The following is a 288,358-nucleotide window of genomic DNA, read 5'->3' on the forward strand; positions in this document are numbered from 1 at the left end:
AGAAAAATCCTTTTTCCACATACTCTCAGTTTTAGATTTTTGCCTTTATGATGAGAATAGTAAAGATTTGTAAATATATGATGCTGAAGGAGAACCTTCTAGAATTGAGAGTAAAGATTCATAAGCTACAGGAAGATCAGGAGAGGCTGGTAGATTCTGGAGAAACTAAGGGAAAGATTAAGAAGATTATATTGCGATCTGGGGGATGACGGTAAAGAAAATTTGGATTGGAGATCAGGAAAAGTAAGGGGTTTGTCGTCAGATATTAGTTGAGAAAGCCAGCGTAAGCCCCTAGAATGCCACGTTTTCCAGTATATAGGACGATCACAAATCCGTACTGATTTATTATACCAGATAGGCTGTTTACGAAGGGAATTAATAGAAAGATATGAGGAATGTAGTAGGGGAGATAACTGTTTATGAGAATGAGAAATGACTAGGGAACGTAAAGAAGCAATATTGGCAGTAAAAGTTAAAATCTCTTGAAAGTCAAAAGGAGCAATAAGAAATGTTTCTAATTGGAACCAGAGAGGTGGCTGTAACAGAAGATCTGAAGGGATCCACTTAACATCTGTTTTTAGTGAGAAAGCAGAATGGTAAGATTTAAAGTCAGGGAACTTGAAGCCCCAGCTGGGCCTATCTTTCTTGAGAGAGGATAAGTCTATACGCGATAATTTACCCTTCCATAAGAATTTTATCCAAGTGGAATCCATTTTTTTGAAATAATATTGAGGGATATGAATAGGAATCATAGAAATAATATATAACACAATAGGAGAGAGCATCATCTTAATAGAGTCTAACCGACCCCACCAGGAGAGAAAAAGGGGATGCCAACGACTAATAGTATCATTTAATTTTTTAATAATATAATCAAAATTTAATTTTAGTGTGTCAGATAATAAAGGTGCAAACCATAATCCGAAATATTTTATTTTAATGGGTTGCCAGGAAAAAACAGAGGATTCAAAGAGATGATTTGACAAAGAAAATTTAAAGGCAAAATTTCGCATTTACCAGCGTTTAGACAATAACCTGAGAGTTTAGAAAATGAGGATACTAGCTGAAGAAAAGGAGGGAGAGAGGTTTCAGGATTGGAGAAATATAAAAGAATATCATCAGCATAAATGGACATCTTAATTTGATGAGGGCAAAATTGGAAGCCTGTAATATGATCATCTTGTCTAATTTTAGTTAGGAAAGGTTCTAGGGTGATGACAAATAATGGAGCTAAAGGGCATCCTTGTCTCACCCCCTATGCAATGAGAAGTAATCAGAAGCCTTACCGTTAACAAATATTGAGGCCCGGGGATCTGAGTATAATAAAGAAATTCAACCTATTAGTTTAGAAGGGAAACCAGCCCACAGCAGAGGTTGAAACATAAAATCCCAACCAATCCTGTCAAATGCTTTTTCAGCATCTAGGGCAATCGCTGCAATCGGATGATCCAGTGAAGAGGCTTTGTTGTCAGTAGCAAGTTGTCCTTTAACAAAGCCTGCTTGTTCAGGACCAATGAGATCAGGCAAAGTAGGATCAATACGGAGTGCCAGAATCTTTGCAAAGATCTTATAATCTGTGTTAACTAACAAGATAGGCCGATAATTCTTGCGGAGAGAGTGATCTTTATCATCTTTGGGAATGAAGCAGATCAGTGCTTCTTGAAACATACCACTAGAGGTGCCATTATCCCCAAATGATTGGAATAAAAGTAAAAGATTGGGAAGAAGAATATTTGCAAAATGAGAGTAGAATTCAATGGTAAAACCATCTGGCCCTGGCGCCTTCCCACGGCGTAATACTGAAACAGCCTGAGATATATCTGCTTAGGAAATATCAGCTCCCATAGGTTTCAAATCAATGTGATTAGATGTAGGAGAGGGAATAGATCGAAAATAGAAAAAGAGGTCAGACTCATCTAGATTCAGGAGTGTAAAGATTTTTATAGAAGGAAACAAATTCATTTAAAATATCCTTGTCTTTATTGATAGGAGTGCCAGTAGAGCCTTGTAAAGATTCTATTTTAGTTCTATCCTTCCTTACTTTTAAATAGTTAGCCAATAGTTTACCCATCTTGTTTTAGGCCCCATAATAGCAAGAACTACTTTTTATTAGTGGGTAGTTGAAAGCTGCTTCAGTGGATAATTTATTAAAAGTAATTTTAGCGTCCAGGAGATTTTTCAAGGCAGACACATTATTAGAATGATAATAAATGTATTCCAATTGTTTAATTTTATTAGGTAATGGGCTTCTAAGAACTTCTTCTTTTGTGACACAAAATTCCTAATAAAACCTCTGGCAGTTGTTTGAAGGAATCCTATACTATCACAAAAGGAGATGCTGGTTGTTAGACCTGTCTGCCCTTTGGGTAGTCCCTCCTGATTAATTATTTATTTTGTCCCCTTTTTGCCGATCAAACCTTTTTATCTTTTTATGTCCACTGGATTTTTGTGGTGTTGACCTAGGGGTTAGGTGCTATTTGCCCCCATAGTCTCTTTCTTAAGGCCTAGGTGCCTTTCCTGACTAAAAACTAGGGGACACACAAAATGGTGGCCATTAACTGCCATAACTGTTTTCCTCAGAGGATAGACCCATAGGACAATATAGGGACGCTCCAGAACCTTCCAGCTGGTTCTGGAAGCCTGGGGCTAGCCTATAAAAGGGTCAACGCCAGGGCAGGCATTTTAGAAGTGGGAAAAACCAGAGAGTCCAGCTAGGAGTCCAGACCACCAGTCAGGGAGATCAGTGCACTGAAGGCGGGTTGATGGTCCCTTGGGGCTGCTATCCCCTGCTGATGATACTTCCCCTGCGAGTGGATCTGACCCTGCTGAGGCCCCCTATACCTGATTGCTGCTCAGGGACTCCCAGAAGAAAGGAATAGCAAGACGCTGGGTTCCCCCCCTCTCATTACCTCCATCATTGTCACAAGACCGGCGGTTGCTGAAGGTGGTTTCCTCACCTGTGCTGCATGCACGGCACAGCAGCTGGTTTGCCTTCTGCCCAGAGATGTGGTGACTCAAGTTCTGGTGAGCCGCGAGGCCCCCCGCCCCCCGTCTAGCTGAGTGGCGTCGGGGTTCGAGGAAAGTCCTGGTGTAGTGGCGGCGCTAGATCTGCTGTTGTGTGGAAAGAGGAGAGCCGCATCTGTCTTCCGCGCAGGCTCAGTGGCGCGGTGCCTGAGAGGAGTGTCTCGGAGGAGGAGCAGCCTGAAGCGACGTGCCGGTGGTGAGAGGCGACGGCGTCTGTCTCCTGCGCAGGGCCGGAAGCGCGGCTCTGCAGAGAAGCGTCCCAGCGACTGGGCAGCTTGTGAGAGAACGCCTGACAGAGACGCGGCGGTGTCTCTTCAATGCGCAGGTCCTGTGGGTGAGTCAGCCGGCGGGAGGAGGAAGAACCGGCCGGAGTAAGCGGAGATCTCCCTTTTTCTGTGAACCAGCCGCTAAGGGCCCTTCTTGACCGGAGAAGGCAGCGCAAGGTGGGGACTGTATTCCCCGTCTGACCAAAGCCCCTAGACTCACTGATTCCCCAACCAAGTGCGAAGTAAGTGGGAAGGGGGAGGCTGGGCACACTTTAAAAACCTTCGATCACTTGAGGTAGCTGGGCTCAGTCAACAGGCATGTGAAACAGGAGGGAAGTGCCCCAGGAAGAAAACTAACTGTACTGAGAGCTGGCACAAGCGAGTGGGGGAGGCTTATTAGTTCAGGTGCCATTCCATCCGGACTTGGGCTAATCTGAGGGTAGAATTAAGGAGGATAGCCTAAAGGAAATGCAGACTGTACTATTTTAGATAGGAGGCTAGGAATCTTGATTGTACAGCGCCTTTCATGTTAATAATTGGGTCAACTTAAGGGCCTGCCCTCAAAGAATGAGTAAGCCTTCCCAATAGACCAAAACCTATTCACAGAAGGATCCTGAACTATGTTCTGAACAACAAATGTGAACTAAATGTAAGGAAAGAATTGGAGAATTCATGTTGATTTGCGGTTAATCTACTAGGCTGTCAGCTGTTTTAATCTTTCTTCAAGTTACCAATGCAGAAGTGACCCCAGAGCTATTTACCTTCTCTAGAAAATTTAATGAGTTTATGAAGAATTTTCTGTCTTGACAATCTAAAAGTGCCAGGGAAGAATTGTTCCTGAATTGTGTGTCGATGTCTTCATAAATGATTCCAAGTACAGGTATTATAGAGACCTAATCTAGATGTTGATTTGAAAATTGTGTGCAACTATAAAACTAACTCAAGAAAGGATAAGGCTTTTCTACTTTTATAAAAAGTAAGGTGTAGTGTCGTTATTTTGATGGATGAGCACTGAGTTACTGAGTGGGTGAGACGCAAACTTTACACATGTACCTTTGAGTTAGGCCTTCCTACTCTGTGCCAAGCTACCCTATGTGTCTTGGAGATCCCAGGTCCAACATAATTGGTGTCTAGCGGTGGGATGAGAACTGTGTTTGCGTCCACTCTTTAGTAACAAAGTGTACTCCACAGGCCTACACCTGAAGTTTTCTCCTGGCGGACTTCCTAATTACTTCTTTTGATTTTTTCAAATTTACTCCTGGCGGTGGGTGGAGGTAGCTTCGAATTGTCCCTTTTGAACCAATTCTTCCCGAGTGGTTGTCTCTATATCTCTCATAAGCAAAATGGAATTTGCTCTGGAGGAACTGGAGACCTATACTACAGCCCAGCTTAGAGACTTTTGCCAAAAGATGGGAGTTTTTTTTAAGCGTGGTGCCAAGAAGGGGGAACTCCAGACCAGTTTGAGGGCTTGGGTGGCAGCACATGGAGAGGGAAAGGAGGAGGAAGAGGAGACGGACCGGGACACAGTCATAGAGGTAGAAGGATTGTTTCCACTTGAGATGGGGAATCTACTACCAGAACCTAGGACCCTTTCAAGGGAGGGCAGCAGTGTCTCCGGAAGAAGCTTAACCGAAGCTGAACTAGTGGACAGAAGGCAAAAGAGACAGCTAAAGTGGGAGTTAGCCAAGATGGAAAAGGAGAAAGAGGAACAGAGGATGGCTCACGAGTTAAAACTTAGGGAGCTAGAACTCAAGGCCCTACAGATAGGACCCTCTAATTCTCCAAATGGTGGCAGGCTGGCAGCGGAACAAAAGAACTGACCAGGGAATCCAGACCCTACCTACCTAAAGATATAGTTGCCAGTTACAGCTCAGGGGATGACATCGCCAAGTGGCAGGCTGCCTATGAGGTCTCCTTAAGAGCCCATGGGATCCAGGAAAAACACTGGGGGGGTGGTTTATACAAATACATGTCTCCTACTGGACGGGATACACTATTGGCCCTAGAGCAGGATGAGCAGACCCACTACACCACCATGAAAGTGGCGCTGATCAAAAAGTTTGGACTGACCCCAGAGAAGTACAGGCAAAAGTTCAGGGGAAGTCCCAAATTAGGCACACAAAATTGGGTGGATTTCCTGGACTATGCAAGGAAGGCCCTAGAGGGTTGGATACAAGGCAGCGAGGTGAGGGACTATGAGGGGTTGTACGACCTATTTCTCAAAGAGCACCTACTCGAGAAATGTTTTCCCGAGCTGCGTCAACACCTGGTGGACAGCAAGTTGACCAACCCCAGAAAGCTTGCAGAGGAGGCTGACATCTGGGCAAGTACCCGGGTGTCCTCAAAGGGGACTGGAGGGGATTCCCAAAGGGCCGGACAGGGCGCCCCCCAGAAGAAGGAGGGGGGAGATAAAAAGCGGGAGTTCTCTAAAGGTCCCCAAAATAGTTTCCAGAGTAAGGGAACAGGATTCACCCCTAAGGCTAACCCGCCCAGAAACCCTCATCCTGGCCAAAGTCAGCAGCCAAGGGTTGTCCACTGCTTTGAGTGTGGTGGTGTTGGACATTATAAGGGAGATGTCAAGTGCCCAAAGAGACCACCCCCTCCCACTGGAGGAAAAGCCCCAGGAGTAGCTAGTGTAGTGCTCGGGGAGGAGTTGCCCTTAAATAAGGGGGGTGAGTGGGCGGGTGTCACCTTAGTGTCCCTGGGAGATCGGGAAATGGTTCCTAAGATCCAGGTGCCCTCAAATACTGTAAAGTATGGGCAATAGGTCACCATCAATGCCCAAAGAGGGGAGGCTCTGAGAGACACAGGAGCCAGTATGACTATGGTAAGGAGTCAACTGGTGTCTCCAGAGCAGGTGATTCCACATGTACTCCACCCCGCCGCGATGGCTGACGGCAGATTGGGCCACTACCCTGTGGCCGAGGTTCCCTTTGAGTGGGAAGGGGTTGCAGGTTCACTTCGAGTTGCCGTAAGCCCTGCCGTGCCAGTAGATTGCCTGTTGGGAAATGACATGGAGCACAATGTCTGGAAGGAGGTGGAATACCGGACTCATTCGGAGATGCTGGGTACACCTGACTGGGCCTGTGCAAGCACAAGGTCTGCGACTGCCCAGAGAGGGAGTTCGCCTGGGCTGGAGCCTGGAACAATGGCCCAGCCAGCTGCCAAAAAGGGAAAGACCCGAAGACAGGAGAAGCCTGCTTCGGCTTCCACGCCCCATGAGACAGATCGGCCACCTGCGGTAGTGGGCCAGGAGTCCGTGGAGGGGGAAGTAGTCTCCCTGGAGGACTTACCTATCCCTCCTGAATGGCATGTGGAAGGAGGGCCTACCAGGGAGGAGTTTTGTAAGGGCCAGAAGGAGTGCCCTACCCTTGAGGGACTGAGGCGACAGGCCGAAGCCCAGGCAGCAGGGAACGTTGCAGGGCACTACCACCTTTACTGGGAGGACGGACTCCTCTACAGTGAACCCAAGGTACCTTTGCCCGGTTCATCCCGGGCCTTAGTAGTCCCTCAACGATACTGAGCCTTTCTTCTAGAATTGGCTCATGAGATTCCCTTGGCAGGACACTTAGGTCAGGACAAGACCTTTGCCCGGCTTGTCCCCCACTTTTACTGGCCTCAGATGAAAGTGGCATCTGACACATATTGTCGGACATGTGTATCCTGCCAAGCAAGTGGGAAAACAGGGGTGAAGCTAAAAGCTCCCCTGGAACCACTTCCTGTCGTTAGCACCCCCTTTGAAAGGGTGGGCATCGACATTGTGGGGCCATTGGATCCACCAACTACAGCTGGTCACAGGTTTATCCTGGTTCTGGTGGATCACGCCACACGGTACCCAGAGGCAATTCCTCTGAGGACTGTCACTGCACCTGTAGTGGCTAGGGCCCTGATGGGGATCTTTACCCGAGTGGGTTTCCCCAAGGAGGTTGTGTCCGACAGGGGGACCAACTTCATGTCAGCGTACATGCGGGCTGTGTGGAAGGAGTGTGGAGTTACCTACCGGTTTACCACTCCTTATCACCCCCAGACCAATGGCCTGGTAGAAAGGTTCAACAAGACCTTGAAAGGCATGATAAGAAGTCTGCCTGAGAGCCTGCGGAGGAAATGGGACGTCCTCCTACCCTGTTTGCTATTTTCCTACAGGGAAGTGCCACAGAAAGGAGTGGGCTTCAGCCCCTTCGAGCTTCTGTATGGGCACCCTGTACGTGGACCTCTCAGCCTGGTGAAGGACGGATGGGAAAAGTCTCCCAGAAAGCCTCCCCGGGATGTGGTGAGTTATATGCTGGCCTTCCGGAGCCAAATGGCAAAGTTGTGGAAGCAAGCTTCTGACAACTTGGAAGCCAGCCAAGCAGTGATGAAAGAGTGGTATGACCACAACGCTCACCCTGTGGAGTTGGAGCCTGGCCAGAAAGTGTGGGTGATGGAACCTGGAGAGCTAAGTGCCCTCCAAGATCGCTGGACAGGCCCCTTTGAGGTGTTGGAGAAGAAGGGTAAGGCCACCTACCTGGTGGATCTTAAGACCCCTCGACAGCCCCTACGGGTGCTACATGCTAATCGCCTCAAACCCCACCATGAGAAGCCCGAGGTCATCTTGATGATGGTGACTGATGGAGGAGAGGAAGCGGAAAGCGAGCCTCTCCCTGATCTCTTCTCGTCTCAGGAAAAGGATGGGTCGGTGGAGGGAGTGATTCTCTCCCCATCCCTAACTCCTGAGCAGCGGGAGGACTGCCGCCAGATATTGGAGCAGTACTCTACGTTGTTCTCCCTTGTCCCAGGAAGGACCCACCTGTGTACCCATGATGTGGACACAGGAGACAGCCCACCAGTGAAGTCAAAGACCTACCGGCTGTCCGACAAGGTGAAGGCCAGCATCCACGGTGAGGTCACAAAGATGCTGGAGCTAGGAGTCATTGAACCTTCCAGTAGCCCCTGGTCCAGTCCGGTGGTGTTAGTACCAAAAGCTGCTCCACCGGGCACTACTCCAGAACTGAGGTTCTGTGTGGATTACCGGGGACTAAACTCAGTGACCAAGACTGATGCTCATCCGATCCCTAGGGCGGATGAATTGATTGACCGGCTGGGAGCTGCCCAATATCTGAGTACCTTTGACCTTACTTCAGGGTACTGGCAGATCTCCCTTACAAATGGAGCAAAAGAAAGGTCAGCTTTCTCCACGCCTGATGGACACTTCCAGTTCTGCGTGATGCCCTTTGGGCTCAAGAACGCCCCTGCTACTTTTCAGCGGCTGGTGAACCAGGTCCTCTCCGGAATGGAGGCTTTCTCCGCTGCTTACCTGGATGACATTGCCGTCTTCAGCAGCAGTTGGGAGGACCATTTGCGTCACTTTCAAGCTGTTCTCCAGGCCCTGAAACAGGCTGGCTTGACAATCAAGGCCAGTAAATGTCAGATTGGGCAGGGGTCGGTTGTGTACCTAGGCCACTTGGTGGGTAGGGGAGCAGTGCAGGCCCTCCAGGCAAAGATTGAGGCAATCATGGCCTGGGAACCCCCCAAGACCCAGACTGAGGTCCGAGCCTTCCTGGGCCTCACAGGTTACTACCGTCGCTTTGTGAAGGGGTATGGCACTATTGTAGCACCCCTCACAGAGCTCACATCCAAGAAACAACCTCGACGGGTAGTCTGGACAGAGGCTTGTCAGCAAGCCTTTGTGAAATTGAAACAGGCAATGTGTGCAGCACCGGTCCTGAGGGCCCCAGACTTCTCCAAGGAGTTCATTGTCCAGACAGACGCATCCGAACATGGCATTGGGGCAGTGTTATCGCAACTCAATGAAGAGGGTCTGGATCAGCCTGTAGTCTTGCTGTCCAGGAGACTGCTTCCCCGGGAACAGAAGTGGAGTGCAATTGAGCGGGAAGCTTTTGCGGTGGTATGGGCTCTGAAGAAGTTGCGGCCATACCTGTTTGGCTCGCACTTCCTGGTTCAGACTGACCATCGACCTCTTCGTTGGCTGATGCAAATGAAAGGGGAGAATCCAAAGCTGTTGAGATGGTCCATCTCCCTACAGGGAATGGACTTCCGGGTGGAACATCGGCCTGGACCACGCCAATGCAGACAGTCTCTCTAGGTATTTCCGCCTTAGTGATGAGGACTCCCAAGGGGTTGGGTAGCTCTCCCCACTTTCAGCTGGGGGGGACGTGTGTTAGACCTGTCTGCCCTTTGGGTAGTCACTCCTGATTAATTATTTATTTTGTCCCCTTTTTGCCCCTCAAACCTTTTTATCTTTTTATGTCCACTGGATTTTTGTGGTGTTGACCTAGGGGTTAGGTGCTCTTTGCCCTCATAGTCTCTTTCTTAAGGCCTAGGTGCCTTTCGTGACTAAAAACTAGGGGACACACAAAATGGTGGCCATTAACTGCCATAACTGTTTTCCTCAGAGGATAGACCCATAGGACAATATAGGGACGCTCCAGAACCTTCCAGCTGGTTCTGGAAGCCTGGGGCTAGCCTATAAAAGGGTCAACACCAGGGCAGCCATTTTAGAAGTGGGAAAAACCAGAGAGTCCAGCTAGGAGTCCAGACCACCAGTCAGGGAGATCAGTGCACTGAAGGCGGGTTGATGGTCCCTTGGGGCTGCTATCCCCTGCTGTTGATACTTCCCCTGCGAGTGGATCTGACCCTGCTGAGGCCCCCTATACCTGATTGCTGCTCAGGGACTCCCAGAAGAAAGGAATAGCAAGACGCTGGGTCCCCCCCCCCTCTCATTACCTCCATCGTTGTCACAAGACCGGCGGTTGCTGAAGGTGGTTTCCTCACCTGTGCTGCGTGCATGGCACAGCAGCTGGTTTGCCTTCTGCCCAGAGATGTGGTGACTCGAGTTCTGGTGAGCCGCGAGGCCCCCCCGTCTAGCTGAGTGGCGTCGGGGTTCGAGGAAAGTCCTGGTGTAGTGGCGGTGCTAGATCTGCTGTTGTGTGGAAAGAGGAGAGCCGCGTCTGTCTTCCGCGCAGGCTCAGTGGCGCGGTGCCTGAGAGGAGTGTCTCGGAGGAGGAGCGGCCTGAAGCGACGTGCCGGTGGTGAGAGGCGGCGGCGTCTGTCTCCTGCGCAGGGCCGGAAGTGCGGCTCTGCAGAGAAGCGTCCCAGCGAGTGGGCAGCTTGTGAGAGAACGCCTGACAGAGACGCGGCGGTGTCTCTTCAATGCGCAGGTCTTGTGGGTGAGTCAGCCGGCGGGAGGAGGAAGAACCAGCCGGAGTAAGCGGAGATCTCCCTATTTCCGTGAACCAGCCGCTTAGGGCCCTTCTTGACCGGAAAAGGCAGCGCATGGTGGGGACTGTATTCCCCGTCTGACCAAAGCCCCCAGACTCACTGATTCCCCAACCAAGTGCAAAGTAAGTGGGAAGGGGGAGGCTGGGCACACTTTAAAAACCTTCGATCACTTGAGGTAGCTGGGCTCAGTCAACAGGCATGTGAAACAGGAGGGAAGTGCTCCAGGAAGAAAACCAACTGTACTGAGAGCTGGCACAAGCGAGTGGGGGAGGCTTATTAGTTCAGGTGCCATTCCATCCGGACTTGGGCTAATCTGAGGGTAGAATTAAAGAGGATAGCCTAAAGGAAATGCAGACTGTACTATTTTAGATAGGAGTCTAGGAATCTTGATTGTACAGCGCCTTTCTTGTTAATGATTGGGTCAACTTAAGGGCCTGCCCTCATAGAATGAGTAAGCCTTCCCAATAGACCAAAACCTATTCACAGAAGGATCCTGAACTATGTTCTGAACAACAAATGTGAACTAAATGTAAGGAAAGAATTGAAGAATTCATGTTGATTTGCGGTTAATCTACTAGGCTGTCAGCTGTTTGAATCTTTCTTCAAGTTACCAATGCAGAAGTGACCCCAGAGCTATTTACCTTCTCTAGAAAATGTAATGAGTTTATGAAGAATTTTCTGTCTTGACAATCTAAAAGTGCCAGGGAAGAATTGTTCCTGAATTGTGTGTCGATGTCTTCATAAATGATTCCAAGTACAGGTATTATAGAGACCTAATCTAGATGTTGATTTGAAAATTGTGTGCAACTATAAAACTAACTCAAGAAAGAATAAAGCTTTTCTACTTTTATAAAAATGAAGGTGTAGTGTTGTTATTTTGATGGATGAGCACTGAGTTACTGAGTGGGTGAGACGCAAACTTTACACATGTACCTTTGAGTTAGGCCTTCCTACTCTGTGCCAAGCTACCCTATGTGTCTTGGAGATCCGAGGTCCAACACTGCTGTACTGTTGATGGGGAAAAATTCCAAAGCAAAGGAAGTAAACTTTTGACAAAAATTAGGGTTAAGTAATAGGGAATTGTTAAAACGCCGTCTTCCAGGGTGAGGGGAAAAGGGGACCAAATCGATGTCAACAAAAACAGGAGCATGGTCTGATATTAGGATTGAACCGATTTCAGAGTGAATGGCATGTTGGGACAGGGGTTTACTTAAGAAAAAATAATCAATACGGGATTAAGCATGATGGGCAGCCAAATAGAAACTATACTCTCTAAGGTCAGGATGACAAAGTCTCCAAATAGCCACTAGTGCTTTACTCTGCGCTGTGGAGACAAATTGAGCTTGCATTTTAGAAGGGGTGAACTTACCAATAACCCAACGTCCTTCAACATCAGCTTCTTGATGAACAACAGAAATATTTAATTTCTTGTGACATAAAATTAAAACACCATTTTTCTTACCTAGGGCCGGAGAATTAAACACATGCCCCACCCAGCATCTCTTGAACTTGGAAGCTTCATTTTCAGAAATGTGAGATTCTTGAAGTAAAGTAACGTCAGTTTTCAACTTGCCACGGTGAGATAACACCCGTTGCCTTTGAATAGTATTATTTAATCCTCTAATATTCCAGGTAGTTACCTGAAATGTAATATAATGAAAAAAGTATGAAGAAACAATATGCTTACAAGAAACAAGGCTACATTTACTTTAAATATGTAGAAGGAGATAAAACAAAGGAAATATGTAGTTGTGTTAGGAAGGAGGATTTACAAGTATGTAAGATATAAGAAAAATAAAAAGCACTCATTTTAGGAAAAAGAACAGGGGAAATGAAAGAGGTAAATAAGAAAGATAAAGACGAAGAGAAAGAAAAAAGTCATGGGAAGTGATGGAGAAAGAAACAAGAAAGAAAAAGGGAGATGATAAAGAACAAAGAGACAGTACATGTCAAACAAAGAAGACTGAAGAACATACCTACAAATACAAACGACTGGGGAGTGACTACACCAGAAGATGATGACAACAGCAACGAAGCTCCACCGAAACCCAAAGGACCACAATCAAAGACTTCAACGTAACAGGAAGTTCATAAGATAACAAAATTGTAGAAGTAACAAACCTGTAAGTGGGATAAAGAAAAATTGCGGGAAAAGTAAGAAGAAGTTACAATAAGGCGAGAAATAAAAAGAAATATATAGAATTGAAAAGAGAGACCACATTATGTAGGCATTATGAGGATATAAGCCCAACAACATTCACTGAGTACTAAGGGCATGAAAACAATTACAAAACACGAGGCACAAATGACAATAATGCAGGTTTCGAAGCATCCATGGTATCAGCTCCATGGAGACAAAAGAACACTTGCAGTGCCGCAGGATCATCAAATGCTGTAGTCTTGTCTTCATATGTAACCTTGAAGAGACAAGGATGAAGAAGTCCAAACCCGGCGCTGAATAAACATAATTGAGGATGAAAATCGAGAAACTTTTTTCGATGGCCTGCTGTAATTTTAGCTACATCTTGAGAAAAGAAGAGACAGTGACACTTCCCCAAAAATGTGCATTTTGGTCTTGACAGCTGATAGGACTTGAAGAAGGTCAGTGTATTACAGAAAAAGCGTGATGACGCCACGAGGTTTCAAAGAAATTTTCAGTCCGAGTCTGTGAGCTCTTTGGATGTTGAGACGGAGTAGCAGGTAAGTCCAGGAGCTTAGGCAAGAAAGATTGAAAAAAGGCGGTTAGACTGGAGCCTTCAATATTTTCGGGAAGACCATAAAGTCTAAGATTGTTCCTGAGATTTTTGTTTTCAAAATCCTCCAACTGTTTTTTGAGGAGAGATACTTCAGACTCCAAGGATGAAATGCGAAAACAAGAAGATTGGAGGGACTCCATCAGCTGTTCCACAATTAGCACTTGTGAGTCCAAAGAAGACCATTTATCATTCAAAAATTGTAGAGTTTTATTGGTTTCCTCTATGAAGGGTTTCAGAGCTCAGATCTCGTCAAGAATAATGTCCATGGCTGATGTGGAGGATTTTTCCGGAGAAGGAGGGTCTTTTTTAGATCTTTTGGTAGAGATTGCGGTAATTTACTTAACCCCTTTAAAGCTAGTAAACAAACCTCCCCAGTGCTGCGCTGTCCATTATCCGGTGCTGAACTGGACGTCCAACGGTCGTGCGCAGCACTGGGGAGGTAGTGCCCGTGACGACCGTTGGCCGACGGCAGCACTTAAGGGGTTAAGAACTGCGTTTTTGTTATTGTGCCTGATGAATTGTCAGGTCTCTGAGAGGGGAGGTCAGCCATTTCAGTACAGTTAGAATTAGAGTCAGAACACGTAGGGACTTTAGTAGAAGCATTAAGCTTAGGATTCTTCAGCCTCCCCATAAAAATGACAGTAGAATTCAGTGATTGACACTAAACTCTTGAGATCAAAAATATCAAATCCAAAGATGACTAACAGAATGAGATTTAACACTAGCTGCAACCTTTAATAGATAGAAAGTATCCTTCAAGGATAGGTGATATGAGAGCAGACATCAGATAAAACAGTAAGATGGAGGTTAGGTATTCACCTCATAGAGAAAAGCAAGCAGGATATAAAATGGCGACTGTTCTAAAAAATGATAAAAACGCTTGAATATCTGTCAGGAAAGCCAAAGGAACAGGAGTATTGCCTCCAGAGCAAGAACGCCCTTGTGTACCCAGCAATGAAAAAGCTAAGAGAATAACTTAAGGAGTAGGAGCCGAGCCACAGGGAAACATTGTGAGGCACGATGAGCTCATTAGGGGAAAAACAAATGGCGGCCGTCAAATCGCAGTGCGAATCGCACCGTTAAAAACGCTGTAGAAACCTTGTAAACAGCATACAAGCTGATTATATGCTCACCTCGATGTGCAGGTGTGAATTTCAGGTTAAATGCTGACTGCTTGCTGGAATGAAGATCCTCACAGGATTGGTAAATCAGAGCGACTCAGCTATGTGGCAATCTTGTTTGGAGCGCAAGCCACGCCCCCCTCTCTATCCCACTCTTGCATACTATTTCTCATCCCCTCTTTCTCACTCACTTTGTCACTGTTTTTCCATCTTTCCTTCCCTTCTTTCCTTTGTTGTCTCTTTTGTGTTTTTCTCTATGAAACTAAGCGCTGGTCCTCAAGAATAAGTGGTGATACTGCAAATACAATGCCAAATTAATCACTGCTCACATGCATATTATCTGGCCAGGTGTGCACTTCCACAAATAAGCAGGAAAATAAACATTTTTGGATCCAGAAACAAAATAATGCAAAGGGGGCTACGTTGACATGGCAACAAGTCTATAATTTTTTTCTCTGAAAGTGTTCCCATGATGTTAGCACAAACAATTGTGGCCAGACTTGCCATTTAATCCTTCCAACAACTCAAAATGTGGCAGACATGATTCTACAGGCAGAGGTGGGACTTTTGCCAACTCAGTGGCTTTGCAGCCTGATCACCAAAAGATAAATTATCTTCTTTGTGTTCTATCAATACCCTAATATTTAGCACAGAACAACATCTTGAATAGAGCCAATGAAAAGTAGCACCACGTTTTAAAGGTGTATACTGCTCTAAACCAACCATTACCCCTCTGTCAACATCTGCTCTAGCCATTAGCCATGTCCATGGAGATCCCTTATCCTCACCTGCAGACCCCACCTGTGAGACAACTAGCCTAGCCTACTCATAGATGCATCCTAGAATTCAAACTGCACCACCATGGCCAACAAAGTTACGTGGCCCTTTCTGCCTCCCGTGTCAGATCTCCGCCCCAATCTGGGTCAGTTCTGACCACAGGCAACCAAAAATCAGAAACAACTGCCAGATGTTTGTTTATTGCACTAAGTCACTGGCCATTCACTCGCCAGCACATGTTCAAATCCATTGCCTTGTGGAGGCTTCACATCTAACCTGTGGTTTGAAGAGGACTCACTTAAGGGTTAGCCCCTGAAAGGGAAAGTCTAACTGCTGATGTTCTGACCATTGAGCAATACACCCCTATTATTTTCTCTATGGCAGATGTTAAATGTAGTCTGTTGCAATGTACAAGTACTAAATCCCCCAGCCCTGACGGGGCCCGATCGATTTCTTCTTTGAAAACCCTGACCTCTGGATCACTTTTTTAACGAATGGTAGTAGCCCCCCAGTCTCATGGAAAAAGACAATTATTGTACCAATACATAAGAACGGGGACAAATCACAGCCCAAAAACTGCCCAATAACTATAGGCCCATCTCACTTTTTGATGGTACAGTTAAATTAACCCCTTGCATGCTGCGGACATCCCCCGGCCATCACGCATCACGGTGGGCGTGTGCTAACAACGGCCGGGGGCCATCCAAACCCCACCCACTCTCTATTTCGCCCGCACAGCACGAAAATTCGGCCAGCGCGCAAGGGGTTAATGGACTGTCCTTTATTAAACACACTAGAGGATTGGGCTACTGATAAAAATATTTTAATACCGGCTCAATATGGTTTTAAAAAAGGGATGGGGACTTTGGATCAGTGTTTACATTTGAATTTAATTGCAGCCAAGTATACCAAAGTCAAGGAAGGAAACATCTTCATGGCTTTTATGGACCTCTTGGCAGTGTTCGACTGTGTCTCCCAGAGTAAGCTATGGAGTATCATGAAGGACCTGGGTGTGGATGAAAACATAATATTCTTTATACGCCACCTATAATCTAAAACCATGGCGTGTGTCAGATAAGGTAGCGAGTGGGAATGTACCAGGTCATTTCCCATCGACAGGGATGTCAGGCAGGGGTGTGTCCTGGCCCCTTTTTTGTGCTCACTTTATACTAATGGTGTAGGATCTGCTGTGGATCAATTTGCAACTGATGTCCCCATGGTAAATAAAAAACGTACACCCATATTGCTAAATGCAGACAACGCCGAATTGATAGCCAGGACAGGTTTAGCGCTACAAAGGCTGATTGATAATTATGTGTCCTACATGGTGTCGTTGGACCTGCTGGGTAATGAGGCTAAATGTTACATTTTAATTACGGGGAAAAGACGAAATAGATTATGCTCCTTCTATATTGCTTCTCGTCGTCAAAATCACATTTTTTTTTATATTTGGGGGTTTTGTTCAAAAGCTCAGGAACATGGTCGAATATGATAATGAGCAGATGTAATGCATTAGAAAAGAGTAACATGGCCACATTTCTTTTTAATGAAAAAAACTGGGTACTTAAGTCCCTTGAACCTATTAAAAGATATTTACTGCAAAACCTATTGCATCAGCTACATATGGGGCAGGCATCTGGGGAATAACGAAGGTGGATGCATTACAATGGCTAGAAGATGGTTTTTATAAGAAAGTTGTATCCCTCCCCCAAAAGCTCTTCAAATTTTAACATACACCAAGAACTAAAGGTCCAATATATTTCTGATGTGATATCCCTTGCCCCGGTTTTACTATGGCATTCTATTTGGTGGAGGGACATGGTGGGATTAACCCAAAGCATCATTAAGGATTGTTTAAACCTTGAGCAGTCCCATAAGGTATCATGGCTTCAATATGTTAAAGAAAAGTTGTCACTATCTGGGTTTGAATCCCTTTATAGTGATCCCCTGGCATGTCAGTCTATTTCCAAAGCTGAAATCAAATCCCGCCACAGCTTGCACTGTTAAAATAAAAGATATACACAAAATTGTGTCAAAACCACGATAGCCATATACCTGGGGCTTCCCGCTATTCCTGATGAAGTAAATTCATATCTGTCCTTTGTAACAAATATCTGGCATCGATATGTATTGGTGCGATTCAGGTTAAATCTTAACCATTGCATGCTTGGTTTTCCGGTGGGTGTGCACTCGATAATGAACTGCCAGTTTGTTCATGTGATGCTACCTCCCCTCAATCAAATTAGCATTTTATATTTTTTTGTAAATTTTATATGTATGAGCTTAAAAAGTATATTCTTCCCCTTTTGCGGTACTATGACTTTGATCAATGTCGCCAAGCTCTGACCTTTTTACAAATGCTCCCTGACCCTTATGTATGATTTTCTCTTGCATGCTATCTATGTATGGCTTTATTAACTAGGAGGTCTATTGCCCTTTAATTCTATTTCTTGCACTTGGCATCTTTGCACATTATATTGCGAACTGGATGAATTTAGTATGGTTTAACAGATGGTATTTTAGTTTCAGTTTTTAAATCTATGGTTCTTATCTATTGGGATTATAATGTATGACTGAATATGTATTTTATGAGGTATTGTACATTTATGATCTCATCCTTTGAGATTGAATAAAGTTAAGTTGATGATGATGCTGACTCACTTACGGGCCCGTTGGGACATTTTTGGATGTAGCCCAGGTCCTTAGAGCACAGTCAAACCTGATGAAGCCACATATGCCAAGGTCAAGCCTTCCAGACGAGAGTCATGCACAAGGCCTAAAGCTTCCTTCTACCTTGTCACAAATGGGCCCACTGAAGGGCTCCTGAATGTTTACCAGAATGGTCATGTAGAGGAGTCCTTCCATCCCTTCGCTTGGATAAACTCTCCTGTCCCTCTACCACTGGCTGAGAAACCTCCCTGTCGTTTCTCAAGGGTGGTCACCCTCCCTCCGCCCCATTGACATTCCTTACCCAACAGGTGTCTCCCTTCAGGTACTGTTCTGGGTAAGCCAACCTTTCTGGCACCTGGGTCTGACTGGCACAGGCATCATGTAGAGCAGCGACGTGGGTCCCTTTCACTGTGACCCTCTGTAAAAGTGCTTCCTCGAACTTTCCGGGATCACCAGTTAACCTTATTGGTCCACCTCCAAACATAGGGACACTAAGACATGCTCTACCCAATACTCCTCGGAATCCCTTCCCCCTAGCGTGCATTTGCCAATCCTGCAGAGTGCCCACTAGTAAGTGCCTTATTGGACACACGGAATTTCTATTGTTATGCTCTGACTGGTGGCATTTAAACACCTGCCCCTCTCAAAGGCTTCATTTATACAGACCATCATTGTCAGTTAATTTTCTGCCCTTGCCGCACCCTTCCATTGCTTTAATAGACAGAACAATGAAATCTTTCCAAAATTGCTGTAACTGCTTCTGGCCATCCATAAACTTCAAGCAATATTTTTGGGGAGTGAGACCAAACTTACGAATGAGTGCAGCCTTCATGGGTTGATACTGAACCTGCTCCGCTGCCTGTAGGGCCAATAGTGTGTCCCTCCCCTCAATGGGCATGTGCTTTCACAAGCTGTCCCCCTCCAATTTTCTTCAGATATAATTTGTGCATGCACACGGCAACCTCGTAAGCCGAAAAAACACGTATCTCATCATCCCCCAACATATAGCTAGGCAAAATATATTTGTGAACATTTGATTTTGTGAACACCCTTTCTGGGTACATCAGTATTGCTGCCACCTCCTCTCTTGACTCTGATGCCCTTCTGAACCTTAAGACCATCTTGAACTAGCAGCTGTCATGCATCACCATACATTCCACTCCTCCAAGGCCAACTTTTACTTTTTTTTCTCCAGTGCAAGGGTTATTACTGCCAAGTTGGCAACTGACTTCTTTGCCTCTGTAAGTGCTTTGAGTTAATAAATTACCAAGTGCCGATTGGATGGGCCGTCTGAGTCCCAAAGCAAGTGTAGGAAACCTACACAAGACATGATAAAAAGTCCAAACAATGCAGGTTTATTTAAAATTAAGAATCATTACAGAAAGCAAAACAGGGATATTGTCGAGTCAGACAATATGAATCCACACCAATTGAGATAAAAAGTCAAGAGAAAATGTCTACACACAGGATCAGAAAGAGGACCAAACATGAGGTCTGCCTCTGCGGAAAGGAGCAAAGGCTCTAGCTCAAAAGTATTCAAAGTACAGAGTTAAATAACGGTCCGACATAAAGACAGTATACAGGCTAGAAAAGGTCTGGCACAAATCACAGAAAATGTACTTCTAAAGGTTTTTAAACACTGAAAGACATGGTATGAAATGAAGCAATATTGACAATAACCAATAGTTTCATAAACACATGATACATTAACTGCAACATTGCTACAGACACCATCAGAATGCATAATTAATGTTAATCATTAACCTAAAAACAAGAGCATAACATTATACCTTTGCACATATTAAATACAATGGACCCTTCAGAGTCATCCGGAGGAACAGGAAAAGTCCTTGACTTGTTGCAAGAGTGGGTGCAGTTACAACACAGATTCAGTCAAGTTACAAAATAAATTATATTTCGTTTTAGCACAGCACCACAGAACAAATCCAATGTTAACTATTTTATATAAAGAAAGGCAAATATAAAGAAATAGAGAGAAAAACACGCACCCAGAAAACTTTACCTCACACTTTTAAAAGCCACATTGTCTTCAAATGCAAAATGAGAAAGGCTTAGTAGATTACTTTTTGCAGGCTGGTTATGCTAACGTAATAACACAAAATGAGCACTAAAAGTTTAATTAATAAATCTGCTCTGACACCTCAGCCACTGGCCTCCATTCCTCCAGAGCAATGAAGGTCTTCCTCTCTACAGCAGCTAGGACAGCTGCTCCCTTTTTCTTCGTAGCCTTTTTCTCTTCAATGGCAAGGATGCTCAGTTTAAATTTCGAGGCCCTCTCTGCCTTCTTATCCTCCATCTTTAATGTGGACAAGCTATAAGAGGACACACTGCTGCCAGCATTGGATAGCACATAGGATGCTGCTCCTTGGGGAAAATCCTCCTCTTGTACTGGTGCCGCCTCCAATGTATCCTCTTCATCCTTCTTCTTCTCTGAGGAGATCTGTGCTTGGCGGGCCTCCCCAGGCCTTGGGATCCTTCCCATAATTTCCTTCTTGGATCTCTCTTCCAGCTTTAGCTTCTTTCCTTGGTCATGGTCTTCATATCCAACATAGCAAGGCCAGACAGGGTATGTTCTCTCATAAGCAAATCAAGGTGCAAAATTTTGAAAATGTAAAAAATTGACTCGATTAAAAAATAACCAAAATATATACCTTGCCAATTAAAAATTCAAGTCATCTAATTCCGGAATTACATTTTTAATTCCTATTCTTCAAAACTAAATAGGAAATGCTGGGCAAAAGCCCTATTCCAACGCTTCCAGAAATGGAGTTAATAATTTGGGAGGGAGGGGCAACCCTGCCAACAGCCGCGGCCCGTGGAGGGAGTTGCGGTGGGGCAGGCAGGCGGGGCGGGGGAGGGGCAGGATGGGGGGTGATAAACACCGGAATCTGGATGATTGCAGGTAAGTAAACAATTAAATTAATAAAACGAATTTCGTAGCACGCCCTGCATCGCATTTTGTGATGCAGGGAACGGAACGAAATTTGTTTTATTAATTTAATAATGGGCTTGATAATATGCCCTTGTGAATTCCCATTGAAGCCCATGTTCTGGTGTTAACCTGTGTAGTGTAGTTCCTATATTCCCAATAGGCTCTACGCATTGGAATAACATATCCTATAGATGTGACGTAGGACTGAGGTCTACTTGGTCTCTATCGAATATATTAGACTTAATTGTGAGTGTCAGCTAGTTCAGAGGTCACTAGAAACTTTCTCGAAATTCACAAGAAGGGATTAGTTACTGACAACCGCATAAACATGACAACTTTGTTTCCCCAATATAAAACTGATCATCAGAGTTGTGGAAACAATAGATAGATATTTCACTCAGTCAATCGTGCATGCTTCGCTTCACCAGAGGTGCAAAGAAATAGATAAAAAAGTTTTATTGAACAGTTTTCTTTCTCAAGCATAAGAAATGAACTGCTACAATCGTAAAACTGTTTGCAAAATATAATGCATATAGTATAAAGAGTAGAATAAAATAATACTGTAAGAGCATTGTATTGTGCCTAAACCATATATAAATACATACATAAATAACAGAGGCTAAAAGTACTCAACTGGTGCTTCTAAAATACGCCTACCCCGATGTACCTAACCTAAGCTTGGTATGAGGGAAGAAGTAAGGTGTAGCATAAATGTAGTATTCTTTTGCCAAGAATCTGTGCAAGATTTCTCTTAGGGTCTAATCAGCTCCGTACCTTAGTTTGGAACGAAGAAGGTCAGGCTCAGGACTCGATTTCCCAAGAACCCGCAAGGGTAGCTTGGAAACACTGGAGCTGGATTTCTCGGCAGGAGAAAAGACAGCGTCTCTCTCAGTGCGTCTGCTGGAGGGTCGGCTTCCTTCGGCACTTGCAATAGCAGGGCGCGTCGGGCAAGTAGATAGTCGAACTGCTCCAAACCACCATGTGTTTGCTAAGGCAAGTGTGGGCATATTTATACCTTGAAGATGCCAAGTTTGATGTAAAGGTGGACATTATAACATCATTAAAGACTCTCAGTTCTTTGAAAACTCCATGAGTTCTGGGACAAGTCAGTTCTCGAGCAAGGGAAAATCCCTAGCTACTGAAGCCGAGTTTTCCAAGAAATTGTTGTAGATTTTCGGAACTAGTGGAAGTAGCCCTGCCATATTTGGACTGCATGAGCTATGACTAAATATGGTTACGATTCTTATGCCTATATAAGGACATAGTGATTTATACCTATATAAGGGCATGAATCAGGAAATGTACAATAGTGTCCTAAAATGGTTCACAACACCCACTCCACGTTATCATGTTCATCTAAGATAAAGTACTAAATATAAAAAGCTAGAGTATGTGTTTTTACAATCCCACCCTAAAAATACATGAAATGTATTAAAAAAATGGTCGTACACAAAATGAGCATTTGTACAATATGCATCTAAGTGTAATGATTTCATTTTAAGCATATGATATGGTATTAGCAATGCTAACCAAATGAATCACGAAATTTACATTTATGAAATGGCTCTAGATACAGAAAAAAGGTCAAGACCATCCCATAGCAGATAAGTTAGTTCTATTTGTGCATTAGGTCAATATTGTTTCTAGGAAGTAGTCAAATAATTCTTGTTCTCTAAGAATAGTTCTACTTTAAGCAGATTGCTTTATGCCAAAGTTCTGTCTGTTTTGGAAAAAGTCAAATTAAATTGTAGTGAAATACAGTTCCAAACTTGGAAGTTTTTGTTTTGAAAAAAGTGAAGGTCGAATTTCAGAGTTCGAAAGAACGCTGTGTGCTAATTTCAAAAGTTATCCTCGGTGTTGGGAGAAATCATTAAGTGGTCAAGGCTGGCAAAGAAATCGTCAACCACAGTAGATGAAAGTTCAACTACTTCATTAAAAAGGTCAATTGTACACAGATGTGAAGCATCGCCGTCAGCGTCAGTCGCATTAGCAATGTTCATAGCAGATGGTACCTGTGTGCCTGTTGGTCCGCGTATCTCACCTCCAGTTGGACTTGCCGGTGAGATCTCAATGAATGCTGTCATCAGGATTAGTAGCCGTTGGGGACAACACAACACATGAGCCGTTACCGGACCCAGTAATGCGTCAACATCCGTTGGCATAGCCGATGGTAGTGTTAGACAGATATCTAACACGCATTCCTCTCCACAAAGCAGGCATCGTAGAACAGGTAAGATGCAATCTTGCCAGATTGGTCTGAATGACAGGAACCATGTGGTATTCAGATCTCTTGAACGAGCCAAGCCAAGGATCTGTTTTATTCTGTCACGATACCTCATGGCCTGGAGCGCATTCTCCATGTTGACTTGGGTATCGCTGGTGGCCGGATTTGCCATAACGGAGCAGGAGGAATAAAAATAGTATCCCTGCTACAAGTCCCAAAATGAGAGGTAGGCCGCCGAACACAGAGTGTACGAAGCTAGGAGAAATGCCCAGGACTGCTTCAAAGGGTGCTAACAGTCCCGAAAAATTGTCTTAAATACATGTGCAATACCGCTGGTATCAGACATGTTAAAGATACGACCTAACATTTCGGCGAAATGTATTGGGCAGTTTGTTGATAATAATGCATGTATCTCTGCAGAGGACCTTGCAACTTGCAGATCATACGTCTGTCTGGACGAGGTCAGTGGCACAGTTTTTTGCAAAAGAATGGCTTTCATTCTGCTTAAAGTATCAATTCGTATAGAAGAGTTGTTCAGTTAAGGCCATAGTGGCGACTCCCCGTCTGTCTTGGTTTTAGGAAACAATACTTGCATACAAGTGACCCTGGCTGAAACACTAACAAGATAGCCCAATCCTGGCATCATTCCACATCAGCTGTGATCACTTAACATAATGTAGCTACCCTAGGAAAGCTGCCTAAAAATTGGATCTATCACTGCTGTGGGTGAACCTTGCAGGTGGCAAGAAAGGTTATTAGAAGAACCCTTGCAGGCTCCGTGTAAATTAATATCTTGACACGACAGTGTACCGCTTAGTGAACTTTTACAATTTTTACCACTAAGAAATACCTCCTTTCCCCCGCTCCAACATTTGTGTGTGTATAGTAAATCCCAAGGCGTCTTAATGTATTCTTTACCCAACCTTTCATACAGGCCTGCTGGTATGTGTTTTAAGCAATACTGAAACTGGAAAGTCGTCACTGGTATCGTGATGATGCCATGCATTATCCATTCAACCGATGGTTTATCAGAAACGATCAAAGGTAATCTCTCCAGGTTTTCTATGCTCAGTAAAGTATAGTCTGCTCCCCTCTGTGCCAACGAGATTTGTTTATCTGTAAGGTTAAACACAGTAAGCAATGACGTAGTGTTGATTAAACGCCAAGGCACATAGCCAGAACGGAGGTTTTGCAACGTCCAGCCTAACAGCGTTTTAGAACGTAATTGAGACTGGCCATGTTGTAACATTAGCAAGTCCTGTTCCATTATGTCAATGGCAGAGGATACAATGCTGTCCAAAGAATATATTCTGGACGACAGAGTTGTTAATCCATTGTCAACAACAGAGAGTGCTTTCTCTAAATTAATATGATCAATTTCTCGTATTCTTTCAGCTGTTTCTATTTGCGTGACTTTCCATGCTTCATTGTATGCAGCGTACATACCGGAGTATATGAAACATTTATGACGTGGATTACGAGGTCCCAGTAAGAATTCTCGTAAATCAACGCCATTTTTAAGCAAAGATAAGTGTTGTTTTATTTCTGGAAGTGTGGATCTCTGTAGCCACCCAAGGCATAGTTTTCCTACACTATAAGTTGTTATTATCCCTGAATGTTGTCTTTGGATATATCTTGGATCTGGTCGAGTAACTGTGATCCCTTGTGTCTTGTTCAGGAATCTATCTTGACAGTTATTCGTGTATGTGGGCCAGATTACCTTTTTTTCCCAATCAGGATGTGTTCTGTTTTGTAGTAAAATGTTATGTACGTCTACCTCCTCATCTGTAGTTAAATTACTATCAGGTGTGGGTTTAGGTATGGACGGTTTGTTTAAATCTTTTATCTTAGCCAGGCCAAGACAAGATGTCTGTTGAACAGTTTCATTTAAGAACAGTATTTGTTCTGGGATGATGCAGGCTCTGAACAATGCTTCCAAACCTTGTACCTGCCAGTCTTTTGTGCCCCAGACAGTTTTTGTCTCAATGTTGTCTTTCCAAAAGTAAAAGCCTAAGGTGGACAATTGAGCATAAAAGGCAGCAGAATAAATTTGTTTAGTATTTGTCAACATACTATTTATGCCTGTCTTATTAACATTTTTAAAGTAAAAACTTTCTTTGTTTGTAACCTTTAAACCTGTAAAATATGGAAATGTTCTAATAAATGTTTTAGAACTACCTTTTGGAGGTGTTGGGCAATTTTCCCATTGATTAAAACATTTCTATTGTTTGCAAATTTATGCAAGTAATGATGACCAAAGTGATTACAACAATACATTTCTTTATAATTTGATGAACCTTCTAAGTATTCATGTTTTGCAAATTTAGCTGACATTTCTAAGTCTGCCATCATGTTATTAACAGTTTCAAAGTCCCAATCATCAGAGAATGTGCTGGGCGAAACGAAAAGTACTCAAGGAAACCTTAAATTGGTGTGGAATTTTCAGCAGCTCGACAGGGCCATAAATGTCTTAATCAGTTGTATCCCAAGCTATTCCACCAGGTAGAGGAACCGCTGTGATGTTCACTGATGACAGGTCTCGTTGTTCACGATGAGATGATTTGTGTGGCTTCAGAAGCAAGTTGATGTTCTTACTTTCTGTGTCCATTTTAATGTGTTTTCCATCTATCAGCTTTCCCAAACTTAAAACAAGAATGAGCCATAGCAGGAGATAAAATACACCTAATCCAATCCAAAATTCAACCCATGGTGAAACTAGATATGTTTTTGCAAGCTCTTGACCAAGTTCCGTTAATTTTTCCTTGAAAGTTTTATTTGCTGGCGTAGTTTCAGGTTCACTGGGATCCTCAGAAAAGTTATCAAAGATGATAAAATAGCCAGAGGCAGTTCTGTCAATAGTTGGTATTGCATCCGGATTCTTTGAAATCGCTGGAGTTGCTTGTTCCCTTGACATGTTTGTATAGTCAGATGCTACATCATTGTAGACGGGAGTGTCTTGATGAACTGTTTGGGTTTCAAGAGGCACAAGTTCCATGCTTTTGTTGCATACTCCTTCTTTTCTTACTTTAGAATCTTCAACGGTGATGAGTCTTTCAGTTTGAACCTCTTGGATAGTAGCAAGATTTGGTCATCTGCTACATCTTGGGAGCCCACTGGGCCTACTACTTATTATCGGCCACATGGTGTGGTTTTAGCAGGTCAATTTATATAGACCAGTTCTCCTTTCTTCCAGCAAGGGGCAGCAGTAGCACTGTTCTTGATCCGTGGATTGCTGCTACAGGTACTGGTTTTCTGTAAGAAGGCCCAAATTCCTTCTTGTCCGCTATTTTCTCCCTGACCAGATCCCTAATCTTTGGAATTCAGAAAGGTCTTGCTGGGACAGGTGGTTTTTCTTCAGTGGTCATTTGCTTTTCACTGGTGTTGCTTAGACTCCTTGTTTCATTTAAGTCCTGCAAAACAGCCAAACGATCTTTGATATCAAATGGTTTTGGTTCCACCACTGAAGTGTGACGATCGAGGTCTTCAACCAACATTCTAGTACCAAAAAGAAGTTCATATGGAGTGATTCCACCCAGAGAATTTCTTTGCAGGTTATTAAGACTACGTTGGAAATGTATTAGATGTTTGACCCACCCATCACCCAAACCTAATACCCTAGCTGTTATAGATTGCTTTATGTCACGTTTTTTTCTCTCCAGAACCGAATTTCCCTCAGGATAGAATGGACTCGAAAATCGCAATGCAACGCCCAAGCTGGCCATGGCCTCCTTGTAAGCCCTAGAGCTAAAAGCAGGACCCTGGTCAGAATGTAGCGTGCCGATTGCGTATGTGCTGATAAAGACTAGCAAATCTTTTATAACAGTTCGGCCGTCAGCCGAGCGCTGAGGCCACATCCAAATGACTCTTGAGCATGAATCCACTGCGACCATGATATATTTATAGTTGCCATCCCTTTGTAAGGGACTACTGTGGTCCAGGTAAACACACGCTAGTGGTTTATCTGAAATCAGAAGGGGTGTCTGCGCCGGGCGTTTCCCTGTTGAAACTTTCATTTTCTGGCAGATTTCACATTCCAAAACATAGTTTCTGGTTTGTTTCCTCATGCGTGGCCACCAGTAATAATGAAACTGTGGCGGAAACACCTGCGTGTGCAGAGGCAAACCCTTCATGTGCTGCTAAAATTAGTCCTAACCCGTGTTCCATGTTTGGGATTGCTCTATCCCCCACTCCAGGGACTTGAGCAAACAGAACATTATTTGCATCAGTTATAGATGAGTACTTGAGTGGATAGCCTTTTGGTAGTGTTTTACCACTGTCTTTTATTGAAGCAGTGACTGCTTGCATTATTTCGCTGTCTATTTTCATTTTCGAATGAGTAATTGCAGCAACGGAAGCCGTTTGCACAGCTGCCTTCGCGGCTTCATCAGCCAATGAATTCCCTTCAACGTGAACGCCATCACGCTGAGGACTCAGTGTATGGATCACGTGAGTCTTTTGTAGTTCTTTCTGTAAAAGAACTACTTGTTCCCAAAGCTTTTTATGCTTGATTGTGCCACCTTTTGCGTCTTTAAATCCATTTTGAACCCAGTTCTGCAGATATTCATTGTAAGACTGGACACAGTAATCCGAATCGCACACTATAAGTGTGGGGAATTCGCGATCTGTATTTTCAAGCGCCATCTTGAAATCCTGTCGTTCAGCTCGGTGAGCTGTACAGTTTCCTAGGGATTGAGTTTTTGTGACCATAGGTCTGAATTTACCATCGCGCCAGCGACCTTTAACAATCGCGCACGCTGCACTATAAACTTGTTTACACCCAATTGCGGGCTGTGCTGATCCGTCTGTATATATTATACAGCCGTAATGTTCTAGAGGTAGAATTTCAGTAGGCAGAGGACATTCTTGTTCGTATTGGAGAAATTCTTGTGTTTTCAAGTAAGGGTCAAAAACGTATTCAACATCTGTTGCAGCAAAATAATTAACCCCATTGTATCCATTTCGGATGTAGAGCTTTTGCATTTGGAATGCTTGCCTTTGTCACTGCCTCTAAGGCAGGTACAGGTGTTACGACTTTAATGCGTTTACCCTGTGCGAGGGCTCTCTCCTTTGCTACTGCAGTTTGAACCGCTGTTAGAATTTTTTCTGTTGAAGTGAATTTCATTTCAGCTTGTGTGTACAAGGGTGATTTGTAAGCTATTGGTACCTTTTCACCTTCATTAAAGGTTAGGTAGGTGAGTCCGCATCTCCCTGGGGTGATTCGGATTACAAGGTTGCGTACATTGTCACGTGTTTGTAAGTGTGTTGTTGCCAACATGTCTGTTTGTACTGAACGCAAAATTTCTGTGTGTTTTTGAGTCCAATTTGTATGTTTGAAATTAGGTTTGATTAGTTCGTAGAGAGGTTTAACCCTTTCTGCGTAATTCAGAATGTAAGTTCTTCCGAAGTTTAGGAATCCTAGAATTGACTGTAAGTTTTTCAGCGTTTTTGGAGGTTGGAGCAGCGCACATTTTTCTATAAAGTTGGCTGCTAGACTTTTGCCTTCACTTGAAAGTTTGTATCCCAAGAATAGGACGTTGAGGTGGGCAATTCTTTATTTTGTTAAAGTTGAATTTATACCCTTCAGAGGCGAACCCAAGTATTATGGTGTTCACCCTGTTCAAGTACCTGTCCAAATCGTCATCTGTAAGATAGATGTAATCGACAGAAGACAATTCCTTATCATCACACGTTTGTAGTAACTCTGTTACTCTTGGCTGAAAATAATCCTGGACTATTCTTGAATCCTTGGGGGAGACGGCAAAATTGATGCTGTGTCCCCATTATTGAGAAAGCGGTCTAATACCTGCTTTCTGGTGCGATATTTTGACAGAAGAAACCGTTTGAAATGTCTAATGTTGTTTTGTATTTTTTGCGAACAATGTTATTCATCAGTGCTACACTGTGTGCATTTTGTACTGCAAAAGTTTTGCAACAAGAGTTTAAATGTCTGTAATCCAAAACTAGACAATATGATTTGTCTGGTTTAGAGACAGGAGACAAAGGATTGTTCATGGACGAGGTGCATGTTTCAATCACCCCCTGGTATTCAAGTTGATCTAAGATCTCCCTGACTTGTTTTTTAGCTTCCTGCTTTACTGGGTACTGCCTCTGAGCAGTAGGTTGAGTTTTTAACTGGATTTTATGGTGAAGAGAGTCCTCATTCCATCCCACATGATTTTTATATAATGCTGGAGCCTGGGCCACAGCCCATTTTCTGGCATAGGTGTATTTTTTACAAATCGGAATATGATTTGAGAAGGCTGGCATAATGATCTCTTCGCCATGTGGGCACTCCCTGACAAATTCAGGTGGCCAGTCTTTTTCAGCCAGAAGGATGTCATAACCCTTACATAGTTTTTCCCAAAAGAGTGCTTTTATTTTTCTAGTTATGTCCCCCTCTATCCAGAGTGTTACTTCATATAACTTATGTGGTACACTAACCCTGGTGTCGGCAGTTTCAACCTGAATGCATTCATTCAGATCCACTGTCTCCAGATGATCTTTCAGGATCTTGCGAGCTATAGTGACCTCTGCTGCGCTGTCCAGCATTGTCTGGGCCCACTCCCCGTTCTTGAGTTGTGTCCTCAAGATCCTCGGCATGTCTGGTTTTAATACTTGCTACCTTCTTTTTGGAGAATTGAATTTTCTTATTTTTTGGAACGTGTTGATCGTCTTTGGACTTCACGCGTTCTTCTTTGTGTTCTGATCGTCTTCTTTTGGATTTCTGCAAGGAAGTCTGAAAGGTACGAGAGGATCGTGTATCAGTATCTTGATATCTGTCAGGTTTTCCTAAATTATCCCTTTTTCTGAGGTTATACCTCTTTTCAGAGTGCTCTTTTTGAGGAGATCTACCTCTGGACTGAGAGCGCTTCTCTTTAGGAAGTGACTGTCTACTATTTTCCCATTTCTTTTTAGGAGTAGTTAGATTGTTTTTGATAAAAACTTTTTCAGGATTTTCTGTTAATTCGGGCTTTACAGGTTTCCCTCCCAAACTATCTCTTCCTAGTTCTTCATAGGATTTTTTAAATAATTCTGGCAAGTTCATACGGTTGGTCAGTAATATCCAGTTCTTTTAAATTTTGGCGGATTGCCACCGATGCTGCTTCACCTTTAATGTTAGTTAATAAAATAGCCGAGACCTGTTTGAAATCTTTCAGTAATTTCATGCCAAGATTCAAAGTTGGTTCTGGACCGTATTCATTTTGAATCTGTCTCAGAACGTCTGGTATCTCCGCCATAGATGGGACACCATGTGTTTTTGTGTAGATTGAAGCAAAGACTGTACCCCAAGTGTCACAGTCCTCCACGTGTGGTGCAATCCCCATTGGTAAACAGATTGTTAGAATTCTGTTTTTCTCATGAGGTGTACTATTGGGAAATACTGCCTCTATTTGAGTAATTGTTTGAGCTAACCAGAATGGAATTTGTTCCCTTTTTGCAGGCAACTTACCGATGACTGACTGTATTGTCTGTGGTGTGATTTTGTTTGTGTTCCCCTGATGAGGGGTGTGCTGTGCAATTCTTAAAGCAGGTTGGACTGTTAAAGTCCGCATGACATATTGTACCAATTGTCTATGTATTTTAATTAATTGTTTTAGCTGAGCTAACAGTTATGGACCTGTCATTTGTTTTATGGCAGGATGTGGTGTATAGCTGGCAAGTACCGGCCATGTAGCTCCTGGTCTACCTAGTGGAAAGAGCCTGGTAATGTGAGTTTGATGTTGTAGGGTGTCTTTAAACCAGAGCTGATGCTCTTGGTAAGTTAGTGGACATTCAACGTCCTCAAAAGGAGCCTATTCCGCTGGAGGTTCCTCCATCTTGTAGAAGTGGAACACATGTGTTGTTGGATTTGCTTGTGGAAAGATAATCCATGAATAGAATAGCTCTGTCTGCCGATACTCATGTGCCTCTATGACAAATATGACTCTACCACCTCTTGGTGATAGGCCATTTTCTATAAGCTTTATAGCTATGGCTTTCTGCACATTTTCGGGGATGTTTGTAGCATTCACGTCGTCTTCATTAAACCCTGTGGTGTCAAAACCTGGCCGAGTATTTCCAGCTCCACCAGTTTCGGTGTTGTTGTTATTCAACATTGTTTAATGAAAGTTTGCAGAGCAAGTTTCAAGGAATAAAAAAAAGGTGCACAATATTTTGGAACACTGTATCCTTCAACGTTGAACAAAATCAAAACTAACACATAGGATTTTTCGACCTACTCAGTTTATGGCGGATATTTTATCCTTTAACCCACTCCAAACGTCTATTGGAGTATTTACGGGATAAAGGGGTCTCTATGAAAAGCACGACTGAGTTACTCTAGTATGTAGCGTTAAATTAGTGCCTTACCAAACGTTGGGCGCCATGTAGTGTAGTTCCTATATTCCCAATAGGCTCTGCGCATTGGAATAACATATCCTATAGATGTGATGTAGGACTGAGGTCTACTTGGTCTCTATCGAATATATTAGACTTAATTGTGAGTGCCAGCTAGCTCAGAGGTCACTAGAAACTTTCTCGAATTCACAAGAAGGGATTAGTTTCTGACAACCGCATAAACATGACAACTTTGTTTCCCCAAGATAAAACTGATCATCAGAGTCGTGGAAACAAAATATAGATATTCCACTCAGTCAATCGTGCGTGCTTCGTTTCACCAGAGGTGCAGAGAAATAGATAGACTGGCGTTTTTAATAAAAAGGTTTTATTGAACAGTCTTCTTTCTCAAGCATAAGAAATGAACTGCTACAATCGTAAAACTGTTTGCAAAATATAATGCATATAGTATAAAGAGTAGAATAAAATAATAGTGTAAGAGCATTGTATGGTGCTTAAACCTTTGATAAATACATACATAAATAACAGAGGCTAAAAGTACTCAACTGGTGCTTCTAAAATACGCCTACCCCAATGTACCTAACCTAAGCCTGGTATGAGGGCAGAAGTAAGTGAGGTGTAGCATAAATGTAGTATTCTTTTGCCAAGAATCTGTCCAAGATTTCTCTTAGGGTCTAATCTGCTCCGTACATTAGTTTGAAATGAAGAAGGTCAGGCTCAGGACTCGATTTCCCAACAACCTGCAAGGATAGCTTGGAAACCTTGGAGCTGGATTTCTCAGCAGGAGAAAAGACAGCGTCTCTCTCAGTGCGTCTGCTGGAGGGTCGGCTTCCTTCGGCACTTGCAGTAGCAAGGCGCGTCGGGTAAGTAGATTGTCGAACTGCTCCAAACCACCGTGTGTTTGCTTAGGCAAGTGTGGGCATATTTATACCTAGAAGTTGCCGAGGTTGACGTAAAGGTGGACATAATAACGTCATTAAAGACTCTCAGTTCTTTGAAAAGTCCATGAGTTCTTGGACAAGTCAGTTCTTGAGCAAGGGAAAATCCCTAGCTGCTGAAGCCGTGTTTTCCAAGAAACCGTTGTAGATTTTTGGAACTAGTGGAAGTAGCCCTGCCATATTTGGACTGCATGAGCTATGACTAAATATGGTTACGATTCTTATGCCTATATAAAGACATAGTGATTTATACCTATATAAGGGCATGAATCGGGAAATTTACAATATGTCCTAAAATGGTTCACAACACCTGGGCTTTTATGCGGTTGAACATTCTTTTTTATTGTGATGTTATTAAGTTCCATTCTGGGAGCTTTTAAGTGTTGTTGCTACACAGAAGGAGTTAATACAAGATTAATGCATAATGCTAGCCTCCTGTCTTGGTTTTTTATGAAGGCCCTCACCCACCAACCTAGATGGTGGTATGCTTCATCATCGGGCCCCACCCGAGGCGCTGAGTGTGCCTCAGGTGTGCTGCGACGCCAGGCTACTGCGGAGCGAGTTTTGTTGAATTGAGAGTGTGCTGTGCCGATGTGTTGGTGGGGTTTTAAAATACTGTCCTTAGGGTCCCAAAGGTTACTTTATTGGTGAGCCCCAGGCAGTAGTTAAAAACAAAGGCTTGGGACTTGCATGGTAGACTTATGGTCTCCCACGTCCAGTGTGGTCGACTAGTTTCAGCCAGGTCTTTTCTTATACTGGCTTTTTTCAGGACCTATTATGTGTAAGGGTAACATGTTGTCTGGTCACAAGCTCCATTGCACACGACCGGATAACTAGTTTCCTTCGGATCTGGAGACCATGCAAAAGTGCTAAAAGGTCCCGGCCCTCCGGCAGAGGTCCATGGAGTTTGTCCCCTGAGGACAGGTGTACAAACTGAGAGGAAATACCTCTCACATATACAAGCACCTTAGCGTGTGCTGCACATACAGGGCACTGACAAACATATAGATCCCTGTAACACCCTTACACATAATAGGTCCTGAAGAAAGCCAGTATAAGAAAAGGCCTGGCTGAAACTAGTCAACCACACTGGATGTGGGAGACCATAAGTCTACCATGCACATCCCAAGCCTTTGTTTTTAACTACTGCCTGGGGCCCACCAATAAAGCAACCTTTGGGACTGTAAGGACAGTATTTTAAAACTCCACGCAACACACCTGCACAGCACACTCCCGATTCAACAAAACCCACTCCGCAGTAGCCTGGCGTCGCAGCACACCTGAGGCACACTCTGTGCCTCGGGTGGGACCCGATGATGAAGCATGCCACCAACTAGGTTGGTGGGTGAGGGCCTTCATGAAAAACCAAACGGTTTCCCATACAGACACATAGCACACTAACAGAGCTAGTTCTTGTTGTTTACTCATCATTTCCTAGGGAAAATTAACTAGCCACTCTGGTTCCTCTCTTTCTCCTTTGATTATTAAGCCTCCTGTCTTGCCATAAAATCTCTGCTCAACCTCTGGCAGCTGTGGCACAGGCAGCAAGCAATTCCCAGGAAAGTGTGTGCTAGGTTCAAGCAGCATCAACAGTTTTAAAATAAAGAACATAACACAATAGAATCCTCAAACCAATTTAGAATATAGAGACAACTTTAAAGAGCACACCGACACCAAGATCATCAGAGTAGGTTAAGGGGAACTGAAAATATGGATTTTTAAAGTTTTAAGGCAAAAAGTGAAAGAAGTCAAGCACTAAGGAAAACAATACCTTGAGGTGGACCGGGACTGAGGCCCAATTTAAGGCCGGCTGTGTTGCAGTGAAGGTCTAATACACCAAGCGGGTTGTCCCAGTCAAAGGTTTAACCTTCAGACATGGTTTTCAGCTGCTGGAAAAGTTTGGCTTGGTCACTCCTGTAGCTCTTGCTCATAAGCAAAAGACACATAGATGATGGATGGAATGCAGAGCAAATCAAACATCCTCTCCCAGTCAAAAGATCTGGGTTAAATCCATTGTTCTTTTGCTCACCATGCCACCCCAGTTTAGACCCAGCGGTATGCAAATCAGTTTTGACCCTGTGCCTCATGGGAACAGTTCAGACCGAACTGCCAAGCCAGGTCCTCCCTGGACCGGAAAGAAGCATCCTGGGACCGGTTTCAGGGCATCATCCCTCATCAGCCAGGTTAGCTTTAATCCAGTGGCACAGTGAGCCTGGGACCACGTCTGGGCATACCCGGCGCACTTAGGGCGAGAAAGCAAAAGACACACAGATGATGGACGGAATGCAGAGAAAATCATACAATCTCCCCAGTCAATAGATCTGGGTTAAAACCATTGTTTTTTTGCTCACCATGCCACCCCAGTTTAGACCCAGCCATATGCAAAGGGCATACACCAGGTCTCTCTCCAGTCAGGTCTCATATAGGGCTAGTACTCTTTATCCACCTGGGCCGTCTTGGAGTAAGACATTCTTCTTCTTTTTGTGTCCTTGAGGCAGATAAACAGGAGACCAGCAACATGACTGTTGGAGAGCAGTTCTAGTCCCTGGATGCTAGCAGGATTCAGAGGTCCTTGAGTGCTTGCATATGTGTCCTTCTGCCAGTAGAAGCCAGGAGTCAGGTTTCTTCTTCCAGCAGGATCTTCTTCTTTGGAAGGAGTCTTCCCGGATCCAGGAATGCTCTGAGGAGGTGGTGGTGGTGGTGAAAGGGCCAGATTTATCCTGTTCATGAGTCAGGTATTAGAGGAAATGTAACACCCAGTCATAAAAGTTTTCTCTCCATCCCCCTCCTTTTGCAGCACTTCCTCTTTGCCCTACTGTAAAATTACCCTGGAGCCCTTGCTTCAAGATGACTGGACCCAGCTTCTACCAGGCAGATCTGCTTCAACTTCTTGGCCACTCCTCCACCTGAAAGGGTAAAAAGTGGGTCTCCTTCCTACTGTGGCTGGAGCCCAACTGCCTACAAGGGTCCTGGGGATGAATAGAAGAAACTCCGCCTGGCATCTCCAGGTCAAAAGAAGTAGTGCTAAAGCTGCTGTTAGTTCTGCCAACTATTCCTGCCCTCTCACAGATAAATAAGTGCTAAGTGGTCAGCAGTTAACACCTATTGCCCTTTCCTATGCCAGGAGGCAAGCCATTGACTTTTAAGCCAGGGTAATTAAGTCAAGGATGTATCATCCAGTTCTGGGGGGTGTGATGAGTGGCAGAACTATCTTTAAGTCAATTCTGGCTCAGGCAGCCTAAAGTACATCTTTACAAAGTTACTTTTCTGCTTAAGTTATCAAAAATCTGATTTCACCATTAAGCCAGATTTTTAAACAATAAGCAGTAAATAACTTTGAAGCATTTTTCTAGTCCTTTCCTATGCAGAGCTGAAAAATAACCTAAGAGGACTATTAGAAAACAGTCTAGCCACGGCTACAGATAGCATTTGTATTTTATTTCAATGTGAGATCACTCTAAGCCCATAATGTAGTGTACCTTATTTTTTATTTATTAGCACTCTGTCCTGTGGGCTTGCAAGGCACACTTCAAGTACAACTTATGACTAAATAAAAAGAGTATTTTTCTACATGGCAAATACAGTTGTCCCTGCTATATATCAGTGCAGTGCATATAAACTGCAGCTTAGCCAGAGCACAGTAGTGCGCCTGATAGAAATATGTTTTTGTCACATAAGCGGGTGGTGTAAATAAACACAACAGCTCAGTGGTTCTTAATCTTTTGACTTCTGAGTACCCCCACCTAATCATTACTGGAATCTGGGGGCCTCCACTCAGTGGCAGCTGGCATGACACACGGGTGGCGGGGGCAGGGGCGAGTGCGTGTAGGGGAGGATTTGTGAGGTTGAGCAATCCCCCAAAAATAAAAATAATAAAAATATACACTTAACTTGCCATTGGGAAACGCATCTCTGCTCCTGCACACATTGTGGTACTTAAGGAACACAAAGCCAGAAAGAACAGCCAGACTCCCCATACCAAACACAACACTGCAATGCGGCGTTGTAATTGGTAGGCACCCAGCCTCCCCTGACCAATGGTTTTGAGCATCCTGTTTCGATGCTCAACCAGGGAATGGGGGCCTAGGCATGTTCTCAACGCAGGCTGTAAGGCAGTCTGCATGGAGAACGGAGAAAGTGCGAATGACTGGTTTGGGCTGCCCGAGAGGGCCGACCAAACAGTCATTGCACATTTAGGAGTGGGCAAACCACTTCTCCCCTGCCCTGCTCCGAGAGCAGAGCAGCCTAACCTACTCACCCGCCCACCCGCAAAGGAAACATAAAATGATGATAACTCAAAGTGTTCATCATTTTATATTTCCTTTAGTTTGCACTGCTCATAATCAGTGTGGCAACGCTCCTCCTTCATAGCGGAGGAGCCGCCACTGCCCCCACTCCATCACAATTGGAATCCAAGGACGTTCACTGAGTCATTTTTAGAATCTAGGGACCCCGGCCAAAGTAGTTTTGATGAGTTGAACTGCAAAACAATATACAAAAATACAGAAACAAGCATTCATCAAACAAATACGCATATGATTAATTATTCTATTTAATTCTCTAACACATTTTTTAAAAATCTAAATTTTTATTTTAATGGATAGGTTTGATCTTTTCTAAATTCAATTGCTCATACTACTATCTGTTGTATGCTCTTGCACTGCTTCCTGCTTAATTTTTAGTCTCCAGTTTCAATTTCATTCACATCTACAGAACTTTTTAAAATTTTCAATGTTGCTTCTTTATTTATATACACTTTATAATCTGTTAATCTTGTTTAATTTTACAAGCAGTCTGCAAACCTCACTAGTAGGCGCCGCACACCCCAGGTTAAGACTCACTACTGTAGCTCACATAGGACATCTAAATTTCCATGCTATTTGCACCATTAACAATGGACAAAAAGGGAAATTAAATGTGTCAACTAGGGAGCTCAAATGAACAGCTCATGTATTAAAGGGCTATCAGAGTCGCTTTACTACTGCTTAGCAGTGGTAAATTGAACAGAGCCATAAAGCCTACAAAAATAGGGTCCAGAAAAAGGCAAAACGTCTGAGGGTGACCATGAAGAAAAAAGCACATTTTCTACAGACTGGTATCTTGTTTGTTTTAAAACCAATGCTGATTTTATTTTCCATCTTACGTTGTACAGCTTATTAAACATTTAAACTATTGCAAATAAGGTGCTATGTGCAGGTAATTGATTGCACTCAATATCTATTTAAAACCACAAGGTGACACTGGCCGTTGTTTGATGCTGCCTCTGGAATCAAACTCTAGTGGCTAATGGCGTTTTGTGAGCTTATAAAAAGATACACTTACTGACTGAAAGCAACCTGGATTTTTTTTAAGCTTTTCTAATGTGTGTTCGACCGAATGCATTCAGGTTCATTATTACTTTTGTTGTATTTTTTTTTAAAACAGATTTTATTGATTTTTCAAATGCTCATAACTCACATCTTACATCGATGGTATCGTACACACAGTACTGGATATATATAAGCTGCTTCAGTTCAGCAGTAACACAAACTATTTCCCCTCGTTCCCACCTCCCTCCCTCCCTTGTGTTGCTCTTGATTCTGGCTAGCTGTCTCGTCAACCAATGTTTGCGTGATGTGGACCTCTTCTTATTTATTTTTATTGGCATTATGTTTCCTCACATAGCTCTAGTAATGTCACCTGGCCAGCCTTCCCCTATTCTGTCTGGCCTTGTTCCCCCTCTCCCCGTCCGGTGTGTGGGCTGCGAGGGTCCTGCTCTTTCGGTTTCATGCCGTTGATTGCCAGTTCTCCCACTAGTCGTTCCCATGCCCTTGCCCTGCCTATTTTGCCTATACCTCGTCTCGCTTCTCTAAGTAGTCGTATCCCTTCTGCCCCGCCCACTTTTCTAATTCCTTTTCCCATGCTCCCACTCCCGGCCCTCCTGGTGCTTTTTTCAGTTCCTAGCTATCTCTCGTTTAGCTAGGACATAGGCCAGGTCTTGGAATTTTCCCGTTGTTTTTTTTTTTGCCCATATGTGGGAACCATCCTAGGGACATATTATCAATGGGCAGCGATAATTATCGCTGGCCGTACTTAGCGATAGAAATATTATCGCTGGCTATTGCTGAATATTATCGCCATGAAAACGCTATATTTACAACGCATAGCGCTATGGCGATAATATTTCCGCAATAGCGGTGTTTTCAATGAAACATCGTTTTCCAGCGATGTTCCATTGAAAACAGCGATAACATTGCTGATATGACCCTGTGGTCGTATCAGCATAATCTATCTCCTATTAAAAGTATGCCTTAGTCAGGAATTTAACAGACGTTAAATTCCTGAGTTAAGGCTAGGTAGCGCGATTTTTTTGATTGCTGCACTTCCCTGTTAATATCGCGAAGCTGCCTTCACTATATTAACATGTGTTGTTTTCACAGTCACGCCTTCTTTGCATCTCATTAACGATGCGAGGCGAGGCTGTGAAAAAACGGACGATAAAGCGTCAATAATTATATCGCCAGCCCTTGCTAATATGCCCCCTAGTATGTAATGGCCTGGGGTTTGTGGTAACTCTTTACCAATGATGTCTCCTATTATGCACCTTATCTCCTCCTGTAATGTGCAAAGTAGGGCAATCTTAGAATATGTGCAAAAAATGAGCTTCCTTCTTCCCACACCTGTGGCAAGATGCTGTTTCTATTCCGAAGTATCGTCTGATTTGCATCGGGGTAAAATATGCTCTGTGGAGAACATAGGGCCATATTATCAAGGAAGCTGCTGTGGTTTATCGCCGCTTTACCGGCAGGAAACTGCCGATAAAGCGGCGATAATGAGCTTGATAATATGCGATTTGAATTTCAATCGAAGCCGGTAAAGCGGCAATAAACTACCGCAGCTTCCTTGATAATATGGCCCATAGTAGTTTATTAGTTTGAACCTCACATTCTTGGACACTTTCGGAGTTCTCTCCACTATAATCTCCCAGTCTGTTTCAGGGATCAGCCTCCCCAAGTCCCCCTCCCATTGTGACTGTAATCGCTTCAATGGTTGCTGTATGTCCCGCTGGATCGCCCTATAGGAGCAGGAAACAGTTTTGATCTTCCCTGCCAAAATTGCGACGTACCGGCAGCCCTCAGGCGCCTGGGGTTCTGTAGTACCCATATCCCAGTGTTTCCGTATCTTCAGTGGGAAAGCCCTGTGCATTAGGAACTGGCCTCCTGGCAGGTCGAGGTCTCCTATCACCCTCATTCCTGCCTCTTCCCAGGCCTCTAGTCTTGCCCAGTGTCTCCACTGTGGGAGATGTTGGAGCAGGGTTATGGGTAGGTCCGGAAAGTAGTGCACTCTGATACCAACCCGTCTCAAATGACGAGCCCAGATTCGTAGCACCACCTTGACTTCGGTTGTGTCTCCCGTAGAGTTCCTCTACACACCTAACAATGTTTTGCAAGTGTAGGGGCAGTCGCGGCGAGTGGATGCTGCGCTCTATCCGGATTCCTCCCAGCAGCCAGCCACTGAATCATTCAGTTAAGCTGAGCTGCTATATGGTATACTGCAAACCCGCCTTCTGTCGTGGCACGCTGCATTGTACCCAGCGCATCCCTTCTGTGGCCTATACCCCACATGAAGAATACGATCATTGAATCTAGGTCCCTAAATATCGCTTGCGGAACCCACACCGGAAGGGTTCCAAAGAAGTACAATAGTCATGGGAGTGCCTCCATCTTTAGTACGGCTATTAGTCCAGGGACCAAAAGTGGCAAGGACTTCCAGAAATCTAGAGAAGATTGGATTGAGCATATAGCTCTGCCCACATTGCCCCCAAAAGCTCTGTGGGGCTGTGGTACACTTTTACCCCCTAGCATGTCAGACAGTTGCGTTCCCACTGAAGGTTCCCCAGATCAGCTGGAGGAGGCCTGTTAGGAGTCATAAGGAACAACTTTGATTTGTGCCAGTTTACCTTAAGGCCAGATAGTCTACCAAATTGTGCCACCATGGGCTGTTCCCCTGCCAGGTACGTTGCGATATTCCAGAGGAACCAGGCGGTACAAAAGGGGGTGGTGATGGACGGAGCATCTGAACCAATCAAACAGTCACACCCAGTCAACAGATCTGGGTTTAATCTATCACCGTTCTTTAGCTCACTCTGCCACCCCAGTTCAGACATGGCCATATGCAAATCAGTCTGACCCTGTGCCTCATGGGAACAGTCCAGCCCGAACTGCCAAGCCATGCCTTCCCTGGACCGGAAACAAGCTTCCTAGGACCGGTTTCTAGCATTTCAGCCGTCTTCAGCCAAGCTTGCTTGATTCCAGTGGCTAAGTGAGCAAGGGACTCACGTCTGAGCATACCCTACCAACTTATGGCGAACAAGGCGGTACAAAAGGGGGTGGTGATGGATGGAGCATCTGAACCAATCAAACACTCACACCCAGTCAACAGATCTGGGTTTAATCCATCGCCGTTCTTTAGCCCACTCTGCCACCCCAGTTCAGACATGGCCATATGCAAATCAGTCTGACCCTGTGCCTCATGGGAACAGTCCAGCCCGAACTGCCAAGCCATGCCTTCCCTGGACTGGAAACATGCTTCCTAGGACTGGTTTCTGGCTTTTCATCTGTCTTCAGCCAAGCTTGCTTGAATCCAGTGGCTAAGTGAGCAAGGGACTCACATCTGAGCATATCCTGCCAACTTATGGCGAACAAGGCGGTACAAAAGGGGGTGGTGATGGACGGAGCATCTGAACCAATCAAACAGTCACACCCAGTCAACAGATCTGGGTTTAATCCATAACCGTTCTTTAGCCCTCTCTGCCACCCCAGTTCAGACATGGCCATATGCAAATCAGTCTGACCCTGTGCCTCATGGGAACAGTCCAGCCCGAACTGCCAAGCCATGCCTTCCCTGGACCGGAAACAAGCTTCCTAGGACCGGTATCTGGCATTTCAGCCGTCTTCAGCCAAGCTTGCTTGATTCCAGTGGCTAAGTGAGCAAGGGGCTCACGTCTGAGCATACCCTACCAACTTATGGCGAACAAGGCGGTACAAAAGGGGGTGGTGATGGATGGAGCATCTGAACCAATCAAACACTCACACCCAGTCAACAGATCTGGGTTTAATCCATCACCGTTCTTTAGCCCACTCTGACACTCCAGTTCAGACATGGCCATATGCAAATCAGTCTGACCCTGTGCCTCATGGGAACAGTCCAGCCCGAATTGCCGCGCCATTCCTTCCCTGGACTGGAAACATGCTTCCTAGGACCGGTTTCTGGCATTTCAGCCGTCTTCAGCCAAGCTTGCTTGAATCCAGTGGCTAAGTGAGCAAGGGACTCACGTCTGAGCATACCCTGGCAACTTATGGCGAACAAGGCGGTACAAAAGGGGGTGGTGATGGACGGAGCATTTGAACCAATCAAACATTCACACCCAGTCAACAGATCTGGGTTTAATCCATCACCGTTCTTTAGCCCACTCTGCCTAGCCCCATCGTGGACAGCACATCTAAAGGAAGTGTCACTCCAGGCTATCTTGATATCTACTGTGAACACCGCTGTTTCTGGCTTATCACAATCCTTTGAATCCATGATAGTTAGGATTCCCCGTATGTTTATAGCAGTGTTCTGCCCTGGATAAACCAGGCGTGGTCGGCGTGTATGGCAAAATTAGGGTTGCTTATATCTTGCTTAATATTTTATAATCCATGTTTCACATGGATAATGGCCTGTAGACCGTATAATCATGTGCCGGTTTCCCTGGTTTCAGAACCGTGACTCTGGGCAAATCACTTACTCTCCCCTTGCCTAACAAAAGAAAACTAATGTGTCCTCATGTAATGCAACTGGTGCTATGTAAAGCGCTCCAATACCCAATTTGGGTCAAGTTTGCGCTATATAAAACTCTGTAAAATAACATTTAAAAAATAAAAAAAGAGATTAAACTAACTGAGCAACGCCTCTCACTGGAAGAGCTAAAAACTTGTTTCAGTGAGAATACCCTACACCAGGTGGTGGATGTTACAGACATTGAGGGGGCCTTGGGAGGGGAGGGTCCTGCAAATAGAGCATGTGTTAGCACGAGCATTCAGTTCCCCCCCTCTAGATTCAGAGCACATATTGGAATCAGAAAAACCGGTGGATTGAAAACGGGGGAGCGTGAGGAATAAAAATAAGTACCCCAAAAGTGTTGAGGGTGGTTCAAGGAATGATATACCCACAAATGCATCCCCAACAGTACAAGTAACAATACAAATGATAATGTATGCGCTAGGCTGGAACATATTTTCACTCTCACTTTACAGCCCATACTATGCAGGTTAACTAAAATAGAAGAAGGATTATCTAATTTGATCAAAAGTAACAAAGTAGATACAACAATACACTACTCTGTGGCACCACGGAGAAATGTGACCCATTGGGGTACAAACAGGGCCTCAGGAGAATCCTCTATGGAGTTATCTCCAAGGCATATTCGCCCATAAAAAATGAGGAGGGGGGTGGTGCACCTATACCTCACTCCCTAAATACCACCTCCCGAGTGGGTGCAATGAGGCCTCTCCTGAAAACTAAACTCCCACCCCCCGGGCACATCCAGGGGTAGAGGTACAGTGGGATTACTGAGACCTGAGCGAAGTACATGCCTGATAAAACAGGGTCCAAGGGGGGAGGGATCTGACAAACTGCTATTAGTAGGCAAGCACAGACATAAATTGGATCTCCCTCCAGAAGCATGCCCATATGTCATTATCTTAGCAAAAGTTCCTGAATTAAGAGCGGCCCACACGGAGAGCAAGGAACAACTTATGGCCAAAGTCCTTCACTGGATCAATAAAAATGTGAGTCTGTCCTATAATTTTAGTAATCATTATGACAAGGAGAGTGGCCTGGGTGGGCTACTCCCCCAAAACCTCAGGAGGGGATTGTATTGTGATGAATGTTAATGACTATACAATAGTAGGGGGTTTATTGAGTACCCTCCAGGCTACAACCCATCCTATCTCACAGATTGTAGCCCTGTCCCTGGGTAATTTCCGCAGACCTACAAATGTACGGGCCACGTAGAGGTGGTGGGGTCGTATAGCCCTTCCTCAAACTAGATCAGATCCTTATATTGACCCCCATGGTCTCCATCTAAATTCCCAGATCTTTCACAATAGATGTGCCCCTCTGAAAGGCCTGAAAGAGTGTGATTGATGGTGTTAAATAGACATGGAGAATCAGAGCTAAACTGGGTCAAAGATATCTGACATCGTGAGGGTTAAGTTCATGTCATGGAACATGGTAGGATTAAGGCAGAAGTTGGGGAATGCAGATTGTTGTGGTTTAGTGGACAATTAGGATATAACATGTCTACAGGAAACCTGGGTAACAGATTTCGCCTTTTATAGATGGCTTCCTTTCTTTTCAAACTATGGAGAGACCTACTAAGGCAGGGAGGGCAAGCAGAGGCCTATTAACATTGATTGCCAACTCTCTCAATCTCAAGGTGCTAAGATTTCTGAATGCCTCCCCTTATTACCACATATTATTGTGTAAGGATTGCGAAGATTAGGACTGGAAAATAATTAATTATTATAACAATAACAAAACAGGAAATATGTCAGATGTACCAGGCCTATTGGAAAAGGAGCGAGACCTGATATGTAATGCAAACACCCATCGCCTGGATATCTTATGGGTTTGTGATTTTAATGCCCATGTCTGTGACAAGACTTCCAGGGTGGTGTGTGGACTAGTGGATGGGTAAGGGGAGGCTCTTCCCCATTTTTCTCACACTTTTAGTAATGAGGAATCTAGTTATATTGAAGAAAAAATGAACCCGAATAATAGCTCGACCATAAACTTGATTTAGATACCGTATATAGATTTCCCGATTTATGCCCTTATATAGGTACAATTCACATTGCCCTTATTTAGGCATAGAAATCCAGCCCTTATTTAGGCATTGCTCATGCAAACCAAATACAGGCATGGTCAACTACATCCGTCTATCCACGTCACAACGAGTTCTTGGAAAACCAGACTCTTAAGCCTTTAGGACTTCCCCTTGCTTGTATATTGATTTCCCCAAGAGCTTATTTATTATGCATGAACATCTATTCCTTAGGGGTTCATTCATATACCCGACTTCTACATCAATACTGGCATTCCTAAACACATTCAAGGTATAAATATACCTTCACTTGCCATGGCAAACCATGGTACAGTTCAGCTGCATACTTGCATGACGCAGCTCGCCACAGCAAGTTCGGAAGGAAGTCAAATCTCCAACTGACGCACTGACCAGACCCTCGCAGAGAATCCAGCTCCAGTGTTTCTGACTCCCCTTGCGGGGTGTTGGAGATCGAGACTCGGAAAGAGATTTCAGCCTCACACATTCTAAGGTATGGAGCGGACTAGAACCTAGAGAAACTTTTGGCGACTCTTGGCTATACTAGACTATAGCTAAACAGCACCTACTTCTTCCCTCGTACTACACTTAGGTTAGGTACACTGGGGTAGGCTTATTTTAGAAGCACCAGATGAGTATTTTAGCCTGTGTTATTTATGTATGTATTTTCATGAATATATGTCATAGCTACAAGCCATGCTATTATAGTATTATTTTATCTCACTGCTAACGCTGTACGTATCATACTTCGCATTCTGTCTTACAATTGCAGCAGCTCATATTTCTTGCATGAGAAATAAGACTGTTCAATAAACCCTTTTTATTGAAATGCCCGTCTCCCTATTTCTGTGCAAACTCTGTAGAAACGAAGCATGCACGATTGAGTGAGTGAAACTGTTATCTATTGTTTCCACGATTCTTAGACTGTTCTGATTCTAAATAGAAACAAAGTTGTCATGTTTATGCGGTTGTCAGAAACAAATCCCTTCTTGTTCATTTGAGAAGGTTCTAGTGACCTCTGAGTTAGCTGGCACACACAAGTAATTAAGTTTAATGTACTCGATAGAGACATACTGACCTCAGTCCTATGTCAAAACTATAGTGTATATTATTCCAATGCGCAGAGCCTATCAGGGATATAGGAACTACACAACATGGCGCCCAACGGTTTGGTAAGGCACTAATTTAACGCTAGATACTGAAGTAACTTAGTTGTGCTTTTCTCAGAGACCCCTACTCATAATACTCCATAAGACGTCTGGAGTGGGTACGGATAATATCCCCCATAGCTGAGTAGGACGAAAATCCTATGTATTAGCTGTTTGGTTTGTTCAACATTGAAGGATACAGTGTTCCAAAATATTGTGCACTTTATCTTTGTTCCCTTGAAACTTGCTCTGCAACTTCCATTAAACAATGGCCGAAGACGCCGTTAACAACCAAGCTGTACCCGACAATGTCGCGGTACTTTTTGACAATACAGGTTTTAATGAAACCAATGGGAATGCAATAATCATTCCTCCAAATTTAAGGAGATCCATCACTCTAAAACTTATAAAACATGGTCTAACACCAAGAGGTGTTAGAGAAGTGTTTGTGATAGAGGCACATGAATCTCACCAGACAGACGTATTCTACTCATGGATAGTATTCTCTGAATTACATCCAGTAACACATGTGTTTCACTTCTACAAAGAAGATGAACCACCTAAGAGATATAATTCTTTCGAGTATATTGAAACACCAATCCAATACCAGGAGCATGAACTCTGGTTTAAAGGTGCCCTAAAAGACTTAAATCACATTACCAGGGTCGGTCCACTAGGTAGACCAGGAGCAACATGGCCGGTTTTAGCAGGTTACACACCTCATCCTGAAATCGAGGAGATGACAGACATAGAATTACTAGCTCAACTCAAAGAGTTAATCAAGATTTACAGACAATTAGTCTAATATGTCATGCAGACTCTCACAGTCCAACCACCATTAGTTTTTCCACAACAAACCTCTCACCAGGGGACTACACTAAAAATCACTCCACAGATTTTACACGCAGTCATGACTAAATTGCCCGCAAAACGTGAACAAATTCCGTTCTGGATAGCTCAAAAATTTACTCAAATCGAATCGGTATTTCCCAATACCAGCCCTTATGAGAAACATAGAATTCTAACAATCTGTTTACCAATGGGGATAACACCACATCTGGAAGACTGCACTACTTGGGGCACAGTCTTTGCTGCTATCTACACTAAAACACATGGCGTTCCGTCTATGGCGGTAATACTCGACATCCTGAAACAGATTCAAAATGAATACGGGGCAGAGTCTGCTCTGAATTTAGGTATGAAATTACTGAAAAATGTTAACCAGGTCTCAACAATAATATTAGCTAATATTAAAGGAGAAGCAGCATAGGTGGCAATCCGCCAGAAATTAAGGGAATTTGTTGTAACAGAACAACCACAAGAACAAGCCAGAATAATTGAAAAGTTGTATGAAGAATTAGGCAGAGATAGTTTGGGTGGGAAACAAGTTAAATCACAACTGTCTGAAAGTCCTGAAAAGGCCTTTACTAAAAACAATCCTACATCTACTAAAAAGAAGTGGGAAAATAGCAAACAACATTCAAAAGAGAAAGATTCTCAATCCCGAGGTAGTTCTCCTCAAAAAGAGCCCCTTGAAAGGAGGTTCAACCTCAGGAATAGTGATAATTTGAGAAAACCTGACAGGTATCAATATACTGATACACTTTCCTCTCGTACCTTTCAGATATCGTCACTGACATCTGAAAGAGGAGGACGGTCAGAACTAAAAGAGCGCGTGAAGTCCAAAGACGATCAACGCGTTCAGAAAAACAACACAAAACCTCAATTCTCCAAAAAGAAAGTAGCAAGTCTAAAGACCAGACATGCCGAGGATTCTGAGAACACAGCTCAAGAACGGAGAATGGGCTCAGACAATGTTGGACAGCGCAGCCAAAGTCACAATAGTTCGCCAGAACCTGAAGGGATTTCTGGAAACAGTAGACCTGAATGAAAACCTTCAAGTTGAAACTGCAGAGACCAGGGTAAGTTCTCCACAAAGGTTAAATGAAAAGTCACTCCGGATGGAGGGAGACATACCAAGAAAAGTGAAAGCACTCTTTTGGGAGCCACTTTCAAAGGGATATGATATACTTCTAGCAGAACGGGACTGGCCACCAGAATTTGTCAGAGAGTGCCCACATGGTGAAGACATCATTATGCCAGCCTTCTCCAACCATGTTCCAATACATTTAAAATATATGTGTACCAGGAAATGGGCTGTCGCCCAAGCCCCAGCATCATCCAAAAATAATGTAGGATGGGATGAGAACTCACCTCACCACACAATCCAGTTAAAAAATCAACCAACTGCACAAAGGCAGTATCCAATTAAGCAAGAAGCTAAAAAACAGGTCAGGGAGACCTTAGATCAACTTGAATACCAAGGGGTGATTGAAACATGCACCTCATCAATGAACAATCCTTTGTTTCCTGTTTCCAAACCAGACAATACATATCCTTTAGTTTTGGAATGCGGAGACCTACACTCTTGTTGTAAAACATTTGCAGTGCAAAGTGCACACAGTACAGCATTAATGAATAACATTGTGCATACAAAATACAAAAATACATTAGATATTTCTAATGGTTTCTTTTGTCAAAACGTTGCACCTGAAAGTAGGTATTTGACCGCTTTCTCAATAATGGGGACCCAGCATCAATTCTGTCGTCTCCCTCAAGGATTCAAGAATAGTCCGGGGTTGTTCTCAGCAAGGGTAACAGAGTTACTACAAACTTATGATGACGAGGCATTGTCATATGTTGATGATATCTATCTGACAGACGATGACCGTAACAGGCACTTGAACAGGGTCAATACCATTATACTGGGCTTCGCATCTGAAGGTTATAAATTACATGTTTAAAAATCAAGAATTGCCCATCTCAACATCCTTTTTTTAGGATATGAACTACCAAGTGAAGGCAAAAACCTGGCAGCCAACTTTTTAGAAAAGTGTGCGCTGCTCCATCCTCCAAAAACGCTGAAAAACTTACAGTCAATTCTAGGTTTCCTGAATTTTGGAAGAACTTACAATTTAAACTACGCAGAAAGGGTTAAACCTCTCTACGAATTAATCAAACCTGATTTTAAAACAATAAATTGGACAAAAGAACGCACAGAAATTTTACATTCACTATAAACGTAAGCAACTTAGTGATCCGAATCATTCCGGGTCAATGCAGATTCACCTACTTAACTTTTAATGAAGGTGAAAAAGTACCAATTGCATACAAATCACATTTGTACACGCAAGCAGAAATGAAATTTACATTGACAGAAAAAATTCTGACAGCAGTTCAAACCACTGTAGCAAAAGAAAGCGCCTTAGCACCGGGGAAACACATTGTGGTCGTAACTCCGGTACCAGCCTTAGAGGCAGTTACAAAAGCTAGCATTCTGAATGCAAAAGCTTTACATCCAAGATGGATACAATGGGTTAATTCTCTTGCTGCAACTGATGTTGCATATGTTTTTGATTCTTATTTAAAAATACAAGCATTCCTGCAATACGAACATGAATGTCCTCTGCCTACTGAAATTCTACCTCTAGACCAGTATGAATGTATAATTTATACTGACGGATCTGCACAACCCGCTACGGAGGGTAAGCAAGCTTATAGTGCAGCATATGCGATCGTTAAAGGTTGTATGCGCAATGGCAAATTCAGACCTATAGTCACAAAAACGCAATCTCTAGGAGATTTGTACAGCTCAGCGAGCTGAACTACAAGCATTCATAATGGCACTTCAAAATACAGATCTCGAATTCCCCACAATCATAGTGTGCGATTCCTTTTACTGTGTTCAATCTTAAAATGAATATTTACAGAATTGGCTTCAAAATGGTTTCAAACATGCACAAGGTGGCACAATCAAACACAAAACGCTTTGGAAACAAGTAGTTTAGCTGCGAAACGGACTACAGAACACTCACATGATACACACGCTGAGTCATCAACGTGATGGCATTCACGTTGAAGGGAATTCATTGGCTGATGAAGCCGTGAAGGGGGCTGTGCAAACGGCTTCCGTAGCTGCAATCACTCGTTCAAAAATGAAAATAGACAGTGAAATAATACTGGCTGTCAATGCTTCAAGCAAAGGCAGCGGTGCAGCGTTACCTAAAAAGTTTCCACTCATATATAATTGATGCGAACAGCGTTTCATTTGCCTAAATCCTGGAGTGGAGGATAGGGTAATTCCAAACAGGGAACGTAGGACAGCTTTGATTTACGAAGCACACCTGGGAGAGGGTCTGATACATCAGGGGATCTCTAATACAATATTAGCATTAAAAGAGTTGTACTGGTGGCCAGGGATGAATGCACATATTCACATCTTTGCCATTAACAGCATAAACTGCAATAGAGATCGCAGAACAGAACACCACCAGATATCTGACTACAGCGTAGCCAGCCCAGTACAGACACCATTGTTAGACAGCATTAGACTATCTACGTGCAGGCGTCCCTCTCGGCACATACGCAATAGGCACCCTACACTCTGACCAGTGCCCTACGTTTAGCTCTCAAGCTTACAAAGAACCCATGGCCAGTTTGGGCGTTAAATTGCGGTATTCTTCTCCATTTCCTGAGAGAAATTCTGTTGTTGAAAGAAAAAAACGGGACATAAAGCAGTCTATAACAGCTAGGGTATTAGGTTCGGGTGATGGGTGGGTCAAACATCTTTACGGGGTCCAACGTGCATTAAAGAACTTGCCAAGAAGTTCTCTAGAGGGTGAAGTATAATTTGGGACAAGAATGTTGGTTTCGGATCTTGATTATCATGGAACAGTGGTGGAAAATAAGAAATTTGATATCAAAGATCGTTTGGCTGTTTTACAGGACTTAAATGAACTAGGATCGAAGCAAAGCAACGTGCTCCTGAAGCCAACCATCACTGGGGAAAAACCAACCGTCCCAGCAAGGCCTTTCTGGATCCCAAAGCTTGGTGATCTAGTCAGAGAAAAGATCGCGGACGAGAAGGAATTGGGCCTTCTTACAGACAACCAGTACCTGTCCTAGCAATCCACGGATCAAGAACAGTACTACTGCCGCCCCTTGCTGGTAAAAAGGAGAAAAGATTTCGTGTCCAACAACCTGATCAAACCACACTATTTGGCTGATACTAAGCAGTAGGCCAAGTGGGCTATGACAATGTAGCAGACACACTCCTCTAGCTACAATTCAAGAGGTTCAAACTGAGAGACTCATCACCTTTGAAGATTTTACAGCGAGAAATGAAGGACTAAGCAACAAAGCTATGGAACTCGTTCCTCTTGAGACCCAAATAACAGTTCGTCCTGATTCACCTGTCTACAATGAAGTAACAAGTGATCAAGTGGTTCCAGTGATTTCAACAAATTCGGATGCAATTCCAACCATAGACAGAACTGCCTCTGTCTATTTTATTAACTTTGATATGTTTTCTGAGGATCCCAGCGAACCTGAAACGACGCCAGCACAAAGAACTTTCAAAGACAAGCGACAGACTTTTTTCATCTCCTTAGAAAGACTTATCTGGTTTCACCATGGATTGAACTATGGATTGTTTTGGGAATATTCTTCTTTATACTTTGGTTAGCTCTGGTAATAACTCTGGGTATGCTGATAAATGGAAGATATATTCAAATAGACACAGCAAGTAAAAAAGTAAACTTACTTCTCCAGCCACGCAAATCATCCCATCGTGAACAAAGAGACTTGTCAGCAGTGAACATCACAACTGTTCCTATACCAGATGGTATAGTTTAGAACAGAACTGAATATGACATTTTTGGCCCGTCTGAGCTTTTGAAGATTCCACACTTATTCAAGATTTCATTAATCGACTTTATTACATCTAGTGCCTTTTCTGATGATTGGGACTTCAAAACTGTTAATAACATGATGTCTGATCTAGAAATGTCTGCAGTATTCACAAATCATGAATATTTAGAGGGTTCCTCAGACTATGAACACATGTATTGTTATAACCATTATGGTCATCATTTCTTGCACAAATCTGCAATGCCTAGAAATGTATTTACATATAACCAATGGGAACATTGTCCTACACCTCCAAAGGGTAGCTCAAAAACTTTTGCAATGAAATGTCCATATTTTTCAGGGTTCAATGTATCCAATGCTGAATCATTTTATTTTAAAAATGTGAACAAGATAGGAATGAAAAATATGTTAACAAATACGAAACAGATTTATTCTGCAGCCTTTATTGCCCATATGTCTAGACAGGGTTTTGACTTTTGGAAAAACAACATTGAGACAAAAACTGTCTGGGGTACACAATATTGGCAAATGCAGGGGGTAGAAGCTTTGTTTAGAGCCTGTATCATCCCTGAGCAAATTATGTTTTTGAATGACACTGTCCAACAAACGACTTGCCTTGGGTTAGCCAAGATCAAAGACATGAACACACCGACCATACCTATACCTAAAAGTAATAGCACTACACGGGTGGAGGTCAACGTACATAATATTTTGCATTAGAACAGATCAGATCCAGAATGGAAAAAATGGTTGCTCTGGCTCACAGACACAAACAACTATCAAGATTGATTCCTGTACAAAACACAGGGTTTCTTTATCAATAGCCAGACCCAAGATACGTTAAAAGACAGCATCATTGGGTAGTAACAACATACAGTGTAGGGAAACTATGCCTTGATTGGCTACAGAAATCTACACTTAAGGATGTAAAACAACATTTATCTATACTTAAAGATGGAGCAGACCTTAGGGAATTCTTGCTAGGACCAAGAAAACCACATCAAAAACATTTCATATATGCCTGTGTCTACGCTGCTTATAATGAAGTATGGAAGATTACCCAAGCAGAGGCTGCAGAACGAATACGAGAAATTGATCATATTAATTTAGAGAAATCTCTCTCTGTGGTAAACAATGGGTTAACAACTCTGTTATCCAGGATATATTCATTGGACAGCATTGTGTCTTCTGGCATAAACATCATGGAACAAGACTTGGTCATGTTGCAACATGGTCAGTCTCAATCACGTTCTATCATGCTAGTAGGATGGACTCTACAAAACTTGCATGCAGGCTATGTGCCTTGGCGTTTAATCAACACTACGTCACTGTTTTCAGAATTCAATCTCACTGAAAAGAAGATCAAACTGGCACAAAGGGGAGCTGACTATACGGTGCTAAGCATTGAAAAACTGCATTCACAGTGGCAGAGAAACCATCTACTGAGTTGATTATACATGGTAAAATTACTCTGCCTGTTACAATTTTCCATTTTCAGTATTGCCTAAAAAATATATGGTAGGGTACAACTGCAAGTTAGACAAAAAAAATGTTGTTTGATAATTATATTGTGTAATGGTGAAATGTCTTTAATGTCTTTTGTATTGTAAAAAGTGTGTATAGTATGTTCCGTGCACGGCCACGTACAAACCTCAGACTTGGTTAAAAAATTGTTGAAATTTGTATTATCCCTTTTTAAAAAAAAAAAAAGTATAAAAAAAGCACCCAAGGATTAATCACCTTCGGGTGGGATTCTGCTCAAAATAAAAAAGTGGCAGATCAAAACAGTGACCGGGTCCTTCTTTTTCATAAAAAATGTACCGGCAGGCAAATATGAAAGGTTGGGTAAAGAATACATCAAGATATTCTGGGATTTACCATATACACACAGATGTTGGAGTGGGGGGCGTGAAGTGTTTCTTAGCGGTTCTAACTGTGAAAATGCACTAAACGGTTCTCTCCTTTGTCAGGTATTAATTTACACGGTGCCATGGTTCCACTACAAACGTATCCTGTCACCTGCAAGGCTCACAGGCTGCAGTGATTAATCCAATTTTTGGACTACTTTTTAATGGAAGTTACCTCATGTTGAATGATCAAAGCTGCTGTAGCATGTTGCCAGGTATCCCATATATAGTGACTGTTTCACCCAGGGTCACTTGCTGTATGCAAGTATTGTTTCCACAAACCAAGACAGCCAGGGAGTCGCCTTTATGGCCTTCACCGAACATCTCTTCTATACAAATTGATACTCTAAGCAGAATGAAAGCCATTCTTTTGCAACAAACTGTGCCACTGACCTAGGCCAAAGAAACCTATGAACTACAAGTCGCAAGGACTTCTGCCCTTTTGAATACAAACTGCCCTATACATTTCTCAGAAATGTTGGAACTTATCTTAAACATGTCTGATAGGAGTGGTATTGTACATGTATTTAAGAGCGTGTGTTCAGGACTGTTAGCACCTTTTCAAGCAGTCCTCGGAAAACTTCCCAACTTCGTGCACTCTGTGTTTGGTGGACTGCCACTACTTTTTGGACTTGTTGCAGGGATCCTATTTTTGCTCCTACTGCTACAATATGGCAAGCCAAATCACCAACGTCACTCCAAGCACCATAGAGAGAGCTCTATTGGAGATGAAGTGTTGTGAGAGCATCGTCCAAATTTTAGGTTTACCTCGTCTACGAGAATTAAATACCACATGGTTTCTGTCATTCAGACCAATCTGGCAAGATTGCATCTTACCTGTTCTCGCTGCCTGCTTTGCGGTGAAGAATGCATGCTAGACATCTGTCTAACACTCCAATCAGTCATGCCTACGGATGTCGATACTCAGCTGGACCTGGTAACGGCCCATGCTCTGTGTTGTCCCTAGCGGCTCCAATCCTGATGACGGCATTCATTGAGATCTCACAGACGCAAATTACTACTGCTGAGGTACGAGAGGAAACAACATGTACGCAGGTAACATCCGATACGAACATTGCTGATGTGACCAATGCTGAAGGCGATGCTTCTCATCTATGTGCGGTTAGTCTTCTAAACCAGGTAATCCAACTTTCACCTACAATGGTAGACAACGTTTTGTCTACAAGATTAGAATATTTCATGTTTTCTCCAAGCCCTAACACAGACTTTTGATTTTGGCACGCAGTGGTCTGAGAGACTTTGAATTTGACCTTAATTTTTTTAAAACAAGGGACTAATTTTGGAACTATTTCCAATGATTAATTTCTTTTCTCCAAATTTGTATTTTTTCATTTTTAGACACAATTAATCTGCTTATAGTAGAACTATTCATAGAGAACAAGAATTTGTTGAATACTTCTAGAGACAATATATGACCATGTCCACAACAAAATGATTATGTAATCTGAAATGAAATGGTTTCAGCCCTTTTTCTTCTGTATTTACGAGCTATTTCATCAAGTATATATGTTTATGATTTATTCATGTGGCATTCAAACGTCTACATATGCTTAGAATGAAGCATTGCTTTAATGCATACAGCAACACTCTTAAAATGAATTTTTAGCAATATGTTTTCAGACATGGTTTTAGAAAATCATGCAAAACTATATTTTAGATATGTTTAACATGTTTAGGATTTAGTAATGTCGTTCATACAGAAGTGGAGTGTGTGTTGTGTTTCGATTTAGATACCGTATATAGATTTCCCGATGTATGCCCTTATATAGGTACAATTCACATTGCTCTTAATTAGGCATAGAAATCCAGCCCTTATTTAGGCATTGCTCATGCTAACCAAATACAGGCATGGTCAACTACATCCGTCTATCCACGTCACAACAAGTTCTTGGGAAACCAGACTCTTAAGCCTTTAGGACTTCCCCTTGCTTGCATATTGATTTCTCCAAGAACTCATTTATTATGCATGAATATCTATTCCTTAGGGCAGTGGTTCCCAAACTTTTTTAACCCGTGGCTCCTTTGACCTAATTGGCAGTTGGATGTGGCTCCCCACCATTTTTTTACCGGTGGGTGGGTGGGGGAGATGTAAGCACGACCTCAGGAGTACTTCCTGTTGGCTTCCTTAAATAAATTGGGATGCAATGAAAGTATTATAATTCAGAAACTACCAGCAGACCATTAGTCATTGCGGTTGTTCACGTATTTGTTGAGTTGACTTGACATGGTTGCCCATACAGAACACACTCTCTCTCCCACCTCATGCCATTGGCATTTCACCTTTTATTATGGAGTTTGTGCACTGCAATGCAGGAGGGAACATTTTAAATCTCCATAGCACACAGATTAATAATCTGTACTTCATACATGCATTTTGTGGTCAAAGCAATCCTTTTTGTTTTTCTATCCTCAATGCAGCAAGTTTCTTTTTTTATGTTTTATTCAGGATTTGCATTTTACCTGCTGGAACATGCCAAAGACTCTGATAAATATTGGCAGAGCCCACTGGTCTAATCATTTTCAAACTTTCACACATGAAAGGAGAGTCTGGCTGCTAGTTGTGTAAAACCAATAAATGCAATAGCCGAGGGGCATCGGTGGATGCTACAGATGTGGGGGTTTGAAAGGTGGAACAAAAGAAATACAGAAGTTGTGCAGCAGGAGAGGTCACAAGCAAGATGAACAGACAGTAGGGCAAGGAAATGCAGGAAGAGGGCTGGAGCAAACAAAACCAACGGTACAGCTTTAAATCCAATAGAAGACAAGTTATTGACTGCAGCTGGAGAAACTGAGTCAAGAATTACAGAACTGCTGGCAGAAGAGCTGAGGCAAGAGATGCAGCAGGAATGCAGCAATAGACCATGCAACTGGAGGAACTCAACAAAAACAAACTATAGTAGGGTTTCAGCAATGAGTGTAACAGGAACGGACGCAGAAGATGCAGTAAATTGAAGGAGGAGCAGTAGATGCAGCGAGAGGCAGAGCTGCAGCTGGGTGTGTTGTGGCAAGAACTACACATGGGGTGTTAGCAATAGATGTTGCAAGAAGAGGAGCGGTGGCTGCAGCACTAATGGTAAAAATAAGAAATATTGCAGGTGTGCAGGGAGAGATCATTAATAGCTGACAATAACCAAATGGCACAATGCGACTTCCCATGTCAAGCATTAGAACGCATTAAGTGCCTACAGAGCACCTGCTCTCTATGGAGTGTCATTCACGTGCCTCCACTGATGTGCTGTTCATATTCAGGCCCAGTGTTGTGCAGTGCCCCTGCCTATCTGCCACTTTTATTTTGTAGATTTGTCAACTTTGAATAATTTTTCGCCATGTGAGGGAAGGGGCGGTTTTAGGTAGGAGACTTTGTGCCAAACAATGCGTATTTCTCCAGTGCCTCACAAACGATTGTAAGTCTGCCGCTCATGTCCTGTGGTGTTTGCACCCCCTCCCCCCCTCAATAAATATCGTCTGTGCAGAGGCTCCATAACCGAGCTGGAAGCCTACTCAATGCGGTGGGTTTCAGCTCTCCTTTTGATCCTCAATGTGATTTTGGCTTATTACTTGGCGAAATTGTCCCATGTCATTTGTGTGAATAATAATTTAATTATTATTATATTTATTTATTTATTTATTGTAATTATTTAATTATCATTCCTTGGCATTTTCAGTTCTAAGTAGAAAAGTGCACGCACCCAAAAGAAAAGCCAGGAATAGGTGAGCTACGTTGACCTCACCAGGACCCATTTGAAATCTTTGAAGGAGGCGAGCCAGAGGTAAGAAGTGAGGGAGTAAAAAAGGGGGAGTAAAAAAGGGGAAGAGTGAAACTGAGTCAAAGAGAAGAGTGTGTAGAATAAAGCGGGAAACATTGGATATGTGAAGAATTCAGTGAAGCGGAAACAAAGAAATAGATGCAAAAATGAAAAAGAGAAATGAAAGCAAGAGGGGGAGGAGGACAGAGGAGGGAACATACAACGGGGGCAGAGGAAAAGTATGGAAGGTCATAGAAGAAGGAGGTAATGGAAAGGATCTGAAGTCGTCTCAACTCGGGTAAGGAGATTGTACTCTGAATCAATGAAAGGGCATTTGTAAGCGATCATCATCATTATAAAACTGTCAGAAAAGAGGAGTGGAACTCCCGGGGAGGATGCATTTTGTAATTAACTGGAAAATAAAAATTGTATAAGCATGTTAGTGACACCTGAATAATTCTGGCCTCCCCAGGAAAAGAAAGAAAATGGGGCTTGTTAGAAATGAAGCGGTGCACGGCGTTTGTGTGTTTATTCATGCATGAGTGTGCGTGTGATCATGTGTTTCTTTGTTTATAGCACACTATAACTCTGATGTCCTGGCGGTCTGCACTTCTGACATCAGTGCACAGGGGGCCTAAAGTCTAAAACCTGAAAAGCACTTGGCAAGGGCTCTCGGAGAAGAGACACGTAGGTTGTGAATGGGGGGAGGCCACACGCACAGCATTATAGCAGTGTATGATGGCGGAGGTGCCCGGACGTTAAAACCTGGTCTCTGTGTCTTCAAACAGAGGAAGGCTAGCGTAGAGGAATTAGCACACATATTTATAAACTTTTTTTTAATATGTCTTGACCGCACATACCTATCTGCAACTTCTGCTGAGGGTCCCACGAGGCACGGCAGAACAGGCCAGGTGAGCTCCGAATGCCAGTAATGAAGCGGAAGCTACTTCTGCCAGTAATGGCGTGCTGGCTTCGTCTGTGAAAACACGTACATACGCACTATGTACGCTCTTGGGCCAAACCATTGTACCTGCATGATGCAGGTGGCATTTGTAACTCCCCCGTACTTTGCATATCTTGCGCTGAGCTTGAATACATTCATCCTGCATTCAGACCCTGGTAGGGCCTCAAAAAGATGCATAATATTTTACTACCTACAAAGGCCAGATGCTATCTTTTCCATATCAGTGCGCGGCGCCCCTGGCTACTGATAACGGCGCACCGGGGCGCCGCGGCGCACAGTTTGGGAACCACAGCCTTAGGGGTTCATTCATGACGTTCTAATGCCCGACATCTACGTCAATACTAGTATTCCTAAACACCTTCAAGGTATAAATATACCTTCACTTGCCATGGGAAACCACGGTACGGTTCAGCTGCCTACTTGCACAGCGCAGCTCGCCACAGCAAGTTCGGAAGGAATTCAAGTCCCCAACTGACCCACTGACCAGACACTGTCATCCTCCTCGCAGAGGATCCAGCTCCAGTGTTTCTGACTCCCCTTGCGGGGTGTTAGAGATTGAGACCCGGGAAGAGATTCCAACCTCACTCATTCTAAGGTATGAAGCGGACTAGAAGTTAGAGAAACTTTTGGCAACTCTTGGCTAAACTAGACTATAGCTAAACAGCACCTACTTCTTACCTCGTACTACACTTAGGTTAGGTACACTGGGGTAGGAATATTTTAGAAGCACCAGATGATTATTTTAGCCTGTGTTATTTATGTATGTATTTTTATGAATATATGTCATAGCTACAAGCCATGCTACTACAGTATTATTTTATCTTACTGCTAACGCTGTACGTATTATACTTCGCATTCTGTATTACGATTGTAGCAGCTCATATCTCTTGCATGAGAAATAAGACTGTTCAATAAACCCTTTTTATTGAAACGCCCGTCTCCCTATTTCTGTGCAAACTCTGTAGAAACAAAGCATGCACGATTGACTGAGTGAAACTGTTATCTATTGTTTCCACGATTCTGAAACTGTTCCGATTCCAAGGGGAAATAAAGTTGTCCTGTTTATGCGGTTGTCAGAAACAAATCCCTTCTTGTTCATTCGAGAAGTTTCTAGTGACCTCTGAGTTAGCTGGCACACACAAGTAATTAAGTTTAATGTACTCGATAGAGACATACTGACCTCAGTCCTATGTCAAAACTATAGTGTATATTATTCCAATGCGCAGAGCCTATCAGTGATATAGGAACTACACTACAGGGGGTGCAGTGACTTGTTTATGCACATAGAAACTACCTGGGAAAACTTCAGCGATCAAGCCTCCCTCACAGACATGGGAGGGGGTTCCCAAGCATGTAAGGGCCAAGGTACCGAAACCAGTAATAGCAAGAAGGAACGATTATACCCATAAGTGGGAAAAAAATCAATATAAATAAAAATTTCCCCAAGGTAATAGCAGAGAGGAAAACCAAACTACTTACTTGCCTAGATAATAATCCTGAGCCAATACGACTAATAAAGGCCTTTGAGGCATTATTGGGTTCCATAAAAGGTTTAATGACTGGCCCTACACACTCTAATAAGGGGCCTGTCCCTCGCTGGTTTGATGCTTCTTGTAATCAGTCCTTGAAAAAGCTACATGCGGCCCTTAGGAACACCTTGCGAGATCTGAGCGCAGTACAAAGTCTGTGCATGCAGTATAGAAAGGCACATAGCACCAGACTACAAAGCATAAGAGTGGAATCTAGGGAAGCTCTTTGAGCAGCTGCAATGTCACATAATAGCTGGGCCTTTCGGAAGCGATACATGCCCCCTTTCTTGTTAGTGACCAAGACCCTACTTTAGAGCTTCACGTAGGAGGAGAAGTGTGGGTGACTAACTTCAACAAAATATTTGCAGTAGCTGAAGAGTAGTTCCCCATGCCTGGTAGAGATTACCATAATATAATTATCGAACCATTGGTTTTCGATATAGAAGAGGTTAGACTCAGCCTAGAGCAGTGTACCCCAGGAAAAAAGCCCGGATGGGGTGCTGATAGACATCTTTTTAGACCCTCAAGACTTATGGGCTTCCCTTCTGACAAATACTTTTAACACAATATGTAAACTGGGTCCTTCAGATACCTGGAAGAAAAGTATTCTTATTCCCATTTTCAAAAAGGGGGATAAGAGGGGAGATATTTGTTTTGCGCCGAGAGCTCCAATTGATGACGAACCTGTATCCCCTTAATATATTCCCACCCCATGTGCTATATTACTGTAACTGCCTAGATTCCCAAATGAACTTCCATATAAATCAATACCTTGTGTTTTTTCCATGTGAAATGCTGATTGTTTGTTTATGTTATAAAAATCAATAAAAAGATATTTAAAAAAAAGGGGGGGATTAGAGACTGCCCTTTAATCACAGGCCAATCTCTCTATTAGATGGGACTGCAAAACTAAAGGGCCGTTTATGTGTTATTCTCTAGCCTCCTTCTTGTGGTCAGTCTTAAGGTGAAGGAGAACCCAACTGATTTCTGGACTTTTAGACAGCAGTTAAATATAACTTATTTTATCACCATTTTATTGCGTAAGATTATTATTGTGAGGGCCTTTTATCTTTCACTTTTACTGTATTAATGCATTTTCAAGACGGAAGGTTGATTTTAAAATATATTTTTAAATGTAATGAAATAGTTTTATTTATGTACTTTATATGCAATAGAAATATTGCAAAATAAAGGAATATTGATTGATTGAATAACTGCGCACAATGCAAACTCCTCACCCCTACTCTCAAGGCACTACATAACACTGGTCCAACATACCTCAACAATTGCTTCTGCTTTCACAAACCTTCCAGCCACGTATAAAGAAAACCAGATCTGCAGGTCGAACCTTCTATTACATCACTCCTAAAGCGTGGAAAGACCTGCTGCCACACATAAGAGCCTCCTTCTCACTTCTTGAATTCTGCAAGAAGCTGAAGACCTTCCTTTTTAAGTAGTCCCACTAGGCCCTAGGTGTGTCTAAATGTACACACCTGCTCAGCACTAGGATACCCACCCGGGTGATAGTATGTTCTACAAATCTGCATAACATAACAGATTGAACAGATAATTTACTTCCAACACAACCCTGAAACAGTGTTTGGTAACAACTGCTTGCAGAATCTTTCCGAGGTTCATCCACATACATTCTAAAGAGCATCTAGCCACCGGAGACAAGAATCTAGCGTTCACAATTCTACATAACCTGTACATGATTTCAGTCTATTGATTACTACTAGTTCTCAAGCGTCTCCAGCCTTAAGCCTCAACCTCAATGAAGTTCGGCTGATGTTTGAGTGGCTTAGACACAAAGACCTACCCAAAATAAACCTGGGGACTGAAATACCGGGAGTAAGAAAACATCTCATTAATATGGGTCTCATAAAACACTCAATCAGATAACAAAGCCTTTCTGTACAAACATGTTCTAACTGCCAGAAAAAAAAACTTCCATATTGTAGTGTAGTTCCTATATTCCCAATAGGCTCTGCGCATTGGAATAATATATCCTAAGGATGTGACGTAGGACTTAGGTTGACTGGGTCTCTATCGAATATATTAGACTTAATTGTGAGTGCCAGCTAGCTCAGAGGTCACTAGAAACTTTCTCGAATTCACAAGAAGGGATTAGTTTCTGACAACCGCATAAACATGACAACTTTGTTTCCCTAAGATAAAACGTATCTTCAGAGTCGTGGAAACAATAGATAGATATTTTACTCAGTCATTCGTGCATGCTTAGTTTCACCAGAGGTGCAGAGAAATAGAGAGACGGGCATGTTCAATAAAAGTATTTATTGAACAGTCTTCTTTCTCATGCAGAAGATATGAACTGCTACAATCGTAACACTGGCTGTAAAGTATCATGCGTACAGCAAGGAGAGTATTATAAAATAATACTGTAAAAGCATGGTATGGTTTCTAAGCCATAAAATACATACATAAATAAATAAAGACTAAAAGTACTCAAGTGGTGCTTCTAAGATACGCCTACCCCGATGTACCTAACCTAAGTCTAGTACGAGGGAAGAAGTAAGTCTGGTGCAGCATAAGTTTAGTATTCTTTTGCCAATAATCTATCCAAGATTTCTCTTAGGGTCTAATCAGCTCCGTACCTTGGTTTAGAATGAAGGAGGTCTGGTATCTCTCTGTCTCAGGACTCGATTTCCCAACACCCCACAAGGGGAGCTTGGAAACACTGGAGCTGGATTTCTCGGTAAGAGAAAAGACAGCGTCCCTCTCAGTGCGTCTCCTGGAAGGTCGGCTGCCTTCGGCACTTACTGTAGCGAGATGCGTCGAGCAAATAGGTAGTCGAACTGCTCCAAACCACCGTGTGTTTGCTATGGCAAGTGTGGGCATATTTATACCTTGAAGGTGCTGAGTTTGAGGAACAGTTGGACATAATAACGACATCAAAGAGTCGTAGTTCTTTGAAAACTCCATGAGTTCTTGGACAAATCAATATTCAAGCAAGGGGAAGTCCCTAACTGCTGAAGCCGAGTTTTCCAAGAAATCGTTGTGGATTTTCGGAACTAGTGGAAGTATCCATGCAGTCTTTGGACTGCCTGGGCTATGTCTAAATATGGTTATGATTTCTATGCCTATATAAGGACAAGGTGATTTATACCTATATAAGGTCATGAATCCGGGAAATTACACTAGGGTCCTTAAATGCTATACAACACCCACTCCACTTTATTATGTTCGACATTACTAAATTTAAGCACTAAAACATATCTAAAGCATGTGTTTACAATCCCACGCAAAAATACCTAAAATGCATTTGAAATGGTTGCACACAAAAATGTGCATTTGTACCGTACGCATTTGAAAGTCATGATTTCATTTAAAGCATATATTATGATATTGGCAATGCTAACTGAATGAATCATGAAAATTTCATTTATGAAATGGCTCTTAAATACAGAGACCATCCCATAGCAGAATATATAAACTGTTTCGTTTTCTTGATAAGGTCAATATTGTTTCTAGGAAGTATTCAAAAAATTCTTGTTCTCTAAGAATAGTTCTACTTTAAGCAGATTACCTTATGCCAAAGTTCAATTTTGGAAAAAGTCAAATCAAATTGTAGAAAAATAAAGTTCCAAAGTTAAACGTTTTTTGTTTTTAAAAGCAAAGGTCGAATTCAAAGTTGATAGAACGCTGTGTGCTAATTTCAAAAGTTCTTCTTGGTCTCAGGAGAAAACATTAAATCTTCCTAGCTGGCAAAGAAATCGTCTACCACAGTAGGTGAAAGTTGAACCACTTCATTAAGTAGATCAATCGTACACAGATGAGAAGCATCGCTGTCAGCGTCAGTCGCATTAGTAATGTTCGTAGTAGATGGTACCTGTGTGCTAGGTGGTCAACGTATCTCACCTTCAGCTGGAATTGCTGGTGATATCTCAATGAATGCCGTGATCAGGATTGATAGCCGCTGGGGACAACACAATGCATGAGCCGTTACCGAACCAAGCAAAGCGTCAACATCCGTTGGCAGTGCTGATGGAAGTGTCAGTGGAGAGCATTCCTCTCCACAAAGCAGGCATCATAGAACAGGTAAGATGCAATCTTGCCAGATTGGTCTGAACGAGAGGAACAACGTGGTATTCGGATCTCTCAAACGAGCCAAGCCAAGAATCTGTGTTATACGCTCACGATACTGCATTGCCAGAAGAGTGTTCTCCATGGAAATCTGGGTATCGCTGGTGACTGGGCTTGCCGTATCCGAGCAGAATGAACAAAAATAGTATCCCTGCTATGAGTCCCAAAATGAGAGGCAGACCGCCGAACACAGAGTGCACGAAGTTTGGAAAAATGCCTAAGTCTGCTTCAAAGGGTGCTAACAGTCCCCAAAAAATAGTCTTAAATACATGTACAATACCACTGGTATCAGACATGTTTAAGATACGACCTAACATTTCTGCAAAATATATGGGGCAGTTCGTTGATAATAAGGCATGTATCTCCGCAGAGGACCTTGCAACTTGCAGATCATACGTCTCTCTGGACGAGGTCAGTGGCACAGCTTTTTGTAAAAGAATGGCTTTCCTTCTGCATGAAGTATCAATTTGTATAGAAGAGGTGTTCAGTGAAGGCCATAGCGGCGACTCCTCGTCTGTCTTAGTTTTAGGAAACAATACTTGCATACAACAAGTGACCCTGGCTGACACACTAACGAGATAGGCTATTCCTGGCATCATTCCACAACGGCTGTGATCATTCAACATTATGTAGCTCCCATTGGAAAGCTGCCTAAAAATTGGATCTATCACTGCTGCTGGGGAACTCTGCAGGTGGCAGGATAGGTTGGTCGAAGAACCATCGCAGGCTCCATGTAAATTATTACCCTGACATAAAAATGTCCCGCCCATTGTGCTTTTGCAATTTTTACCACTAAAAAATACCTCCTTTTTCCCACTCCAACATTTGTGTGTGTATGGTAAATCCCAGGTTGACTTTATGTATTCTGTACCCAACCTTTCATACAGGCCTGCTGGTATGTGTTTTAAGCAATACTGAAACTGGAAAATCGTCACTGGCATCATGATGGTGCCATGTATTATCCATTCCACTGCTGGTTTCTCAGAAACGGTTAATGGTAATCTTTCCAGTTTTTCTATGCTCAGCACGGTATAGTCTGCTCCCCCCCCTGTGCCAAAGAGATTTGTTTATCTGTAAGGTTAAATCCAGTAAACAATGACGTAGTGTTGATTAGACACCAAGGCACATAGCCTGAACGAAGGTTTTTAACGTCCAGCCTAGCAGCGTTTATAGAACGCAGTTGAGACTGTCCATGTTGTAACATGAGCAAGTCCTGTTCCATTATGTCTATGGCAGAGGATACAATGCTGTCCAAAGAATAAATTCAGGATGACAGAGTCGTTAACCCATTGTCAACTACAGAGAGAGCTTTCTCTAAATTAATAAGATCAATTTCTCGTATTCGTTCTGCAGATCCCATTTGCGTGACTTTCCATGCTTCATTATAAGCAGCATAAATACCGGCGTATATGAAACATTTATGACGTTGTTTACGAGGTCCTTGTAAGAAATCTCTCAAATCAACGCCATCTTTAAGTGTAAAGTTAAGTGTTGCTTCATATCTTGGAGTGCGGATTTTTGTAGCCACTCAAGGCACAATTTTCCTACACAGTAAGTTGTTACTATCCATAGATGTTGTCTCTGGACATATCTTGGATCTGACCTAATTACTGTAAACCCTTGTGTCTTGTTCAGGAATCTATCTTGGCAGTTATTCATGTCTGTGGGCCAGATTAACCATTTTTTTCCAATCAGGATTAGTTCTGTTCTGTTGTAAAAAATATTTTACGTCTACCTCCTCATCTGTAGTTCCATTACTATCAGGTGTTGGTTTAGGTATGGACAGTTTGTTTAAGTCTTTTATCTTAGCAAGGCCAAGACAAGATGTCTGTTGAACAGTTTGATTTAAGAACATTATTTGTTCTGGGATGATGCAGGTTCTGAATAAGGCTTCTAAACCTTGCACCTACCAGTCTTTTGTGCCCCAGACAGTTTTTTGTCTCAATGTTGTCTTTCCAAAAGTCAAAACCTAATGTGGACAATTGAGCATAAAAGGCCGTAGAATAAATTTGCTTAGTATTGGTCAACATACTTTTCATTCCTGTCTTATTAACATTTTTAAAGTAAAATGTTTCTGGATTTGTGACATTAAAACCTGAGAAGTATGGACATTTTCATTAAAATGTTTTTGAGCTACCCTTTGGTGGCGTCTGACAATGTTCCCATTGATTATAAGTAAAAACATTTCTAGGGTTTGCAGATTTGTGCAAATAATGATGACCATAATGATTAAAACAATACATTTGTTCATAATCTGATGAACCTTCTAAGTACTCATGTTTTGTTATTAACAGTCTCAAAGTCCCAATCATCTGAAAATGTACTGGTTGAAACTAAATCACTCAAGGAAACCTTAAATTGGTGTGGAATCTTTAACAGCTCTACCGGACCATAAATGTCATAATCAGTTCTGTCCCATACTATACCACCAGGTAGAGGAACGGCAGTGATGTTTACTGATGACAAGTCTCTTTGTTCTGGACGAGATGATTTGTGTGGCTTCAGGAGCAAGTTGATGTTCTTACTTGCTGTGCCATTTTACTATATTTTCCATCTATCAGCTTTCCCAAATTTAAAACAAGAATGAGCCATAGTAGGAGAAAAAGTACACCTAACACAACCCAAAATTCAACCCATGGTGAAACCAGATATGTATTTGCAAGCTGGTGAAAAAGTTCTGTTACTTGTTGCTTGAAAGTTTTATTTGCTGGCGTTGTTTCTGGCTCACTTGGATTCTCAGAAAAAATATCAAAATTGATGAAATAGCCAGAGGCAGTTCTGTCAATTGTTGGTATTGCATCTGGATTATTTGAAATCGCTAGAGCTGCTTGGTCCCTTAACATATTAGTATAGTCAGATGCTACATCATGGTAGACAGGAGTTTCTTGACAAACTGTTATTCGGGTTTCAAGAGGCACAAGTTCAATGGCTTTGTAGCATAGTCCTTCTTTTCTTACTGCAGATTCTTCAAAGGTGATGAGTCTCTCAGTTTGAACCTCTTGGATAGTAGCGAGATTTGGTTGTCTGCTACACCTTTGGAGTTCACTGGGCCTACTACTTATTATCGGCCACATGGTGTGGTTTTACCAGGTCAATTGATACAAACCAGTTCTCCTTTCTTACAGCAAGGTGCGGCAGTAACACTGTTCTTGATCTGTGGATTACTAAGACAGGTACTGGTTTTCTGTAAGAAGGCCCAAATTCCTTCTTATCCGCTATTTTCTCTCTGACCAGATCCCCAATCTTTGGAATCCAGACAGGTGGTTTTTCTTCAGTGGCCGTTGGTTTCTGTAATGTGTTGCTTAGACTTCTTCTTGTTTCATTTAAGTCCTGCAAAACAGCCAAACGGTCTTTGATATCAAAGGGTTTTTGTTCTACCACCGAAGTATGACGATCGAGGTCTTTGACAATCATTCTAGTACCAAAAAGGATTTCATATGGAGTGATTCCACCAAGAGAATTTCTTGGCAGATTGTTAAGACCACGTTGGACACTTATTAGATGTTTGACCCACCCGTCACCTGAGCCTAATGCCCTTGCTGTTATAGATTGCTTTATGTCACGGTTTCTTCTTTCCACAGCCGAATTTCCCTCAGGATGGAATGGACTTTAGTACAGCAATGCAACACCCAAGCTGGCCATAGTCTCCTTGTAAGCTCGAGAGCTAAACGCAGGACCCTGGTCAGAATGTAGTGTGCCGATTGCGTATGTGCTGATAAAGACTCACAAATCTTTGATAACAGTTCGGGCATCAGCCGAGCGCTGAGGCCACATCCAAATGAATCTTGTCCTAATAGTTGTGGGAGCGCATTCGTCCATAGTGACGTCTGCGTGTAGAAAGTCTAATGCTGTCTGACAATGGTGTCTGTACTGGACTGGCTACACTGTAGTCAGGTATCTGGTGGCTCTCTATGCTATGATCTCTGTAACAGACATCTCAATTAATTCCAAATTCGTAAATGTGGGCATTCATCCCTGGCCACCAGTATGTCTCTTTCAATTCTACTAGAGATTTTGAGATCCCTTGATGTATCAGACCCTGTCCCATATGTGCTTCTTGTATCAAAGCACCTCTACGTACCCTGTTTGGAATTACCCTATCCCCCACTCCAGGGATTCGAGCAAAAGGGACGGAGTTTGCATCAATTATGTGTGAATATTCAAGTGGATAGTTTAGAGGTAACGCTGCACCGCTGCCTTTGCTCGTGGCATTGACAGCTAGCATTGTTTCGCCATCTATTTCTGTTTTTCAACGAGTGATTGCAACTACGGAAGCCGTTTGCACAGCTGCCTTCGCAGCTTCATCAGCCAATGAATTCCCTGCAACGTGAACGCCATCACGCTGATGACTCAGTGTATGGATTACGTGTAAGTATGGGCGAATTTTGCGAACTCGCGGTTCGCGAATTTGCGAATTTGTGCGAATTTGTGAATTTGCTGTTTTTGCCAGTTCGCAAGGGTTTTGTACAAGTTCGCGAACGCAAACTTACTTGTGTGGTCGCAACGGTCGTGAACATGTCGTTTCTACGTGTCCAGCCTGTTAGCGACCCTGTGGTTCATCGCAGCCACCCTCCGGTTCATCACTGCCACCCTCTGGTTCTCCAATGCCACCCTCTGGATCACCACTGTCCCCCTCTGGTTTATCACAGCACCCTCTGGTTCATCACTGCCACCCTCTGGTTGATCACTGCCATCCTCTGGTTCATCCCTGCCACCCTCTGGTTCATCACTGCCACCCTCTCATTTGCCACTGCCACCCTCTGGATCATCACTGTCCCCCTCTGGTTTATCACAGCACCCTCTGGTTCATCACTGTCCCCCTCTGGTTTATCACAGCACCCTCTGGTTCATCACTGCCACCCTCTGGTTGATCACTGCCATCCTCTGGTTCATCCCTGCCACCCTCTGGTTCATCACTGCCACCCTCTCGTTTGCCACTGCCACCCTCTGGATCATCACTGTCCCCCTCTGATTTATCACAGCACCCTCTGGTTCATCCCTGCCACCCTCTGGTTCATCACTGCCACTCTCTGGTTCATCACTGCCACCCTCTCGTTTGCCACTGCCACCCTCTGGACCATCACTGTCCCCCTCTGGTTTATCACAGCACCGTCTGGTTCATCCATGCCACCCTCTGGTTCATCACTGCCACCCTCTGGTTCATCACTGCCACCCTCTCATTTGCCACTGCCACCCTCTGGATCATCACTGTCCCCCTCTGGTTTATCACAGCACCCTCTGGTTCATCACTGGCACCCTCTAGTTGATCACTGCTACCCTCTGGTTCATCAATGCCACCCTCTGGTTGATCGCTGCCATCCTCTTGTTCCTCCCTGCCACCCTTTGGTTCATCACTGCCACCCACTGGTTTGCCACTGCCACCCTCTGGATCAGCACTGTCCCCCTCTGGTTCAAGGCTGCCACCCTCTGGTTCATCACTGCCACCCTCTGGTTCATCACTGCCACCCTCTGCTTTGCCACTGCCATCCTCTTGTTCACCACTGTAGATTATGGGGGGAAAGCAAAGCACACCTTCCCAGCCTCAACTGAGATGAATTATTTGGGGCTGGTTAATGTGTCACTGAATTTGTGCTTCAAGTCTGGCACCTGCTTCCTTAGCTGTAAGACCTTCCTGTTGCAGTTTTTTTTTTTTACAGGAGCAATGTGCCATACTTGTAACTATTCTCTGACCCTGCTTTGAGGGTCAGAGCAGGGTCAGAGAATAGTTGAAAGTAGGCAACTGAACTCTGGAGGGGCCCCTCAGGAAGCACTACAGGGAATGGTTACAAATTAGTTTGAACTTTTGCACCTGCTAAGTGCTTTCAGTTTTCCAAAATTTGTTTTTCTTCCATTTCGCGAGATTTGCGGGACGCGAAATCGAACTTGCAATCCGAAAATCCGTGCGAATTTGCTGATTTCTCTTTTTTTTGCATGTTCGGGCGTTTTTTCATTTTTTTGCGTGTTCGGGCGGTTTTTTGCTTCTTCGCGGGCCGCTTGCAGCGCACCGACTCCGAGGTTGCCCATGAGGTCATGTACGGGCGCGGCCATCTTGTTTGCGTGACGTGTTTCCATTTCCGGCCGCTCGTTGCGAGTTCGCGTCATATGCGGCGTGCGATTACGTATTCGTGAGCGTTTTTGCGTGCTCGCGGGGGAAATATCACGCAAACTTACCCACGCGGTCCTCTATGAGCGCGGCCATCTTGTTTTTCATTCACTGCTATGGTTTTGGGCATGCTACCTCTCTATCCACCTTACATCTTTGCAATCCTATGTTTTTCTGAACTTTTTTTTTTTTTTGCTTATTATCTCTCTCTTCAATTTCCTACATCTATATTTTGTGTTTTTTTGAAACTTTTTGTTACTTTATTACCTACTTTATTTCTTTTGCTCTCTCTCTTATTTTTTTTCACACCTATTCTTCTTTCCTTCTTCTGGTGCCCAGGACCATGGCTAAGGGAGGCAACAAGGGCAAGGGGAAGGGCCCAGCCCCACGTACCCGGCTCCCTTGCGGGCGTTGGAGGGGGGAGGAAGTGCAGCCCAGGGAGATCTTTTCTGCGGTGGAGGTGGCCGCCTTGCTGGTTTTTGTCCAGGTCCACCTCCCTAAGACCGTGGCAGCAGGTGGGCGGATTGCTTCCGGTTACGGCCTCCGGGAGCGTCGCCATCTGTGGGACAAGGTGTGCCGGCGCATGCATAAGGAATCTGGGGTCCGGCGCACCTACCACCAAGTGACGCACCGGTGGAGTGACATCTTGGACCGGGAGCAGGACTTGGTCGACCTGCTTGGTGTGGAGATCCCTGGGCTTGGTAAGTAGCTATTTAATAACTACTCTTTTTTCCTTCTGCTCTGTTGTATTGCTAATCTATTTTTTGTCCTGAAGAGTACGAATGCTGCTGATTAGATTACATTGCAGGTAAATTAATGTTTAAATAGCTTCTGTTATTGCAGGTGTTCGCCTGGTTATTGGCGTTGCTACTATGCTTACTTGTTTGCAACTTTTTAGTCATTTGAGAGCATTACTACGTAATGCTAGAGACAGTAGACTCAAGTCTAGTCCTTCTTTGTACTCCTGCTGCTGCCACTTTGAAGAGATAGTGGTGGATTGATACGTTGAGTATACTATTTATTACTTGTTCTAGGACATTTGTTAGTGGTCTGCAATCATGATGACGGACTGTGTCTGTCACGCGACGTCTCGTGCTGCTGAATGATGGCAGTCGTAGTAGAACCTTTTTGTTGTTGATGTAGTTACTGAATTACATAACTTTCCTATTAGACGGTCTGCGAATCCTGCAATACTGTACTACTATCCTCTTAGTTGACCAGATCAGATGCAATTGATGTTAATTTGTTTCCCCTACATAATTTTAGATTGAGTACAAAGAAATCAAATATTTCCCAAAAAACAATCATCCATGTTGTGTTTCTTTATTTCATGATCACCAGCAGCAACTCCCAGGGGCAAGGCGACGGCGGCGACAGAGACTCCGGTGGCAGAAGTTGGACAGGAGCAGTCCCTTCCAGGCTCTTCTGCTGGCCCCAGTAAGTTGTCTTGTTGTTATCTTAATACTTATACTTCCCTAACTTTTACAGCCCCTATTTATTATAAACTGGTTCCTAATTATTCTATGTTTTACAAAATAGTCTTGGATCTTTTTCTAATGTAGACTACTTTCTACATTCTTATCCTGCCTCTACCATCACTCTCTGTGCTACTACTATTTACAATTATGAGTCGGTCTGTGTAGGTAGCTAAGCTTGCCCATTCGGCAAACGGTGTGAAACAAAACTCTGATACAGCAATAGCTCTAGGCACTGAGTGTAGTCCTCTGGGTTGCCCTTGCTGTCTATTCCAGTCTTCTTAATGTAAGTGCTTTGACAATTTGCAACAACAAAATGTAATTGTTTACACCAAGTAAAAGGTAGCAGTGTCCTTTTTGATTTGAGAGGAGCACATCCCATACCGCTAGTGTTTCGGGGACTATTCTGCACAGAAAGAAGTATGGAAAAGATAATAGGTGCAGTTTGTCTTTCGACATACCTCAGTCCGAACAGAAGTTGAACCCCCAATCCCCTGACCGACTATCTAGAATGTCTGACCAATGATTTTTATGACCCAGAAGAACAGAAGAAGACTACCTCCGAGTCCCGGCCTATCTCAGTCACTGAAACATGACTGCCAAGTTCAGTAGTTCAAACCTTTCCGCTCACTCACTCGTAAACAAAAACCACACAGTGTTTGTTAGTTTTAAAGTTTTATTTTCAATTAAGAAATGAAAACACAGTACTGCTGGTGATGACTTACTAGTAGTTGGAGAATTGTCTGGCAGAAGGGCAATGTAATCTTCTTTCTGTAATGAGAAAAATGGTGCCCGTTAAGCAAGCATTCATCAGTTGTCATAAGAACAAGTGTAGCATTTAATGGAATAAGCATATAAAAGGTTAACATCCTCCCCAAAACCGTTACTTTTTTTCAATCCCAGTAATAAAAAAAATGTGTTATGTAACATTTTCTTCCGTTACGAGACAAAATGGGGGGTTGTGTATGGTATCTGAAAATATGACATGTTTTTCCTAGACGTCACAACATCTGACGCGGCACAGATGACAACCAGTGCCGGGGCCAGCAGTGCGGAGGGGTCCACTCAGGATGGGGCGGCACCAACAGGAGGAGCTGGGGGGAAGACTCAGCGGCGGCGGATGGTGGTAAGTGATTATACTACTTAGTTGTTAAAATATTTTTGAGTAGCCTCGCAAAGGAGTGTATGATGTACTGTACAGTAGTACACAGTACACTAGTATAAGTACACTGTACTGTCAAGAACATTTACTAATTTAGAACTACTTTTTGGAGTATCACTTAGAAGACAGTCAACCTTGACTGTTAATAGCATTAGCTGCGGTACTTCCCTGGTAACCAATTGCCCCCTCTATTTCACTTCAACTCAGCTGGCCAATTTTTATTGTGATTTGTGAAGCCAAGTCATATCAGATGAAGTTTATGGATGTGAAGAACGAAAAGTTAAAGAAGGGTGAAATGAAGGACGAGCGAGTCTTAATATTTATGACTGTACAGAATGGTTTTGTTGAATGCAATTCAACATAAGAAGACAGCGCTTTCCAAAATATAATGAAAAGGGTGTTAGTTGGTATTTTGACAAAAATAAATTTTGGTACATTTGAGACATCAAGAAGAATCATAGACGTACTTTCGAAGCCTGGATGTTATCTTCTTTATCCTCCTCGTCGATAGCAGAGGTGTATGATGTAGTAGAGCAGACGCTGAGTGGAAGAAGTATGGCCAGTGGCAGTGCCACCCCTATAGAAAAGTAAGACATTCAGATCCCCACTTGCATGTACTGCTTAAAGTACTGCGGGTCTGCATCATCATTGCCTGTGTCTGTATTTCTTGGGTGAAAGCAGAGTGAGCTGCCATTATGGCGGCGAGCACAAGTTCACGTACCAGTGATTTCTTTTGCAACCCAAGAGAAATGAAGTAAAAAAAGGCCTTTTTTGAGTACTCTCTGACTATGTACGTATTAGTGAGTCCACCCATAGTGCTGCTAGTGGAATTCCTGAAACTCCCAGTAATGTCACAGGCTTACAAAGACGGCGGAAAGATACATGCCAAAATGTTATACTGTTACAACAGGTATCTGTGCACACGTCGCCTTTTACAGAGTAAATGCTGTAGGTAATCAAACAACACAACCAATAGACAAACAATGTGGAAGTAGTCTTGATAGAAGTGTTTCTTCAATTCAGATTTTATCCACCACGCCCAGCCAACACTTGTTTCGTCAGGGCTAGTAGCCTGCGACTTCATCAGGGCTCCCGCGGGCAGCGGTTCCAAAGCTATTGCCACAATGGCTAGGTGCTCTCAACCGCTTCCAATTCCGACCTGGCTACCGGGTAGTGTCGAGGTTCTCACACTGTCCACTGCCTGCCTGCCTGATGCGGATTTGCGGATCGCTAATTGTACGCCTGAGTAGTACATCGATGGCACAGGGTAAAAGCCTGCCTGTAATTGATGATGGAAAAATACAACAGTAAGTGTTAAAGTCACCTCGGAGAAAAAAATATGTAAGGCACGCTGTGTAGTGCAAAAATTATACTGTCACTTTCAGAGATGGCAATCCCCAAAATCTAGAACACCCCACATTACCCTCCCAAAAACGTGCAGAATACTGCTGCTACCTCACAGAGGCCTAATTTCAAATCGTGTCAGAACGCACTCAGAAAGTATGGCCAAAACCCCCCTTTCCAACCATGGATTATGTTCAAACGATTAGACATTACAACAAGTTTTCCAAGACCCCACCCAGTCGTAAAAATCTATAACCCCCGCCCAAACACATGCAATACAATACTGCTAACCCTAACGAGCCCTAAGTTAAGAATAGTGGCAAACGCTTTCTTTCACTAGGCAAAATCCACCCTTTCCCACCATGGATTTTCTTCAAACCACTAGTTGCAACCAAGATTACACATTCACACGAGTGCTGTAAGAACCCAGAACCCAGTTGCAAAAATCTAGAACACCCCCAAACACATGGAATACTGCTGCTAGTGCTAACCCTAACGTACCCTAAGTTACAAAAAATGCCAGTGCCACCATGGATTTTCTTCAAACAACTTGCAACCAAGATTACACATTCCCATGAGTGCTGTAAGACCCCAGATCCCAGTTGCAAAAATCTAGAACACCCCAAAACACATGGAATACTGCTGCTAGTGCTATCCCTAACGAACCCTAAGTTACAAAAAATGCAAAAGGCTTTTCAGCATGGATTTTGTCCAAACCACTTTTATCCGGTATTAGACCTTCCCAGCAATGCCCCAAGACCCGCCAGCCCACCCGCAAAAAAGCACAACACCCCCAAACAGGCAAAAAGCAAAAATGGCAAATCTCATACTTACAATATTTTTCGGCCTTCTTTCAATTCTGTCCAAACGCGCTGTGCAGCTAGGCCATAACTCCCGTTTTCCACCATGGATTTCCTGAAAAACAAATGCAATCAAAATTAGTCTGTGCCAGCAGTGCTCCCAGACCACAAGTGGTACAAAAGGGGGTGGTGATGGACGGAGCATCTGAACCAATCAAACACTCACACCCAGTCAAAAGATCTGGGTTTAATCCATCACCGTTCTTTAGCCCACTCTGCCACCCCAGTTCAGACATGGCTATATGCAAATCAGTCTGACCCTGTGCCTCATGGGAACAGTCCAGCCCGAACTGCCAAGCCATGCCTTCCCTTGACCGGAAACAAGCTTCCGAGGACCGGTTTCTGGCATTACCCCGTCTTCAGCCCGGCTTGCTTGAATCCAGTGGCAAAGTGAGCAAGGGACTCACGTATGAGCATACCCTGCCACACTTATGGTGGCCAAAAGCGGTACAAACACCCGGAACGCCCCCAAAGAGCACCTCAAAGTCAAGCAAGCCAGCAAAAACGCAAAAAAGTTTTCGCCTCGGATTTTGTCCAAACCAGTTTTATCCGGTATTAGAGCTTCCCAGCTATGGCCCCAGAGCCGTCAACCCAGGCGAAAACAAGTAGAAGACCCCCAAACAGCCAAAAAGCAAAAGTACAAAAATGGGGACTTTGTCATTTTTGGGCCAATTTCCAAAATCACTCCGCGCGCGCTCTGCAGCTAGGCCCTAACTCCCCTCTGCCTCCATGGATTTTCTTCAAACCTCTTGCTATCAAAACTATTCATACCCGGCAGTGCTCCCAGACCCCGAAACCCACCCACAAACACCAGGAATCCCCCCAAACCGGCCCCCGAAAACGCTACATTGAGCGAAATGTCAGAAAAAGCAAAAACGTTTTCCTCATGGATTTTGTCCATACCAGTTTTATCCGGTATTAGAGCTTCTCAGCAATGGCCCCAGAGCCGTCAGCCCAGGCGAAAACAAGTAGAAGACCCCCAAACAGCCAAAAAGCAAAAGTACAAAAATGGGGACTTTGTCATTTTTGGGCCAATTTCCAAAATCACTCCGCGCGCGCTCTGCAGCTAGGCCCTAACTCCCCTCTGCCTCCATGGATTTTCTTCAAACCTCTTGCTATCAAAACTATCCATACCCAGCAGTGCTCCCAGACCCCGAAACCCACCCAAAAACACCAGGAAGCCCCCCAAACCGGCCCCCAAAAACGCTGTAGTGAGCGAAATGTCAGAAAATGCAAAAACGCTTTTCCTCATGGATTTTCTCCAAAACACTTTTATCCGGTATTACACCTTCCCAGCAATGCTCCAAGACCCGCCAACCCACCCGCAAAAAAGCACAACACCCCCAAACAGGCAAAAAGCAAAAATGGAAAATCTCATACTTAGAATATTTTTGGGCCTTCTTTCAATTCTGTCCAAACGCGCTGTGCAGCACAGTCATAACTCAACTTTTCCACCATGGATGTTCTGGAAAACAAATGCAATCAAAATTAGACTGTGCCAGCATTGCTCCCAGACCCCAAAACCCACCCACAAACACCAGGAACCCCCCCAAACAGGCCACCGAAAACATGATAGTGAGCAAAAAGGCAAAAACTTTTTTTGCTCCGATTTTCTCCAAACCACTTTTATCTGGTATTAGACCTTCCCAGCAATGGCCCCAGAGCCGTCAACTCACCCGCAAAGAAGTAGAACACCCCCACAAGTGCAGAGTCTTTCTTCATTGGGCGTAATCCAGCCATTTGCTTTGAGGGAAATAGGAGTCTGAAGGAGGAGGATAGAGGAGCATGTTCTTGTGAACTTGTGAACCTGATGAATGCAGACTGCGGCACCTTCAAATCAATAAGCAAATAAGTGAAGACAGTTCTGCTGATGGGCTTCTTTTTGTGATTGATTAGGTGATTAAATTTTGTATTTATATTGTCTTTGCAAAACAAAGAAAGACATACACACAGGAATAAAAGTGAATAAGGACGAAAAAGAAAGTTATTGATTCATTGGCTCATTTTCAGGGCTCGGTGTCAGGGAAGCAGAGTTCGTCCTCATACTCTGCGAATTCAGGCGGGAGTAGGTCACCTAACAGAGAAGAAATTCCCTCATCTAAGTTGGTGTCCTCCTCGTCTTCTTCCGGAGTGTATTCTCGTACTTTGTAATCTGGTGGTATGAGGTGCTGATTCATCTTGATCATTGTTAACCTCTCCACATTTTTCGGCGAGAGGCGGGTCCTTTTGCAAGTTACAATGCCACCAGCAGCACTGAAAACACGTTCAGAAGACACACTTGCGAGTGGGCAAGACAAGTAATTTATAGCCAGGTTGGTGATCTCTGGCCACAATTCTCTTTTCCCATGCCAATACGCCAATGGGTCATCATGAATATAGACCTCTGTTGGGTCATTCAGATAGTCCTGCACCATCGACTCAAGGTTCTGCAGGGTTCCTCCACTTTGCTTACTTTTTGCTGGGACCTTTTCAGAAGCAAACCCAAGCTTAGTTAGCCAATTGTCTTCTTCACACAATGTTACTGTTGTGTCTGGTGCAGATGATCCGGTTGCTGGTGTCTTTAACGGCTGAGAGGTCACTTCTGCCACAGCCACAGGTGCAGAAGTGGATTCTTTGGGCTCCGGATGGCCTTCTGATGCTGATGTACTGCCTTTTCCTTCAATTTGCTGCCGTTCTCTTTCAAACCTCATGGCTGACAGACCTAGCCAACGTTTGTACTTTGAAACTTCTTCGTCACCAAAAGCAAACAATGCTCTGGCTGCCAGTGCCTTTTTGTAGTGTGGATACAGAATAGTAGCACAAATGTAATGCTGTTCTGTGTTGATCTTTTGAAGACGTTCATCGCAAAGTAGGCGCTGTAATAATTTCTCCGACAAAGCAAAAGCTTCTTGCTTTTCTTCATCTTTTTGAAACGTAGAAGACACCTCCTTCAGTTCGTGCTCTGGCATGCGCAACAATGGGATAGCTTTTCCCAAACTACAGTCCTCCCTGCTGACTGCACGTGTGAAGACCTCAAAAGGACGAAGCATGTCTGTCAGGCTTTTAACTAGCTCCCATTGATCCGCATGTAACCTCAGGTCCTTCGCAGCTGTACCCAGTGTAAGGAAATACTGATCGAGTACCATAAACTGCTCATACAGACGCTCAAGCATGTAGAAGGTTGAGTTCCAACGTGTTGCCACCTCCTGGATGAGTGCTTTCACTGGCAGTCGACGTTCATGTAGCAGGCCCCTCAGATGCTTCCGGGCCTTAAAAGAATGGCTGAAATGTGTGCACATTCTTCGGCAGGTGGTCAGTAACTCGCACGCTGGACTTTCTTCACTCAAGAATTTTTTAACAACCAGGTTTATACAGTGCGCCAAACACGGCACTCTGAAATAGTTACCCTTATCCATGGCCTTAACTACATTGGCGCCATTATCCGTGGAAACATAACCAATCATGCGTTTTTGGGGGGACAGCCATTTAAAGACCTTTGTGTTAAACTCCTGCAAAATGTTTTGTGCTGTATGACTTGTCTCCATGCCAAACATGGCTAGTGTTGCATGTTTCCGAGCAGCTTTAAAAACGTTGTCCGTGTCAACACCTGCCCTTAGCTTTGCTGTAACTCCTGAAAAAGAGACCCAGTATCCAGTGATGCACATGTAATCAGTGCCAGCGCCACTAGTCCACATGTCTGTTGTCAGATGTATAGTGTGAACAGCACTCTTCTTCAAAGCTGCCCCAATCGCCTCCAGCACATCTGCATGTAGTGCTGGAACCGCAACTCTGGCAAAATAGTACCGGCTAGGAACCTTCCATTTAGGGCAGAGCGTTGCCACTAATTCAAGAAAACCAACCCCTTCCACAAAAGAAAAAGGGAGAAGGTCCAGCGCTAGCATTTTAGCCAGCTTAGTGTTATACAGACGCACCATTGGGTGGTTGCGTTCAAATGGCGCATCTGAAAACAACATGCTTCTAATGGTGGGCTGGACCATTTTTTTACGGGAAGATGATGACTTCTTCGACCCAGTTACGCTCGGTGATGATGAAATTTTTCGCATTGGTGTCTCGCTCTCTCCCACACTCTTAGTGTGGCGCACAGGGGGTGTGCTGCTGACAGGGGTACTGGGTGTAGGTGAAAAAATGTTTGACGCTTCTTCCTCATCATCATCATCAGATGAAACATCAACGGATACAGTTTGTTGACTTCCAATTCGGGCTTCCTTGATCTCCTTTAGGTGCGCAACCCATTGGACAGTGTGCTGTCTCTTAAGATGACCTCTCTGGCCTCCGGTACCATAGTTGGTACCAAGCTTACCACGACTAACTGCAAGCCTACAAATGCTACAAATGGCTATGTTTTCCCTTTTTGGGCAAACACTAAAGAAGTCCCAAACTGCAGACTTCAAATGTCTGCGGGGGGCGGAGGAGGCGATACTGCCGGTCATGCTGCTAATGCCAGATGAAGTGGAGGATGTGTGTTGCCGAACTTTACTACGTTGTGCACTTGCATCACCACTAATTGAGGTGGAGGTGGATGGAGGTACCTTCTGGCGAGAAAATATGGAAGCGGTAGGTGGTGGTGTACTAGTTAACTGCATTTGTCGTGGTCCCGTTGTCACGTCACCATCATCACGCTTAGCAGCATTTCGGGATAGGGTAAAAATGTCTGTTTGCTGCATGCCCGCTGAGGCTGGAGTGACGCCTATGATGACCACGTCGTTGTCAGGAGAGTCTTCATCAGCAGGAGTATACGCCACTTCTTCTTCAGCGTCATCATCACACTCCATAACTCTGAGACTTTCGGGGACCTTCCTTTTACGCTTAGCAACCTTTGTCAGATCATGGTGTGCCTCACTCTCCGACGGCAGTGGTGGTTCCCAATTTTCATCCATATCATCAGAAAGAAGGGGGCTTAGACACCATCCTTGATCTTTTCCTTGTTGGGTATCTGGAAGACAATGAATCATCAGGAGGAGTGGCTTCCTCATGTGATACCTCGGCTTGAATGTCGATTTCCTGATGTGCCCCTACTTCGGGAGTAACAACTATTGTGGGCAATTGTGCCGCTCCATGCACCTCTGCTTGCGTCTCTCCTTGCGCCGCCTCTCCTTCCACATGTACTTGGGCTTGTACTTGCACATGTGGTTGTTGTTGAGGCTGTGGTTGTTGAACACTCGTCAGATGAGTTACAACAGCCTGTGTTGATTGAGGGACATTGCTGCTACTTTCTTGCGATGAGCCAACATCACTGGTCGATGGTGATTGAACAACTATGCTGGCTGCCTCTGCAGCACTCAAGGGCTTGGACCTAAGTTGGCGTGGTGGTGGTGGCACTGAGCCCAATGGAGCGGAGGTGCTGCTCCCAGCTTGGTCCCCAGCAGACCCCGCTGCTGCTGCAGGCATACTTTTTTCCCCCAAAAAAATGTGGCGGTCGTCACACCAGTCTCCTTGGTAAGTGGCGCCAGTTGCTTCTTCTGCTCCTTACTGGCAACTTTCTTGCTAGAGGAGCTCCGGGCAACTTTTTTTGGGGCCATCTTCTTCAGATGTCAGAACAGCAGGCCGCAGTTGCACAAGTTGCAGAGTTGTCTGTGGCCACACGTGACGTTGTGCTGCACACACCGCAGCAGGACTTCTTCCTGGCACTGGTGGTTCTCTTGTGCACCTAAAAGCAATGGAAGACAGAGGAACATCAGTTATACACCACAAAAATTCGAAAAAAACACAAAAATCAGCACAATCCCAGACCATCCATGCACCACTCACTACCCCTGGGCATAATGGATGAAAGCTAGGCAAAATGGGTGCAGGCCTCAGAACACTGCCTGTCTTCAAAATGGCCCCTTGTACCCCAAGCACATGGCCAGGGCCTGCCTGTACCAGCACTCAAAATGGCCACCACCCACATGGCCAGTCCCCATCAACAGTAGACCCCAAAAAAATGAAAAACACACACAAATCACCACAATCCAATGCCATCCATGATGTTTACATTAAAGAGACCCCACAGACAGACTCCGTCCATGCACCACTCACTACCCCTGGGCAAAAGGCCCCAACAGCAGCCCAAAAAATCGAAAAAAAACACAAAATTCAGCACAATCCCAGGCCATCCATGCCCTCAATGATGTTTAAATTCAAGAAGACACCCCACAGAAAGACTAGGCCCGTGCACCACTCACTACCCCTGGGCATAATGGATGAAAGCTAGGCAAAGTGGGTGCAGGCCTCAGAACATAGCCTGTCTTCAAAATGGCCCCTTGCACCCCAAGCACATGGCCAGGGCCTGCCTGTACCAGCACTCAAAATGGCCACCACCCACATGGCCAGTCCCCATCAACAGTAGACCCCCAAAAAACGAAAAACACACAAAAATCACCACAATCCAATGCCATCCATGATGTTTACATTAAAGAGACCCCACAGACAGACTCAGTCCATGCACCACTCACTATCCCTGGGCAAAAGGCCCCAACAGCAGCCCAAAAAATCGAAAAAACCCACAAAATTCAGCACAATCCCAGGCCATCCATGCCCTCAATGATGTTTAAATTCAACAAAACAGTTGTATCATGCTCCCATAACTAACCCTGGTCCTACTGGATACTGTGGCTATCCCCAATATATTTTATTTAATGTTCTGAAAAAGTTCCAAAATTGTAGTTGCAGCAACTGTAATGCCCCAAACAAACTTACTTGTGAAAGTTGATGTCTAATCCAAAAGTGATCCCAAGAAAGTCAAAAAGGCCTCAAATCCAAATATCCAGCAGCATCCACAAAAAGTAATCCTTCCAGGTCAAGATCCAAATGAAAGTGACCAGCACATGAAGAAAGCACTGGGAGGAGCCTGCTGGACAGGAACAGGAAGTTGGAGACTGTGGGGCACTTCCTTCCTCCCACCCCCCCCAAAATGGACTCCTTGCAAAAAAAAGTGCAGGCAAATATCAACCTTAGGAGTTATTCTGATAAAAATCATCATTTTCAGAAGGTTTATGCTGCTTGCTGGTGGATTTCTTGTGCAGAATTGCAAATTTTGCAATTTCGCGAGTGCGAGATTGTTGCTGCCCGCCGCATCTACGTGTTCGCAATTGTTTACTGCCGCGATGCGTGATCACGAGCCTTTATGACGTACTCGCGTTGACAAACTCTCGCTGTGCAAGGTGGCGGGCGCGATGATGTAATCACGGTCGACAAACTCCCGCGGGATCACGCAGCAAGATCCAAAATGGCACAGCTCACGCAAACATGGAGGAAAACAACTCTTCAAACGCTGAATGACGGTAAGTGAACGCCGCGTGCCGCAATATTGTATTTGTCAAGCGCGACCAAGCAAAAAAAAAATCCGCTGCGTGCGAATTTACGAATTTTCGGCAAATTCGCGAGAGTTCGCGGATCGCGAATTTGCCAAAAATCCGCAAATTCCGCGAGCGGAACGGATTTTACGCCCATGCTTAATCACGTGCGTCTTTTGTAGATGTTTCTGTAATAGAACTACTTGTTCCCAAAGCAACTTATGCTTGTTTGTGCCACCTTTTGCGTCTTTGAAACGCCCAGGTCTGCAAGTATTCATTATAAGATTGGATGCAGTAATACGAATCGCACACTATGAGTGTGGGGAATTCGCGATCGGTATTTTCAAGCGCCATTTTGAATGCTAGTAGTTCAGCTCACTGAGCTGTGCAATCTCCTAAAGATTGGGTTTTTGTGACCATAGGTCGGAATTTACCATCGTGCCAGCGACCTTTAACAATCGCACACGCTGCACTATAAGCTTGTTTTTCCCCAATTGCGGGCTGTGCTGATCCGTCTGTATAAATTATACATCCGTAATGTTCTAGAGGCAGAATCTCAGTGGGCAGAGGAAATTCTTGTTTGTATTGTAGAACTTGTTGAGTTTTCAAATAGGGGTCAAAAACGTATTCAACGTCTGTTGCAGCAAGAGAATTAACCCATTGTATCCATCTTGGATGTAAAGCTTTTGCATTCGGAATGATTGCTTTTGTCACTGCCTCTAAGGCAGGTACAGGAGTAACAACGTTTATGCGTTTTCCTTGTGCGAGAGCTCTCTCTTTTGCAACTGCAGTTTGAACCGCTGTCAGATTTTTTTCTGTTGAAGTGAATTTCATTTCAGCTTGTGTGTACAATTCTGATTTATAAGCTATTGGTACCTTTTCACCTTCATTAAAGGTTACGTACGTGAATCCGCATCTCCCTGGGATGATTCGGATTACTAGGTTGCGTATATTTACGCATGTCTGTAAATGGGTTGTTGCTAACATGTCTGTTTGCACTGAACACAAAATTTCTGTGTGTTTTTGAGTCCCATTAGTTGATTTGAAATCAGGTTTGATTAATTGGTAGAGAGGTTTAACCCTTTCTGCGTAGTTTAGTATGTAAGTTCTTCCGAAATTCAGGAAGCCTAGAATTGACTGTAAGTTTTTCAGCGTTTTTGGAGGTTGGAGCAGCGCACATTTTTTCTAAAAAGTTTGCTGCCAGGCGTTTGCCTTTACTTGAAAGTTTGTATCCCAAGAATAGTACGCTGAGATGGGCAATTCTTGATTTTTTTATGTTGAATTTATACCCTTCAGAGGCGAATCCACGTATTATGGTGTTCACCCTGTTCAAGTGCCTGTCCAAGTCATCATCTGTAAGATAGATGTCATCCACATAAGATAATGCCTCATCATCATACGTTTGTAGTAACTCTGTTACTCTGGCTGAAAATAACCCTGGACTATTCTTGAATCCCTGGGGAGATGACAGAAGTGACGCTGTGTCCCCATAATTGGTCAAATACCTGCTTTCAGGTGCGATATTTTGACAGAAGAAACCGTTAGAAATATCTAATGTGGTTTTATATTTTTTGCGCACAATGTTATTCATCAGTGCTGCACTGTGTGCATTTTGTACTGCAAAGGTTTTGCAACAAGAATTTAAATGTCTGTAGTCCAAAATTGGACGATGTGTATTGTCTGGTTTGGACACAGGAAACAAAGGATTGTTCATGGACGAGGTGCATGTTTCAATCACCCCTCGATATTCAAGTTGATCTAAGATCGGCCGGACCTGTTTTTTAGCTTCTTGCTTAACTGGATACTGCCTCTGAGAAGTAGGTTGATTTTTTAACTGGATCTTATGGTGAGGAGAGTCCTCATCCCATCCCACATGATTTTTATATAATGCTGGAGCCTGGGCCACAGCCATTTTCTGGCATAGGTGTATTTTTTATGAATAGGAATATTATTTGAGAAGGCTTGCATAATGATTTCTTCGCCATGTGGGCCCTCCCTGACAAATTCAGGTGGCCAGTCTTTTTCAGCCAGAAGAATGTCATAACCCTTAGAGAGTTTTTCCCAAAAGAGTGTTCTTATTTTTCTAGTTATGTTCCCCTCTATCTGGAGTGTTACTTCATATGACTTATGGGGTACACTAACACTGGTATCAACAGTTTCAACTTGAATGTATTCATTCAGGTCCACTGTCTCCAGATGATCCTTCAGGATCTTACGAGCTATGGTAACTTCTGCTGCGCTGTCCAGCATTGTCTGGGCCCACTCCCCGTTCTTTTTTGCAGAGTTTTTATATAGCGCGAACTAGAACCGAACCGAATCAGTTATCAGAGCGCTTTACATAGCACCAGTTACGTTACATGAGGACACACTTTCATTTTAGGCACGGGGAGATTAAGTGATTTGCCCAGAATCACAGGGGGTTTTTGGCGTCGTTACCGAGACTCGAACCCAGATCCCCAGGTCCGAGGTCCGAGGTCGAGCGCCTTAGCCGTTAGGCCAACCCCTCTCTGAGTTGTGTCCTCAAGATCCTCGGCATGTCTGATTTTTAGACTTGCTACCTTCTTCTTGGTGAATTGAGTTTTCTTATTTTTTGGAACGTGTTGATCGTCTTTGGACTTCACGCGTTCCTCCTTGTGTTCTGATCGTCCTCTTCTTTCCGATTTCTGTGAGGAAGTCTGAAAGGTAAGAGAGGAACGTGTATCAGTATCTTGATATCTATCAGGTTGGATGTATGACGTTACAACGCAGGCTATTACAACGCCTGCCTTTACAACGCGTTTTTTACATCGCATACCATTACAACGCATAGCGCTTTTGGGTGTTGGATAGTGAATAGTTTAATTTACTATTCCAACTCCAGTCCCCGTGGACACTAGGGAAGGTTATTGGATAGTAAATTAACCTATTCCCTATCCTAGAGCGCCCCCAGCGCTATGCGTTGTAATAGTTTGCGTTGTAATGACCGCGTTGTAATGGTAGTGCGTTGTAAATGTTTCGTTGTAATTGATGTTTACCATCAGGTTTTGTCAAATTACCCCTGTTTCTGAGGTTATACCTCTTTTCAGAGGGCTCCTTTTGAGGAGACCTACCTCTAGATTGTGAACGCTTCTCTTTAGGAAGTGTCTGTCTAGTATTTTCACACTTCTTTTTAGGAGCAGTGAGTGTGTTTTTAATAAAAACTTTTTCAGGATTTTCTGTTAGTTCGGGCTTTACTGGTTTCCCACCCAAACTATCTCTACCTAGTTCTTCATAGGATTTTTCTATTATTCTGGCCAGTTCATATGGTTGCTCAGTTACATCAAGTTCTTTTAGTTGTTGGCGAATTGCCACGGATGCTGCTTCACCTTTAATATTAGCCAATATTATAGCTGAGACCTGTTTGAAATCCTTCAGTAACTTCATACCAAGATTTAAAGCAGGCTCTGCCCTGTATTCATTTTGAATCTGTTTCAGGACATCTGGTATTACCGCCATGGACGGAACACCATGTGTTTTTGTGTAGATTGCAGCAAAGACTGTACCCCAAGCGTCACAGTCCTCCAGGTGTGGTGCGATCCCATTGGTAAACAGATTGTAATAATCCTGTGTTTCTCATGAGGTGTACTATCGGGAAATACTGCCTCGATTTGAGTAATTTTTTGAGCTAACCAGAATGGAATGTGTTCCCTTTTTGTTGGTAATTTACCAATGACTGATTGTATTGTCTGTGGTTTGATTTTGTTTCTGTTCCCCTGATGTGGGGTGTGCCGTGGAATTGTTATAGCAGGTTGGACTGTTAGAGTCCGCATGACATATTGAACCAACTGTCTATGCATTTTAATTAATGTTTTAGCTGAGCTAACAGTTCTACATCTGTCATTCTGTCAATGTCAGGATGTGGTGTATAACTGGCTAGAACTGGCCATGTTGCTCCTGGTCTACCTAGTGGACCGAGCCTGGTAATGTGGTTTTGATGTTGTAGGGCGCCTTTAAACCAGAGCTGATGCTCTTGGTAAGTTAGTGGAATTTCAATGACCTTTCAAGGAACGTATTCCGCTGGAGGTTCCTCTATCTTGTAGAAGTGGAACACATGTGTTCTTGGATTTGCTACAGGGAAGATAATCCATCAATAGAATACCTCTGTCTGCCGATATTCTTGTGCCTCTATGACAAATATAACCCTACCACCTCTCGATGATAGGCCATTTTGTATAAGCTTTATAGCGATGGTTTTCCATACGTTTTCCGGGATGATTATAGCATCCGCATTGGTTTCTTTGAAACCTGTAAGGTTTATACCCGGTTGGTTTGCATTTACTGCATCTCCACCGTTTTCTTCGTCACTAGTCGACATTTTGTTGACTGAATGTTTGCAGAGCAAGTTTCAAGGAAACAAAGATAAGGTGCACAATATTTTAGAACACTGTATCCTTCAACGGTGAACAAACCAAAAACCAATACATAGGATTTTCGTCCTACTCAGTTATTGCGGATATTTTATCCTTTAACCCACTCCAGACGTCTAGTGGAGTATTTTACGGGAAAAAGGTGTCTCTGAGAAAAGCACGACTGAGTTACTCTAGTATCTAGCGTTAAATTAGTGCCTTACCAAATGTTGGTCGCCATATAGTGTAGTTCCTATATTCCCAATAGGCTCTGCGCATTGGAATAATATATCCTACAGATGTGATGTAGGACTTAGGTCGACTAGGTCTCTATTGAATATATTAGACTTAATTGTGAGTGCCAGCTAGCTCAGAGGTCACTAGAAACGTTCTCGAATTCACAAGAAAGCATTAGTTTCTGATAACCGCATAAACATGACAACTTTGTTTCCCCAAGATAAAACGTTTCTTCAGAGTCGTGGATACAATAGATAGATATTTTACTCAGTCATTCGTGCATGCTTCGTTTCACCAGAGGTGCAGAGAAATAGAGAAACAGGCGTTTTCAATAAAAGTATTTATTGAACAATCTTCTTTCTCATGCAGAAGAAATGAACTGCTACAATCCTAATAATGGCCGTAAAGTATAATGTGTACAGCAAGAAGAGTATTATAAAATAATACTGTAAAAGCATGGTATGGTTTCTAAGCCATAAAATACATACATAAATAAATAAAGACTAAAAGTACTCAACTGGTGCTTCTAAGATACGCCTACCCCGATGTACCTAACCTAAGTCTAGTACGAGGGAAGAAGTAAGTGTGGTGCAGCATAAGTTTAGTATTTTTTTGCCAAGAATCTATCCAAGATTTCTCTTAGGGTCTAATCAGCTCCGTACCTTGGTTTAGAATGAAGGAGGTCTGGTATCTCTCTGTCTCAGGACTCGGTTTCCCAACACCCCACAAGGGGAGCTTGGAAACACTGGAGCTGGATTTCTCGGCAAGAGAAAAGACAGCGTCTCTCTCAGTTCATCTGCTGGAGGGTCGGCTTCCTTTGGCACTTGCTGTAGCGGGATGCGACGGGCAAGTAGATAGTCGAACTGCTCCAAACCACCGTGTGTTTGCTATGGCAAGTGTGGGCATATTTATACCTTGAAGGTGCCGAGTTTGACATACAGTTGGACATAATAACATCATCAAAGAGTCGTAGTTCTTAGAAAACTCCATGAGTTCTTGGACAAATCAATATTCAAGCAAGGGGAAGTCCCTAACTGCTGAAGCAGAGTTTTCCAGGAAATCACTTTGGATTTTCGGAACTAGTGGAAGTATCCATGCTGCATTTGGACTGCCTGGGCTATGTCTAAATATGGTTATGATTTCTATGCCTATATAAGGACAAGGTGATTTATACCTATATAAGGGCATGAATCGGGGAAATTACACTAGGGTCCTAAAATGCTATACAACAATATTATGGTGTCACTGAGACCTTTGGCCAAATTCATAAAGGCCAAAAAACTTATTGTGCAAGTTTACATTTTTTTGGGCATTCAAAAACTATGATTTAAAAGTAAATTTACAACGGCAAACACTCCCAGTCGGGGTGGAGAACTCCGCACATAAAAAGATAGGCCTTTCCTGTTCTTTTCATGTGTGTCTCCACAGTCATAAACGTACTTTTAAGTCGTAGTGTGTGAAAAAAATCAAAAACCATAAACTTACCCAAAAGTGTAAGTTTACCTTCGTGAAGTAGGCGCACTCAGTTAGTGGTGGCTCCTCCGCAATAGCGGAGGAGCGTCGCCCCACTGTATGACTCAGAGTCAGCAAATTAAAAATAAAATGATGTTCTAGGATCATTTTATTTTTCATGTGCCGGCTCTGAGCCAAGTTGTGCAGGGAGGGGTGCGGCATGGGGAGGAGGATTGCTATGTGTACTCCCTAAGTGCGCATAAGTGTTTGGCTGGCCATCTCAGGCCGACCAAAACACACATGGGCACTTAGGTTTCTCCAGCCCGGCTGCATTAAACAGCTGGGCTGGAGAAACCCCCACAGACTCCCTGGAGTGAGCAGAGCGTCTTTCTAGCTCACTCAGGCCAATCCCCGCGCTGCTCTCATGTAATGAGAGCAGTGCGGGGATTGCACGCAGAGTCTGTGACGCTGCCCCAGTGCTTGCTGGGACTAGGAAGGAAGGGACTATGAATTCCAATCGAAGCCCATGTTAGATGTGAACACATCTAACATGGGCTTTGATTGGAATTCATAGAGCATATTATCAAGGCCATTATCGCCGCTTTATAAGCAGTTTCCTGCCGATAAAAGCAGCGATAATGTATCGCCTGTCCTTGATAATATGCCCCAAAGTGCTTTGTAATTCTGTGTATGTACAGTTTCTTCCTAAAAAAAAGCCAAATCCTATTCCTTCTATAAATACATACATCCCAATCCTTGCCGCCCCTTTTCTTCCATCCATGTTATAAGGGGTTCCCATATACTCTCACCTTTCATCCTAGCCCTTTTCCCTTTACATTTATACAAGGCAATTTCCTGGCGGCCAAGATATAATAGCCTATAGAGCCATTGAAAATATGTAGGTGGCTCACTGTCTTTCCAAACTGTGGCGATCAATAAGCGTACTATCACCATTGTTAAAAACACAAAGTCCAGTTCCCTCAGCACTAGATTTAATTGAGCATCGAAGCCTAGCAGCATCACAACTGAAGTAATTTTAAAAGACTCAATTTTAGGTAACAGGTAAGTAGGCGCTCAGCATATAATTTTGGCTAAATTAAATTCTTATGTTTATCTTTATTATTTATGCTACTAGGCAAGAATAGGGAGGTTACCTAACTCCCTAACAAGTCTCCTAATTCTAGGGGATCACAGAAAAGAGATATTTCTTGCCGAGCACAAATTAATCACGTAACATAGATTACACCATATATGAGTAAGATTCCTAAATCAGGTATTGGCTCATCAATAGATATGACACTTAGTCCAGATTTATTCTCAGTTCAAAGTTTCTCAATTCACAATAGTCTTTATGTTCAGAACAATCTTGCGAATAAGGTATCCAATTCGAGTCATCACATCATAGTTCAAAATTCAAATATATAAGTCAGCTCCAAATCAAATTTTCACAACGTAGTTCTATATTCTTAAAGTAAATCAGCCAAATGGATCAGCCAACACGTGTTTCGTTGTAACAACAACTTCCTCAGGGCTGTAATCCAAAGAGACAAAGTATAAACTAAGGAAATAGTTATACTTTTCAATCTTTTTATGGAAAAATTATAAACATTCTAACACCTCCTAAGTGTAAGTAAGGCACAGAGTTACCAATACGTCAGTGCAACAAACATAAACTTCAATGTGGATCCCAGTGTCATAAAGTAGAGCACGTCATAAACATTAGGGTCTATTGCCATTCAACACTTCTCCATGTTTCTATTAATAAAGATTGTTCTAGATTCATCTCTCTAATATTAAAGAGTTCTGAAACAGTACGAGGGAGCCTTTAACTCCGCCATGGCTATCCTCGCCAATTGGAACATTATCTATTACTCAATTCTAAGGCACACAAGTACTAAGATTACCTTGCTATAGAGTATATTATCCATAGACAAAAACAAGTCTTCCACGTCTTTGTAACCAATTTATTATATAGGTTGTCTTCTAAGTCCTAAAAAATAAACGAATATATCAGCATTATTCTATCTCTAATCTCAGATGCTAGTAGCATATTATTGCCACCAAGGTTGCTTACCAGTCAGAATATGAGTCTTGATATTTATTACAATCTCGGGTAAAGTAACTTGTAGTCAGCACGACTTCATTTTCATAATTTCTTTTCTTTTTTGCATTGTATAAAATATAGATTTTAAAAATCTCAATTAAGAAATGTTCACCGTCGCTCTAGTGTAGAGCCGGTTTTTTTTCAAGGTTATATCTATATAAATGCTCACCCAATTAGAGAAAAAATATCCTGAAATTTCTTCAATCTTATTTCACGGTCGTCTTCAATTCTTTAATCTGAGTTAGATTATAAAAACTATTGTTAAGTCTGTACTCCGATTTCTGTATACTCAATTGCGATCTGTTTTAAAGCAAAGCGCTTACCTAGTGAGATTTATTCAATCATATTTCACGGTCGTCTTCAATTCTTTAATTCTAGGTTAGATTATAAAAACTATTGTTAGGTCTATACTCCGATTTCTGTATACTCAATTGCGATCAATTTTAAAGCAAAGGTTGCGCTTACCTAGTTAGAGTTGCTATCTCCTCCAACATCGAAGTCAGTATTACCGGCGTTCTACACGGGCGCCATCTTATGTATGGTTATATTCAGTCTCTATTGTGTGTGAATTCTAGCGGCGGCCATGTTGTGTAAACTAAATTCCCCGAATGTTATTACCGCTGTTGGTTCTAACGGCGGTCTTCTTGCGTAGGTAGTGTCGTCAACACCCAAACGCTGCAAATATTAACCATAAGAATTATTTGATTCGATTGCCATTGCTAATCAATATTACCTAAACTAAAAGTTAGTTTCTATCGTGTATTAGTTCTGGCGGCGGCCATGTTGGGTAAACTTATTATCTGAATAGTATTGCCGCTGGGTGATTCTAATGGCGGACATCTTATGTAAGAAGTGCCGACTACATATGAATCCTTATTATATTCATTTGTGAATTTATATTCTTATTGAGAAATCAACGTAAATTAATTACATGTTTAAAATGTACTTGTGACTGTGCCCTCAATATTACATATTCAGAAATTATTTAAAGTTCGCATTGGCGATGACTGCCTACGTCAGAGTTATCCGCGCCCCATATCATTCCAAAACATATTTTTTAATTACAATAAATTATAACTATGAAGGTAACAGAATAGGGTTAAAGAGAGCAAATACAGAAGTCATATCACAGTTCAATAGAAACAGTTCATATGACCATAATCTTAATTTACAGTTCTTAATATATACTTTTATTTACATTAACTCATTGTTCTCCTAAGTAATATTGAAGCTCAGAGTCAATATTCAAACCGTCTTCCACTGCTCTAAGGACCATAATCCATCTTGCCTCTTTCCTTCTAAGTTTCAGTAACCTATTTCCTCCTCGTCTATCTAGTGTCACATGTTCTATACCATGGTATAGAAATTTGTGTCTTTCTGTATCATTTCCATTTTGTATTAGGTGTGAGGAAATAGGATACCTTGTATCCCCATTTTTAAGTGCCCTGTAGTGTTCAATCATACGTTCTTTTAGTTTTCTTACTGTGCTGCCCACATAAATTTTACCACATAAGCAGACAATAACATATATGACATATGAAGTTTCACAGTTGATGAACGAATCAATATGGAATGTCCCAGTATTATTATAATTGAATGTTGTCACTTTCCTCATTGCCCATCTACATGAGCTACAATTCCCACAATGGTAGAAGCCCTTTGGGCATGATCGAAGCCAATCACTTTGGCTTTTCGATATTGGTAATTTTGGGTAGCTCGGACTCACAATATTAGCCAAAGATCTCCCTTTTCGGTAAGTAATGCTAGGGCGTTCTGTTAAAAAAGGTTTCAAGTCTTTATCTGTAATTAACATTTGCCAATATTTATGCATTATACTGAAAAGTTTATGACTTCCTGTCCCAAAATTAGTGACCATTCGAATTTTTTGTTTATCTTTAGAAACCTCTAATTTGTTTTTAGGTTTCAAAGTGTCATCTCTTTTCAATTTCATCACTTTGCAGGCAGCAGTAGAAATAACAGTGTTAGTATATCCTCTGTTTTTGAATCTTTTCATCATATTTTTAACATTGGACTGAAAGTCTTCATCTTTAGAGCAGTTTCTTCTTGCGCGAATCATTTCCCCATAGGGGATTGGGTTAATTTGGCTTTTGGGATGGCAACTATCTGCTCTAAGTAGAGCATTGCAACTAGTCTCTTTGCGAAACATTCGACTTTCTAATTTATGATTTTCCACATAAAGTTCTATATCCAAAAAAGTCAGTTTTTCTTTGCTATAATGGGTAGTAAATGACATGTTCATATCATTCGCATTCAGATATCGAAAAAACTGGTCTAATTCATCTGCTGTACCTCTCCAAAATAATAAACAATCGTCGATGAACCTACCCCAGTAGTATATGTGATCGATCCATCGGCTGCCTTTTGGGCCCCAAATAAGCTCCGCCTCCAGTTTCCCCATGAAGAGGTTCGCGAAGGACGGAGCAAATTTAGAACCCATCGCAGTCCCGATCTTTTGTTTAAACCAGGTAGATTCAAAAAGAAAATAATTGTTTTCAAGCACTATTTTGGTCATCTCTAATAGCATGCTTGTGTGATTAAAAAGTTCCACTGGTCTGTTATTCAAAAAGGTCTCAACAGCTTTTATTCCTTTTTCATGTTCTATGTTAGAGTAGAGAGATACAACATACAAAGTTGCTAAAATCATGTCATTCTCCCATTTTATATCATTCATGATGTTCAAAATATGTTTCGTATCTTCAATATGAGATGGCAGATTTTGTACATATGGTCTAAGATATGAGTCTATGAATTGTGAAAGTTTTTCTGTTGGCCCCCCCTATGCCCGAAATTATCGGTCTTCCTGGAGGTTTTTCTCTGTTTTTGTGTATCTTTGGAAGACAGTACATACAGGGGGCTTTCGGGGAGTCAATCTTCAAAAATGTATATTCGTCATGATCTAAAAGACATTCATCATACCATCCTTTCAGTCTCATATTTATTTGATTCTTAATCATTTCTAGAGGATTAGAATCGATCTTCTCATAATATCTACCATCTCTAAGTTGTGATAAAACTTCATCATTATAATCTTTTCGATTCATAACAACAATGTTGCCTCCTTTATCAGCTCTACGAATCATAAGTTGTGGGTGATCTGTAAGTTCACGTAACGCTACCCTTTCATCTATTTTTAGGTTGTCAGAAAAGTACTTTTTATGGTGATGTTCCCTTCTAATCAAATTATCTATCTCTAGATTTACAGATCTGTAGAAGGCGTCTACCACATTACCTGAAGTTAACTGAGGTGTCCATTTAGATTTTTCTTTAAAACCACTTTTAGATGATAAGCCTGGGTTAATTTCAAGATCTTGTAGTAAAGAGTGCATAGTAATAGGATCTTCTTCTGACTCCGTTAGGGATAACAAAAGTTTTGTATCATACAGTTCTCGAATAGTAAGATCACTAAAAACTGGTTTGTTCAAAGTTTTAACCACAGTATCTTCCTTACTAGAGAAGAATTTTTTAAGTTTCAGTAGACGAACAAATTTATACAGATCAATCTTAGTGTTATACCAATCTACATTATTAGTAGGACAAAATCCGAAACCTTTTCTAAGAACATTATTCATGCTTTCTGACAACTCAATAGAGGAAAGGTTAATTACCTCAATTTCACTGGTACCTGTAGTCACTTCCTCCAAGAATAGATGAAAGGGTAGCGTTACGTGAACTTACAGATCACCCACAACTTATGATTCGTAGAGCTGATAAAGGAGGCAACATTGTTGTTATGAATCGAAAAGATTATAATGATGAAGTTTTATCACAACTTAGAGATGGTAGATATTATGAGAAGATCGATTCTAATCCTCTAGAAATGATTAAGAATCAAATAAATATGAGACTGAAAGGATGGTATGATGAATGTCTTTTAGATCATGACGAATATACATTTTTGAAGATTGACTCCCCGAAAGCCCCCTGTATGTACTGTCTTCCAAAGATACACAAAAACAGAGAAAAACCTCCAGGAAGACCGATAATTTCGGGCATAGGGGGGCCAACAGAAAAACTTTCACAATTCATAGACTCATATCTTAGACCATATGTACAAAATCTGCCATCTCATATTGAAGATACGAAACATATTTTGAACATCATGAATGATATAAAATGGGAGAATGACATGATTTTAGCAACTTTGGATGTTGTATCTCTCTACTCTAACATAGAACATGAAAAAGGAATAAAAGCTGTTGAGACCTTTTTGAATAACAGACCAGTGGAACTTTTTAATCACACAAGCATGCTATTAGAGATGACCAAAATAGTGCTTGAAAACAATTATTTTCTTTTTGAATCTACCTGGTTTAAACAAAAGATCGGGACTGCGATGGGTTCTAAATTTGCTCCGTCCTTCGCGAACCTCTTCATGGGGAAACTGGAGGCGGAGCTTATTTGGGGCCCAAAAGGCAGCCGATGGATCGATCACATATACTACTGGGGTAGGTTCATCGACGATTGTTTATTATTTTGGAGAGGTACAGCAGATGAATTAGACCAGTTTTTTCGATATCTGAATGCGAATGATATGAACATGTCATTTACTACCCATTATAGCAAAGAAAAACTGACTTTTTTGGATATAGAACTTTATGTGGAAAATCATAAATTAGAAAGTCGAATGTTTCGCAAAGAGACTAGTTGCAATGCTCTACTTAGAGCAGATAGTTGCCATCCCAAAAGCCAAATTAACCCAATCCCCTATGGGGAAATGATTCGCGCAAGAAGAAACTGCTCTAAAGATGAAGACTTTCAGTCCAATGTTAAAAATATGATGAAAAGATTCAAAAACAGAGGATATACTAACACTGTTATTTCTACTGCTGCCTGCAAAGTGATGAAATTGAAAAGAGATGACACTTTGAAACCTAAAAACAAATTAGAGGTTTCTAAAGATAAACAAAAAATTCGAATGGTCACTAATTTTGGGACAGGAAGTCATAAACTTTTCAGTATAATGCATAAATATTGGCAAATGTTAATTACAGATAAAGACTTGAAACCTTTTTTAACAGAACGCCCTAGCATTACTTACCGAAAAGGGAGATCTTTGGCTAATATTGTGAGTCCGAGCTACCCAAAATTACCAATATCGAAAAGCCAAAGTGATTGGCTTCGATCATGCCCAAAGGGCTTCTACCATTGTGGGAATTGTAGCTCATGTAGATGGGCAATGAGGAAAGTGACAACATTCAATTATAATAATACTGGGACATTCCATATTGATTCGTTCATCAACTGTGAAACTTCATATGTCATATATGTTATTGTCTGCTTATGTGGTAAAATTGATGTGGGCAGCACAGTAAGAAAACTAAAAGAACGTATGATTGAACACTACAGGGCACTTAAAAATGGGGATACAAGGTATCCTATTTCCTCACACCTAATACAAAATGGAAATGATACAGAAAGACACAAATTTCTATACCATGGTATAGAACATGTGACACTAGATAGACGAGGAGGAAATAGGTTACTGAAACTTAGAAGGAAAGAGGCAAGATGGATTATGGTCCTTAGAGCAGTGGAAGACGGTTTGAATATTGACTCTGAGCTTCAATATTACTTAGGAGAACAATGAGTTAATGTAAATAAAAGTATATATTAAGAACTGTAAATTAAGATTATGGTCATATGAACTGTTTCTATTGAACTGTGATATGACTTCTGTATTTGCTCTCTTTAACCCTATTCTGTTACCTTCATAGTTATAATTTATTGTAATTAAAAAATATGTTTTGGAATGATATGGGGCGCGGATAACTCTGACGTAGGCAGTCATCGCCAATGGGAACTTTAAATAATTTCTGAATATGTAATATTGAGGGCACAGTCACAAGTACATTTTAAACATGTAATTAATTTACGTTGATTTCTCAATAAGAATATACATTCACAAATGAATATAATAAGGATTCATATGTAGTCGGCACTTCTTACATAAGATGTCCGCCATTAGAATCACCCAGCGGCAATACTATTCAGATAATAAGTTTACCCAACATGGCCGCCGCCAGAACTAATACACGATAGAAACTAACTTTTAGTTTAGGTAATATTGATTAGCAATGGCAATCGAATCAAATAATTCTTATGGTTAATATTTGCAGCGTTTGGGTGTTGACGACACTACCTACGCAAGAAGACCGCCGTTAGAACCAACAGCGGTAATAACATTCGGGGAATTTAGTTTACACAACATGGCCGCCGCTAGAATTCACACACAATAGAGACTGAATATAACCATACATAAGATGGCGCCCGTGTAGAACGCCGGTAATACTGACTTCGATGTTGGAGGAGATAGCAACTCTAACTCGGTAAGCGCAACCTTTGCTTTAAAATTGATCGCAATTGAGTATACAGAAATCGGAGTATAGACCTAACAATAGTTTTTATAATCTAACCTAGAATTAAAGAATTGAAGACGACCGTGAAATATGATTGAATAAATCTCACTAGGTAAGCGCTTTGCTTTAAAACAGATCGCAATTGAGTATACAGAAATCGGAGTACAGACTTAACAATAGTTTTTATAATCTAACTCAGATTAAAGAATTGAAGACGACCGTGAAATAAGATTGAAGAAATTTCAGGATATTTTTTCTCTAATTGGGTGAGCATTTATATAGATATAACCTTGAAAAAAAACCGGCTCTACACTAGAGCGACGGTGAACATTTCTTAATTGAGATTTTTAAAATCTATATTTTATAGAATGCAAAAAAGAAAAGAAATTATGAAAATGAAGTCGTGCTGACTACAAGTTACTTTACCCGAGATTGTAATAAATATCAAGACTCATATTCTGACTGGTAAGCAACCTTGGTGGCAATAATATGCTACTAGCATCTGAGATTAGAGATAGAATAATGCTGATATATTCGTTTATTTTTTAGGACTTAGAAGACAACCTATATAATAAATTGGTTACAAAGACGTGGAAGACTTGTTTTTGTCTATGGATAATATACTCTATAGCAAGGTAATCTTAGTACTTGTGTGCCTTAGAATTGAGTAATAGATAATGTTCCAATTGGCGAGGATAGCCATGGCGGAGTTAAAGGCTCCCTCGTACTGTTTCAGAACTCTTTAATATTAGAGAGATGAATCTAGAACAATCTTTATTAATAGAAACATGGAGAAGTGTTGAATGGCAATAGACCCTAATGTTTATGACGTGCTCTACTTTATGACACTGGGATCCACATTGAAGTTTATGTTTGTTGCACTGACGTATTGGTAACTCTGTGCCTTACTTACACTTAGGAGGTGTTAGAATGTTTATAATTTTTCCATAAAAAGATTGAAAAGTATAACTATTTCCTTAGTTTATACTTTGTCTCTTTGGATTACAGCCCTGAGGAAGTTGTTGTTACAACGAAACACGTGTTGGCTGATCCATTTGGCTGATTTACTTTAAGAATATAGAACTACGTTGTGAAAATTTGATTTGGAGCTGACTTATATATTTGAATTTTGAACTATGATGTGATGACTCGAATTGGATACCTTATTCGCAAGATTGTTCTGAACATAAAGACTATTGTGAATTGAGAAACTTTGAACTGAGAATAAATCTGGACTAAGTGTCATATCTATTGATGAGCCAATACCTGATTTAGGAATCTTACTCATATATGGTGTAATCTATGTTACGTGATTAATTTGTGCTCGGCAAGAAATATCTCTTTGAAGTAATTTTAATTTCTCTATTAAATAGCTGGAACCAGACTTTTTCGATACCCTCTTTTAGCGTGTTCAGCTTTTCGCATGAAAAAAAAACATATGCATACTATGCGCAGGGCCCACCTGACATCTTGCGCACTTATGGTTTTGCCTCTTTCCCCACCCAAATAATTTTGCTGGTGTGTAGTAGATATCATATACAGTTTTATACTGCTGGGCTTTGAGGTTAGCAGCCATTAGTACCTTATTCCCAATCTCTAGCACCATATCTAGATCTATTTCCCCGTCCCCAAGCTTACGGGCCCACTTACATTCTGTTTTATCTATATCATCTGACATCTTTGCCATTAGTTCTTGATAAAAATCCTTAATTTTACTGTCTGGGTTTTTCACCATTTTCAATATAGGAACCGATCCATATTGATAAGATCTAAAGGGAGCCCTCTAATTCGATTTTGAATTTGTAAATATTTTAAACAGGAGTATTTGTGTATACCAAATTTTTGAACTAATTCTAAGAAAGATTTTCGTTCCGTATTTGAATATAAATCTACTAGTAATTTAACCCCAGCCAGTTCCCATTTCCTAGCCATTCCATCATAGAATGTTGATGCCAAAAAGTCAGAATGCCAGAGTGAGGTGTATTTGTTATATCTGCTAATTTTACAATTTTTTGCCAGTCTTTTCCAAATCTTAACCACCATCTGAATGTGCTTATATCGGGGTTTTTTATACAGTTTGTGTGCTTGTTGTTGTAAGAATCCCATTGCCTTGTTACCCATCGTCAGTTGGTATATAGTGGGTATTTGAGATTGTTCCACCTCATCCCTTTGAAGATGATAAAGTGTTCCAAATTGTTGCAGGGCCATAGCCCAGTAGTACAACTGTGCACTAGGTGTTCCCCATACTCCCCCGTCCCTTGGTAGCGTCAAATATTTGTGGGTTTGACGTACCTTTTGATACCCCCAAATGAATTTAGAGAACATTGCCTCGATTCTGTGTATTTTAGTAGCAGGAAGCTCCAATGGAATTGCCCGAATAAGATAATTTTTTTTAGGGAAAATCTTCATTTTGATTACATATATTTCGACCGATAATTGTTAAATGTAGCTTATTAATGCGTCTTAAGTCATTATTTATTATTTGCAATACTGGATTAATGTTAATCGCCCAAAGTTCCCCAGTGTCTGCTGTTATTTTAACCCCTACATAGGTTGCAATCTTAACTACACAAGGATCTTGATAGAAGCATTTTGAGGAACAGATAATTTGCGTTTTAGTGTTATTTAAAAGATTCCCAGATTTTTCCCCAAATTCAATTGCCAATCTTTCGATTTCTTTAATAGCAGTTCGGGGTTCGGCTGTATTAATCGCAATGTCATATGCGTATGCTAAAATTTTTGTCTCATAATCATGGATTTTAACTGATTTTATCAACTGATTATGTAGAAAATGGTTGATAAAAGGATCTAAATAGTATGCAAATAGAATAGGGGAGCAGGGATAACCTTGACGCGTCCCCCTAGCTGTCTCTATCCTCCTGGAAGTATGACCCATAATTTGAATCTGGGCCTGTGGTTTGAAATACATTGTCTGGAGAGCCTTTAAGATTCCTGGATAAAATCCTCTATCTTCCAAACACCTCCATAAGTATCGCCAGGCCACCCGATCAAAGGCCTTCTCCGCGTCCTGGAGGACCACAGCCATTTCAACCTCATTCGCCTCTGCTATGTCCAAGATTGAAATAACCCGCCGTGTATGGTCTGTGGTCCCCCTGCTGGGAACAAAGCCATGTTGCCATGGTGATATAAGAGCAACGATAGTCTTTTGTAGTCGGGTCGCCATTATTTTTGAGTACACTTTAGCATCCGCGTTCATAAGCGATATTGGGCGGTACAATGATGGAATTTCTGGAGTTTTACCTTTTTTAGAAAGACAACCACATCCGTTTCCTGCCACGAAACGGGTGGGATCCCTCTATACTGAATGCTAACAAATAAATCTTGCATGATAGGGAGTATTTGGGGCAACACTAATCTATACATTTCTAAAGGGGTTTTATCAGGGCCTGTAGCTTTCCCCAGTGCTAGGGATGCTAGTGATAGAGATCGCAGGTCACCCGACCAATATTTTCACCACTTATGTTTCGGGCCCATATATTTCATTTCACCATATACATTGATCAGATGACCTTACAATCTACTACCAATAATTGTGAGTCCCTTTCGATTATTTCCAGGGTACCCGACTTCCCATCCACCGTTACGAGTACCTATGACCATGATGCGTCAGGGAGCTAGCTGTAAAAGGAAAGGCAGCAAAATACAAACCCAACATAAAATTACTTTGATATTTCATAAAATGACCACGGACCACTAGGAAGTTTTAAGTTTCTTTATCTAGAATTCAGGCTTGAAAAATCATTAGGCTTACAGATAAAAGGAAAACGATAATCAAGGTAACAAGGATACATAACCATTACAGGAAAAATGTAAGGGCAACCATCTAAGTTGTAATTAGGGCTATAGGGAACACGCTAAGACAGTTTTCATGAAGGTGAATGAAAACCTGGAATTCTAACAGATATAGTAAGAGCGAAAATTGAAAACACGCTATAACTCTAGTACAGTACTTCAGTTAAATGTTAAGAGAAAATTATAGGCCACATCAGGAAATTGTAAACTGTAATGTAGAAAAATGATTTCTAAAAGGTAGGGTAACATAGGAACACGCTATGAAATTAAATGCAAATAACTTTATGATATGCAATGGTTGCGGAAAGCATGGAAAATTATCATATGCAAAGTATGTCTTTATTGAAGCAAAGACAGAAAAATAGAAAGGTGCAGTTTAGAGTTTTCGGCAAGATATTTACCTAGACTGGTGTGAAACCCAACCCTGGCCACGGGTCAGTGAAGGACAGGAAATACCCCAAGGAATAGCAGTCATCAATGGGACAGCAGGCGCAGTATGGACACCTCAGGACAGGACAGGAAACCCAGATTAGGATCAGGACAGGACCACCAGGACACGACCAGCACCCGCAGTTCGGAAGCAACGCCTGCGCTCCACCCTCTCTGCAGCTATCAGTCGGAACCCCGATTGGGTTAGCGAACTCCCCAGCAAAGTGCTCCGCCAGCACTTTAAGGTTTAGTAAAACCTTAGTCTATGGTCAAATTCGGACAGAGTGCTCCGCAGCGCTCTGTATATTCAGTCACCTATTGAGTGCGTTGGGTCAGTGACAGGTCAGCTATTCAGACAAGTCGGACAATTTCTCTAGCTAAACCTAGGCTAGATATACTCTTTTGGGTCAGTGTACCACCCCCCAATGTTGCAAAGTGTCAGAATCCCCAATTTCGATTGGTCCCAAGGTAGGATTTGGTTAACACACCAATCAGAACAGACTTATTCAAGTCCTATTTTGCATTCTAAGGTACCGCCTAGCAAGATTGGGGTTCCCATGAGAGAATACACAGAATACAATAGCAGTGTATACATTTGTTGCAAGTGCAGTACAAGTTCTGTTTCTCCGGCTGGGTGAAGGTGCATCTTCCCAGGCCCTTTTTGGCAGTAACCTTCTCTTGGCTCGGTTTCAATGTCACCTCGCCATGGCTGGTCCTGCGCCGAACTGCACTCCAAGATGGACGCACAACCCCCATCACCCCTCCGTGCCGAGGATACATGAAAAGTAAGCGAAAACAAATTAAAACATAGAAATGAATTAATGCATTACATGTCATGATTTCACACTTCAGGTTTATCATAAAAAAATTATACTATGCAATTAGGGGTAAGTGCTACACATAACGACACGATGAGCAATAGCACGAGCTTCACTTCATTATCACATTAAGCTGCCATTTTATGACGATTACGCATGCGCACCTTTTCCCTCCAGAACTATATCTACGTAAAGTCACGTGAGTGTGACTAACGCATGCGCAGAAGCGGAAAGTCAAGCAGCGGCCATTTTTAGGTACAAGGATTAATCGTATTAGTAGAACACATAGGCAAGCTTCACTATTACACACGCACATTCAAAATACATAAAATTAGTAAAACGAACAATTGGAATTACGAGATTATAACACATTTTCGAGGTTCTTGACTCGAGCAAGTCGCGATGCGAAATCTTGCTCTATCAATCCCCTCTTTGATGATATTTACTATCATCACCAATAATGGAACCAGATGCCAACTTTCTTTCACACCTTGTACATTTCTATCTCTTCCAACAGGCGATTCAGTTTCTCTTTCTCATTTTTGGTAGGGTGAGAATTTTTCACCTTTTTATAAATCTGATTATTCATTTCTTCCAATTCAAGCTCATCCGCACTCCGTTTCACTCCTCTCGCATTCACTTGGTATTTCTTTGTGTGTTTGCGACATTTGCAACAGACGAATATGAGAAATAGGATAATACCTATCACTCCAATTGGAATCAGTACCTTTAACAATAAGCTTTTACCTAAACTAGCAAACCAATGACCTACATTGGAGAGACCATCAACCAGTCTCTTCCAGGCACTGTCAACCTCGAGTGGTTTGAGTTCCTTTTCCAAATTAGTAATGTTTTTCACATATCTTTTAAGCTGTACACTTTTGTCCGGAATGTAAGTGCAACAATGTTGCGCCTTCAACATCCGGCAGACTCCGCCCTCTTTTGCTAATAAGGTGTCAAGAGCAAGTCTGTTCTGCAAAACCATTGATCTGATCGCAACCATTTCAGTATTGACCAGCAGAAATCCATGAGCCGTGTCCGTAGACAACACATCCACTATTGTGGATAATTTGCAAATTCTGTGAGTGTTCAGAACCACTCCCACTCCAGGTATCAGTGCACTAAAAATACTACCCATTATTTCACCTACGCTTTCTCTTTTACTACGCACTAAGCCATTAGTGTTTTCGTTGCTTCCAGCAATTTCATTCACGTGGTATATTTTCGGGAAAACAATGCCAAAATAGCAGCTTCCATACCAGTGATCCGGCAATTTGAAATAAGCCTTGTTTCCACATACATAATAAATTCCGGGAAACACAGGTTCTGACCCATTTTTGAAACCCCAACCTCCAATTACCTTGTAATTGTGTTCACATTGACTGGAACCAATGAAAATATTATTATAATAACTAGTTTTCTCGCGATGAAGACAGAGTTTCCCTTTCTTTTCGAAATCCAGCAACAAAGCAGGCCCTGCCCCGCCATTTGAGGTGCTTTCCATGTCCTCAGCCCATTTTGGGGTTTTCTGTCTTTTGTCATTTGCCTTTCTTTGGAAACTCTCCCTTCTTTTCTCTGCCATGTTCAAAAATATTTTTTCTTGTTCATGTAATGAACAGGTCAAGTTGTCTCTGTGTGCTTCATTTAAGTCTATGGTACCTATAGTCAGAAAGTATTCTCCCATATACCGTGTAACGTCACTTTTGGTATGTACAGGATTCTGATTTCCACGTATGGGAAGTTCAGAAAATATCACGTCTGCATTAGAATAGTAATACTGTCATGGTCCTCTTTTATAAAATAAGCTTGCTAAAATGCTACAGGAAATTCCATAGGTCAGAGGTAGGTGATGATACGTCACGCCTTCAGCTACAGAAGTAGGTAGCTTCATGCAGACATAGCAATCTTCTATTTCCATAGTTTCTACATAATGCACTAACAAGTTTGCGAAAACATTTAAGTGTGTCTGGTTTCTAACTCCGTGGTAATGTAGTCCTTCCTCATCTGATGCTTCTAAGTCTCGTTTTGTCTGTCTGAGTGCTTTTTCACGTCTTTCTACACTTCGTGTTGTCAGTTCTTCAGTGTCGGTTGTCTGAGTAGGGTCAATATTAGTATTTTTGCTTACCATAAAAGGAATGAAAACTGTTAGTCCTATCCAAACTAATATTACTATAACTATACTACATATACATACCTTGCAGCATGTTTTGCAACAACTGCGGCTAGGTCTACCACTCACGTTTGAATCAGACATTTTGGCTCAGAAGAAGTTTTCAACCCCTCTTTGTGGCTTTGCCCAGGTACCTTTATGCTGCGCAATTTCAGGGCGGTTCGTCCTCTTCCTCTGCAGAGTAATCAGTAATTGGTTCCCCGTCACTTTCGTCAGTAATATCAAGATCCTCTAAATTTTCCAGAATCAGGTATGTCCATTCAGGATCCTGGTATTTTTCATTCAGTCTTTTTATTCGATCACTCCTTCTTTTGGAGCTTTCTCCAGCTTGCTCTGCTATTCGTATGCTTTTTCTTCTGTCGGCAAGTTTCTCTTCTACTGTTTTTATTCTCAGTCTTAGTCTCTTAATGTATCTTGGTTCGATATTTTTCTTTTTCTTAAGTCTTTTGGTTGGCACTGTTAGTTGACTTTCTTCTAATGCTCTTTTGTTTTAATTCGTTTGTGGCGCTTCTTTTGTCTCTTCCCTTCCTGTCTGGCTAGTCCCAGGTCTTGTATCTAATTCTTCTGCCTGGTTACTATGCTGGCCTGGTTCAGGAGAATTTTGGTTCTGGCTTTCGAATGTCTCTGTTTCTGTGACCTGAACACGTTCTTCTAGTTCTATCTGATCCTGTTCAAGCACTTCGATCTCTTGATTTTCTTCCGCTCGAACTTTTGAACAAGTTCTAGTCTGTCCCTTTTCAATATACGGAGTCAGTGGAGGAGTATCGATCACTTGTTCTGTCCCTGTCTGACCTCCCTCTTCGTCCTCGGATTTGATGTGAATCTCAATGATCTGAGGGTCTTCGCCTGTGCCTGTCTCGACCTCTCTAATCCACTCTCTATCTTCGTAGATTCGCTCTCTTGTTCTGATTGGGTCTTCAATGAAATCGATTATAGGTATCCACTCATCTTGGCTGATACTCGGTTGCTCGTCATCAGCTACTTCCGGACCAACGTTTACAGGACCCTCAGCTGGACTGGTGCTCAGTTGTTCGTCTTCAGCTACTTCAGGACCGACATCCGCAGACCCCTCAGCTGGACAACCTTCAGCTCCAGGCTCCTTGTCTGGAATTACCTTTTGAGTATGGCTGGCATGGATCCACCTGGGAATGCCTGCACACTTCACTGCTGTCGTGGTCACCAGTATTACTTGGCGTTTTTCTCCCCACCTCGGTGCAAGGCAACTCGAACGAGTGTGCTTCTTTATTCTAACCCAGTCACCTGGAACCAACTTGTGAACTGGAGTTGTCGGGTTGGCGACGGCGTCTTCCCCAATCTGGCGAGAGATAGAACGCACTTGGTCACCCAGTTTCCTGCAGTACTCAAGTACCAAATCATCAGAAATGCTTAACAGTTTGTTTCCTGGTACCCATGCTTGTCTCATCACTCTTCCCATCAATATTTCATGGGGGCTCAGGCCTGTTCTCTGATCTGGAATACTTCGGAGTCCCATCAGAACAAGAGGCAAAGCAGTAATCCAATTCATTCCAGTTGAGTCACACATTTTGGCCAACCTTGATTTAATAGTGCCATTTATCTACTCTACCACTCCAGAAGCCTCTGGGCGATGTGCACAGTGTAACTTTTGTGTGATTCCGAATGCTTTACAGAGTTGGTCCATCACCTCATTCTGAAAATGTCCGCCTCTATCTGATTCAATAGTGACTGGAACTCCGAACCTAGGTATCAATTCTCGTAGTAACAATTTGGCTACTGTTAAGGCATCACTCTGTGGGACAGGGTAAGCCTCCACCCATTTTGAAAATAGGCAGACCACTACAAGGACATATCTTTTTCCCTCGCAGCGTGGCATGGTGATGAAGTCAATTTGTATTCTTACAAAGGGACCCCCTGACTTTCCAATTTTTCCCAGTTCAACTACTGTTCTTTTGCCAGCGTTGAACTGTTGACACGTCATGCACCTCTGGCAAAGGGATTCTGCAACCTTCCTGAATTTCGGGTTATACCAGGTCTGTTGAAATACCAGAACCATGGCATCCCTACCAATGTGTGATCCTTCATGTATTAGTCTGGCCATAGGGGCAAGCAGGTTCCTAGGTAACACAGGCATACCATCTGGGCCCACCATGACACCATCCTCACGTCTTGGTCGACAACCAAGTCCCTTCCACTTCTCTTTCTCTTCCCAGGGCACAGCATGCTGCCATTCTCTCACTTCATCCCAGGTAGGCACTTCTTCAAACACCATAAGTTGGCAGCTGTTTCCAGTCCCACCCAGTCTGATATTCATTGACATGCGATCCATAGCACATTGTTTTGCTACCCGATCAGCAAAATCATTACCCAATGATACGGGGTCAAGGCCCTTTTTATGAGCAACACATTTGACCACTGCCAATTCTTTTGGTAATTGGATTGCCTCTAGAAGGTCTTGGATAACTTTTCCATTTCGAATGGGGGTACCTGATGAAGTCAGGAATTCTCTTTGTAGCCATAATTGGCCAAAGTCATGCACAACCCCATAACAGTACTGGCTGTCAGTATACACTGTTATTCTTTGGTTTTTTCCCAATTTGCAAGCTCGTATCAAGGCAATTAGTTCGGCTACTTGTGCAGACTTTATTCCAAATAAACAGGATGCTTCTTTAACTTTGTCTAACGCAACCACAGCGTAGGCAGCACTTAGGCCTACAAGTTCGTGTCTCATGCATGAACCATCCACAAACCATTCTTCATCATGTACAGGCAAGGGTGTTTCTTTAATGTCTGGGCGGGGTTTAGTACTGAATTCTGTCAGGTCAATGCAGTCATGCTCATTCTCTCCCTGGTCTTCTAAAACCATTGAGTCAGGGAGCAGAGTGGTGGGGTTCAGTATATTACACCGAGTGATGGCCACATTTGCAGCACCCACGAGACTCCTCTCGTATTTAGTCAGCCGACTAGGGGTGAGATACTGAGTCTTGGTTCTGGTCAGTAAAATCACAACTGCGTGTGGAACATACACAGTTACAGGATGTCCCATGACAATAGATTCACTCTGTTCTAAACTTGTGCATGTTGCAGCCACTGCTTTCAAACATCCAGGTAATCCAGCAGCCACTGGGTCCAAAGTGGCAGAAAAATATGCCACGGGCCGTCTAGTTAAGCCATGTTCCTGTGTTAGGACCGACAATGCACAATTGTCTCGTGTGTCACAGAATAAAGCAAACTCCTTGGAATAATCTGGCATTCCCAAAGCAGGAGCAGTACACAGACAATCTCGTAATTTTGTGAATGCTGTTAAGCTTTCATCATCCCATTCCACAGGGTCCGGTGCTCCTTTCTTTGTCATTTTTATTAAAGGCTTTGCATGGACTGCGAATCCCACAATCCATTGCCTGCAGTAACCTACAACTCCAAGGAACATTCTGATTTCTTTCTGAGTACGGGGTAACTGCATCTTTTGAATTATTCTGACTCTCTCTGAGGTGACTTTTCTGATTCCCTTTTCTATCTGGTGCCCCAGATATTTCACTGTTTTTGAACAGAACTGTAATTTTTCAGGGGCCACTTTATGTCCCTTTTCACTTAAGTGATTCAGTAGGGCAATGGTGTCAATCACGCAATCCCCATGACTTTTGGACGCCACCAATAGGTCGTCAATGTATTGCACCAAAACAGACTTTCTAGGTAAGACTAAAGTTTCCAGGCATTTTTTCAAGATCTGATTAAAGATAGAGGGGCTCTCTGTGTACCCCTGGGGGACCCTGTTCCAAACGTACACGTGACTGTTGAAAGCAAATGAGAAAAATTTGCTATCTGGATGCAATGGGATCGAAAAGAATGCGTGACATAGGTCTATCACAGTAAACCATTCAGCATCCCAGGGAATCTGATACAGAATCACAGCTGGGTTTGGGACAATAGGACAGCAAGGAACCACAATTTTGTTTACCTTTCTCAGGTCCTGCACTACTCTGTACTTGCCACTAGGTTTCTTGATTCCAATTATTGGGGAATTACACGGGCTACTCATCACTTCTTGTATGATGTTTGCTTCTAGCAATTTCTGTATCTCAATGGCAACTCCTGCTCTCACTTCGGCACTCATTCTGTAAGGCTTAGTATTGGGGTAGGCTGCATTTTCCTTTATGGCTATTTGTATTGGGTCTACATTGGCCATTAATCCTACATCCTTTCCTGTAAAGTCCCATACTTCTGGTTTCACTGTCTGTTGAAGTTCTTCAGGTAAGTCCTGTATAGTCATTCGTTTAATTTCTGAGTCAGGTCTGACTAGCATTAGCTTGTAAATACCATCTTTGTCTGGGGTTTGAATCTCAACGCCCTTTGGTGTGCAAAAGATAGTGCAGTTCATTTTGCACAGCAAATCACGTCCCAGTAAGTTCACTGGACTGGTATCACAGACGACAAATCTGTGCATTTCTTTGAAGTTCCCTATTGATATCTCCATGGGCTCGGTAACGGGGGTACTAATCAATTGATTAGATACACCCACTACTTGGATTGCTTCTCCCGAGAGGGGTAGGTTTGGAACGTCTGCTGTTCTCACAGTAGAACGGGTAGCACCAGTGTCCAATAGAAAGTTGACATCATTTCCATCAACCTTTCTGTCAGGAACTAGTAAGGCGCCTACCTAAACTGTTAAACTTCATCTCCCAGAAGTCTTGGTAGTGGGAGTGGCGCTATAAATGGAGGGGCGGGACCACATGACATTGCTCGTGATTTTGTGCTATCTGTGTTTGAAGTGAATCGGAGTCCTTAGTTTTTGGCAGCGCTACCTATTATTCTTCCTGGAGGTGCTGAAGAGGTGTAACTATCCGGTGTTAGAGGCGAAGGAGAGAGGTCGCGCCTTGGTTTAAGCAATCGAACACCCGTTCAGAAAGCGGCCGGCGTTCTGGGATTGTAAGCAGAGCAAAAGGAGCGAGTACAATCCTGGTGCTAGAGGCGAAGGAGAGAGGTCGCGCCTTCGTTTATGTATTCAACCCGCCGTTCAGAAAGCGTCCGGCGTTCTGGGATCCCAAGCTGTGTAAACGGAGTGAGGTAGCCTTCGTTTTGTGAGGATTACATTACCAGGACTCTGGGCTGATAAAGATACCGGCGGGAAACGCAGACCGTGAGTAAACGCAGAGTTGGGACGCGAATCATATCCCAATAGCTTAAAGGTAGCGCGTGGTGTTAACGCGTGTCCTTGGGAATTCAGTCAAATACTTGTGTGTTTCTCTTGGGAAAGAGCCATTGTTTATTTGAACTTGCACGGCTGTGCAGGATTTCTTGATTCTGGTCAGTGGTGGAACGGAGCGTAGTGGGAGGACTTTTCTACACGCTACCGTTCAGAAGAAGGTCACTAGTGTCCTGTTCTTTAAGTGCCAAAGCGGAAGGTAGTGGGGCCCTACACCTTGCCGTATTTGGAGAACAGAATCCTACTGGAATCCTGTGGAGTATATTGTTTTCAGAGCGGAGGACAGTGGTTGGATAAAAAGTCTTACCGTGTTTACATTGGAACTTTTATTGTTGGTTCTTTAAAGAAAACTTTCTTGCTGTACACTTCTTCTTGATTTTCACTTGGGGAATGCGGTCTGTCAGGAAAGCAACATAAGGATATCACTTTATACAAGGAGGGGTAGGTTTAAAATTGATACCTTCAAATACCAGGGGAACTTCTTTCTGTTGCCAGAGTGTAACCTGTTTTCTTGTGTTCTTTAGGGACCAGAGGTACTGATATCCGTGATATGTTATAAAGGGGAAAGGTGGAGAACAATTCATTCCCAAAGGTGAACATGGCTGACTTATTAGCGAGAATACAATGAGAGTAGGCTGAGAGTATTGAATACGTTAACCTGTGTGTTTTGTTCTTGTCTTTCAGCTGTCCCTTCCCTGCAGTCCCCTTCCGTCCCCTCCTTGTTCTATTTTTTTCCCTCGCCCTATCCCTCGAACACACTGTGCTTTTACCTCAGTGTGTTGGTGTGGTCGGGAGGTGGAGCCCTATGTGCTACAATCGGATCCTGCAGCGTGGAGCCTGACAGAATCACGAGCCCACGAATTGCATTCTGCCTGGTCCGGTTGTTGTACATATGGCCACCTTGGAGGACGTGATGCGGGCTTTGGTCCTGGTTCAACAAGAGTTGGCATCATCCAAGACCTAGGCTGCTGTACTTAAAGACAGAGTAGAGCAGTTATCCAAAAATCCTTTTTCTGCTAGTCCCTCTCAAATACAGGTTACAGTTCCTCCCCCAATTCCATTGGCTACCCCAGAAAGGTATGCAGGTGATCCGCGTAAAACACAGGTGTTTTTGACTCAGGTGATGCTCCATTTTTCTTGTAAACCAGCTTCATTCCCCACTAATCACTCAAGGGTTGCCTTTGCTATTTCGTATTTGGTGGGGGATGCCGCTAACTGGGCAGTACCTCTGATAAAGAGAGACGATGCTATCTTGTCTAATTGGCCAGCATTCAAGAACGAATTTGAAAAGGTTTTTGATAGGAGGGCTACAAACTTCAGTGCCGATAAAGAGTTGTTGACTTTACGTCAGGGTAGAAGTGATTTAATAACGTACCTAACAACTTTTAATCGATTGGTGGCTGAAACAGAATGGCCAGAGGGTAAAAGAATGTCTTTGTTTTATCAGGGATTAAGGGATGAATTAAAAGATGGGGTGGCGCATATAGATCCCCAACCCACTACGTGTGTTGACATGGTGAATCTAGTTTTAAGGCTGGATGGCAGACTGACTGAGAGGAGTGGAGATAGAAGAAACTGGGACAGGGGCCACAACCGTGTAGTGAGTACTCCTCCTGGTGCTATAGAGACAGCGGAGGACGGGTCAGAACCTATGGAAATAGGAGCTCTTAGACCCCCTCTGTCCAATGATGAGAAAGAAAGCAGAAGAGTACTAGGCCTTTGTATGTACTGTGGCAGAAAAGGGCATTACGTGCGTGAATGCCCTTCTAAGCCCAAGAACCCCTCTAGTTGGAACAAGAATAAAAGAATAGCTGTTTCCACCATGGGAAGGGAGACAGACAACTTGTTAGCACCTTCATCCCTAGAGAAAGAGACACCTGATTGGAGACTCACTTCCCTATCTTCACCTGGGATAGGAGTGAACGAGTCACACCTGGTTCTTAACATGTCCTTAGAGTGTGAGCAGAAAATTCATCAAGTTAGGGTTATGTTGGACACAGGAGCCACAGGTAATTTTATTGATTATGGGTTAGTGTCTCGCTTAGCCATACCCAGAGTACCTAGAGATATACCAGAGGAGGTTTTGGCAGTAGATGGACAGCCTATAAAATCAGGTCTAATAGTTGAGAAAACAGCTGAGGTAGTTTTGTCAATAGATGTGTCAGAAGGGAGACATGTGGAAAAGATAACGTTGAACATTATAGAAGCTCCTCAATATGAGATCATATTGGGGATGCCGTGGTTTACATACCACAACCCTTCTATAGACTGGAGAACCCGAACAGTACATTTTTTGTCTGGGTATTGTCATGAACATCTGGTACCTTATGCATCCTCATCTTTAGCGGTAGTCGCAAGTCCGTTCAGGGTGGCCACATTGGCTAAGAAAGAGGGGGTCACCGTCCGCACTGGGTTGGGAAGTCAGAAGATAGACACATTAACCCAACAGACACTGCCAATGAAGGAGGGAGTGGACGATAAACAGTCTATCATTCCTACAGGGAAGGTTAAATGCATGATGAGGGCGGAGAGGTCCAGTGAGAATGCGAGGCATAGTTCCACTGATATGTTCCCCTTCCTAGCTAATTCCGGAATTGACGCCATCACATTGCCGGTTGTTATTCCTGTTGATCTCCATTTTCAGCCATTAGTTAAGGAAAAGGTATTAAAACTGAAGAGGGTTCACAAGGGGATGCAGGTATGTGTGAACAAGGTCAAGGAGGAGTACATGCAAGGGGTGGTTTGTTCCGAGGTGCCTGCTTCTGGGGAGGTACGGACTATTCATCGAAGGTTTCCTGCTAAGCCTTGTCCTAGGAGGCGCTAGGGACGGGGACATACTGTCAGGAACTAGTAAGGCGCCTACCTAAACTGTTAAACTTCATCTCCCAGAAGTCTTGGTAGTGGGAGTGGCGCTATAAATGGAGGGGCGGGACCACATGACATTGCTCGTGATTTTGTGCTATCTGTGTTTGAAGTGAATCGGAGTCCTTAGTTTTTGGCAGCGCTACCTATTATTCTTCCTGGAGGTGCTGAAGAGCTGTAACTATCCGGTGTTAGAGGCGAAGGAGAGAGGTCGCGCCTTGGTTTAGGCAATCGAACACCCGTTCAGAAAGCGGCCGGCGTTCTGGGATTGTAAGCAGAGCAAAAGGAGCGAGTACAATCCTGGTGCTAGAGGCGAAGGAGAGAGGTCGCGCCTTCGTTTATGTATTCAACCCGCCGTTCAGAAAGCGGCCGGCGTTCTGGGATCCCAAGCTGTGTAAACGGAGCGAGGTAGCCTTCGTTTTGTGAGGATTACATTACCAGGACTCTGGGCTGATAAAGATACCGGCGGGAAACGCAGACCGTGAGTAAACGCAGAGTTGGGACGCGAATCATATCCCAATAGCTTAAAGGTAGCGCGTGGTGTTAACGCGTGTCCTTGGGAATTCAGTCAAATACTTGTGTGTTTCTCTTGGGAAAGAGCCATTGTTTATTTGAACTTGCACGGCTGTGCAGGATTTCTTGATTCTGGTCAGTGGTGGAACGGAGCGTAGTGGGAGGACTTTTCTACACGCTACCGTTCAGAAGAAGGTCACTAGTGTCCTGTTCTTTAAGTGCCAAAGCGGAAGGTAGTGGGGCCCTACACCTTGCCGTATTTGGAGAACAGAATCCTACAGGAATCCTGTGGAGTATATTGTTTTCAGAGCGGAGGACAGTGGTTGGATAAAAAGTCTTACCGTGTTTACATTGGAACTTTTATTGTTGGTTCTTTAAAGAAAACTTTCTTGCTGTACACTTCTTCTTGATTTTCACTTGGGGAATGCGGTGTGTCAGGAAAGCAACATAAGGATATCACTTTATACAAGGAGGGGTAGGTTTAAAATTGATACCTTCAAATACCAGGGGAACTTCTTTCTGTTGCCAGAGTCTCCTGTTTTCTTGTGTTCTTTAGGGACCAGAGGTACTGATATCCGTGATATGTTATAAAGGGGAAAGGTGGAGAACAATTCATTCCCAAAGGTGAACATGGCTGACTTATTAGCGAGAATACAATGAGAGTAGGCTGAGAGTATTGAATACGTTAACCTGTGTGTTCTGTTCTTGTCTTTCAGCTGTCCCTTCCCTGCAGTCCCCTTCCGTCCCCTCCTTGTTCTATTTTTTTCCCTCGCCCTATCCCTCGAACACACTGTGCTTTTACCTCAGTGTGTTGGTGTGGTCGGGAGGTGGAGCCCTATGTGCTACAATCGGATCCTGCAGCGTGGAGCCTGACACTTTCCTTCAATGTATGGCCCTGACTGGTCTACCGGCAAGGAGGCGCCAAGTACACACTCCTTGTCCTCCCCTCTCAGGCCCCGTCAGTACTCGTCGTCACAGAAAAAAGTGTCATTCAATAAATATTGCGAAGTTGCTGCATTTCTGTTCTCATTGCCCCCCCAGATCTCTATATCATCTCCCTGTGGTGATTTTCCCTTGAAAGTTGGCTTTGGCGCTCGGGGTATTTGAATCGTTTTTACCTGCTGCTGGGTCTTTCTTGGCTTTTCATTCTGCGTCTGTGGAATTAAATCAGGGGTTTGGGTATTATCGGACTGTAAATACGGACACTCGTCTCTCCAATGTCCAATTTCCCCGCACTGGTGGCAGGGAAATTTCTTTTTAGCTTCCTCTCTGCTCAATTTTGCTCGGGGCTTTCCTCCACCCCCACCCCCAGGGCTTTGGTTCTGAGTAGTTTTATTTAGTTTATTCAATTGTTTTTCCTGCTGTTCTGCGAGCTTCACTTGAGCCCACATCACCTTTTCCTTCAGGGCCTTTTTCTTTTCTGCCATTTCGTCCTCACAGTACTTTGCGTACCGTAGGACCTCGTCCATTTTCTTGGACTGCCAACAGATTTTGTTATCTTTTATCCACTGACAAATTTCGGGTCTTAAACCGCTTGCAAACCTGTAAATGAAATGCGTCATGTCCTTCATTTCAAGGTTATCTATACCACTGTACGTTTTGAACACCTGCAACAGCCTTTCATAAAAGGAATGCACAGTCTCGTCCCTTTCCTGCGTGGTTCTGTCTATCTTGGTCCAATCAGTTTCCTTTGCGGGCACTTTTAGCTTCAGATGCTGAATTACCTGTTCATATTTCCTCATCACCTCAATAGAGGGTTCACCTGTTTTGGAGTCCCTCTGGTATTCCTCACTAGGCCAAGCTATGGCTATTTTGCACTCAGTACACAGATCTACAGGGACCACTATGTCGAAGAACCCATCCAGGTCCTTCCACAAGCACTTTTGTACTTTTACAAATCTTTCTACCTGCCGGTACCAATCGACGGGCTTTTCTCGTAATTTCGGGAAGTCATTGGTAAAGGACACAATATCCTGTCTGGACCATGGAACATGTACATATTTTCCTCCTGGCACTTCGCGCATAGGGCATAAGTGTGATTGTGGCAGCGTCACCCCGACCCGCTCGCTCGCCTAAGCTTCTAGAAAGAAAACCTATGTTGTGCTGAGTGCGCTTATGCTCTGAGACAATTTTAATAATATTGATGTAAAAGTACGAATTTTTAAAATTGATTTGTGACACTTTTTAAAATTGATTTGTGACACTCTACACTGCACACATTCATTTCTACACTTACTGCTGGGGGCTTATTGGTACATTCTAGCCGCTTTGCAGCCCGTTACTCGCGCTTCCTCCAGAGCCCTGATTGGAAAGGGTGGGAGGACACCACTTCCTGGTTGGACACCGCTTAGCAGTCAGCGCTCTAGCGGTTTACTAGCTCGGGCTATTTAGGCGGAGCCTGACATCGGCGCGATGCGGTAAGGGTGATTGTGGCAGCGGACCCGCTCGCTCGCCTAAGCTTCTAGAAAGAAAACCTATGTTGTGCTGAGTGCGCTTATGCTCTGAGACAATTTTAATAATATTGATGTAGAAGTACGAATTTTTAAAATTGATTTGTGACACTTTTTAAAATTGATTTGTGACACTCTACACTGCACACATTCATTTCTACACTTACTGCTGGGGGCTTATTGGTACATTCTAGCCGCTTTGCAGCCCGTTACTCGCGCTTCCTCCAGAGCCCTGATTGGAAAGGGTGGGAGGACACCACTTCCTGGTTGGACACCGCTTAGCGGTCAGCGCTCTAGCGGTTTACTAGCTCGGGGCTATTTAGGCGGAGCCTGACATCGGCGCGATGCGGTAAGGGTGATTGTGGCAGCGTCACCCCGACCCGCTCGCTCGCCTAAGCTTCTAGAAAGAAAACCTATGTTGTGCTGAGTGCGCTTATGCTCTGAGACAATTTTAATAATATTGATGTAAAAGTACGAATTTTTAAAATTGATTTGTGACACTTTTTAAAATTGATTTGTGACACTCTACACTGCACACATTCATTTCTACACTTACTGCTGGGGGCTTATTGGTACATTCTAGCCGCTTTGAAGCCCGTTACTCGCGCTTCCTCCAGAGCCCTGATTGGAAAGGGTGGGAGGACACCACTTCCTGGTTGGACACCGCTCAGCGGTCAGCGCTCTAGCGGTTTACTAGCTCGGGGCTATTTAGCCCTCGCCTCCCTGTGTACGCGCAGCGGGAGCGCGCAGCGGAGCCGAAGAGTAGCCAAAGAGTGGCCCGTCTGTGCCCGTCCGTGCCAGAACGGGCCTGGGGCCTGTTACTCTGTTCTTACTGTCATGGAATCCTTGCAAGATTCACGATTCAGGTACTCCTCTCACGACCTATTAAAACTACAGCCTCAGGGGTTGGATAGTTGTATTAGTGACTGTTGGCCAAGTCCTGAAGGACCCTTTTCATGTGCCAAGTGTAGGTTTCAGGCTACACACACATCAATTATCAGGGGTCACGTTAGGAAGAATACTGCTATGATAGAAGGCTGGAAAAGCTTCCTGTTAAATGTTCGCTCCTTCCCACGACAATATTTACAAATATGGGATCTCATCCATACCCTTAAACCTGAAATAAGCTTTCTTACTGAAACGTGGCTAAAACCGCATACTACCCCTTCCATTACATTGGGGATCCCCGCTGGGTATAAAATTCTAAGGCAGGATCGTCCTGACAAAATCGGTGGTGGTATTGCCATCATACATAAAGAACATCTTAAAGTCATCGTTCTAGAACAGATTACTCAGCTTGCTATGGAAGTTATGATATTTTCAATTGTACTAGGACCTAAGGAGCACTGGAAGGGTGCCTTAGTTTATCGCCCCCCTGGACCCAATGCTGGTTTTACCTTAGCGCTGATGGAATTACTGGCACAACACATGAAAGTTGGAGAAAAGTTCATTTTATTGGGAGGCTTTAACTTTCATGTGGACAAAGCGGACCATCCAGAGACGAAAACTTTAATATCTGATCTGGCCTTATTGGGTCTTGAGTTACAGAATAGTGGGCCCACCCATAGAGGTGGCCATACACTGGACCTAATATTTACTAATTGCACCTCGGTATATTGTCATCATCCTAAAGCAGTTAATTGGTCAGATCATAGTATGCTGGAATTTACCCTTAAGGGTTTAAATAAACACAATAAACCTTCTACCATACCGACCATTAAACGAAGGCCCTGGCATAAAATTACCTTAGAAACAGTGAAAGAAGTCTGGAATGAGCCCGTAATACTGGATTCCGATAACATTGGGTTAGCCTTGTCTAAATTTGATGCCACCTTATCTGACATGTTGAATCATCTGGCCCCTTTAAGAACAATTAAACAACCGTCTGTGGCCAAGAGAGATGTATGGTACACTGAATCCTTAACATTAGAAAAACAAAGGTGTAGGAAGCTGGAAAAACTCTGGAGGAAAACTCATACCAGTGAAAATAAGATCAACTATCAAAAAGCAATGTCTGCTTATTATAAAAATATTAAGCAGGCAAGAAAGAACAGCATTAATGCACAGTTAGAGGTAGCTGGCAATTCCCCCAGAGAGTTGTATAAAATCCTAGACACTTTCACTAAACCAACTGTATGTGAAAGTCCAGACGAATTTACACAACTCTTGTGTAATAACACCTCCCAATTTTTTGAGGACAAAATTGAGACAATTTATAAAAAAATCATTACTGCCCAATACCCCAGTGATCCGGAGCATTCCAGTATGAATCATCCCGACACATCTAGAGGTGTTCTACTTACCTTCCCTGAGATTAGTTATAGTGACACCCAAACACTAATAAATAATATGAAAACAGGATCCCCTCTTGATTTGATACCAGCTAAGCTAACTGTTACCTTGAACAAAATTCTTTGCCCCACAATTCAAAAGATTCTAAACCTTTCTTTTAAAGAAGGTCAGCTCCCTTGGCAGTGGAAGGAGGCAGTTGTGAACCCAATACGGAAGAACACGGCCTTGCCATGGACAGAACTCTCCAACCTCCGCCCCATCTCTCTCTTACCTTTCTTAAGTAAATTGGCCGAGAAGCATGTAAACATCCATGTTTCCAGGTTCATAGAGGCGACAGGGGGCCTGGACCCATCACAATCTGGGTTCAGGCCCAACTACAGCACAGAATCGGCACTCCTCTCCGTGACTGATAACATCAAGATGTCACAGGATAGAGGAGGATCAATGATTCTGGTGCTGTTAGACCTGTCGGCAGCCTTTGATACTGTGTCTCATGAGATTCTTCTCGGCCGATTGCAGAGAGTGGGTATTGGAGGATTGGCACTGTCCTGGTTGGAGAGTTTTCTCTCCGGCCGCTCACAATCTGTTAGCATGGGACCCTATTGTTCCATCTCGAGGGTACTCACTAAGGGGGTGCCACAGGGCTCATGCTAAGCCCCACATTATTTAATGTGTATGTGGCCCCCCTTGCAGAGATTGTGAGAAGGTTTGGGTTCACTCCAGTGTCATACGCTGATGACACCCAGCTGCTCTTCCCTTTCAACTCTCTTACGCCCGATGTGAAGAACAATTTTGCCGAGGGCATGAGAGCAGTATCCCACTGGATGGCTACCAACTGCCTCCAGTGTAACGTCGGGAAGACCGAGGTAATGCTATTTGGGAAAGCTAGCATGCTCTGGTCTCCCGACTGGTGGCCTTTAGATCTTGGCCCCGTCCCATGCCCAAAGCCAACTGTTAAGAACTTGGGGGTGAAACTGGATCAGAACTTGAGCTTAAAGGAGCATGCTAACTATGTCACAGGAGCCTGTTTTAGAACAATTGGCCAGTTAAGGCGAATCTTCCCTATGCTGCCTGACAACCACAAGAAGACCCTTGTACAGGCACTGGTGATAAGCCGCCTAGACTACTGCAACGGCCTCCTCATATCAGCAAATGAGGAGGCGTTAAATCGTTTGCAGGTGGTCCAAAATACGGCGGCCAGACTAATTCTAAATGCTCCCGCAAGGACCCCGTCCAAACCTCTGTTAAGTCACCTTCACTGGCTGCCCATACGACAACGTGTTACATTTAAAATCTGCTGCTTAGTGCACAAATGCCTCTATGGGCAAGGCCCCAGATATTTGGCACAAAAATTTCAGATATACAAACCTGAACGTTTATTACGTTCCAGCAACCAATGTCTACTGGAAATTCCCACTATAAAAAAGTCAGACAAGGTGGACGTGCCCTATCATTTATAGGCCCAACCATGTGGAACAAACTTCCATCTGACCTAAGACACAACGACAACCATCTATGTTTTAGGAAGGCCTTAAAAACTCTTCTGTTTCAGGTAGCATAACCCTCCCTGTGGTATTCCGCAGAGACAATATACTTCAGAATTCTTGCGAGCAAAGCGCGGAGATACCTCATGGGTCGATTCTAGCGCGATATAAGCAATTAAATAAATAAATAAATAAACTGTTCTGGTTTGTCTGCTTCCTTTAGAACGAATTTGGGAGTTACCTGCTTAGACCTGGCCTCATCTTTTTTCCTAGCCCATCTGGCTTTCCATCTTTCTACGTCTCCCCATTTCTGTAACACTGTCAATAGTTCTTTGACCTGTGCCTTTTTTCCTGGTATATTCAGGTTTTCCAAGTCTTTGTCTGAAAATTCTGCTCTGTATGGTTTCTGCAAGGGTTTCGATTTTGAAATATCTATTCCCATGCTAGCAGCAGTATCTGTCAATTTTTCATGAAGTACTCGGGCATTTCGGGTAAGACTTTTGCAAATAAACAACAGCTCTTCTTCAGAGTAGGTATTTAACCTGTCTAATCCTACATTTCCTGCCATTAATTCTTCTATTTCTACTCTTAGTTTGTAGAGATCTAGAGGTTTCGTCTGCGAAGTTTGTTTTTCTAATTCTTGGCTCCATCTTTCAATTTCTTCAGGTGTAACTAAGGTGACACTTCTAGTACCCAAAGTCGATTCCATTTGAATCTCCCTCGCATTGAAAGGATTATGTCTTTTCTGCATTCTTTTCCCTGTATTTCTTTTGGGCAGATCCATTAGTGAGACTTCAGACTCGCCCTCGCTTGTCTGTTCATCTACAATTAAGGGTTCTGGCCTTGGCTGGGCTATGACTGGGGAAATGACTGGAGGGTTTGGACTCTCATGCCGATCCCCATACAATGGAACCACGGGTCCAATTGTTACTGGGATTGTCAATGCCTCAGGACTGGTATTTAACTGAGAAATTTTCTGAATTATCTCAGCTCTCTGCCTTGCTAGAATTTCTTGCTCCTTTTCTTCCAATAATCTCTCTACGGATTTGTCATGTAACACCTGTGGGGTCAGAGTGGGAGCATAACTCGGGGCAGTGGGATGATTCTCACTAGGTCCTTCACCATAATTTGGTCTTGGGAACAAACTTCCTGTACCTAGTGACCTTGGTTCTCTTTCATACAAAGGCTGCAAAAACGGCATTCCTGAACCTGATGGTCTCGCCTCACCCTCGTAGGGAGGTCTCGGGGAAAAATCGCCTTCACAGGAGTATCTTGCTTCCCCACCAGCTGATATTCTTGGATAGATATCTCTTGTATCTACAGGACCTAAGCTCTCGGTATAAGGAAGTATGGGGCAACCCCCTCCTGCACTGGCTGATCGGGCCTCATCCTGAAGATGAAGTCTTCGGGAATTATCCCCCTCACTGGAAGGTCTATTTCTTTCATTATAAGGAGGCGGACTTCTCATAAACAGGTCATCTAATAATTCATCATCCGACTCTCCAATGGGTATCCAATGTTTGCACTTTTCTGTTTTCTTCTCCCCCCCAGGAGGACCACATGCTGGCATCATGAGAAACAGTCCTTCTACAATCATATTCTGTCTCCACTGTTTCATCTTTTTGGCTCGGGCTTCCTGCTTCAATTTTGGATAAAATTTAGTTAACCCTTTATCCATTCGGGGCTTATCCCTTTCAAAAGCCTCGATTTCCCATTCCTCTAGTGCTTCATACTGCGTTAACCTAGGTCTGGGATGTAAGTCATTCATTCGGGTTCTCAGATTGAATAGAATCCTACTGTTAAAGGTACCCTCTAACGGAAAAGCCAATACTCCATCATCCTTCGTGTATTCCACCCAGTTCTCCAACCATACACATGTGTTGTACCCTTTATCGAACATCATGAAAGATGCGGGAGTGTTGGGTGGCGGTATGACAACACCTTCTCTAGTTTTAATCGGCTTGTCCTTTTTGAAATAATTCTTCACTTTGTTTACAAGAGACACTTTTCTCTTAGTTCCGTACATAATGTCATTTTTAACGCCTTTCCACTGATCGTCCTCAAATCCCACATGCCGTGGATCAGGTCTGGTATGCGGTCTATACGAATGCCACGTACGATTTTTACGAGTGACTTTGTTTACAAAAATCACTTCCAATCCGAGTGCGTCTCTTATTTTCGTGCGACCAATGAAATGCACGAGTTCAAAAAATTTTGACCAATGGGTGCGCGGCCTTTTCGCGAGACCGTTCTCACGCTTTGGCACTCACCCCTCCTTTACAATTCCAGCTCCGCTACAACCCCGCTGTGACTACCAATCCCAGCGCGGCACAGAGTGACGTCAGAGCAGCTTTGCGCCTGACTCCCTCCTTCACAAGGTAACGGAAACTTTCTTTCTTTCTAAAGTGCTAGTGTTCGGTTATTTAACAACGAATACACATTCGCCACTGTGCTCAAGTGTCTAGACAGGAAAGTGTTTTGTTTCACTGCAAGTAAACTACTTCCATTTACTTTTCACACTCTACGGGTAGATCTCTTCCGCCTACCCTTCACACTAGCATTGGGGCACCTGCTACTTCCCTAGACTCATCCACCTTTCCGGGATATATCCAAGTCTAAAGTTTCACCAGCGAGCCCTTTTGCTTTCACTAAAGCTCCGATGAACCTGCTACTCTTCCGGTGTGACCCTCACTAGGTTATGCCACAATAGGAATTTTGCCAATGAACCTCGTTACTAACATTTATTCAATCATACATTCAGAAAAAGAAAACCCTAGTTAGTGCTTCCAGTTCTGCCTAACCTGCACCAACTTTCCTTGAAAGCCAGTGACCTCAAAGCAAGTGGATTATATTCACCACTCGCTATTCAATTCCCCGGGGATTCCCAACAACATTGAAGACGTTTTACAAACGAATGGATAAATACATATAACAGTATAATAACAAGAATAACGATTTCAAAACATTTCATAATTTTTCAAAGCAAACATTTCAAGTGAGTGATCAGATCACCCGAATTGCTTACTCTCATTAGCAGCATCCGACTTAGTTAATCTTAACTAGTCCTACCTAACCTTTAGCTATTCCCTAACCATCCTCGATGCTACCAGAAAATTACTGATAGAGATCGCAGGTCACCCGACCAATATTTTCACCACTTATGTTTCGGGCCCATATATTTCATTTCACCATATACATTGATCAGATGACCTTACAATCTACTACCAATAATTGTGAGTCCCTTTCGATTATTTCCAGGGTACCCGACTTACCATCCACCGTTACGAGTACCTATGACCATGATGGGTCAGGGAGCTAGCTGTAAAAGGAAAGGCAGCAAAATACAAACCCAACATAAAATTACTTTGATATTTCATAAAATGACCACGGACCACTAGGAAGTTTAAGTTTCTTTATCTAGAATTCAGGCTTGAAAAATCATTAGGCTTACAGATAAAAGGAAAACGATAATCAAGGTAACAAGGATACATAACCATTACAGGAAAAATGTAAGGGCAACCATCTAAGTTGTAACTAGGGCTATAGGGAACACGCTAAGACAGTTTTAGGCCACATCAGGAAATTGTAAACTGTAATGTAGAAAAATGATTTCTAAAAGGTAGGGTAACATAGGAACACGCTATGAAATTAAATGCAAATAACTTTATGATATGCAATGGTTGCGGAAAGCATGGAAAATTATCATATGCAAAGTATGTCTTTATTGAAGCAAAGACAGAAAAATAGAAAGGTGCAGTTTAGAATTTTCTGCAAGATATTTACCTAGACTGGTGTGAAACCCAACCCTGGCCACGGGTCAGTGAAGGACAGGAAATACCCCAAGGAATAGCAGTCATCAATGGGACAGCAGGTGCAGTATGGACACCTCAGGACAGGACAGGAAACCCAGATTAGGATCAGGACAGGACCACCAGGACACGACCAGCACCCGCAGTTCGGAAGCAACGCCTGCGCTCCACCCTCTCTGCAGCTATCAGTCGGAACCCCGATTGGGTTAGCCAACTCCCCAGCAAAGTGCTCCGCCAGCACTTTAAGGTTTAGTAAAACCTTAGTCTATGGTCAAATTCGGACAGAGTGCTCCGCAGCACTCTGTATATTCAGTCACCTATTGAGTGCGTTGGGTCAGTGACAGGTCAGCTATTCAGACAAGTCGGACAATTTCTCTAGCTAAACCTAGGCTAGATATAATCTTTTGGGTCAGTGTACCACCCCCCAATGTTGCAAAGTGTCAGAATCCCCAATTTCGATTGGTCCTAAGGTAGGATTTGGTTAACACACCAATCAGAACAGACTTATTCAAGTCCTATTTTGCATTCCAAGGTACCGCCTAGCAAGATTGGGGTTCCCATGAGAGAATACACAGAATACAATAGCAGTGTATACATTTGTTGCAAGTGCAGTACAAGTTCTGTTTCTCTGGCTGGGTGAAGGTGCATCTTCCCAGGCCCTTTTTGGCAGTAACCTTCTCTTGGCTCGGTTTCAATGTCACCTCGCCATGGCTGGTCCTGCGCAGAACTGCACTCCAAGATGGACGCACAACCCCCATCACCCCTCCGTGCCGAGGATACATGAAAAGTAAGCGAAAACAAATTAAAACATAGAAATGAATGAATGTATTACATGTCATGATTTCACACTTCAGGTTTATCATAAAAAAATTATACTATGCAATTAGGGGTAAGTGCTACACATAACGACACGATGAGCAATAGCACGAGCTTCACTTCATTATCACATTAAGCTGCCATTTTATGACGATTACGCATGCGCTGTTAGGGGTGTTACCGGTCGTCTTAATTAGATTCTGACTCAGAACTGGTTCAGTTACATCTTGTGAATCAGAAGGGTTAATTTAGGTTAGTGGGTACATTTAGTTTATTATTTTTAATGTAACATTTTAGATAGAATCCATTTAGTAATGTTATTTTCAATAATTGCCTTTGGCAATGCTTGTTTGTTTATTAACTAAGATATGAGCAAACTCTTAGAATGTGCGCTCTATTGAGACAGGCTCGCGCCAGCCCCCGCGCTTTGAGTTATGATGAAAGAGGCTCGCGCTGGGTCTCGTGGCTGAAGCAATAAAAACGTGATTCTGCCAACTGTCAAACGCTTTGTCTCTCGTTGTGCTTGACGAGAGCTTCTGCCCCCGCGTAGGATTCTTCAGACCTTGAAACCTCCTGTTTCCCTCTTGATTTATCAAAGCCCCTTATTTCCTTTTCTTGAAATCCTGTACTGTGAGGTTCCGGAAGCCCTGGCTGTCAGCGTCGCTGATTCATGATAAAAGACAAAGACGACGTGGCCGGACTCCGGTACTTCTCCGAGGCAGCCGAGAGGTTTGTTTACCCGCTCCCTCTCTGCCGGCTGGCTGTTCGAGTCTCCTGACAGCGCGTCGCAGCATAATTGAAAAAGGACAGTAAGAGGTTCATTTATCTTTTAAGTTGCCACAAACAATTTGACATTTATGTTAAAGTGGCAAGGGTTTATTTAAGAAAAATACTCAAGACGCTAAAAAGGGAAAATGCACGTCAAGTAGAGTAAGTCTAAGAACAAGCCTTGACAAAGGCAAATGACTCAGTAAAGTGAGCTGGAACTAATTATCCAAAAGTTTAGCGCTTGTTTAACGGAAAGATCCCAAACAAGTCTTGGAAGAGACTACTGTCTGCAACTGTATTGAGCCAAACATTGCACAGATTTAAGCGCTCTAAAAGCGGACAGTAGAGACAAACAAGCCTTGATAAAGGCAAAAGTGTTAAATAGGCAAACTGAATTTGTGTGTACAATTCTGTGATATGTTGACTTTATAACGGAGTTATGTAAGAAAGGTTAACATATTTACAAGTTTAGTCAGGAATAATAACCTTAGATAGTAGAGTGAATTGAGATAGGCTGTTATTTCCTGTCTTCCTACTGCAGAATCTCCTAACTGAAGAAGTAATTAAAGACTCAGGTATGGCCCTGCATGAAGTTTCTGAGTTCAGTTAAAACTAACCCAACTAATCAAATTAGCCTGTCTCTTCATTAAAAGTGTTAAGCTATTCTGACATGTTATGTTTACTTGAAGGTGTCAAGATTCAGAGCCAGAGTTAAAACTTCTGTAAAAGTGCGAACAAGGGTCAGACGGATAATGGTCAGTAAGCACAATGTTTAGTTAATTATCTAAGTTAGTTAAGAAGTCAACAGCTGAGTAATTGTTGTTAATATTGCACCACAGCGTAGCGTGAAGGCAGCGCAGAACATTCCTTAAGAGAAGGTCCTCGGCCCGGAGCACTTCCTAGAGAGAGACACAACCGAAGATTTAATCTTGTATAATTTGTTGTGAGTCTCTCTGTCCACTTCCCCTTTCCCTGGGGGAGAAGTCAATCCAGTCAGTGTCAAAGTCCTGATTGGGTTGGTAGATCCTTGAGGGAGTTGGGAGTTCGCAGCTCGAGAGGAAACGTCAGAAGAGTCTCGCAGGACTCCTCAACAGTAGACAAAGCCAATCTTCCCAAATTTTAAAATCGTTTCCTCTTGAGTCTGCAAACTCACCCTCATGGATGCTTCACAGTTGTCACAGTTAGTCCAGAAGATGACAGTGGAAATGGAAAATTTACGTTTGGAGAATCAATCGCTTCCTCAGGAGCTAGATGAGACTAGGGCTGGATTCTCGATTTGGAGGGATTCCTCTAAGGAGAGGAAACCGGTTTTAGTGCCAGCTAGATTTGGAGCTGATGTTGTTCAGCCACATACCTCAGAAGATCGGTCCGAAAAACAACCAGTTCAAGTTACTGTTGTTACTCCTACACCTGTCCCTTTGGCTAACCCAGAAAGGTTTACTGGAGATAATAGCAGATTTGCAACTTTTTTTAGTCAGTGCCAATTGCATTTCATGTGTAAGCCTCAAATTTTTTCTTCTGATTCTGCTAAGGTAGCATTTATAATTTCTTATCTGGGAGGGGTGGCTGCGAATTGGGCCATGCCCTTAGTAGATAATAATGACCCTTTGCTTCATAATTTGCAGAATTTTAAATTGGCCATGTCCAATTTATTCGCCAAACACACTTTAATTCAGTCTTCTGATAATGAGTTATTGAGTCTTCGTCAAGGGACCAAGGATCTTATCTCTTATATTACTACCTTTAATAGACTTCTGTCCGAAACTCATTGGCCAGAGGAGAAGAGAATTTCTTTATTTTATAGAGGTCTAAAAGATGATTTAAAAGATTCTCTTGCACACATAGTGAATTTGCCTGATGGGTTTAAGGAATTTCAGGATCTAGTGGTTAGGCTTGATCACAGATTAGGTGAACGTAGAAATGAAAAAACAAGGAGTGATTTTAGAAGTCCACTAGTTAAAGTTGAGAAAAAAGAGTCAGAAATTAAGAATGTTTTTGTTGAACCTGTTTTACCGAGTGGGTTTAAAGGGCCTTTAACCCCTGAAGAAAAAGAACGGAGACGTAAGGGCAATTTATGTTTGTACTGTGGCAAACCTGGGCACTTTGCCAAGGATTGTTCTGTAAAACCCGCAAAAAAGAAAGTTCTAGCTATTGAAACTCTTCCTATTAAGCCGTCGGAAAACTGAAATTCTCGAGGGAAGCAGAGATCGTTTCCTCGAGCAAAATTTCTTCTAAGATCTCCAAATTTGTCACCAATGTAACTACACATATTCCCAAACATTTTACTATTCGGATGGTCTTTATCTTAACTACTCTTCAAAGACATAGTATTCCTGTACTTTTGGATTCTGGGGCTACTGGGAATTTTTTCGATATTGGGTTTGCCCATAAATTGAATTTGAAATTTGTTACTAAGGAGGAACCTGAGTCTGTGAGAGCTGTTGATGGTTCAGTTTTGTCTTCTGGTATGATTCAATTTAACACTGAACCATTGACTTTAGTAGCAGATAATGGTCATACTGAGAAAGTGGTTTTTGATCTTATTGATGCACCAAATTTTGGTGTCATCTTAGGCATTCCTTGGTTGGAATTACATAATCCCAAAATTGACTGGATTAAAAGGACTGTTACCTTAGAGTCTTCTTTTTGTAAGTTACATTGTTATCAAGAGACCAAAGATCCAGTGATGCCCCTTTTTTGTGCTGCTCTAACTGCTGATGATAATAAACTCCCAGTTGAGTATAGAAATTTTTCTAAGGTTTTTGATCCTGTTGAAGCAACCAAATTACCACCACACAGAATTTTTGATTGCAGAATTGATTTAGTTCCTGGTGCAATGCTACCATGTAGTAGAATTTACGCCTTAACTGAACCTGAAAATGTTTATTTAAGGAACTATTTGGATGAGCTTTTGGAATTAGGTTTTATTCGACATTCTACTTCTCCTGTTTCGTCTCCTCTTTTCTTCGTGGCGAAGAAGTCTGGGGATTTGAGGGCTTGTATTGATTACAGAGCGGTAAATAAAGCAACCATTAAGAATAGGTATCCATTGCCTTTGATTCCAGTGCTTCTTAATCAAATTAAAGGTTCTAGTGTTTACACCAAACTGGATCTTAGAGGAGCATATCATTTGATTAGAGTCAAAGAAGGCGATGAGTGGAAGACCGCTTTTCGTACGAAATTTGGTCTTTTTGAGTATACGGTTATGCCTTTTGGTCTTTGCAACGCTCCAGCGGCTTTTCAATATTTTATTAATGAGGTCTTGCATGATCTATTGGATGTCTGTTGTATCGTTTATATTGACGACATCTTAATTTATTCTAAAAATATGGAAGAGCATGTACAACATGTTCAGTTAGTATTACAGAAATTGAGAGATCATTCTCTGTATGCTAAATTGGAAAAATGTGTTTTCAATGCTTCTCAAGTGGAATTTCTTGGCTATTGTTTATCACCTGAGGGAATTCATATGGATCCAAAGAAAGTTGAAGCAATTTTAACCTGGCCAATTCCTGCTTCAATAAAAGACACGCAGAGAATTCTAGGATTTGCTAATTTTTATAGGCGATTCATTTCTAAGTTTTCAGAAATTGTTACTCCCATTACCCAGTTATTGAAAAAAGGGAAAGTCTTCTCTTGGACTGAAGAAGCCGACCAAGCATTTTCATTGTTGAAGAAGGCTTTTACCTCTGCTCCCATTTTGGTTCATCCTGATCCTGATAGGCCTTTCTTTGTGGAAGCAGATGCTTCACAGACTGCTATTGGTGGTGTGTTGCTTCAAAAGGATGCAAATACTGGTCACCTTCATCCTATCGCCTTTTTCTCTAGGAAATTACTTTTGGCTGAGCAAAATTATACGATTGCAGAACGAGAATTGTTAGCCATTAAAGATGTGTTTCAAGAATGGAGACATCACCTCTTGGGGGCTAAACACACTATTACTGTTTATTCTGACCATAAAAATTTACAATTTTATTCCACTGTTAAGGCTTTTACTCCTAGACAAATGAGGTGGTTACAATTCCTTAGCGAATTTGACTTTTTAATTATGTATCGACCTGGAAAGAAGCAGCTGTTATCTGACACACTTTCACGATTAGTTTGTGAAAAAGACTTAAATTCTGTTAAGGATCCTCCCAGTATTTTGCCTTTAGAAAAAATTGCTGCTGAAATCCATTCAGAAAGTTTCTTAGATTCTGTTAAGAAGGAATTAAAGAACTTTGATGTTCATGAATGGTTATTAAAAAAAGGGAATTCCATTAGAGATGGTTTTTTCTATCACAATGATAAATTGTTTATTCCCACAAGAGATTTACAGGATAAGGTCATGCAGTGGAATCATGATTTGGCAATTGCTGCACATCCAGGTATTTAAAAAACCTTGGATTTATGTCAACGTCATTTTTGGTGGGAAAAAATGATTTCTATAATTCAACATTTCGTGAAAGCTTGTCCAGTTTGTTCACGTCAAAAGGCTTTACATGAAGTTCCAATGGGTTTACTTCGTCCAATGACTATTCCTCCTCACCCTTGGCATACAATCAGTTTAGATTTTATTACTGATCTCCCTAAGTCTAATGGTTTTACTACAGTTCTTGTGGTGGTGGATTTGTTATCTAAAATGGGACATTTTATTCCGTTACACAAGATTCCATCTGCAACTGAATTCAGTACTGTATTTTTATCTAATATCGTGAAACTTCATGGTCTTCCCTCAAAGATTATTTCAGATAGGGGTCCTCAATTCATTTCTAAATTCTGGTCGCAACTCAGTAAACTTTTAGGAATCGAGTTAGCTCTGTCTTCTTCTTTTCATCCACAGACGGATGGACAGACAGAGAGATTGAATCAGCATGTTGAACAAGGTTTAAGATGTTTGTTAACAACTTCCTCTTGCCCCTGGGATGAAGTTTTACCTTGGGCGGAATTTTCCTATAATAACACCACTCATTCAGCTTTGGGTTGTTCTCCTTTTTATTTTCTCACTGGTCAGCATCCAAGATCTATTCCTATACTCTTACCTGATGAACAATTGTCTATGCCAGCAGTTACTGATAGGTTGACACATCTGTTGGATATCCAAGATAAGGCTAGAAAGCAATGGGTCAAAAGTAAGTTAACTATGAAAAAGACTGCTGATTCTCATCGTAAACCTTCTCCTTTGTATAAGGAAGGTCAGTTGGTATGGTTATCTACTAGAAACATTCAGTTGGAGGGTCCCAGGAAGTTGAAACCCAGATATATTGGGCCTTTTGAAATTAAGAAAGTTTTGAATCCTGTGTCTGTGAAATTAGTTTTGCCTGAGGAATATGCTATTCACCCTGTTTTTCATGTTTCTCTGTTGAAACCTTTTGAACCTTCTACTCGAGCTGATAACCCACCTCCGCCAGTAATTGTCGGTGATCATGTTGAGTACGAGGTTAAATCTATTCTAGATTCTAAAAGGATTCGGGGTACCTTGTTTTATTTGGTTGACTGGAAGGGTTATGATCCTTCTGAGCGATCTTGGGAACCTGAGAAAAATGTTCATGCTCCTAGACTTGTTAGGTCTTTTCATGCTTTGCATCCTGATAAACCTAGACCTGTAAGACGACCTTTGGGGGGAGGAACTGTTAGGGGTGTTACCGGTCGTCTTAATTAGATTCTGACTCAGAACTGGTTCAGTTACATCTTGTGAATCAGAAGGGTTAATTTAGGTTAGTGGGTACATTTAGTTTATTATTTTTAATGTAAAATTTTAGATAGAATCCATTTAGTAATGTTATTTTCAATAATTGCCTTTGGCAATGATTGTTTGTTTATTAACTAAGATATGAGCAAACTCTTAGAATGTGGGCTCTATTGAGACAGGCTTGCGCCAACCCCCGCGCTTTGAGTTATGATGAAAGAGGCTCGCGCTGGGTCTCGTGGCTGAAGCAATAAAAACGTGATTCTGCCAACTGTCAAACGCTTTGTCTCTCGTTGTGCTTGACGAGAGCTTCTGCCCCCGCGTAGGATTCTTCAGACCTTGAAACCTCCTGTTTCCCTCTTGATTTATCAAAGCCCCTTATTTCCTTTTCTTGAAATCCTGTACTGTGAGGTTCCGGAAGCCCTGGCTGTCAGCGTCGCTGATTCATGATAAAAGACGAAGACGACGTGGCCGGACTCCGGTACTTCTCCGAGGCAGCCGAGAGGTTTGTTTACCCGCTCCCTCTCTGCCGGCTGGCTGTTCGAGTCTCCTGACAGCGCGTCGCAGCATAATTGAAAAAGGACAGTAAGAGGTTCATTTATCTTTTAAGTTGCCACGAACAATTTGACATTTATGTTAAAGTGGCAAGGGTTTATTTAAGAAAAATACTCAAGACGCTAAAAAGGGAAAATGCACGTCAAGTAGAGTAAGTCTAAGAACAAGCCTTGACAAAGGCAAATGACTCAGTAAAGTGAGCTGGAACTAATTATCCAAAAGTTTAGCGCTTGTTTAACGGAAAGATCCCAAACAAGTCTTGGAAGAGACTACTGTCTGCAACTGTATTGAGCCAAACATTGCACAGATTTAAGCGCTCTAAAAGCGGACAGTAGAGACAAAAAAGCCTTGATAAAGGCAAAAGTGTTAAATAGGCAAACTGAATTTGTGTGTACAATTCTGTGATATGTTGACTTTATAACGGAGTTATGTAAGAAAGGTTAACATATTTACAAGTTTAGTCAGGAATAATAACCTTAGATAGTAGAGTGAATTGAGATAGGCTGTTATTTCCTGTCTTCCTACTGCAGAATCTCCTAACTGAAGAAGTAATTAAAGACTCAGGTATGGCCCTGCATGAAGTTTCTGAGTTCAGTTAAAACTAACCCAACTAATCAAATTAGCCTGTCTCTTCATCAAAAGTGTTAAGCTATTCTGACATGTTATGTTTACTTGAAGGTGTCAAGATTCAGAGCCAGAGTTAAAACTTCTGTAAAAGTGCGAACAAGGGTCAGACGGATTAATGGTCAGTAAGCACAATGTTTAGTTAATTATCTAAGTTAGTTAAGAAGTCAACAGCTGAGTAATTGTTGTTAATATTGCACCACAGCGTAGCGTGAAGGCAGCGCAGAACATTCCTTAAGAGAAGGTCCTCGGCCCGGAGCACTTCCTAGAGAGAGACACAACCGAAGATTTAATCTTGTATAATTTGTTGTGAGTCTCTCTGTCCACTTCCCCTTTCCCTGGGGGAGAAGTCAATCCAGTCAGTGTCAAAGTCCTGATTGGGTTGGTAGATCCTTGAGGGAGTTGGGAGTTCGCAGCTCGAGAGGAAACGTCAGAAGAGTCTCGCAGGACTCCTCAACATGCGCACCTTTTCCCTCCAGAACTATATCTACGTAAAGTCACGTGAGTGTGACAAAAGCATGCGCAGAAGCGGAAAGTCAAGCAGCGGCCATTTTTAGGTACAAGGATTAATCGTATTAGTAGAACACATAGGCAAGCTTCACTATTACACACGCACATTCAAAATACATAAAATTAGTAAAACGAACAATTGGAATTACGAGATTATAACACATTTTCGAGGTTCTTGACTCGAGCAAATCGCGATGCGAAATCTTGCCCTATCACTAGGACCTCCTGAACTTCCTCTATAGTAATTTCCCTTTCTAATTCAAGGGCCGCCTCAGAATCTAATTGTGGTAGAAGAGGATGTTCATCAGCTCTTTCGTCATGTTCATCGACTTCCGATGAGCTTTCTTCTGAGCAATAAAGTTTAGTATAAAATTCCTCGAACACGCCAATTATTTCTTGTGGTCCGGATACTAACTGATTATTGCTATCTCTCATTTTAACTATATTATTTCTAACTGTTTTCTGTCGTATTCTTAGTGCTAAAAGTCGCCCCGTAGCCTCCCCATATTCATAAAGCTTCCCACGATATGCTTGGAACATCTAGGCGATTTTGTTCTGAAAATATGTATTTATTTCTGATTTAGCGATAGCTAATCTGGTCAGATGTTCAACTATTAAACACTCTGGGCTGCCCTTATTTATTATCTGAATTTGTTCTGCCTCTAGTTTAGATAGTTTGTTAAATAATTGATCAATTTTATTTTCATGCTGTTTTTGACAACAAGCTACATACCCTATTATCTGACCTCTCAGGGCAGCTTTAAACATATCCCAGACTATCTCACGAGATGCACTATACCTGTTGCAATCAAAAAATTCCTGTGCCCACTGTTTAATAAAAATACTAAATTCTTCATCTGAGAGCAGCTTCTTATCAAAAGACCATTGAGCCCTTTGTCTATCTTTATTGACCTCTTTTACCTCTAATATCAAGGGGTTATGATGAGAATACATTGGAGGCAGTTTTATAATGTCTAAACTACCTATCAATAGATGAAAAGCAAGAAAATAGTCCAGCAGTAACATGCTGATGGGAAAAATATGTGAATCCATGATCTGTTTGCTTTTTTTGTACCCAGACATCACACAGACTATGAGTGTCTGTAAATGCTCTAATTTCCCTATGTACCCCCGGTTTCCTTCCTAGATATTTTTGTGACTGGACATTCATCACGTCCTGGTGTATATTAAAATCACCACATACTATCAGCCGCTGAGACCAGTTAGTTAGTTCCGTTTCCAATACACTCCAGATATTGTCATCATCTACGTTAGAGCCATAAACATTCACAATTGTAAAACCATTAAGTAACTCTACTATTGCCCAGCGCCCCCACTTGTCCATGGCTGATCGTATTGCCGGCCCATGCCGTTGTCTAAAATATATCGCTACCCCTCTAATCATCGTATACGGAAAGGAACATGCCTCTAGTGAGTAGCCCCTGACCTCTAGAAGGTTCCTATTTCACCATGGTATATGAGTTTCTTTTCAACATATTACGTCTGGGTTCAGTGTTCTAATTATCTCAAAGAACTTTTCCTGTTTCTTTCTATCATTTAACCGCCCACATTACTTGAATAAATCCTAAATGTATCCATATGTAATACTACTAGTTCTCTTATCTGACCATTGTCACTCTTGCACCACAATTTGATAGTTTTCAATAAAAATAGACATCTCTGATTTCTGTTTTTTATTTTGCTTATCTTGACTCTGAACCCTATCCTCTACTTGTCATCCCCCCTCCCTCAACCCCCTACCCCTACCCCTAACACTAGCCCTACCTTCACCCCTCTCACCCCCCTCACCCAGCCCTGTGCCCCCTAGGCCCCAGCTAACCACACCCCCACCCCTTTCCCTCTACATAGGCAAAAGGGCTTATGGCCCTTACAATGGAGAGAGACCTGCTCCTTTGTGTCTCCCCCTCTTCTTATGATGGGTATTAACCCCTGATAAGGTTTATCCATCTATATTGCTGTTGCATAATTACACATTATAAAGTCTCAAGCCAATGTCCTCCACCATATAATCACCAGGTGGCTAAAAGTTTATCAATCCTATTTTCTTTCTTTTTTCCTTTTTTACAGTGTTCCAATAGAGTACAGATATTCTTTGGCTTGAACTTCTGAAGTAAAGAACCTTGTCTGGCCTTTATTGATAGTTTTTAGTGTGGCAGGATTAAGCAAAAACGCCTGTGCCCCCTTGCTCTGAAATGATGTTATGAGTTGTCGTAGTAACCACCTCTTCTTCACCGTATAGTGGCAAAAGTCAGGCCTTACAAAAAGCTGAGTACCCTTTCCATGTCGCTTTTTATCTGGTCACGCCAGATCGTATAGTGCCTGTCGTGCTAGAAAGTTATTTAAGGAGATCAGAATGGCCCTTGGCTTAATCTCTGATTGAGGTCCCCTGGATGGCACTAATCTTAATGGGAATCTGTGAGCCCTTTGGACCTCGCTTGACCAGTCCCACATTGTAGGTTCGGGAAAGGCTTCGTTAAATAGATCTATTACAAACTTACGCACATCTGACCCTTCAGAGCCTTTCGGAATACCTAGCACTCTTAAATTGTTATGGTGTAGGCAATTCTCTAAATCCACGATTTTCAGCGGGGTGTCATCTCTCTTAGAGGTCATAGTATTGAGAGTGGTTTTTTGCGTCCGTTACCTCATCCTATAAGATTGATATTCTCGCCTCTGCCTCATTCATTCTGTCCGTGAATTTGTTCCAAGTTTTTGCAATTTTTCTGACTGTATTCTGGAGTTTCCAGTAAGCGGTATGGGTCTTAAGGTTTTCTGTTCTGGTTTCAAGCCGGTGATCCACGATGGATTGGTAGATCACTGCCAGCGATATTTCTCCTGTCTGGTCCACCATCTGGTCCCCTGCCGCACCACCATTATCTAGAGCCAGATCTGTCAGTTCTGTAGCAAGGGGTTGAGACTGAGGGGTCAGGGAAATCTCCCACATCAGATTTTTAGCCATCCCCGATTGAGGCATCTTTGCTGGATTTATCAATCCACTTTGCAACATAGTGGTATCCAAATTTGTCTCTTCCTTGTTTGATGTGGTTGATTCATTTCAAAAACTTATTGCTGTCCCTTCCAGAGATCCCGAGCTTGGACCCCAATCTTTCTTGTCCTGCCCGTCAACCTGCCAATCTTGATCCCCTTCCGAAAGGTCCGAGGATTCTGAAAGGGAATAGTATTTTTCCCCCGAATCACCCTCCTTGTAAGGCTTTGGTGTGCTCCTACCTTTAACATCGTGACCCGAAGGTGAATTCTGCACGGGGTTTCTTGACAATGCTGTGAATCTCCAGCTGCAGGATCAAACCCTGCCACCTCCGAGGCGGCCTGCGCTGGCATTGATACAGATCCTTTTTCCTGATTAGAACATGTTTAGTCTGTTCAACATCCCAGCCAGAATTACAGCGCTCATTATTTTCTCCTCAGTGTCCTTTTTACCTTTTATAAACATTTGAGGAACTTATTTTTTTCGCACCCAGCTTGTTATCCCCAGCCTGTACACTTATATCACCAATGGCACCTTTCAAGGCTGCTTTAGCATTGCTACCAGATTTAGATAAAGCTTCCGATCTGCTTTCATCCGTCATAACCCCGGTTTTTACCACCACTGGCCGATTTGGCAGGTATAGTGCCTGCTTCTTGCCTCAGGCGGCTACGTTTTAGTAAGATGTTCTTTGTCTCCAAATCACAGAACTCTAAGCACTTATATAACTCCTGAGTCTTTAAACCAGAGTACCAGGGTACTTGTTGTATTTTCCTTTCACGGTCTGTATATTAGGCCAATCTAGCCACAACCTTCAACAGTATCTCAGCCATTCAGATACTCCCCCAAACAAGAGGGTAACCCTCGAGTTTACCGGCAGCGTTTCTTTCCCTTTCTCCCAGCAGGAGTCTTTTAACAGTTATGAATTAGTCCTGCCCCAGTGTTTTGTGACTTACCTGGTCATACATTATATTGAGACATCAATATCTTCTTTCACCTGACCCGCACAAAATATGACGTGGGACCACGAACCAAACTCTAATTTCAGGCAATCTAGACAATTTTAACAGATCTACAAAAAACACAAACTCAATAAGGCAGCAAGCCAAAGGCCATCCCAGAAACACTTTACTGAAAGATATTTGAATCCCTCCTAAAAGTCGCATCCCTAAAGATGGTCAAGGTGAGAGCTTAACACAAACTTCAAAATAAATATTTCAATGAAGTCTTTGAAAACTCTATACAACTGTCAGGCAATTAGAAAGACACTAGCAGTGCTTACATGCTAAGGAACACATATTTGATGCTTTGTCATTTTAGTATAAAGATTAAATAAAGAGGGAAAAATCTGTGCACACATACAATCAAAAAAGGCAGCTCCATCCCTCATTTTTGGCTTTTTGTTCCAGCTTCTTTGTCTCCAGATCTACCATGGGTAAATACACTAAGGGGCATCGATGCGTCACATTTCTTACACCTGCCGCAAATGTACTAACTGTGCCATGGATGCACTGTATTTACAATACAATTTTCCATGGCGCAAGGATTCAGGGATGCTTCAGATATTGTGACGCGTCTTTTGGCGCTAAAGTGACCCATTGCAGGAGTTGTTTGTAAGACTGGCGCAATTCCATAAATATGTGAGAACACAGAGGCGAGCCCCATGTTAATAGCCCTGCGTCAATCCTTATGCCTCAATTGAGAAGATGTAGGGATTTTGGTGCAGTCAAGTTATGGAGTGGCACAGTGAAAAGTTGTAAATTTCACTGCATCTGTTCTATGTGGCTTATGACGTGGGAATGCCTACCCTGCATGCGTTATACCTGGAGCAGTTATAATGTGACACAGGCCTCTACAAACTGACGCATTGTGCTCAATGCCTCAGTTTGTACATATGGAGCAATGTGGAGCACTGATTGTGGTGCCACTACATCATAAAAAATGACGTGGCGGCAGTGCTAGCTTTGTAAATATGACCCTAAGTTTCCTGCCAGAGTAGGACCTTAAAGATTGCATTTACCTGGTGTCATGTAGATCTCAGGCACCACTTCCCATTCTGGGAGCATGGCAACGTCTGCCCTTCTCAATAACCCTTGTTAGGAAGGAGACTTTGCCCCAACCAGGCAAGGAATTCAAACTGAAAAGATGCTTTGGACTAATTGGCAGTGAGCTGCTGCCAACTGTGCGAGTCTGTGAATGTAATTTAGCATACTACTCGGCTTACTGTAGAGCTCATCAATACCGATTTTATGGGCAGAGTTATGTTGCTTCCTGCATGTGGACCTGCATGGTGCCAATTTCCTCAAGTCTAGAACTAACCTTGCTGCCCTGGTATTACTCTTCTGATTGCACTGCTTCTTTTGCTGATCTTGCTTGCATGGGAACCATCAGCTTTCAAAAGTTCTGAGCCAGCAAAAAGACCGCAGAGGCGAAGTAATTTGTTCTTGGCACATACAATGCAGGTAGAGTCTTGACTGGACTCACCCTCCCTTTCACCCCTGCTCTTTAACAATTGCTTTTATGGTCCAGCCCAGATGATGTAATCTCACTACTTTGCATTCTAAATGTATGCAGATAACACTTATGTTTAAATGAGCGCGCCAATAGAATATCACAAATTGCCTGGACTACATGAACATCTGGATTAATGAAAACACCCTCCACACCAAGAACAACCCCCCCTTGTTTTATCAGTTTCAACAATGGGGTCAACTCCAAGCCTGCACAAGTGGTGAATTTTTTGTGGGACCCAGACCTCTCCTTCATGCTCCAAGTAAGTTGGTTAGAAACATTAACTTTCAACTTTCTGTGTTTAAAAAAATGATATCTCTCTTCCAGTAATGTGTGGAATTTATGAGCACCATGGTGTTGGGAATGCTGACACAGGTGCTAGTGCCTAACAGGATTGTCCAAACTGTATTTAAGACTAAACACCCTGTCTTACAGATTTACCTGTTTGGAAATCCAGATGGCGTTTGGCAGGTCGTATGGAGCTTTGCCACCGTGGTGTGAATGGAGCTGGAACAAAACCCAAGTCATACATAAATCATCAGCTGCCAGATCTTTAATGTTAAGTCAATGATGAGATGTTGGAGAAGTTTTCAAAACCTTTATTTATCTTAAAGGATTAGTAAAGTAAAGTTTTGGCATCTTTATTCAGGTAAATCCAGTTTACAGAAATATTGAATAAAAGGTTGATTGAATAAAAGGTTGATAAGTGACAGCATAAATCAACACAGAGTGTTCCATTAAGGAGTTCATCAAAGCGAGTCAGTGCAGCGAAGGGGGTGCCCTCGTCCCCTCCCCCACTGCAAAGACACACATCTTTTTGCCTCTCTCGAGCAAGACCACTGACTCATTGTCAGTGAAATTGCTCCCCCTTCTTCGCAGCTCCACCATTAAGTGAGGCCTGCCCCTGCACTTGCACTCTTGTGTGCTGGTGTTCGAGGCCCTCCTCCACCCGCAGGATCACCTGCGCCTCATCCCTGGTGGTCCAGTGGATCCCTGTTCTCCGCTGCCTCGCTCCGCTCCGCTCTTTTCTCCTCTCCGTTTTTGTTTTTTTCTTGTTTTTTTGCTTCTCCCTCTGGCTTTGCTCTTTTTCTGCTTTTTCTCATTTTTCCACATTTCCTTATTTCCCTTAGCCTCCTTGGTGGTCCAGTGGACCTCTGTTCTCCTTTGTCTCGCTCTGCTGTCCGCTCCGTTTTTCACGAATTTTTCACCCTTTATCAGGTCGTTTCTGCACTTTTTTGCTTTCTGTGCTTTTCCTGCTTTCTGCCTTATTTCACTCTTTTTCTCCCTTTTTACCCCCTTATTCCTCCTTTCCCGCTAATTTTTTCCCCCACCGCTGCTGCCTCCGCGGCCCCTCCCCCCAGCGGGACCAATTCTGCTCCTGCCTCCCAGCTGTCCAGCCTTCCCCGACCCCTACTTAATGGCGGCTGCTGTGCGCTCCCCGACGAGCCCACAGACCTGATGGAACACCTTCAATTCAAGATACTGGCCAGCCTCACCACCACCCTCCAAGGAACCCTCATCTACTTACCCCCCTAGACCCTGCGGACCTTTTGCCGAATCCATCACGGTCATCATCTCCCCGCAGGCCATCGCATCCACCAACTACACCCTGCTGGAAGACCTCCATCTCGACAACCAACTGGACCCCTGCACCACATCCCTCCTCGACAACCTCCACAACATTGGACTCCACCAGATCATGACCGAACCCACGCACTCAGCAGGACACACCCTCGACCCCCTCTTCACAACAGGATTCTCCTTCAGCGACACCACCGAACTCCCATGGACCTTCCATCAATGCGTCAACTTCACCTTCAAAACCCCCACCATCCACAGACACCAACACCTGCTCTCATGAAGAAATTGGACAAGAATCACTGACGACCAGCTAACCTCAGCAACTCCACCCCCTACTGTCACGGAAAACGACGACCCCAACGCCGCAGCCCGAAACCTGCACAGATGATCACCGACAGCGTCAACACCTTAGCCCCCCTCAAGAATAACAAAAACACCCACGCCAAGAAAGCTAGATGGTTTACCACCGAACTTTGAGAGTCCAGACGCACCTGCCACTGCCTCAAAAAATACTGGAGGAACACCAAATCCACAGAAGCCCACAACACCTTCAGAGCCGCCACCAACGTCCACCCCCAACTCATCTGAAAAACGAGGAAAAAAGCAATTGAAGACAAAATCTCCACCCACGCACACAACAGCAAAGAACTCTTCAACATCATCAAGGAGTTTGTCCAACCTACCAGCGAGTCCACCGACATCCCACCCTCACAAGACCTCTGAGACAAACTCAGCACCTTTTTCCACCACAAACTCAAGAGCATCCACGACAACTTCAACAAAGACAACCAACACACTGAAACCTCACCAACCACCCCCGACACCATGAAGCCAACGATCGACAACTGGACAGCCCTCACCACCGAAGACACACTGAAGACGATGAACTCAATCCACTCCAGGGCCCAGACGGACCCCTGCTCCCAACACATTTTCAACAGAGCCACCGACACCATCGCACCCATGCTTCGCCAAACCATCAACCTCTCCCTGGCAACCGCATCATTCCCCGACGACTGGAAACACGCCGACATAAACCCCCTCCTCAAGAAACCCTTGGCGGACCCCACCAAACTCAAAAACTACAGACCCATCTCCCTGCTCCCCTTCCCAGCGAAAGTCATTGAGAAAGCCATCAACAGTCAACTCGCCACTTTCATCGAAGAGCACAACATCCTCGACTCCTCCCAATCCGGCTTCAGAAAAAAACACAGCACTGAAACCGCCATCCTCGCAGCAACAGACGACATCCTCACCCTACTGGACAAAGGAGAAACAACAGCCCTCATCCTCCTCGACCTCTCAGCGGCGTTCAACACAGTCTCTCACCGCACCATAATACACAGACTTCACTACACACGGATTCAAGACATGGCCCTCGACTGGATCCGCTCCTTCCTCTCCGGCACAACGCAGCGGGTCTGACACCCCCTTTCCTCATGGACCCTACACCAATAACCTGCTGAGTCCCCCAGGGGTCATCCCCTAGCCCTACGCTCTTCAATGTCTACATGGCTCCGCTCGCCCCCATTGTCAGATTCTACGGACTCAAGATTGTGTTATATGCAGATGACACCTATCTCATCCTCTCCCTATCCAACGAAGCCAACACCGCCAGACACAATTTTCAAGAAAGCATGGAAGCCATCGCCAAATGGATGAAAAACAACTGCCTTCAACTAAACACCAACAAATCAGAAGTACTAATCATGGGCCCACACCCTGACACCTGTAACGACACCTGGTCACCCCCGCCCTCAAATGTCCGCCCACCCCCAAGGACCACGCACGCAAACAGGGAATTATCCTGGACTCCGAACTCAAAATAGACCGCCAGATCAACGCCGTCTCATCTTCCTGCTTCCACACCCTCCGCCTCCTACGCAAGACCTTCAAAGGGATCACCCTTGAACACAGAAAGACCATCACTCATGCCCTGGTCACCAGCAGACTCACCTACGGCAAAGCACTCTATGCCAGCATAAATGAAAACCTCACACACAAGCTACAGAACATCCAGAAAGCCGCCGCAAGACTGGTCCTCAACCTGCAAATGTACTGCCACATCTCCCAGCATCTGCGCACACTCCACTGGCTCCCCATTGAAGCTAGAGTCACCTTTAAGATGCTCACCCACGCTCTGAAGGCCCTCCACGACACAGGACCAGCATACCTGAACAGCCAACTCAAATTCCACGCACCCCAAAGGACCCTACGATCAGCCCAACTCTCCTACGCCGTGGTCCCCTGCCCCAGAAAGACCAGATCAGGCAGTCGCTCCTTCTCCTTCCTCGCAGTAAGAGTCTGGAACCCCCTCCCTCTCCACCTCGGACAGACAACATATCTCCCCATCTTCACAAGAAACCTCAAAACTTGGCTCTTCGACAGACCCCCTCCTTGATGGACTGGAACCTGCGAAACCCCCCTTCGCCAGTGCTTTGAGACCCTCACGGGTGAGTAGTAGAGCGTAATATACGCATGATTGGTTGATTGTCATTAAACTAGCTAAAGGACTTAACCGACCCCACACAGAGACACCCATGAAGAGTTCCTTTCAGAAAAGAGTACAATTTTTGGGCCAAGTTAGGGAATAGAACTTCCCACAAAGAGTCATTCTGGAAAACTCAGCCGAGTTCTTCACTGCAACCGCCAGAATGTCAGTGATAAAGAATGATTGTTGCAGTAGCATTGATCAGAGAAATCAGAATAAAGCCACCTATAGCAATAGCTGTCTGCGCAAAGGGCAATAATAAGAAGTTACTCTTCTGCAGCAGAGTCATAAGGGGTCTCTCCTAACTCACTAGGATCGCTCATTAATATAAACTTCCACAATAATGTAACGAAAATGAGTAGATGTTCAATTTTCTAGGTCAATGGAAACCGCTCAACTGATGGTGTCATCAACATCCATTGCTTCTACTCCTGATTCCCACGGTACACATTCACACTGGAACATTGGTAAACGCTATAGCCATTGCTGGAAACATGGAGGAACGTTCTCATGCTAAAGCTGCGTTCATTGTCTACTGTGAATACAATGGCAAGTCAGAGGCTCAAACAAATATATCAGTGATGTTCTAGTTAAGCATAAATAAAGGATGTCTAGATTATTGTTCCTTCTAACAGTCTATTCATTAGAATTCTCTGCACGGTTCATTGTTTTGTAAACATGTTCTAATATAGCATTATGAAGCTAAGGAAACATAATCTTGAAGTTAGCCCATTCTCGAGCAGGATGCTGATACTAGGCCAAATTACCTAAATACATGTCTATTTAGATATGAGCAAGAGTCAAAAGAAATAGGCTTGGGCCTAAGCAAAAATGCACATTTAAATATAATAGACGAGTACAAAATACATTTCTTCATGTTATTCTCATAAATAGCTAAGCAAGCACATTTTCCCTACTGTTAATTACTAAGTGTTAGATTTGGGGGTCTCTAGTTGGCACACGTAGGTATTTGTGACAAATAGGGACCCTTGCCTCTAGTCAGGGTAAGGGGGTACATTCCTAAAATAACCCCTGCTCACCCCCTTGGTGGTTTGGCACGAGCAGACAGGCTTATCTCAGAGACAGTGTGTAAATTATTTGAGACCACATACAGTAACCCAGTGACAACACTACAGATGGACCCAACACAAGGTTTCATATAAAAAATAAGTATACTTTATATAGATTTACCACAAGACCATAAACAACGAAAATACACAATACTGTTACTTTAAGATGGTAGTTTTAGCTTAGTTCAGTTCAGTTCTTAAGATGCAACACTTTGCGTCAATGTACCTTACGATGCGGTTAGCTTCCACGACTAGCAATGTCGCAGTGATGGAAATGCGGCAAAGTTCTGGTGCAAAGAAATAAAGACGTGAAGATCACTTCTCCGAGGATGCGAGGAGTCTCAATTCAATGAGTCAGCTGCAGCGGCGACACCCTTGTTCAGCGATGCGACGGCAACAGCCTTGGCTGCGGCTCTCTTCTCTGATGTTACAAGAGGCTTCCGCAATGCGACAACTACAGCGCCGACATCCCCGATGCGACGGCAGCAGCTCCGACAGCAGCGAGCTTCTCCGGGGATGCGAAGCGCTTTTCTCGATGCGGTGCAATACGACAGCTACAGCGCCAACATCCATGATGCGACGGCAGCAGCAGCGACGGCGACACGCTTCTTCCTTGTTGAGTCACGCTTCCAGCTCCTTGCGACACGCAGTCCCTCAGAAGGCCCAAATCAGCAGCAGGCACTTCCAAAGAACTGTGGGGAGCTGGGGTTTGAAGTCTGTTGTCCCTGAGACTTCAGCAGGAGGCAAGCTCTGTTCCAAGCCCTTGGAGATCCTTCACAAGTTGAAAATAAAGCACACCAAGGGGCATATTAGCAAGGCGGCCGAAAAGCGGTGATAGTTTCATCGCCTTATCAGCAAAGACACACTATCGCGTGTTTTGATGATCGTGCGCCCTTTTCAACAACGCCCAGCTTTGCATCTCTAATGAGATGCAAAGTGGGTGTTCCAGTGCAAAGTAATAGGAGAAATGTCGCTAAGCGACATTTCTCCTACTATCAAGCTGCACGCTAACAAGCAGAGCGTTAGGAAAAGGAGCGCTAACCACAGTTAAAGCTACTTTCCTAACGCCTGCTTGTGACCTGATTTAGCCATGTAATCCAATGGGAGGTGGATTACATGGCTAAGATTGCCCTGCCCTATCAACAAGGTTATCGCCATTTTCAATGGAATATTGCTGGAAAACCAGCGATATTCCATTGGAAAAAGCGATAATCCCCGCTATCGCTGGGATTTTTATCTCCATGGCGTTAAGCGTTGTTAATACAACGCTAACATGGAGATTATCGCCAGCGATAGCAGGCGATAGATTTACTCACGCTAACATCGGTCAGCGATAATTATCGCTGCTGCTTGCTAATATGCCCCAAAGTGAAATGAAATGAAATGAAAAATTGCATTTGTATAGCGCATAACTGCCCTAGGGCCTCGCAGCGCTTGGCAGTTCTATCTCCTTTCTTTGGCAGTCAGGCAACCACTACAGGCCAATACCCTAAGCAGCACTTCAGTTTAGGAATAGCCTCTCCTCAGTTTCTTCAGGTTCCTCTCCTCAGCAAAGGTTTCTTCTTGTAGTCCAAAAGTGATCTAATTTCATTGGATCAGGGTCCCAATATTTATACCCCAAAATCCTTTGTTCTCTGAGGGTAGAGGGGTCTTTGCCCAGTTCAAACCAGTTCTGAAGCATTCTGTTTACCAGACTTCTCATTTCCTTTCACAGTGCAGGGCAGAAACATCAGACGTCCCACAGGAGGAAGAGCCAGAATGGCGGAAGGCGAGTACAGCCCTGGAGCACTTTGTTGACAGGATTCCTTCTCTTCTTCCAGTGTGCAGGGCAGTGACATCAGCCGAACCCCAGGAGGTGAAGCCAGTATTGTGGAAGGCAGGCACAGCCCTATTCAAGGTTCAGGTGCAACTCCTCCCTCCCATCTAGATGCAGATCTCTCTATTCACCACTAGGCTGACTCATCCTGTCTCTTGGAATCCCCCAGCCCTGTCACTCACAAACTCCAGACAAGAAATACACAACCTAGCAGAGGCAGGCTTGAAAGGTTAGGCAAGAAAGTACCTACTTTCTAAAAGTGGTATTTTTAAACACAGAATGTTAAAACCAACTTTACTAAAAGATGCATTTCATCATTCCAGGCATACTAAACTCGAATTTCTACCATGTTCTCTGAGTCAGTTAGGATTATAAAATGTAATTACTCTAACAGCCCATTCTGGCCTATGAAGAACAGGTAGCCTTGCAATAGTGAAACACGAAAATGGCTGTAATTCACTATTAGGACATGCCACACACCAGGGCATGTCCTACCTTATACTTACAATGCACCCTACCCTTGGGCCTACTATAGGGGTGACTGATATGAAGAAAAGGGAAGATTTAGGGACTGCCAAGTGGGTGCACTTGCCCAGTTAGTGTGACAGTACCAGACTGCACACAGGCTCTGCAATGCAATGGCAGACCTTAGATACATTTTACAGGGCTGCTTCTGTGGGTGGCACAACTAGTGCTGCAAGCCCACCAGCAGCATGTGGATTTACACGCCCTGGGCACACTCAGTGCGCTAGACTAGGGTCCGACAAGTAAACCAAATAGCCAAACATGGAACCACTGATTAATACATCGATTTACAATAGGGAGCACTTGCACTGTGGCACTGGACAGCAGTGGTACAGTGCCCGAAGCATCTAACACCAGCAAAAAATACATGAGGCAACAGCAAAAATGGAAGGAAGACCCACGCCAATGGTGCCAGGTCTAACACTAAGTTATTCTTTTAGCAGAATAAATGTGTTCTAATAAATTCCATTTCTTTTATCAAAGCTGAAACACATTTTCTCTAGTTGTTATTTTCTACATCAAAACATTTCTACATGGTTTAAATGCTTCTAAAGTACAATTGTAACATGGTCTGTAAGTTGAAATTTGGATTTTAAAATCCATTCCTTACACAGGCTATCCTGTACTCCAAAAAGATGCAATTGCACAATTACTGCCTTGAAATTCCTGTACTGGCTCCTGATATAGACTATGATTAAATTCAAAATTCTGTGGCCCATGCACAAACCATGTTAGAACAAAGGGCCTGGAAGTAATTTACAGGAGTTAGCACTCAACATGCTGCCAGGAAGCTTGTCAAGAGGCATATCCTACTGCTTATGGCTCAGTAGGCACAGGGGAAGAATACTTCATGACTTTAACCATAGGTTGTCACAATATTGACTACACATGAAATGTATGTATCATTACTGCATTTACTCACAAAGAGCAGCAATTGATCTATTTATTGATATGACAGGAATCACAGAATATTAATGCCTGCAAATTACTTTTCCAGTTGCACAAGTGTCAAGTAACCTAAGCTTATCTTTATTCGAGGGCTCATTATTATGAAGTTTGAGATAGATGAAATGAAATTAAATGAAAAAATTGCACTTATATAGCGCGTAACTACCCGGAGGCCTCGCAGCGCTTTAGATTGATTATTTTACAGCGAGCACCGGGTAGGTCAGCACGTTTGAGCATACAAGTGCGTTTTTAGGGCCTTTCTAAAGGACATGAGATTTTTGTTTTCTCGAAGGGGGAGGGGCAAGGAGTTCCAAAGTTTGGCCGCAGAGTGGGAAAATGAGCGACCACCCCAGCGAGCCCTATTGATTTTTGTTGTGGTTACGAGCTGAAGGGAGCCAGAGCGTAAAGCTCTAGGCGTGCATAGGGCGTAACCACAGAATACAGAATTGCCGGGCCAGTGCGATGAAATGATTTGTGGACTATGCACATGGCCTTAAACTGTACTCTAGCCGCTACCGGGAGCCAGTGAAGCTCTTTAAGAGCTTTCCTCGCTGACTGCCGGCGGGGGATGTTATATAAGAGCCGTGCGGCACAGTTTTGAATGACCTGAAGCCTGCGGGTGACTGCTACCGGGGCTCCTAAATAAAGTGCGTTCCCATAGTCCAGGCGAGAGAGAATCAGGGCCTGGACCATGATTCTCCTGGCCTGGAATGGGAGTAAAGGAAGCACTTTGCGGAGCATTTTCAACAGTCCAATGCAAATAGAAGCAGTTTTTGTAGCTTGGGCTGAGAAATCCAGCGCCTTATCTAGCCAAATCCCCAGGCTCTTAATCTGGGTTTTGGGAGGGGGGGGGGCAGGCCTAGACATGGAGGCCAGGTGGATGCAAGGGCAGATGGAGAAGAATTGCCCAGCAGCATGATGTCTGTTTTCTCCCCGTTTAATTTAAGACAGGAAGATTGCATCCACCTGGCAATAGCCTCTAGGCAGGGACCTAAGGTGGAAGACGACCCTTCGGGGTGCTCAAGAGAGACCACCAGTTGGGTGTCGTCTGCGTAGGTCACAATACGCACACCAAAGGGATGGGCTATCCCCTCTAGGGGTTCCATGTAGGCATTAAAAAGGGTGGGACTCAGGGAAGAACCCTGAGGCACCCCACAGCTAAGTGGGTGTTTAGGGGAGACTATCTCGCCCTCGCACACCTGAAAGAACCTGCTGTCCAGGAAGGAGGTAAGCCATTCCAGGGCCGCACCCGACACGCCCAAGCCATTCAGACGATGTAATAATATGGCATGGTTGACCGTGTCGAATGCGGCGCTGAGGTCGAGCAATATAATGGCAGCCTTTCCTCCCCGGTCCAGCACGGCTCTGGCCTCTTCAGTCACAGCCAGAAGGGCGGTTTCAGTTCCTTGCTGGGGGCGGAACCCTGTCTGAGAGGCACGAAGCAGACTGTTGGTTTCTAGGTAGTCCACTAAGATGTTATTAACGTGCCTCTCCAGCAATTTGCTCATCCAGGGGAGCAGGGAGATGGGACGGTAGTTGGCCAGATTGTTCTGGTCAAGTGTAGGCTTTTTCAATAGGGCTCTGACCCTTGCGCATTTCCAGGGGGGAGGGACCATACTGGAAGTAATAGAAGCATTCAGGACATCAAGAATCACTGGACGGATGATGTTCATGACCTTAGTAAGAATCCGAGGGGGAGCTTGATCGCTAGGGGATCCCGAAGTGATTTTCGGGATCAACCTGTCTAGAGTGGGGAGATCAAGAAGTGGAAATTTATCAAGCTGACAAGAGTGATTGGCAGCAGTAGGGAAGGTGGGCTCTGGAGTATTACTATCAATGCTAAATGTAGAGTAGATGGCCTGAATTTTCTGAAAAAACCCCAGAGCTAAATCATTGCAGCGGGTCTGGGCTCCGTCTAATGATGGACGCTCGGGAGGGGGGGAAATCGGGGACTTGGCTATTTTAAAAACTTCCTTAGGAGCATTTGCGGCCAGATTAATTTTAGATTCGTAGAAAAGAGATTGAGCAATTTTTATTTCGTTCTTGTAGAGCTTCATAGCAGCTCTATATTCATCCTTCCTCTGCTGAGAGCGATTCTGCCTCCACGCTCTTTCTAATTTGCGGCAGGTTATTTTAAAGGTTCTGAGGGCAGGGGTGTACCATGGGGCTACTTTAGATTTTACTATAGACTTCAAGGGGATTATAGGAAGGACTTGATCAAGAGTGTTACAGATCCAATTATCAAAACTCGTCGAGGCCATGTTGGGGTTAGTGAATTTTCCAGGTAGGTGGTTCATAAGGGCCCTTTCCCACTCAGGGAGCGAGAGTGAGGACCATTTCCTCCCTTTATGTTTACTAAAATTATCGGAGGTAGGAGGGAGATTTGTGGACCATGAAAAGGGTATCAAGAAATGGTCGGTCCAAGATAGAGGGATGGGGGTCTCGGCCTTTAGTTTATCCAAGTTGCTGTAAATATGGTCTAAAAGATGGCCCTTGTTGTGTGTTATTAGAAAGCCCTTTTGGTGCAAATCGATGGACTGCAGATTAGATCGAAGGTTAGTAACTTGGCTGTCATTGAGATCATCCAAGTGCATATTAAAATCACCCAATAGGGTAAAATTTGCCGACACTAATAAAACATTGGTGACAGAATCTATCAGATTGGGGATAAAATTGTTAAGGGCACCAGGAGGACAATAAGCTAGCATGCCACCAAACGTGATGGTGGGGGAGAATTCAAGATTAAAATGTAGCATCTCACAGCCTGGAATCGTAGAGGGGGAGGTACGGCATTTGTACGTGTCTCTATAGACTATAGCCAGACCACCACCTCTTCCTGTCTGACGGTCCAGTCGTTTAAAGGTGTAGCCCTGGGGAGCCGTCCATACTATGGTAGGGTTGCTTTCCAATTGAAGCCAGGTCTCTGTCAAGAAGAGAACCTCTGGATTCAACTCTTTGATCAACATGGAAAGTTCGATGTGGTGTTTAGAAAGTGAGCGACAATTCAGAAGAAACATTCTCCATTTGTGAGGAGTTTGAGGCTTAACAGTATAGGTAGGAGATGTGCTCCAGGCGCAGTTTACAGTGAGACACTGTATTCGTGGGGAGAACCGAATGGAGGCATAAAGGATTAATGGGGGGACATAACCTGTGAAGACTGGCAGGGCTATAAGTGAGGCGTAGTCCTGCCATGGTGTCAGAAGAAGCCTAATGCTGGGGCTGGAGGCGTCTGGACGCGGACTGGCGCAGACTGGCTTCTCTCTGGCGCCTCTCAGGCGCAACAAAGGCGCTCCCGCTGCGCGTCACCGCTGCGCGAGGAGGCAGGGTATTTGTAGATTGGGAGGTGAGGGAAGACTAGAGCGTCACCCTCTAAAGATGGCCGCCCGCCGAGGGACAAGCAGGAAGTAGGAGCGCTCTTCCTCCCTCCACTCAATCAGCACAAAGTAGCTGCGGTGGACCGGGGAGTCAGCGCTAAGCCTAGCAAGGTAACAACAAATTATATTGCACACGTTATATTTTTAAAATCACACAGTCTAAAAACACACAGTTTTAAAAGTGTCCTTAGCACAGTGCAAAACGATCTACACCCAAGCGCTAGCGTGCTAGTAGTCAATCTGCACGAGCGCGAGTGTTTCAAGCCCTAAATAGTCAGGGAGGGAGGGAAGACTAGAGCGTCACCCTCTAAAGATGGCCGCCCGCCGAGGGACAAGCTTTACCAACATAAAGGAAGGGTTGGTGTATGAATATAAAGGCATTTATCATGTGATATGTTTCAGAAATAACAGCTCTGTAACAGAGCACAGAGAGCTGGCTACATAGAGTTGCTTTAAATATATATCCTTTCTACTCTTAAGGATGTCTGCAGAACTTTGATGGCAGGTTATTATTTTTCCATTCCAACTTCGTTCTGCATTCATCTGTGCCCAGCAGTGACTAGTCAGAGCGGCGGTGTCTGCTGTCTGTTTTCTCATTATTCTGATTCTCCTGTCCCTGCCTGCCCTCATTTTTATAACTGTATGTGGTGGTGGCAGAGAGACAATATTTCTTCATTCAGCTGCAATGGGAATGCTGCATGAATCTTCAAATTGCACTGATTTGCATAGTCACTGGTTATCCTGAAAATGTGAAACGGATCAGGCCTCTTTTAATGTGTTTTGGACCTTCCTTTTTTAGATGATTACGGTTATCAGCTACTCGAATCAGTCCATGCTCGGATATCTGCAACTTGATTACTATAGATCATATTGCAAAATAAACTTCCTTATGAGCTAGTAAATCTGCCACACTCTGTTGTAGTACTCTGTGATACTGTTTCTTATAATAGCAATGTTAAAAAAGATCATTATATTCTGCGGCTTAAACAAGCTACTTCCACTGCAACTAATTTTGTGATCATGACGATGTCACCACCTTTCTCTTACACCTTTACATCCCTCACTTAATGCACTTTTACATTCCTTTTCCTTTCTCCCACTGCTGTGGGGCACTTGTGCAAAGTGTTTGGAATGATATGCTGACTTACCAGCACTTATAACGGTTCAATGGGAATATATAACATTGAACCTAATTTTCCTGAAAGCTTCAGTGGTATTATGTTTAAATTGTTTATAATTTGTAAACTTTCCTAGTTAATGCACACTGGGACCATTTGCTACTGTACTGTTCCATACCCAGGTCGGTCCCAGTTACTTATTTGGGTCTACCCCTTTTTTTTTTTATAACTTTCTTTATTGCAATTTTCTGGCATACTTCGCATATGTAAATAGTTACATCTCATGGACCACCCCAAACAATAAACAATACATTCCCCGTTCAGAGGCTAATGATCCAATACGGGTTTCCACTGAAGTAAGTATCAAACCATCAATCTGGGTCTACCCTTTGTTTATGACTGAATCTTGATTCAGCGGGGTCGAGGAGGTGGTTGTTGTTCAGGTACTTGGCCAGTCATTTGCCAGTTACCTTCCCTAGGACTTTGACAGGGTAGGGCAGCAGGGAGCTTGGTCACTAGTTAACCAATGTCTTAGGGTCTGCTGAGGGTTTCTTCAGAAGGGGAGTATGGTGTCATGTTTCCAAGCATCTGGGAGGGAGGCTATGATGATGGAGTTGTTAAGTATTGGGGACAGGGATACATAAAGGGGATCCAGTTCTTTGGTGAAGATGAATTGATGGCAGGGATCTGACAGAGCTCCTGGATGAACAGATAATATGGTCACAATGGTTTCTGCAGTGGTGATGATGGGCCAGGAGGTAATGATGGCATCTGGGGGGTTTGTCTCGTGCGGCAGGAGGGCTGTAATGGTGGATGAGTCCAGTTCAGGATCATAATTGTTGTAGATGTTGATGATCGTTGCAGAAATAGGGAGAGAGCCGAGTACAAAGGTACACAGAGGGGTGATGGTTGGGAAGCTAATGGTGAATGAGGTGAAATGCTTTACGATGGTAAAGATTTCTTTGGCATTGTTTGGCTGTATTTGGTCAGTGCTGAGTGCTTGGTGGATCTGATTTGCTAGTGGTAGAACCTGAGGGCTGACTTGTGGGTGAGTCTAAGTTCTTTCATGTACCAGCTCGATTGTGGCCTGGTCCTGGTGGTAGTTTGAGCGGGGTAAGAGTGTTGGCACAAGATTTTATCAAGTGTTGAAGCTGGTAATGGATCGTGAGAGGTCACTGTGGATGTTTTGGTTGCTGGGTTTAGAGCTCTGTGGTCCTTGTTTATTCTGGAACCCTGTTCCAGATTATTTGGGCAGTTTTAGGAGGTGCCGTCCCACACCAAAGGGGAATAAGCAGGTCGAAGCGTGGTCAGCTCAGGCGAGGGGGGTGGTTATTTTCACTGTGATGTTGCAAAAGCTGATGAAGATAGGGTCAATGAGTTGTCTGGTGAAATAGGTGGGGTTCTTCACTTGTTGGGTGAGCCAAGTGTGTTCAGGACCTCCAGGAGGTTTTTGGTGTTAGGCTCAGTGAAGTCCTCCAGGTGGTAGTTGAGGTCGCCGAGATTGATGAAGGGGCTGGAGTCGAGCACCAGGTGGGCTATGAAACTGAGATGGAGTTGAAAAAGTTGTATCATTGGCCAGGTGGCTGACAGATGAGGGTGCCTCGCAGGGTGGAGTTGCTGGAGATGTGCAGGTGTTCCAGACAACAGCTGTTGTTTGTGGACGTAACAGAGCTGTGGATTTTTTCTTTGAAGATGATGGCTAGTCCGCCTCCTGGTCGGTAGTGTCTGTTTTGTCTAACGACCTTGTATCTGGAGGGATGGGCAATATCTGTGGCAAAGTCAGGGGCCAAGTTCGAAGTGAGCCAGGTTTCTGTCAGTAAGAGCAGGTCTGAGGAGGGTTCATTCAGGAGATCTCAAACTTCTATGGGCATGTCTGATGAGTGAGAGGGTGTTGAGGTGGATGCAGGTCAGGTTGGACTGAGAGCTGTGAAAAGGGTAATGTGGGATGTGTGGTCTTGTGTGTTGGATGGTGAGTGTGAGATGGAGAATCTGGGGTAGCTGGAGGGGCATGCAGAAGTGGCAGGAGATGCAGGAGAATGCACCTTGTGTGTTACCTGCAGAGGAACAGCCGGAGTGCTGGGAGGTGAGTTCCGTGTTCAGGGCGTGAAGGGCTGCAGCAGATTAGCATCTGAGAGTGTAGTGGGTGGGTGGAGGACCAGGGGTCCTGGCAGTAGGCATGGGCGGGGCATGGAAGGGCCCAGACTTTGGCATGCAGGTGGTGCACCCACTGCACATCCACTGCATGCATATGCATTGTGGTTGTCGTTAAGATGTAGGAGTGGGAGGGGTAGGAGTTCCATGGTGGTGAGTGGGGCTGGAGCGAGCTGCGAGCACTAGGAAAACAGGTGAGAGAATGGCATGGAGAAAAAAGTGTGGAAGCTGCACAGGGAGAGAAGGGTATAAAACAGGAAAAAGGCTAAGCATATGAGGTGAAAAAGGAGCAAAAAAGCACAGAGAAAATAGTCAAAAAGCAGAGAGAAATGAAGCAGAACAGCAGAGAAAGTGTTGAGAAGTGTGTGGAAAATTGACTAAAGAGGAAGAAAAGAAAAAGCTGGACAAGAGTGAGAATGCAAAGAGTGAGTGAAAAAATTGGCAGAGTCAAAATAGCTGACCAAGATTTAGTGGCAGATTTATGAGGAAGTGTCGCAGTGTGGCAACGCAAGCCCTTCGTCTGCCCCACGCTGCGGCACTTCCAAAGCACAGGAATGCGACATATTTACAATAATGTGTCGCATTCCTGTGCTCTCCCTTACGCTGACACACAAACAGCTGCCATGCGCCAGTGCAAGCACCCTTGCACCATGGGATCCCAGGGAACGCCCCTTTCACGCAAAGTGCTATGTGTAAAGGGGCCATATTTACAAGGACAGGAAAAGTCATGCAGGGTGGCTTTTCATCTCCTTGTAACTAAGGAGCAGTAAAATACACCACCAGTACGTCACAAAAAGTGATGTACCGGTGGCACAGGGGACTTGTAAATTTGCCCCTTACAGTGCAAAGAGTGAGAGGAAAATGTGCAAGGAGGAAAAAAGCAAAAGAGCTGAGTAGGATTGAGAGTTCAAAGAGCGAGAGGAAAATGGCAAAGAGGAAAAAGCAAAAGAGCTGAGCAAGAGTGAGAGTGCAAGAGTGAGAGAAAAGGTGGGGAAAGAGGCAAAAGAGAGCTAAGAGGAAACATCAAAAGAGCTTAAAAAGGAGAAGTACTAGACAAAGGAGAGAAGAAGGAGCATCATGCTGGGAGCCTCATGACAGCTTCAGAGCTGGATCTCGAGGGCTAGGCCTGGTCAAAGGACCAAACACAGGTAGGTGGGTTGATAGGGCCAAGCAGTGCTTACTAAAGTCTAGCCCAGGTACCTCTTAGCTCTTGAAAGTAAAGAAATGAATGAATATGTCTATGCAGTGGTGAAAATTAGCCAACCTCCCAAATAAAGACTGAGGCATTCTTGACCCAGGGGGACAAAATAACATCATGGAGAAGAACAGAAGGAGCCGACTAAGTACATAATCACAAACTATATAAAAGCAAGTTATCTGCCTGCACAGAGGCATGCAATGTGAAGTCCCCGCACATAGACACAAAAGAACATCTAACTGCACTAGAGCACACCATGTACAAAGAGCAGACACTGCATATACAGGACTAACCCTGACTCTATCAAGCACAGTGTATTAACAGCAGACCCTTTCCCCCCAATATGGTGGCATGCTTCATCATGAGGCCTACTCCTCACTCATATCTACAGCAATGACCTCTTCGTAGGAATCGCTGCACACCTTCTACAGAGACTTCAGAACATACAGAACGCCACAGCCAGACTCATCCTCAGTCTTCCCCGATGAACCCACATCACACCCCACTTCAGGAAACTCCACGGACTCCTTTTACAGAAGACATGCCAATACAAGAAGCTGATCCACGCACACATGGCTCTACACAACCGAGGACCCGCCTACATTAACCACGGCCTGAACTTCCACCAACCATCAAGAAGACTATGCTCTGCCCCCCTTTCACTTGCCCATACTCCCCTCATCTACCAAAGCAGAAGTGGAGGACGATGACTCTCCCACATTGCAGCAAAAACCTCAGTTCTGGAATTCTGAATGGCCCTAAAGAGTTGGCTGTTCGAATACGCCTCCGGGGCTTGCGTGCACCAGGATTCCATATTGGGTGATCAGCCACGCTTTATAAATCCTGACTGATTGATATCCATGAGTTTGTTTATATGAATATTCTGGAGATCAAATATGAGCTCCTATTGTTGTAGCTTACCAAACATATAAGTATATTTCCATTTTAAAGACTGTGCTAAAGTCATTATGTCTTATGCAATATGGAACGAGAGTAAGATCAATCTATAAATAAAAATACCCCAGGCAAACAATATTAATTTTATTCCCATCTCCTGTCTGTAAGGTAAAAAGAAAAGGACGAACTTTTACAATACTTGCTTCTTTTAGGTCAACATATTTCTGCTGAAAGCCACAGCCTATTATTACAGGTCTGAGGCATTCTTCAGAATATAGATCACAATTCTACTCTGCCAAATTACTACCTGTCCGTGTTTCTGGTCCAAGTATAGAGTGGTGCAAAAAGGCAAAATGTGTGAAGGTAGAAGAATGGAATTTTGACTTAATATTGGGGAGAAAATATTCTGTAGGTTCAAACTGGAGATCTATGTGGACCAAAACAAATGGAAAGAAACACACCGAGATTCTTTACACTTTGCAGTGGCTTCTACATGACCTTTACTCTTGGGGTATGTGATAGGGAGTTCCATAATACTTTCTAAGAACTGTGATGAGTAAATTCCTTGGTGATGGCGGAACTGATTCAACATCTGGAAACAATAAACTCACACTCCCCAAAATTTGTAAATAGTCCTCTATAATATTTACAATATGATGACAATATTATTCTACTTAGTCAGACACCCATAGGCTTAGAGCGATTAATCAATTCTCTTGAAGAATATGTTTGACTTAATCATCTTGCACTAACATTAAGAAAAAAAAAGAATGTCAATTGGGTCATCTGCAGGCAAATCTTAATCCTGGCATGCACGAGGAAAGCGTATTGAACTGGTCAAGAGGTACAGGTCTATTGACATTTTGTTTGATAACAAAACCACTTTTAGAGGACATTTTGATCTATTAAGAGCTAAAACAGCTTCTTCTTTTTTCGCTTTCAAATCACTTCGAGACAAAATTAATGTGTCCCACTTATGATGATCTGGTGAAAATTATGACTGCCAAACTAATTTTAGCGTTAGCTTACGGCTCAGATATATTCAGAGGGAAAGATGCAAAACTTCTGGATCTGTTGCAAATTAAGGCTATAAAATCCATCTTTGTGATTTTCAAGAATATTGTTTAGGCAGAAATTTGGTTACAGTTCGGTCTACAAGGGCAGGCTCTAGTGCGACAGGCCTTATTTTTCAAATGTATACATTCTTTGTTTTTATCTGATCTGAACCTGATTCCTTAGCAAATATGAGCTGGCAGGAAATAACCAACTCTCCCTTTACTGGCACATGGAGGGCCTACTTATTATTGTCTTTCCAAACGTTTGATTTACAGGTAACTAGACCTCTAGAGAGGAATATAGTGTGCTTTAAACTTCTTTTGAACTAAGCACCTATACAGCTTTCGTTCAAACGTGGATTAAGGGGCACTATTGACTGTGAGGCATGCTTGGACAGTCAAAAAGTCATACGAGATATTGAGTTAACAGCCTTCTATAGCTATCTCTTTTCCATTATTTATGGGGGATGCATATCTGAAGTTATGACTTGGTAGATAGCCAACTAAGGACGGCATTCCAAAATGGCTACATGAATGACCAACTAGTAGCTACAAGCTCTGTGGTTATCCACAAGAAACACTACTAGATGTGTCTGCCCAAACCTGTTATGTGCACTCTGAATTCTTTTAAAAACCTCCGTTTTTAAAAGCAGGAGTAAGACCATGTTGCCATGCACTTATTTTATGCTTATCTGGCAAGTCAATTCAGCTTATTTGCCGGTTTGTTAAATTCCTGACAGAGGTGGAAAAAATCTTTTCAACCTTATCGTAATTAATGGACTTGTGTAACGTGTCATGCAATTGATGCTGAGCCCTTTAAGCATTCTCTTTCAAAGGTTGTATCTATGCCCTACTGATAACTGGATATTGATAAGAAGTTAAAACATTGTGAGTCAATGTTAAGCGCTGTAGTAGCTTTTGCTCAGGTCCTGTAATGAGCAGCTCATGACTATTGTCATATAATGATTGACTGGAAGGTACAGATGAAGTATTAACATTAAGTATTTTAACAATTTTTTAACCTGTTATGAGAATGAATAATTAGAAAGTAGTGATGGACTATTAATGTAAATTACTTTAACAATTTTTGCACAGGTTGTAAACAATTTGTCATTTGCTCCATTTGAAGTGGGAATGTACTCTTGAGAGAATTGAGCTGCACAAATCTGGGGCCTCATTTAGGAGGCTATGCGTCACTTTTACGCCGCTGGTGCGTCACTTTTTGTGACGCACCAGTGGCGTAAAAAATGCGCCTTGTTGCGCCATATTTACAAAGTGACGCATCTAGGTAGATGCGTCACTTTGTAAACCCCAGCGCCACATTATACCTGCGCCAGGTATAATGTATGCAAGGGGGGCATATTGACGCAAGAAAGGGTCGTAGAAGTGAAGCAGTGAAATCTATGTGATTTCACTGCGCCACTTCTAAGACACAAATGCGTTAATTTCTTACGCCTGCCTCACAGCAGGCGTAAGACTGAAGCAGGACCTTTCACATTGGGCTTGCCCCATGTGAAAGGATACATTGCTGGAGTTGCATCACTTTTGTGACACACTCCAGCAATGCGCCACTTTTGCGCCATACAGATACGTCAGAAATACTGACGTATCTGTAACTCCTTGTGCAATGATGCGTCATACTGTAAATATGACGCATCATTGGTGGTGCAAGGAGGGTGCAGTGAAAAGGGACGTATCGCTGTTTTCACGCAGCGATGCGTCACTTTTCATAAATGAGGCCCCTAGTGTCAAAAAACAGTGAACCAGAAGTTAAAGAACATAGAAATATTGCTAAGCACTTTAGCAACTTTTGCACAGATTTTGAGAATGATTTGTGCATGCCTAATTTTGTGCAATAGCTTAGATTTGTGAAAAGTCCATTTTGTCATATAAGTACGTAGCAGGCTGCTGCTAAGATGTTCATCATTTTATTTGACTATATATTTCTTATTTTTATAGAGCTATAGATGTGGATATCCTGATTATATGTATCTTGAGTTGCTTGTTGCTTGCATAGTTGGTTATGAGGCCATTTTATTAAGTTGCATAAAATGGTCGTATTGATTTTAATTAAACAAACAATAAACTTATGCATACACTTAGATAATGATCCAATGTTAAGGAAGTGGTCACAGGCCAACACAGGATGTTACTCTTAGTGTAAAGACTATCTGCTCAACATCCTCAGACTGTGAACTCATTCCAACACACATGTGATGCAGATGTTTTGTCACATCTAATTGTGTATTTGTGTGAATAAAACATTTTTTTTACTGATGAAACTCAAACTCTAGGGGTCAATATACACAGGTATTTGAGGAAAAGTGGGTCGAATTAGCTTTGGTGACTAACCGGCTAAATAAATCTATAACAGTCATAGATTAAAGGTAAAAGATATGTCAGAAAATAGATAAGCAAACATGGCGACACTCACTTTCGCTGTCATCTAACCATGTATGAAAGCGCATGAGTGTGCTGCCGTCATCCCTGATAAACACTGGCGTAACGAAAAGTGAGGGGGCCTCCCTGCACGGTTCTTAGGGGGCCCCTCTGGGCGCAATCAGGAGCTCTCCCGGCCAGAGGTCAGTGCCGAGGGGGCCCCTTGGAGCTAGGGGCCCCCCGCACTGCGTGGGCTGCGGGGGCCTGTGTTACGCCCCTGCTGATAAAGTAGGTGGGTGGGTGCCACAGTCATTTTAAAGCAGCAGAAGACCCTTACAATGGTGTGCAATCCTCAAGCGCCACTTTTCCTAATAACCAGGAGCATGATGCTAAGAGGCGTATATTCTTATGAACTGACCCAAATGTAAATAACACTTTCATTAACCAATAACTGAAGGAGCAGAGCTAAAGCAACCAGTGGTTGAAGGAGGCTCAACTAAAGTAACGAAAGACTGAGGAGACTGACCCAAACTCCATCTCTACTTTTTGGTTCTTCACAAGATCTCGGTAACACCTAAAGATTTCTCTTTGCCAAACCTATGAATATCCAGAAGTAAGAGTAGGAGTAAGCAGTAGCAAAAGTGGGATTAGGTATGAGTGAATGCAAGTGTAGGAATAAATCAGAGAGCAGAAACAAGCTTAGGAGCAGGTGAAGTAGTAAGAGTATCAGTACGTTTGAGTTAGACGAATTGAGTATGAGCATGAAAAAACAGAGAGTATATGTAGGAATATGCCTCTTAATAGTGGACGAGTAGGTGTAGGCATGTGCCAGGAGTAGGCATAGGGTGGGAGTAGACATAGGCATAGGAGTGAGGGTAGAATATGGGCTAGAAGTAGGGATATGAGTAGTAATAGATTAAGCAAGATTAGGTGTAAATTGGGAACAGGCAAACAGGGTGTGGCTTCATAGCAGTTCATGGGCACGTTTACCAGCCATGCATTGCAATGTAAGGACGCTTTAGGTGGACTAGATAACTAGGCCCACATTTATCAAACATTTGCGTTGTCCTGGTGTTCCACAAGGTGACTAAAGTACAACACAAACCCTAAGTAATGTTTACAAGGTCATGCAAGGGGGGATTTCTGCCGCCTTGTGTGGCTGTCTAAAGAAAAGTAACGCATTGCAGCTGCTTGCACTGCATTATATTGCATTTTAACTTGGGAAGCATACCATGGGTGGAGCATTGGTATTCCCATGCATTCACCCATGGGTTTTGGCACATTCCCAGATTTACAAACGCTAGTGATGGAGCAAGGTTGCGCATGTAAAGCGACTTGCTTGTATTCAACCCTCTCTAATAACTCATAATGTACTAACTAACATTTTTTTTGTCTTATTAATATTGCATTATACAACAAGTTAGGTATCTAGAAGAAGCTTGTCTATGTGCTTTTACTAAACATAATCTGCTTGCACTAAAATGGCTGCTGCTACGCGGGATTTCTTACTGCCCATGCGTCTGGCACCCTCACATGACATGATGTATCTTTCGCTTGGAGGGAAACTTTTGCTTCTGCGCACTAGAACTTAGATGGCTGCTATGTGTTATTAACGTGCAAGAAGCTTGCATAGCTGCTTTTGCTAAGCTGTTCGTTCTGCCTAATCTCTAATGCAATAGTTAAAATAAAATAATGGGAATAGAGTAGTGATAAGTGGTATACAGAACATTCATTTATTCTTTGTTCTAAAACTGCTTGTCTTTTATTTTTTACATGTAACATTTCGGGCCTGATGAAACCCCACTGCACCCATTTTGAACATGCGCACAAGACTCCAAAAGCTCAAGAGTCATTGGCATTGAATGGAAGCCATGTCCAAACTTGCGAGAAGATGTGCCTGGGAGCGTGAACTTTCAACCCTAGGAGAGGAAGCTGGACTGTACAATACTGAACGCTATTGTTACTGATTGATACATTCATTGCCGGGTGGAATAAAAGTTCAAGGGAAAATAAAGTTATGGGCGGGAACATTTATTTTAATATCATCAAGAAAAGTTTCATTTTCGATATGGTGTGATGACCTCTACTCTCTTCTTGTCCAATCAAAATTGGGGATCCTTCCACTTGCAACATTGGGGGGGGTGGTACACTGACCTGGAAAATAGTATAACTAGGGTAGGCTTAGTTAGCTGATTTGTCAGACTTGTCCGAATAGCTGACCTGTCACTGACCCAACGCACTCAATAGGTGATCGAGAGCAGAGGTGCTGGCGGAGCACTCTGTCAGAAGATTCGATAACCAAATTGGTGTTCGGGAGCAAGGGTACTGGTGGAGCACTCTGACGGAAGATTCAATAACCCAATCGGGGTTAGGCTGTTAGCTGCAGAGAGGGTTTTAGCGCTGGCGTAGCAACTTTAACTGTGGGTGCCAGTCTTAGCCTGTGGTGGTCCTGTCCTGATCCAATTTGGCTGCACCTGTCCTGATTTCTGGTCGGCACCTATTGTCTTGCTGGCACTTGCACTCTTGGGGTTCTATCCTCTAACTGACCCGTGGCCAGGGTTAGTTCTTCACACCATTCTAGGTAAGTATTCTATGTGGGTATGACATTGTACTGTTTCCTTCTCTCTTCCCACCCTAATTTCAAATGCGTAAAGATTGCCCTATAAAATCTTTGCATATTCACATTCTAATCGTTATTTTCTTGATCGAAAATGTTCTGGTTACAAATGTTTGGATTATGACTTTTAAAGAATTTTAGATAAAGAGTTTAAACTGTTCCCGAGTTTGTGGTTATTATATGAGTGCAAATGTTATTTATTTTTTTCTACCTATTTTCTTGCTAACTCCCTGATCCTTTAGGACTTTTAGGTACCAGTGACAAGGATTGGTAAGTCAATGGTATAGGTCCTAAAAACATGTTTTATATAAATCACTGATTAGAGGAAAGTGCACAGGTTACCTGATTAAAACTCATCATATGTTGTTTTATGGGCCCGGGTGAGTATGGTAAACCGAGTCGGGTGACCTGCGCGCCCTATCACTAGTAAACCTGAGAATGCATAAAAATGTTACGCCTTTCCCTGTGAGGCGTAATGAGAAGAATGCAGCACACATAAAAAGCAGAGACGGCCTCTAAGGATTGTTTATGTGTAGGAAGGTGTCCCTTCCTGCACAAAAACAATCCTGCCTGTAGCACACGCACCCTTGCTCTATGATGCAAGGGTGACTGTGTTGATGCTAAGTGTTAGACCTGGCACCTTGGCGTGAGTCTCCCTTCTACTTTTTGCTGATGTGCCTCATATGTTTTGCTGGTGTTAGCTGCTCAGGGCACTGTGCCACTGCCAATCAGTGCCACAGTGCAAGTGCTCCCTATGAAAAGTGTATATGTGATTGATTTCCATGATTGGCTTATTTGGTTTATTATCAGACCCCAGTAAAGTGCACCAGGAGTGCCAGGGCTTGTAAATACAAATGCTGCTAGTGGGCCTGCAGCACTGGTTGTGCCACCCACAGAAGCAGCCTTTTAAAATGTGTCTATGTTCTGCCATTGCAGAACCTGCGTGCAGTCTGGTACTGTCATGCTGGCTGGGCAAGTGCACACACCTGCCAGCCCCTAAACCTTCCCTGTACTTCATGTGAGTCACCCCCTAAGGTAGGCCCAAGGGCAGGGTGCATTGTAAGCATAAGGTAGGACAACCCCTGATGTGTGTGGCATGTCCTAATAGTGAATTACAGCCATTTTCGTTTTTCACTATTGTAAGGCTACCTGTTCTCATAGGCCAGAATGGGCTGCTGGAATTATTACACCCTATAATCCCAGCAGGCTCAGGGAACATGGTAGAAAGTCAAGTTTAGTAAGCCTGAACTCAAAATAATAAAATACATCTTTTAGTAAAGTTTATTTTAATATCCTGTGTTTGCAAATACTACTTTTAGAAAGCTAGTATTTGCTTGCCTAACCATTTCAGCCCGCCTCTGCTAGGATGCGTATTTGCTGTCTGGTTTCTGTGTGTGACAGGGTTGGGGAATTCCAGGAGACAGGCTGGGGCCGACAGGTGGTGAATAGAGAGATTACACCAGGATGGGTGGGGGAGTGCCCCTTGACTCTGAATAGGGCTGTGCTCTGCCACCTCAATGCTGGCTCCACCCCCTGGGGAGCGTCTGATGTCTCTGCCCTGCACCTTGTAAAGAGAGAAGGGAAGACTGTCAACAGAGTACTCCTGGACTGTACTTGTGAGCACAATGCTGGCTCCACCTCCTGTGGAGCGTCTGATGTCCCTGCCCTGCACACTGAAAGGAGAAGCCAGTGTCTGCAAAACAAAGTGCTCAGGGACTGAACTGGATTAGGCAAAGGCCCCCCTGGCCTGAAAGAACAAAGGATTTTGTGTATTAAAGTAGGAGCCCTGCTCCTAAGAAATCAGATCCTGCTTGAACCAAGAAGAAACCTCTGCCTGAGGAGAAGGAACCGGGAAAGCTGAAGGAGGAAGACTGTCCCTATCCTGGGGGACTGGCCTACAGTGGTTGCCTTGCTGCCAAAGGAGAGAAGGAACCTACAAAGACTTGTTTATTTTGCTGAAAAGACTTGTGCTTCAAACTAACGATCTCCAAGGGCTTGGAAGCGAGCTTGCCCCCTGAACTGAGCCCCAGGACCATTGGGCTCTTCTCCTGCCTTCGCTTAGAGTTGCAGGACTGCCTGTGTCCTTGCCCCGCTGGAGCCGTCGCCGAGTGCACCTCGAAACCCTGCCGCCTTAAAGCCCGTGCTGTTGCTGCCCGACACCGTGTGGCCCCGCTTATTTCTGAGCTGGGGTCAGCACCGTATCCTGACTGGGCCGCACCGCACCGTGCTCTCTCCCCCCCCGATTGAGCCGCACTGCCACCGCCTCCAGCCGTCACGAACCAGCCAGCTTGCTTACTGCAAGGTGCGGCCCGTACGCTGTAAGCGTACCGAACTGCACCGCACTCTGAAGCTCCTGGAGCTGCGCCGCATATAATCCACCCAGTACGTCTCGCACGGATTGCCAAAGTGCCGACCACCGCTTCAGGAAACAAAGATACAGCTCGAACGCCGCCCCACGCCACGGACTTCCCAAGTGACCCGGACCATCCGCAGCACCCCCCTGAGGTCCCGCTCCAACGCTGTGCATCACGACGCCTGCCACGAGCAAGACCGGCATCAGAAGCGCTGCCGATCAACATCCCGAGCACGCCGCTTACCCCCGAATTGTCCGTAGTGAATCCTCCACCAAAGTACTGTGCACAGCTCGCACTAAAGGGTGCCCGCCTCGGACCAGAGAGTCCGCTTCGTTGTAAGACTCGTTTTTGTTCATTTCCCACCACCAAGAGAGTCACACCACGAGGTACGAGCTGCATAGAACTAAGAATTAAGCATATTTAAAAGAACTCTCCATTCCAGAAACAGTATTGTGCGCAAGTTGCAACGTTATGATGGTCTTGTATTAAGCCTGCATATATATATATACATAAAGCATACTTATTTCTATAAATTATAGACTAGTGTCCATTTGGGATGCATTCCTGAATTACTGTATATGGTCATAAATGCTTAGCTACTAAACGCCCTGAAGTTTAGCCTTGTCTGCTCGCGCCACACTACCTAGAGGGTGAGCAGGGGTTATTTTTAGGAGTAAGTCCCTTGCCCTGACTAGAGGAGAGGGTCCCTGCTTGTCACAAGTACTTACCTGTGCCAACCAGAGACTCCCAATTCTAACATTGGAGGCAGCGGTGAGGATTTCGAATTGAATTTAATTTATGATTTATATCCAGTGATTGTTGAACACCACGTAGTGAGTTCAGACCAATAACGCAGCCACATACTGTTGATTTTTGTTTTGCTAAGAAGATCTCCATTTTTGAAAAGTCATGCCTGGCCCAAAGTCTGTAGAGAGGGCAGCATCCATAGTCTCTGGTGAAAGCGAAATGGAAGAAGTAGATTGGGAAGAAGAAAAACGTGAGAGCTACAAATGGGAGCAGCTAAGAGGCTTCTGCAGGAAGTTTGGAATTTCTCAGTCTGGAAGTAGAACCAAGGCTCACTACCAAAAGGCGCTGAGGGCCTGGATTGAGTCAAGGGCACCTGAAAATGTGGTGGAAGTTGAACGCGCAGAAAGTATTCATGAATTTGGCAGAGTCCTGTCGCCAGAGGAGTTGGCAGACAGGAAGGAAACCAGGGCACATGAAGTAGAGATGGCAAAACTTAATGGACAGATGGCAATGGAAAAACAAAGATTGGCAATGGAAGAGAAAAAGATCCAATTGGAACATGAGATGAAATTGAGGGAGTTGGAGCTGAAAGCCAAAAGTTTGGAAAATACTCCCTCTGGTGGCAGCGCAACACCAGTGCAGGTAGAGTCAAGGGTGTACATGCCAAAGAATGTGGTGAAAGAATATTTTAAAAATGATAACATAGGGCAGTGGTTCAAGGCCTATGAGGTAGCCATGTCTTCCCACCGGGTCCCTGAGAGAGATTGGGGAGCGGGGTAGTGGGGGCGGTTCCTTAGTGAGGGGCGGGACACACTGCTAGATTTGCCCTCTGAAGTTTATAATTCTTATCCCCACATGAAGGAAGCTTTGATGACCAGGTATGGGTTAACTCCTGAATTGTACAGACAGAGGTTCAGGGGTTGTGCAAAGATTCCTGGGGGTACCTATGTTGAATATGTAACCTTTTTCTGCAGAGCACTGGATGGTTGGGTGAAGGGTAGCAAAGTGAATGATTTTCAAGGTCTCTTTGATTGAATTGCATGGGAGCACTTGTCTAGTAATTGTTTTCCTGAGCTACGCCAGCACCTGATTGATAGCAAGCTAAGTAACCCTAGGAAGCTTGCTGAGGAGGCGGACCGCTGGGTCAGCACCAGGGTCCACAAGGGTCAAGTGGGAGACTCCGCCAAGGGTGAGCAGGGTCCCCAGCAGAAGAGTGGGGGGGACAAGGGTAAACAGAACGAGTTTCAGAAGAGGCCCCAAAGTAGTCCCCAAGGGAACCAAGGGAAAGGTTCTCAGCCTCCCCCACCCCAGAAACAGACCGGGGCCCCAACAGATACCCCTGTTCAAAGAGGGCCCATAAAGTGTTACAATTGTGGTGAACTGGGTCATTTTGCCAATGATCTCAAGTGTCGCCTGTTTGGTAAACCAGCACCCACTGGTGCTCCGCCCCGGCAGATGGCTAGTGTAGCCTTTGGGGAGGAGTTAGAAGTCCAAGGTGGGTGGGACCCCGTTCAGATGACTTTGGTCTCTTTAGGAGACAGTGAGATGGTCCCTGAGAACTACCTGCCCTCCAACACTAAGAAATATGGGCAGGTGGTGACCATCAATGGAAAAAGGATGCAGGCTCTTAGAGATACAGGAGCCAGTGTGTCTGCAGTCCGGCAGCACCTGGTGTCTCAAGAGCAGGTTGTATCCCTTGCATACTGCCGTGTTGTCAACGCTGACAACACTGAGAGTCAGTGTCCAATGGCTCAGGTTCCCTTTGAGTGGGGGGGTCTCTGGTACTCTGCAGGTTGCTGTACGAACTACTATGCCTGTAGACTGTTTGCTAGGGAACTACTTGGAGAGCTCCCCTTGGGAAAAGGTGGGGAAGACAACTCACCTGAGGATGGTGGGTTTACCTGACTAGGCGTGCGTGACCACCCGGTCAATGGCAGCCAGTAGGGGTGCTCAAGAGGTCCTGGAGCCTGAAGGAGAGGCCCAGGAACAGGCCTTAGGGAGAAGGCGCAGGAGGCACGGGAAACCGGCCCCTGAAGTTCCCACGGCCCAGGAGGAAGGAGACCTTGAGGGGGATGCCCTGGAGCCTACCAGCGAACAGATAGCTGAACTGGGAGACCTGCCTGAGCTGACCCATTGGCAGCAGGAAGGAGGCCCCTCCAGGGAGGAATTCTGCAGGGAGCAGAAAGAATGCCCTTCTCTCGTGGGTGTGCGGCAGCAGGCTGCAGACCAGGTCAATGGTGATCAGTCTGTATCACATTTCATTTATTGGGAGAATGACCTCCTGTATTCAGAGCCTAAGGTTGCTGAACCTGGGTCAACCTGTGCGCTGGTGGTACCCCAGAAGTTCAGAGCCTTCCTACTGGGGCTTACTCACGATGTGCCATTAGCAGGGCATTTGGGGCTGGACAAGACCTATGAAAGGCTTGTCACCCACTTCTATTGGCCTCAAATGCACAGGAACTCAGATGCTCACTGTAGGACCTGCCAGACTTGCCAGGCAAGTGGAAAGAGTGGGAGGAAGCAGAAGGCTACTCTCCAGCCATTCCCTGTGGTCAGTACCCACATTCCAGCGAGTGGGAATTGACATTGTGGGGCCACTGGACCCCAGGACAGCCATGGGCAACAGGTTTATCCTGGTCCTGGTGGGTCATGCCACCCGGTTCCCTGAAGCCATCCCTCTGAGGACAGTGACGACCCCCGTGGTGGGACGGGCACTGATGGGAATTTTCTCCAGAGTGGGATTCCCTCTAGAGGTGGTGTCTGACAGGGGTACCGAATTCATATCCAAGTATATGAAATCCCTTTGGCAAGAGTGTGGTGTAACCTTCAAATTTACCACACCTTACCACCCCAAGAAAATGGGTTGGTTGAGAGATTCAACCGAACCCTAAAAGGCATGATTATGGGTCTTGAGGAATCCATGAGGCGTAAGTGGGACGTCCTCTTACCATGCCTTCTCTTTGCTTACCGTGAGGTGCCACAGAAATCTCTAGGGTTCAGCCCCTTTGAGCTCCTGTATGGGGGAACATCCATTACGACGCAGTGTTTACACCGCACTGCCATTAAAACGATGGTTTTACAACGCAAGTCGTTACCACGACTTGCGCTGGAGGGCGCTCAAGGCTAAGGAATAGTAGATTTACTATTCCAACACCTTCCCTACTGTACGTAGGCTGGTGTTGGAATAGTAAATCTTACTATTCCTAAGTCCAGCACCCTACAGCGCAAGTCGTGGTAACAAATTGCATTGTAAAACCAGCGTTGTAATGGTAGTGCGGTGTAAACATTGCGTTGTATTGACATATAACCCCTGTATGGCCACCCAGTAAGAGGACCTCTAAGTCTGATCAAGGAAGGCTGGGAGCAATCTCCCAGGAAACCTCCCCAGAATGTATATAGCTACATGCTGGCCTTCAGGAACCAGACTAGGCCTTTCAGGAAACTTGCTGAGGCAAATCTGGAAGCCAGCCAGGAGGAGATGAAGCGGTGGTATGACCAGATGCCACTCTGGTTGAGCTTCAGCCTGGTCGGAAGGTGTGGTCTTGGCCCCCGTGGAGCCTTGTGCGCTCCAAGATAAGTGGACCGGCCACTTTGAGGTTGTGGAGCGCAAGAGTCCAGTTACCTATTTGGTGGACTTGCAATCTCCAAGGAACTCCTTGAGGGTCTTGCATGTCAACCGCCTTAAGCCCCACTTGGAGAGGTCCAAAGTGGGCATGCTCCTGGCCACAGATGATGGAATGGAGGAGGAGACTGAGCCTCTTCCTGACCTCCTGGTAGCCACAGAGCAAGATGGGTCAGTGGATGGAGTTAACCTCTCACCCACCCTGACCGGTGAACCACAGAATGACTGCCGCCAGTTGCTGGGACAGTTCTCTGACCTGTTTTCCCTGGTCCCTAGTATCACTGATTGGTGCGTCCATGATGTGGATACAGGGGTCAGTTCACCTGTGAAGCGCAAGGCTTACAGGGTGACTGACAGGGTCAGAGCCTGCATCAAGGAGGAGGTCTCAAAGATGCTTGCTCTTAGGGTGATTGAGTCGTCCAGCAGTCCTTGGACCAGCCCAGTGGTCTTGGTCCCGAAGGCTGCAGTGCCAGGTGCCACACCCGAACTCCGGTTCTGTATGGACTACAGAGGACTCAATTCAGTCACCAAGACTGACGTGCACCCCATCCCCAGAGCTGATGAGCTCATTGATCGGTTGGGGGCTGCACGGTACCTCAGCACGTTTGATTTAACGTCTGGGTACTGGCAGATCGCCTTGACTGATGGGGCTAAAGAGAGGTCAGCATTCTCCACACCAGATGGGCAGTTCCGGGTTATGCCATTTGGGATGAAAAATGCCCCCGCCACCTTCCAGAGGTTGGTCAACCAGGTGTTGGTTGGGCTGGAGGAATTCAGTGCCGCCTACCTGGATGACATAGCAGTGTTCAGTGCACATGGAAAGAACATCTGCGCCACCTCTGGGAAGTGTTGTTGGCACTGCGCAAGGCAGGCCTCATGATCAAGGCGAGTAAGTGCCAGATCGGGCAGGGTTCCGTGGTGTACTTGGGACACCAAGTGGGGAGCGGCCAGGTGGCGCCTCTCCAACCCAAGATTGAAACCATCCTGGCTTGGGAGCCCCCAAAGACCTGGACAGAGGTGAGGGCCTTTTTAGGACTCACTGTGTACTACAGGAGCTTTGTCAAGGGGTATGGCAACATTGTTTCACCCTTGACAGAGCTGACTTCCAAGAAGCAGCCCAAGAAAGTGATTTGGACTGACACCTGTCAGAAAGGTGTAGGGGCTGTTCTCACAGATGACTGAGGAGGGCTGGGACCAATCTGTAGCCTTCATCAGTAGGAGGTTACTTCCACGGGAACAGAGGTGGAGCGCAATTGAGCGAGAAGCATTTGCTGTGGTCTGGGCACTGAAGAAGCTAAGACCCTACTTGTTTGTGTCTCACTTCTGGTTTCAGACAGACCACAGGCCCCTCAGATGGTTGATGCAAATGAGGGGTGAGAACCCAAAGCTGTTGAGGTGGTCCATTTCCCTACAGGGGATGGATTTCACGGTGGAACATCGCCCTGGCACAGATCACGCCAATGCTGACAGTCTGTCCAGATTTTTCCTCCTTAGTGATGAGGAACTCCCTGGGGTAGGGTAGTTCTCCCCACATTTCAGCTGGAGGGGACACATGTTAGACCTGGCACCTTGGCGTGAGTCTCCCTTCCACTTTTTGCTAATGTGCCTCATGTGTTTTGCTAGTGTTAGCTGCTCAGGGCACTGTGTCACTGCCAATCAGTGCCACAATGCAAGTGCTCCCTATGAAAAGTGTATATGTGCTTGATTTCCATGATTTGCTTATTTGGTTTACTGTCAGACCCCAGTAAAGTGCACCAGGAGTGCCAGGGCTTGTAAATACAAATGCTGCTAGTGGGCCTGCAGCACTGGTTGTGCCCCCCACGTCGCCGAGTGTGCCTCGAAACCCTGCCGCCTTAAAGCCCATGCTGTTGCCGCCCGACACCGTGTGGCCCCGCTTATTTCTGAGCCGGAGTCCGCACCGTATCCTGACTGGGCCGCCCCGCACCGTGCTTTCTCCCCCCCCTGATTGAGCCGCACTGCCACCGCCTCCAGCCACCACGAACCAGCCAGCTTGTTTCCCGCAAGGTACGGCCCGTGCGCTGTAAGCGTACCGAACCGCACTGCACCGCACTCTGAAGCTCCTGGAGCCGCGCTGCATTTATCCGCCCAGTACGTCTCGCACGGATTGCCAAAGTGCCGACCGCCGCTTCAGGAAACAAAGTTACAGCTCGAACGCTGCCCCACGCACCGGACTTCGCAAGCGACCCGGACCATCCGCTTCGCCCTCCTGAGGTCCCGCTCCAACGCTGTGCATCATGACGCCTGCCACAAGCCGGACCGACATCAGAAGCGCTGTCGATTAACTTCCCGAGCACGCCGCTTACCCCCGCATTGTCCGTGGTGAATCCTCCACCAAGGGACTGTGCAATGCTCGCACCAAAGGGTGCCTGCCTTGGACCAGAGAGTCCGCTTCGTTGTAAGACTCGTTTTTGTTCATTTCCCACCACCAAGAGAATCACACCACGAGGTACGAGCCGCATAGAACTAAGAATTAAGCATATTTAAAAGAACTCTCCATTCCAGAAACAGTATTGTGCGCAAGTTGCAACGTTATTATGGTCTTGTATTAAGCCTGCAGATATATATATACATAAAGCATACTTATTTTTATAAATCATAGACTGGTGTCCATTTGTGGTGCATTCCTGAATTACTGTATATGGTCATAAATGCTTAGCTACTAAACGCCCTGAAGTTTAGCCTTGTCTGCTCACGCCACACTACCTAGAGGGTGAGCAGGGCTTATTTTTAGGAGTAAGTCCCTTTCCCTGACTAGAGGAGAGGGTCCCTGCTTGTCACAGGTACTTACCTGTGCCAATCAGAGACACCCAACTCTAAAACTAAGCAGCACACATTGCACTAGCTCAAGGGGAGAGGGGAAATGCTCCATATCTTTAAATATATGGAGTATTTCTGCCGTTTGCCTCTCACACAAAGCAGCGCAGCAACTTTGCTTTCTGTGCTGCATAGCGTGAAAGATTAGTAAATATGCCCCCTAATATCCAATAGCATAACGGTAAATGGATGATGAATGACGGAAAATGGAAAACACTGCTGTGTATGTATTTTTGCTTACCATACGAGGACTGGCAGACAGCTAAAGTAGTCTCTAAGGCAGACTTAAAATGGATACAAAGGTATTACACAACCATTTTTCCTGAGGTTGATCATTTATCTTTCTGGTGCCTTTGGCTCTTGTAACTTACTTGACAACAATATTTACCTGCTCATGAATGATGTTGTAGGCCCACCGAGGAATTTCTGTGAAAGTTCGTATGTGACTGTGACATTGCTGGTCTTCAAAGTGTGGTGGAACTGACAGTCCCTTAGTGGACATGATTGGAACATGACTGCTGGACGTTTGCTGATGGATGTTGTTTAATACTTGTCACTGCTTCTTTTAACAAGATACCCTTAGGGATATGGCAGGCCCCTGTGCCAAACTAGCAGTGCTATGATTACCTAACAGTAGTTGTCATTGCTCTGAGTTCTACAGTTACCCATCACTGTTCTCATTTCCTTCCATCACCATTGCGGGATGTTGTGTCTTTGACGAGTATGATAATGCTTGAATTATACAAACACAAATTGTCAGAGAGAGGTCAGGAACCTATGTCCAGGGGGTGAACGAATGGGCTTAAATTGTATTGACAAGTTTAAATCAGTGGCATCGTTAACCATAGCCCAGACTGGATTCATCCTAATACTAGTTGACCCGTGGCAAGGAGGAAGATTCAAGGTGAGATTACTAACCAGTAATTAGACCATTTTCCCATGCGGATTAGGCCATGAATGGAGGCGTCAGGTAGTTTCAGAACAGGCTCTTATAAGAAGGGAGATAATTCTCCAGCAGCTGCAACACCCAGCATTAATTATATTACATGTAAGGTTTACCAAAATAAACTAACAATGAATGAATGATATGTGCAGCCAAAACATAGGCACAGTTAGCAATACTATATATATGTTTTAACATTTTTTTATTTTTTATTTTATTAAACACATTTGGACAAGCTGTTTATATCTAAAGGTCTCAGGTGTATGTATCAAATATGAAATGTACCATGCGTAAAATCTGATTTCCAGTGGCTACAAACATGTTCATTTAACCACTATAATCAGGAAGGCTGTTGCCTTCCCTGGTGTATGATTTAATATTAAATATGTCACTTTCTGTTGACTCAATTACACCAAAAGGTCCTGCAATATGTTTTCTCTTGGGCTGTGTATTATTAATGGCATACACGAACAGGCTAAATTTAGTTCACAGGCGCAACTCCTTTCCTTAAGAGGAGAAATCACTCACATTTGCAACACAGCGATGCTTTCAGTTACAAATAGAAGAGCAGTCATTTCTTTGAAATGATTGCTACTGACATGATTTAATCTTGTATGTTGCTTTTGAGGGAATGCAGCCTGAGACCCAAACATGCCCTACGTTTAAACAATAAAAGACAACACATGAATATAACGAAAGCTTTTATAGGCTTTGTAAAAGGATTGCGTGGTCGGGTATGTAACAATGGGAGGGGGTTGTCCTGCACGTCCACAATGTGTCATGCTGCACGTCATACTCCTTGGGGGATCGCCAATTGCTTCCTGTGTGCATTGAGCACTGGGCGCGCATGCGCTCCTTAGGGTGCTGCGCCACACCTTGCTCCTGGGGGGTATTGATGGGGAGAGGCAATGTAGGGAGGGCCACATTGACAGTAGACCTTCACGTGCTGCCTTGGTAGTTCAAGCATCCATACTATTGAACTCTCCCCCATGGAGAAACTCACCAATGAAGCTTGTGAATGGTTCTCTGGGAACCACTGCTACTTACTTCTGGCCCATGGCTCCCGTTAATCTCTGAGTGATTTTCAATTGCATCCGTTTGCTTTTGGTTTATGGATTACAGTAAATGTGCCCTGAATCACTCTTAACCTTGTAAATCGCAGCACTGTTTGCAGAGAAAACAAAACTAAACAGAGAGAAGGAGGACGCCTAAAGACAAACAACAGTACTGATAAAACTACGATATATTTTTCAGTGTTTTTCTACAAACCCTCACATTAGGAGTAAAAAGGTTAATAACAAGCAATTCACTAACAGCCTGATTCATCAACGGGCCGTTTTGCGAGCCCCTCATAGCGATTCATAGCGAATCGCTATTGAGGACTCGCAAAACGGTATTCATGTAGGAATTGCTAAATAAATAGCGATTCCTACACATTCCTTATTTGCGAGTAACAATTTGCTACTCGCAAATAAGGAATAACTCCCCATTCATTCCTATAGGCCAAAAGGCCCATAGGAATGAATGGGGAGTATCCCTTATTTGCGAGTAGCAATTTGCTACTCGCAAATAAGATAGCGATTTTAAGGGTGCCAGGGGTGTCCAAAGGACACCCTGTAGCACCCCTTAAATGCACATTTGAACAGGTGTTGCGCACACACATGTCCAAAGGACAAGTGTGTGTGTAACATGCAAAAGAAAAAAATGCACTAAAGTGCTTTTTACACTATTTTCGCAATTTACCACCAAGTCAGACTTGGTGGTAAATTGAGACCAAATATTGCGATTTCGCTATTTCTAATTGGTTGATGAATTGCATTTAAGGAATCTCTATTAGAGATTTCTTAAATCCAATTCCTCGCAAATATGCGATTTCGGTAATAGTGATTTTTGCATTTGGGATGATGAATCCCAAATGCAAAAATCGCACTCGCAAAGGGCCAGATTCTCAGAATCTGGCCCTTTGCGAGCGCAAATCAGCTTGATGAATCAGGCTGTAACAGCCTGATTCATCATTCTCCCGTTTTGCGAGCCCCTAATAGCGATTCATAAGGAATCGCTATTAAGGACTTGCAAAACAGGATTCATGTAGGAATTGCAAAAAATATTGCGATTCCTACATGTTCCTTATTTGCGATTAGCAAATTGCTAATCGCAAATAAGGAATAACTCCCCATGCATTCCTATGGGCCTACAGGCCCATAGGAATGCATGGGGAGTTATTCCTTATTTGCGATTAGCAATTAGCTAATCGCAAATAAGGATGCGATTTCAAGGGTGCAGGGGTGTCCAAAGGACACCCTGTAGCACCCCTGAAATGTAATCTACATTGGTGTTGCGCACACACATGTCCAAAGGACATGTGTGTGTGTAACATGCAACTTAGAAAAATGCATTTAAATGCATTTTTCTAAGTTTTTGCTATTTACCACGAGGTCTGACCTCTCGGTAAATAGCGGCCCAAAATTGCAATTTCGCAATTTTAAAATGATTCATGAATTGCATTTAAGGAATCTCAAATAGAGATTCCTTAAATGCAATTCTTCGCAAATGTGCGAATTCTTTAATAGCGAATTTTGCATTTGGGATGACGAATCCCAAATGCAAAAATTGCACTTGCAAAAGGCAAGATTCTGAGAATCTTGCCCTTTGCAAGTGCAATTTAGCTTGATGAATCAGGCTGCAAGAGAGCAGCATTAATAGTTCGCTATTCCAACAAAAAGAATGCTGTCTATTCAAGAAAATATACACTTTTAAAGGACGAGACAACAGTATGAGTATAAATCAAATAAAGTCGAAGAAATTTGATTATACAAATATAATCATAAAATAATGAAATTTACAGCACAGTTTCATGCAATAATTCCATGTTGAACATGGAAGACTCTCCAGCATATCAATCATTTGTCTTAGAAATTCCTAAGTAAAACACTAGCAACAATAAAATACTTAAAAAGATAAGTAAGCTAAAATCAATAAGAAATACATTCATATCTAAAACTTTGAATCAAGCAATAACTTTCTGAGGGTGAAATATCCACCAATGAGATCATGGGCTTAACAGAAAATTGTGAGAGAGAAAGTTCACAGTTGCATTAAGAAATATAACTGGATCGCCACATGGGCGTCCGCAGGGGTGCGACAAGGGGGGGCACTTGCACCCCCCCTTGATCGCCAGTGCGTCCGGTGTGGGCCCAGTCAGGGCCGGCCCTAGTCCATCATGCTTTTGAAATGGTACCATTGTTTCAGGTGGCAGCCCCCTCCATTGAGTGGGAAGGAAGCAAGGGGGTGCCCGAGAAGGGTGCAAGGCAGAGGGCTAGAAGGGTGCAAGGCAGAGGGCGAGAAGGGTGCAAGGCAGAGGGGAAAAGGGTGCAAGGCAGAGGGCTAGAAGGGTGCAAGGCTGAGGAGAGAATGGTGCAAGGCAGAGGGGAGAATGGTGTAAGGTAGAGAGGAGAAGGGTGCAAGGCAGAGGTGAGAAGGGTGTAAGGTAGAGAAGGGTGCAAGGTGGAGGCGGAGAAGGGTACAAGGGGGAGGGGGAGAAGGGTGCAAGGCAGAGGGGAGAAGGGTGCAAGGCAGAGAGGGGTGCAAGGCAGAGGTGGAGAAGGGTACAAGGGAGGGGGAGAAGGGTGCAAGGGGGGGCGAGAAGGGTGCAAGGCAGAGGGGGAGAAGGGTGCAAGGCGGAGAAGGGTGCAAGGTAGAAGGGGAGAAGGGTGCAAGGCAGAGAGTAGAAGGGTGTAAGGCAGAGACGAGAAGGGTGCAAGGCAGAGGTGAGAAGGGTGTAAGGTAGAGAAGGGTGCAAGGCGGAGGTGGAGAAGGTACAAAGGGGAGGGGAGAAGGGTGCAAGGCAGAGAGGAGAAGGGTGCAAGGCAGAGGAGAGAAGAGTGCAAGGCATCGAGGGGTGCAAGGCGGAGGTGGAGAAGGGTACAAGGGGAGGGGGAGAAGGGCGCAAGGGGGAGGGTGAGAAGGGTGCAAGGCAGAGGGGGAGAAGGGTGCAAGGTAGAAGGGGAGAAGGGTGCAAGGTGGAGGGGGAGGGGGAGAAGGGTACAAGGCAGAGGGGGAGAAGGGTGCAAGGCAGAGGGAGAGAAGGGTGCAAGGCAGAGGGGGAGAATGGTGCAAGGCGGAGGGGAGAAGGGTGTAAGGCGGAGGGGGAGAAGGGTGCAAGGCAGAGGGGGAGAAGGGTGCAACGCAGAGAGGAGAAGGGTGCAACGCAGAGAGGAGAAGGGTGCAAGGCAGAGGGGAGAAGGGTGCAAGGCAGAGGGGAGAAGGGTGCAAGGCAGAGGGGAGAATGGTGCAGGGCAGAGGGGGAAAGGGTGCAAGGTAGAGAAGGGTGCAAGGCGGAGGTGGAGAAGGGTACAAGGCGGAGGGGGAGAAGGGTACAAGACAGAGAGCAGAAGGGTGCAAGGCAGAGAGCAGAAGGGTGCAAGGCAGAGGGGAGAAGGGTGCAAGGCAGAGGGGAGAAGGGTGCAAGGTAGCGAAGGGTGCAAGGCGGAGGTGGAGATGGGTACTAGGCAGAGGGGAGAAGGGTACAAGGCAGAGGGGGAGAAGGGTGCAAGGCAGAGGGGGAGAATGGTGCAAGGCGGAGGGGAGAAGGGTGTAAGGCGGAGGGGAGAAGGGTGCAAGGCAGAGGGGGGAAGGGTGCAAGGTAGCAAAGGGTGCAAGGCAGAGGTGGAGAAGGGTACAAGGCAGAGGGGAGAAGGGTGCAAGGCAGAGGTGGAGTAGGGTACAAGGGGAAGGGGTAGAAGGGTGAAAGGGGGAGGGGGAGAAGGGTGCAAGGGGGAGGGGGAGGGGGAGAAGGGTGCAAGGGGGAGGGCGAGAAGGGTGCAAGGCAGAGGGGAGAAGGGTTCAAGGGGGATGGGGATGAAGTAAAAAATGTCCCCCCCCCCCTGGAAACATTTCTGCGGACGCCCATGGATCGCCATTAATGTTCTATTGCACAGAGCAGATTTCAGGAATCCTCTCACTGCATAACACACATGAATCAGACAACATATGAATAAAATAAAAGGGAGAAGGGTGCAAGGCAGAGAGTAGAAGGGTGTAAGGCAGAGAGGAGAAGGGTGCAAGGCAGAGGTGAGAAGGGTGTAAGGTAGAGAAGGGTGCAAGGCGGAGGTGGAGAAGGTACAAGGGGGAGGGGGAGAAGGGTGCAAGGCAGAGAGGAGAAGGGTGCAAGGCAGAGGGGAGAAGAGTGCAAGGCATCGAGGGGTGCAAGGCGGAGGTGGAGAAGGGTACAAGGGGAGGGGGAGAAGGGCGCAAGGGGGAGGGTGAGAAGGGTGCAAGGCAGAGGGGGAGAAGGGTGCAAGGTAGAAGGGGAGAAGGGTGCAAAGTGGAGGGGGAGAAGGGTACAAGGCAGAGGGGGAGAAGGGTGCAAGGCAGAGGGAGAGAAGGGTGCAAGGCAGAGGGGGAGAATTGTGCAATGCAGAGGGGAGAAGGGTGTAAGGCGGAGGGGGAGAAGGGTGCAAGGCAGAGGGGGAGAAGGGTGCAACGCAGAGAGGAGAAGGGTGCAACGCAGAGAGGAGAAGGGTGCAAGGCAGAGGGGAGAAGGGTGCAAGGTAGAGAAGGGTGCAAGGCAGAGGTGGAGAAGGGTACAAGGCGGAGGGGGAGAAGGGTACAAGACAGAGAGCAGAAGGGTGCAAGGCAGAGAGCAGAAGGGTGCAAGGCAGAGGGGAGAAGGGTGCAAGGCAGAGGGGAGAAGGGTGCAAGGTAGCGAAGGGTGCAAGGCGGAGGTGGAGATGGGTACTAGGCAGAGGGGAGAAGGGTGCAAGGCAGAGGGGGAGAAGGGTGCAAGGCAGAGGGGGAGAATGGTGCAAGGCGGAGGGGAGAAGGGTGTAAGGCGGAGGGGAGAAGGGTGCAAGGCAGAGGGGGGAAGGGTACAAGGTAGCAAAGGGTGCAAGGCGGAGGTGGAGAAGGGTACAAGGCAGAGGGGAGAAGGGTGCAAGGCAGAGGTGGAGTAGGGTACAAGGGGAAGGGGTAGAAGGGTGAAAGGGGGGAGAAGGGTGCAAGGGGGAGGGGGAGAAGGGTGCAAGGGGGAGGGCGAGAAGGGTGCAAGGCAGAGGGGAGAAGGGTTCAAGGGGGATGGGGATGAAGTTAAAAATGCCCCCCCCCCCTGGAAACATTTCTGCGGACGCCCATGGATCGCCATTAATGTTCTATTGCACAGAGCAGATTTCAGGAATCCTCTCACTGCATAACACACATGGATCAGACAACATATGAATAAAATAAAAATCAGATCTGCATTGGTCAAATCCATGAAGGTTTTAAAACAGGTGCTAGGTATTTACGGCTAGCAGGCTGAAAAAATTTACAACAACAAAAATTGACCAATGATTGAGGGGAGGATTTAACACTCGGGCAGATCGGAATAGATTTATAGCGAACTGGCCTAGCGGGAAACAAGGTTGGAATCTGATTCTGCCTAGGTGAATTTTGGTCAGAAGCGATTCACATGCATTTTTCAAAATAGGAAAGTATGGCTCAGTGCTTGTGCCCATTTAAATCGCGGCTAAATCTCTCACAGTGGGCTTAATCAGCTCTCTACTCTCTTTTTTGACAGCCGTAAAAAGTCCAAAGGAGGAGTGGGGCAAGCCCCAAAAGGTCAGTCACGTAGGAAAGTCCTAGTTCCTCATGTGAAACGTAGTGTGAGCTACCTAGACTTACTCCATGCAAGCACCTGCAAAAACGTTCTCCTTCTGTTGTAACCTTGTGCAAGAAATCCTCATATTGTGGCCCGTAAGTCAGTACAGGTACACATTTCATTTTATATATTTCTGAAAGGGGTTAAACAGGTTTGCTAGCAACATTTTGGGACACATCATACAGGGCCCCAAGTGAACGGTTAAAATGAAGGCAACGATTTGATATGCAGGGCAAAAAACTGCTTCCAGAGTCAAAGGTCATTCCAAAGTAGGGGAATTCAGTCGCCCTTGTAATGAGATTACCCTTAATGGATATGGGTCTGACTTTGATACTTTGCTGTCCGCACACATATAATGAGTATTTGATATATTGGTTTTGAGGTCATAAACTGGCTAAAGTTCTTAATAGGACTGTGTAAAGCATCATGTGTGCGGGAAAGTAACACAGCATCATATGCGTAGACCAGTGCTGGAACAGGGGTTGCATTTACCTTTGGGAGGTCCCCATAGCTGTTGAAAAAGTTATCAGGCTATTTATGACTAAACGGAGCAAAATCATCACCAGAGCACAACCCAGTCTTAGGCCTCTGGACAGCCCAAAAGTGACAATGCACTCCCCTCTGTGCCATACTTAACCATGGCTGAAAAGGTAATACACGTAAAAAATCAATCAAAGGCTTTGGCAGACCCATCTCAGCTAAAATTAGCCCCAATTGTGAGCAATCCACACGATCAAAGGCACTACTTAGATCCTTAAATGCAGAAAAAGGGAGCCCTTTTTTCAATGAGTTTGAGCTTGCTGATTTCCAATAAGTAACCTCAAATTGAGGCACTGTTCCTGCGTCCCCAAACCTTCTCTGAATTCATATTGTACTCTATTAATAGCACCAGACTGCTGAACCCAATACTCTATTCTAATATCCTAAACAAGATGATCCAGCCACCAACGTTTACTACAGAGCCCAACAGAGATATTGGTCGATAGCAGCAGGGATCTTGCCTGTTGTCTTTCTTGAATATGGGGACTATAACAGCGAGCTCTCAGGAGGTCAGAATCCTGTATAGTACAGCAGCATTCATGACATTGGTAATAATGGGGGTGCTTAAGATCATAGTTTCCTTTAAAGGTCCATTGGGACCCCATCAGGCCTGGTGCCTTTCTCTACGGACTGGAAGAGAGAGTTAAGGTCATCTGCCTGAGGTTCACTCTGATCATGCTGAAAGAAAGAAATACATTTAAAGCTTGTAGTCCAACTATCTGCTCTAATGTTGGTCACTAAACTGTTACTCTTGACACCCACTGTCCTCTCATTCACATAATCACAAAAGCCCTTGGTGTCTCTCTCTTAACAGGTTTTAATCAGACTTTCCAAGGATTCATCTTTGAGGATATGCTTTCATTTTTAATAGCCAATTTATACTTGTGCCTTTCTAGGGCTATGACAGTACTATTCCTAGGGTTACATTTAAGGCAATCCTACACTCACTGTCAAACCACACAAATTTATCTGGTTAATTCCAGGGCCAAGTAACACATTTTTATTGGAGCAATTTAGATTATGGTCACTAAATCCATTTACTGCTGTGTCTACTGGAAATAAAATATAATCTATAACAGTTCCTTGCTCCCAATCCTCAAAAGTCTGTATTTATACCTGTGAATCACTCACAGTTTCTGCCAGGTTGCAACGGTCAAACCATATTAGGTTATGATGCAGTAGCTGGCCACTATTATCTGCCTTTTGGCTAGGTGGAGTACTGCTTGACATCATTAAGGGTTCACATTGTGTTAAATTGGAACCTATTTTTGCATTGAAGTCCCCTCCAACAATCACATGAAATTCATTCAAAATATGTCTGGCCTTAGCTATTAAGATTTCCATAATTTCAAATAGGATCAAAATTTGACAACCCGTCTCCACCACAGGATGATAAAAGTTTTTTTTTTAAATATATTTTTATTGACATTGTGCAGAAACCGATCAGTTGAATGCAGTCAGGAGAAAAAGAAGAAACATAAAGCAAGGAAGAAAAGGTAGAGAAAATATGATACATCTACTATCACTGTCTACAATCGAGGGTGCTAGCTCCAGTTATCTCACCAATGATATAGAGAATCATTCAACATCAGTCCATCCTATACATGTCTGTTCATAATTGGAATTGTAACTTGCCATTGACATTATATAAAGCCAAGCTAATAATAAATGAAAGAAAAGGAAAACAAAGAATAAACCAACAACGAGTAACTGGTGCAGAGGAATGGTGTGAGCACATCAGTATGCTAATATCTAGCGGGGTTGAGGGCAGTCCCAATCCGCAAAGAAAGAAGAACTGGGCTGATGCAGGTGATCCCCCTCGTCAGTACTCTCCTACCTCAGTACCCTTGGCCTTGTTAGGGTGTGGTCTAGGTCTACCCATTCCCTCACCAAATATCAAACCTCAGCAGCCCCCAATGGCCCTGGCCCGATCTCCTGGGTCTCACTATCTGCCTGTGGCAAGCGATTCGGCTCTCCCTCGTCACTGCCCGACCCCGCCGGCCTCTCCCACTCAGCTACTACTCCCCTCCATTGTTGGGCCATCGTGAACTTCCTCATCCCTCTAGCTTCCTCCCACGCCAGTACCCTGCCCTCCACTCCCGCCCACGCTATGACATCCCTGTTCCAAGCCGAGATCTGTGGACCCTTCACAGATTTCAACTCCATTGCGATCCTGCGTTTAGCTAAGCTCAGCACAAAATCAATCAAACGATTCCCGACCTTGCTTTTAGGTGGTCTGGGCAATAGACCTAGCAGGTATGTCTGAATTGTGAAAGCCAACTCCCTGCCAAGCATGTCCTTGATCCTAACCAACACTTCCTCCCAGTAGAGGCGTAATCACCGGCACTCCCAAGTCATATGGACAAAGTCAGCATCTGTATGCGTACACCTAGGGCATAGTCACACTTCCCCTCCCTATGTCATGTTGAGCGGATGAGGTGTCATATAGGTTATATGCGTATAGTTAAATTGTATATATTTCAGTCGGGTATTCCAGGAGACTTTCCCAGCATATCGCAGGACTTTGCGCCACTCCAAATCAGTAAGAACCTTACCCCCCATTGTATCCCATTGTGCCTGTAACCTATCCAGCAGGCTGGTGGAGGCCTCCACTAGTGCAGCACACAGCAACTTCACGAGGTGCCCCACAGTACCAAGAGTGAGTAGCGCATGGAGGACAGAGTACAGGATGATAAAAGTGAATAAGAAAATAAAACATTTATTTAGTAACACTATCCATAGCAGCAAAATTCCAGGGTGACTAAATACTACTGGAAATGCCATAAAATGTTTTGAATTTCGAACCATTATGGCCAGCCCACCCATGCTATGCTGCAGCCAGATGAGCAGCAACAGTAACAACATTTTTGAACCCATCCCAGACAATATCACCTTGATGCCAAGTTTCCTATAACATTACATTATCAAATTTGGAAATATAAAAGCTACACCACCTCTTTTCTGTCAATTTGGCACTTAGACTGGCTATATCCCAAGATATCAGAAGTGTACGTAAGTCCATGGTATTCTGGACCTTAAGAAAAGTCCCCACACATACGGAACCTTTCGGCTTACTGTAAACCTCATTTAAGCCTGCTTCTGCCACTGACAGACACTATTTAGTCCTCAATGCTTGTTAAGGGTGCAATCCAGTTGGAAGTGGGGACTTTTATTTTGGTTATTGATTCAGAATGTTTAGGGGGTAAAACTGACCTAATAGGTTGAGGGCGAGAAAGATCTATAAAAGTGGCCCAGTGAAAAAATAGTAATGCATTTCTTTTGGAGATTCCACTGAGCCCGTGGAGCAAATTGTGAGATAAGCCGGCCAGCTAATTATGGCGCCTACAATTAATCATCACGCAGTACCCATTAAATCTTTTGGTTGGGGCACCAATCCACTCAAGGCTAGACTGGCCACACTAGACATTGGGTGTTTCCACCAAAGAGGCTGGAAAAGTGGGTGGCCAGTTTTGTTACGTGGGGCCAGTTTTATAGCAGTACAGCAGTTCTAAAAGTGCTGCAAAGTTCCATATATATCCAGCAGTTTTTCGGCAACAATAAAAGTGCAAAGTTCACTCTGCTGATTAATTTACCTGCTGGAGAGAGATGAGAGTTTTGTCTAGTGACAGGTTTGACTAATCTAAGGTAGCACAGAGGGTTAATATGCCTTGTGCAAAGAATATGTACCATGACGATTACAGGGCTGAATTTTATGTAGATAGCTGAATGGGTTGATGCTTTTGTTATAGAGATTCTTTGTTAATGTGCAGTTCTTAAGTTACAATCGTAGTCTAGCACACTGAGTCATGAGCTCCCATCAAAGAGCTGCATGCAAACTGCATGGTACAGGTTAGATAGTTAAGTTTTTCCCCAGTCTTTATCATTATCCTGATTATGCTAAAAAAGGTTTATTTGGGTAGAAATAAATTCCGGTTATGAAAGTCAATCCTAATCACTGTATTATGTTCTGTATCCTGAGTCTGTGCGTCTCCAGACCAAGCACTCTTAAAAAGTGTCTGCCAATAAAGTGTCATGTGAACCCTATACCTTGTAGTCCCCTTTGCTTTAAGTAATATTTTCTATACACTGATTTACACATGTATAATTCATTGTCCCTGTATGTGTGTGTGATGTAAAGTGATCCGACACCTTACACTGGTAGGAAAGGGGCTAAAAAATAAATAAAATGCATGCGAGAGGGGGGCTATGGGGAGATGAGGGGCTCTGTTGTAGGGTGATAGAGAGGGAATCATTGAAGAGCCTGAACAAAGATTGTCGTAACCTGGTACATAGTAAGGTCATCCTTTACTATGCTTTAAAAGCTAATACAATTGATTATATAATGACAAATGTGTTGTAGAATGCACTATTTTTTCCCAAATTTTCTTGAGGAATAACCATCCCAAAACCTCCCTTTGTAGTGATCAGGCTCATTGCACTCGCTATGCTCCTTATGGGGGCTGGTCTGCCAACATTTGCCAGGGCTACTTTGGGTTCCCAGACTGGCCCTGAATCCTCTTGACTGTCCGGACAAGGAGGTTGTCCTTAAACTCAGCAAGATAGAAGTCTGAGTTACTTGTTAGCCATAGACAAACCTTATTTTTCACATCACTATGTGATGCAGATAAACAGGGAACATTCATCAAGACCGGCACACAGAGGCAACACTCCGGTGGAAGGTTAAGATGTAAATTAGAGGCATCCTGCATTGAGTGTGACCCTGCTGTTATAGTGGCAGGGCTGTAGTTCCTAATTTCCAAGGCATTTTGCTGGAGTTCCCAGTTCCAGAAAGATGGAATCCGCGATTGTACATAAATATGGACTGTGAGTCACAATATTGACTGATTCCTGTGCAAGGGTGCTACTGATGTGGGAGTATTGTTTGCTCCCACATCCTCGAGCCCCATCAGCTTTATGGAGTGCATTGGTATAGTCGGTTAGCTTTTTTTTCCAAACTGACAATTTTCTCCACCAAGGGTGAGATACAAATGTTACACACAGTTTCAAACCACTCCATCAATGAGATCCAATCACAACTATTGGCTGCACCGTTATGTTCACCAAGACCTGAACATGATTTGTGGTTTGAGTCAATGAGACTTTGCATAAGGTCTGCTTTGATCTTGATTAGGTCCTTAAGTGCCCAAGTTCTGCCATTGATGATGGCCTTACTTTTCAGTTTTCGCTTAGCAAATGGGCCCCCTTCACTGGTGTTCGAGAAGTCAAGGTCCATTGTCTCCGACATGGAGCTCATAATCTTCCTGGTAGAATCTCTGTCTGCTGGTACACTTAGGGTGTCAATGGCAGTGGGGCGTTGGGTGGATGAGCATAGTGAGGAAATGGTCAAAAGGTCATTTAGATCCATAGGCAGATGCATTTCAGCCAGATTGATCTCTTTAGAGATGACTTCAACTGCTCTGGCTGGAAAGGTATGCAGGGAGAGCATGCTGGGGCAGCTAAAGTTTTAGTTTTATTACCACCTCCCTGCAACTTTCATTTCCCCATAGAGCCAAATATTAAAACAATTAAACTTTTGTAAAAAACCAGAGGGAACAAAATAGATATGTAGAGAGAAAAGTTGAGCTTACACAAAATAACTGCTAGGTAGCCTCTGCAAAACATCGTAACCAATCAGGGAACCGTATTAAGCATGACTGTATTACTTCTTTGAGGGCTGCACAGCATTGCTAAATTAGAGAACCACCCTATCAAGGCAGATTAACCCTCCAGCTAAGAGGGGTGGCCTAGCCCAGCCTCTTCCAGGCGATGACAGGTGAAGACGGGCCAACCCTTGGCATGCGCGTGTCCCGCGCAGCGGGGCTTGGGGCCACACTATATAGCACTTGTGCTGCCTGCTGTGACCTTGGGTCCTTGGCTCCCACCTCAGTCTTGTCACTCCCATGCAGCGGGGCTTGGGACAACGCTATATAGCGTGAGGAGGCTCCACCCCTCCTGCCACATTGGTTTCTCCTTACACTTGTGCTGCTTTCTGGGACTCGGAGTCCTTGGCCCCCACCTCAGTCTTGTCACTTCACATGAAAAGACAACAGTATGAGTATAACTGCAAGCCATTATAAAACACCTGTCCAGAAAAATCAGCTTCAACAATCCTTTCATATGGAAAAGCACAGAGAAACTCTTACAGATAAAATATGTTCAACATATTGTTGACAAAGCATTTCAAGTGGAAAGAATACTCTTCATTTTCATAATTATCCAAATCTAAACCCTTGACCATTTCATTACAACCTATAAAAACATAAACTACGAAACTAAAGTTCTGTAACAGAAGTTCTGAATTTTGAGGAAACTTGGTAGGGGCGTAGCTTAGTCAATAATGTTAGGGTGGGGTGTGAGTCTGAAATTTCCTAACAAGCAATGAGGTGTACCCAGCTAAAAGGACTAGGGCCACTGGACTTGGAATAGACAGAGTGAGGGGTGTTAGTTTTCATGTATTCAGAAATGTAAGGCCAGTCAGTGTAGGGTCTCAGTGAGAAAGTCTTGACTATGTTGAGCTCCTCCTCATAGCAATGTGGAGCTGAGAGACCCTGGAGAGAAGGCTAGCATGCACCCATACCTAGAATCAGCATAACAGACTTAGGATAGGCTACTTGGAAGAAAAGAGAAATTAGGAAGTACAAGCTATGTGAAATCGGCAAAATAGTAGAAAATGCTGCAGAATACCTAGCAGTGTGTAATGATAAAAAGCACCTACATGTCCAACAAAGGAAAAATGTAAACTAACTAGACTATAAAAACCTTGTACACAGAAAGGATGCAGTAATCCCTATTTCCTTCTCCCTTATAATAGAAATATAGAAACACTATCACAAATTTTAAGATATGAAGATTATGGGCATTGATTTGTTAGGTGAAGGTCATTGCTATTTGTTTTATTCTGCTACGCTAAAATTGGCAATGCTTGCTTTCCATTCATTGTCATGTTTTGAGCTATCTTCCCTATTTTGTGGCTTTGATGAGTATTTATACTCATTAAAAGCATGAACATAAACAAAATACTACCATGTTCATTTCCAAGCAACACACTATCGTAAAACAATTGCTTACACACTTGGGGTGATTCTGGAATGCCAACAAAAATAATTAAAATCATTTAGCAATTTAAATCCTATCATAGGAGAATATGTTGTAGTATCTTGTTTATGTTCATGCTTTTAATGAGTATAAATACTCTTCACAAGATAACGCTTATCAGGTGATCAAGGTTGCTCAGCAGCCGAAACGCGTCCTGTTTGCCGGAGTGGTACAATAAAATAAAAGTGCCATCTCTTTCACTTACGTCATAAGATTATTGTGGCATATATATATATATATATATATATATTACCTACTGGCGGTCGCCAGTAGGTATATATAGTTAGGATTTTTTCTCTATGGGATTTTTGAAAATTCTATGTCTAATAACTTTGGCGTTTGTGGACGGAATTGGCTGAAATTTTCAGGAAAATGGAACATTTTGTTTCTGAGCAGCCCTTGAAACTTTGGGGGGGTTTCGTCAAGGGGGGGCTGCGAAAAAAGGGGGGTCCCAAAACGCGTTTTTCCCATGCAATTTTCCATAGGGCGGTTGGACTCACTTTTAGCTCGAACGGCTGAATGGATTTCCACGAAACTTGGCAAAATTGTAGATATTGTTTGCCCGATGTGCCTTTGCTAGGTCTCAATATATGTGCTCCAGTGGATTTTGATAAATTAACGTTCAAAAATATATATATATCTGTAACAGCGCTCCGGTTAGCGCCCCGGTTCGCGTACCTGACGCGTAACGGAACTTCGCGAAGCGAAGCTGATTGGCTCTCCGGTGTCTGTCAACATTCTAAACAGTCCGGAGCGGCCGCCATCTTGTCTCTCGGTAGGATCGAGAGACAAGAGGAGGCCAAAACAAAGGGGGAAATGACCATAAGGGGGCATAGTAGATCATCCCTGACCCCCTAGGTTTGATGTGGAGGCTTTAACCACTTGGATGCTAAGGTACATCCACCTCTTCCCATTGACTTTCCATTGAAATCAATGGAAACTCCATGACGAGTTACCCTTGTCATTAGCACTGAAGGGGTTAAAAGGGCCCCGAGGGGCAAAAAAAAAAAAAAAAATTTTTTTTTTGCGTGGGGAGCGCCCGGTACGCGCACTGGGAAGCGGTCCGGGGAGCGTACTATGAGGAAAAAAGAATGATAGACTTTTCAAATATTGTATGTTTATTGATTGTTCGTTTTTATTTTTTTTTTATTTTTATTTAAGTAGCAATATAAATTTATTTTTGTGATTGTTTTTCAAAATTTAATAGTACGTCTAACATTTGACTGTCCGAAATGTCGTCATTTTCAGTGAACATAACTTGCAACATTTGAGTGTCTGAAATGTCCTCATATTGAAGGAGGAAATCTACAGATTGTACACATTGTAGTAGTTCATGGTCCCGTGATTCATCCATGAATTCAATGTCATTTGGTTCAATGTTTTCTTGATTGGTCTCTGCAAGGACAATTTCAAATGACACTTTTTGTTCTCCTTCCATTTTGCCTGAAAATTGCATAAAAAATATATATATCAGTAGAGATAGGGCACTGTTGGGATTAATTTCAGATAGGTAGTTTTTAACAGTGAATTTATCTTTGGACAGTGTATGGTATCAGACTGGAAGTAGAAATATAAAAAAGTGTATGTGATGAAACCTAAGTAAATTCATAATTATACAAGACAAGCCTAAATCCATCCATAACTATAACAGAGAAGTCTATCTAAATCTATAACTATTACAGAGGGATAGTATATAACTATCAGAAAATGTTTTCCATATTAACTTAAAGTGCACAATATACTTCAGTTTTCAAAATAACATCTTACCTTTTAAAAAAAGTTTAAGTTGTCAATGAAACTGCTCTTGCAATGTACTTCAGGAAGTAGTAGTCAAAATGGCCGTGTTTCTCTCTCTTTCTTTATATATATTCAGGTACATAACCAATCAAATGTCAGGTAAAAAAAGTAGAAAATGAAAGTAACATTTTAATTGGTTGTCAATTCCAACACTTCAGATGTGTTTTGTGAAGTAATTTACCTCAGGGTATTTAGAGAGGTCTACAGGCTAAATGGCTAAATGGAATTCCAATAAAATTTGTGAAAATGGTAGGGATTGGTATGTAGTATGAGCTAATCTATATTTGGTGAAAGTGTCTCCAGTGGTTTTTCTGTGAATTACTTTCCCACCTTTTTTAAGCGAGCGCTTCCCGGTGCGCGCCCCGGTACGCGAACCGGCAGCGTTACGGGAGTCCTCCATTTTGTGTTTCGGTAGAATTGAGATACAAGATGGAGGGCAAATAATGTTCAGAATGGGTAGAAGGGGGCACGGTAGATGTATCCTGACCCCCTAGGTTTTCTGAGGGTGGCTGAGGAGGCCCATATGTGCAAAAAAAAACATTTTTTTTTCACATTTTCGCGCGGTTAGCGTCCGGTGCGCGTACCGGGTAGCGCTCCGGAAAGCGTAAATTGTGAAAATTAGTAAAAAAAAAGTTACATTTAAAATTTGTTTATAGTGATCATAGTTAGGGTAGCTCTGAGAAGAGCTTTTGGGTCTGTGGTAGATTTAGGTACTTATAAGTAGGTACCAATACATAGTCTTAAATTCAGGATGAAGACTCTGTTCCCCTCATCTGAGAAGTGAACTCCATCTTCTCTGTAGATATCTTGCATGTAGTAACGCAAGTTATTGTTGTCGATGGAGCCCATTCCATGGTCTCTCATGTAAGCTGAAACAGACTTATTTACATGCTTCCTCGATTTCTCAATTTGTGGACAAAATTCGTTTGACCACCTCCATTTCTGTCTTTGGCATATATTTGAATATACCAAGGCAGTTTGAGGAAATAGTGCCATCAATTGCTCAAAGGTGTCCTTTAAAAGCATTTCCAGACCTACCCCAGTCAAAGTGCCCAAGTCATTTCCTCCACAGTGCACAATTAACAGGTCAGGTTTTGGCAAATGCAAAAAGGTTTTCACCAATGGTATCAATTGGTGACATCTTAATCCTCTGTGGCCAATCCAGTTGATTTCCACATTTTGTAAATTGAGGTTGTGTAAATTTCTGTTATCAGCATACCTTTGAGCCCAGTGGATGTAACTATGTCCAACAATCCAGACAGAAAACATGGTGAGAGGAGGTTCTGCTGCAGTCAGATGAAGTGTGGTAATGAAATGGCAGTTGAAACAGTAGGAGTATGTAATGAAAAAAACTGTGGATTTTCTGTGCTAATGAATCAGTAGCAGTGATTGGTGGATTTTGATTGCTGAAAACAGAAAGTTAGGGTGCATGGATGAGTTCTTTGAAAGATGTAATTTGAATGGTCAAGAAAAAATCATTTTATGAAAGATTGCACTGGATATGCAGGTGTACTGAGAGTTCAGAGTTCAATTGAAACATTGTTGTGTGAACTTGTAAACATGAGAGGTCTTTCAGGAGGTGGTTGCTATGGAAAAAAGGCAGAAAGGGTAGAGGGGGGAAGGGTGTTGATTTGAAAAAAGTGATGGAAGAGTTTTGATTGGGTGACATGAGAGATATGTGTGATGAATTACAGCATTTCTGTGCCATTGTTGGTTGCAGCCTCTGGAGTGCATACCCTTTGCTCTGCTAAAGAAAAATTGGTGTGTGTCTGAGACTGTTTTGAAACTCAAAAAGTATTTGCTAAGGTGAGAAAAGATTCATTTAATTTAGATAGAGAATAGTGTGCTTTAGGGATAAATTTATGAAGAAAGTTGTGTATTTAAAATGTTGCTTTGTGTCAAGTGTTTTACAAATAGATTTAGTTTCTTTGAGTTTTATAGCCATGTTAAAAGTGACGCAAAAGTGGTGGAAGGGCCTTAAAAATACGCTTTCATGTGTGTTAGGACATTTTAAGTCACTTCCCCATGAATGTGGGTAAATAAGTGATTTACTTGATGTGTTTAAAAACGTTTTTTGAAATCAATTAGGTTTCTTGATATGTACTGCTAGAGTTTCATAGGCTGCTTGAGGCATATTTACAAGGCCTTTGAGTCACTTTGATGTTATTTTCCCCATTTTAATTTAAGACATTTCCCCATGGTGCAAAGTCCTTGTAAATACGCCCCATGTGTGCTTGGCAAATTTAGACTTTGTTTCTTTGAGTTACATAGCCATGTTAAAAGTGACGCAAAAGTGGTGGAAGGGCCTTAAAAATACGCTTTTATGTGTGTTAGGGCATTTTAAGTCACTTCCTCATGAATGTGGGAAAATAATTGTTTTTTTTATGTGTTTAAAAACGTTTTTTTAAATCAATTAGGTTTCTTGATATGTACTGCTAGAATTTCATAGGCTGCTTGAGGCATATTTACAAGGCCTTTGAGTCACTTTGATGTTATTTTCCCCATTTTAATTTAAGACATTTCCCCGTGGTGCAAAGTCCTTGTAAATACGCCCCCATGTGTGCTTGGCAAATTTAGACTTTGTTTCTTTGAGTTACATAGCCATGTTAAAAGTGACGCAAAAATGGTGCAAGGGCCTTAAAAATACGCTTTCATGTGTGTTAGGGCATTTTAAGTCACTTCCTCATGAATGTGGGAAAATAATTGTTTTTTTTTTATGTGTTGAAAAACGTTTTTTGAAATCAATTAGGTTTCTTGATATGTACTGCTAGAGTTTCATAGGCTTCTTGAGGCATATTTACAAGGCGTTTGAGTCACTTTGATGTTATTTTCCCCATTTTAATTTAAGACATTTCCCCGTGCTGCAAAGTCCTTGTAAATACGCCCCCATGTGTGCTTGGCAAATTTAGACTTTGTTTCTTTGAGTTACATAGCCATGTTAAAAGTGACGCAAAAATGGTGCAAGGGCCTTAAAAATACGCTTTCATGTGTGTTAGGGCATTTTAAGTCACTTCCTCATGAATGTGGGAAAATAATTGTTTTTTTGATGTGTTTAAAAACGTTTTTTGAAGTCAATTAGGTTTCTTGATATGTACTACTAGAGTTTCATAGGCTGCCTGGGGCATATTTAGAAGGCCTTTGAGTCACTTTGATGTTATTTTCCCCATTTTAATTTAAGTCATTTCCCCGTGGTGCAAGGTCCTTGTAAATACGCCCCCATATGTGCTTGGCAAATTTAAGTACTGACAGGGTGTGCTTCTACATAGGACCTGTGTTGTGTTTTCAAATTATGACCAGAAAATCGTTTTTTTAAAAAAAGAAATGCTTTTCTTATTATGACAAGGTCATATTGGTGTCTGCTTCTTTAAATAAATATTTCACTTTCCACCATGAATATGTGAGAATAATTTTCCTTGTTTGCCGGTTTAAAAACACGTTTCTTGCAGTCATTAAGGTTTCACAATATGTTCTGCAAGAGTTTCATAGTCACTATGATGATAATGATATACATTTAGAACTGTGTAGGAGGCATGGAGAAACTGAGGCTTCTGTAAGTGTCAAGGGAGGTGAGTAATGTACATTGCTCTGTTGCATACAGTCCTCATCTTCTGCGTACTCTTAGATATGCTAGACTACATCTGCACAATGAGATACCTAAGCTGAGGAAACACAGGTGATGTGATTGTGAAATGAGCAAAAATATTTGCACGTTTTTCAATTACATCACCTGTGTTTCCTAACATTACGAATCACATTATGCAGATGAGGTTTACGCCTGTCCAGGGAGACAGAGGAGGTCTGGCCTTCGTTCAAGAGTGCAGTGGACATGACTCACTTCATTGGTAGGCCTGCACATGTATTATCTCCTCTGTACTCTTCAATAAGCCTAAATTTCATCTGCAACCCTGAGTAGGCCTCACCTCAAACAAACCTCTGGATAGGCCACACCTTATCGCCATCCTGATTCAATTATTTAAAATGTTAGGGGCAGATTTATGATGGCCGTGCGCCTCTTTTGCGCCGCTGTTGCGTCACTTTTGTGACGCAGCAGTGGTGCAAAAGATGCACCATGTTGCAAGATAGGCCTCACTTCATCTGCAACAAGATACCGTCAGTTTAAACTGTATACATTTAGGACAGTGTAGGGGGCATGGAGAAGCTGAGGTTTCTGTAAGTGTCAAAGTTCTTGTATACAGTGCTCACCTTCTACGTACTCTTTCATATGCTAGACTACATCTGCACAATGAGATACCTAAGCAAAGGAAACACAGGTGATGTGATTGTGAAATGAGCAAAAGAAATTGCAAGTTTTTTCAATTACATCACCTGTGTTTCCTAACATTACGAATCACATTGTGCAGATGAGGTTTAGGCCTGTCCAGGGACACAGAGGAGGTCTGGCCTTTGTTCAAGAGTGCAGTGGACATGACTCACTTAATTGGTAGGCCTGCACATGTACTATCTCCTTTGTACTCTTCAACAAGCCTAAATTTCATCTGTAACCCTGAGTAGGCCTCACCTTAAACAAACCTCTGGATAGGCCACACCTTATCGGCATCCTGAATCAATCATTTAAAATGTTAGGGGCAGATTTATGATGGCCGTGCGCCTCTTTTGCGCCGCTGTGCGTCACTTTTGTGATGCACAGTGGCGCAAAAGATGCGCTATGTTGTGACATATTTACAACTTGATGCATCTAGGCAGATGTGTCACGCTGTAAAGTCCTGTGCCACGTGAAACCTGCGTCAGGTTTCATGTGGGCGTTTTGTAGCAGGGTGGGCATTCACTTGCATGAAAGCCCTGTAAAACTAACACAGTGAAATTTACAAGATTTCACTGAGTCAGCTTTATGGCATTGCTGAATCAAATCCTTACGCCTGTTTGAAACAGGCATAAGGAGTGACGCACCATGCAATGTGTGGCTTGCCCCTGTGCATTGCAGTAGACATGTCGCGCTTATGACGTGATTCCTGCAATGCGCCGCTTTTGTGGCACAGATGCGTGATGCATCTGTGCTGTTTTTGCTCAATGGTGCACCGCATTGTAAATGCGGCACATCATGGGTGGCAGAGCAGCGGCGCACGTTAACTGTTGCATCCCTGGGGATGCGCCAGTTAACATAAATCTGCCCCTTTACATTTAAGTATGAGCAGGGGACACAGAGTTGGTGAGGCTTATCCAAGGTTAAGAAGAGATGAGTCCTGTTCACTGAAAACTTGGACATAGGCCTCACCTCCTCAGCATCGCTGGACATGGTTAAATAATATCTGCAAAATGTTACTCTTGTTAAACAATTTTACTATTATAGTCTCTAAGATTTGTCTCTTACTCTGCAACATCTCATTGTTGTTCTCTTTCTTTAAAGATAACGACAACATCAAGCATGAGTGATAATGAGCAAACTGTTCATCTCGATCTTATCATTGAACTTGTCATTGAAACATCAGTGGAAGTAGATCCCTTGGATGATTTAAATCCTGTGGATGATGAAGAATATGATGAGGATGCCGATTTGTCAGAATTATATGACATAGGGTGGGAAGCTGACCTGCTCGAGCCTATGGAACTATAAGGAGTTATTTTTAAAAGTTACTGGAAATGAAAAGTAACCAGGTTAACCGTTTCATTTAAAATTAAACACAACTTCAAAAACAGCTTGTGTGAAGTGTCTTTAATAAAATAGTGAAATATGCTAATAAAATTAGTTCAGATTCACATATAAAAGAGCACAGGTCAAATGTAGAAGCATTCCATTTCTTTGCTACTATTTGTGAGTTTTAAATTTGCCAATGCAGTAAAAATTATTGTATGTAGAATTGACAAGTAGTGTGTTAATTTTTTGACGACTGTTATTGATTTACTGTTTGGTAATAGTGGTTAATAAAATTTTTTATTATATTTTACCACAGATTCAACTGCAGATCATTTCAAAACTACACTATGCCATCGAAGCAAAGAAGCCGAAAGGCTACAAAACGTCAAAGACAGCAGCTTACTACATGCTTGCAGCAGTCCTCTACAATAAAAACTCGTCAAGTCACCAAGAAAGCTCCGGGTAAGACAACGAAATCATTCCTAAGAAACATTTGCAGAAAAAAAAGTACCACTACAGAACATGTTTTAGTCCAGAAAAAGAGAGCCAATTTAAACGGAAAGGAAAGGCCAATCAAAAATGTTACTGCTAGAGCAGGAGATAACTCTGTGCATGGTAGTAGAAGGAAAAAACAGTTTAGGGACATTCGTAGACGAATGTTCCGCAACAGGATAATTGGCAATTTGTTAAAAAATATTAGGAAAGGTCAACAGAAAGTGGCTTTTTATAAAAGAAAGAAAAATATTGAGAAAATTATTGATCAGGCATTCGAAATTAAGCGAAAGTTATTTATTTTGATAATCAATAGAATTAGGAAACTAAACAAGGCAATTTATGATTTCAAATCAAATAGTAGATGGAAAAGAACAGTTAATCGTAGTAATTTTTGTAAAGTTTTTTCAGGAGAATGGATGCATAGTTCAAGTTGTGAGGCATTTTTTAATGAGGAGAGTTATTTCCAGGATAATGATTTGGTGCATGCAGTTGACACCAGTGGTCGAGCTTATGAGGTGAAAGATGGTTGTCCGGTTGAAAAAGAAAAACTTGTGACAACAGAGGCAGAAGAGGTGTTAGGTAATGAGGTTTTAGGAAAACGTCCTAAGGGACCAGTGTATATCTGGAAGTGTAGTAGTATTTGCAGTGTGCGACAGGATTCCATCAATTTGCTTTGTGATTTTCTACGGACATTTAATAAGAAAAGTTTGAAACAGAAAATGAAGTTGTTGCAAGAATTAGATCCTTGCAGAGTGAGAGAAGTGACAGGTTTGCATGGTCATTCATTGGCTTGTCTTTCCAGGAGAGTATGCCAGAGTGTTTTTCATCATTTCAGGATGCTAGCAGTGCATCATAATAAAGTGAGGAAATTAGTTATAATGTTGTATTATGCTAAGAGTCCAGCAATTATGCTTAAACAATTATGCACTGCTCTTTTGCATGGTTCAGAAGTAGATGTGAAGAATATTTGTGCAGAAATTGAGTTTTGTTACTTTGCAAGTAAAGAAGAGAATGCTGTAATTAACCCAGAAGAAGAAGGTAATGTGGAAGAGAGTGTACAGATTTCCAGTACAGATAATTTTCAGAAGGAAATTGCCACGTTTCAGGTGAAATCAAGTGAGAGGCCTAATTTCACTTGTGTGTGTTGTCGACGCACTTATTATAGGAATCAGACTAAGTTAGTGGATTTATATGCAAAAAGTGAAAGGGAAAATAATAGTGAATGGAAGGATTTCGCAACATGCTTGATGGTAGAAAATTGTTTTGATTTGGGATCGGATCTACGTGTGTGTACTTATTGTTGTTGCAAATTAAATCAAAACCGGATGCCTGCTAGAGCGGTTCATAATAATCCGGAATTGGTTGACATTCCTTCTGAATTGAAGGATTTAAATACTTATGAATCTATTTTGATTCAAAGTGTCCATCCCTTTCAGGCTATTATACGAATGGAACCAAAGACTGGGAAATTGCCTCCATCAGATTTACAGAGAGGATTAAAGGGAAGAGTTGTTTATTTGCCTCTAGATTTGAAGAAAAACATTAATACAATTGGAGTAGAGAAAGTGGAAGAGGAACCTCTGGTTATCTTAGTTAACGGGGTTCCGACAAAGAGTAAGAAAATTTGGCATTTAGTGGATGTTAGGAAAGTCAAAAAGGCAACATTGTATTTGATGAAAAACAATCAGCACTACAAGAATGTATGTGTTGCAGAAGAGGAAGTAAGTGAAGAAGAGGACAGCGATTTGTGTGCTGGACAAATTGAGAAAGTAGTAGCCTCTAAAAATGAAGAAATATATGAACATTATAGTGTTCATCCTTTGCATTCCAAGGAAGTCATGGGGAATGCTATTGAGTTGTTTCAAATGAAACAAGCCAAAGGGAGTCCCATTAGTGTTTGGGAGGAAAGTTTGGAAGCTCGGTGTTTCCCACAGCTATTTCCAACAGGTCAAGGAGGAAGATATGATGAACGACCTCATCAAATTCCTGCTTCTGAATACCGGACTTTACGATTGTATGCAGAAGATCCTAGGTTTCGTCAATGCATTCCCTATTTGTTTCATCTACTGTTTGAAAGTGATCTGTCTGGACTGTCATATGCAGTGAACCACATCTTGAAAAGTGGTGTACAGATGCAAAATATCTCGGCAAGGGACTTTATGGATAAAGTCAATGTGCAAGACAGTATTTTGGATTCTCACCTGATTAATCTCATGGCGTGTCAGCGTGGTACTAATGAGTACTGGTACCGTCGTCATGGTGATTTAAAATGTATGCTGAGGAACTTAGGAACTCCCACATGGTTCCTCACTCTCAGCTGTGCCGAGTATGGCTGGGAAGACTTACTTGATTTTCTACGAGAGGCAAATGGAAACATTGAAAATATTGAATTCAAGACACCCGGAGAACTGTGCTCTTTGGATCCAGTGAATGTATGCAGATACTTCAATCATAGATTTGAAGCTATGATGTCTTTCATCATGAACAAGAAGAATCCACCTCTTGGAGAGGTGTTGGATTTCTTCTGGAGAAAGGAGTACCAAGCAAGAGGTGCTCCTCATATACATATGCTGCTATGGATCAAAGATGCACCCAAATTTGCAACAGATCCGGATGACTTAGTGATGAGTTTCATAGAACAGTATTCTACATGTGCTGTTCCAAACACAAAGGAAGACAAAAGCCTAAGAGAACAAGTTTTACGCTTCCAAAGCCATCGTTGTGGAAAGTACTGTCGTCGTAAATTCAGAAACAAGGACAAGTTCTACACAAAATGTCGTTTCGCCTTTCCACGACCGGTGATTTCTAAAGGAAGAGTGAACAGTTTGATGTCTTCGCTGCGACATAATGTGACGAGGAAATCACCCAAAAATACATACAATTTGAAAAGGAATGAAGAGTCCAAGTACATCAACGACTACAACCCAGTGATTTTGACCATGTGGAATGCTAACATGGATATACAGTTTGTGGCTGATAACTGTATGGCTGTGGCTCGGTATGTGACATCTTACATCACCAAAAAAGAAAAGACAGAATTGAAGGATATGTGGGAGGACATTTCCCATGAAAAGAGCCTCAGTAACAAGTTGTACAGTTTCAGTCTGAAGATGTTGTCGCATCGAGAAATCGGAGCTTACGAATGTTCTGACCGGTTGTCTTCAGCAAGTCTCTATGCCAAATCTAGGAGTATCATTTGGGCGAGTCTTGGTCTTGCTGCAACGCGTAATCGAGTTCTGAAACCTGTGCGGGAAATTGAGTATTTGGCGGAAAAGGAGCCAAACAGTACCGATATTTTGAAGACCAACATGTTGGATACATATTATCCAAATAGAAGCAGTCACCTCGAGAATGTTTGTCTGTATGAGGTTCTACAAAATTACATATTCAAGAGGAACATCAAAGAAGATATTGATAAAGGAGTTTATGCTGTAATTGGAAGTGAGGGATGTCTGGTCAAGCAAAGAAAATGCCACTTGGTAAACCATCGAAAATTGAGTGGCGAATCTGCTGAAAGAAAAGAGTTTTTCTATTTAGCACTTTTGCAACTTTTCAAGCCTTGGCGTGCAGAAGAGGAACTGCTTGGAGATTTCCTCTGTTACGAAGACTCTTTCAATGCCGCCAAGGAGACCATAGAATATCCTGTTTTTCCCAAATATCTAGAAATGTTGAATGCGGAAATCGAGCAGGAAGCAACGATTGCAGCCGAGATTGCTAGAGACAGTTCTCAGGACAGTCAGAGTTCTGTTTCATTGAGTCAGGATCCACTAGGAGGACCAGTTATCGAAAATGAAGCTGCCACTGCCATGATTGAAGTGGAAAGAGCCATGGCACATGCTCAGGAGGATGCGGTTAACTTAGAAGACTTGGAAAGACAACTCAACGTTGAGCAGAGGAAAATATATGACGAAGTTACCAACCAAATTGATCATGGATTAAGTCATGAGAAGAAAGAGTGCTCATGTACGTCGTTGAAGCCTGTCCGACTGTACGTGAGTGGAGAAGCGGGAACTGGAAAAAGTTTCCTCAATAAAGCAATTTCATGTTATTTGCAGAAAATGACTGAGTCATCGCTGTCTTGTGTTGTCACCGCTCCAACTGGACTGGCAGCACATAACATTAAAGGTATTACTTTGCATTGTCTACTGATGCTGCCAGTGGAGCATGATAACAAATTACAATACCACAAGTTATCTGGAGATGCTTGTTGTGAAGTTTCAAGAGTCTTGAGGAAAATGAAACTTCTTATCATTGACGAAGTAAGCATGGTTTCCAATGTCATGCTTGCCTTTGTGCATTTGAGAATGCAAGAAGTTCTCAAAACAGAGTATGATGTGTTATTTGGTGGCAAACACATCATTGTTTTCGGTGATCTTCTGCAGCTAACACCAGTGAAAGGACAACCTGTGTTCAAAATGCTCACGCATGAAGATACCAGGAAGTGCCTAGGGAGCATTGGCAACGTCAATATATGGTTAAACTTCAATTATGCTGAACTGCATGAAAATATGCGTCAAGCGAAGGATGAAGATTATAAGAATATTCTACAAGATGTTAGAATCGGAAAAGTGACCGAGCATGGGAAAGAAGCTTTACATGCACGATTACTGTCAAATTTGTATCCAGAAGAAGACGTTGTGCCTGAGAATATTTTTCGGAAAATTACTGAGAAGAAATCTGGAATATGTTTGATGCCAACTCTTGCAGAATGTGCCATCTTCAACAATAAAATGTTGAATGTAGAAAACCAAGAGATTGTGAAACTGAAAGCTATTGACAGAATAGAGCATATGGGAGCAACAATTATTTTGTCTGAGAGTTTGAAATCAAAATTGGATTCATTAGAGAAGACTATATCTAAAACGGCTGGTTTTGAAAAGACTCTGAATGTGTGCTTAAATTGCCGTATAATTTTAAGAAGGAATTTACATGTTGAAAGAGGTCTGGTAAATGGATCAATGGGTAATGTTGTTGATTTTGAGAAATACAGAAATAGAGATGGAATTGAATTTTTAAAAATTACATTTGATGGCATTGAGGAAGTACAGCTAATTGGTCGTTGCTCTGCTAGGTTTTTGCTTGTAAAAGACTTATATGTTCGCCGTAAGCAGTTTCCTGTTTGCTTGGCATATGCAGTGACAATCCATAAATCGCAAGGTTTAAGTGTAGACAGTGCATTGGTGAATATTGGCAGTTCTGTGTTCAAGGAGGGTATGGCATATGTGGCATTGTCACGAGTCAGAACTTTATCGGGATTGTACTTGATTGAGTGTGATGTCACAAACATTTGTGCGGATCTAGATTGTGTTAAGGAATACAATAGGTTAAGAAGAGAGTATGCGCCACATTTGCCTCAATATCCTTTGTTTGAGAAACGTGTGGTAGGCCGGAAACGAAGAAATGTGACCAATAGTAGGGAGGTTGTAGCAAAAAGACGAAAAGTCGATGAACCCAAAATTATAAGCAGAAAAAAAATGGATTCTGTTGAAGATGTTGTTGGTTTTCAATTTGAAAATAGTTCTGGTGTCAACTGCTATGCTAATGTAGTGGTTAATGTTGTCTTTTCTCTAGAAACTTTAAAAGAAGAGATTGTGGTAAATTCGGATCAAAGATTTTGCAGTTTGTTGAATTCTGTGTTAGAGAAATGTAGCACTGATAGAACAAAAATAGAAAGTGTGTCTGAAATTCGAAATCTGTTAGACAAATGTTCAGGTCAAACGCAATTCTCTCAAAATATTCAGCAAGATTGTCAGGAGTTTTAAATGTATATGCTTGATGTATTGCAAGATGAAGGTGTAGATGTAGATCATCTGTTTGGCCTTTCTTATCAATGGCAGCATGACTGGAAGAACTGTAGGGTATCAAGTACTACTAGTGTAGACTCAGAAAGATTTATATATTTAACTTTGCCAGACAGTAAATCAGTGTCCTTTAATAAGCTAGTAAAAGCAGCTGATCACAACATGGAGTGTAGCCAATGTAAGTCTGCAATGTTGTCCACATTATTTATACGAACATATGGCCAGTATGTCATTTTAATGTTCCAACGATGTAGGCCTGATGGAACAAAATTGACAACTTTAATTAAAAATGTTGTGGCTTCGCAGTTGTCAATATCAGGAAGGACTTTTGTAACTGCAGCAATTATATATCATGACGGTCCTTCAACAACATCAGGACATTATACAGCTTATTTGAAGTCTAGAAACGGCTGGTCATTCTGCAATGATTCTGTTTTAACTTAAAAAAAAAAATTACCTTTTGACCTTAAAAATTCTTACCTGGTGTTTTTACAACCAAAATTTTAGGGAAAGAATCTCGGGATTTGCTCTGAGGAATTTCAAGAGGTTCTAATGGCTCCTACACTATTTGGCCTTGAGGATAAGTGTAGTACAGAGTAAAAAGTTATTTTTGAGTTTTAAGTAGTTCCTGAAAAAAAAGAAGGTTTTCTTACAGAAAGTGGTGGGCACGGATTAGTTAAAGGACAACAGAGTATTTCCAAAAGCAAACGGTGTTCTTACCATAACAATTGACGTCATGGAAAAATAACTGCACTTTGAATGAGTTCAGAAAAACTGTTTCTTTTAATAAGCTAATTCAAGCAGCCAATCAAAACATGGAGTAGAGGTAATGTAAGTCTGCAATGCTGTCCACATTTTTTGAACAAACTTTTGGTTATAATGTCATTTAAAAATTCCAACTATATAAACCTGATGAAAGTAAGTTTTCAACTTTAATTACAAATGTTGTGGCTACACAGTCGTTGATTTTAGGAAGAACATTTCTAACTGCAGCTATTATATGACATGATGGTCCTTTGACAACATTCACTTATTACACAGCTTATTAAAAATGTAAAAAAAGCTGATGTTTCGGAAATGATTCACATTTGACTATGAAACAATGTTGCCTTTTGACTTAAAAATATTCTTACTTTCTGTTTTTAGAAGAAAGAATTTTGGGTAGGTAACTGGCCTATAATGATTCTAGGAGTTGATATAATTTTATGTACTGTTTTAAATTGCTTTGTGATTAAAAGTGATGTAGAGAATTAAATAATTGTAGTAGTCATAGAGGTAGTGTAAGTCTGCTTCATAGTAAGCAGTATCAGTGTCATAGGAAATGTGGAACATGAGTGAGCAAGAAGGGTGAGATATTACTAGTACAGGATTGTGAAAGTGATCTTGAACGTTTTCTTTCTGAAAGTTGCGGAAAAAGAAAATGACGGGATTTGCTTAGAAGAATTCCAAGAGTTATAAATGGCTCTTACACGATTTGGCCTTGAGGAGAAGTGCGGTAGAGAGCGAGAAGTCATTTATTGTATGTAACATATTTGTCAAAACGATGGAGCTTTTCTTTCAGAAAGTGGCGGGCTGAAAATAATAACAGCACAACAGAGTGTAAGCTGTTCATAGGACATCCTTCGACGTCATGGAAAGTAAGTTATTTTTAAGGAGTTCTGATTTCTGATTGGTTATGTTGTATGGGTTTTTTAAACACAATCATTTTGATTGTGTTTTTTTCCCCCCGCTGTTATATGATGAATACCTTCAAGTCACTGTTTTTAGTGAAATTTGATATATTCTGAGAACAGCAAAAATAAACCATTTAACATGTATAATTAATTCTGTACTTTTTGTATTTATGATATACATTTAGAACTGTGTAGGAGGCATGGAGAAACTGAGGCTTCTGTAAGTGTCAAGGGAGGTGAGTAATGTACATTGCTCTGTTGCATACAGTCCTCACCTTCTGCGTACTCTTGGATATGCTAGACTACATCTGTACAATGAGATACCTAAGCTGAGGAAATACAGGTGATGTGATTGTTAAATGAGCAAAAATATTTGCACGTTTTTCAATTATATCACCTGTGTTTCCTAACATTACGAATCACATTGTGCAGATGAGGTTTAGGCCTGTCCAGGGAGACAGAGGAGGTCTGGTCTTTGTTCAAGAGTGCAGTGGACATGACTCACTTCGTTGGTAGGCCTGCACATGTATTATCTCCTCTGTACTCTTCAACAAGCCTAAATTTAATCTGTAACTCTGAGTAGGCCTCACCTCAAACAAATCTCTGGATAGGCCACACCTTATCGGCATCCTGAAACTATCATTTAAAATGTTAGGGGCAGTTTTATGATGGCCGTGCGCCTCTTTTGCGCCGCCGTTGCGTCACTTTTGTGACGCAGCAGCAGTGCAAAAGATGCACCATGTTGCAAGATAGGCCTCACTTCATCTGCAACAAGATACCGTCAGTTTAAAATGTATATATTTAGGACTGTGTAGGGGGCATGGAGAAGCTGAGGCTTCTGTAAGTGTCAAAGTTGTTGCATACAGTGCTCACCTTCCGCGTAGTCTTTCATATGCTAGACTACATCTGCACAACGAGATACCTAAGCAAAGGAAACACAAGTGATGTGATTGTAAAATGAGCAAAAAAAATTGAACGTTTTTCAATTACATTACCTGTGTTTCCTAACATTATGAATCACATTGTGTAGATGCCTCACTCAGTCTGTATATGACACTCTTTCCTTCACTTCCTCTGTCTCCTCTCTCCCTCACTCTCTTTTCCTTATTCACCCTTTCCTTATATAGTTTACCTTACTCACTTTCTTTTAGTAGCTTACACAACTTCAATTTAGTTTTCTCTTCTATCCTTCTTTTCTGTCACTGAAAGTATCTTCTTTTTTTTCTCTTAGTAATTTACTCTATTTCAATTTCTTACTGTCTCTGACTGTCTATCACCGTTTCTTTCTCTTTTTTTTCTGCATGTTTATCTCTAACTTTATTTCTTTGTAAAATTGGATGATTGTCAATCTTTTCCCTTGTCTTTTCTAATTTTTAAATACATGTTTTAATATTTTTCAAATTGTTGTTTCTTTCACAGATTGAAAGTATAAAAATAACAAGTGACTAAGTTAACGACAATTATAAGGTAAGTGTTTTGTACTCTTTTCGTTACATTTCTATCACATTTAACTTCTATTAGTTCCACTGCTTCATTTCTTTAACCGTCAGTTTCCTGCCTTTGCTACTTCCCTCATTTCTTTTTCTATTACTTACTTACTCTACTCCTTCCACTCCTTTTCTCAGTCCCTCTGTTCTCATAGTTCCTCACTCCTGTTCACTCACTCCGTCTCTATTACTCTCACTATCTCTGACTCATCACTCTTTCACTACTTGTTCATTATGCTTTCTCCCTGTAGTTCAAACACACTAAGGGGCATATTATCAACACAGGCGATGAAATTATCGCTGCTTTTATCGGCAGAAAACTGCCGCAAAAGCGGCTTTAGCGGTAGTTTTCTCCCGCAAAAGCGGCTTTAGTGGCAGTTTTCTGCCGATAAAAGCAGCGATAATTGTATCGCCTGTGTTGATAATATGCCCCTATGTTATTTACATTTCTTTGCTGTTTCAATCATTCCTTTTCTGTCACTTCTTCTTTTCTGCTTTCTGTTTTTTCTCTCTGTTATTCCACATGTTTTAACCTTAGTCACTATCATACATCTTGTTTTATTCCTATTTACTTTTGCTCACTGTTTTCTTAACACTTTCCCTCAGGATTGTTCTTTTAGTCCGGTTCTATCCCTACCTCTCATTCCACATCCTTTCCTGTTTTTCTTCTTATTTTGAACATTCACTCACATTCTCTAAGAAACTCTTGTTTATTATTCTTCTACTCTCCTTTTTTTCTTTCACTTCCTTATCTATTTTGTTTTTCACAATTATGCCCTCTTCCATCTTTTCTTCGGTAAATAGATCTATTAAACAGTATCTCTGTGTTACTCCCTCTAGCTGTCTTTCTTTTAACATTACTCTCTGTTTCCTTCCCTTATACTTACTCTTCTTTTTTTTTTGTAATTTTTTTTTTCTGGTTCGCTTCCTGTTCGCGTACCGGCGCGCGAACCGGGAAGCGAATCAAAAGAAATAGAGGTTGCCAGAGTGCTAAACATTCTAGCAATTTTGTATAAAGGGGAGGTAGTTCTGAAAAGAACTTTTTTTAAATTATTTTTATTGTTTTATATTTTTTTATTATTTTTCTGAACATTTTTTTACTTTTTTTGTATTTTTTGAACGGTTTTATATTTTTTTTGTTTTTTTTGGGGGGGAGAAACGAAAATGATTCATTATAAAGGGCTCAACAGGAGCAACAAAAAAAAAAGATAATTTATTTTCTGGGGCGTTTTGGACAATTATGATTGTCAATAGCAACATTGATTAAATTTATGCTACTTTCTCTGTAGCAAATCAATTGGCCGCAATAAACGCACACTTGTTTCACACTCCCAAACTTCATATGTATATTTGGGACCGTCTCCCTCGCCTCTGGTCCCGTCACTGCCTGTACATTTGATGTTCTAGCCACAGGAGGGGGGTTATCCTGCAGGTCACGTACCTGCGCAGCACTATAATTATTAGGGTGCCACCTCTCCATATGGCGATGCATGGGGTAATTGCCATAGCTATATTTCTTATCTGTCCCTCTGGACAAAACTTTTTTGCAGATAAGACAAGTAACATAGCGGGCATTTACTTTCTTTTGGCCCCGGGGAAATGAATAAAATTGCCAGATGAAATCTTCCTTTACATGGGAAATTCTTGGCTGCTCAGGCAAAAAATGCCTCTCCCCTTGCTCCTCTTCCTCTTCTTCCTCTTCTTCCTTCTCTTGCTGAAGGATAACCTGAGGAGGTGGTCCTCTCTTCCTAGGAGGTGGTGGTGGTGGTGGGGGTGCACCAGCTGCAGCTACTACTGAAGCCATTTCTTAGTAAGCAAAATAGGTCTTCCTCTCACAAAGTTGAAAGTCAGAGTGAGAAAAAAGGTGTAGGCTTTCATCATTTTGGAAAAAAAATAGTTCTAAACCAATGAAAAGTGTTATTTTTAGGTCACATGACCTAGCCTTACATCAATAGGAAACCAAAAGTGAAATGAACCAATGAAAAGTTTTAATAACAAGTTACATGACCTGTTACGCTTACGTTACGCGCTGCGCGCCGCGCCCCGGATCGCTTCCGGGGCGCTGCGCTTCGCGCCTCGGTTCGCGCTCCGGAGCACTTCCGGGTGCGCTAACGCGGTGCGTCATAAGACGCATTACGCGAGAACGCCATACGTCGCGATTACGCGACGCGTCATGATGTTGTTTTCTAACGCGGCAGTTGCGCAAACGGAACGTTTACCGGTTCGCGGACCGGGTCGGGGCACCAAATTGAGCTAACGGGAAGCTACCCGGTTCGCGGACCGGGAGCGAAACAAAAAAAAATACATAAAACAATTGTATTAAAAACATATAAAATATATTTTTCGAATTAAAGAAGAATACATTTTAAAGCTTTTGATATTTTCTATTAAAAAAACATTGAAATTCACTGAATAAACCATAGGTTATAGACCATATATAGTTAGGAATTAGCATTTACAAAACCTTGAAAATTCACTGAAAAAACCATAGGTTATAGACCATATATAGTTAGGAATTAGCATTTACAAAACCATATTTTACTCACACAAAACCATTGAAATTCGCATATATAGTTAGTTGTACTAACTATATATCGCGCACCCGCAATCCACTGCTGATCATGTCACATATTACATCATTCATGACATGGTCAGTGACATCACTGATGACATCTCAAATGACATCACTCATGACATCACTGATGACATCCCAAATGACATCACTGATGACAACATCCAGTGACTGTGTATTTCTGTAAAGTTAAAATATGTCTTACATATTGAAGAATGAGTGGATGTATAAGTGTCTGGATGAAGGATTTAGTAGGTGCATGACTGACTGTATGAGTGAGAGATTAAATGTGTCTCACTGAGTGCATGGCTTAGTGACTAAAGTGTCTTAATTTGTGCATCATTATGTATGTCTGTTGTTCTGTAAAATGCTGCATGTGTTGATCAGTAGCTATATGAGTAACTATATGGGTTATTGATTGGTTGCCCAAGTATTTGTATGGGAGACTGAGTGTGTGTGTGGGTGGCTGGGAGGTGTATGACTCTGTGCATAGATGTGTGAGCAGTTGATTCACTAGATGTATGGGTTCAAAAGTGCATGTGGAAACAGCTGTATGGGCGGTTGACTGTGTGCATGAGTGTATTGGTGAGTGAATGGATATCTCAGTGCTACATGTCAAAGTAAGTACATATGTAAAACACAGTACATGTGAGAGTTGACATATATAAATAACTGTGCATAAGAGCTAGTGAATGTGTGAGTGGCTGTATGGATCATTGTGAACTTGTATCAGGGATTGTATAAGAGAGTAAATATGTGTTAGTATATGTTTGAATAAGTAAGGTGTGTATAACTGTATAGTTGAGAAAATGGAGGTGTGATTGATTCTTTGCATGACTGAATAGGTGTGTGAGTAACTCCATGGATGAGTGACAGTCTATGAATATCTGTTTACACTGAGTTTATCTAAGGTTATATTAGAGTCTGAAGAGGTTCATCGTATTATCACATGAATAATGTCATCAGTGATGTGCTCAGTAATGTCAAATGAGATGTCATCAGTGATGTCATCAGTGATGTCATTTGAGATGTCATCAGTGATGTCATTTGAGATGTCATCAGTGATGTCATCAGTGATGTCACTGACCATGTCATGAATGATGTAATATGTGACATGATCAGCAGTGGATTGCGGGTGCGCGATATATAGTTAGTACAACTAACTATATATGAGAATTTCAATGGTTTTGTGTGAGTAAAATAAGGTTTTGTAAATGCTAATTCCTAACTATATATGGTCTATAACCTATGTTTTTTTTAGTGAATATATATATATATATATATATATATATATATATATATATATATATATATATATATATATATATATATATATATATATATATATATATATATATATATATATAGTAAAAAAACAAAGGTTAAAGTAACATTATACTTAGGTGAATTTTATCGTTTTGAACTAAAAAAAATAGAAATTCAACAGCTATAGTTAGCTGCGCTAAGTATAACTTGCGCCCCACCATTCATTGCTTATGACCTCACATATGACATCACTCATTACATATTCTATGATATCACTGATGACATCTCAAATGACATCATTAATGACAACATTGAATGAGTGTGTTTATTTTATGGTTTACATAATGGCGGGTAAATACATTATTACTTCTTTACCTCATTTTGTACAGCTTGTGTCCAGCTAATTGATTTAAGTGCTTACAAAACGCATGTGATCCTAATGCACCATAGGTGTGTAGAGGTATTGAACAAATTTTAAATCTTTGTATTGAAGACTATCTCTGTGCGCAGGTGACAGTTGACGACTTGTGTTCATTATGTTCCACACAAGGTTTTTGGTAGTGCAGAAAAAGTTTCCAGCAGGGCAAAGATTCTACGTACTGCAAACTAAGCATTTTAGGCAGCCTTGAGTTATTAGAGAGAATTGTCTCAGCATGACAATTTCCACTTAACATAGAAGACTGTGTACCACAGGTACTAAACTATGTATGTGCGCTTGTTTTGCTTCAGAAGATGGGCTATCTGTAAAGTTTTCAGCACACTATGATGGTTGCAGGAAGTATGATCTTACCTTAGACTATGGTCATTTGAAGTGAATAGACAAGATTTGCATAGAGTGTACACTGTTCTTTGTATATACTTTTTAATACACTGTGGTGTATTTCTCATGAGTGTTTCAGTGTCTGCAAATAGTGTGGTACAGAGTAAACTCTCTCCATAGAGTAAACAGTGTTACCGTTTCATCTCTGGTTCATAGTCAACATGAATTTGGCTACTCATGAAGTGTATGGTGTAGAATCAATGATAGACATAACACAAGCTTGCTTTACATATGGGGCTTGTATGTATGATAGCAGTAATGATGCTTCATATTATTCACAGCTATTTCCATTTACTTTCATAGCTCTAATGCTATACCTGTTTATAGAGCAATGTGTTCAGAAGAAGTGTGGATCATGTCATCAGTGATGTCATTTGAGATGTCATCAGTGATGCCATAAATGATGTCACATAACATGCTAAGGGTGATGTAGTTTGTGAGGTCAAAAGCAGTGCATGGAGAGGGCACAAGTTATTGTTAGCTTTGCAAACTATAAAAGTTTTAAAAAAAAGATATTTTTATCACACCCGACTATAACCTTTCTTTAAGCTTTGTTTTTTTCACTAAATTTCTAGGGTTTTGTTAACGTAGAGTAATACTTCATTACCATACGTAAAGCCAACCCCGTGTGTGCATAGCAGGGGGTTGGTCACAGGACCTTATGTTGTTTAAAGGGGGGGTGCATATGCACCCTCTTTACTGAGCCTTATTAGGCCCTTGAGACCCCAATCCCCCAGGACCGCTTTGTTCTGAAAGTGGGGGGGGGGGGCGCTTGGCCCCCTCCCCAAGTCTTATTAGTACTGAGGGCCGCACCCCTGGGTATTTTTTTCCAAAGGGGTAGAGGCTGCGTGGGTCCCCTTTCCGAGCCTTGTTAAACCCATGGGACTGCATCCCTGAGACATTTTCTTTTATTAAAGGGAAGGGGGCCATGTGGCCCACCTCCCAGAGCCTTCTTAGGCCCTTGGGACCACATCTCAGAGGGCCACTACTTAAATTAACGGGGAGGAGGACCGTGCAGCCCTTCTCCCGGAGCCTTGTTAGGCCCTGGGACCCCACTCCTCAGGGATACTACTACAATTATAGGGAATGGGGTTGTGTAGCCCCCCTTCCGGAGACTTGTAAGGCCCTAGGGACCCTATAACCAAGGACTGTTTTTTTACATTAAAGAGGAGCGGACCACGTGGCTCCCCTCCCCTAGCTGTGGGGACCCGCATCCTCAAGGGCCTTTTTTTTATTAAAAGGGGGGCGCCTGGCATCCCCCTCCCAGAGCCTTATTAGGTCCTTGCGACCAAATTCGTTGGGCCACTTATAAATGAAAGGGGAGGGGGCCGCAAGTCCTCCCTACCCGAGCCTTGTTAGGTCCTGGGGACCCCATTCCCAGGGGCGTTTTTCTAAATTAAAAGGAAGGAGGGGTTACATGACCGCCCTCCATGAATCTTATTAGCCCAGGGGACCCCAAGCGCCACTTCTTAAAATAAAGGGGAGGGGGCAGTACAGTCCCTCTCCCTGAGCCATGTTTGGCACAAGGGACCCCGTTAATCAGGGCCACTTCCACAATAAGAGTGGAGGAGGGATGTGTGTCCCCCCACCCTGAGCCTTGTTATGCCCTGGAAACCCATACAGTTTTTTTTTATTTAAAGGGATATATTAAAAAAGTAAGCGTGGAAGCGGAAGATCAGTCAGCTATGTGGAACTGTCATCTGAGCGCCGACTTACAATACGATGGATAGTTTCTTTTATACATGTCTTATCGTAAATACGTCATACATTTGGATAGTAGATGGATATCTGCTAAAGCACAACATTGGTATCAAAAGGTTATACAGTCTGCAAAAACAGCTAAGCACATGTCTACAAAATGCGTCTCAGGTGCACATGTTATTATTAATTATGCTTCCACACCACAGCTACTCTACCGGAGTCCTTGGCTTGTTTAGTATTCAAAGCCAAGCTATATTGTACTCCCTACACATATGCTGCCTGGCAAAGTCTAACCTCCCACCTATCCTACACCTATGTGCTACCTTTTCTACATGTTTTTGAAGATACGTATTCTTGTAAAGCAGGCTTGGAACGTTCCATTTGTTCAATGTCTCATTTTATTTAACTATTCTAATAAAGCTCATACCTACTTCCCTCCACCCGGGGTCCTGTCTCCATCTATGCTCTTTTTTATTCAGCTACTAAAGACAACGTGTGCCTGTATTTTCTTCTTTAATACGGACATCTGACCACGTCTTTCTGCTGGTGCTTGTATTGACATGAGTGGGCCTTTTTCATTTTCGACATTCATTATAACAACACCACTGATGACATCACTGATGACATCTCAAATGACATCACTGGTGACATTACTGATGACATCCTTCACAGAACCACTCACACGCCCACTCACACCCCATAGAACTTCTCATACACCCACTCCCACACAACCACTCACATACTCATTCACAGAACCATACAAGTACTCACGCAACCAATCACTTATCCAGAGAGCCACTCATGCATCCACGCACTCATACAGCCACTCACACATTCAGTAACTTACCCATACAGCTACTTATGCACCCACTCACTCACCAATACAGACACTCACACATCCAGTCATACAGACATACAGACACTTACACACCCACTCTTACACCCATACAGCCATTTACACACTGAGTCAGTTGCCCGGACAGCTACTCACAAACTACTCACTTACCCATACAGTCACTCACATAGGTACTCACTCACCCATACAGTTACTGACATACTAACAAATGTACTCATTCACTTATACATTCACTGACAAAGGCCCCACTAACCCATACAGCCATTCTCACATTTACTCACCCTTACACACACCCTCACTCACCCATACACCACTTATGCACCCACTCACTAACCCATACAACCACTCACACACATCAATCACTTATACAGCCTTTCACATATTCACCCACTCACCCATACACCACAGACACACCCACTCACTCACCCACATAGCCACACACAGTCACTCACTCATCCATACAGCCACTCACACAACCACACACCAATAAAGCCACTCACTCACCCATACAATCACTCACACACCCATAAAGCCACTCCGATGCCTACTCATACAAGGATACACACAGTCACTAACATAAAATATGTTACAAATTGTATCACTCATTAGTACTAAACAAAGTTGACGAATGTAACCTTTGAAGTATCTTACTATATATCTTTAACACTCAGAACCATTTAGAAAGCACTCACAATCACGGTATGATGTCATCAGTGATGTCATGAATGATGTCATCAGTGATGTCACTGACTATGTTATGAATGATGTAATGTGTGAGGTAATAAGCTGTGCATTGCAGGGGCATACGTTATAGTTAGCTCAGGTAACTATAACTGTTAAATTTTTATAGTTTTGTATTGTTTGGTTGTTTCAGTGAATATATGTATATAAAAAATAATAATGTGCTTTATTCCATCTTCAAATGGCAAAAATCAAATCAAAGTCTCATGGCAAGTGCCCAGCAATACGCGTTTTGACAGCGTTGCCGCGGTCTTGATCACATGGCACGCCGGGACATATGACAGCAATAAATAGTGATAGGGTGAAATTAATTGGGATACTCCCCATGCAAAGTAGAGCTTAAAGACATACTCCACATACTTAGAGACATAAAATTAAGAACCTGAAAATATTTAGTTTGCAGGCTGGTAATGTGCCATAAATACTGACATTGACACCCTGTAGTTTGTCACAGCAGAGGAAATCACACCTAATAATAAAATTAAGATATATTATATGTGCAAAACAGTGTTTGAGTAGAATCCTATTACAGAAAGGCGGTTTCCTCTGATATGTCTCATAAAAGCAGAATAAATTAAATTAAACATCCAGAATACATTTTAAGATTCAATATTGATGTCAACCTAATTAGCTCATAAAACAAAATGGAAGTACAGTCCAATAAAGTGCAAGTGCAAAAAATTAACTACTCAATTCATCACGTGTAGTTAACTCTTATCCTTCATAGTAAACAAAAAAAAGAGTGTTTAAAAGAAGCCATAGATATGCCTTATACAGATAAATGCATAAAGTACAAGTGTACTGTAAACATATGAGAAAAGTGCAAAATATATGGCAAGAGAAAGGAATATATATACCTCTGTGTATATATACTTATGAAATCCAATGCAACTAGTGGTGATCTCTATAGATATACATTGCGAGTGCAATCTTTCTTTTATTTATTTTTTATTTTTATTGAAATTATTCAAAAACAAATTAACAAAATTCACAAGGCATAAATACAATGAAGCATGGTCATGAGTCCAAGTAGGCGGAGCTCCAGCGGTACAGTATATATAAAGCATCCAATATTCGCGGGGGGAGGAGGCAGCGAGGAAACGATCAGGGTACAGTCACGACAATAATTGGAATGACATTTAGGGGGACAAGGAAATGTCGGGAGATGAATCATGTGGGGGAGTACATATGTTCCCACGATACGCGTTCCACTGTGACCAGATCTTGCCCCATTTCCTAGGCCTGCCCCGTGTCAAATACACAGTTTTCTCCCTAAACATGCACCAATCCATGTTTTCCTTCCATTGTAATACAGTAGGTGGCCTGTGGGAGCCCCAAAGCTGTGCAATATCCCTCTTCGCAATCATATTACCAAGGGTCGCCCAAGTGACCTGTGCCGTGTTGTAATCGATAGGCTCCCAGACATTCAAAAGACAACGCCTGGCTTCGGGCAGCATAGACACACCAGTAACTCTTGCCATCACCACATGCACTCGGGACCAAAACTCAACCACCTCCGGACATTCCCATAGAATGTGGAGGAAGGTGCCAGTCACACCGCAGCCACGCTTACACAACCCATCTAGAGAATAACCCATGCGAACCAGACTCGGACCAGTAACATACACACGATGGAGGATCTTAAGTTGAACAAATCTAAGGCGAGCAGGTATGGCAACTTCCTTAGGCGAGGACAGAGCAGATTGCCAGTCCTCGTCATCCAGTTCTAGTCCATCAGCTGTCCACAAAGCCCTGAGGCGCACAAGCAGGTCAGCTCTATTATTGATCAGCTTCTTATAGATCAGTGAAATTGTGCTGTCGGGCACATGGCCATCTAGGATACGATCCTCAAGAGGGGAGGACTCAGGAATATCGGTACCTGCAGCAAAAACTGACAATAGAGCATGGCGAACCTGAGCATACCTAAAGAATTCTGTGTCGCCGAGCTCGTATTCAGCTTTTAGCCCCTCAAAAGACTTAACGTTACCTATGGACCAGAGATCACCCACCTTGCTTATACCAATCATATCCCATTTATCAAAGCCTTTCGTTCTCCACAAATTACCCAGACATTCAGAATCATACAAAGGGGTTGCGCGGATAAGTCTATCGCACCACCCCAATGCCGAATTCGCGTCCCGCCACACCCGTACAGCAATTTTGGTGGGTCCGGTCAGTGTTCTATAGAGCCCCTTGGAATATAGCGCCCTATTGAAATTCCCTCCTGGTAGAAGATATTTATCCATTGCGAAAGCCGGGGCAGGACCGGGAGCGTAAGTCGCGTGGTTGACCGCACTCAACTGAGAGGCCCAATAGTAGCGCCTGATGTCCGGGAGGGCAATGCCACCGTCATACCACGGAAGCGTGAGTTTGGAAAAAGCAATGCGCGCACGCCCGTCCCAGACCAGTCGCCTCTGTAGACTCTCCACTTCACGAAAATAACCCGAAGGGACCGGGTCAAATGAGTTCTGAAGTGCGTACAAAAATCTAGGTAACGACATCATCTTGAAAAGAGCCGCACGACCAAGCGGTGACAGTGGCAACCTACGCTAAAGTGTAACATCCAGCTTCAGCCGTTGAAGAGGGAGTAGCAGATTACGCTCGTAGCGTACAGAGGGGTTCACGGAGACATAAGTCCATAAATACTTAAAGCCAGTCTCAGATACTTGAATTGGAAATCTACGAGGCAATGGAGGGAGATCTCCCGCCATAACGTAGACACAGGATTTAGTCCAATTAATAATGAGACCCGAGTTCTTCCCAAAAGAGGTCAAAACATCAAAAAGTACATTCAGGGACTTCCGAGGGGAGGTGAGGTAGAGAAGGATATCATCTGCGTATAACGAGATACGATCCTCGAAATCGGGAGTCCACCGAATGCCCCTCATGGAGGGCTCCCAACGGAACCATTCCGCCAATGGTTCTAAAGCGAGGGCAAAAAGCAGCGGAGACAGCGGACAACCCTGCCGAGTGCCGCGTCCAAGTGTAAAAACACTGGACACCTTTCCGTTAACCACCACCTGAGCCAAGGGTCTCTCGCAAAGAAGTTTCACCCAGGCGATGAACACCGGGCCAAATCCAAATTTAGAGAGAGTAGCCCAAAGGTAAGGCCACTCGATGGTATCGAAAGCCATAGTAGCATCAAGGGAAGCCAAAATGGCTGATTCAGTGAGCATCCCAGCGCTCGCGAGAACTCTGTGGAGTCTCCGAAGATTAAGGGCGGTGTTTTGGTGTGGGATAAAACCTGACTGATCTGGATGAATCAAGTCCCCGATCACCCTAATCAAACGATTGGCCAACAACTTAGCTAGAATTTTAGGTTCAGCATTAAGTAGCGAAATAGGTCTGTACGAGGCACAATGATCACGCGGCTTACCCTCCTTATGGATAACTACAATAGTGGCGAGACGCTGATCAGCGGGAAGGGAACCAGAATCCAAAGCCTCAAGGAACATTTCCCTTAAATAGGGTGCCATTTTGTCGGGTCGCAGTTTGTACAGTTCAATGGGTAGGCCATTGGGGCCCATTGCCTTGCCAGAGCGAAGGGAACGTATGGCAACCGCGACTTCGTCCACCGTAAGAGGTGCCTCCATGAGGTCTCTATCGGCGTCAGAAAGGCAGGGCAATGCAATATCCCGTAACAGCAAGCGAGAGTCCTCCTCATCTCTATCACAAACCGAGGCATATACAGTTTTGAAGTGGTCTACAAAACACTGAACGATCCTGACTGGGTCAGTGACGCACTCACCATCAGGCCCCTCAATCACCGGAACAACACGGTTCACTCTCTCCTTTTTGTCCAACCACGCAAGCAATTTACCAGCCTTATCCCCCACATCATACAGCCTGCCCTGTTGCTCTCTACTCATCACTTTCGCCGCATCATTAACGAGAGCTCTGTAATCGGCTTGTTTCAAGCTGAGTGAGTACAGCTTTCCGCGGGTCACTCCTGATTCGAGATCAGTCTCAAGTGCAGGTATTTCGGTTTCCAAGCGTACAAGTTCCACATTGTTAGCCTTTTTAGCAGCAGTAATCAGCGACAGCGAGTGCCCACGAATAACCGTCTTAAAAGCTTCCCACAATGAAACAGAAGAAGAAACAGATCCCACATTTTCATTAAAGTAATGGTCAATAGCTTTAACAAGTTCAGAACGGGTTTTGGGATTGCGGAAATACCAGGGATTAATAGGGGCAAGTGTACCCTCACTACCCACCCCGACTTCAAAACAAAGCCACAAAGGAGAATGATCAGAAATACCCCTGGGGAGATGGCGAACCTCTCTAATGGAGGAGGACTGGGCCGATGGCATTAAAAATAATCCAGCCTTGAGAGACTACCATGGGCCCCCGAATGAAAAGTGTATTGTAACTGCGTAGGGTGCATCAACCTCCAACTATCTATTTATTTATTTATTTATTTTATATTCTTATATAGCGCAAGAATCGACCCCTTACGAGGTATCTCCGCGCTTTTGCTCACAAGATGGAATAGCTACAGTAACCCAGAAATTGATGTTATAGACTGATGTATAGAATGTTTATTCTTCCTGGAATAGGACGGTTTTTAGATTCTTCCTGAAAGAGGAATGGTTAAGGGTTTGTCTTAGGCCAATAGGAAGGTTATTCCAGAGCTTGGGCCCTACCAGGGAAAAGGCTCTGCCACCTTGTCTGGTTTTTTTGACAAGTGGGGTTTTAAGTAGCAGTTGGTTGCTTGACCGTAAGGCTCTGTCAGGTTTATAGAAGGGTAGCTTTTGGCACAGATAGTTAGGGCCTTTCCCGAACAGGCATTTGTGAACAATACAACAGATCTTAAACTTGGTGCGTTGTCGTATTGGCAACCAATGCAGTTCTCGCAACAGGGGTTTGGAAGGGGTTCTGGGGGGGGCATTCAAGACCATTCTTGCTGCTGTATTTTGGACTACCTGGAGGCGATTAATAGCGCTCTCGTTGGCTTGTATGAGGAGTCCGTTGCAGTAGTCGATTTTGCTTATCACCATAGTCTGCACTAGGGTCTTTCTATAGTTGTCCGAAAGGTAAGGGAAGACTCTTCTTAACAGACCAATGGTGTGAAAGCATGCCCCAGCAACTGCGTTCACATGTTCCTTCAAGGTAAGATTTTGATCCAACTTCACCCCCAGATTTTTTACTGTTAGTTTAGGGGTGTCAGCCTAAAGGTGTCAAGCAAGTCACTCAGCCACATATGGGACCTAACCAAATCCCTCGGGGGACAACGATCAGAAGTGCCAGAGACCACAGAATTAAAATCCCCACCAAGAATCAGGAGGCCCTCAGGAAGCCCTAATATAACTCTGCCAAGATCAGCATAAGTTGAGGCCTGTAGGCCCGGAGGGTTATATACCGAGAGTATGGACAATGTTTTCCCCTCCCATCTACCAGTGAGCGCAGCATAGCGCCCCCTGTCGTCAAGCGTCACTTCATCAATTTCAAAAGGGAGAGAAGACCGGATGAGGATACCCGCCCCCCTGGAGCCAGAAGTAAACCCAGAGTGAGCGACCAGTCGGTATCCACGTCTATTCATGGCCTGACACATGTTACCTATTAGATGCGTTTCCTGCAGAAGGACGATATCAGGGGATTGGCGTCTAAGGAACTGTAACACAACCCCTCGCTTTATCCTATCTCCAAGCCCATTGGCATTCCAGGATAGCAGTCTCAACTCGCCACCCCCATCCCCAAGATGAAGGCGGAACACACCCCACATAAGACCCAAGGACCAGAGTAGATGGAAAAAACAATGCGATGCCTTCTGAAAAGAAAAAGTCACACACACACACCCCCACCACCCCCCAACATGAACCTGTTACAACAACCCCCACCCTGCACCCCTGCGTACGACTCATGAGCCACCCCAACTTGCAGTGTGCCTGTCGCCCCGTATTAAAACTAATCTACACAAAGAACCCAGGAGGAGGAAGAGTCCCCATTCACCCCCACCACCCTCGGCCAGTCTATAAGAAGAACAAGAGAACCAGTATCCAGACTCAGCTGAGATAGTTGGAAAGTTCAGACGGCAGGATCCACAATGTCACTCTCACTCCAGCGCGCCACCGTCAGCGCCGCCGGGGTGCCCGGATCGATCGTCTCTCTTGGGCAAAGAATCAAGCCAGTCACTAACACTGTCCAGGCAATCAAAGAAAAACTTTTGTTCCTCATACTCGATCCGAAGTCTGGTCGGAAACAACATGGCGTACTTGAGGCCCAAGTCCCGCAATCGTCTCTTTACTCCCTGAAACCCCAGCCTCTGCCTCTGAACGAGCGGGGTAAAGTCGGGATAGAAGGTCACGGTGGCATTATCGAACTTCACAGGGCTTTTGTCCCGAGAGGCTTGAAGGATAGCGTCCCGTTCCCTAAAGTGGAATAGTCTTGCGATAATGGGTCTCGGGGGGGCACCTGGCTTCGCCTTTCCACCTGGGACTCGATGTGCTCTTTCAACAGCAAAGAATTTGCTAAGTCCGGCGGGAGCGAGATAGTTCGTGACCATATCTTCCACTAGCAGGTCGGTTGCAAGGGTCTCGGGACTTTCAGGGACACCGATAAGGCGTACATTGTTGCGACGGGCCCTATTTTCATAATCCTCGAGACGACGGGCCATCATGTCATGAGAAGAGCGCAAGTTACCGATCTCGGTCTGAGCATCCGTGACATCCGTAGTAAGACTGGAAGTTTTCAAATCCAACGCCTTAACCCTCTCATTAGTCTTTGCCAAGTCCGCTCTAATCAGCGTGACATCAACGGCCACCGTGTCAATCTTAGAGGCAAGGGCCTCATACTGCTGTCCCATAAAGGCCTTCATGCTGGTGATGGCACTCATGACGTCTTGCAACGATACTTCTGAGGTCGCAGCAGAATCGGCCTTAGGGTCGTCAGGAGTGCGGCCAGCACCGCTGGGGGACCCCTTTAAATGGGAATAATGATCCATAATATTCGTCTGGGTCTGTCCCTCGCGGAGAGGTGTCTTGGTCTTGCGTTTTTCAGGATCAGGTCTGGTGGCCATATTGGAAAAGGGACCCCGGAGCGGCCCGCGCGACCTGGTGAAAATGGCCGGGTGTAGAGTGGCCAAGAAGACGACGAAACTGGACCAAAGTCGCACAGGTGCCAATAAAGCTGGAGACGCGGCACTCAGCAGGGACAGCACACAGCAGTGTAGTAACAGCAGGCCAGAAAAAGGGTCGACACGAGCAGCGCTTCAGGCAATCTGAGCCGGGAGTAGAAAGCGAAACTTAAAGTTAGACTGGGGGAGGACCCCTTCGGCTGTTGTTGTTAAACTACTCCTCGGCCAGCCAAACAACGGAGCCCCCGGTTCTTCTCGGGGCAGGCCGCAAAAGTTCGAGGCGATGTAAAAGTGGATCCCAACGTCCGAATTCAGTTCTTCAAAGAATGTCGAGATCAGCAAGAGTTTTCCAACAAAAGCCCATCTTCAGAATAAGAATGTAGTCAGGATATTTGCGAAGGGCGGCGCGGGTCAGGGGAGCTCTGTGCTCACGCGACCATCTTGGACGCCCGCGAAGCTCCTCCTCCTGCGAGTGCAATCTTAATGACTTTCCACTAGTGCATACAGATATATGCCAAAATAACACAGCAGCATATGGAGAAAGTGCAAGATGCACACAGTACAAATTTGTCAGAAGGCTGAAGATATAGTTAAAAAAACGCTATATTCAGCTAAAACCAGGAAAAACCTGGAGGAAACCAGGTAAAACCAAATAAAACTAGGTTAAAAACAGGCTAAAACCGGGCCTTAAAAAAATATAATCTAAAAGCCACTTGTAAGGAATACAGAACATCACTAAAATAACTGAACACCAATCTAAAGGAAGTTATGTAAGTCTTACCCTGTGTTGAGGCCATTCGGCATTTTAGTATCCAATGTGAAAATATATTGGGACTCTAACTGCCAAAGTTTCCTTTCTCTATTGCCTCCTCTGTGTGACTTGGGTACTGAGACAATTACAAAGTAGCTCAAGTCACTGAGATTGTTCTTATGTACAAGTTTAAAATGACGAGCGACAGGGTAACTAGAATCTGAGTTGACTACTGCTTGGAGATGTTGGAGTATACGATTGAATACTTTTAATTAGTGTGTGTGTGTGTGTGAGCGTAGGGTAAGGGTGTTTTAAGGCTTTAGGGGCGAGTAAGGCTTCAGGGTAGTAAGAGTGTTTTTATGTTTTTGGAGTGGGTAAGGGAAGGTGGTAAGGGTGTTTTTAGGGTTTTGAGGGTGGTTAAGGGTATATGGTGGTAAGGTTGCTTTTAGGGTTTCCGCTGGGTAAGGGTGTTTTTAGGGTTTAGAGGTGGGTAAGGGCATAGGGTGGTAAGGGTGTTTTTAAGGTTTGGGGTAAGTTAGGGCATAAGGTGAGAAGGGTGTTTTTAGGGCTTAGGGGGTAAGGACATAGGGTAGTAAGGATGTTTATTAGACTTCAGGGGTGGGTAAGGGCATGGGATGGCAAGAGTGTTTTTTAGGCTTTTGAGGTGGGTAAGGGTATAGGCAGGTAACAGTGTTTTTAGCATTTGGGGTGGGTAAGGATATAGGGTGGTTCCATTACAAAAAGGGAGAACTACTGCCACCACTTTCAAGTTTGATAACCAAACTCAAAAAAAAGAGAGAAGAAGGCCTTCTTGAAAGAGTTCCCATTGGTTTTGTGAAGGACTGTGGAATGTGCACTCCTGCTTTACCTTGCATTATGTTTCTTGATATGCCCCTTCAAAAAAGATTATGGCCTTTAGTAAACTCATAACAAGAAGCAGGGCTAGTATCTGACTGGGAGAAGCATGCCTTTTGGGGACTTTTTCCCTGAGACTGGTGAAGTGTGAATGATCAATGATTATAAACAGCTACATCTGCCTGAAGGAAAACCCAGTAAGACCAGTGGTAAGTGGACGTTTGGCCGTGGTACATAGAGGTTGAAAATAATTTGCCTATCTTAAACCTGTGGTGTGCTGTCAGAGAAGCCTTCCTTAAGAGTTTGGAGATTTTTTGAGCACCATAGAAGAAAATACTTAGAAATGCTACTCTGGAGAACCAGAAAAGGTAGCTTACCTCAAAATGGAGTGACCTCAGTAACTGCAATTTCGTGGACTGTCCCTCTCTGAGTTTTTGACCATGTAGTTTTAGGTTGCTATGAGACAATGAAAAATGTGTACCAGACTCTGTGGAGTCTTGTTCAAAAATAACCTCCACCCATGCCTCCTGAAGATTGTTGAGCTTCGAAGGCACAGCTTTTGACCCGGAAATGCTGAAAACCTTTGCCTGGCTTTGCTCAATTGCATGTTGTCTACTCGACTGTAAGGGATCCCTTAAATCAGTCACTCCTTAAAACATGACAGTGGTGTGCCAGTAGCCGGTATCTGTTCTTGCTCCATCTCCAGTCAGCCTTAGAGGGTGGTCTATCAGGCTTTCAGTCTCTGGGAGCAGATGAGGTCATTAGTGTTTATTTTGATGAGACGCTTGTGGCAAAGTGACTTAATAGGAAGGCTAACTGTCTTTGCCCAAACTTTTAGAGACTGTAAGAAAGAGGAGTAATGTGATGAATATGGGGTCATGGAGCCCAGCTGAGCAAGCTGTTCAGTATTTTAACATACTTAGCATGTAGGTAAGCATGTAGTTCAGGGAGGCGTGGCTTGGAGCGTTACGATGGCGGTCGCACTCTAATTGTGCTCCAGAGCACTCCATCATCCGCTCTAATCCACATGCCCATCGGCGAAAACTTGACATCCTGGAGGCAGGTACTGACCCACTAACACCAGCGGTGGCCTGCCACAGCATTCAAAGTCACCAGGACACCTGCCTGAGCCCGGGCTAGCTCCATACTGACTGCAGTGGTCTTCCCCAAAATAGCAGCCCTGGCCCCTCGCCTGGCTTGGAGGGGGGCTTAGTCATAAAGCCCCACCACTGCTCCTCAGCGTTACAGCGGAGAGGAGCCCAGTCATCCGATTGAAGAGTCAGGCACCAAAGGAGGCCCGGATCTCCCACCTGCTGCGGCTTCTGATAGACTGGGGTGTGGAATTACCAGCAGATGTGCAGCACAAGCTTGGTGGGCCTGTGACGTTGGGCCCCATCGCCGCCGGCACCAACACGTACGTAGGTTCGGAACCTTCCCCCTCCCCCACCTGCTGTCTGAGGACCCAAGATGAACCGGGGCGCCGGAACTGCCTGGGGTGGAAGGCTGACGAGATAGTGCCCGGCCTGACACGGGGCTTTGGAAGCCTGAGGCACCAGCGATGGTCCCCACGCCCATGACAGCCGGAAGACACCAGAGCACTCCATGCCGCTGCAGCACCGGTTATTAGCGTGGCTTGGACAGCCAAACAGGGTGGGAGTATGGAGGACTGGGGAGGACAGCTAGGAGTCCACTCCCCAACCCTAGCACCATGGTATCACCAGAGAACCCACCTGCTGCAGCTCCTGACGATGGATGTCTGACCCAAGCTGGAGGGAAAATTGACCCTGGGCCGGGAAGCGCAAAACACTTCCAAAGCAGCGGGTGGAATTCCCCAGCATTACAGCAGAGAGGCTCCCAGACCCCTGATTAAGGAGTCAGGCACCAGAGCAGGCCCGTATCACCCACCTGCTGCAGCACCGGATGGACCGGGGGGTGGAATTCCCAGCAGATGCACAGTACAAACGTGGCAGGCCTGTGCTGCTGGGCCCCGGCACAACTGGCACCAACACGGACAGGGGACAGAACCTCTGCCACCTACCGCCTGAAGCATGGGAGGGAACGATGTGCTGAATCTGCCTGGGGCACGAGGTTGACGAGAGAGTGCCTGGCTGGCACGATATGGGATATTAGAAACCTGAGGCCCCAGCGAGGGTCCCCATGCCCAAGACCGACAGAAGACGCCAGAGCACCTCATGCTGCCCTGCAGCTCCAGTCATAAGCAGTAAGCACCCGATTTGGTGCGGTCTGGGCAACCAAACAGGGCGGGGGTATGGAGGACTGGGGAAGCTTGCCGTGAGTCCACCCGTAGCACCAATGACATCACCGAAGGGGACAAATACACAAGGACATAGGGGGTAAGGCCTAGGTCCCCCACACAGGCCCATGCAAGAGACCCATCCATTGTCTCAAGCATCGAGTGGCCCACTAAGGGCCCTCCACACCACACGCCAGACAGCCCTACAGCGCAGGAACAGGGTTGGCTCCCCAGCGCAATGGTGATAAGCCGCGGGGAGTCCCCTCTCATGGAGAGTTAACGAGCTGGAACAGGCGGCGAAATCCCGGAGCCCCACTGGTCCGCAGCTATCCATTAGCACTGGGGTGATAGTAGACGTGGCGTACCCCAACCACCACACTAGAAGACTTCAGGTGGTGGGACCTCATTGGTATCTCGCAATTAGGATATGTGTGGGTGGGGGAGCATCTATGTTCATTCCAAGAACTGCAGAATCGCTCCACCCTCCAAACTCCACCCTCCACAATTCTATAAATACCTGCAGCTATGCATCGCTCTTAACTCCCACATACCAATAGGCACAACACTGCCAGAGTTCAGCACAATAGTAGCACAGGTTTTGATGCAGGACCTAGGGAAAGGAGGGGTCTCGAGGATATATCGCTCCCTGACCAGCAACAGCCCGGCAACACTAGACCCGCTTAGACTCCGATGGGAGGCCTGGCTGGGTCCATTGGAAGATGAGGACTGGCAGGACACCTTGATGGCTCCTAAACCAATCCTACCTCAGCCAAGCTCTGCCTGGTCCAGCTATACTACCTTCATTGCGCATACCTCACCCCCAGTCGCCTCCACTGGGTGGGCCTAAGAACCATCCCATCCTGTACACTATGTGGGCTAGAACCAGCAGACTTCTTCCATATGATGTGAACGTGCCCACATCTCACCCCATACTGGGAGGTGTTGGAATCTGAGCTGACGGGTGTCCAGGGCTGGGAGGTGCCAGATAAGCCTTCGAACTTACTCCTGGGTATAATGGACGGCCTGGACGGGAACAGGGCAGATAAGCTCTTCCTGGGCACCGCCATCATGGTGGCCAAGAGGGATATAGCAGCCGCATGGAAGAGTCCTATCCCACCTAGCGTACGCAAATGGCACAAAGACGTTGACTGGTGCATGTGGCAGGAAAGACCCCTGTATGAGGCTATAGGACGCCCAACACTGGAGGTCCTGTGGTAAGTGGTTGGGCCAGGTGGAGTAGCAGGGCTCCCTTTCCCCCCATGGGTTGAATGTGTGCTCAAAACTGGGGACTGTAGCTGGTCGCTAGATGTGCTGGCACATAAATGGTGACAATAATCAATCAATGTACCAAGTTTGTAATGAATTATCAGTGCTGTTTTTATTTTTCTAGTTCTTAAAACTCAATAAAAATGGTTATAAAAAAAAGCATGTAGTTCAAGAGAAGAGTCTTTCCTACAATTGAAGATAAACACTACAATGCATGCTGAAGTGGCAGCTTGATTTTGTTGTACAAAAATTAATATCCTTAGATCAAATGCAGGGGATGATCTACAACATTAAAATGTGTCTAAAAATAAACTGTATCTAAAAACAAATTTTTTGCTTGCAAGGGCACCATACAACACCGTAAATTGTAGCAGACAATCTTCTCCTGTGTAACATATCACGAGTGAAGGTGGACTTGTCATACCTAACTGGAAAGGTGGACATCTGTATCAAACCTGGTATAAAGCGAAGGAAAGGAAAGCAATGGTAGGCAAGAGGAACCAAGCCATTGTCATTCTGGAAACTCGAATCAACTATGATGCTATTTGAAAGCTTTATGTGGATGGTGTGCACCTATTCCTAGACACTTCGGAGAAGAGATGATCAAGGAACCATGTTGCTCTCGTTGAAGGCCAGTGAGACCGCAGACTTCCAGTAATTAATACGTTTTGGATGCATAATCATTGATCATGAAGTAATTTGCAACAAACTGGTGACTGTGATGGTGAGTTGGGAACGCTGGGATGCTGACATTGAGATAATTCTGAATTTACCAAGACGATATAACGCAGTGAAGCACAATCCAGTGCTTCTAACATTTTTCAATGTACATTTGACACCGAGCATTCTGAACCTTATAAGTAGTTCAGGCTCTTGTGAGACACTTGAAGGAAAGGTATTGTTTTTTTTATGGAACAGAGGGGCAGAAAAAGTACATTCAAAAGAAAAGGGGAGGAGGGTTAGGTAGAAAATACTAGGAGCGAGGACATTAATATTTGGAGTAATCTCTAAGGGGCATATTATCAAGAACTGCGTTAAAATTATCGCTGGTTTAGCGGCAGTAAACGACTGCTAAAGGGGTGATAATGGGCATGATAATATGCCCTGGACAATTCCAATAGAAGCCCAGGTTCACACCAGAACATTGGCTTCTATTGGAATTCTTAAGGGCATATTATCAAGCCTATCATCGCCGCATTAGCTGCAGTGTTCTGCCGCTAAACCGGTGATAATTTTTAACGCTGTTCTTCATAAATGCCACTCAGTGGGGCATATTATCAAGGGATTTATCTCCGCTTTTTTGGCTTTAAAAGCCAAGAAAGCGGAGATAAAATTATCTCCCTATTATCTAGCTGTCGCTAACACCAGTTAGCGACAGCTAGTAGGAGATAGCGACCATCTTGGGCCCCGCTTTGCATATCAGAGAAATTTATCACTAATGACATGCAAAGTGGGCGTGCCAAGATGTTAGCGACTGGAAACCGTCACTAACATCGCTATCTCCTATTACCAACTTTTGGAGATATTCGCGCTAAGCGTGAATATCTCCAAAAGCTAACACCTGCCCTGAGCAGTTCTTAGCCATGTTATCCAATGGGAGGTGGATAACATGGCTAAGAGCATTTGCTCGGTAATGCATGAATATCGCTGACTTTTCAGCGATATTCATGCATTTCGGCCGATTTTTATCGCTTAGGAGATAAACCTTGTTAATATCAAGGCTCCTAAGCGATAAAAATCGTCGCTACACGGCGATTAAATTATTGCCGCTAAGCCAACCTAGCGATAATTATCGCTAGTTGTTGGTAATATGCCCCAGTGTTTCGTTTCCAACCTCCCTACCCAACCCTGCTACCTCCAAAAAACATTGAAAAGCTCCCTTACTTAGACTTGGCCTGTAGTCTTGCAGCACCAGCTTCTGCTATTCTTTCTCTTGCCTGCACTTTTCCTCACTGCCTACTTCTCACGTCTCTCCTGCTTAGTTTTTTCTAGCTGATGTTTGTCCGGCAACTCTTGCTCTAGCTCACTAAAACTGCATTGGTCTGGCGTGCTATGTACGTGCATCAAATAGCATAACAAAGCAGCTGTATTTGTAAAGCACACGTTCACCAAAGCAACGGGGCATCTTGGCACTGAAATAACAGATGTATATTGTTACCCAACTCAATGGTGTAATGATGCAGGTTGGTACCAATAAGGACTCTGGAGCCAGGCTGCGTTGTACTGCTTTTATTTATATATCTCCTAAAGAGCGCCGAGCCTCTGCTCTTGCCGGCTCTGCTCTGCCTCCGTTCGCGCTCTTCGCGCCACTCGCCGCATCTGCGCGCGCAGCCAATCATGGCCGCCCACACGTCACGTCGCCGACGTGACGTGCATAAACTAGACCGTCTCTACATATCTCCCTTTTTTCTACACAAACATTTTCAACTTACAGTCCGTCGCTCAGATCATAGTCTCTGAATCTCGAGGGCTTCACCACCACTCTGCCACTCCGAGTCTGTCGTACTGGGGTGGTGTGGTTCTCTCCCTCGCCGTTCCTTCTGTTTCCTCTTGCCTCTCCTTGTCCATTTCTGTCACCGCCATTCTCATCAGCTCTTGTCTCCTGCTCAATGTCCTTCGCTTCCCCTTGTCGTTGTTCTCCGCCTCTCAGGCCAAGTTCATTCTCCTGACGTTCCTGTTGCCCGAGATCGTTCTCTTCTTTTTCTTCACCTACTCTTTCATAGGCCCATGTTAGGATCTTATTGCATCTAGCCATGCGGTCCTGTGACCATATGTTACCGTCACTCAATCTGGCCGCTCTACCCTTGATTTCCTTCACCTGCATGGGCTTGCTGTATTTGCTCTCTCCCTTTCTTTGTAGTGTGGGCAACTTTACTCTCACCCATTCTCCTTCTTTAAGCTCTGGGTCACGCACATTCCTCCGCTCATTGTAATGCCTTGTGTATACTGCCTGGGCTTTCTCTATGTTGGCACGCACCACTGCGGGGGACCATTCGCTTACTATCGTTTTTTCTTTCCATACCCGGTTGTCCTGGGTGAATGGTTCCCGGCCACGCAATAACTGAAAGGGGCTATAGCCAGTGCCTGTGGGAGTGATCCTGTATGCCCATAACATGTGCCATATGTCCTTCTTGAAAAATCATGACACGGGTTGCCGTGCACACCATGTTTATGGCTGTTGAACCTTTGTATCCTTTGTTTCTCGGTTTTAAGCCTCTTTGCGTGCTCTCTGGATGACGTGGTTTGCCCTTGGCCACGTGGGAATTAACAATGTAATAGCATAAATGGGGCGTCTCTACACCCCAAATCCAGGCGCACAGCGATGATCGTTGTGAATGACACATATTTGTTTGCTTTTTCTTAATTCTTTTCGCTAATGAATCCAATGACTCCGTATTTTAAATGATGTCAATTCTTTAATGTCCACACATGATTAACCAATGTTATACGACTCTTCTCATGCCACGGATATGCCACAACAGGCCTTTTTCCGGGCACGCGTCAAAACATGTAACATCCTTCATTTACAATGATGCTGTCACCCAATGCATTTCAAACTTTTAAAGTCCTTCCTCAGGGGTTCACTGTAAAATTAAAAAAACGTTGCTATAAACATTTTGCATAAGTGACAACTTTTAAGTACAATTCATTACCCGATAACAAGGTTTATACTGCTTTAGAAATCTCCCCGTGGTTGTGAACGTTGTTGGCGCTACCCTCGGAAAAAATGGAGCACAAATGCTACCGTGATTAAATTAAAAAGAATCCACTGCACTAACTTCCTTACATCGATGTTTAACTCTCCATCCCCTCTCACACGGGACCCAATATGCCACCCAGTGGTCTTCGTTATTTATCCCCTCATTATTCACCCAGAGTTTGCTACCTCTCCGTACCTGTAGCGTTACTTCTCACTTGTGCACACGAAGTCGGCGTTTGACTACACGCCGTCTTCTTCCAGAATTTTAACTGCTCGGATGTTGCCCCGCCTTCTCTCCCTCATGTGTCACAGCCCATCCTTATCCTCCACGCTATTCTCCTACAACCCCCATATTGCCTCTCTGCATGAAACCCGGTGAAATGTACTCATGCGTAATTATTCCAACGGATTCTTTACTATCCCCCGCCCACCCTGTTGATCTTGTCATATGCGCCAAAAAAGCGTTAAGTTATTCATACAATCAAAACTGTACATTTTACATTGGACAGATAATCGAACCACATTCATATGTCCTTCTCCCAGTCTTTGTTGTCCGAGATGGCTGCTTGGATTGATCCCATCACCACTCTGTTGAAGCGTTCCACTTGGCCGTTTCCCGCCGGGTGGTAAATGGATGTGTGTTTCGCCAGGATGCCATTCCTTTGCATGAAGTTGTCCCATTTTTCCGATCTGAATTGGGGCCCATTGTCACTGAGGATGGACTTGGGTATGCCCTCCCTCACAAAGGTGTCTGCCAGGAATTTTACTATTGTTTCAGTGTCCATGGTTTCCTCTATCCTCACTTCTGGCCATTTCGAAAATTTGTCGACCAGGACACACACGTACTTCTGGACTCCTTGTGTGTCTAAGATCGGGCCTAAGATATCAACTGACAGCTCTTCCTACGGATTCCTTGGTGTTTCAAATGTACCCAATGCTGGGCGCAGTGGTTTGAGTGTCTTGTCTGCGCCTTGGCCATTCCTGGCCACCAATAGTCTTGTTTGGACCGCAGTTTGAGTTTTCCGATGCCCAGGTGCCCTTCATGTAGCATGTCTAGCAGTCTAGGGATGATGCTTGTCGGGGGAATAACCTTCTCACCTCTATACACGAATATACCTTGATTGTCCAAGGATAGTTCTTCCCTTACTTCGAAGTATGGATTGAGGTCTCTCTGGATGTGTCTCTTGTCAGGCCATCCTTGGGTGATGTATACTTTCACCTCTTCCAATGTCTGATCTTCCACATACGCCTGTGTCCATTCATGGAGGCTGATGACTCTTTCGTGATCCTCCATTAGTGCCACCCATTCTTCTGTACCGGCCTTATCCTCCTCGCCTGGTTCCATGGCTGCCGCTCGGCTCAAGTAGTCTGCGACCTTGTTTTTGGTGCCTGATATATGTTCCACATCGTACCTAAATTCAAGAAGCTTTAGTGTCATTTTCGATATGCGGGGCGTGGCATCTGCATGTCCGCTCGATGTTAACACTCTCAGTAACGGTTTGTGGTCAGTCCGCAACTGGAACCTGGTGCCCCACAGGAATTGTCTGAATCGCGTGGTGGCCCACACCACCGCCAGCATCTCTTTCTCTATCACGCTGTATTTTTTTTCCGTTTCACTCAGTGTGCGTGATGTGAAGCTAATCGTGTCCAACTGTCCCTGTCCTCGATCTTGCATGAGAACAGCACCCAATCCTTTATCGCTGGCGTCGGTGGTCAGTACTGTTTTTCCTTGAGGGTCGAATCCTTGGAGAGGTATAACGCTAGCTACTTCCTTTTTGATGATCTCAAATTCCCTTTGTGTGTCTTCTGACCAGCTGAATTCCGTGTTTTCTTTTGTAAGCTGTCTCATGTGATGAGTCTTTGAAGCGAAGTGCTGCACGAATTTCCCATAGTACTCTGCCATTCCCAGGAATGACCTGACCTCTTCCTTGTTGGCGGGGGATGGTGCTTCACAGATCGCCCTGACATTTTCTGCTTTAGGAGTTACTCCCTGCACTCCTATCTCATGCCCCAGGTAAGTTACCGAGTTCATCCCTATTCTGCACTTGGACCATTCAGCCGTGAGTCCTTTCCTTTCTAGTATCTTCAATACTTTTCCCAACTTCACATCATGGTCTGATATGTCTCTTCCCATCACCAAGATGTTGTCCTGGAAGTATTGGACGTCAGTGACGTCCTTGAATAACTGGTGCATCATCTTCTGAAATACCGCCGCTGCTGAGGCTAAACCGAATGGCATCCGGCGGAACTGATAGCACCCAAACGGGGTGATGAAAGATGTTAGTTTCCGGCTGTCCGGGTGCAGAGCTATTTGATGGTACGCGGAGGTCAAGTCTATGGTGGAGTACTACTTAATCCCCCTGGTGCTGGCCAGCATCTCCTCTATCCTGGGCAAGGGGAACCTTTCCACCACAATATTTTTATTCAGTTCTCTCAAGTCGACGCACAGCCGGACCTTTCCGTTGGGTTTCTTAACCACTACTAAGGGCGCCAGCCACTCAGCGCACGTGATGGGTTCGATGATCCCCTTCTTTTCCAAGTCTTGGAGTTCTTCCCTTACTGCTTCTCTTACCGCCAACGGGACATTTCTCGCTTTGTGGGCCACCGGGACAGCGTCCTCCTTCAAAATGATTTTGTGAGCGAACTTTTCCAGCTTTCCTACTGTGCTTTCAAACACTTTAGGGTATTCGCTCCTCCATTTGTCCAGACTCGGCACCGCTTCCTGGTCCGTCACCAGAATTTGCTCCTTGCCTCCCGGATCCAGCTTGATGCCCAGGTCGCCCTGATCCAGCCATCCTAAGACCGACGGGCCTCTCTGCGATACATAGAGCTTGCAGTGTGCTGACCGGCCTCGAAACTCGAAGATCAGGGGTCTGAACCCCGCCATAGGTATGCGGTCTCCATTGTATGTGACTGGGCGGATGTCTATTTTCTCTAGCTCTGGGCCAAGACGTGGTGCGAATTTCTCCTCCCATACTGCTCTCTGGATGATGGTGAAGGGCGATCCGTTGATCTTGACACCACCTATTGCCATTTCCAAGACTGGTTTCATTGTTCGTCTTCCTTCTCTGTCCAGGACCTTGCCGTCCGTACTTAGTACCTGGTCTTCGATGTAGATCACCGTGACCTCTTCTGCCTCGGTATCGTCGTCTAGGTCTTCGTTGCTTTGTCCCACACATCTCACCGTGCTCTTGGAGGCCTTCTTCCTGCAAACCTTCTCATAGTGGCCAATTATTCCGCAGTACATGCACTTGGCGCGGAATGCGGGGCACTTCATGCCGTGCGCCTCGTGCGACCAGTTCCCACACCTGTAGCATGGCTTCCTATTGCCCCCTGCTTGTTTTCCCAACGTGCTTGCGTTGCTTTGCCACTTGTTGGGCCCTCTCTCCGTTGGTTTCCTGTTCTGATACTCTCTGCGAGGCCCTTCATCATCTACCTTGTTCACCATAGTGCTGGACGCCGTCTCTTTCCTCATCACTTCAGCACATCGACGTGCCAATTCCGCTCTTTTTACGATGACTAACACTTCTTTTAGTGTGGTGTCTCCGCTGGCCCATAACTTGTCCTGCACGGTCGTGCACGTGGTGTGCATCACCACCTGGTTCTTGATGAACTCTTCTTCCCAGTTGGCGTACCTGCACGTAGCTGCCAACCGTTTCAGTGCTGCCACATACTCCTCCACCGTTTCTCCTTCCCGCTGCTTCCTCTGTTGGAAATTGAACCTATCCACCGACACACACACTGCCGGTCTGAAATGTTCATTAAGGTCGTCGAGTGCATGTGTGTACACATCGTCGTCTGTGGCTGTCCTCTGTTTCGGGACTAAGCTCTTGTAAATCCGGAGACCTTCCGGGCCTAAGTTCAGTAGCAAGATGCGTTTCTTCCGCTGGGGTTTGAACACTTCTTCGTTCTCGTCTTCCAGGACCCCTATGAAATTGTCTATGTATTCTCTCCAGTCCTCCCACTTCATGAGGGGTTCTCCTGGGCGAGGTAAGAACTGTACCGGCGCCGTCGCGTAACCTGTTTGCGCGCTCATCTTCTCTCTCTTTACCGTGGGTAGCGCTCCTCCTCGGCTTCGGGGACTCCCTGGCGCGTCGTCCTGTTCTTCTTCACTTGCTTGGGCTCGGGGACTATCTGTGTCTGCCCCCTCAGTTCCCTGTGAGTCCTCCAGCGCGTGTTCTCTGGTCCTGCGGGTTGCTGTGTGGATCAGTGCCCTTTATTCTGGCTCCTGGGGTCTGTCCCCCCTTTTTCCACTCCTCTGCGCCACCCCCTCGGGTGTTTCTGGCTCTGCCACGCTCTTTAGGGAACCTGTTGTCCTGCACACGGGTGTTCCTGCTCTTCCGTCCCTTGTGTGGTGGTCCTGGTGCCTCTGGTGCTCTGCTTGCTGTCCTGAGGTCGGTTTGGTGGTCCTGCCTTGCTGGGGGGTCTTCATCCCACCCTCGTCGCCATTGTAATGATGCAGGTTGGTACCAATAAGGACTCTGGAGCCAGGCTGCGTTGTACTGCTTTTATTTATATATCTCCTAAAGAGCGCCGAGCCTCTGCTCTTGCCGGCTCTGCTCTGCCTCCGTTCGCGCTCTTCGCGCCACTCGCCGCATCTGCGCGCGCAGCCAATCATGGCCGCCCACACGTCACGTCGCCGACGTGACGTGCATAAACTAGACCGTCTCTACAAATGGTACTCATGTTATCGACCTCAAATGGATGATAGAAAGGCTGGATGGACCCGCCAGGATTTGAACCTGTGAGCATTAGGTCGAACACAGGCTCCTGCAGTGGATGCATTAGTCCACTGAGCCACCAGACCTCACGAAGGAATACATACATGCATCGAATAATAAGGAGTTTTGAGTGAATGTGTTCTTCCATTTTGGGAGAAGCTACGAATTGAGGCAGCCCCGGTACTGTTCTTCTGAGGATTTATAGATGCAAAGAGAGGATTGAACAGCTTCTATCTATGGCTTAAAGAATGTGAATATCACATGATGCTGGAGAAGAATGATCTCACCACGAAAGGCCACAGCCGGGTCTGGCACCACGACTGTGGGGCATCTCTGTGGTAGGCTGAGATTGACTGGATTGCAGTCATTTAATCCCGAGTAACCGAACATACTGGCTTCACTGTGTTGTGGAAACAGACGTATGCAAAGCTGATGCGTGATCCTCACTTTTCAAAATAAAGAATATCAGCAAATTATCAAAATACCTGTAACATTTAAAAAAACAGGCTCTAAAAGCAATCAAAATGGAAGAGGGTAATTAGTCTTTGTCTTTGACTGCTCAGTCAATGCAAGAAAATGACGTCTGTTTCATGTGGCTCTCATTCAATGGCAATTTTAGAGCACTTTACAGAAATATAAATAATGTATTTTTCAACATATAGTGCATTTAGCCCCGAAAGGCATAACCTATGGAGGTAACATTATGCTGTTCGAAATCCTTTAAAAAGTTAAGTCCTGGGCCCAAACGAGCCCCGCCTCTCCCCACTCCCTTTGACATATCTTCCTTGTTCATTTCACAGCTAATTATCTACCTCTTCAGAAGCCTCAAGTAATTGATCCATCCGACCAGCGTGGCACTTTCACCACACCTTGTAGTTTTTAAACTGATGAAGAAGCTGATAACGTGGTATGGTGTGACTGAGGCAGTCTTCTTCATATAGGCAGACATCACTCAATTATTTCAAGGTCTCCGAATGCCAGAGGAAAAGATACACGACAAAAGGTCAGCAAATCTGTAGACTTTTAAGGGTGAGAGGTTATTTAAGAATATTTAACTTTCCTGCTAGGGTTTTTTTGGTCAAATTATGTGATAAAAAAAGAAAAAGGCCAGAATGAAAAATAAAAAAAACACACTAGGTATCTACACTCACGATTAGGAATTTCCATTGCAGGTCAGTTCAATAGAGCTTAAGCTTTCTATGGAGAAATGGGAATCACTGTGTGACTCAAATAATTTTACTTCTATTCACTTTCACAACATTGGTCGGTTGTGTAGCAATGTAATTTTTTATAGAGTTTGCATTGTTAGGCAGTAACCGGTTTTGTGTGACTTTTTTGTGGTAGGCTACTGACTAAAGTTCATCAACGGATATCAATATTTGATCATTTTGCACTTCTTCTCTTGTAATATATGTTTGACTAACAAGTATACTCTGAAAGCAAGGATCACTAAAGAAGAATGTTCTGCTCTTAAGAGAAATTATCGCAGTTCCTGTAATCCACATGTATTATTCAATACCCTCTCTTCAGCAGTTAACACAGAAATCCATACTGAACATGGAGACAGATGACTTTTTTATATTTTAATTGATAGTATTGATCCAGTAGCGTACCAACAACAGATACTCCACTACCATATACTCACCTGGACCCATAAACACACACAACTGAGTAAACCGCTGGAGTCAAAGTTTATAATTTTCTCTACAGTTTTCAAGATTAGTTATTCAAATACTCCTAACTAACCTTTCACTGATCAAAAAGTTATTTCCTCTGGTCGATGGACCATTAGTTGAACTAGTTGATAGTGAAAATGACATAAGCTAACTTATTATTTATTCAATGTAAATACCCACAGACTTGGGAAAGTTTTAAATCTTTATCTAAATTTCAAACGCATGTGAACCATCTCAAATACACAGTGCAGTTACCATCATTCTTAGGAGAGAAATTCAATTAATTTATCAAACGAATACTTTGGACTCACGCAATGATCAATGCTCAGAAAGGGAGAGGACAGAGAGAAAAGAACATCTTCAAATAGCGTGAAAATATAATTACCAAGAATGGTGTGAAGACCAACCACCTGGCCAGAGGGCTGGTAAGGGTCCCCCGGGACCGATCAGGCGACAAAGACTTCAGGGCAGGATAGATGACCGCTCTAGAATTCCGACTATTGCGTAGCATCCCTCTCTGACAATCTCTTCCTCCTCGAGTTTCTTCTGCGATCTTCTTATCTTACCCAATTAAGGGGCCCATTACGATCGCGGACGGACTTGCGTCCGTCCGCGATCCCTGGGTAGGAGGGAACGTCCGCATGTGCTGCGGCGTTCCCTCCTGTGCAATTAGGATGTGACCGCCACCCTGGCGGTCACATCCTCTATATTTAACATTTCCGCGGGTGCGGCTTCAAGCTGCACCCGCCGCAATGTTAAAAACACATGCAGTGCATTTACATGCACAAAGCGGCAGGCACCGTGCGGTGCCTGCCGCTTTCTGCATGTAAATGCAGGGGGGTACCATAGGTACCCCCCATGTGCACCCCCCCACTTCCCTTCACCCAGGGGGCCCGCAACGGGCCCCCAGAGTGAAGATCCGTATGCTTTTCCACGGCGGAGAACCCGCCGCGGAAAAGCATCTCTTCTACGCCATCCTAATATGTCCGGCGGTGTCTGAGAGACACCGCCACCATATTAGAGCTTTTCCGCCGTGGTTGTAAGCCAACCGCGGTGGAAAAGCAGCGGACTGAAACCAGGACCCACCAGCCATCCTAATGTGGCGGTGGGTCTTTGGTGGGACCGCAGAGGATTTTCCTCATCCGCCGGGTCGGCGGTGGCTTCCGCCGGCCCGGATGATGCGGAAAATCCTCCATCACAATGTGCCCCTAAATTAGGATAGAAGGTTCTGCATTCGACTCTTCATCAGCATCTCGCAGCATCTCTCCCAGCAACAGCACCTCTCGCAGCAACAGCATTCCAAATCGCGCTACCTAACTAACTAAGGCTATCTCAATTATACCTTTTGTTTTCCATGTAACACCTTCTGAAGTTTCAATATCATAAAAATAAGAAATCTGATTGGTCAGGCAAGGGGGGAAGATCATCACACCATGCTTACAATGAACCTAAATCAGTTTGTCCATTGTTCACAAACCCATCCCCTTAATTTTATTCATAATTTTTATTTCACACCCGCTTTCACTTTTATTTGCAGCAAAATTGTCGACAGTCTAAATACAAGTCCACATTGTTGAACTTTTCACCGTCCATTCTCAGGCTAGGACACTTTGCGACCTTGGCCTCCGTTCAACTTCCAAGTCATCATCCCGGGTTATCTTTCAGTAGTCATGCGCAGTCGTCATGTGACTCAGCTTACTTCAGTTATACATGAGAGGCCCATATAGGCACTAGTGATAAAGTCAGAAAGACATATATTACTTTAAAAAATAAATGGTTTTACTGTATACCAAACACTATTTAAAAAGTGAAGCACACCTTACTATTGAAAGACGAAACTGTTTTGACATTTTTTAACCAAGCGTGCTACAGTGATATGCGTGCTGCCTAAACAACTCCTGCACTATACACCTTATCTCAGGTCAGTTCGACCTGAACACTGTGCACAATAGCTAATGCTGCTGCAATCATACAGTTAAAACATTATACAGACTTAAACACAACTATACATTCCCCAAAACTTATACCATCAATTTTCTAAATCATGGTTCAAAATCCATTTAATGTTCAAATATTCAAATTTTCATATTGAACAGGCAGCATGTACAATATTATTTTCTCATTGTTTGTACAATGCCCAATGCATTTTGGGCTGTGAGCCCTTCTTCAGGGGCTTCAATCTGAAACATACCAAAACATTGAATAAATACAGAGCAAAACACTTTTTATACAAGGAAGTATAAGGTTTACATGGTTATCAAAAACAATATACTATGATTATTTACAAAACACATCAAGGGCTTTACTCACTAGATAGGGCTGTTCCATGCTCTGAACATACCATGCTTGAATTTGCACAAACCAACAACAAAAAAACAAATAAAAAGAAGAAAGAAGAAAAAAATGTGCACTAGAGAGAACAATAAATCACCTCCTAACAACCATGCCTATGAAATTTCTATCAATGTCCAATTCGTGAACACCACATCTAATGCATAGTAAACGAAAACACTCACTTCAATCTTCAATTCTCTACACGTACTGTCAAAAGAAATACAAGCATGAAATTAGAAAGTAAAAACAAGCGCTGTTCAACTCTGAGTAATGGTTTTCATAGCTAACACACCTGTCAAAGCATCAATAGTCTGCGTGAATTTCTATCTCTCAGCACCCCTTATATCCGGTTATGAACTGTTGAGAAACCAAAACATATCAGCTCGTGATAATCTCTCCCGGCTATCGACGATACAGTCAACCATTCTTAATCAGGGGCAACACTTACTGTTGTCCTACTTCAACGCGCTCCTTTATCAAACCGAGTCGATCTTTTCAAATAGACGATGAAAGTAAAACCTCCGTACGTTCCATATATCTACACGCGATGACGTCATACTTCGCGTGAGATCCATGAACAGAGAAAGTGGACTCTGAGCGAATAGCGGAAGTATCACCAACAATAATCACTATCGAGCACCGTATTCACTACAACAACGAAAATTGACAACAGACTGAACTAGCTCAAAAGATTATTCTAATTACTATCAAATTACTTAGGGCATGATTCTGATGCGTTAGGAAAGCATTCCCACCTAGGGCCTGATTCTGATGCGGTTAAGAAGGCCTCCTAACGGCATTTGTTCCTTCCAAATCGGATCGGGAACATGTCTTACCGACCGAGGGCCCAATTATGATGCGGTTAGGAGCATATGCTCCCATTGAAGTCAATGGGAGTCCAACCAAATCATATCGGGAAGCATCCGGATGCATTGTACTCCGTCGACCTGAGTGGGTCGGAAACCATTTCCAAACCGATTCAGTCGGGAAGCTTTCCAACCCGCATCAGAATCAGCCCCTTAGTGTTTAATTCAGCAATGGACGAAAATGAATGATCTATCTTGCCATAGTGGAATAAATAACTCTATCCTCTACTCATCATAATAAATAAAATGCCAAAAGAAAGTTAAAAAAAATTTAAAGTGTGAAAATCATAATGAAGAAAAGAAGAAAAAAAGTGTTTTATATCATAAAGAATTTTTTGTGTCAAAAATTACAGGAGTCATGATGGCATGGTACTTTTTCACAAAAGGCACAACAACCGCATGCTAAACATACTGTCATAATCAAGAACATCCTATACTGACTATAGAAAAGAACCGTAATCAATTTTTTTATTAAGACCGCTGGGGTCTTGTGTATCCAGACGCCTAATCCAATCTACCTCCCTTTGGAGTAAGGATTTCATGAGATCCTTCCCCAAGTGGGGTTCAACTTTCTGAATGACCTGGAATTTAAATTGGGCTATATTATGCCTAGCTTTTTCCCAATGAATGGCGAGACTGCTTGATTGATTATGGGGTCTTATTGTACTCTTATGTTCTGACATACGAGTTTTAATCTTCCTCTCAATCTTGCCTACATATTAGAGTCCACATGGACATTTAATACAATAAATGATATTCTGCCAGTTGCAATCAGTGGAATGATATAGTTTAAAGGATTCGCCAGTGTGTGGATGTTGCAACGTATTTCCAAGAATGACATTGTTACAGTGTACACAGTTCATACACTTCTTTGTTCCACGAAATGCCCGATGGGTACATATTCTAGGACTCATCATTAATAGTTATTTTACATTTTTAGATCTTTGGTAGGCATGTAAAGTTTTATGTGAAAAAAATCCATTAAAATCAGTTTCGCATTGTAATAATTCCCAATGGCGATTGATGATACAAATGGGGGTGGGGTCGCACACTACTCACACACCGGCGGTGCTATCTTCGCTGTCTTCGCCATCCCTGGACACGTGTTTCGGGGTATTACCCCTCATCAGCAGGGATAGGCCGTGTACTGGGGTTGCCGATGGCTGCCAATATCTGCCAGGTATAGTAGCACTCAGGCGCGTAGGTGCGGGATCCCAGGCTCGTCAGCCCGCTGCTCAAGGGAACTTTAAAGTTACAAATGGGGGTGGGGTCGCACACTACTCACACACCGGCGGTGTCGCCCCTAAGGACTCTGGTCAATGTAGTAAAGTGTTCGCGATGTATCATCTTTCGATCTTCTGCTATCTTCACTGTCTTAGCCATCCCTGGACACGTGTTTCGGGGTATTACCCGATTGATGATGGTTTTGATTTTCCTTGAACTGGTTGAACATTTTGAAACAAAAACTTGACGGGTATCTGAAGATTTAGGTTGTTTCTGCAGTAGTTCACTTCGTGTAAAATGAGAAAAGATTTCAGCTGCGTGTTCCAAAATCTCTTCAGGATAACCTCTTGCTCTATATTTGTGTCGTTGAATTGCAAGTTGTTTTTTAGTAGAATCAGTGTCGGAACAAACCCGTTTGATACGCAAAAATTGTGATTGAAGTTTCGCTGATATAGTTAACATACTCTGTTCTCTAACTCTTCTTGGCTGCTGGTCCACATTATAAAAATGTCATCGCTGAATATACAATACAGTAGAAGATGTTCTTTCCAATCTTGATTGTTTAATACAAAATCAGCTTCAAATTCAGCCATAAATGTATTCGCGTATGCAGGGGCCCCCGCAAAGCCCATCGAAGTCCCCATCTGCTGAAGAAAAAAGTGTTCCTCCCATTGAAAATAACTATGATGTGAGCTAAAGTGCAAATGTTCCAACAAAACACTTTATCTGCCTTCACAGTTGATTGACTCAATAGTGTCCACTCCAGCGCTTCCATAGCACCTTCATGGGGATCGAAGTATATAAAGATTTGACATCTATTGTGCATAGTAGAGTCTTACGATCAATTTTAACTTGTTGTAGTTTTAATAAGAAATCGGAAGGTGTCCTTATGTTGACCAATTTTGTACAAATGGTTGGAGAAAAAAATCTAGGTACCGACCAAGAGGCTCAAAAATTTTACCACATCCAGCGACGATTGGTCTTACCGGGGGATTCAAAAGATCTTTGTGAATCTTTGGTAACATATATAGCCTAAGTCTTTTTGGATTAGCAACAGTCTATCACTTCAGAATCTATCACTTTAGATTATTCGGCTTCACAACCTTCACCTGTTTCAACAAGTTTATTCAGTTGCTGTTCTTCTTCAGTAGAGCCTGGAACTCTTTTGCTATGATTCGCATGAATCCAAACGGGTAAACCTGCCCACTTCACTGGTGTAGTAGTGACCAGTATGACTTGACGTGGTTTATCTCACCTGGGTGCTAGGCACGATTTTCTGGCGTGTTTCCTCACTACCACCCTGTCTCCAGGATTCAATCAACTGCATCTTCTCTAACCTGATGAGAGACAGAACGCACTAGGTCAGCCAATCCTTTGCAATAGTCCAATACGAAATCATCAGTTATATTAATCAATTTATGTCTAATAATGAATGCTTGTCTCATTGCCCTTTCCATGAGTATTTCAAGTGGACTCAATCCTGTTTTTCTGTCAGGAATACTTTGGAGTCCCATCAACACAAGAGGGAATGCATCTGGATATTTCAGTGATGTCGATGCACACACCTTCTCTAACCTTGACTTGATTGTGCCATTTAGTTGCTCAAATATTCCAGAAGCCTCTGGACGAAATGCACAGTACAGTTTCTGTTCAATATTGGATGCTTCACAGATTAATCAAATTATTTAATAATTAAATGAGGTCCTCTATCTGATTCCAAAGTGACTGGGAAACCGAAACGAGGAATCAACTCTTTTAACAACAATTTTGCATCTGTAAGACTGTCATTTCTCCTAGTGGGATATGCCTCCACCCATCGTGAAAACAAACACACTATGACAAGGGCGTACTTCATTCCGTTGCTTTGAAGCAACTCTATTAAGTCAAGCTGCTGTAGTGAAGACAGGCCCCTGCTTGCACACATTGCTATGTTAGCATAAGCTTATTAGAAGTTTAAACGTCATTTTGCCTTTTTGCCGCTTTTGCACACAACACTACATGTAGCTGTTGTTGTAAGTTTAACTGTGTGAATATCTTCACATGAGAATGGATTGTTTTCAACATCCCCAGACTTACACCGCAACCTTAGTCTGCACAGTGAGTGCTAAAGCATCCAAGGTTATTATAACAATGTTAGCTGTTATTTGGGCTGATCGGCTCACGCTTAGACACAACATACACGCAGCTGCAGCTAACTGAAATGCTGGCGCCTTTAATATTGCACTGCATAAATGATTTTAGGCACTTGGAGAAAATCCGTTTCCAGAGAGAGAGAGAGCTTTTTCAGATCCCGATGTGATTCACCTCTGCTGATGTTGGAGGTATGGGGTGCCCTATTCAAGCCTAAGAGACCTTCTATATTTTATGAAACATAATTCCTAGCTAGGGAGGGTGGCATACAAGGCACTATAGTACCTGTTTCCACTATCATTATAATATGATTTCTCCTTTTGTGTTTTATGGTATTGTAACAATGCTGATTGTATTATTTTTCATTATATGCCTGCTTATGTTAGCAAACATACTGCATCTCAGAGCACGTAGTTAAAATAAACATTTTAAACTTTACTGTGTCTCTTTTTACCCATGTTGTGAACTGGTATGAGAATAACAAACGAAAGAGTGTTCTTGATTCCCACCATTCCTGAGAGTCACCTAAGTCGCATGTTCTGGGTTGTCTAATCATTGATACCTTTGTTATAGGACGAAGAGCTAATGTGGCACTGATGCTAGTCACTTAGGGGTTCTAGGTACTGAGGTGAGTTTTTTGATACACCACAATTCACTAAGGTCCTGGGTCTCTGTGCACAGTTCTGTGTATGAGCAGAATCCCTGCAACACTGCAGTCTTGTGAATGGTCCGTCTGCCTTTCCAATTTTTCCCTAAATTGACCACTGTCTTTCTGCCTGGATTTAACTGCTAACAGATCAAGCATCTTTGGCAGAGGCTCTCTGCGATTACCCTGAACTTTGGATTGTACCAATTCTGTCTGAATTATCTAATCATGGAGTCCCTACTGACATGTGTGTCCCATGATACGTTCTTGCCATTTGAGAGAGTAAGCAATCTGGTATGATTGGTCTGCCATCGGTGTATACCCATACATCATCTTCTGTCCTTCGTTCACAACCTGTCTTTATCCAGATTTCCTTATCACTTGCCTCAACTTCGTCCTGTAACTGTCTCACCTCATCCCATGTTTACAGAGCTGAGAAAATCATAAGTTGGCAGCTGATTTCACTTGTTTTAACTTTCCTGTTAAGTGTCATGTTATTTCTTGCACAATATTGAGCAATTTGGTCAGCATATCTGTTACCTGCCGCCACATAGTCATTTCCTGACTGGTGAGCAGCACACTTGACCACTGCTATTTCTTTTGGCTATTGTATTGCTTCCAACAATTCTTTAACATATTTGCAATTTCTTATAGGAGATCCTGAAGAAGCCAGAAATCCCCTCCAGAGCTGGCTGAAGTCATGCACAACCCCGAAACCATATTGACTATCCGTAAATATGGTTATCCTCCAATTTTTCCCAATTTTGCATGCCTTTGTTAAGGCCACCAATTCGGCTACTTGTGCAGACTTGACACCCGGTAAACAGGATGCTTCAATGACCCCCGATATTTTAAATACAGCATAAGCTGCACTGAGTCCTCCATCTACAAATAGTTCATGATCTGATTCCTTTAAGGGTACTTCCTTGATATCCAAACGGAGCTTAGTACACAATTCAGTCACATCCAGACAATCAGGATCCACTTAATTTTTCACTCCTTCACAACATGGGTCTGGCAATAATGTGGCAGGATTCATCACTGTACCTCTTATTACAGTCACATTTTCCGCTCCCGGATTCACTCTTTCATACTTAGTCATCCGAATAGGGGTAAGGTGCTGTGTTCGAGTTCTTGTTAAAAGAATCTCTACTGAATGTGGGACGTAAACTTTGACTGCATGTCCCATTACAATCGATTTCCTTTGTTCCAGACTCATATAAGTAGCAGCTACAGCTTTTAAGCAGCCAGGTAATGCTGAAGCCACAGGATCCAGAGTAGCAAAGAAATATGCTACTGGACGTTGCTGAAAGTGTGCAACCTTCTCTCTCACAACAGAACAGTGCAAATTCTTTTGTGTAATCAGGCATGCCTAAAGCAGGGGCATCACACAGACAATTTGTCAATTTCACAAACGCTTCTACGCACTCATCATTCCAGACAATCGGATCTTTTGCTATTTTCCGGGTCAATTGAATCAATGGTTTTGCCAGCAGGGAGAACCCAACTATCCACTGTCTACAGCACCCTACTACTCAGAGAAACATTTGCATCTCTTTTTGTGTCTGGGGAAGTTGCACAATCTTCACATGACTTTGATGCCACCAGTAGGTCATCAACGTACTGAACCAGGACTGAATCTCTGGGCATGACCAATGTTTCTAGACACTTTTTCAGGATTTGATTAAAAATCGAGGGGCTCTCTGTATACCCTTGAGGAACTCGGGCGTTGAACCTAAAGGCCAAAACATACTGGCTGTCTGGGTGCAAAGGAATAGAGAAAAAGGCTTGGTATAAATCAATTACTGTAAACCAGCCTGCATTCCAGGATATCTGATAAAATGCTGGATTTGACACTACTGGACAACAAGGCACTACAATTTTCTTGATCTTTCTCAAATCCTGCACTATCCTATATTTTCCGCCAGGCTTTTTAAGTCCCATTATTGGCGAATTACAAAGCCTACCCATTATTTCTTTTAAAATGCCTTGTTTAATCGTTCGGTCAATTTCTGGGGCAACTACTGCTTTCACTTCTGGACTCATTTTGTACTGTTGATGGTTTGGATAAACTGCACCTTCTTTCACCGTCACTTTCACTGGATCTACATTTGATATCAGCCCAATATATTTTCCTGTAAAATACCACACTATTGGGTTCACTGTGGTACTCAACTCTTCTGGTAATTCATTTTCAGTCATCAATGAAAACATCTCATCTACTTCAGTACCTTGTTTAGCAAGCATCATTTTGTATATACAGCCTCATCAGGGGTTTGGAAAGCGACACCATCTGGTGTACAGTAGATCGTGCAATTCATTTTGCACAATAGATCGCTTCCCAACAGATTTACTGGACTGGAATCACAAACTACAAACCTGTGCATATCTTTAAAATTTCCAATATGTACTTCCATTGGTTTTGTGATTGGGGTTCTAACCTGTTGATTCGACACTCCTACAACTTGGATGGATTCCTCCGAGAGGGATAGGTTTGGGATGTCTGCTGTTCTAAAAGTAGACCGGGTAGCACCACTATCCAATAGAAAAATGATATCACTACCTTCCACTTTCCCATCAATAAATGGAGCTGACTGATCTACCGCAAGGATGCGCCAAGCACGCACTCCTCTTCCTCCCCCATCAGGCACCAACATAATCCGCTTCGTCATTATCATTCTGTAAAAAATATTGTGTAACCACAGAATTTTCCTTACCACTTTCTCTTTGAAATCCGGTGCTTGCACTGTATCTTTGAGTGTTCACAAAGTTTGGACTAGGAGCTGGTGGCATCTGATACTGTGGAGTAACTACCTGCTGTGGCTGATTCATAACCACTTTATTCTGCATCTGTGGATTTAAATTTTGATTTGGCCCATTATTATTCTGAACGCTCTTACACTCATTCTTCCAATGTCCAAGTTTGCTGCACGCATGACATGGAAACCTCTTCTTTGCTTCCTCTCTATTCATTTGTTCTCTTACTCTACCACCATTTGCAACTTGATATTTCTGATTCTACTCTTTCACCTGATTATCAGTCTGGGTATTCAATTTATTCTCCTGCTGTTCTGCCAATTTCTCTTGTGCCCACATAATTTTCTCTTTTAGCTTTCTACGCCTTGCTTCAATGTTATCTCCGCAATACTTGGTGTACTTCAAGATTTTGTCGATCGTCTTACTCTGCCAGCACAACATGTGCTGTTAAATCATCTGACTAAACTCCGGTTTCAGGCCACACACAAACCAATACACAAAATGTCCCATATCCTTATCACAAATGTTCTCAAAGCCACTGTACTGCTTAAACACTTGCAATAACCGCTCATAATATGCATGTACAGACTCATTTGGCTCCTGAGTTGTTCTATCTATCTTCACCCAATCTGTTTCTTTAGGAGGGATTTTCCCCTTCAGAAAAGTAATTACTTGGTGATATTTCTTCATCACCTCCTCCGATGGTGCTCCTGTTTTCGAGTCTCTAGCGTACCCCTCACTTGGCCAATCAACTGTGATCTTACACTCTGTCCATAAGTCAGCAGGTACCAGAATATCAAATAAACCATCCAGATCCTTCAACAGAACCTTTGAAACTTTCACAAATCTTTCAAAATGTTTGTACCATTCAACAGTTTTCTCTCTTAACCTAGGGAAATTGTTTTTAAATGACAAAATATCCTGTCTGCTCCATGGAACATGAACATATCTACCTCCAGGAACATCTCTCATAGGACACAATCTCTCTGCTTTTAGCAAGAATGCCGATGATGCTCCCTTTACTTGTGCTTCCTCTTTCTTCCTTGTCCACCTAGTCCTCCATTTATCAATCTCTCCCCACTTCTTCAAAATTGTTCATGAACTCTTTTATCTAAAATCTTTTACCAGACACATTCATATTCTCTAAATCCTTGTCAGTAAACTCCACTCGATATGGTTTCTGTAATTATTTTGATCTCCCTATATCTACTCTAATCTCTGAAGCAAGCTCTGTCAGTCTCTCGTGGAACAATCTTGCATTTCTGGTTATACTTCTACATATAAACAACAACTCTTCATCATTGTACAGGTTCAACCTTTCTACTCCCACATTTCCAGCTATCATATCTTCCAACTCCACTTTCAATCTGTAAATATCTAAGATCTTTGATGTTAGGCTTTGTTTTTCTATTCCCTGCGCCCATCTTTCTAAATCTTCTGGAGTGACTGCTGTCAAACTTTTCATTCCTAAAGGTACCATAGACCCTTTTTCTTTCGAATTTCCGGGTGTAACTCTTTTCAGAGTTTCAGTTAAAGGTTCCCTTATTGGAAGCTCCATTAATGAAGTGACTGAATCACACTCACTGGCCTGATCATCAGATATTATTACCTCTTTTCTGGGATTATTCAAAGGCATTGTTACTTCTTGAAGTTTTAGGCAACTCATTTTATCGCCATATATCGGAATACATTCAAAGCTTCAGTATTCAAATTCAATTGACTTATTTTCTGTACTATTTCCCCCCTAGTTTTATTTAAGGCTTCTCTCCCATTATCTTGAAACACCCTATTTACTGATGTATCATGTACAATTTGAGGAATTAAAGGGCTTCCCATTAACGGTGCACTTGGGGTGACTCTACTGGTACCTTCTTGATACGGTGGAGGGTTTTCAGTTAATATATCCTCTAACAATTTATCATCTGATTCACCATATCCTGTCACATTCATGTGTTTTGTTTTCCCCTCACACTTGCTTCCCGATTGTTCCTCAGCCATTTACACTGGATATGAACCTTCTGATACCGTAGCTCTTCTCCATTGCTTCATCTGTCCTTCGCATGACTCACGCAAATATCTGGGAAAAATCCTCAATATGTCTTACCACCTCTGCATTTCTCTCGTTCAAATGACTCAGTCTCCCATTCTTCCAAAGCCTCATTCTGAAATAACCTAGGTCTTGGTTCCAAATCATTCTTTCCCATTCTCAAATTCTGAAGAACTCTCCCATTAAACGTACCATATTCTGGAAAAGCTAGAACTCCATCACCTTTGTATACTCTATCCAATTCTCCAACCACACACAAGTATGATATCCTTTTTCCATCACCATAAAGGAAGCAGGCATCTTAGGTGATGGAATAGGAATTTCTTCTCTAGTCAACACGGGATTATCTTTCTTAAAGAAATTCTTAATTTTCTTTATTAATGACATTTTTCTCTTTTCTCCATACAGTCTAGATGAGCGATATATGAAAGAATACTCTGCAAACCCTTGTACTCTATCTGTGCATCTCACACCAGCAGTCAAATCAGAATCCAACATACAACTCTTTTTCGGCCAATTCTAATGCAGCTTCTATCTATTAACCAATCAGACTCAGGCTAACGCTCGTGGTCTGACCAATGCCAGCACAGCCTTTTGTGACGTCAATATTGCTCCTCACTACTGACCCCTCCTTTACAATCTGCTTCTGTCTCATGCCTGCTTTTTCACCAATCCCAGCGTGGCTCTCTGTGACGTTAGCACAACTCCGGCGACTGACCCTCCCTTCATAAGGTACTACGAAAACGTATTTCTTTACTTTTCTTAAAATAAAATCCGTTAGCAACAACATAAAAACATTTGCTACTCTGCCTGTTCCACTAAAGAATTGATAGATTTTATTTTTCTTCTGGAGTCTCAGAATTGCTCCTCTTCTTCTGCAAGTAAAACCCCTGTTTACCCTTCATTCAAGCTTGGGAGAACCTGTTACTCCTTCAGTGTTACCCCTACTGGGAAATAAGACCAAAGTTTCACCAGCAGACCCTCTGCTATCAAGCACACTCTACTTTTACACAAAATAGTCCCTAGTTTAATACTGACAGCCCTACGTAGCTTCTCACTATTGTTCCAACAGACGAGTAACCTCACTTCAGTGTGGCTTCTGTCACCACCCGCTATTCTTTTCCCAGGGATTTTCCGGACAACATAAAACAAGGCCCTAACTCTTTTGTTAAACATAAATCGATAATCAATAGTTTTAAATCTTTATCTAAATTTCAAACGCATGTGAACCATCTCAAATACACAGTGCAATCACCATCATTCTTTGGAGAGAAAATTCAATTAATTCATCAAACGAATACTTTGGACTCATGCAATGATCAATGCTCAGAAAGGGAGAGGACAGAGAGAAAAGAACATCTACAAATAGCGTGAAAATATAAATACCAAGAATGGTGTGAAGATCAACCCCCTGGCTGAAGGGCTGGTAAGGGTCTCCCGGGATAGATCAGGCAACAAAACCTTCAGGACAGAAATCAGGACTGGATAGATGACCTCTCTAGAATACCAATGATTGCGTAGCACACCTCTCTGACACTCTCTTCCTCCTCGAGGTTCTTCCACGATCTTCTTATCTAACCCAATTAAATTAGGATTGAAGGTTCTGCATTTGGCTCTTCATCAGCATCTCACAGCATCTCTCCCAGCAACATCACCTCCCACAGCAACAGCATCCCAAATCGCGCTAACTAACTAACTAAGGCTATCTCAATTATAACTTTTGTTTTCCATGTACCACCCACTAAAGTTTCAATATCGTAAAAATATGAAATCTGATTGGTCAGGCAAGGGGGGAAATCATCACACCATACTCATATGTCATCTAAATCAGTGTGTCCGTTGTTCACAAACCCAGCCCCTTAATTGTATTCATAATTTTTATTTCACACCCGCTTTCACTTTTATTTGCAACAAAATTGTATACAGTCTAAATAAATGTCCACATCATTGAACTTTTCACTGTCCGTTCACAGGCTAGGCCACTTTGCGACCTTGGCCTCCGTTCAACTTCCAAGTCATCATCCCAGGTTATCTTTCAGTGGTCATGCGTAGTCGTCGTGTGACTCAGATTACTTCAGTTATACATGAGAGGCCCAAATACGCACTAGGGATAAAGTCAGAAAGACAGATGTTACTGTATACCACCCACCTCTACTCTATCCCAGTTTATTTATTAGACTTATCGCCGTGTTAGCTTTAGTAAAAAAAACTCAATTTAGTTTAAGCAAGCAGATGCTATACACGCGAGTATTAAGACTCCATTTTAGTGTCTTCTGCTCATGCGCAAGAATTTTTCTCCAAGCGATAGCTCGTCATACTGCGTAGATGCAGTTGACGCGTGCACAATAAAGATTTCCTGTTTAAACCAGTTTTAGTCCTTCGTTCATGTTAATTTTTGTTAGTATACACATAACCAAGCTTCACTAACCAGCGTATTCATGTGGTATGCATTAGTTTTACACAAAACAATTTTAATATCTTGTTAGTGAGTCATAGGAGCGGATAGCTTCTGAACAAGTCTCTTTTCTATGAGTCCTTGCTCCATCAGTATCACTGGAAATGCCCTTTTTAAGGTCCACCACACCTTATGTCCATACTTCTTAAAGAATGTCTTCTGCTGTAGTAGTAAATAACTGACCCTTCTGTGCTCTGAGAGGGTATTGCGTCATTAGTGAGGAAACACTAGTCCTAATGGACCCACTGACTAAAATGTTAATATTTAGTGCAAAGTCTGAAACTATACTTTGCCAGTTCCTTTGAAGACCTGAACCAGTGAACCACAGCTGCAAACAGCTTCTTTTGTATGGTCCGTAAACATCTATTGATACCTTTCCTAGGGTATTTCCATAGCAATGTTTGGAAGGCAGCAAATTCTGGATCATGAAATAATGCCTGCCTTCCTTTGCAGGCTAACTCATTGCACACCCCTTCTGCCTTCATGAAACACCTTTGTGATGGTTCTCGCATTTGAGGCTCAAGCTTGAAGTCTCTTGGACTGAGGTGTATTGTGTGTGTGGGTAGGAGGTTACTGATCAATTCCTTAATCTTCTGCTATTTGTCCTAAATAGATAATCAGGAACATGAATTGCCCCAATAGGAAGCAGTCGAAACAGGGATATGATTGGCAAAACTTTACAGAGGCTCTTGAGTAGCATGACTATACACTGAATGGCTAGAAGACCCTTCAAGGGCTGTCCAATGCTGTGAGGCCTTGATATATCTCTCACTGACAGCTATTTATTTGTCTCTTGAGGTGTACGTGTCCACATGGATAAAACAACACTTGGCTGCTGGCACTCACTTGTCAAGCCTGCAGATGAGGAATAAGAATAAATGCAGTACCATAACTGCGACTTTGAAGATGATGAACTTCTGCAAAGAGTGGGCTGCTGCACAGGCCATTGGGTACAGCTCATCTAAACACCACAGTGACCACAGTGACTTAGAAGCGTACTGAGATGAAGGGCTGGAGGAAAGAGTTGACCACAGCCTGCTCTTGGAAACTTCTAAAATAGAATCCATGACAAGGACCTTTCGTTTTAGTACAGTGTTCTAAGATGTCACCTCACCACTGAACACTGTTGAATTTGGATGTCAATGGGATCCGTAGTGTCATTTTGATATTGGAAGGCATGAGTGTTGAATGCTTGTGCTATTTGACCCACCAGACCTTAACTCTACCTGGATTCCTGGTTGATTTGTGACTACAACTTAACATTTGATGACAGGCGATGATAGCCTCCCCTAATACTTTCCGGAGCACAGTAGCCCACCACGTGTGATTATATTTCACCAGGATTATTCCATATTCTGAGGTGAGGAATTGAGTCAGGCAGGTAGGAGAATGTTACAAACTGAGAGGCATATTTAAAAGGGGACTGTGCCACCAGAACATCACTTTTTTCGATGTTCTGTGGTGCAATGCCCTGCACCATTTTTATAAAGCGATGTTAAGCACTTTGCATAGCTTATTGCTGCTTTGTAAATATGAGATCCTTCCACGCAGGTATCTGCGTGAAAGGGGCGTGCAATGGGTGTTTCAGTGGGCGTTCCACCGCAACACCCATTGCTTGTAGATGCTTTCCCAGATTTACAAGGATCCCTGACATCGAGCCTTGGATCAAACAACATAACGTGCATCGCCACTTGCTGCTTTGGAACTTGTTATTTTCAATTTAAACACCAGATTATACATCCTCAGACAATCATAATAATTTGGCTACCGCCAACAAACGCGTATGCGGCTTAAGCTTCCGCAAGCCTAATAGAGGCAATCTCTAATTATTCAGGCTTGTACCCTTACTGTCCTGATGATGATCCTGCTATTTTTAAATAGGATTGAAACGTCGTCGACTAATGTAAACAGTTTGCACTTTAATCAAATCTGATAAAAAAGTGTATTTACGGTTTCCTCAAGCTTGTTAGAAATTGTGTTCAATATTCCACAAGCTACCCTTTCTTGCCTGATATGTTCGTGTCCTAAAGTGTACTTGTCATGTGTTTATGTAGGATGCAGGATTGTGTCCCACTGTATTGTAGGACTGGGATGGGCACAGCCTATTTTCTAAAGGTGATTGAACATGTCCACCCTGTCGTGCCTGATACTAGATCGCTGGGCACCCCTCTTGTACACCTACGAGGTCCACCGATCTAATGGATGGGACTCGTGGTGTGAGGGGTTGTTGTGCCGCCACCTAGACATAGCACCCAGCGGGAATTACCCTACGGCATTTTGCCTATTTGTTACCAACGAGATGACACTAAATCTCGGGTTGGGGAATTGTTTTGGGGAGGTGGGAGGGAAATCTAATACTGGCAAGTTGGGGCCACTTCAGTGGGAGTGGGGAGGGAAGGGATGGGTAATTCAAGTATTGAATGTTATGACCTTGGTGGGTACAAACAGCCCCGAGTTGCGGAAGGATACAGTGACAGAAAACACCATAGCGATGCTAGCTACACGGTGCTTTATGCTAAATGATAGGTACACGACAATGATTACGCCAACGGCATGCACGCTATTCTTTTATTTTTTTTCTTCAGTGGTGACCGAATGACACTAAATGATAAAACACAATTGAACATTATTACATGGAATGTTAGGGGCTTGGGAGACCCTCGGAAGAGATGCCAGATTCTTGCATACCTGGACAGGCACAGCACACATATAGCAATGCTGCAGGAGACCCATTTCCTACCCCTACAGTCTAACTTATTCGCCTCCAGATGGGCCGTACACAGAGTTTTTTCCTCCTATTCCAGCTACGCTAGGGGCACTGCCATTTTGATTAAGAAACAAGTACCTTTCTCCCTCATAGGCTCCAAAAGCGATGACATGGGCAGGTACTGCATGATGTGGGGGCGCTTAGGAATGGAATCAGTGACACTAGTATGCTGCTACGGACCTAATGTGGATGATCCAGACTTCTATATTAACTTGTGGGCAGTGGTGCAAGCCATTGGATCGAATCACATTATCTGGGGTGGGGACTTTAACGTTACGTATGCCCCGTCTGTTGACAGGTCACACCCAGCTCCACATCATTACACCAAAGCGAGCGCTCTTCTCAAGGATATCCTCACAGAACATTATCTTTTAGATGCATTGAGGCACATACACCCCTTGAAGCGAGAGGGTACGCACTTTACGGCTCACTCTGCCACCTGGGCAAGGCTCGATTATTGGTTTGTCTCTCGAGGGCTTGGGCCCGCCATCTGTGCACCACAACACCTGGCCCGAACTTATTCTGACCATGCACCTGTCAAGTTAACGCTCTCTTCAGACGATTTTAGCCCGCCGCGCTGTGCATGGCGATTAAACCCCAAGATGTTGCAAGATGTAGTCTTTCAGGAAGAACTTCGCGAAGAGATACTGAGTTTCTTCGAACGCAATAGGGGTACGGTACAGGCAGTTGAGACTATTTGGGAGGCCTTTAAGGTTACACTTAGGGGGTATTGCATTTCCAAAGTGATGGGGTACTCCATGACATTTTGAACACGCTAAACAGATTAGAGCAGGAGTTAAAAGGCCTGGAGGACACACTACAACACACCCCAGATCAGGAAATACAGGAGGAATTTAGGGCCACACTCACAAAATACACAGAAGAAGCACAAAGGGAGGTACAGTTTAGGGGCAAACACTGGCAAGCTCGTAGATATGGAGAGGGGGAGAGACTAGGCAAGACATTAGCAGATATTGTCCGTGTTCCGCGATATTCCAATTATGTAGTGGAACTGGAAAGGGCAGACGGCTCGCGCTGCTGTGACACGGCCAATATACTCTCGGAATTTACCAGGCACTATGAAGGGTTATACACCACTTCCGGAACCCCGAGTATGCAGTTAGACGAATACATAGGGGATGTAGCTCTGGGATGGCTCAGCGATGCGCACTGTAAGTTTCTATGCGCACCGTTTGAACTGGACGAAGTACGTAAAGCCATAATGGAACTGCAGTCTGGGAAGGCCACGGGGATGGATGGCATCCCTGTGGAGTTTTACAAAACTTACATTGACATCATGGCCCCAATCCTCCGAGAAGTTTGCAAAGAGTCTCTGGAGGTGGGCGCTCTCTCCCCATCCATGAGGGAAGCCCTCATCATATCTTTACTAAAACCGGACAAACCCGCCCACCTTTGGGGGTCATATAGGCCACTCTCTTTGATCAATTGTGACGCGAAAATTCTGGCGAAATTGGTTGCTAAGCGATTGACTTTACTATTGGAACACCTCATTCTCCTAGATCAGTCTGGTTTGTCTCCGGCAGAGCCACGTCCCATAATCTACGAACTTTGTTCACTGTCATGAATAACGTTGATTCTGAGCTACCGATGGCGGCAGTTTTCTAAGACGCAACTAAAGCCTTCAATTCTGTTGAATGGCATTACATATTTGCAAATATGAGTCGAATGGGGTTTCCACCGCTTTTCCTTTCCTGGATCCGCCTATTGTACCATCAACCCGGGGCTAAAGTAATGATAAATGGCAGTCTGTCACCGAGATTTTCCTTAACCAGGGGGACACGTCAGGGATGCCCTTTGTCCCCACTCCTTTTTGCCTTGGCCACGGAACCCCTAGCGGCGCATTTGCACCAGCATCATAACGCAATGGCCTTGCAATGCAACATGCGGCAGATCCTTGTTTCAATGTATGCGGACGACATTACTCTTTATGTAAAAGACCCTCAAAATAACCTGAATACACTACTGTGGGAATGTATTGTCTTTGGACACCTATCTGGTGTCCAAATAAACTGGGGAAAATCTTGCATTTACCCCTTGACTGACTCAGTGAAGTGTTTCCCACTGGATTTCCCATTAGAGTGGTGTACAGACGATCTTCGGTATTTGGGGATAGGCATCACCAGAAATAAGGAGGAACTCATGAGACTTAACTATGGAGTGGCACTCACCCGAATGAAAGATAAGGTAGATAAATGGATCTGACTACCACTGTCTATGGCAGGCAGGGCGTCGTTGATAAAAATGGTAATATTGCCCCAGCTACTGTATTTGTTCCGGAATATCCCTTTTTTTCCGGGACGTCATTTCTTTAAAGCCCTTAGGTCTGAGATGATTCGACTAGTGTGGGGGGGAAAGCAAGCCAGATTTAAATGGACTGTGCTAGTTAGGCCATATGCAACAGGTGGCTTTGACATACCTGATTTTGAATTGTATCATACTTGTGCCCAGGCACATTATTTATACTTCTGGATACATCAGCCCAAGTATATACCACAGCTGGCGGCGGAACACAGGCTTGTACATCCAATACCGATAGAAGGCGCTATATATATGGATTTGCCTACCCGAGAGCGTATGCAGACAACAGTAAATGCCACGGTCACGGCGTGGCAACATATTGCATGCCACCTCAAGGCCCCTGTGCTGTACTCACCGTTACTCCCCCTGGTGTACCATCCAGACAAGCCCCTATTGCAAGAAGCCGTTTTAAAGAAAATGCAGGACCGTACAACCATTAGACAATGGGGAGAATGGGACGTTCCGAACTTCTGAGAACATATTTCGAGATGCACACCGCACGCCTCTAGATGTTTTTCTATATCTTCGTCTTAGACACGGGGTTCGATCTATCCACACTGACTTCCCAGATGAACCTTAGCCGCTTGCCCCCCTACAGACACTACTACAGCAGCCGTCGCCGAGACAGCTGGTATCCTTACTCTATCGCAACATACGCATTCAGCATAAACCTGAGGCTATACCATCCCGCTCCAAATGGGAAGCGGAGCTTGGCAATCCCATAACGGAAGAGCAATGGGAATACTGCTGCTTGCAGACTGAAAGGGTCTCGGCAAGCAGCAGGTTGAGAATCATACACTATAAATGTCTGCATAGATTGTATTACACTCCGGTTAGCATGCATAAACATAATCTGGGAGATGATGATCGATGCGATAGGTGCCATGCCCCGCAAGCTGATTTTCTACATTTGTCCTGGAGTTGCCCCAAAGTACATGACTACTGGGAACAGGTATTTACTGCCTTACACCGCATGACAGGCAGTAACATAGAGGCTACACCAATGATTGTCTTACTAAGCTATGTGAAACATATTCCGCTAATAGTCAGCCTATATACGGCACTTGCATTATTGTTCGCAAAGAGGTGGGTAGCCTGTAAATGGAGCAGGGGGGAGGGCGCCAAAGTTCAAGGACTGGCTGAATGATTTGATATATTGCCAAGATCAGTCTGCCCTATATGCTGAACTCTTACCTATTTCGTCCAGGCCCAGGAATATATGGCTGCCTCTAACAACTTATTTGCAATCGACAGCTCAGGGCGGAGATAGTTAAAGCACTGATGAGTACACTAATGAGCATCTCCCTTGCACACCATTTCTTGGGTCTATGAGTACAATGTATATGCATTACGAGGAGATTAACTCCCAACAGGAATGAGGATAGAGAATGATGATCTTGAATGCAGATTGAGATGATTATGTCCCCCCCCCCGGGCTCTTGATTATCTTTCATTGTTGTGTAATGTTGTGACTTGAAGATCTAAAACAACGAATGCCAAGGGACCCACTAATACAACGCGGCCTGCCTGTAAAGGTTGTAGGCGACTTGCTGTGGTAAATTGTGGTTTTTTTTTCCCACGATGCACATTATGATATTTATATTTACTTGCAATACTGTGATGCTGCCGGCCAGAGATTGGTTGTAGGCGTGAGGCTGTTTTTCTTTGTAACCTACCACTAAAGTTTTTTTTGAAACTTTAAAAAAAAAAGGATTGTGTCCCACTGTATTGATGTGTTTATACTTTTGGTTTTGAAATTTTTGAATGATCAAATTGACTGTCCAGCTGGACACTCTTAATATAGCATTGATTGGAGTGTATATTTATCCTTATGACCATACTGCTCTTTTTAAGGACCATTGTTCTAATACTAAACTGTTACCCAAGGTCCTTTTCTACCTTTTGGGTTCCCTTGTGTTTTTGAAAATATGTGTAAATCTGAGGCCGCGCCAAAAAGGCCATGCAAAAGTAGGTGTTAGATTGGCGCAAGGAGGAGAAATACTTTTATTTCTCCTCGTATTTTGCTCTTTCTATGTGCACGGGCATTCTGTAGCACACATAGAAAGAACATATCACCTTTAATGATTGTTTATGTGCAGGAAGGTGCTCCTTCCTGCACATAAACAATAATTCCCTGCAACACAGACACCCTTACACCATGGTGCAAGTGTGGCTTTGTTTCAGGAAATCATCCCTGCAATGCTGGCGCCCTTGCACTATGGCAAAAGGGTGTTGGCACTAGGCAGCTAATTTTAGCACCAGTTCAAGGAAAAACACAGGGGTGCTCCGTATTCTTGTGAATAAGGCATCTATGTTATTTTAACTGACACAGCGATGCACTACAAAATTTGCTGCAGACCTGAACTATGCCATTTCTTTGTGAATATGCTGCTGTGTTTTTTTATCGAGTTGCTGGTGTTGTACTATATTTATTGGCCTTTCCTGTGCCAGTAGGCAACAATGTTTCCCTATCATCTGCATGCCTGCCTTAAATGTTTGTGCCACGAGCTCTGTATGAGTTCAATCCACTTCAAGTGTGTGATTATTGAAATTTCCTTTGCTTGCCAAGCGTCACATCAGGAATGACACAAGATTTGCATACTTACGGACAGCTGCCACAGTAATTTGTACACTTGTTTCAAGGAGAAAAATATATGCAAATCATTTTTCAGTGGTAATAACAGTATTGCATTCCTCACTAATTTGCTGGGTTTTAAAGTATAAATATAAGAAGCATAAGGATAACAACAAAATAGGGACATATTAGCCCTATTTATGAGGTTGGTCGGAGTTGCCTCCGACCGACACCGTTGCGATTTGGGAACGGATGGACCTCAGGTCGGCGGATCTGACCGCCTCATTTGGATGCTACCGCACATGGTGCAGTCGTAGCCTTCCATTTTTCAATGGGAGCTTGTGCAGTGGGTGGAAACTGCCCGCAGTACAAGCTTCCATTGAAAAATGTGGGTTTGTAAACATCCTGCACCGCGTGGCAGGCACCTCATGATGCCTACCATATGGTGCAGTGATGTTGAGACCCACGTGCGGAGGTTGCAGAGTGACGGGGGCCCTGCTAGGGCCCCCCAATATTGCTTTACGACAGCCTTTGCATGTCGGAAAAGCCGATATGGAATGACTGTCAGAATCGGACATCATAATCCCGACAGCGGAAACGCCGTCTGTAAGAGATTATGAGGTCTTTCCTACCAACCGACGGGCTCCTTGTGCCCATCCGAACCATGTCAGATTCTCCAGCGGGCTTAAACTCCAACCACCGCCATCATTATATGGCAGTTGGACTTTAAACTACCATGTCAGTCAGAAAGCCTCTGACCAGCGGCTGGAGGTTTTCCAACCAACATTGTAATGAGGCCCATTGTCTCTTTTCTGTCTGACCCATGCCCTGATCTTTTTTTGGATTTCTCATCGTTGTATAACATTTTCAAGTAGTTGACATACGGCATGTTGCTACTCCGACTCCATTTTTAAAAGAGCCTGGAACTCCACCAATAAAATGGGACAATTGGATTAGATTGCTTAAATAGTATCTTGATGCTACAGATGTTCACAAGTACAAATAGATTGAAATATTGAAAAAAAATTGAAAACAATTGTGTACAACTATTTGGGGAATGAGGGTTAGAACATTTGCGAACGTTTACCACTTAGGACCTTATTCCGATGCTGTTAGGAAAGCCTCCTAATGGCATTTGCTCTGTCCAAATCGGATCGGCAACGTGTCTTTCTGACCAACTCAAAAGGTTTCCGACCGAGTACGATGCTAGTAAGGGGTTAGGAATATCCCAATCCGAAGGCATTTGAAATGACCAAGCCATATGGAGCAGAATCATACGTCTCTGCGGGCTGTGTTTCCAAACGACCGAGTATGATGATGAGTTTGGACAGCCTTTCCGAATCGTGCTGTCCTACTCGAATCGGCAGTCAGATTTAGCTCAGTTTATTTCAGTTAGCTCACCTGAGGCGGAAAGCCGGGTGATAGTTTGCTCGCTATTTTAAAAATGTATTTACACTTAGAAATTTCTTTGCGCCTGTTTTACTGTTTTTAATAATTTCACAAACCTTCTCTCCCATTGTCTGCACTATCCTTCCGTGTTGACACACCCGATGTGGGGTTTGTGGCCGGAGACGCCCCTGGCTCTTCTGTTGCACGGTAACCAGATTAATTTTCTAAAAACTACAAATCCCAGTGCCTGTGCGCTGCACACAGGACTACAAAGTGAGGGGTGAGCGTCCGCTCGCGAGAACTCCTGGCTTACTGGGGGCACTCAGACTACTTGTGTTGCTCCTAAGAACTGTTTAGTTTTCGGCTAGGACTTAGCTCACCTGAGGCGGAAAGCCGGGTGATAGTTTGCTCGCTATTTTAAAAATTTATTTACACTTAGAAATTTCTTTGCGCCTGTTTTACTGTTTTTAATAATTTCACAAACCTTCTCTCCCATTGTCCGCACTATCCTTCCGTGTTGACACACCCGATTTGGGGTCTGTGGCCGGAGACGCCCCTTGGCTCTTCTGTTGCACGGTAACCATACTCATTTTCTAAAAACTACAAGTCCCAGCGCCTGTGCGCTGCACACGGGACTACAAAGTAAGATGGCCGCTTCTCCGCGCAGCGGACGCGATCAGCGGGCGTGCCTCTGTCACGCCGAAGTCGAGCCTAAGTCCTGCCCGTCCGCGCCAGACTGGGCCAGGGGGCCACACACTCTGCTATTGCGGACATGCCTTCTGCCCCTCCAGGTACGTCCATAATGTATACGTCTGGCGACCTGCTTTCCCATAGACATGTGCCTAATATGTATTGTTCTACCTGCACATTCCCCATTCAGGGATCTAACTGTAATAATTGCGGATTTACCCTGGGTAGGATGAGCAGATGTAAAAGGAGAAAACGCCCATATACACAGGGTAAACTGTCTGTAATCAATCCTCCCCCCACTCAATCCAAATTGCATTTTTGGAGCATTAATTGTAGATCCCTTCCTAAACATCAAAATCACATTTACGACTTTCTTGTTGATGAAAAACCAGATGCCATTTTCCTAACGGAAACATGGCTCCATGCGAGCTCGGGACCAGATATTGCCTTTGCAATTCCCTCTGGCTATGTCATGGTAAACAGAGACAGAGATATTGGTACGGGTGGCGGCATTGCCATAATATTTAAATCCAATTACAATTGCAAATTTGAAGCGTTTCCGCTACAAGGATGTGAGGCTGCCCATTTCAAATTAGCTATTACTGCCCAGACGACCTTATCCGGTCTACTGATATATCGTCCCCCCGGGAATCCCAAATCATGGGTGACGTCCTTTTCGGAAATCATTGCCCCATTGATCCTAAAAGCCGCAAATTTCACTATTCTAGGTGACCTAAATTTACATCTGGAAGATCCCCTATACTCAATCAGCAAAACTTTTTTAGCGGACTTAGAAGCACTCAATATCTTACTATGCAATTCAGGATCTACACACTCGGCGGGGCACTTGTTGGACCCTGTTCTGTCGAATCTTGCTTACGACTGTGAACCGGCCGCTCGTCCCTTGGATTGGTCGGATCATATGGCAGTTAAATTTTCTCTCCTGTCCACTACGAACATACCAGTTGATGCTATTGACTCAGGTGAAAAATTACGCTGCTGGGGTAAACTTAACATCACTGAGTTCAACCGGTACCTATTTAGCACGGCACCAAATGCCACTTCGTCTCTTTTGGTATCGGAAGCAGCAGTCTCCGATTGGTTGACTACTGCTGTAAATAAACTCGTTCCTCTTACACCCTTACACGTCTTGCCCCATCGTCATCCTGCAGCTTGGTTTTCGGAAAGTTTAAAAACTACGAAATCCAAATGTAAGGTACTTGAGAGACAATGGAGGCGCTCCTATTCCCCCTTCTGTAAGATGGCATACAAGGTAGCTCTTAGAGACTATCACAAACAATGTAAGACCGCAAGAGCCACTCATATTGCCAATACCATCACACATGCCCAGAATTGCCCGCGCACACTATTTTCTGTGGTGAAAAAACTTACAGGAGCAGATTCCATCCCTGCCCCCCAACTTTGGAATGCAGTACAGTGCAACTCAATCGCTGAGTTTTTCATCGCCAAGGGAGAACGGATCTACGACTCATTAGGCCTCCAACCTTTGAGCGCAGACTTATCCTCTACTCTTGTGCCAGCTCATGATTGTCAACTCCCCACGATAACTAAACTCTCTGTGTGGTTACTCTTCGATGATGTCTTCTTCGCCGGCTGCCTTAAAAGCATCAAATCTGGCTCTCCTTGTGATCCTGTTCCGGCAAAAATGTTAAAACACCTTGATTTAAACTCCCGTCGCGTAGTGATGAAACTTCTTAATGCTTCATTGATGGAATCATGTGTTCCACAGAAGTGGAAGCACGCAATGGTGGTTCCCTTGCTGAAAAGGCCGGAGCGGATGTGTCAAACTTATCTAATTATAGGCCCATTTCGTTGTTGACTATCTTTTCGAAAATCCTGGAAAGGCACATAAACTCTCAACTATCTCATCTGGTAGAGAGTTCGGGCTTTCTGCATCCATCACAATCTGGATTCAGAGCTCATCACTCCACGGAAAGTACTCTCTTGGGGTTCACTGAGAATTTACGGCACGGTATCGATCGCGGGGAGACATCGGCGCTTATCCTGCTGGATTTAAGCGCAGCGTTCGATACCGTGTCCCATTCCATTCTTCTCACATCCCTCCAATCCTTGGGAGTTGGAGGTACAGCCCTGACTTGGATAGCCTCCTTTCTGAGTGAGCACACCTTCCAGGTTTTTTCGGCCAAAGCATCTTCCAGAATTTGTGCATCGGCGTACGGCGTTCCCCAGGGGTCTATTCTCAGTCCATTACTTTTTAACATCTACGTTAGACCCCTGGCCACTATTGTGGAGGAAGCTGGCTTAACTTTGTTTTCGTACGCCGATGATACACAAATTATTTTCTCAGAGGTCTAATAGGGAAGGTAATGATGCTTAGGCTCTTAAACAAGGATTATCCCATGTGGCAAAATGGATGCAGGTAAATTTCCTTAAGTTGAATGGCGACAAGACCGAGATTGTGATCCTGGGCAAGGACAAAGATCTCTGGCCCCCAACATTGGCCCGAGAGCATGGGTCCTATCCCGAAGCCCGTGACCCAGGCTCGCAATCTCGGAGTCTTAATCGATGAAAAGCTCACAATGCGACAACAGGTCATCAAGGTGGCTTCCATTTGCTTTGCCACATTAAAATGGCTCCAAAAAATCTTGCGGATGCTTCCTCTATCCACACAAAGGACGGTGGTCCAGGCTTTGATAACATCTAGCCTGGACTACGGGAATGTCCTGTATCTTGGTGCCGATTTGACAACTTTGAACAAACTTCAGGTTGTTCAAAATGCGGCCGCACGGCTACTACGCAATGTTCCTCGGAAGATATCTGCCTCCCCAGCCCTCTAATATTTGCACTGGCTAAAAATTAAGTACAGAATTAAATTCAAGACCCTATGTTATATCTTTAAGATAAAACAGGGTTCTGCCCCTAGGTATCTTCATAACCTCATTCATGTTTACAGGCCTAGTCGCAGTCTGAGATCCGCAGGAAAAGGAGATTTTGTTGTTCCTAGATTTAGGCTGGTGAAGATGGGCGGCCTCTCTTTTTCCCATCTAGGCACCAAATCTTGGAATGCTCTGCCTGTGACGCTGAAGTTGGAAACTGATCTTCTTCGGTTTCGCAAGGGTTTGAAAACTTGGCTTTTCCAGCAACAACTTTGAACAGTCTTTGGGTAGCTTTGCTTACTGATGCCTGGTAGTTCTTTCTTCGTTAGTCTATCCCTTGGCTCCGGGAAACCCACTGCGGGTAGCTGTGCGCCTTATAAGTTTAAATAAAAAAAAAAAAATCTGACTTTGGGGGCCCAAAGTGGGCCCCCCGTAGTCGGAGCCTTCCCAATCGGGAGCGTGAGGGTACCCATGGTCCCCCCTTATCAGCATTGCACAGTGTGACAGGCACCATGGGATGCCCACCACAGGGCGCCCAATTTTCTCCAGGCACCTCTTGCTTCAATGGGAGCCTATGCATTCGGTCAGAACATAGGCTTCCATTGAAGTCAATGGGAGTTCAACCAGATTGTATCTGGAAGCATCCGGATGCACTGTACTTGGTCGGTCGGAAACCATTCCTTAACCCATTCGGTCAGGAAGCTTTCCAAACCACATCAGAATCGGGCCCTATATGTAGCAGAAGCTGGTAAATATTTGTACAGATTTCAAAATGCTTTAAAACAAATTACAAAAGTAATTAAAGGTCAAAATAATATGGTTGTCTATTCTCACCGATTCTTCATGTGTGCTGTGTGCAGATGAACCTGTTGATGCATGTGTTACAGTTTTAAAAGTTCTTGCAGCAAGCTGCAAATTTGAACGTTTTCTTCCAAAATTATTACGAACCAGTTAGTGGCTAGGTGCAATTCCTAGAAAAGTATAAGAATGGTCGTTAGTTTCTAAAAATCCATGTTTCGCTAAGACACTTGGCACTGCCATAAGCATAAAAAATCCCAAGAAGATGGCAAACATTTACACTCTTGTACTTCTTTACTATTTTTTAGTAAACAATTCAATGTCAATTCAGTAATGCAACAAACTAAAGTCGAGGAACCGCAAATGTATAGTTGTAAATAACAGGTTATCAGGTCTAGACTACCTTATAAAGCGTCTGCCAGAACTGCAAAGTGGTATAAGTGTGTATCACTTTCACATGTAGACAATTTTAGAAATGGTACTGCCCTGGGATATATTTTTAGAAATGCAGTAGAGTGGAACACAATAAAAAAAAGTATGTAATGGCAGAGAAGATGTAGAATTTTGATGGATGGATCACTGTCACCAGTATGGTGATCCAAGCTAAAAAATGATGTTAGTATTATTAGTCAGAATAAAATATCCTAGCGACAAAGGCATAATTAACGAACGCCCAGACTCAAGTATGTATTGATGAAAATAATAGACCTATCGGTGGGCTCTGGCCAAGGATTATAATTATATTGATTGATAACAATGTCCTTTATTGGAAAAGCAAAGTTTTGCTCCTACATGAGGTCAGTTCTGTGGCATTCAAAGAGGGAGACTAATTGACTTTCAGGGATGTTTTTGGGTGCACATTGTCTTCAAAGATAGCAATTAGAGGCAAAGTCTACATGAGTAAAGAGGGATTCAATTTACTTGGCATTGAGTCAAGTTTAAGGCGATGCTCAGACTAAGTGAAACTGTGCAGTCTTAGTAGAAGATGATAAGGTTACATTTTGGTTTAACAAGGATGTTTTCAATGACAGTTTGGGTAAGATCAAAGGATATGAGCATACCAGTAACATCAAGAAAGCTGATGTTCCTGTTAAATGTAGGCCGAGTGACATAGAGTGTTTTTTGTGATGATGAGAGATCAGTGTAGGTGGAGTATTAAATCTGCTGATGTGACCCTGTTGTCATCATTTATTATAGTTCGCAAAACATTTAGTCAGTAATGCTTATCTGTTCACCATAGAAGTTTCAATGAGGCCATCTGGATCAAATGGTTTCCTCTTCCAAAAAATATTTCGGCAAGGTTTTACCTTAGAAATGTGTGGTAAACCCAAACCTGGTTTGTTTGACAGTATTGTGAATGTGCTTTCACCTAAGGACATAGATCAGTCATGTTCCTATCTTGGAGTGTGTGAATTTCATGCACAATTTCTGAAAAGGAGTGATTCTCTTAGATATTGCCGCCACATGTGCTCTGGTTAATCATGCAATACTCCTCCGAAGGCTGACAGAAGTTAGTATAGGGAGACAGCACATAGATAGTTCAACGTTTTTTTGCTCATTGTCACCAGGTGCTGTCACTGTCCCTTCTTTAATTTGTCACCTCAGCTATGACAAGTAGGGTTGTCCTGGGTTCACCTATAGCACTTATACTATTTAACATATTTGTCTACCCTCTATAGGGCCCCATCCTTTGGGTGGGGGGCAATTTTCGAATGAATAATGAAGCTGGATATTAAGGCTCCCACGTCAGTAACCAAATTCAATCACTGTGTAATGACTGTCCAGAAATGTGTGAGTCATAACTATCTTAATTTGAATAGTGGCAAGACTGAGCTAATAATGCTGGGTAATAACATCAGCCGATAGGACTGTCCTCTTTTGGTTAGTCAGCATGCCATCTCGGTTCTTGTAAACAGAGTGAAATCCCAGGGAGTCATTCTGCTGAAACTCACCCTTGCAGTACAAAAGGGGGTGGTGATGGACGGAGCATCTGAACCAATCAACCACTCACTCCCAGTCAACAGATCTGGGTTTAATCCATCACCGTTCTTTAGCCCACTCTGCCACCCCAGTTCAGACATGGCCATATGCAAATCAGTCTGACCATGTGCCTCATGGGAACAGTCCAGCCCGAACTGCCAAGCCATGTCTTCCCTGGACCGGAATCTAGCTTCCTAGGACCGGTTTCTGGCATTTCAGCCGTCTTCAGCCAGGCTTGCTTGAATCCAATGGCAAACTGAGCAAGGGACTCACGTCTGAGCATACCTTGCCAACTTATGGCGAACAAAGCGGTACAAAAGGGGGTGGGGATGGACGGAGCATCTGAACCAATCAAACACTCACACCCAGGCAACAGATCTGGGTTTAATCCATCACCGTTCTTTAGCCCACTCTGCCACTCCAGTTCAGACATGGCCATATGCAAATCAGTCTGACCCTGTGCCTCATGGGAACAGTCCAGCCCGAACTGCCAAGCCATTCCTTCCCTGGACCTGAATCAAGCTTCTTAGGACCGGTTTCTGGCATTTCAGCCGTCTTCAGCCAGGCTTGCTTGAATCCATTGGCAAAGTGAGCAAGGGACTCGCGTCTGAGCATACCCTGCCAACTTATGGCGAACAAAGCGGTACAAAAGGGGGTGGTGGTCGACAGAGCATCTGAACCAATCAAACACTCACACCCAGTCAACAGATCTGGGTTTAATCCATCACTGTCCTTTAGCCCACTCTGCCACCCCAGTTCAGACATGGCCATATGCAAATCAGTCTGACCCCGTGCCTCATGGGAACAGTCCAGCCCGAACTTCCAAGCCATACCTTCCCTGGACCAAAATCAAGCTTCCTAGGACCGGTTTCTGGCATTTCAGCCGTCTTCAGCCAGGCTTGCTTGAATTCAATGGCAAAGTGAGCAAAGGACTCACGTCTGAGCATATCCTGCCAACTTATGGCGAACAAAGCGGTACAAAAGGGGGTGGTGATGGACGGAGCATCTGAACCAATCAAATACTCACACCCAGTCAACAGATCTGGGTTTAATCCATCACTGTTCTTTAGCCCACTCTGCCACCCCAGTTCAGACATGGCCATATGCAAATCAGTCTGACCCCGTGCCTCATGGGAACAGTCCAGCCCGAACTGCCAAGCCATGCCTTCCCTGGACCGGAATCAAGCTTCCTAGGACCGATTTCTGGCATTTCAGCCGTCGTCAGCCAGGCTTTTTTGAATCCAGTGGCAAAGTAAGCAAGGGGCTCACGTCTGAGCATACCCTGCCAACTTATGGCGAACAAAGCGGTACAAAAGGGGGTGGTGATGGACGGAGCATCTGAACCAATCAAACACTCACACCCAGTCAACAGATCTGGGTTTAATCCATCACTGTTCTTTAGCCCACTCTGCCACCCCAGTTCAGACATGGCCATATGCAAATCAGTCTGACCCTGTGCCTCATGGGAACAGTCCAGCCTGAACTGCCAAGCCATGCCTTCCCTGGACCGGAATCAAGCTTCCTAGGACCGGTTTCTGGCATTTCAGCCGTCTTCAGCCAGGCTTGCTTGAATCCAATGGCAAAGTGAGCAAGGGACTCACGTCTGAGCATACCCTGCCAACGTATGGTGAACAAAGCGGTACACATGGGGGTGGTGATGGACGAAGCATCTGAACCAATCAAACACTCACACCCAGTCAACAGATCTGTGTTTAATCCATCACCCTTCTTTAGCCCAATCTGCCACCCCAGTTCAGACATGGCCATATGCAAATCAGTCTGACCCTGTGCCTCATGGGAACAGTCCAGCCCGAACTGCCAAGCCATGCCTCCCCTGGACCAAAATCAGGCTTCCTAGGACCCGTTTCTGGCATTTCAGCCGTCTTCAGCCAGGCTTGCTTGAATCCAATGGCAAAGTGAGCAAGGGACTCACGTCTGAGCATACCCTGCCAACTTATGGCAAACAAAGCGGTACAAAAGGGGGTGGTGATGGACGGAGCATCACCCTTGCAGCATAAGTGATTTCAGTTCATTACAATTTGTTCCAGCTGGTACTCAGTGTTGTAACTGCATAGGAGCATTTTGACCTTTCTTCCTGGGGATAGGCTTGCCAAGGGAGTTGCGGCTTGTGTATTATCTAGACTATTACAATTACCTCTATCTGGGATTACCTTGCTATCTTCTGGTAGTGCGTCAGATAACCCAGAACCTTACAGTAATGGTTGTATACAATGTGCACAAGTATGGTCATGTTTCTAAAGCTTATAAAGAGCTTCACTGGTTACCATCTGAACAGATCCTCCAGTGTCTATGTTTGGATCATAGAATTTTCTTTGGTACAGAAAAGCCCAAACTATCTAAGTTCATTGAAAAGTACACACCCACACACAATCTATGTTCTGTGTCCTGTTTTATTTTAAAGCTCCTTCTATCTTTGAGGAACACATTGGCCGGAGCATTTTTGACTACGTAAAACCAGCGCTAGCACCATGTTGAATTTAGAGGATTCCTCCTTTTCCACTTCTGTCTTTCCTCATTGACTGTTATATTTGTATTTCTATTTAGCACAAAAATAATATTTTCTTGTAGCAAAGTGATGTGTGAAACAAACACACAGTCAAGTAAACAGACAAGTGAATAAATAAATACATTAAGGTTCCCAGATTTGACTGAAGATTTGAACAATCTTTGAAACAAATCTTCCTTTTGTACGGGGATAATATTTGACAAAATGATTTTTTTTAAAAACATTTTCTGAAGCAGTAGCATTGCAAACTTTTGTAAAAAGCTTGTCGAGGTGTATCACTATGGAAACCAGTGCGTACACTCCCAGTCAGTATAGCTTTCAGAGCTCTTAGGCCCTGTTGATTGAAGATATTCTGTCAAAGATGATGGAGTATCCTTTCCACCCATACTAAAGGTCCACCCGCCTTATTTCGAGTAAGGTGGAGCTCAGTATGTCAGAGACCAAGACTACTCTGTCTCTGCCGCTGACATACCACTGTGATGACCCGACAGAGAAGGGACCTTTGGAGATTTAGCTATTAACCCAGCCGTGCTATCTAAGAGTTGGCGAACAATTCGGAAGTTTCTACTTTCACTTACCTTCATCTAAAATGTAAAATTAAAAATAAATCAATATTGCTGTTAATACAAGATGGTATATGTTAATCGGTTTTTCTTCATTGTGGGAAGTTGTGTGGTGTCTGTAAAGTGTTTTGATTCTGCCTCCTTATCAAATAACTCTCCCAATTCACCAGAGAACACTGATGGTTCAAGGGGACTTGATAGTAAAGGGAAAAACTATACACCCAAACAATTTAAACAAGCAGGGTAAATCACACAGCAGTAACCTGAAGGCAAGAAGCTTAAATCTCGGCATAGCTGCTTAGCCCTCCATCCTCCCAAGATTGCTAATTTGAGTATTAAAAGCTCTGATAACAGTAGTATCTCTTATTTACAGTGCTTATAAACTACAGCTGTGTTGTATGAACACAACATAAACCAGCATTGGGAAAGCCAGTAGGTATCACTTCCTCAATTTGTTGATACTGTTGAGTATCTACAAAAAGAAACAAGCATTTGCAATGCAATAGGTTTCGCATTTGTGAGATTTAGAGTTATTGGTGTTGTAAATGATAATGTTTTTATTTTGTAGTGTAGTGAATGCATGTAGTGTGTAGTGTATTATGTATGTTGTATTGGAATTTTTAGTTGTTCTTTAGTGTAGTGTGGAAATGTGTGTTCTTTAGTGTATTTGTGTAGCAGAATTATGTGGCAGAGTAAATAGTGCTGAGAGCTGTAGAGAATAGGCAGAAAGGAAGAATTACAAGAATAGGTAGCATGTGCAGGTAGTGATTATTGATTCTGAGACCGAGGAACAGAAACAGTGTGTTCGAACGAGAGAAAGAATGGGTGAGCAGGCCACAGACGCATGAAAACTGAGCTTTTGTGTATGCGTTTGACATCCTTAAGAAGAGGATGATAGCATGTGTTTGAGGGAAGTAAACTTTGAAAAGGTACGTAAAGGAAACTGTGGGTGAAGACCTGAAGTTAATTATATTAGTGAGGCAGAAATAGTGCATGAGAGAGAGAGATAGATGGATGAGAGAGAGTACAACAGAGAGAGATAGATGGAGAAGTTGAGGGGGACATGAAGAGTGGTGATGGAGAAGTGGAGCAGTGCACAGCGTGAGAAGGTATAGGAAGGTAGCATGTGTTAGTAGGCGCATATTGATGCTTTATGAAATATGATTTTTCCATTGACAATTTTATATGCACTATCCTTTTGAAACATTCAATTACTAATGTAGATCACTAAACCACAGTAAGTAAAACATTTCAATATGAAGTTTAAGTAATAAATAGGAGTCTAAGAGAGTTTCTTGACAGAAACCTCACATTCTGAAGTGAACAATTCTAACCAATTGTCCACACACTGCGCTGCGACTCCCAACACTAAAATCTGTGCAAAAAACTGTGTATGCCCCAGGAAAAGGCCGTACTTCTTGTAGCCAGATATTCAGAGTGCAGTGATGTGGAATTGGGAGCAGCAAGCCCGAGTTCTTTTTTTAGCAAAGAATAATTAACTTGAAAATGGCTGCTTCTAGATTCCATGTTACAACCAACGGACAAAGGATCTTGAGGGATCCCACGATAACAAAGGCTATCTAATAATGAGGTCTGGTCTCTCCATACAGGCTTATCCCCTTGTGCTTCCAGGAAACAACTTCACAATTCACACAGACATCAGCATGCCTTGACCGTCCCATGGCCATCCTTTGAGAGGTTCCACCTCTTGGTAAACACGGCCCCTCACACTCTGAAACCAAACTATTCAGACTGTCACTCGCTATATACTGTATTATAGAAGTTGTGGATAGGGGAGTCGGGCGAGGTTGGCGAAATAGTCAAAGTAGTCCTTAAGCTTGTGAATTTCATGGCTATTTTGTTTTTGTTATGGGGGAACACCCTGAGGGAGGGCAAGAGCAGGGGCGGCCTTAGGCATGTGCAAGCTGTGCACCTGCACAGGGCCACCAAACCCCAGGGGCCACCACACCAATATATATCCTTTATATAATAATCCTCTGAGGATGGATACACCGCCGAATCTTCGGCGGTGCCCCTGACGGTGGGTTGAAGCCTGCTGTGACTCCTGCCGTGGCTGCAGAGATCGCTGGACACTAGCGGTCATTCTTGGCCCGCAAGGCATCGGTTCCTCATCGGTGCCCACGACGGTGGTTTGCTGCTGCCGTGATTGCTGCGGCCACCGGTCTCAAGTGGTCGCTCTCAGAGCGGAGCGAAGCGGAGCGAAGCGGCGGGGCCGACCCCCCCCTACGGAGAATGCCGACGTGACTGCTGCGGTCGCCGGCCACAAGCGGTTGCTGAGAGCCCTCAGAGCGGAGCGAAGCGGAGGGGCCGCCCCCCCCCCCTACGGAGAATGCCGACGTGACTGCTGCGGTTGCCGGTCACAAGCGGTCGCTGAGAGCCCTCAGAGCGGAGCGAAGCGGAGGGGCCGACCCCCCCCCCTACGGAGAGTGCCGACGTGGAGACGACGAGCACTGCGAAAGCCCTGGGGGATTGTACCCTGGTGCTGGAGCGTCAAGCCTTGCATTTCACGGCTCGCGGTGGAGACACCTCTGCCTCTCCCCTCAATAGCGGTCAATAGCGGTTGGGCTGCAAGGCTTCTTAGGAGAGCTGGGCGGCTGAATCACGGCTTGGCGATCCCCGCCACCGTGCTGTGACTACACAAGGAGAGAAGGCGCCTCATAGCCCCGCCCCCCCCCAGGAAGTGCACCGAATAAATCAAATCGACGCTGATAGCACTACCATCGGCGATCAGTCATTAATGGAGTTTTTATTCCTATGGAACCTACAACTTGAATAGAGGAATGTACACACCAAAAACGTGGAAAAAAGGGTGTGTTGAAGCTAGCAGACCAAGCATCTCGTATAAAAACGACCCCAGGACTATGGCAAGGTACCGTGCCTCTTGCGCAGCTTTTCATTTTTATTTTTGCATCGCTTTTTAAGCTGATTTACATGACTTTACTTTAGTGACCCTCTACCCAAAATGGCTGGGGCCATAAAACTGTAGCATTGACTCGACTCCATTTCCCTGTCTACCTCAGAAAACAGACCTTTTACCCAAAATGGCTGGGGTCATAAACCTGCAACAACAAATTGCCAGACCCTCACAAAGATAATCTGAAAGTACTGCCTTTGGTCCTCCAAAATAGACATAGGACTCTCCTCTACCCTCCCAGTAAGACAGAAACAGGACTTCCTCGAAACTTGCCTGCATTCCTGATCTAAGGACATAATAACAAACATAGGACTACTATACTCTTTGCTACTTCTCTACCTTGACGGCCATCTTGGACTAGTCTGCATCCCTGATCTAAGGACATAACAACAAACATAGGACCACTATACTCTTTGCTACCTCTCTATCTTGGCGGCCATCTTAGACTAGTCAATCCTCATCTCTTCACCATGCCTAACGAAGCGGCCATCTTAGGCTAGTCAAACTCTCTACCCCTCCTTACACACCTCTTAACTTTTTCTCCCACACCTCCCTCGCGCACACCATAGCTCTTTTCCTACACCGACCCTCCCAGCCCCCATCACCTGCCTCTTCCCCTTCGTCCAACATGGAACCCACGGGCAAACACACATATAAAATTAATTACCCCCCAGAGCTCTCCAAAAAAAACGCAAAACGTTTTAAACACAACTTCTTAAAGTCCCACCCTGAAACACCCTTTTTAGACACCTACTTCTCCCTCATCAATGGAGCTAAGAGCACCGATATCATTCTTTACACTGCACGCAGAGCACAATGGAGTAAAGCATTCCTCACCCTACTCACCATCTCGACCTCCAGGAAAACTGCCCATGGCATAACACTTTCCACCACACCATCTCAACTCTACCCAGCTAGAGCATCCATCACTATCTACAATAACGGTACTATCTTACTTCAATCCACAGACAGAAACCTTGACCTATTTGACAACCTGTTCCCCACTTTCAAAGAATACATTTCCAACGCTCAGATCCCACTCCATCCGGCCTCCATTCCCAACATCCTCGACCCCACAGCACCTCCCACCACTAACACGCACCTCCTCCCTCCCCCCGGTACTGTACTCTATCACCCCCCATCTACATACACCTCACACTCCTCAACCCCAGACACGGATCTCCCCTCCGCCACCATCACCCCCACCCCCACCCCCTCTATCCCACTCCCACATAACCAAAACCCCACATTTCCGACTAGCTTCTCAGAACAACTCACCTCACCTGACCGCACCCCACACAACATGACTCTCCCCCATCACATCTCCCCTCCCACTCTTGGCACTCCCGCCACTCCTAGCCCTCACTCCTCCCTCAACTTCTCCCCCCCCGACTCTTTGCACTCCCGCCACTCATGGCCCTCACTCCTCCCTCAACATCTCCCCCCCCACTCTTTGCACTCCCGCCACTCATGACCCTCACTCCTCCCTCAACCTCTCCCCCCACTCTCACTCCCTTCTACCACAATGTCACCCCCGCAACACCCAGCCTCCACACGTCCCGCAATTGCCTCACCCCCCCTATCATTGATTCCCTGCCCAATAACACAAACACCATCACTAATCCTCTCACTCCCCCCAACATCCCTACCACCCGAACACCAACACACTAACTAACACCTCCAACTCCAACTCCAGTCACTTCACTAACACCCCCACCCCTCTCCCCCCCTACTACAGTAACCTAGACTCTTGCTCTCCGCCAGTGCCCTCCCACAACTCCTTACCCAACTCCACGCTGGACACGATCATGGCCACCCTCCTCCAAGTGAGAGAAGAACTCCACATTCTCAAAGAGTTACTCCTCACACACCCCAGACACCCCCCTCCCACCACCACTTCTCAACATAACAACATATCCCCCTCACATCCTACTCACCCCCTACATTGGACCTCCATCCCCTCTCGCAATACCTCCAACCGCCCCCAACGCACTATCAAGACTCTTTCGGACCTCAACATACACACCCTACTCCGCACATATGTCCCGGCTCGCCAAAACCTCTTAGCCACCACACATCTGTCCATACCTACGATTCTCTCCAACCCTCTCAGACAACACACGCACAACAACAGAGGCTCCGACCCTAACAACCTCACAAAAATCCCTCTCACTCTAGTTCCCTCTCCCTCCCTCTGCACCCCCAGACTCAAATGCACACTTCTCAACTGTAGATCGGCCCAAAGACACTCCTCGGAGGTTGCTGATCTCATCATTTCCTTGAACCTTGACCTAGCCATCCTAACTGAAACATGGTTAACTGAATCTTCTACTCCTATCATGGATATCCTAGTCCCCCCCAACTACTGCATCATTAGACTTGACAGGTCCAGCAAGACAGGCGGTGGAATCGCGTGCATTTACAAGAGCAACCTCTCAATTAATAAAGTCACCGCCCCTTCTCTTACCTCCTGTGAATACTTCTGCCTTGATGTCATCAGTGAAAACAAACCTGTATGTTCACTACACATCATCTACCACCCTCCTGGGGACAACCTCACCTTCTCCCAACAACTCATGGACACAATCTCAATCAACTCAAGACGGCAAAACACACAAATTTACCTTGGCGATTACAATCTTCACTGGAATGACTGCAGTGACGCAGTGGTTAATAGCCTCAAAAATGTCCTTAACGCTTCTGACCTCACCCAAATTTGCAACAGCCCGACCCATGACAAAGGCTCGATCCTCGACCTTATCATCTCCAAAGAAGGCACTACTCAACTTGATTCAATCCAACACTGTGACTGGTCAGATCACCATATTGTCACATTCTTCATCAAGGAAAAAGTTAAACGCATCCCGGTCCAATCCTCCAAGCCCAAAGTTTGGAAAAGAGACCTGAAGAAACTCAATCCAAATTCGTTACCCCCTAACAGCTGCAAGCTACTACTCCCCCCTACCGGCGTTACTGACGTTCAGTATTTAACTGACCACTATCTCAACGCTATGACCTCAATAATCAATGAGGTTGCACCGATACAACTGAAAAGAGTATCCACCAAGATCTCCAACCCTTGGTACGACGGGAGTCTCAATGAAGACAGACGGGCCATGCGATTGGCAGAGCGCACCTGGAGAGCTGTTCCTTCGGCACTGCACCTAAAAACTCTGAAGAAAAAGAGAAACGCATACTTCAGGAAAATAAAACGCTCAAAAACAGATTTCTTCAGACTCCAGCTCGACCAAGCAAAAAAACGTCCAAGAAAACTGTTCGAGCTAATCCGATCACAATCCAAGGAACAACCCCAAGCAGTCGACACTATGGACAATACACCTTCCTGTGAAGATTTCTCTGCTTTCTTTAACAAAAAAACTGACAACATAAGGAACGATCTTCTCATCGACGCAAGCCTTTACTGCAAACCCCACTGCATAACACCCAATGAACCAAAAAACAATGCGACGTGGTCATCATTTGGCACTTACTCTGAAGAAGAAATTGACAGACTACTCAGCACCCTGAAACCATCCAATCACCTCACTGACCCTCTTCCTGCTAACGCTGTAAAAGACTTCACCCCTTTACTCCTCCCATTCCGGACTAAAATAATCAATAGCTCACTTCAACAAGGAACCATCCCTGACTCCCTCAAAGTTGGACAAGTTACACCTTTACTTAAGAAACCAACAGCCGACCCCACTGATCTAAACAACTACCGTCCGATTACCAACATTCCCACTCTCGCCAAACTGTTGGAAAAATGCGTTCAGCTACAATTGACAAAGCACATAGAACAGTTTGATCTCCTCAATCCTCATCAATCAGGCTTCCGAGCAGGGCACATCACCGAAACTGCTATGACTCACATAATTGACGATGCCCTCCAAATTTTATATCAAAATGATACCTGCCTCCTCATCCTTCTTGATCTCTCTCATCAGCATTCGACACTGTGAAACATGAGAACTTACTCGAACTCTTAAACACAAGAATGGGTCTCTCTGGGACTGTTCTTCAGTGGTTCACCTCCTTTCTACACAACCGGTCTCAGAAATTCAAGAGCAACAACCTGATGTCCTCTCCAGTACCTGTATCGTTAGGTGTCCCCCAAGGATCCTGCCTATCCCCTACTTTGTTCAACCTAGTTATGGAACCTCTCATCACCCTGCTACAAGCATCCAATATACACTTTCACATGTACGCCGATGACACTCAACTATATCTCAAACTATAATCCCCCAAAGACATTATGCGTCTGAACTCAACGATCAGAAGGACCCAATCCTGGCTGGCCGATAACCACCTCAAACTCAATGCTATGAAAACTGAGTTCCTTCTGATCTCACCTCCCGCGAAAATCTCTACCACTCAAACCTGGCTTAAGCACCTAACTGCACTCAATGTCCAACCGACCATCGTGGATTCGGCAAAATCCCTAGGCATAACACTTGACGCCAATCTCAACATGCAACAGCATATCAGCAAGGCAACTAAGGGAGCGAACTTCCAAATAAATACCTTGAGGAAACTCAAACCCTTCCTCCCAGCCAAAGACTTCCAAACTGCAGTACAAGCACTAGTCATCCCTCGCATAGACTACGGCAGCATCTCCCTCTGCGGTCTCCCCCTAACTACTACTGCACCCCTGAGAGCTTCACTAAATGCGGCAGCAAGACTCATCACTGGATCTAAAAAACACTCACATATCTCCCCTGACTTTAATTCCCTGAACTGGCTGACTTTTGAAGCCAGAATACATCTAAAAATTGCCTGCATGACTCACAAGGCGATACACCTGAAATCACCCGGCTACCTCACGCAGAAGTTGACAATTTCCGGCGGGTCCAGAACCACCAGAAGTACAAACAATCTTCTGCTGAAGCCTCGAAGATTCCAGAAAGAAAAAACTTACAAACGCTCCTTCTCAGGAATGGCGCCTAGGATCTGTAACTCACTCCCTCCTGAAACCAGGCTCATCTCCTCCACTCTTATGTTTAAGAAAGAAGTTAAAGCTATCCTCATGGCTAAATACACTTGAACTACTACTTTTGACCTTTTAAGACTCTGCGTCGATCTGTACTATTTGTTTGATCCCTTTGCACATGTGTTTTACTTGTATTATTGACCTGCTTGATTGTTCATGCTCCCTCCTATTTGCACTACTTGCATTGATGACCTACCTTCCTAACTATGCTCCCTCGTGTACCCACCCTACCACTCACTTATCCCTTGCCGTTGTAAAGCGCTCTGTTATCTGAAAAGATCTTGTTCGCACTATATAAAACTTTCAAAATAAATAAAATAAATAAAAAATAAAAATATTTGCATGGCGGCCCCTGGCAGTGATTTGGCGGCCTCTGGGTCTGCTCCACTTCCAAACACCCTGACCCACCCACCCCCGCCCCCCCTCTTCACTGGCCTCCTCGCTCCGCCCCGCACGGACCACCTCTTCCGGGGGCCCCCTACCTACACTCCCTGCCCAGGGCCGCCATGAGCCTAGAGCCGCCCCTGGCAAGAGACAGTAAGTAAGGAGAGAGGAAGAGAGGGAGAGAGCGAGAGAGAAATAAATTTAGATGAACAGAGATGAGGACGAGAGAGTAAGTTTTGGAGGTTAAGTGAACGAACACCTTGACATCTAAGCAGCGTGCTATAATTACAAGTACAGAAGGCAGCCTGAGAAACAAAACGGGGCCTAGTTGGTGCCACTAAAGGAACACCCTATTTTACGGATTGTTGTTTCGCTGCCTCCTTGACTTGTGAAGGAAGTCGCCAAAAATGAGTTGCCTGGTTGGTGTGTGCACATGTGGCTGTGGTGTGAGAGATGCACCCGTTTTCTGCCCTCGTCCAGACAAAGTTTGCATGAAACATACATAAAGCGTGACCAAAGGAGGCTATCCCAGGCATGAAATCACCCCCAGCTCCACCCCCTCCCAGAAGCCCCCATCTCTAGACAGAACCTCCAATCAGTCCCTTTAATTGCATTAATGCCACGTGTCTGTAATTTTTATCATAAACGTTTTTGCTTTTTGTATTAAAACGTAGGTTTCCCGTCCCCCCTTGGGCTGTCCTCTCTGTAAGCACTGGAAAAGGTTCTGGGCTAACCTGCACAGGCAGACAACGGGTTGTGGCAGCCTCTCCTCTCCAGCTCTGCCCCCGGTGCTCAAGTGCTCCGATTGTCAGGCAAATTACCCTTTCCTGACATGTTTTAGGAGGTGACTAGATTCTTTGGTGTGTCTCTGTATCTACATTGCATTAATACACGAGGAGTAGTAGACAAAACATGTAGTGGTGAATGTTGCACGCCAGCTATACACTGGAGCCTCTGTCAGGTCGAGAAAAAATTCTGTAAAGGTAATGGAACGGATCACAGGAAAAAATAAATAAACGTGCACATAGTTCGCGCAGTTTATTGTGAAAGACAAATAATCTGTTTAAAACAATTCAACATATAACACATTAAAAGAGAAGCACGTTAAAATAAAAACACTATTGAAAGAGCACAAACAGCACGCGATATTTAAGGCGACGTTCACTAGCTATAAAAAACGAAACTATCGCAATTAAAACAAAACACGCAAGAACGAAGGGGTGGGAGGCGAGGGAGAGACAGCGACATTGAGAAGTGGTATATGGGAGAGAAAGCTGCAACACGTGTAAAACAATAGCACTTCAAGGCGCAAGCGCAGGCAAACCAATTAAATATAATCAATCTTCTTGGTCCCTGCGCCAGAGAAAGGAATGGAAGTGAAGCATGGCCTCTGCTTGCCATTTAAGATTCAGCAAAGCAGATTGACAGAGTATACAACAAATGGGTAAGCAAAGGGTGGGTTGCAAGCCCTATATTGTATACAACAGAGTCTCGCTCTGCAAGAGTGCATATTAATGCGCTGTCCCAGAATGGACTCTAAAAATGGTAATTGCTAATACTGAACAGCATCGGCAAGAAACAAAAAAACAGCACAATGAGGTATACACGTGCATGCATCATAATGTATGCATTATGAGACTACAGCGGCCCCAGTGGGATGACATTCACATACACATGAGTCACCAAGCATGCACAAGTTTACATCATGATGTAGTGGTCATTTTCGCTTTTTTTAAAATGTACCATTCAAGGGTGGTGCAAGACAATCTTGAGTGCTAAGTTAAAAAACAGAAAAGATGCGCAAAAAACATTTACAGAACAGAGCATCCTATTTGCCAATTGGAGCTGCCTGGACCTCCTTACAAATGTAGAAAAATAAAAATAGAGTTGCAGAAGGTAGCAGGTAAATCTTGCTGAAGAGCAGCAGCAATGAGCTGGAAGTGGTGAGGGAGCAATGTAGTAGAGATTTTATTATAAAATTCCAAACAGGAGTTGGAGGATGGCAGTGCCACAAGGAGAGCAAAAATGATGGGGAACGAAGGGGAAAGTATCACATAGGAGAAGGCGAGAGCAAGAAAACACATGCAATCCCAAAGAATGCTAAAAGGAAAAAATAGAACCATTAAGGTAACCAGTGGAAGGATACAAATCATCTAATCAAAAGGATGGTAAAGTGGCTACGCTGTAGGGGAGAGGCAAGTACAAGAAGAGGAAAGAAAGCCATTGACTAAGAATCTGTCAGTATGCAGTAACATTTGTGCCTGGAATGCTACAGAAGCAATGCACTTTTCTGTCTCTAACAACCCTCACCAGTGACCACATGAACAGGAATATGAGGGTCAGTGGTAGAAGCGGGGAAAGGCATAAGATAGAAAACAGATTCACAGGACGTCTCCACTCTGACTAGTCACTTCTGTTGGTGAAGGAAGTCTGCATGATGTGGTGGATATCTACAAGAGAAAATAACTTGTCACTAAGGATTCTATGCTTACCTTGTAATAATGACTGAATATACTTTAGCAATATGACTGTGTAACCAAGTCTTTGCACTTTGATGTGAAGTTGATAATACTATCTTTGCACTATGCACACTTGCAGAGAAGAAAGTTTATAGTTTCTACTTGACGTCTGTAATGCAACCTGCACAGAGAACAGCGAAAGTATGCATGACTTTTTTGGGCGGCCCGAGAGGGCCGACCAAACAGTCACTGCGCACTTAGGTGTGGGCAAACCACTCATCCCCTGCCCTGCTCCGAGAGCACAGAAGCCCCTCACACCTGCCTGCCTGCAAAGCAGCACATAGCATAAAATGATAATAACTCAAAGTTATTAACATTTTATGTTTCGTACTATGCACTGCTTAGAAACAGTGGGGCCATGCTCCTCTGCCACAGCGGAGGAGCCGCCACTGATTGCTTGCTTTGCGGAAAGGAACATAGCACTAATACGTTTGGATACCACTTCCCGTCACTCGACACTTAATAAGCAGTAAACTTACTGACAGAAGCACATGAGATTTACAAGAAAGGCAATAACAATAAGCAATGGTCTGAGCGAAAGCCCACTGTAAATATAGACATTGCGTACAATAGTTCTCCCAAAAGGCAGACAGATAAAACGTTCCGTAGACAAGACCTAAAAACATGTGGCTGTTGCTAAGAAGCATATAAATTAACCGTTTGAATGAGGAGAGTCTCTTTGTCCTGCTTGTTGTGAGTTGGTCATCTAGAAAAAGAGAAGATATTTAAAATGGAGTACAGTTGTTGCAGAGTGGCCCAGGATGCCTGATGTCAGGAATCCAAGACACCTGGAAGAAAAAGATTGACAGCTTTTTTTTAAACATTTCTTCAATGGCCCATGCTACGTCATAATCATGATACTTATACTAGTAAACTAAAATGTATTCTTGACCAACAATTGTGTTGTTTTACATTCATTTATTGCAATTCTGATAAACACATATATTGTAGTATATTCAGGCAATAGATACAATTGCAGGCATCTGTAGTTTCCAATGGCTTGACTCACTCTGTTTGATGCTACAGGTTTATTGGCTTTTCAATGCCTGGTATCACCATACATGGGTACTCGCCTTTTTGCTGTGCCCATGTAACTTTCTCCTTCATCACAGAACATTCTGTCCCCCCCAGGCGCCCACAGTACCAGAGTGAGAGAGAGAATTGCTTTGGAGGTTTTCAACAAAGATTCTATATTCCAACTAGCAGTCAATGTGAAGCCTTAAGCTCCCTGGGGGAAATAGACTGACTGAATGTGGGGGCACATCATCCTGTCGAGAATATTGAGGCAGTAAGGACTTTTGGGGAGGATCGCTCACAACCTGGGTTACGTAACATGGGGTTAGAAGGCAGCAAGTTTGTAAGATCAGGGGCTGAGTGAGTGAGGGGTCAAGAAGATCACAATGAGGTTCCCTTCACTCTTAATACTGCTCCTACCATGCAATTATTTGAACTTCCCTCCACTGGGGATAGTATTAGCACCAGGAACACGCCACTGCAGCCGTTTGCGTACGGTGAGGTGCACCCCTGCAATATTATTTCCTGGAATATCGCAGGATTGCAATCAAAAATAGTTAACCCAGAATGGCATAAATTCATTCAGGATAGAGATATTATAGGATTACAGGAAACCTGGGTTAATGAGCCAATCCATATCAATGGGTTTTAAATCTTTTCATACACCAGCCGTGAAAGGAATGGGGGCAGGCTTAATGGCGGCCTGAGCCTGTATATTTCTAATAAGTTGGTAACTGTTAAAATACAGGCTTTTTTGAGTAGCAGCTTTTATCAGATAATTAAGGTGTCCATACTTATGAATCAATGTGTAATATTAGTGAATTTTTATAATAATGTGATTTCAACAGAACTTTGACTGGTTTTAAAAAATTTAAGTAAAGAGCTTCATACAATTTGTAAGGCTAGCCCTGCCAAGGTTGCGATAAATATAATGGGCGATTTTAATTCTGCAATGTGCTCCATTGAGGATAGGAGATTGTGTTGTCATTTATATGAGGAATCGACTCATCTAAATCATTTTTGTCATTCCAAGGTGGGAGAATTGTTTAATGAAGTTTTAGCTACATTTGACATAGGTATTGTGAATGAGCTTATGGAGCCCCCAGTAATGATGCCGTATACCTATAATGGAAGAGGTGCCTCTACAATTGATTACATATTAGTCTCCCATAACCATGTTTTAAGACTACTTAGATTTGAGGTTGATCAGAGTTCCTTAAGTGATCACTTCCCGCTACACTTGGTTGTTGCTTTACCGGTAAAGAAGGTATCTAATACAAACAAGGATAAAGAGAAAGCGGGCAAATTGACCTTAGGCAAACATAATGGGTATACACTCAAATGGGCAACGGTGGATCCCTCAGAAATAACTAGATATCTTGTGGTTAATTGTAAGACAGCAATCGAAACCTCCCTGTCCGAGCTAGCACCGGTAGAAAGTATAATTACACCTTATGCTGAAATATCACATGCCCTTAAGAACTTATTAGTGGTGCAGCATCGAAAGCAAAATAAGGATTCAGGCTGGTTTAATTCAAGATGTACTAAAGCTTTTTGTAACCTACAATTAGAATTACACAGGCATCCTTGAATAGTGGAAAATATCAGACTTGTAAGAATGGACTATCGACAGGCTTTAAGGGAAAGGAAGAACACCTTGAGAAATGAAGCATGGGAAGCCCTACATACATCGGCAGTCCTGAAGGATAGTGCTGCTTTTTGGAGGGCGTTGAAGCTACCATTCCTAACCACACTAGAAGGCCCATCAATAGCTATTGCTATTACAGCGGAGGAGTGGATAACCCACTTTGTGCAGGTATACAATGGCACTGATGCTACCCATATTACGTGTACAACAAAGGGTATCTAGGAGTCTAAAAGAAGTGAAATCTAATCACAAACCAACATTGACATGAAAAAATAAGAGACAGGTGGAAACTACATTCATCAATTGCATCACGTGACAAGATGACAACACATTCACGTGAGGCACATATTCTAGGTGGAAATTTTCCCATCAGTTGTCTAACTGTGCCGCCACTATCACATCATTTGGGTTCTCCTTACCCAGGAGTGTGTACCTTCACAATCACACCAAACACAATGGAGGATTATGAAAATAAAGAGACCCTCCAGACATTATCTGTTAGGCGAACACAGTAGCAAAAAGCAGTGCAAAAGAAGTGACTAGTGATAATATAAAATTAGGTAAAACTGAGTAGAAAATGATTTTTAATAGTTTCTCTCAGCTTCCTAACTCTAAAAAAGGGTGTACAAGGCAGATTTAACAGAATATCTGCTCAGCGAGTGGTCAACATGTTTCTGCATCTTAAGGAAGTACCCATGCATTCATCAGGACCTAGTTGGTGCTACTGCTGGAAAAATAGTGAAAAGTTTTAAAAGGAAAAATGTCACCTGGTTTTCAGGTTCAAATGCTCCACCACAATCCAATTAGTGTGGGGTTAGCGCCTCACCTCACCTGGCTGCAGCTCAGGTAAATGAGGAGCACCGCTCTCTCCGTCGGTGTCTCCAGGCGTTCCTCTGCGCTAAACTGGGGAGGCCATATTACACCTGTCGAAGAATTAGTGAACGACCAACCAAAATTGAATTTAAATTTCACTTTAGATGATGTGATTAGAGCATTGCACGGGAGCAAGTCCGGCAAAGCACCCAGCCCGGACGGCATCCCAATAGATTTGTTTAAATTTAATTTCGCACTATGGGGGCCTATTATAACACAGGTTATAAATGCAAGCTGTCAAACAAAACTGCCAGAAACCTGGGGTAGGTCATTAATAGTACCGATTTTTAAAAAAGGGGGATCATCAGAATTCGGGCTGTTATAGACCGATCTCCTTATTAGACTCAATGGTGAAAGTGGTGGGGGCGAGTGATTTTAGAACGTTTGCAGGAATGGTCAGAAGAAAATAAAATTTTAACTGACTTACAATATGGTTTTCAAAAGGGGCTTGAAACCATGGAGCAGTGCTTAAAACTTATCCCTAATCATAGGAAAGTATACGAAGGCCAAAAATAGTAGATTGTATGTGGTCTTTGTAGACCTAACTGCTTCCTTCAATTCAGCGAGACATGTAAGATTATGAAAAATCCTTGAGGACTTGAAAGTAGATCCCCAAATTATTATTTTTTTAAGAAATCTCTATAGTAGCGCGAAGGCTAGTGTGTGTTATGGAATAGGGGGGAACATACAGCTAACTTTCCTGTTAGAAGGTGGATGAGGCAGGGCTGCGTGCTCGCCCCCTTTCTAGTTAACTTGTATACAAACGGATTAGGGGAAGCACTAGCAAAAACTACACATGATTTTCCCTATGTTTCCTGTCGGCCCATCCCGGTACTTCTTTATGCGTACAACGCAGTTTTGTTGGCTAGAACTCAAGTTGCCCTCCAAAAGGTCCTTAACAGATTCTTTGTTTTTATGAAGGATCTAGGTCTTACTATTAACATCTCTAAGACATACGTAATGAGATATGGTCATGGACCCAAGCAAGTGAAAGATATCTTTGTAGATAAATATGAAACTAAATTCAACTAAGAGTTTTTCGTATTTGGGTGTTTTTTTTAATCAAAATGAATTGTGGGCCAAAACCATAACTGCCAAAAAACAGACTCTTATCCGGACCTCAAACGCCCTGATGGGGTTTTCTAAGAAACTGGGTCGGAAACCCCCTCCGGAGCTGATTCAAATTTACAAAGCGAGGTGTATCAGCTCCTCGATGTACGGAGCTAGGGTTTGGGGTCTAACAAACACAATGCAGCTACAGCAAGTGGAGAATTCTTTTTTAAGATTTATTCTGTCTGTTCCCCCAGTACGTCAGATTTTATTTGCCACGAAGAGTTGTGCCTTTCTTTTTTATCTGATTTAATTAAAATAGAACCAATACTATTGTGGCATAGTGTCTGGGTTAAGGAACAAACACAGTTAAATAGGGATATTATTGCTCATTGCCTCCAACTTGACGGAGTGCAAAAATTACCACGGATTAGATACGTGCGGGATTTTATGACCGACATGGGCGGCAAAGAGTATTTTACAAATCCAAGCTCCATGCAGAAAATCTCACCGGAAGCATTAAAAAGGGAGGAGCTAGGTATGCTACAAGAGGCCAGATTATCTAGCAAACTCACTAAACCGACTGTTAACCAGCATCAAAACTATTGTAACTTCTTTTGGAATGGAGCCTTATTTGTCATATGTTCCTGCTACATTTGATAGAATGTTATTGATTAGATGCAGGTTAAATATATTTCATAGAATGGTTTTGTGGCTCAAATTGAACGATTGGTCAAGACATCTTGAACTGTGTCCATGTGATTACCACTCATGCCAGTCTACAATCCATACTGTTCTGCAGATTCTATTCTGAACTGAGAAAAGTGTGGCTGGCCCCGCTTGTAAAAGCCTATGGACTAAGACAGTGTCGCCCAGCTTTTTTAAAACTCCAGCAACTAGAAAATGATCATGCTTTATGGAGACTTGCCATGTACTTAAACAGAGTATTTTATCTAAGGAAAAGTAATACTGTCGAATTTTTAATTTTTATTTGAATGGTTTCTTACATTTCTATTGATTAACCCTGTTCGCCTTGATGATAGCGTCGTTGCCCAGTATGAAAGCTGATACTTTGTAAAAAATGTTTAAAACTGTATGTAATATAATAATGATTTTTTAATTTGTGCTTTTATGACTATAATTTTGTAACAATCGAATAAAGCTTTATGAATCACAAATCATTCTGTGTGACCCAGTGGTCCCCACTTGCCAACTGGGATCGGTACATTCAGCATCGCACACATAATATAACAAGATCAACCCAAAGTTCTCTCTTTTTTTGCCCCATTTTCACACTGCAGTCAATCCATTTATTGCCCATTCCTTATCAGGGTCAGAGTGTTCTAAAGTTTAAGCAGGCACAAGTCACACTCAACACATCTTTGTCTTTGTTTCACACGTCTGGATAGTTTGGTCAAAGGTGTTATATCCTCCTCTACCCATATACCAAGGTTCACGTACCACCTGTCAAGTGCCAGGGACAACTGAGACTTCTAACACACCGCTTTTTGTTGTTTAGCCAATAATATCGCTAAAGCCGCAAGTATACATCCTAATCACTGCTGTTTGGATCTCGGCAAGAGTCCCAGTCATGCTACCTCTATATTCATCTCCAGGTCGAGGTCTGTGACCTTTTTTATACATTGAAACATTGCTCTCTAATAAGGTGCAAGCCCCATACAGGTCCAGAAGATATATACCTTGGGACCATCCTGTGGAGCTTATTCTGTGTGAGGGAAGTGCGGTGTAGAGTATTAAATTGCACAAATGTAAAGCAGGCATTACATATCACGCCTTCAGGATATCCAGGATATCCAAGGATATTTTCCCTTTTGCCATCCATCATCTCCTCCCCCACGTCCTCCCCTCACAGGATCAAGGACAATATGGTCACAAATATCAATGCAGCGTCGATTTGCGTCCGAGCTCTACGAGTCTCACCCTTAGTTAATAACAATATCAATGCATTGTGGTTTGGTGGCAAATCTATTTTTAATGCCATTCTCTCTGGATTGCTTCCATGATCATATTATAGGTTAGGAATTGTACAATTCCTAGACCAGTACTATTACGGAGTGGTTGAAATATGTGAAATATTACTTCTAACACCAGATGCCCAAACTGCGTTACATCGGCTGCATCCTAGATCCAACGTTGATGTGGTGGGTTAGTTTTGAAGAAACCGACATTGACCACAATGGCAAATGCTCCGCAAAGGGTGTCTTAGTTTTAGTTTGTGAGAGCATTCTAAGCGTAGTGTTGCACCAATGACATCAGATGTGCATATTCTGTGTAATGTCGCTTGGGTTCAAGCAGGCACTCCAATAACATGATGCCCCTACAGCCCCTTTCTATATATGACAAGTCTGACGTTGTAGCTCCCAGCAGCCATTTAGCTTCCCACTGAAGCTGTGCTACCAGGTAGTAAAGTTCCATAGGTTCCAGGCTTCAGTGGGTTGTGCACCACCTGCAGGATTGCCACTCTGAATGCCTCCCTTGAGGTCTGTGATGATGCAACTCTATATCGGGGCACCTCATACATTTTACGTAATCTAGAGGCTTACTTCACGCAAATTCCCTGTAGAACTTAGCCGAAAACTCATCTTCCCCTGTAGTCTTACAGGTTACCATTCCTACTATTGCTTCTTTAAATTCTTCTGTCATGGCCCTCTTTCTGTGTATCATAGAAGGCAGGCATCTCCTTGTTTATGGGATGGTCCTCAGCTGCTTCTACCCACAGATACCCCGAGTCCATACGGCAAGGAATAATATTTTTGTGTCATTAATATCCATTTGTAGGGTCACTAAAGTTCCTTCTTTTTTTCTCAACGATATCACGGGTCCCGTCTGGACCTCCCCATGTAGCAAGCAGGCCATAGGTGTCGCGGTTTATCTTCTTCAAGATGGGGCCTAGCTGTAATCGGGACTATCAATTGTGTTAGCTGATGCAGACATGGAAGCACAAGAAGTGTAATTCCTGTGATGACAAATGTAAAATTAAAGTTTATTAAATCCTGTTAATGTAACCTGGCCTGTTAATAATCGTGTAGTTTGCAGGAGCCCAGGGCCTGCATTTACAAACTACCAAATTGATGTATTTTCCAGCCTTCTTTGCACCAACTGAAAGCTGCTTTAAAAACTTACAAGAGTAAAAATCTCATAAGCCACAGTAACCTGTTCTAATGTGCAGATGATTGCTGGCGGTCATTATCGACCCTCGTTTTAGGACACCTGGGGGCATATTACCAAGGCAGGCGAAATTAAATTATTGCCGCTTTTGCGTCTATTTTCGTCCGTTTTCAGCCGCAAAGCGGCGATAATGTCATCCCCCTATTAGCAAGCTGTCGCTAACAACAGTTAGCGACATCTTTTAGGTCATAGTGAGCGGTTTGGGGCCCGCTTTGCATGTCAGCGATATTTATCGCTAATGACATGCAAAGTGGGTGTACCCAACCTGTTAGAGTCTGAAAGCAGTCGCTAACATCGCTATCGCCTATTATCAACGCAGGCGTAGCGATTAAAAAATTTGCGCTAAGCGTGAATATCGCCAAATCCTAACCTCTGCTCAGACCACTTCTTATGTATATCCAATGGGAGGTGGATATACAGGTTAAGTCCCTTTTAGCGATAATGCCTGAATATCGCTGAATTTCCAGCGATATTCACGCATTTCGCCGCTATCGCCGGATATTTTATCGCTTTGGAGATAAACGTTGCTAATAGCACGTTATCTCTGTGATAAAATCCGGCGATGCGTGGCAATGAAAAAATTTTTGCTAAGCCTATTTAGCGATAAATATCACTAGTTGTTGATAATATGCCCCATAGGCCCCTACACTTATCTTTTATTTTACACATCTAGTAACAAATTATAAAACAACACAATATGTGAGTAACCACGAAGATTTCTTTTCGATCAGAATCGAAGATACAATTTGATTTCTTACACCACAAAGAAGGAATTGTCTTTCCATCCAGCCCTCTGCTGAAGAATGACTTGCCAGGAGCGAGCACCGGAATACACACAGGAAGCGGCTCCCCTATTACAGGGACAGTGAGCAGAAATGGAGAAGCTCAACCTTTAAGTCTGCCCTTGAAGATCAGTCATTACAAAAGTCTCCCCTCCTTACCCACTGCAAGGCCGTCCATCGCTATCCCCCAAGCACACCGGCAGGAGAAGCCATTATCTCGGGCTCCCATGCACGCTCTGCAGTAATGACTCCCCTGATGACTCCCAATTCAGAAGGGAACAGACTCGCAGCGGTTCTTTATGGCTTTGCCTCCAAATTACAGAACTCGGTGTGTGCGCTGTGCTGGCTTGTAATAACCTGCACAGTTAAGGAAATAGCTGGAAGCCCTTCTCTCGAGAGGTATTTTAACAAATATTACCTGTGCCTCTTTTGGAGTATTTGCTAAAAAAATTATTGGATCAGCTATGGAATATTTGCTAGGAAATGTAATATATCAGTTATGTTTATGTGTTAATCACAATGCTGTACTTTACATATTGTAACTTAATATGAAAACTGAAAATTTGTAGTGTTTATGATGTGTAATAAAAACGGCCAGAAAATGGTTTATTCTCTAACGCAACAATTTTGGCTAACATTGGGTCCTTTTGCGGAACCAGCTTTATGTTAGAGTGTGTAATTTCTGTCGGTTTGAGATATGACCGGTCTCACTGTGGTCCCCCACCTGTGTGAGTAACCAGAGAGAATTTCTATTCCATCAAAATCGAATATACAATTTGATTTCTTACACTACAAAGAAGGAATCGTCTGTCCATCCAGCCCTCTGCTGAAGAAATGACTTACCAGGAGGGAGCCCCGGTATCTCCTCCTGGTCGCTCCACCTGTCGCACGGTCCCCGTGTACCAGGGCCCCCTGCTGCCTGACGCCTGCCTGCCAGGCCTCCCTGCTGCCTACCTCCTGCCCCTGCCTCGCACGTTCCCGCGTGCCAGGTCTCCCAGCTGCCGGCTGCCTGACCCCGACCCCGCCATCGCACGGTCTCCGGGGGCCAGGTCACCTTGCTGCCTGTCTGATCCCTGCCCCTGCCTCTTGCCCGCTGCCTGCTAGGGACTGCCCTCAGGCCTCCCCCCTCGCCGCTCTGCCGTTTTTTCCCGCCTCTCCTTTCCCGCCACCCCTCCTCCTCCCGCCGTTCTCTTCCCTCCCTCCCTGCCGCTGCCCCCCTGCGGCCCGCCCCCTTACTTTCCTCGACCCTCATTCGCCGCTCCCTCCCGCCTCCCAGCTGCCCCTCCCTCGCTCCGACCCCCCCACTCTCCACTTATGGCAGAGTGGCGAACGCGCAGCGTTGACGCGCAGCGGGCGCGCCGAATGTGCGCCGAAGGCACGCCAAAGGTAAGCCCGTCTGCGCCCGTCCGTGCCTGGACCGCGCCCAGTGCCAGGACCCTTGGCCCCCGCAGACACCAGCCCACCCGCCGGACCTACGACGCCTCCGAGCTCAACGCACTCAACGCCGGCCGGATCCCTGGTTGCTACCGAGCCACCCCGAGGTGCACCCTCGGACCTTTCTGCTGCCACTCCTGCAAGTTCACCTGCATCCGGACCGGCACTACACCAGCACCGACCAAGACGAGCACCAGCAGCAGCCACCTGAAGTGCATCCTGCTCAACACCCGCTCCGTCCACAGACACGCCGTCGAGCTCTGGAACCTGCTCGATACAACAGCCCCGGACGTCGCCTTCCTCACAGAAACCTGGATGAACGCCTCCTCAGCGCCCGACATCGCCATCGCCATCCCGGACGGCTACAAGATCATCCGGAGGGACCGCGTCAACCAGACAGGAGGAAGCATTGCCATCATCCAGAGGAACACCATCCGCATCACGACCAACACCGACGACACCCTCGCACCCACCGAAACCTGCACTTCCAGATCCACATCAACCCCAAGACCACCCTCAGAGGCACCCTCATCTACAGACCCCCGGGACCACGCACACAATTCAGAGAAGACATCGCCGACTTTATCAGCCCGTACGCCCTCCCCTCCGCTGACTACATCCTCCTCGGGGACCTCAACTTCCACCTGGAAAACAACAACGACCGCAACATCACCACCCTGCTGGACAACCTCGCAAACCTCAGACTCAAGCAGCTGGTGACCACCCCCACCCACTACGCCGGACACACTCTCGACCCCGTGTTCTCATCCAGCAAGGACATCACCTTCAGCCACGCCACCGGACTCCACTGGACGGACCACAGCTGCGTCCACTTCAGCTTCAGAAGGACCACGATCCACCACCACCAGCAACAGGTTGCACGCAGAAGCTGGAACAAGATCACAGCCGACCAGCTCGCAACTTCCCTGAGCAAGAACCCTCCCATCGGCGCAACGAACCCCAGCCAGGTGGCCACCAACCTCACAAAGTGGATCAGCAACTGCGCAGACGACCTCTCCCCTCTGAAGACCCCGCCTAGAAGACCCGGCAGCAAGAAAGCCCCATGGTTCACCGACGAACTGAAGAGCTCCAAGAGGAACTGCTGAGCCCTCGAGAAAGCCTGGCGCAGAGACCCAACTCTGGACAACATGACTGCCCTCAAGCTCGCCACCCGAAAACACCACCAACTGATCCACGCCACCAAGAAAACTGCATTCAAGGAACGACTGGACAACAACGCAGACAACAGCAAGGAACTCTTCAACATTGTTAAAGAGCTCTCCAACTCCAACGCCGGAAACAACGACATCACCTCTTCACAAGACCTCTGCAACTCCCTGACCTCCTACTTCTACAACAAGATCGCGGACATACACAACAGCTTCAGCACTCAACCGACGCACGCCACGACCGACCCACCGCCCCCCACCACCACCCTCCGCGCCTGGACCCAGATCAGCACCGAAGACACCATCCGCACGATGAACTCCATCCACTCCGGATCTCCGACCGACCCCTACCCTCACCACGTCTTCAACAAGGCCGACGCTGTCATCGCACCCCACCTGCGGGACAAAATCAACACCTCCTTCGACACCGCTACCTTCCCGGAGAGCTGGAAGCACGTCGAACTCAGCGCTCTACTGAAGAAACCATCAGCCGACCCCACCGACCTCAAGAACTACCACCCCATCTCGCTGCTCCCATTTCCTGCAAAAGTCATCGAGAAGACCGTCAACAAGCAGCTGGCCGCCTTCCTCGAGACGAACGGATCCCTCGACCTCTCGCAGTCTGGATTCCGGGCCAACCACAGCACCGAGACTGCCCTGATCGCAGCCACCGATGACATCCGAGCCCTGCTCGACAACGGAGAAACAGCGGCCCTCATCCTCCTAGACCTCTCCGCGGCTTTCGACACTGTCTGCCACCGCACCCTAGTGCAGCGCCTCAGCAACGTCGGAATCCAGGAGAAGGCACTGGAATGGATCATCTCCTTCCTCGCCGGAAGGACACAGAGAGTCCGCCTCCCCCCGTTCAGGTCAGAAGCCACCGAAGTCATCTGCGGCGTTCCTCAAGGCTCCTCGCTCAGCCCAACCCTCTTCAACGTCTACATGAGCCCTCTCGCAGCCATCGCACGCCAACACAACCTCAACATCATCTCCTACGCCGACGACACCCAGCTGATCCTCTCCCTCACCAACGACCCCACCGCCGCCAGAGCCAACCTACACGAAGGGATGACAGACGTAGCCAAGTGGATGATGAACAGTCGCCTGAAACTGAACTCGGACAAGACGGAAGTCCTCATCCTGGGATCTTCACCCTCCGCCTGGGACGACTCCTGGTGGCCCCCCGCCCTGGGCAGCGCACCCAAACCAACAGACCACGCACGCAACCTGGGCTTCATCCTGGACTCCTCCCTCTCCATGACCAGTCAAATCAATGCCATCTCCTCGTCATGCTTCAACATCCTGCGCATGCTACGTAAGATCTTCCGGTGGATCCCCACCGAGACCAGGAAGACGGTCACCCAGGCCCTCGTCACCAGCCGTCTGGACTACGGCAACTCCCTCTACGCCGGTACCACCGCCAAACTCCAGAAGAGACTCCAGCGGATCCAGAACGCCTCAGCACGACTCATCCTGGACATCCCCCATCGCAGCCACATCTCCAGACACCTGAGAGACCTGCACTGGCTCCCGGTCAACAAGAGAATCACCTTCCGTCTCCTCACCCACGCACACAAAGCCCTACACAACCAAGGCCCCGGATACCTCAACAGGCGACTCAACTTCTACCTCCCACACGCCAGCTTCGATCGACCGGCCACGCCCTCGCCGCCGTCCCCCGTGTCCGAAGAGCCACCAGAGGGGGAAGGTCCTTCTCCTACCTGGCCGCCAAGACTTGGAAGTCCCTCCCGACCCACCTCCGCCTGACCCAGGACCACCTCGCCTTCAGGAAGCAGCTCAAGACCTGGCTGTTCGAGCAGTAGCGGACCCCCCCCCCCCCCTAGCGCCTTGAAGCCCTCCGGGTGAGTAGTGCGCTATATAAATGCTGTGATTGATTGATTGATTGATATATACACAGGGGGTGGTTGTCCTTATTACAGGGACAGTGTGCAGAAATGGAGGAGCGCAACTCTTAAGCCCATCCTTTGAAGACCAGTCATTACAAAAGTCATCCCTCCTGCGCTGGCTTGTAATACCTGCACAGTTAAAGAAAT

This window comes from Lissotriton helveticus, chromosome 2_1 (assembly GCF_964261635.1).
Source record: "Lissotriton helveticus chromosome 2_1, aLisHel1.1, whole genome shotgun sequence".
NCBI lineage: Eukaryota > Metazoa > Chordata > Amphibia > Caudata > Salamandridae > Lissotriton > Lissotriton helveticus.